General features: G+C 40.1%; 5 protein-coding genes and 1 long non-coding RNA gene across 11 annotated transcripts in view; 2 read left to right on the top strand and 4 right to left on the bottom strand.

The window, feature by feature from the left end:
- The window catches only part of myo16 (myosin XVI), a 112777-nt gene extending 42092 nt beyond the window's left edge, over positions 1–70685 (bottom strand). For 2 of the 6 annotated variants that reach the window (XR_014271841.1, XM_082508469.1), the window contains exons 1-21: positions 50251–50821; positions 43833–44102; positions 35093–35163; positions 33056–33199; positions 26586–26694; positions 24446–24570; positions 24229–24354; positions 20708–20783; positions 18283–18433; positions 18018–18168; positions 17424–17534; positions 14795–14860; positions 13627–13754; positions 11151–11256; positions 9926–10043; positions 9318–9465; positions 8953–9070; positions 5705–5822; positions 4945–5016; positions 3567–3708; positions 2895–2967 (exon numbers count right to left, since the gene is read on the bottom strand). Coding sequence is in view for 5 of the 6 variants with exons in the window: in XM_082508469.1 (XP_082364595.1) it covers positions 2895–2967; positions 3567–3708; positions 4945–5016; positions 5705–5822; positions 8953–9070; positions 9318–9465; positions 9926–10043; positions 11151–11256; positions 13627–13754; positions 14795–14860; positions 17424–17534; positions 18018–18168; positions 18283–18433; positions 20708–20783; positions 24229–24354; positions 24446–24570; positions 26586–26694; positions 33056–33199; positions 35093–35163; positions 43833–44102; positions 50251–50278 (2451 nt within the window). In the remaining variant the exon portion in view is untranslated. Of the gene's footprint in view, positions 1–2894; positions 2968–3566; positions 3709–4944; positions 5017–5704; positions 5823–8952; positions 9071–9317; positions 9466–9925; positions 10044–11150; positions 11257–13626; positions 13755–14794; positions 14861–17423; positions 17535–18017; positions 18169–18282; positions 18434–20707; positions 20784–24228; positions 24355–24445; positions 24571–26585; positions 26695–33055; positions 33200–35092; positions 35164–43832; positions 44103–50250; positions 50822–56595; positions 56606–62407; positions 62503–63066; positions 63396–70552 lie in introns of those variants that run through there. The other 4 variants (XM_082508471.1, XM_082508470.1, XM_082508472.1 and 1 more) reach the window with 4 other exon arrangements.
- Positions 70686–75301: 4616 nt separating this feature from the next.
- Positions 75302–78429, bottom strand: tnfsf13b (TNF superfamily member 13b). The gene is made up of 6 exons (XM_082508477.1): positions 77916–78429; positions 77674–77779; positions 77075–77131; positions 76680–76804; positions 76252–76402; positions 75302–76044 (listed from the first exon to the last, which is right to left on the bottom strand). Exons 1-6 carry the CDS (start codon positions 78147–78149, stop codon positions 75932–75934), a joined length of 786 nt encoding a protein of 261 aa, XP_082364603.1. The 5' UTR covers positions 78150–78429; the 3' UTR covers positions 75302–75931.
- Positions 78430–78553: 124 nt separating this feature from the next.
- Positions 78554–81762, top strand: LOC309690981. Its single transcript, XR_014271842.1, has 2 exons — positions 78554–78608; positions 81625–81762. It is a non-coding gene; the product is annotated as an uncharacterized lncRNA (long non-coding RNA).
- Positions 81278–84411, bottom strand: abhd13 (abhydrolase domain containing 13). The gene is made up of 2 exons (XM_082508476.1): positions 84045–84411; positions 81278–82710 (listed from the first exon to the last, which is right to left on the bottom strand). The coding sequence occupies exon 2, from the start codon at positions 82674–82676 to the stop codon at positions 81621–81623; it is 1056 nt and encodes a 351-aa protein (XP_082364602.1). The 5' UTR covers positions 82677–82710; positions 84045–84411; the 3' UTR covers positions 81278–81620.
- A 27375-nt stretch (positions 84412–111786) lies between these two features.
- Positions 111787–225413, top strand: nalf1b (NALCN channel auxiliary factor 1b). The gene is made up of 3 exons (XM_082509478.1): positions 111787–114097; positions 214124–214295; positions 219968–225413. Exons 1-3 carry the CDS (start codon positions 113390–113392, stop codon positions 220267–220269), a joined length of 1182 nt encoding a protein of 393 aa, XP_082365604.1. The 5' UTR covers positions 111787–113389; the 3' UTR covers positions 220270–225413.
- Positions 225414–256849: 31436 nt separating this feature from the next.
- Positions 256850–281061, bottom strand: cckbrb (cholecystokinin B receptor b). Its single transcript, XM_082509476.1, has 5 exons — positions 280579–281061; positions 270246–270497; positions 266519–266780; positions 261741–261868; positions 256850–258588 (listed from the first exon to the last, which is right to left on the bottom strand). Exons 1-5 carry the CDS (start codon positions 280739–280741, stop codon positions 258050–258052), a joined length of 1344 nt encoding a protein of 447 aa, XP_082365602.1. The 5' UTR covers positions 280742–281061; the 3' UTR covers positions 256850–258049.
- Positions 281062–288358: the final 7297 nt, after the last annotated feature.

Raw genomic sequence — 288358 nt, 5'->3', positions numbered from 1 at the left:
ACAGCGGCACATGTTGCACTTCACAATCTATAGAACCAAAGATGGCAGACATGCTGAGCAGCCTGTGGATGCAAATGTATGTATATATACAAACATGTATTCCAAAACTTCCTTGCCACAGCAGGTAGCTCCATGTGTTTCATTTGGCTGAATTTTAAACCGGAGAGTTCGTCCGTTAGTCGAACCTCGGATACAGGAGGAACAATGCAGTTTTCGTCCTGGTCGCGAAACACTGGACCAGCTCTTTATCCTCTCCAGGATACTTGAGGGTGCATGGGAGTTTGCCCAACCAGTCTACATGTGTTTTGTGGACTTGGAGAAGGCATTCGACCGTGTCCCTCGGGGTGTCCTGTGGGAGGTGTTGCGGGAATATGGGGTGTCTGGCCCATTGCTACGGGCCATTCGATCCCTATACAACCGTTGCAAGAGCTTGGTTCGCATTGCCAGCAATAAGTCGGACTCGTTCCCGGTGGGTGATGGGCTCCGCCAGGGCTGCCCTTTGTCTCCGGTTCTGTTCATAATTTTTATGGACAGGATTTCTAGGCGCAGCCAAGTGGCGGAGGGCTTTCGCTTTGGTGGCCTCAGAATCTCATCTCTGATTTTTGCAGATGATGTGGTTCTGTTGGCTTCATCAGGTGAGGGCCTCCAGCTCGCACTGGAGCGGTTCGCAGCCGAGTGTGAAGCAGCGGGAATGAGGATCAGCACCTCCAAATCTGAGGCCATGGTTCTCAGCCGGAAAAGGGTGGAGTGCCCACTCCGGGTTGGGGATGAGTTCCTGCCCCAAGTGGAGGAGTTCAAGTATCTCGGGGTCTTGTTCGCGAGTGATGGGAGAAGGGAGCCGGAGATCGACAGACGGATTGGGGCTGCAGCTGCAGTAATGCGGACGCTGCACCGGTCCGTCGTGGTGAAGAGGGAGCTGAGTGTAAAAGCGAAGCTCTCAATTTACCGGCCGATCTACATCCCTACCCTCACCTATGGCCACGAGCTGTGGGTAGTGACCGAAAGAACGAGATCGCGGATACAAGCGGCAGAAATGAGCTTCCTCCTGTTAGGGAAAATATTCTAAAACACTTCTTCAGTAAAGACTCAGAGAAGAGAAACACACAGAGTTCTTGCTAGCAAGGGCAGCTCCCTACTGAGAGACTCGCACTAAGAAACTGCCCCGGTCTTTATTTATACTTCAGTGTGTGTGTGTGTGTGTGTGTGTGTGTTACTGCTGATCAAAGGGTCATGAGAGCACAAAAGGTACATCCTTGGTCAGGAAAGGGGGTAGTCTCCCCCACCCTAGATAACATGGTGAGGAAGTCCAGCAGTTCATCTATATGTAAAGAAGCACTTAAACTAAAACAAATGTAACTACGTTAATCCTGCCATAAAACAATAAAACAAGGTATGAGCTCTCATGCTCCCAGACGTGGGGGTGCATTCCTGGGATGCACCCCAAGCCTGCAGCCTGTTAGAGATCACACACAATTAATTATATGCCTCTAAGTATACATGGTTGAATATTTTCTAATACAAATAACTACATGCAGTATTCTACCATATGCAAACTTATATCACTAAAAGATTATACTGACTACTAAATACAATTTTCCATTGACACCTCCGAAGGGTGGCTGGCCTCTCCCTTAGAGATAGGGTGAGAAGTTCGGCCATCCGGGAGGGGCTCAGAGTAGAGCAGCTGCTGCTCCACATCGAAAGGAGCCAGCTGAGGTGGTTCGGGCATCTGACAAGGATGCCCCCTGGGCGCCTCCTGGGTGAGGTGTTCCAGGCATGTCCCACCGGGAGGAGGCCCCGGGGCAGACCCAGGACACGCTGGAGAGATTATATCTCTCGGCTGGCCTGGGAACGCCTTGGTATTCCCCCGGATAAGCTGGAGGAGGTGGCTGGGGAGAGGGAGGTCTGGGCCTCTTTGCTTAGGCTGCTGCCCCCGCGACCCGGCCCCGGACAAAGCGGATGAAAATGGATGGATGGATGGATGGATGGATGGATGGATGAATTTTAAACCAGATATGTTTCCTGACACAGTCTCAAAGGGCATTTCTGAAGCAACCTTATGTTAACTACTATACTATAGGAACCACAATACATCAGATACATAGAAACATTAAAAATAAATAATATAGTGATGTCTCAAACATGAGATGCAGGACTTTAAAAACCCGGTTTTTAAAAAAGGAGTAGTTTATGTGCCAGTTTCAGGTACACCACTGTTACACACTAAGCAAATCTGCTTGTCTTCATAGATAGACTTCTTAATATTAAATATAAACTTTACTCATGAACCAAAACTAAAAGTCATGCACTTATTATTTACTAATGTTTCTGGTAGTGAGCAATAATTACACTGCCTGTTACTAATGTAGCCATATCTGGGTGCAAAAATGAAAAATAAATGGGATCAACTATTCTGGACTAAGATCAACTTGATTCAATAGCCTGTACTGGCAAGTAATGTAATGCCAAATATATAAAGTTGTATTTTATTAAAAACAGGTTTTGTATTCCTCATACACACACACACACCCACATGGTGGTTTGAGGCTGCCTATTACACTAACATGTTGCACAGAGACAGACACTGTGTCAGCCGTTGGTTCATTGGAGGACAGATGAAAATCACGCCACAGTCAGCCACAGACCTCACCACATTCATTACAATTACAGACAAAAATGTCTGGGCTAAAACAGATAAGAACTCCAAATATTTAAAAAATTTGATTAGGATCACATACAGTACCATTCAGAGATATTTCAATAGCAGAGAACGGCCACAGGGGAGGCATTTGGCTCAATTAGGCGGAATAATCACACAGCGTAAAGGGACGAGGAACATAATAGCAATGTTTTGGTTTTTTGGCTGAATTTTAAAACAGAAAGCACTGTCCCACCTGCTCAAATCCATTCTTCTGAAATTCTTCAAACCCAAATATGTCCAAGATCCCAATCTCCCAAGCAGGATCACTGGAACAAAGAAATGAATGTTACTTATTAAATAGCCACTTTTATTTTTCCTGAGTCAACATGAGAAAAGTGTTGCTTATGTCACTAATGAGACATTTGATTCTATTGTGTGTGCGCGTGTGTGTGCAATAAAATCTGAAAGGGGTGTGCCACGAATGTGTGGTTGACAAATGTATTACATTCTGTGGCTGGTGTGTAAACAAGGCAGCTCACAAACACATTCCAGAAGATCTAGCGCAGGTTATCAGAGTGTGATAAGGCTTCACAACATCAACAACACCAAGGATCCTATGTCCTTCACCTGGGTGTGTGTGAACATAAGTTGTTTTTTGTGTGTATCTGAGGCCTCCATTAAAAAAAAAAAAGCCTTGGATGTGTCCTCCATCTCTAACCTGTTGTTCAATACACAGATTTTAGTCCACAAGTTTATTTAAATGTTTATCTCTGCTCTAAACTAAAGGATTACTTTACAGTATTAGTGTTAGTCACTCCAGTTTACACAAATGAGTGATTGCTTTTGGAAATCTGTCATTTCAAAGGTTTTTATTGTGGTGTGTCGCGGAAACACATCTAGACACAGACACCACACACCACTATACCTGATGGTGTCATCTTGTCCCTGAAGGTAGTCGTTGATATTGTTGACCAGATAACTGAAGAGGCGCCCGTAGATGGCTTTGGCAAGCTGGTCCCTGTACTGCTCTGACATCTCTACTGTGTGGCGCCGAGTGATCACATCACCTGCACAAAGGCACAAAATACAGTTTCCGGTATTCGACAGATGGGGTTTTTACACTTTTCTTTCTTTAAAAGGTTAAATCTCCTTAGGGCTATGAATACTACTAGTGGTGCAACGGATCACGGTTGATTCGTAATCCAAACCGATCCCACTCACGGTTCGGCACGCACGTGATCCGAAGATTCGAAAAAAAAGGAAAAAAAGTATGCGTATGGTGGCGTGGTGGGTCTGTCAAGAGATAGTTATGGCCAGTGCTAGCGGTCCAAGTGGAGGAGCAGAGGAGCTTGCGGTATTTAAGCAGCCCTTTGCTGCCCAATCCGACCAGGCTAAAACTATTACAAAAGCTGTTGGGGTGTTTAGCTGCAGACGGGAGGCCGTATCCCGCTGTGCAAAACAAGGGGTTTAAACTATGATGCTTGAGCCACGCTATGATATCTTGTTGCGCGTCCAGTTTAGTGGCAAGATCGTTCCAAGCACGTATGAGCAGGAAAAGATTTAAGTTATGGCTGAACTGTCCCAGGCATCTTCTGTTGCCCTAACTACTACAAATGGGTGGAGCTCCAGGGCAACGGAAAGCTATGTGACCGTGACCGCTCATTATATCGCAGCAGAGTGCGATATAATGAGCGGTGTATTATTGTAGGGTCTACCTTACAATATAAAGCGCCTTGAGGCGACTGTTGTTGTGATTTGGCGCTTTACAAATAAAATTGAATTGAATTGAGTGGTAGATACAAAGCCCTTTACTGCCCTATATTGTACCATAATTTTTTTTAAATCTTTTTTCTTTTTTTACTGATCCGAAAATTGATCCGATCCCTGACTTAAAACCATGATCCGATCCGAACCGTGAGATTTTTGATCACCACTAAATACTACTTATCTCTCTATGCTCTCTCTCTTGAGGGCTCCAAAGACAGTCCCAGGATAGAAGAGATATACAGATTTTTGACATATTAACAGAAAACCCTTCAAATTTGACGCCTACATAAGGGATATTCTGTAAGGGGTATTTCCCAAGCATGGTCTGGGTCCATTTATCCCTTTGGGGGAAGGACCATTGTAAAGCCATAGTAAAATTATTCTGGGTGATTATTTGATTGTGCGCTGAAGCATCATGATGAATATGGTCTCTTCAAGGATGACAATGCCCCTTATCCATATGGTACCACGGCTCACTGAAAGGTTGGATGAAAATAATGCAAATGGTGAACACGAAAAGGCTGATAAAGCAATACCTTTGAAATACTGAACATCAGAGGTGAGGGCGGTGCTTAAGTCACTGGAGGATACCTGCAATAATCCAGCAACTGTTGCAAGGAAGAAAAAGAGAGAGGGAGCAAGGAAGAGGCAGAGTAAATGACAGTGACAGGTTAAAAAAGCATCAAAATAACGCCATTAAATGTTAACCGAGCATCAGAAAGATAGGGACGATAACATCCCAGAGCCCACTGCTCTGATGATGATATCACACTGACAGCATAACAGCCTGAACTCTGCTAAAGCTCATTCCCGTTTAACTGATCGATGAAGCTGGCAGCAATTAGTCATCATTGGATTTCTGAGCAGAACCCATCAACAAGCAGCAAAAACAGGTGACAGCAACCCTTCGCTGACATCACTAGTCGTAACAATACATCTCCAAGGTAACAATGTCTCCTTCCCGATCAGGTGCTGATGTGATTTGTTTACATCAAACATGTGCTAGCTGCATAATGAGCGAATTAGACTGAGAGACAGGAAAATAAGGCTGTCCCTGATGACGGAAAAGTCTGTACATGTACATGTTGTTTTCAGTGTGGATACCAAACAGGTAACTGCCTGGCCTTCAGCTATTGCTGGCAAGCTGCCAAGAAGACTACTCTAAGGGAGGATGAGGGAGGCGCTCTGACAGCAAGGTAAATAGAATGAGTTAGTGAGATCCACCCCTCCTCCATTGCCTAGTTCCACTTCCTCTAAGGGTGGAAATGTGGCCCTGGTGGTGGCATAAGCACTGACCTCTCTCCAGCAGCTGCAGGTCGGAAGGGAAGGCTGTGTCAGCATCTGTCAGTGCTGTGAAACGCAGGTCCCCGATATGGAGCACAGCAGAGAGCAGCGTAAATACTGAGTCAACCTCCTAGCAGCGAAAGAGAGAGAGAGACAGGAGAAAGTTGAGAGAATATGATATTAACTATAATCTTTAACTACTAATTAAAAATGGAACTATATGAAACGGTTATCAAATCCAACCTTTTTCATAGGGACATGAGTCTTTATTCGATGTCAACTTCATGATCCTAGTGATCCTTCTAACAAGCCCATGGAGCCAAAGCCTTATTAAGTTCAGTCCTCTTTGCCCCAGACCTCCAATTAATCTCACTTCTATAATTCAGTGGCCAGGTTCGCTCATTATCTTGATCCCTGGCGGTGAAGATAGTGTGGAATAAACATGCTAGTTTTTTATTTTATTTTAATGTATGCATAAATCAACAGCTTAAAAACGCTGCCCTTAAATTAAGCGCACATCCTGTTATATCTGTGCTGTGTGTCCTCTAGCTTCAGCCCCACTTCAAACAGTTTCATGCAGCACACCACACTCATTTTAAAACACAAACAATCTCTTTTCAGATCAGCATATCATCACCAGTTAAAAAGTAATCTCTATCCTTAACGAAGCGCCTGAAAATGTGTATCACATGACCATTTATACATGTAGGCAGTTGGCGTATGATCAAATATAGAATTTGACTGGATAGCGATCTGGCAGCATAGAAAAAAAGGGTAGCAATGTCTGTCATTTTCCCTGAAGTAAGCGTTTATAATCAAGGTTGACGGCTGTGTGACAAATGAGCGAACAACACAAACTGTCAATGCACGATTGTTTCCAAAAGTTTCAACGTCTACCTGTCCAGCCTGAGGGCAATACCAACGTATTTTAGATTTAAAGCATCCACCTCTTGCTACAGTTATGAGTCACTCTCTGAATCACTCTCTGACTTTGAAAAATGCTGCTGATTGTCTGGACTGACTGGAGCAGCATGGAGATTTTGGAAATGATGCAGACACCTACATTCACTTCCAGTGTTCAGTCATTTCAGCATGCAAATCAAAGTAGAATACATTGCGTTAATTCACATGCACATGATGATAAACGGCAAGTAAAAGATGGTTATTTTACTGATGTATGATTATGGTTATGGTTAGGGTTACTGCTGGTCTCACAGCATATGGTTGTCTAACAAATATCGCTCACTTTGTGCTACACGTATGCCGATATGACAATGTATGTTGATGTGACAGAACACCGTATTGAATCACGTCACAAAACGTAAGCCAAGAAGCACTTTAATTCTGTCTGTCTCACGTGAGCGCTCCTTTAAAACTGCTCAGCTGCTACTCATGTGTTCACACGATCGTCCTCCAAAGAAATATCTGGTTTTACTTTCTCTTCTTCTTCATTAGAGTCTTATATAAGCAAGCAACGTGTGACTCCTGTTTATGCCAACAGATACTGAGTGTGCATGTATAGTCATGTATAGATATGTGTTTACAGGCATGTTAGTACACAGAGAGGTTGTTCCTGAAGCACTTGCCTTAATGGAAACCACTTTCATTTTAAAATGTTTTTATTTTAATTTAATTTAAACATATTAGAACATGTGTGGTTGTGGTTTGAAATGGAATCCTGGAGTTTTGAAATAATTTTGCTTTTTTTAATGTTTATTTTCTTTTAGCAGCAATGATAGAGCTGAGAGTATGGGTAATATTTGGGAGATATAAAAAGACTGGCCTATACGCTGTTTTCATTATCGTTGTCTCTTTTTTGCTAACACGCAAAATGCAAATAAACAGCACAAATATCAGGAAATTCAACAGTTATGATTCACAGGTCCTCCTAACTCGATTCACCCGCTTCTCTTCTCACCCTCTCTTCCTCTGTGCCCTTGAGTAGAGGACGCTTAATGGAATACCCCATTAAACCATGCACTGAATCTCTGAGAGGGGGATGTCTGAGTTTGAGGATGTGTGCTTGTGTACATGCGAATATATCTGCGAGTGTACTCTTTCCAGGCAGGATATTGGAGCTGATATCTCTGAGATAAACAAGCATTAGTCTCTGTCTGACACTCTATACATGGAGAGACCCTTCCGCTTAGGGAGCAGAAGAAAGAGCAGGGGAGAGAAAAGGCGCTGCGGGGAGCGTTAATGACAGTTGACCTTTGGTTCTGGACTAGGAGCCATCCCCTGATGAGAGCTTAGACAGAGACCAATGGGGGGTCTATCACTTCCCCCCTACTACCCCACCCCTTCTTCTGTCCCTTGGTCCTTCGCTTATCCAGAGGACAGTAATGCCCTCTGATAATACCACTATCTATTGCTCTATCCCTCTGTCCCTTATGCCTTGTCTGTGACTGCTACTGGATTAAAAGGTGAGATGATGGTCACTCAGTGCTGATAGATGCTGACTGGAATCTAAGTATAGAACCTGATAATGGAGTGGGAGCACAGCTGGTGGTGGACAGGACGGACTGTACCAGTGATCACTGCACGCACACTGTAAGCATAAATCAATGTCTCCTCGACTATTCAATTCTATTCAATCCAGCTTTATTTATATAGCGCCAAAACACAACAACAGTCATCTCAAGGTGCTTGATACTGAGAGGCAGATACCCCACAATAGAAAACCCCAATGACCCTCTATTAACAGGCAGTTTGCAAAGGTGGAAAGGAAAAACTTGATTTTTATAAGAAGAAACCTCTGTCAGATACAGGCTCAGGGAGGGGCAGCCATCTGCTATGACAGAATGGGGTATGCTTTCTGTAGACAGATGCTTCATGAAAATTTTCAAGAGATTTAACTGTGAATACACAAATTCTTGGTGCCCTCTTTATCCCTCAATTCATTATTTCATGCAATCAAGAGAAGCTACCTGTATCTTTGTCATTATTTAACAGGAATAACAGGATATCTGTTTGAAATATTTCACCTTACAGATGAACCAAAGCCAGACGGTTAATTCTACTCGCAAAGTATGATAAACCGGAAGGTTCAGCCTACAGTTTTAGGTCCGCCTAAAGCCCTTGGAGTTCCATCGCCTGGTTTCAGGCAGCTGCAATCTCAGAAAAGAAAATCTGATGTAATATCTCATCAGTGACCTGTGTGACTTGTGACTTCAAGGCCTGTGACACGACAACGTTTATTTCTCCCTGCTGTCAGTAACCTTTGGCTCAACACCGTGCTGTGCAGCTGTGCAAATCAATACCTGCTTGTTGAAGCTGAGGGCTCGCAGGGCTTGTTTGACTGCCGCAAGATGTTCTCTACTCTGGGTAGAGGCTGTAGCTACTGGAGGGTTCTCCCCTGGAAGTCTTCCGCTAATATACCTGCAGTACGGATGGAAAAACACAACCTATAGTGAAGGATACTCATAAAATAAAGCTATTTTTTAATAAGTGACACATATTATCTTTATGGACAGGACACCATATATGCGTGTATTATATCAAGGCTTGTGTGAACTGTAGCTTGTGAGATCTAAATTTTCAGCAGCAACATAACCGACAGTCATTTTTAAAATGTATTAAATCATTTAGTAATATAGAACATATAAAGCCCATGACAGCCGCATACCTATGAGCCAAGACGTTGTTGAGGTAAAGTGCACTCTTCTCCTCAGCTGAAAGGCCCTCAGCCATCAAATAGAAGATTTTGAAGCTGTGTTGTTGAGCAGGCAGGTGGACTAGACGGGACTTCTCCAGCATATAGGTGTATACATGGGCTTAAACATTAAAATGTGATCATAATTCAGTAACAGGGGAGTCCAAATCACGTTTTAACAATGGCAGTTGTGAAAAATGTAAATCTGTGGCCACTACTGAAAGACCAGTCGACAGGTATCAAATAAACTGGAGTAAAAGAAAAAAAAAAGGTGATTCACATAAAAAGAAACAGACATATAGGATTTTGCTGCCCTCTGCTGGTGTGCAACTGATCTTGAAGAAAGTGGATTTAATAGTAGAGTATCTTAATCACAAATACAGTGGCTGAGAATGTGAAATTTACTCTGTTATTCTGACAATAATTTTAATATTCAAGAATAAAATGTGTGGAACAAAAATGGTAAATATTTTATTTTGTGTGAATCGAATCAGAACAGAGACATTCTGATTGAAGTTTTTTGTTTTGATCCGTGCAACAGAGTCACATCCAGCGCTATGGTTGCGTGAAATGCAGGTTACCTCTGAGTGGTGTCCTCCTCTTATCACAGTATTGGATCGTCAGCAGCTTGATAAAGCGGCTTGAGTTGCTGTTCCTCTGGGTCTTAGCGTGGCCAAAGGCTTCCAGTACACAGTTGACCTGCATTTCCCATCAATCATATGACATTATGGTCTCTCAGAATTCCTTTATTATCTATATATTTCTATTACTTAAAGCATCTCTCATACATGCCTTGCAAAAATGGAGCCCTGCTTCCACTTTCTACCACTAGATGTCAGTGTACATCCATTATTTGAGCACTCAAAACAGCATGCTACCAGAATTATAAGAGCAAGCTGACCCAGATATTAACTGCATAACGATGACTTCATCCAAACCCAGGCTACATGTTGTTTTGTTACACATAGTTACATGACTGACAAACTAACTGGAAGACGGAGTGAGTGCAGCGCAGGTGCCTCACGTTTTAAACGCTTTCAACAAATCTGAACCACAGCAACTGGAAACACAACAAGAATCTGAATCCTTCACGAGGTGAAGGCTTTCGCCTTTCAGGACACTTAATTCCTGAACTTGCTAAGAAGCTTTTATGTTTCAGTAAAAAAAAAAAAAAACTTCAGTCCATATATGTTTTATGTCTATCTGTCTTATCTCTTCTTTGGCGTTCTTAGCTGTAGCCTCTCCAGATTCACAAGAACATATCCTATTAAGGGCATGTGATCATTAGTGCTCTACAGTCTTTTTTTTTAACAATCCCTCTTCAGGCTGTAAGTGTTTATGATGCCATCAAACAGTTTATTAATGCGCAAATGGTTTATCTGACAAATGAAGAGCTAACAAGCAGAGAAGAAAAGACTACAGTACTGTGGTATGCTAATCCATACATTTATTATTTCCCCTGCCACAGCGACAGAGGAACAGTAGGATATATTCACACAGTTATGAGCACTGCTTCGCTGTGTGCTATGTTATTTTGGAGGAGTTTTTTTAATCACAGGGACTGCAGGAAAAAGAAGTAATAAGCACAGTGAGACATAAGCATCAGGAAAACGCACAAACATTAAGTTTGTCAGTGGATTAGTATTGCAGCATTTTGCCGTTGCGAATAACAAATGATACATGAGTGCTTAGTCACACATGCAGCACATGGTCCTTAGTTATGACAGGCTGCAGGACACCCAACCCACTGACTGACTGAAGTGTAAAATAAAAGAACAGCTTGTAGACAGATAAGTCCTAACTTACATGTTTCATTCTGGGCTCCAGCATAAAGCCTTTGGTGCTGGAGCGGGCTGTCAGGTGTCTCACTATGTGCTTGCACGCCTCTGTTTTTCCAGAGCCACTCTCGCCACTATGGAAACAAAGGGAGAGACAAAAGATGCAGATTTAAAGTAATTTATATCTCTGGTGGTACATAAATTGTTTCACATGCCTTTGCCCTTACTGTTTCAAGTTCTAATGCTGCAGCATTTTATACTGCTTCAGCCTCAACTCTTCAATCTTCAGTACAATGAACATGCATTGCTGTGCTTACAAATCTATCCATCAGTCTACAGAGCCGTGAAAAAGAATTTCCCCCCTTCCTGATTTCTTTGCACATTTGTTGCACTTAAATAATAATCTGAGTGAATGCAGGTTTTAAATTTTGATTTCATTTATTAAGGGGAAAACAAGTTATCCAATTATCCCCTACACATAGTTACTGGTTTTACCACCCTTGGCAGAAAAAACTGCAATCAAGCATCTGTAATAACTATGAGTGAGTCTTTGACATCCTTGTGGATTAATATTATTACTGTTTTTCAGGGCACAAGCTGATGGCTGGACATACTCCTTCAGGGCTTTCTAGCAGAGAGCAGACTTTGTGGTTCCATCATTTACAGCAGGTCATCCAGTTCATGAAGCAGCAAAGCATCCCCAGATCATCACACTACCACCACCATGTTTGGATGATGTTCTTTTTATTAAATGCTGTTTGTTTTTTACTACTTTCATGTCTTCCGTCCACAGAATATTTTCCAAAAATGTGAAAATATGTGAGACGAGCCTCCCATGAACTCTCCCATGGATGCCATTTTTGCCCAGTCTCTTTCTTATTGTTCATTCATGAACTCTTGACTGAGACAAGTGAGGCCTGCAGTTCTTTAGATATTGTTCTTGTTCTTTTGTGACCTCCTGGATGAGTCGTTGATGCACTCTTAGAATAATTTTGTTAGGCTGTCTACTCCTGGGAAGGTTCGCTGCTGTTTGAGCTTCTCTCCATTTGTAAATAATGGCTCTCACCGTGTTTCACTGGAGTCCCAAAGCCTTAGAAATAGCTTTGCAACTCTTTCCAGACTGATAGATGTCAATGACTGCTTCTCATCTGTCCTTGAGTTTCTTTAGATTGTGTCATTATGTGTTATTTTTTGACATCTTTTAGCCTTCTTCACTTTAGCATTTATTTAAGTGATTTCTTGATTCAAAAAGTCTGGCAGTAATTCTGGTCGAGTGACACGGGTGTATTTAAATGGGATTTTCTTTCTTTTCTTTTTTTACAACAAATGAAAACAGAAAGAGTAATGGGAGCAACTTAAACTTTGTGATACACTGCTGTATATGTGCCTTGGAAGACTAAGTGTGACTTATTAGTCATCAAATTTCTACCTATTGACGTCATCCCTTTAGGGATTCCCTCCCATTAAATTCATAATCTGTTCTTTCAATAACGTTGCTCCACTGAGTGCCCCTTTTCGCACCACTAAGGCCACAACTTATCTGGCAGTGAGGTCCTGTTTTTAATTTTCTGTTGAGTGGATATTAAGTCTGGCATAAGGTACCTCTACAGTACATGCACTGACACTCTCCGACATGCAGAGAGTTGCGACCCACATAGTAACACCAAGCAGATGGCTCGAGAAGGTCAGAAGCTTGTACTAATGACCGCAGTGTGCTGTATTACAGTTTGTCTATGTGTACGTGCGTCGCTTTATTTCCTACTAACAACCCTGCTGAGTGTTAAGTCCAACGGTCTTTTCGCTTGTCTTTTCATTTACCAGTTTTTATTAGATTTCAAGGGCATTTTGTTAGAACACTTGCCTCGGGGGATCTTGGAGACTGATTGCCAATAAATGTGTATAAGTGTGTCTGTGCTTCGGAGCGTGTGCGTGCATGTGTGTACTTCAAGAAACGAGAAGAACCACAGTGAAACAGAAAGCTTGAACAAAAGCAAAACAAGAGGAGAAATGATAAAGGAAAGGACTGAGGGGACAAAGGATGCGTGTACATGTGAACAGTGCAAAGTTTCCACGGCTCCGTGTGTGTGTGGGGGTGTGCATGTTAGTGAGATGGATAGCCTATGGCGAGGGTGCATTAAGTCTCTGCCAGATTGGTTACAACTCAGCGGGAATGTCACTGGAGAGTCGGAACAGGATTTAATTGCAATCAGGGAGCTGCCTGAGTCCAGTCGAGGACAAAGAACAAGACGCCGCATTGCTCCCAGTAAACATACATCGTAGTGTGAACACTGAACAAGCCTACAGCTCAGCTCAGGCTGAGAGCTATTAACCTCTCAGGGAGTGCTAAACAGGTGCGTGGCAGAGGGGTGCATACAACCAGGTGGCCGCCTTAACTTTCACTCACTATTATTCCCGCAGTCATTCAACTTTAGGGACTTTTTATGTTACATTATCCTGAAGCAGACCATTCAGTGACTGTACAAATGAATGAGCAGCAGGTGTACCTCAAGATGAAACACTGCGGGCGTTTCTCCTGCTGCATCATGTGATAAGCTCTCTCTGCTGAGGAGAAGATGTGAGGCGGCAGAGAAGAGCAAAGGCGACCCGTGGAGCTCAGGTACAACTGACTGACCTGAGGAAGAGAAGATGTTACATAAAACGGACACAAACATGGCCTAGCTAAGAGATAAGGATTCAGTTTCACCAAAACAGAGAAACCATACTGGGTATCACCTTCTGTGTGTCACTGTAATTGTGTATCAACTTCACAAAGAAGCGGTCTTTGACCATCCTGTTTAAGTCATTAGAATCTGTAGTTTTACACTACAATAATATTTATCAAAACCAAAATGAAAAATTGAAAAAAAATCCAAGAGGGATAAATAAGAAAACTTGTCTCTGAGAGTATCTGTCCTATTAAACTGTGAGTCGACTGTAATGTCACAATGTGTGCCCTGTGCCAGTGTTAGTGGCTGTGGCAAAGGGGGATGGTTTTTGGACCACCAGACCAGAGGAGGTGACAGACGGCCAGCAGATCACACATGTTGTGACATATGTCCTTCTTACACTAGCTCCTCCCTGCCCCCTCACATCCTCTCAGCTGGGTATAGATGCCTGGAGTGAATCCAGACAGAGGCAGGAATGGGACAGCCAGAGAGGGGCTTGGCTTCATTCTGTCAGGGTAGCAGAAGATCCATGAAACCCCTCCTGGGATCCACATGGGCAAGCCTCTACCTGCCAAAAAGTGAGCTATTTCAAAATGAGCTAAGTCCTATTTAAAATAAACCAAAACCCTCTTTATTATGATTGGGCTCACATGTTAATAAAGAACTAAAGACCCGTTACTGACAGGCTTCTCTACTGGTTTATCGTAAATATGCTATTTTTTTAAGGTGAGAGGTAGCGTGTATGTATGTGCCTGAGTGCTTCTGTCTTCCGTGGCTGATGCAGAGTCAGCCTTACGCAGGGTAACTGACAGGAAGACTGCATTATTTATCAACTACAAGGTCCATTTCATCTGCTTATTCCCTGCTTATTGTACCGCATACATGCCCCATTTATCATAAACTTCCATAAGCATAGTATGTAGTTTGTCAAATATAAAGTCATGAATTTCAAGCGTGAGGCCAAATATGTGCACATACCTGTAAGTTCACTCAAATGCATTCTTACCAAAGTGGAATAGATGGGCAGCTCCTTGTTTGGATTGACCAGCAGAAGGATGTGGCCAATGTAAGTCTAGAAAAGAGCAGAAAATACACCTAAGTCATCTTCACTAAAGCAACAAGTTCATTCAGTGTTATAAAATATATCTCTGATGGACCATTTTGACACAAATAGGCTGACACCGCTTAAAATTACTCTCAACCTGCCTAAAGCCAACACTGACCTAGAAATAAAAGTGCTGTCCCACTCTGTCCTTACCAGCTACATTAACTGTGTGGGCATTTTCCATTGCTATAAGGTAATGTTAATGTCGTGGAAGAGAAAGGTCAAGCAGGGACCTCCAGCAATAACCCCCGTAATGACCTTTCTCTAATAAAGACAACAAATCTGTTCTCTCACAGGCAAACCCTGAAGCTATCTAGATAAAAAAAAACACCAGCTCCAAATTTCTGACCCCTTCCACTAAACTGCTAACCCTCTGTTCCAGACAAAGAGTCCTGGAGGCTGTTTGAAAGCTAAGACTCTGTTGTTCCCTAATAGAGTACGGGCTAACATTGTGTAACATGCTGCTCTGACCTAAGAACATGGCTTCAGTTTAATGACTTGAACACATTCCCAATTCTTGAAGACACAGAGCAAAATTTACAATATGTTCTTCATGTGTTTTTTCATTAAGTGTTTAAAACTTTCCATAGTTTTTTTTTACCATCTAACTCTGTTGTTTAATCTCATGACATGCTTGTCAATAATCAGAGTCTTCTGTTCTGTATTTCTTCAGTTCCTTGCCACTCTCATCGGGGGTTTAGCGGTGGAATGGCAGAAGGCAGTGACAGCTCATCAAAGCCCCATCTCTGACCACCCTGCTAGGCACATATGGAGCCCTCGGTGCCTTTGTTCTTGCCTTCATCATATCTCGGCTGGTTTCACCTTCTTTCTAAAAACTCAAACTACTTCGCACATAATATCAAGTGCATACGGACGAAATATAATGAACGGGAATAAAACGTCTCTTATTTTTCTCATCAACGTCTTGTTGCAAACTTTATGTTTAAAGCCAGTCAAGCTAGCGTTTGCTTCCTTGAGGGGTTTAAGAATATCTTAGCTGCATATAAAAAGAAACACAATGAATGACTGTTTCTTGTGCAACTCTACAATATTAACATAGGTATGCTCCCATATTATTGTGATAGTTGCACATTTCAGTGTCTTCATTTAAATCTAGGGCACCTCCTGTACCCAGCTTTCAATATTCTGAATTCCAATCGTTTCTCTTTTCTTCATCCACCGCTTGCACTCCCTTTCACTGTCATCTCCTCATCCTCGTCTCCCGCTGTGACTAACCCTAATGTCTGTGGCCCATCTGGGTTTCGATAATAACAGACTATCACTGCCTCTTCACAGAGAAGAGAGCGCACTGATAGCTCCACATTGATCTGGTTCCAGTCTTTATAGAGCTCCATCCCTGTGGAGCTGGAGTGGAGTTTTAAAGGAAAGGGCTATAAAACAGAGATACAAAATGGACCAATTGTTGGAGATGAAGGCATTTTACTTCTAATTTTTTTCTCCCAATCGATCTAAATGGTATCGATTTCGCAGTTGTCATGTGTCTCAGTATTTGTGTTGGAACGGGATACGACACTTACTGTGCAAAAGTCTTGAACAACTCCTCATTTCTTTATATTTTGCTTCGAAGGAGCCAGATATTCTTGTAATGTCTTCAAGTGATCTTGAACAATAGTTCTCTGAAGGTTTTTCAGAGTTTTTCTTTTGACATTAGCCAGCTTTTTCCACTTGTTTTCATTCCATTTTCAGATTAATATCTATATTACGAAGTGTCAGTCCTAAAAAACAATCTACAACCGATGCAAAGTGTCTGAAAGTCTGAACCTATTTCCCATTTTCAATGCAAAATATAAAGAAATGAGAGGTGGCTCAAGAACCGTGTTTATTATTTAAAGATAAAATCCAGCAATGTTTTAGATCATTTAAACTCTACTGATCATTCCCCACTTTTAAGCATTTAAAACAGAAGTTTAAGTGCATTTGTAGGTCCGAGTTTACAAACTGTGAATTCAAATGAATTTACCAGTCCTGTATACTGGTGTCACAGCATTAAGATGGTATAGTTGGTTTTCCTTTGTTTTATGCAGTGAGCACAGTGAATCAAAACCGTTCACTTCAAGTTTTAGCAGTTTTTGACTGTTAGACATTGACTGTAGAAAATTACAGAAAATATCGTTATGCTTTGACTATACAGCAATATTTGTTGGTTTTGTTCTTCTCTGAATTTGTAAAAATGAATACAGAATATAAAAAACATAATATAATCTACATTATAGTGCTCAGAATCTGTGATGCACTGTGCATGGTGTTTATATGTGTTTACTGTACATGCATATATGCTTAAGGGAAGGTGACTGTAGAGCCCACGGGTATAAAAAATGAGTGATGTGATCCAAACACCTAGAAAATTACCAGGGTATAAAACACACTCAACAAATAAACAACTAGATGTCATTGTTAAGCCCATGAGAACATGTGTTTGTCAGTGCTCTCTGTGTGCTCTGGGCTCTAATGAATGTTTAATGTTGAGTGGAATTCATTCTTAAGTAGCACAAGGACAGACGAGTCTTACGTAGATTTGGTCGTTGCCAAAACGTTTCTGCATCTCGTAGAGAAGGCTGCTGTCAGTCAGCTCACTGAGGGACGCCAGATCGTCATTGGGTGCCGGAGGCATCAGTTTCACCTGAAGAAAATACACTTAGTTTAATGCAAACTCTCACAGTGTTCTCAGAAAGGATGAAAGGGCTGAAAAGATAACTTGAGGATTTACAATGGCCATGGGTCTCAAATGCTTAATTTTGGAACTATCTATTCTTAAAATGGTGTGAATAGACAACAGAGAGGATGGATAATGTTTGAAATGTATTTATTTGTGACTGTTTTATTTGAAATTTGAAAAGAAAAACATAATGTGACACATGCAACGTCATGATGTCAAATTTCAGAATTTTGTAAACAACATGCAAGTAAACCCTGTGTTTCATATAACTATGTACAAGTCTGTATGCTTTATTTGTTTATATTTTTCTTCTCCTTGAGGACAAATAAACTGTCTTTATGGAACTTTCTTTCTTCTGTCTTGCGTAAACCCCTCTGGACTTTTTGGGATTTTCTGTGTACTTACTGTCTTACTCAGATTTTTGCAGCATGTAACATGACAAGGTACCTGCTCCAGTTTGCTGGCTCCAGAGCCAAAGGGGCTATCTAGGCCATTATCCTGAGAGGGTTGTCGCCTCAGTGCTCCAGCTGCCTCTCTGAACATGGCACATTTCTCCAGCAGACTGTCCCGCTTAGCGATTGGGATACCCAGGGGGTTCCTGTATAGGGTGGCATAGAAGATGGTTAGGCAATAAGGTGAACTAGAGCAAAAGAGAAAAAAAAAGGTTTATAATATGTGACAATTTTTGTGATTTTGAAAAATGTGAACCCACAAGTTCTTGACAGGGGTGTTGAGGTCATGTGAACCACTATCATAGCGCTGGTCAGTGGAGGGCAGAGGAGCAGAGGGGTCCTTCAGCCTCTGTTGCCAGCTCTCTTCTGCATTCAGCAGCATATCTGCTATGGGCTCTGACACTGCAATATCTAATGACATGATATAAAATATGAGATAAATTATTTGGGAATCTGAAATTCACAGAGGCATGTTTAATTCGATAGAGATACAAATTTTAAAATGTCAGATTTGTACGATCTAGTTCTATCATCTAAAGATACTGAGAGTGTAATGATGTTGTTCAAAAGACTGTAAGGGTCACACCACTCCACAGGTACACCTTTTTGTTCTCTTCCCAAGCTTAAACCTCCTTTAAAATTTGTGCGAATGAGTGGTCACTGGTGGAGAATACACTCTGTGGATCAATGCAACCGTGCTTCAGATGAAGGAGTTAAGATCGGTTTTTTGTAATGAGGTCTAAGAGGGCACGAGGGATTGGAATGGCTTGAAGCTGTCTTTTTATTTCTGTGTAGGCACTCATCTCTTGTTCTGACTTTCTTTCGTCATTTGGAGGGGTGTGGGGCTCTGGACTCTGAGTCTCAGTCTCTAAGGGCTTGTCTCACTTCTTTTCTAAGACTGCATGCTAGAAGGGGTATCGACTAAGACCCAAGTGAGGCAGTCAGAGTAGTGATTACACGATGGGAGTAAGTGGTAAGAGGCAGAAATGACATTTTATCCCACAATTTAGCGGTTAGGAGGTAAATCCAAAGTCCACATACAAAAAACATATCATCACTACGACACAACGAACTATTAAGATTTCTAAACACTCTCACAGGATAGTATCCCAGTGGTTCTTTGCTCTTCAACAGCATTAGGAACATTGATCTGGATCATTAGCTAGTAATGGCTTCAACTCTAAAATGACAGGTTTTTTAATGTAAGGCCTCAATCTCACAGGCCCAAAGGCCGGTTAGTCATCTCCTGACAAAAATTCTTATTCCCCAACCAGTTGGCAAGTGGTTGCTAGTAGTGGCTGACTCTCACTGGGTGAAATCGGAAATATGGGTCCTGCATCCAACACCTCATTGTGATTGCTTGGTAACATGCTTGCATGGAAACATTCACTATTTATTCTTCGAAATAGTGGGAGGGAAACCAGAAATGGAGAAAATCCATCTTCAAAATAAAAGTTGAACCTCACAGCTATAACCAACACATTTATAAAAGTACAACTTTTACTTTGAAGGTGAATGTTGTCCGTTTCCAGTTTGCACCCCACTTTTCACACGGAAAGCCAACATCTTCCATGCGCACTACTGGCGACTGAGTCAAACCACTGTTCGATGGTTGCCAACAGGCCTGTTTGACTGAGGCCTACGCACTGACAGCGAGCTGTTTATTCAGCACGGTTAGATTTGGATTCCAGGACACAACTTCAAGAGCAAACGTCAAAACTGGGTGGCTGTAGCTCAGGTGGCAGAGCAGGTCAGCCACTAATCAGAAGGTTGGTGGTTCGATCCCAGGCTGCATCCTGGCTGCATGCCAAATATCCTTGGGCAAGATACTAACCCCGTGTTTGCCTACTGGTGGTGGTCAGAGGGCCCGGTGGCGCCAGTGTCCGGCAGCCTCACCTCACCTCACCAGGGCAGCTGTGGCTACAATGTAGCTTGCCATCGCCAGTGTGTGAATGTGTGTGTGAATGGGTGAATGACTGAATGTAGTGTAAAGCGCTTTGGGGTCCTATGGACTAGAAAAGCGCTATACAAATGCAGGCCATTTACCATTTACCATTCCTTCGTAGGAAAGATCAGATGTAACATGACAACAAAATTCATCAGATTTTGGTGAGCTAGACGACCATAGCAAATGAGTCGCATTGTTTTCAAGCTCATCATTAAACCACTGCGTGACGCCTCTTCCCCTGTGGATGGAGAATTGTCACCCAGGAAATGTTCACTTCTATAGTAGTGAACCAAATGTGCTCAACGGTTAATTGTCTCTGTTGATTCTATTATTACTGCAGCATGCTAACACCCAATTATTCTTTTAGTGCTGAAAAGACAAAAAACAAACAAACAAAACATGCTTTTGGTAATAATATGCTACCTCTATGCCCATTAGCAAATGATTTCCACCGGTGGTATATAATTACTGCTACCAACCAAATTTAATCAGGACAAAAATGTGTTTGTGTTTAGCACAGGGTGTTATTGTTTTCTTTTTGTGCATGCCTCTTTGTTTTATATCATCACAGTGACTGTTAATGCTTTTGAATGGGCTGAGTTGAATAAGACAAAATTTATGCCCCTACTTCTTTTCGCATCATTACCTCCCACTCTCTCAAATGTGTTTGCCCATTCCCGCTGCCACGTCTGTGTGTGTTTCTAGGCACACGTGTATATTTGTGTGAAATACGTTACCGTAGGGCTTGTCTTGGTTGCAGTTGAGCAGAGTCGGGTTCGCGCCATGCCTTAGGAGCTGGCTAACAATGCTTGTCTGTAAGAGATGGGACAAACACAACCATTTTCCATTAAAACCTACAAAAACATGTCATTGCAGGTCTGTACATCCTCCTGTACAAGGGAGATGAGGCGGTTATACCTACATTTATAGTTACCGTGAAGAGAAGAGTGGGTATGCAAAAATGTAGTACGGTTTACCGAGACAAACCGTACTAGCAACTCGCAGATGTTACACACGGCATATGTCACACATCACAAGTCTACACAAGTGTTGCCTCTGACCGAAGAGCTCCTTTAATAATGAGCCCATCTCCCATTACATGTCACAGTGAAAGAACCCCATAGCTGTCTACTATCATTTCTGCACAGAGCGACTGTCTCTTTCACCACCCGTCTTTGCTCACAAAGTGTGATGCACAGCTTGATATGGATAAAGTATTTTGGATTAGTATACAGCAGGTATTTTTAGTGGGACTCAAATTACTGGAAAGAAGGATTTTCACTACAACGTGGGAGAGATGCAATGAGTTTAAGGACAGCTCCATTTAACTCTAACATAACAAGCGCTGTTAAAAGAGAGCACTTTACATTTTTATGCAGCAATAACTGTAATAATGTTCTAACTAAAGGTTACCATCCAGCAAAACTACCAATAAACAGAAAGTGTCCTTCAGTGAGAACAAAATATTTAAATGTTCCAATTCCAAAAAATCTTGGGATGCTGTGTAAAATACAAATAAAAACTGAATGATTTATAAGACTCATAAACCCACAGATAGATAATAGAGGCTTAGAATAATATCAAATGTTTAAAGTGAGAAAATGTAAAGCCTTTAAATGAGCTTTGGCCCAGAGAAGACATCAGTGTTTCTGAATCACGCTCACATTTGGTTTCTTCTTCGCAATGATAGGGCTTTAACCTGCATTTGTGGATAGCACTTTGAACAGTGTTCACAGACTGTTCCTGAAGCCCTGAGATTACCATTACAGAATCGTGCCTGTTTTTAATGCTGTGCAGTCTGAGGGGCTGAAGATCACGGGCATCCAATACTGATTTACAGCCTTGTTCCTTGCACCCAGAGCTTTCTCCAAATCCTCTAAATCCTCTGATGATATTATGTACTGTAGATTATGAGATATTCATGAGACAATTATGAGTCTCTACAATTTTACATTGAGGAACATTACTCTGAAATTGTTCCACAATTTGAAGACACATTTTTTATTGATCTGTGAATGTCTTCCCATTTTGCTCTTCTGTACATTTTGCACAGTGTTGAAACTTTTAGACCTCTACTTTGTAAAGAAAAGAAAAGAAATCAATAACAAGGCCCTCCATAGATTTTACACATCAAGGTTAGTTTTGTGAGCTTATAAATGCAGTTGTGTTTTGTTTCCTGCAGGGCCAGAGGAGGTTTCCAAGTCTGGGGATTGTCCTGGGAACAACAATGTGAAAAGAGTCTGACAAATGACACAATCAAATTGCGATTTACCAAAGGTCAGGATATCTTGGTCTCTGGAGTGCTGATGTTTATCATTTTATTCAATACTACTGCCCAACTTCATGCATCTCCAATACCAAATGTACCAACATACTTTTCTGTAAGTCACAGTTCACATTTCAGATTCTTTGAAGTACTGCATAGCAACAAGGCATCATCAAAGTACATGGGGGAGTGACTCAGCACATTCTGTAGACTTGCTCTGACCCATGTCAACAGCTGTTCAGCAATCAGTTTACAGCGTCTCTACTGTACACAAATGCCGTCAGCGACACTCGCGCTCTATAAATACTGACAGCTCGTCAGCAGCACCACGAGATCTGAACTCCTGAGTGGGTCAAAGATTAAAGGAGCACTACGAAATGGCTATCGGTACACGGCGGTTCAGCAGGGACAAGGCAAACTCAGTGGTGATGTAGATTCCCACAGACAGAGTAGTTTTGGGGAAAAGCCCACATGTCCCTTTAATATTTGTCACACAATGCAAAACCTGACATTAACATTAAAGTCCTTCAGAAAAATGAACCTGTTATATAAAATCATGATGCTGCTATATTTCCACAGCCTTCACGTGTAACTTCATTATAAAACTGAATAAATTAATCCAAATCCCTGCAGCGCCGCATTTTAATACCCTGTCACTTAGTTGCAAAATCCAACACAAAAGTATTTAAAAATGTCTCCCTCGAGAGAACACAAGTTGAAAAGCCCTGAGTCAAATCAGGGAAGCCAAGAGCCAGGGTCTAACTTATCACAAGACCGAGAGAGGTAAGCTTAATTAGCTACAGTAATAAGGTCATACATCTTCTTAAAGGGTCAGTCTAGTGTGAATACCACACTCCACATGGGGTTTTTAGGTCTAATGCACCGGTCGGTGTTACAGTTTCCAGCGAGTCTTTACAAAGAAATCGTCTGCTTGGGACTCGTGTCAGAAGAACTTCTTACTAGCAGAACTAACGATTTACTTAGCTGGATACTTGCACACATTTGCAGCCATAAAGTCTCGTCCCAGCCACACTAACCAGTATAAGAAGAAGACACCAGAAGGTAAATGTTAAGCAGGCTCTGGGAGTAGTTTGTATGCAGGAAAGAAAGCACTGGCACCAGTAAAGAGCTGATGGCTAAGGATATTACGCACTGCGAGGGAAACCTAATCGATTTTCCAATCCTCCACACTGACACTCTTAAGTCAAATATACTTACATATTACATAGAACACTTACAAACACACACAGCATGGCTTTTGTAAAAACAAAGACATGGAAGAAGGTTAAAATTCAATTTAAAAAGAGAATTATGTGGAGTTATACATTTAAGCTTACTGAATAGCTATAATCTGATCATGAAGCAACTACAGAGAGGAATTCAGTAAGAGGGGAGAGAGAAAACTAAATCAGAAGATCCCTGTGAATGAAACTGGGAAAGGCTAAAAGGCACAGAGATAAAGAAAAATATTTTTAAAACACACAGGAAAAAAACATAGCGTGAGAACAGATAAACCAAAGACAGAACGACTCAACACACCAAATGAATAAAATCTCTTTGTCAGCAGCCAAGCACACAGCCCAGAATGTAATTAAATAACTAGTTGGGTCAGCAAGATCTGAATGTGATCAGTCTCCTCTCTTCAAAGCTGGAACCCTCCCAAACCAGCAGATCCTATTCCCTTCCTGTTCCACCATCTCATCTGGAAATCAATCTCCTCTCTTCTGAGAGAAGCCATTAAACTGCTAATCTAGAGTGCTGTATGCATTTGTTGTAACAAATTCATACACAGAGTCCTCCTGTGTGCCTGTTTCTGATCGACTGAACGAAGAAGAACAGCTTATCAGAGTGTGTATAAGGTAACGGGAGGCGCGCTTCTTTCTGGAATAATCTATCACAAATTTTTCTCATCTTTTCATTACTGAGTTTAACTTAGGGGACTATTTAATCAACGTCCATAACATGCTGGCTTTCTGTGCAGCTGTGGGTTACCTGTCCATATTTAGCAGCCAGGTGGAGAGGGGTCCAAAAGTTGTTGTCAGCAGGATGAGGATCTGCACCGCTCTGCAGTAGCACAGACACCACTTCTCTGTAACCACTCGCACATGCAATGTGGAGCTTCAGAGAGAGAGAGAGCAGCAAAGAGAAATTGTAAGTTTAAGTGCAACAGAAAGCTTTTACATCCTAACACATGTGTGCTTTTACATACCAGAGTAATTCCTTCTTCATTGGGCTGATTGAGGCTTCCCCCTGAGGCTACAAGCTGTCTAACATCAGAGAGCATGGTGCTGGGTCGCTGAATCTTCATGGCATGCATGGATGACACATCCACACCTAAAAAAAACACCACCATAACTGAGAAACTTGTGTTACAGTAAGTCTTTAGTTGGCATGCTTAAAGGAATAGTTCCAAATAATCTGACTCATTATCTTGCAAAGAATTGAACGGGAATGTTGATAAAACTCATATTTCAGTGGATAACGCTGGAACCAGGAAATGGTTAACTCAGCATTGCATGAAGGTTGAAGCAGCTAACGCAACAAAGGGGAAAAGCCTACATCTCACTGACAAATGCACTGTAAGCTAGTTTCCCAGACATGCCTTGCCCTAGACTAAGAGAAATATTCAATAAAGCTCTTGGCTGACAAAGGGTTTGAGTCTACAGCTAAGCTTGTCTGGAAAGAGCCATTACTTGTTTTACTTATTCTGTGCAAAAATGTTAACATAAAAGAAACAGTTTTGATGTAGTTTGACCCCAGACAATTTTTGACCTTTTAACTGCAGCAATAAATCAAAGCCAGATACATATTCTTTTAAACTTACTAGACTAAACTGCTTAAAACAAAGTGGTTTACTGACTTTTGCAGTCTAAAGGAATGAGCTACTTGGTTGTAGCTCATTCCTACACTCCTGCAGAGCTAAACTGTTTACGGGACTAAATCTGAGATTCACGCGTTGTTTTATATTAGCAGTTGTGAACGACATCATATAAGGAGAGAGCTGGCCCTGCGCTCAACAATGAAAATTAAAATACCGACACTTGCTCCACCCTGTGACCTCTGTAACAGGGCCATCAAAGACAAACAGAGGTTTACAAGCGCATCTATCCCAAACAATGAAGATCTATGTATCTTTTCATAATTAAATACACACTGCACACCTTACTTTGGTTGCTGTAATAATGTAGATTGATTGTCAGTCAATCTATATTTCAGTGCGATAAGCTTGAGGGCACTAAATAATAGGACTTTTCCAAACAGCCGTGATTAAATCAGGTAATCAATAGTACTGTGTTTCCAAACAAATTAGAGCCTCTGGGTGTGGAGGCCTTTAAGACATACTGATAGTAAAAAAAATCCACAGCTTGCCAGAAACTGTGGGAATCCAGTGGTGGATTAAACCGTCAGTGACTTAACGAGAACAGTGAGAATGAGCTAGACGATTTTTAAAGAAACCGATGGCATGGCGGAGTACAAAAAATATCCTGATGCAGACACACACGGAAAGTCTGTCGTTCTCCTATAACCACGCAAACTTGATGGGGTGAGAGCGCATGCAGCCAGGTTGCTATAGCAACAGAGGCTGAGCGAGGCTGTGTGAGAAAAAGTATGTTTTATGGTGGCAAAACCAAATGCGATTGGGCGGTGTGGTGTGGTGGATGGGTGGTGGCAGGTTGGGTTGATGGGGGAGGGTCAGAGGTGCTGCAGGTTGGCGCGGTGGGGGGGGGATCACCACAGGGGCTGACAGACAGAAGCAGACTCAAAAGACTCAGAGGCTGGATGTGCGCCCATGTGCAGGGTGGTCTGAGCTCGATGAGTTCGCCGTCTCCACTCACAAGCTTGCATTTGTCATGTTATTCAGCGCAGCCTCATGTGTGGCAGATGGGTGAGGGAAAACCCTCAATCATTGTCATCATCTGTTTCTATCCAGCTTTGTCAGCATGATTCCCGTTCTTCATTCTCTGCATGTCTCTCGATATTTTTTTCTATATATTTTCTTCTCCTTCTGCCCTCATGCGTCTCTGCCTATACCGCTTTCCTCTCCCTGCGCCTCTGTCTCTTTAATTTCCTACTTTGCTGTTAACCTTCACCTTTTTTAAGAGACTAGTGCCCCATTCACGATATACCACAATTATGCCTGTGGGTGTGCCTCACCTTCATGCACAAGTACACACACAGAGCAACTCATGTTTAGCTGCAGGTATAACATAACATCCAAATACGTCCCAAGCAAGACAAATGTAGTCATTAGGATTTTTTTTTCTCTTTGAAAAAAGGGTGTGACATAACAGAAGTGAGCCATTGGATTTGTTTGGGAAGAGTTAACACACATTAAATACCAACTTTACCGTTTTCCTCCAAGTGTTTTCGGAGGATGTAGCTGGTCTCCGTCCCCTCAATGGCGTAGTCCAGAGGAATGTTTCCATTGATGTCCTGAAGCAAAACATTCACTCCAGCCTTCCAAACGCAGGACAGAAAAAAGACAAGAAAAATAATTTACGAGCAAACTCTGTTTAAGCATGTACCCTGAGCCATTCATCAGACTTGAAGAGATGATAAATTGGGAGTAATTATCTTGGCTTCCCAGAGGGATATACCTGAGCAGCGCCATGGAGATGCTAACAGACAATACACTGAATTAAAGCCATTATTAAATCACTGCCTGGGGGGGCAGTAAAAAGTGGGTGCATTGGTTAACACTGCCTGGGATCACACAGGTCAGTGTGTGTGTGTGACAAGATTAATATGTGTTCATTCAACAGGGATGCTGTCAGAGCATAAGATAACACAAGAGGCCTCCCTCTGGAACCTTTAATGATTGCCTGATGACAGTCGTCAACAATCAGTGTTCACTCTATGGTTTATTGTTTCTCTTGAAAGGAAATTCCCCACCAAAAATGCACCTCTTAACCTGTAAACCACAAAGGTGTGCAAGCTGAGCAATATGTACTCTAGTTACAGTGACGCTGACAGGGCCTTCCCGCTGTCTTCTTTTCTTTTTTTTTTTAGTAATTGCCAGTTGTCAGCATCCAACCATAAAATGCTTCCTGCTGTTTGACTAAAACATAAAAAAGCAAGTCAATGTAGCTCTCAGAGAAGGACGAGATCTGACAATAGGGATGAGAGACTAACTGACGGTCCTTGTTTAATATTTATAGTTAATAGATTTCTAACGACCTGTTTGGAGTGTGGCAAAGAGATTTATGGTCTAGTCCTCAGGCAGGCAGCGATGGAGGGGCTGGGGAAAGAAAAGAAAACTGAAAATGCAAAGAGGGAGCAAGCTGACTGAACTGCACGAAAGCTGTTAACCTTAGTGCTCTGAAAACCAATCAGCAAAATCATGAGAAAAAACAAACCTCGAAATAAACTTTATCTGTCCAGTTGTCTTACAAATAACAGACGTATTTTATTAAAAGAAATAAATAAAATGAAAAGGGAACATTTCTGATTCAGGGACACTGAATTCAGTTTTGACTGATCTGAAATGTGTTCCAGTGAGATCCACAGCTTCATTGTGCATCCATCTGTGCTGTCCAGTGGGAGCTCTTTTTGCTCACTTATGAGGGTGAGCTGGGGGTTAACAAAGAGAATTAATTAACATTAACTATCAGCTGGTGCTTCATGACTATTCATGAAAAAAAAAAAAAGCCTTATCACAATGTGAAACACAGCTTGAGAAGAGCAAGATATGAGATGATGACGAGTAAGTCAGAGTGGGAGTGCGCATTAAGGGGGCACAATTATCCCCCCTCTGCCAAACCCACACAGCAACTACACAAACACACACTCCACCCTCACTCCCTCAAACACTTATGGTGCTTTGCACCCAGTGGTAATCTGCAAAACGTCCTAATAAACCTGAAAGGAGTTCTCATGGTGCCTCTCTTAGCATGCATGTGAGTATTACACAGTGGGAGGAGAAGTGTGCTAATCCACACGTTTACCATCAAGATTCAGTAGCGGTAAATAGATGTGCAGCAGAATGAAGTTATTACCTGACAGACAGATACATTATGTCCTCTCTAAACATCCACACCTATACACCTCTACAAAAAGCATCCAGAAAAAACATTTAAACATATAGAATAAGAGAATAGAACAGCCCTTTACTGTCACTGTACATGTACAACAAAATTGTGGAAATATGTTGCTGCCCATTCTGAGAAGGTTAAAACTGCACAAGCAGGACATAATCCTGCACCTGATACTGTTATAAGACAGGGCTTTTCATCCGAGAGTGAAACAATCACAAGAAGGAAATCAGCAGAGAAACTCATTGTATGAATGTAAAAATGCTGGTTTAGCTGTACAAGTTCTAACAATAACAACCAACTGTCATTTAGGAACAAAAAAAGGTATTATGGCACACAGACCTCAGCCAACAGACACAGATTATGAAGCAGGAGCACTAGGCACCACCAATCCAGTGACAAAATCACACATGATAATTGCTGACAGATATAAATGGGTTTGTGTTGTCTGGCAGTCAAGCGTAGTGCAAAGGGGTTATAAAGTTGAGTTGTGAGCCCCACACAAGCCAGCACCATTATGATGGATCCACCAAAGACATCCCAGAGATGGAAATCTGTTAATGCCAAACTCCCTGTGGTTCATAATGGCAGTTGTTAAACACAGTGACTGCTAAAAATCAATAACAACTAGTAAATGTGTGTTGAAAGCTGTCCCTGGGGTAGTTACTGCTGAGCTGGACACCTTCGGTGTGAAAAGCTAACCAGCACTGACAGCTCGCATACGATGAGGCATCAGTCCAACGTATGTCTGACAGACCAGTAAGCTTCTGTCTTAATCAATACAGCTGTCTACAGCTGTTCTTCTGACAATTTATGTAGCCTAGACAAAAAAAATGCTACTTTTACTGAAATCGATTGTAGTCGGATCATAGCCATAGCCCCAACCACAGCTCAGAACAGCAGTGCAATCTGCTCTGTACACATAGAATCATTTAGATCTTCAACCTACTCTTCTGTTCCAATTTTGCTTGCTTTTACAAAAAGAGCAGATGTTGCAGGAAAATAAGGAGTCATGATTTCATAAAGATTTTAAGTAATGTGCAGCACAGAAAATCTTTTCATTCTACTGAAAAACAAAAATGAATATAAAAAAAAAAAATTGTCAAAAGTATAGGTTGAATGAAAAAGCGAGGGGGATGAAAATCTACCCGATGAATGCAAATATGAATGTCCCAAAATAAAGAGTACGTAATACATTTCCTGCTAATATTACGAGCAGTTTTCTGGGACCTAGCTTATAATGCACTAAACGACTAAGCAACAGTTGCCTGATGAACCACTGTGATGTTTGGGGGTTGCACTGCATTATTAGCAGAGAGGCAGAGAGAGTGATTTCAACTGATGTCAAGTGAAGTTCAGTGCAGCCAGAGGCTTGCTGTTAAACGTCTGACTTCAAAGGACTCGGAGTTCACAAGTTCTAAATTCATTATTTACAAGCATGGAAAGTGGGTTAATTCAACGTTAATTCAGCAGTAAGACAGGAAATTACATTTTGCAAGAGAAACTGCTTCCAGTCGATCACGTGATTCCATTCCTCTCCTAGCACAAGACTGAAAGCTACACAGCAAAATCTCCAGTGTTAAATTAACACTGGAGATTTTGCTGTGTAGCATTTCACAGAAAATGAGAAAATAAAAGGAAAAAAAAACAGAAGTGGTTTTGTTTCAAAAGGTAGAAACTTTGACAGGAACCAAAACAGAGCCTCCAGACTAAAGACAAGAGGAACAATCTGACTTTCACAGAAATTCCAACATTTCCAGTGACACTGGGGGTGTGTTAGTGTATGTTGCATGTCTGTGAAGGCACCAATCGTGCTTTCACAGATGCTGCCATCTCGACGACACCTGTGTCAGGACAGGCCTGTCTAAATGTATACCAGTCACATGGCTTCATAGTTAAAGAGCTTGGGTTCTAAAAGGACCTGCCTGCAGTCAACTCCTGTTACTTGCTGAAAACATTTGGTTGGGATGGAACAAAAAGTGCAAAAAAGAAGCCTCTAAACTGCTGAGCAACTGAAATATGAATTTTAGCCTCTGTCCTATTTACAATTAAACAAAGGGTTTTAAAGATCTGCAAATATTTGAATCTTTATTCCCATTTTATACATTTTGGGAAATATAGCTGTAGCATTTTCCACTCTGAACTGCGAGTTAATCCTACTAGGGTGTCAATAACAAACATTTACCAGAACTGGAGTGTCAATGGTTTCTGGAAGGGGTTTGGAAATGGGCTGGGAATGACAGAGCTTAGAAATGGCTCGCTCTCCTGCTGTTTGGAGGGAGGAGATAAGAGAATTAACATTACTGCCAATCCGGATGCAGAAAAGGAATTCACTCATATTTCTAATCATTCCCCCCATCCCTCTACTTTTCCACATGACAAGCTTGGTAACATCTCTGTCAGCAAAAAAAGCACTCTGTTGCTCTGAGAAGGAACTGGAAATCAAGGACAGGGAAACAGAGGACAAAAGGAGGGAAATAGCAAAAGAGATGATGGAGTGGAGACAATAGATTAGTATATACTAGCAACATTATTCCTTCTTGTGCCAATCAAAGATAAGGGTGCCAGTCGAGCTCCTCGAGTGAGGCCATTGTTAAATAAAGCCGTTACATTCACAGGGAAGAGCTTGCAATTAGAGCTCTGACGAGGGAACAGCCTGACAACAGAGCAGAAAGACTGGAAATTGGCAAGAGTCTGCGGTGAAGGAGTTGGGTGTCAAAATGAATAAACAGAAGAAAAGGGATATTGGATCTCTATCGGAAATACTGTTGGACTAAAGCTATTTTTGCCATGGTAGACTGAAAGAGCTTGGGTTCTCCTTTCAGAAATTATACTCCCTTGCTGTTCATAGCAGAAAAAAGAAACTCGAGCGTTTGTCTTACTATGAAGTGAAAAATTCACCCCAAGGAAATTTGCACCATTTTGAAAACTCAAATGTTGGAAAGTGTTTTCTTCCTTTCACCCAAATGTTGTCACGAGCATGCGCAGGGACACACTCACAGAAAGCACAAGCAAAGCCAAATACAGTACTGTGCAAAAGTCTTGAGCTAGCCCTCATTTCTTCTTTGGGTTCCAGTGGTCCTGAGCATTTCTCCAGGTTTTCTGAAGGTCTTTCAAGGTTTTTCTTTGGACATTGGCTGCTTTTTCACTCAATTTCAGCCCAATCCTTGTACCATTTTCAGAGGAATGTTTTTTTTCTGGCTTATTACACCACTTAACACTACTAAGCATAAAAAGCAACCTAACTCATGTGTCTACACATAACAGACAGCTTACCAAAGAACTCATTTTAAATATTATTATTATTATATACTTTATTACTAGAAACCTGTTGCAAAAACAACATCGTTTATTCCTGTTTCTTTAACTGAATCTACAAAAAATGTCAAATATAACAAAATTTGAAGAGCATAAAATAGTATTTTTTAACCAGTGATAAATTAAAAAAATCAGAGGACAAGTTGAGGACAAAATAGGTTGCAGGTCTAAAAACCAGTCTGCAGCAGATGAACAGTGTCTGAATGCACTTAAGAATTCCAGAAAAGACCTGACAAAGAAATTTACAAGAACAAAATACACATAACACCAAATAATAATGCTCAAGCTAAAATCACACAAAGTCAATGTTTGTTTAATTTACTGTGATCCCTTGTGTCTTAATATTTCAATAAATTTCTGCACCCATTTTCCGAGCAAAATATAAAGAAATGAGGGACGGCTCAAGTCTTTACTGTACTTTGTGTTGGTAAGCTGTAAAAATGTCTGAACTTCTCATAGTTTTTAATTTCTAACAAATGTTCTTCCTTTTTCTTCCCTCTTCCCCTGTTCTCTTCCAACAGAGCAGAGTTATGCGTCAATATGGCCCAATTTATGAGGAACTAGTTCTTTCCTGATAGCGAACGGGAAAAGTACAGAATCAATCTCTGTCTCTCTCTCTTTCTCTCCCATGGCATTGCCCATCATGAAAGCCCCCGAAAACACAAGTCACTGCATTAAAGTGCATTTGAGATACATACAGGACACCCTCCCTAAGCAAACTAGGCACCCCACATGCTTGTAGGGATATTAAATGCACGCAAATACACAAACACTATTAATTATCTGTATTCTTTTTTCCTGGGAAATACTTCAAACGTATACATTCCTCCCAGGAAAATCTCTTCCCTTTCCCACAGACAGGAAACACCAATCACTCAGGACCCAATCAGCAGAACCAGAATCCACTGGATTCTACACAGTTCTACACCACATGCAACCCTCTCTGCGTCTAATCAACACCAGCGCAGCAAACTCAGCCCACTCAGTGACTGGGCTTCATGTGCATGCCCTCCCTTACAGCTGGCACTGCTCTCATTATGGACCTAATCAGTACAACCAGGGCTCTTGTCAAGACATTCTCCACAGAATAGTCTCTCTTTGATATGATGCAAATGCCGAATTCCAAATATCCTAATTTTCGGAGATTCAACTGGATTTGTGAAAGAATAAAAAGCTCTGTTTCAGATCCTCAGCCACACAAAACCCCTCATCAATGGAAGATGCTCCACTTGGACAGAAAATTCTTGATGACTAATGTGAGCCAGTAGTTCAAAGCTACTTCTAAATGAAGCGTGAGTACCAACCAGGTCCAACACACTAATCTAATTTGTAGCTGACACACTTGGAATTGCAAAGATCAACCAGAAAATTACAACTACAGCCAAAACGTGTGTCCTTGAATGTCTCTGTATGTTTTCTTTTTTCCTTCCAATATACTGCATGGTCATGTTTTAATGTGTGTTTCTCACCACCAGCAGCAGCAGCACCATATCAGCATGGTCACACACACAGGCTACATGTAGGGCTGTCCACAGGTCTTCGTCCTGCAGGTTGACGCTCAAGCCTCGTTCAATCAGAAGTTCTGCTGCAAAGACATTGTCATGGCGGGCACACTGCAGAATGCAAAAAGAAGGAAATTACAGTACAGGGAGTGCAGAATTATTAGGCAAATGAGTATTTTGTCCACATCATCCTCTTCATGCATGTTGTCTTACTCCAAGCTGTATAGGCTCGAAAGCCTACTACCAATTAAGCATATTAGGTGATGTGCATCTCTGTAATGAGAAGGGGTGTGGTCTAATGACATCAACACCCTATATCAGGTGTGCATAATTATTAGGCAACGTCCTTTCCTTTGGCAAAATGGGTTGACAGGCTCAGAAAACTCAAAAATAGTGAGATATCTTGCAGAGGGATGCAGCAGTCTCAAAATTGCAAAGCTTCTGAAGCGTGATCATCAAACAATCAAGCGTTTCATTCAAAATAGTCAACAGGGTCGCAAGAAGCGTGTGGAAAAACCAAGGCGCAAAATAACTGCCCATGAACTGAGAAAAGTCAAGCGTGCAGCTGCCAAGATGCCACCAGTTTGGCCATATTTCAGAGCTGCAACATCACTGGAGTGCCCAAAAGCACAAGGTGTGCAATACTCAGAGACATGGCCAAGGTAAGAAAGGCTGAAAGACGACCACCACTGAACAAGACACACAAGCTGAAACGTCAAGACTGGGCCAAGAAATATCTCAAGACTGGTTTTTCTAAGGTTTTATGGACTGATGAAATGAGAGTGAGTCTTGATGGGCCAGATGGATGGGCCCGTGGCTGGATTGGTAAAGGGCAGAGAGCTCCAGTCCGACTCAGACGCCAGCAAGGTGGAGGTGGAGTACTGGTTTGGGCTGGTATCATCAAAGATGAGCTTGTGGGGCCTTTTCAGGTTGAGGATGGAGTCAAGCTCAACTCCCAGTCCTACTGCCAGTTTCTGGAAGACACCTTCTTCAAGCAGTGGTACAGGAAGAAGTCTGCATCCTTCAAGAAAAACATGATTTTCATGCAGGACAATGCTCCATCACACGCGTCCAAGTACTCCACAGCGTGGCTGGCAAGAAAGGGTATAAAAGAAGAAAAACTAATGACATGGCCTCCTTGTTCACCTGATCTGAACCCCATTGAGAACCTGTGGTCCATCATCAAATGTGAGATTTACAAGGAGGGAAAACAGTCCACCTCTCTGAACAGTGTCTGGGAGGCTGTGGTTGCTGCTGCACGCAATGTTGATGGTGAACAGATCAAAACACTGACAGAATCCATGGATGGCAGGCTTTTGAGTGTCCTTGCAAAGAAAGGTGGCTATATTGGTCGCTGATTTGTTTTTGTTTTGTTTTTGAATGTCAGAAATGTGTATTTGTGAATGTGGAGATGTTATATTGGTGTCACTGGTAAAAATCAATAATTGAAATGGGTATATATTTGTTTTTTGTTAAGTTGCCTAATAATTATGCACAGTAATAGTCACCTGCACACACAGATATCCCCCTAAAATAGCTAAAACTAAAAACAAACTAAAAACTACTTCCAAAAACATTCAGCTTTGATATTAATGAGTTTTTTGGTTCATTGAGAACATGGTTGTTGTTCAATAATAACATTATTCCTCAAAAATACAACTTGCCTAATAATTCTGCACTCCCTGTATTGTTAGATTTATTGGAACCACAGGAGTGGTTCAGTGCACATACACTAATAAGTTGTAAATATGGAAAAATGTCCAGCAGTAGTAAATAAAATTTTGCCACTGTCACGGAGGAATGTAATACATTTTTGCAAAAATAAAGGCATGGACAACGGTTATAAGTATAAACATGTTACATTTATATGAGTGACAATATCATTCTGTGAGGACACATAACAATGTCCTGATTTTTTAAATCTGTGCATTAGAAATGCAGGAATTCCAGGGAAGATGAATGTGAGTGTAAAAAATGCCACTTCCTGTTAGGGACATATCTTACCAAGTGTAGCAAGGATCCCCCAGAGGAAATGGGAGTGTTGGGGTCAACACCTTCTTTCAGGAGGCGCAACACTGCAACACACCAAACATCCATATGTTAGCACCTGCTGTTTGCGAGGACAGGCAGCGTGCTTAAGGCAAGCACAGTAGACACATACGCAAACACAGGCATCACTATCAAAACCGATGTGTGTCGAGTGAGTGTCCTCTGACTGTCCTTGTTACGTCAGTGCGGATCAGTGTTAAGTTGTGCGTGCATGTTTGGTAACCCCTGTTTTCTGACCTGCTGCTGGGGCAACAGCGAGCCACGCAACCCAATAACACACTGACACAGATCGACTAAAGGAAACATAAACCATTACAAACAAGCTGACACAGTCAGACATAAACAGATAAGCAGACATGGTTAACACAGATAAGCAGGGTCCTAAGATTTTGCTATAAATTTGATGTGTTTTTAAAGAAATAAATGTGAACGTAGCAGCACACAGTGACAGAGCGAGAGCGACAGGACACTGGGGTGTGCGACAGATGAATAGAGACTGATAGTCAAACAAGAAAGGCAGGTGGAGCGCTGTAGTTTGGACACATGTGAATTCAGTGACACTGACAGCACTAGACGGCTGCTGACTGAACCGAGGAAGACCTTATACCAACACTGTCACACAATCCCACCACATATGCCACATACACAAACGCATACAGTCTGTTGCATTAGCACATACATGAACATCCACACAGAGCCATGGCAAAATATTACACTTTAAAGTTTTTGCTAAAATCTAAAGGAAAGGATCTGTTAAACATTACTGTCTTAAAATTTACTAGCATTGCAAATGGATTCACCTGCGATAAATATGTGTATTTTATAAACACAGATAACTGTTTGAAGTGTGCATCGTGCATTTACACACCATCCACAACTACAGTATATGTTAACGAACTAAAACACCACATCAGAAATCAGGGAACAATTAACAATGAGCTGGTTGGCAATAAAAATTCAGAATTATCTTCAGATATTAAGCAAAGTAAAATAAAATCTCAATAATTTAAACATTTATCAATCTAACGTAATATGATGTATGGTTTGGACATGGCAGACCTGAAAACAAGATTAGAAATGAGTATATGAGAGTGACAACTTAGGCTGAGCAGTTTGAAGACAAAGTTAAAGGCTGAGATCATTTGGGACACATACAGAGCAGGGATAGTGGATATATTGAGAAAAGCATTTTGCCCATGGAGTCGTCAGAAAGGAGGAAAAGACGACTGCAGGAAAGGTTGATGGATGTAACGCAGGAGGACATGCAGGGGGTTGGTGTGCAGAGGGTTCATGTGTTGGTATAAGAAAGGGGAAAGGGTGAGATGGAAGAAGAGGATATTCACTAATCACTTGGTTGGCCTATCATTGTAGAGGCACATGCACACATATCAAGCAAGCCAGACATTATACAAAGAATGTTTTTCCATTCTTCTCATGGCTGCAGTGCTTAATAGCATTTAAGTGGTGGATGAGTAATAAACAGACCAGTGCTGGATCCAATCAGCATAATTATCTCCTCAAGTCTCCATATGCTGTGGAGACACAAGACTGTAAAACATCAATTAAAGTACATCTAAAGCTGAATTAGTTACGGGGGAATTGATAATGTTCCTGCTTTCTTGTCTATTAAACAATATATCACAACTCATCAGTGAACTCAGAAGGGCAGTTTTTAAGAATGTAAAGCATCTTGTGATTCACAAATGGTAAAAGTTGGTATATTGAAGGTTGGTATATTTTCCTGGTTAGGATAAACTCGGGTTTTAAAATGACCCAACTGATGGAGTTAGTTAGTAAGGAGCTTTCATTCAACCTGCCTGGATTTTATGGCCCACAGCTGCAGACAGGTCAAGGGTCAAGTGGTTCATAATGTCATCAAGTAGCAAATGGGGAAAAAATGTTTGTCTGACAATATGGCCATCGGGAATCAATAGTACTGTTGCACGCGTGCCAGCTATGCTAAATATCACTAATATTGAAGGCTTTCATTTAAAAATGCTTTGTGTGTCTTATGATCCCAAACATATTTTGTATTATACCTTTATGTAGCTTAGATTAAGATAACAGTTATTATTTATTATTGTAATTTGCACTGCTTTCTTACAATGTCAGTCTTACTTTCGCTGTTTTTTTTTAACTAACTTCATTTGTACATTTTTTTTGCTTTTGATCATTGCTGTATTTATCTCCATAGCATAAGGCTCTTACCAGGTGCCTTTGGCACTTTAACTTAACTGATGTTTATTGCAGACTGTACTATTTTTATACTTTATACTTTATAATGCTGCTGTAACACAACAATTTCCCTTGTAGGATCAATAAAGTATCTATCTATCTATCTATGAACACTGAAACAAGTTTTGCTTCCTGTAGGCAATATTCCTGTCAAGTCAAACTAGGGGCATCCAATTATCCCTGTCTAACGTACGTCAAATAATGGAAGACAATAGCAAACAAAATCCCAAGACTTTGTTCTCAGCATAAACATGGTATAATCCAAAGTTCAGATAAAGTTTATACAGAACTTCAGAAGCCTGATTTAGACAGCTCAGGTAGGTGTCACCCAAAGTTTGAGTCTTTTTAGTGCAACATTCCCTCTTTGTGTCACTAAGTCTTTACAATAACTAAGTGCAGAAACAGTAGGCAGGGGAAAGTCAAATTTAATACCATGAGCTTCCAAAAAAACCTGAATGTATTGAATTTTATCCCCTGTTTGTTCCTATGGAATCATCTTTACAAAGGATCTGTCAAAGTCCTGCATACACAGAAGTAACGATTAACACAAGCAAAGTTTATTGAAGAAAGATGAAACAGTGTGAATCCATAGTTTAAATCATGGCTTGACAGACTAAATTAGTTCTTGATAACTCTATAATCCCAATAAGGTAATGGGATTTCAACTACAAAAGGAGAAAGCCATTTGTCAAGTCAATAGCAAAAGGGATGCATGACACTGTTTGTCTTAAAGCTACTAACGACGAGCTGTTTTACATTATGAGGTGATGCCACATTATCACGTAACTAAAATGCAAAAGGAACCCTGGAGTTGTGGCAGCTATATATTTATCTCACAGCACAGCCACAACATTAACTGTCTTTATATATTTATTAATTTTTATATGTGAGTCGGTGTATGTAAGTGTGCCACCCTTCAATCAGGCAGTGAAATGAAGAGTGCGCAAAAACTAAAGTCAACTATCTTTTCTGGACAACCACAAAACAGCTGTTCAAGACGTATGTGCAGTTTCCATGGCAACCACATAGGACCTGATAGAAAAAGAGTAAGCACGACGGAGAGAGAAGAGAAAGATGAGAGAGAAATCTAAATTAGCTACAGATTGACAGGTGGACATGAATAGAGCATTATGACCTTGATAACTACTCAGATTCTTAAAAGCCAAACCTGTGACATCTTATTGGCCTTCTTCTTCTTCCATGGAAAAAATACTTCACAGTTACATCCCTACAGTAAGATATTATAAATACAGCTACATCCAATACATAAAACTGTACATGAAGTTAATCAGTAACTCTCCTGAAAATCCATGCTTTCATTTAGATATTAACTCATGCTTGTGTTCAGCACCTTCAGGACCTTTTGCCTACACAGTATATTGCAAAGTATGTGCAGTTCACTGTTAAAAAAGCAGTTCTCCACTCTGGAAAATTAGATTTACATATTGTTGAACTGGAACTGCTTGAAATAGATACAATGCCTCACGCTGACTGTTGTGCAGATACAGTGCAAGGTTGGATGTACTTTTCTCATGGCTCTCTTTTCAATTCTGTGGCTCTTCTTTCTCTTGCTGTACCCTGACATTCTATGAATCTGATCAAATCTCTGTAATGTGCGCTCCATAATGTGCCACTTACATCAGCATTGCCAATTTTCTTTGTATGGCAACCAGACACATTCTTCTCATGTAAACTATCATTCCTTGGCAGCCCTATATGAGATTACGTTCAAATCCCTTACTCTTATAAATGCGTCTGTCTCTTGGGTCCTTATCACAGAGTCATGATCACAAACGGGGGGCCGTCTCACCTCACTGCCCCATGTTTTTGAAATGAGTTTTTCATTCCTCCTTTGTTTCATTCATGATGGAAAAACACAAGTGTAGAGTTTTCAAATAGATAATGAGTCTTGTAAGAGGGAACAGGGAACCACTGCCTACTTATCCCCAGAAAAGGCCATGTAATGGAATTCAGCTTCTGTAACCATGTAATAAATGCCACCAAAGGGGGGCAATGCACGCTCACAGTATTTGAAGTATTTAATAGACAAAACCCCTCCATAAATGTTGACTTGCAACTTTGTTTAAGTTGCGTCCTCCAGTGAAAGAAACACATTACTCTAAAAGACAACTCTCAGACAAATGGTGCTGGTGCATATTTTATCTCGCTTTCTTTTTTCTACAATGAAGCACTGGAATTCTCCTCGTAAAATCATGCCTGCAAAAAGAAAAAAAAGAAAAACTGAAATTGCTTATTTGTGACAGGAAAGGGAAAGTGGGACCGCAAATTGAATGTGAATGCATTTTAATCCGGTTTTACAGCCGGCCATTTTAGGGGAAACTGTCATTATGTGTACTTCTCTTCCTTTGTGTAATTTTAATTAAAATACTCAAACGTAGAAAAAAAACATCTAAATTAAATTCCATCTTCAAACCGAGCACAACTGTAAGAAATGACTTCATAACATTCACATCCTTTGCTCATTTTACCTGTCTGGACACTCATGACTCATCAAATGAAGTATACATTTAATATTAGAAGGTCGGAGAAGTATGAATTCCAGTGTAAAGTTTCATTGCAATATGACAAAAGTTGTCATTAAAGCACATTTATGAAGGATGGCAAAAAAAGGGCTTCTTTTTCTATCAGCTCTGTGGGCCTAGGCCTTGTTCTGTCAAAAACATGACAGATGTCTGACACCCTTTTAATCCCAGTGTGGTGCACTGAGGGAGATATCAAGTGATGTTCCCTACCATCCCTAACATATTTACTTATTTTTCTTCCCCTTTGGTTAAGTTTCACCACCTAGGGGAGAGTATATATAGATGGAAGGCTAACAGAACAGAGCTAAGTGTCTGAAACTTCCCATAAGACTACACTACACATCACAGTGACTTCAACTGTGGTCCAGCACATCCGCCACACAGTATCTAATGATAACAGATGGATATAGTTATGATTATGGATATAACAGAGAATTCCTTTGAGTTAAAATGTATTTCGTGGGCAGTGTCAAGTGGATTCCTTAAACTTTGTATTGAAGCTTTTGCTTCACTGATATAAACACATGGTGTTTAGTACTTTAGGTGTGATATGTTTCTAAGGAGTGCTCCAAAACACTCCACATGACTGGAAGCTTTTATTACCTCCACTTTCCCGACTTCCTCACTGTGGAGAAGTGATTGCACTATGAGTCCCTGTGCTGTGCCTGCAGGATGGATCTATACACATTGATCAATAATGAAAGATGGCCATTCAGACACACTTCACACAGTAATTACACTTCCATATAGTGCACACTGAACAGACACGCAGCACAGGCACAGGGGAAACACGCTCGCCCACTGGTGCAGAGACCGATCCAAATAACAATATTTCTGACTTGAGTTGGAGTCCCCACTGAGGGGACTGTGAATGCATACGGTTGCATAATACAGGTAATCTTTACTGCCAGCAGGAGAAAAGTAGGTTTGACCCGAGGTCTGCGGCAGCTAAAAAGGCCAGGATACAAGAGACACTAAAGGATCATGAGGCTATGAATGTCTTAAATGACAAGCCATTAAACAGTACTGGTCTAAAGAATGGATGTTCTAAAGCAGGGCTGCAGGCTTCACACATACACATGCATGCAAAACAACAATAATCATTAGAAAACAGCAAATTGTTCTAACACAACAAAGTACTGGTGATTTTCTGTGTAAGATCTGATATATGAATGGGGTGCACAGTGCAAAACTGGAGCTCATGAGATTTCGGTTTTTAAAGAAAGTGCTTCAAAGAAAGATGCGGATACAGTCCACAGGTGTCTTAAGATGAGTTTTGGAATTGTACCAATCAAAAAGAGGTACCAAAAACCTCTCAAGATTTGATAACCAAAGTTGGAGAAACCAGCACAAAATGTCATTAAATAGCATTTTTGGAGAGTTAAGACATGGTAAATATTAATAGTAGGTTCCATGGTTACGAGAGCAACAGCTTCACATTCTGATGATTGGTTTAAAAAAAAAGAAGCAGTTTCACCAAATGTCAAAACACAAGCGAGCCAGATGTTTGCATATGACAGATAAACCCGTGAACGAAGATGACGTGCAGTATTCTCAGATCTACAGCTAGAGCTGTGTGTCCGTGCTATATCTAACCTTAACCCTGCGATATCCTTCGTAATCCAAAAGCATCTTTGCTGCTGTTATTTAGCTTCATCCATTTTCCAATGTTCCCTTTTCTCAGTGTGTTTGCCCTTCCCTCTTCTCTCTCCCTCATCTTACTTCCTGTACAAGACGAATGATAAGAAAAACAAAATCCTTTTGTGACTGCGTGTGTGTAGACTGTGTGTGCATCTCTTATTATCTGGCTGTCGTGTCAGCAGACAAAGTTTCAGCACCTCGTGCCTCGATTTTTTTAATTTTATTTTTTAGTTAAGGCTGAGTCTTATTTGTTAATCTCTCTTTTTGTGTCTTTTTCAGTCACAGCTTCTTAAAGAGCCACCTAAACATCTTTAATTATTTTTCAATAATCATCACCGTCTGAAGCAGACGGCGCTGACAAATTAAGTTGAGATATTTAAATGTATTCAAGATAACAGACATTTTAAAGATACAAGTGTATCTTTAACAAGTATATCACTTGAGCTTACTCTAGAAGGGATCCATGAAATGATAGCTTAATCGTAATGCTGAAAGCATAACATAATTAAAATATTGGCTCTTTTTGGAAGTCATACAGTATATGATCTACTGCTTAAATAGTGACTGTGTTTAAACCCCAACAACAGCTTTTTGGAAATCAGCCAGGCATGATACACATAGCCATAGTTCCAGTATAGAGAATGAAACTGATGTGCGGCACACAGAGTTCATAGCTATTGCTAATTTCTAACCCTAAGTTTAAGTTTGCCAGTGCCAAATATGTTCCCACATTACTCTGGGACAGTCCTGGCCAGAAGCAAATCCTATCTCTCTTTACAAAAAAGGCTAACACGAGCAGAGATAGTGAGAAAAACGTATCACTTCGAGCACCAGCACCACTGAAGAATACTAAAGAAGAGGCATTGTCAGGATATACAGTACTGAGTGCTGATGGATCCAACTTCCAAGTGTAAACTCTAAGTGGTTTGGACAGATCCTTACGCAGAGGCACTGACCCAAAAGAACCAGACAAGCTAGCATAAAAAGAACAGCTGATGAATCTTTAAGGCAGTATTTTTCTTCAAAGATAAAGATATGAAGTGTTCCCTTATCTACAGACGCCTCTGCATGAATCTACTATTTTGTTTCATTTGGAGCCAGTTCTTGTTTTGAGCACCAAATGGTCACAAAGCCCTCACATAGCAAGACAAACGGCGTCCTGGTACCACTTGAGCATCATGGTGGGGCTTAGGTGATTAGGCAGAGGAGTATGCGATCCATGCCAAGCCAGTGAACCCTGTTTTCAGGTTGGCTTTAGCAGTGGCACACCAGCTGCTCCCACATACCCCAGCTGAATCTTACTGGCAGCCAGGGAGCAGAGATTAACACAGTGACCTGCAAAGTCTGCCGGAAGGACTGACGGAGATATGCTCAGACAGATGTGTCGGTGACTGGCAAGTGACTGTCATAGACAAAAAGAAAAATGGTAAGGTTGGACAAAAAGATGTGCCTTTTGGAGTAAAATGTGAATACCCTTTAAATTTCAAGAGGCTTGTTTTGTGACAGAATGATGTCAGCATCAGAAGTTAGTGTGTTTTTATTGTCTGAGGAAAGCTTGCAGACTCCTTTTTCTCTGGCTGGTAACAGATAAATAAACACACACACAGACAGGAACAAAGAAACATTCTCAGACACAGAAACCGACACAGGAGGGCAGACAACGGCGCTTTTCGCCGACATCAGTAAAATCACAGTCATTCTGAAGCCACAAGAAAGTCTGTGAAGGTTCTCAGTCATCCAGGTCATCGTAGTCAAAGGAGCTTGCAAAGAAAAGCGTCTGGACTTCTTTAAGTTGCTTGAAGACGTTTCACCTCTCATCCGAGAAGCTTCTTCAGTTCTAAGGTCAAATGGTGGAGAGTCCCAGATATAAACCTAGTGGGAGTGACCCCCCACAGAGGGACAAAAGGACCCCCTGATGATCCTCTAATCGCCTGAGCCAAGGTGGGAAACTGGGCGTGGGTCCCAATCAGCCGGAGTTTCGGGTGTGTTCATTGTGAAGAACACAAGAAAGTGTTTTTAACCATTTTTAAATGCTTTAATGGACTATTAACTATCAGCCAATCAAACAGCCGTATCACATGTTCTTTCTTTATCTGTTGAAGAACATTCTTATGTCATCTAGCTCTCTGTCAGTGTCACTGAACAGCATATGTAGGTGGGATTGTTTTCAACACTTTGCTCTCAAAATCAGGTATTGCCATCTCTGCTACCCTCTTGTCACCCTCGTGTTAACCAGAAGCAGACACGCCCACTCGCAGAAAAATCCGAACACACACCTTCTTTGTCGTTATGATGAATGATGGCATCCTGTATAATATCGGCAGGCCTGAAGCGAACGTGGTGCTTCTTGCGGTGCGTGGGCAGGGCTCGAACCTTGACTCCACCTTGCTGGCGCTGAAGGCTCTTTTCTCTCTCATAGTACGCCCTTATTTGTTCACAGCGCATCCTCCTGACCAGCCTTTGGCGCTGGCCAATGGGAAGAGACTCCAGCAGACACTGGTCTATCTCCATGTTCTGGCGAAAGACGTTACATAGCTGGAAGCAACCTAGAGACAAAGAGAGAAAGCCAGAAACAGCAAAATAACATTAGTAATGTTTTATCTCAAAAAAATTATGTTGCGTCATTTGTCTTTTTTTTTACATAAGATTTGTTTTTATTCAAGTTTTGAATGCAAGCTGTCCATGCTTCAGTGAGGAGGACAACCTGGTGAATGAGTGAAAACACTATCCCGCTAAACATGTCCTATTGGTGCTGGTGTGGGCCCACTGTGGAGGGCCCCAGACACCCCACACAAAAGTGCCCACATGGGCCCCACATTGGTAAGTCTGCCATGATAGTTTACACAGTAAATAAGAAAATGCTCTCTGATTAAAAACAGAAACAAATTTACCTAAAGATGCAGCCGTACATGTCATTTACTTTAAGTCTTGTTCCTGACAAGCAGAGATTTGCGTGGATACCCAGATTTATTATTAGGGCTGTGGTCTCAGGCTCGACTTGTTGATTTTTTTGGATGATATGCAAACGAGCCTTGGTCAGAAAATAGCCGGTGTTACTCAGATAAGGAGACAACACTTTATCAAAAGCAGTCGAGGATTTATCACCCACACGGCTTCACAGCTTTGTACTTGGCCAGCTCGATATAGACTGCTAGGTCAAACGTATGCAATGTTTACATTTGTTCAGCTTTAGCAAAGAGTGTACGCTGACTCAATCATATCATGTCAAAGAAGCACTCTGTGTGGGTGCGTTTTCGGCCAAAATGTCAAGTATAAACCTTTTCACAGTTCATCGCTGAAAAGTATGAACATATCATAAGTGTGCAGCAGAACTGTCATTTTTCAACTGTCATATTTTCACCTTGATTTGTTCTAGTAATCTTTTTTTTTTCCTTTTTTTGACACGTTCATCCGGCCACAGCTGTACAAACTCCAGTGTCTATCAGTAGCAGCTGCTACACAGACCAAGCTGTCTCCCTCATTGGAAGGGAAAGTGATATCACAGGGGGAATAGCAGAATTTGTTATTGCTTTATTGCTTGTTTCCTCAGCAGCTCTTATGCTGAATCACCAGCTGATGTAGTTCTATTTTTGGATAACACATGAATATGGGCAGGTGCTCAGTGATCGGATCTGGCCTGTGATCTTGTTTTCAGTCTAACATAATGAGCTTAAAGAGATGTAACGCGATAGCATTGGGTCATAGTGGAGGATATCTTCATGTAATAACTGTAAATACTCACAGCAACAAAACAGTGTCAGCTGAGTTCTTCAGCTTTGTTCACCAAGATAGTGAACCAAAGAAAATTGTGCCCTACATTAAATATGTGTATTTTGGTCTTAGCTTACTTTGCTACTCAGTCATTTTGGAGAAATCATCAACACCCCAGCGAGAGGAAAGTTAAACCACAAACACACCCTTTAAAAAGTAATGAGGGTGAATGGAGATTCAAAACATTTCACTTCCAAACATCACAGATGTTCTCTTATGAATTTTACTTGTTCAGAATAAATTTGAAGAAAGTTATTATCCAGAATGCCTTACATTTAAAAAAAAAAGTAGTTAGCACACTGAGATCTTATTTATTTATTCATTTATTAAACGTGTCTCAGATAATAAGAAGCATCCATGTCCTCAGGTGTGTTGAAGCGGTAATGTGTTCTCTAAATATCAGCTTTTTATAGCAATTTTATTTATAAAGCACATTTTATTATGTAAACTTAATGTGCTTAACAAAGAAGAGAAAAACATAAAAAAGATCTGTGAAGCTTTGCCTTAAGGCACAAAAGCAAAAATAAAATGTAAGAAACAAATCAAGAGCTGCTTTTTATGCTTATTTATAATTCACTGAGGACAATAATTCTAGAAAATATGCTGCACTCCATACACCAAACAATTAGTGCAGAGCAAGTGTGATTATTTTGTTTAGTACAGCTCTAAACTTTGCACATAAAAGAATAAATTCTTTGCTGATTTTAAATTTAAAAAAGTATTCTGAAATTGCTGAACAATTTTCCCACTCGCTCTTTCACAAAGTGGTAAAAGCCTCCCAATCGTTACTTCTGAAACTATCAGCCTCTCTGGGATGCGCTTTCTTTTTATAGCCAATCATTTTACTAATTAGTCTAATTTCTTTTATTTGTTTTCATTACACGACCTTTCCAATCTTCCTGCCCTGACCTTTGCGGGCATTTAATGACTACATGATTTTCTCAGGTAATTTTCAGTTAGTTAACAGTTTTAATAATTTGGGAATGATGGCATCTTGATTTACGCTGTTAAAAACATTTTTTTAAACCAAGCTGCATCCTTTTTTGTTTGTGTCAGCATTTTGCCCAGTTGTGTGCAGGCAGTCGTTTAGCATCCCAGCTGTGAAGGATATTTGCTCATTGTTTAGCCCTGGGGTGGGTTGTGTGAGACACCACAATATTTTATGTGTTGTTTTTTTTCTGTCCTAACAGAGTGTATCAATTCTTCTGACTGTGCATAATCTATCTGCCTCTCAGTGGAACGTAGCCAAACAGATCTCATCACAAGGCAGCTGCGAAACTTATTCTGGTCTGCTTGGGTGATGTAAAGTAGTGGGACTCTACAGCAGGAGGGCCAAGCCTCGGAAGACCAAAAGAGCTCATGTAGAAATATAAAAAATCAAAAGATGCTAACACTTTTAGGAATAATAATTTGTTACAAAGTAAGTTAAAGTGCAAACAGAAGACGAACTGTCATGACAGCACTGATAATATGACAAATTCAGGTCATAGTCAGCCCAGAGGACAAGCAAAACATGAAGACAAGATAGTCTTTGCACAGACAATGACTCACTAACTTATGTCTCTTTGGGCATGTTATATCCCACTCCTTACATTTCTCAAACTGCTCTTCTTTTATTGTGCTTGTTTTTTTTTCTTCTTTGCCCACTTTTGATTTAGTTCTCTCTTACTTTGAGTATTTTTGTCTGTTCACTGATGTAGCACTCTTTTTCTCCGTCATCTGTCTGCTTCTCTTTTAGGGTGACTGAGCACACATCAGTGTTTTCAGCAGGTGAAAAATACTGTTAGCAGGGCACTTTTAAAGCACTGCATGCTTTCCAACACCTTCTGTTTCTTTGTCACAACTTTATCAGGTCTTAAATATCTTATTTTTCCAGAGCTCCAGACTGTGACTGGTCACACTTTACCGTCAGAGGAAATAACAGTATCAGACACACATTATTGTTTTATTTCTGTCCCAGGGTGTTTTCTGTCTGTTTCTTACTTTGTATCTGTGATGTTAGTTTTCCATTGTTTTTACACATTAGAGAGTGTTGCAAGTTATCTCATATAAGTGTAATATGCATAAGAGCTATGCACATTTGTTCCCCAGTCCAGCACTTGCACTACCACCTGAGAATCTTGGCACTAGAGCCAACTTTCTGAGACTGTAAACTGGGGCTTTTCTTTCAACAGTGAAAAGCAACCTAACAATAAAAGAAGTCCTTAACTGTCGAGGCGTAAGTACATTGCTGTTACTTTTTAGAGTATACCAGAAGCTGTCATTTGAAGGGGCTGGGGTGTGTTCGGATTTTTATCAGGCAGAAACAAAGACGTCCTAGCAGACAAAAAGATGCTTCTGTGTGCTTTTTTTGTTTGTTTTTGTTTGATATACATCTACACATTCATTTGAACACCTGCCCCCCCCCCCCACACACACACACACACACACACACACACACACACACACTTCCTTCACAATACATCAGTGCCATCTGCTCTGGACAGACATGTAAAAAAAGCGTTCTTTTGTATTCAAGTTCCAGACGGGAGTGGTGGGTGGGGGTCATTATTATACTGCTCATGCCAGGTGCTTCAACTGTATTTTATTTTGGGAACTTGGCTAACGGTTGAAACACAGAAACACACTCAACCTACTGCTTTTTCTAATAATATACGACAATGTGTCTCCACAGTCTTGCATTCTCAGTCCCACAGTTGTTGCCTTATTTTTCTCCTGTTCTTATATGCACACGTGACAAATTAAAGGAAAAACCATCATAAATTGTTTTAATAAGGTGTTGGGTTACCACATGCCTACAGAGGAGCTTAATTGCAACATGACATTAATTCAGTGAGTCTCTATATCTCTTCCGTGGGGAATTAAACATCACTCTGCCAAAGGATATCCCCTCACATGATGGTCATTCATCTAAAGTCTCACATAGATCTTCAATTTGGCTGAGAGGTATTGGCTGTGAAGACAGTATGTGATTCATATTAACTTTATACTTATTTCTCCAATCAGTGATCCTTCATGATCTACGGAAGGGGGGGCATTATAATTTTGAGAGAGACCACTACCATCAGGAAAGGAATGCTTCATGATAGGTTAAAAGGGATCAATTTGAGCAATCTTGCATTAATTTATAGTGACTCTGCCCAGGAAAGATACACGTGAATCTTAACAGTGTCATCAAAATACCTCCTACGACATATCAGAGGATGACCTTGCTGTAGGCGTTCAAGGATTAAGGGTTTTTTCCTTTAATTTGACTGGTGTGTATTGTGTCATCGTATCTATTTCATTCACTGCAGAGTTGAAGATCAAAAAGAAGAAGAAAAAGATGAAACAGACCATCAAGACCAGACACGTGTAGTGCATCACACCTGCACATACACATGCGCACACCTCAGAATACTTTTCAGTATTCCTACTGCTTGTTCCTTGGTTGTATCCTCTTTGTCCACACTCTTTGTCACCCCAATACATCATCTATTAAGCATACATTCAAGGTTACAGTCACACAAATCCATAAACTCCCAGTCCATGACAGACAACAAATAAGATGACATATTAGGGCTGACAGCCCACACATGAACTGTAGGTGTACAAAGCATGTAAGATAGATGGGTATAAAAATAGGCTAAATACGAGGAGAGTATATCACTAGAAACTGAACATTTTTGTTCAGCTTCTAGTAAGGTGCACTTCACTTTCCACATAAAATTTCGTGCACATCACATCACCTTTTAATAACCTGCAATTTATTTTCAAATATTAGGACATAACGTCTGCACTAAGTGGTCAAAATAACAAGATACACTGACTCTTGCTACTATGTGATGAATGGTTGTGGACAAATACATCAGACCAGGAAAGGACTAATCGGAAATGGGTCTGAATGAATCTGGGATATGGATTAAGTGGATATGCAGAGAGAGAGAGAGAGAGAGACAGGGAAAGAAAGCGCGAGCTTTCTTCTTCTGCCATCCCATCTCCAAGCTATCAGTTATTGATTAAATGTAGAGCATCCCATGCAGGCTCCAGCAGGCTTTGGCTAATAACACAAACACCATTGCAGGAGGTTGTAAATTGCAAAATACCACACATACACATATACAGTTAAATGCACACAAACTCACATTTATGGTGTCTATAAGCTGCAGACACCATAAATATGCAGGATATGTAGGAGAGGGGATGTGGATGATTAAGAGGTGAGGTGGGTTCTTAGAGTGAAGGAGAGACTTTGACAGCCTGCATCACCTCTATCATAGCACTCAATTATCTTTCCTCCTATATTCTCCCTTTTTCCGGTCTTCATTGCTGTTGCCTCTCAAATATTTGCATCTATCACTCAAAATTTGGCCACATTCCTTATGTCACTCCTTCCATCCATTTCCCAATAATGCCATCCCCTCCCTCTCTCCCGTGCTCCTCTAAACCACCATCAGTTTTCTCTCCATCTGTCTTTCTCTCCTTGAAACCACTTTCTCTCTGTGAGTCTGTTAGTGTGATGTGAATATGCCAGACACTCGTGGGAGCTGCATCTTTGTGGCTTTACTTCATCTTCCTTTCCTTCGTTTTGCTGCTACCTGCCGCATTCACTGGTCAACTTCACTCATCTGCAGCAGCTCTCTGCAGCAAGCTCACACACCCACTTACTGCACGAACACACACACACACACACACACACACACACACACACACACGCACACACACACACACACACACACACACGGGGGGGGGGCACAAATACCCATTTGAAGTTTAGACCACACCGCTGCTGCATCTGCAGCAAATGACCAGAATTCTTAAGCATGTGAACTCATACAGTATGGCAGCTTGAACATACAGTAAGTGCTAATGCAACAGACACACACCCATGGCTGACAAGTCTACTTGCATGCATAAATATAGAACTGCTGAATGGCTACTTACAACATTTGATGAAATGGTAGTGAGACATTTTCTGAGCAAGTCAGACAGTCCAACAGTCAGGTAGGAAGGCAGGCAGGCAGAAAGGTATGCGGGGGAGTCAGTGAGTGAGGAAAGCAGGCAGATAGTAGGCAGCTACAGGTTCCAGAAAAACTAACTAAAGCAGAGCTCATAACCGGCACGATACATTATTAATCTGGCTCACTGCATGCTATCCAAACTCTGTTCCCCTGTCTGCATTATTCACCACCACCAGTAGCAGCTCCGGTTGCAGCTCATGCAGCATCTACATGCATACAGTTCATCTCTCGCTTTCTCACACACACTCTCACACACACACACACACACACACACACACAGACATGCACTCTCTCGGTCACCCCTTCGGCAACACGGAGCTGCGGCTGGTTCTAGCTCTTCTCGCCTACAGCCGGATAACCACTGCACAACGTCTTCCCAGCCATAGCCAACACACGTGCTCCACTGGCGTCACTGACTGGCAGCCGGCTCAGCCCACCTCCTGTTCAACACACCCCCAATGACGCAATGCTCTTCGCCTCCTTACACACCCCCCTCCTGGTTTTCTTCACACACACACATATGCAGTGACTCATACAGATGCACGCTTCTTTGGACTATCCTCTACCTTCTCAGCCCAAAAAAAAAAAAAAAAGGCGGCAAGAAAGGATCCATTGAGCTATATTATAGATATAACGCAGAGAGAGCGAGACAGACAGATTGTGAGGAGGGCTGTTTGATTAAACTGAAGAATTGCAGACACAGCAGGGGGAGCAAGAGAAAGAAAAATAAGCAAGAGGCAAAAAGAGAGGGGAGTGTTAAATTTGATAGGACAGCTAAAGACATAGAGAGAAAGAGAGGCGAAGCTGCTGCAGTGCGGCTTTTGGTGTGGTGACAGGTTAAGTGTTCATCAGCGGTCTTAAACTAGCCTCAAATTTACTACCGATAAAGATAGTTTATAGAACGTTGGAGCTTGAGCGCAGTACGTTTAGACGCCACTATAATGCACTTATCATGCAGCAACAAACCACAGGGCATGGTGCAATATGAACTATGTGTGTCTGTAGGGCGATCTCTATGATTTTGTCCTTTAAGGCTGATTTGCATTTACTAAGCTTTGTGTTAAAAAGGGATTTGTGCAGGATGGGAATGTGAGAAAGAAGGAGGAAGAAGAGACACAGCGAGAACAAGAACAGAGAGAAGCTGAAACACACTTAAAAAAAATGGATGATAGTAGTAGAGGTTAACAGGGTGTGCAGTGTGTGAATCAATCTGGATTGCGACGCACGTTTTAGAAATCTGTGGCGTGGCGCTTACACATCTACAGCCTGAATAGCATGCTGATTTTCCCATGTGAGATTTTGAGGCACAATCGCTGTCAAATATGAGCGAGCAGAGATGGGATTAAAGCACGTGAGAAGCAGGTGAGGTTCACTCCGCGTTGGTGGCGAACAGTGAGGAGTAACAGAGCAAACTTGAAAGAGACTGGGGGAAAAGAAAAGACACACTGGGAGTTAGATTTGTGTGTATGTGTGTCAGACTGGATACTCGAGTAATTCCTGTCATAGGAAATCAGGTCAAAGCAACTGCTCGCTGCATCGTATGCAAAGTACAGCTTGAGCAACTACTACAACAACTACCGGAGTAAAATCAGGTGCCTGTGTTCAAGTGTGTGCAAAGACTGCACTATGCAGAGTAATTCAATCGTACTGCTACATGTGTTTGCACACAAACACAGAGACAACAGACAAATTCACATCTTTACTGCACTTGCAAGCCAAGTAGTAAAGTGTTTTTGGGATAACACAATGACTATCCCATTATCACTTTTGAAATGGAGATCGCACAACAGTACATTCTCACAGGGGAATGTCATGCGTTCCCATCTAAATGTCTTTAAGCATTAATGGCGCATGTTATCTGCGCCTGCAGTAATAGAGACTTAAGATGCCATATCAGAAAGCGGTGGCTTGCTGGAAAACTGGAACATGAGGTACTGTAAAACAGAGTTTCAAAGTGAGACATCACCCTAGAAGGGAAGTCTGTGGCAACAGAGACAGGACAATAAATTGTTGACACGTAATGATAATTTCTATCTCTCTGCAGCCACAAGTAAGCAGCGAGATAGAGTGAAGAAAAGAGATAAAAACAACAGATGTAAGGACTCCATTGTATATAACAGCCATCTAAATCTCTGTCAAAGGAAAGCACGGCTGCAGTCACTTGTGTAACTATCCACAATCTGTTTTCTTGGCACTATCTATGTCTTTATTGTTTCAAAGTCACTCACAGTGTAGCACATGCTGTTTCTGGTAGAGACTGAGGCTCTCTTCTTCTTCTGTGCAGCACTGACAGGTTTTCACTAAGGCAGCGTTTGATGCACAGATCATAAATTTCATTCACTTTGACACAGCGGTCACTCTGCCATCATCACCCTCAGCTGTCAATCAATGCTGCAACTGTGTTACCACCATGAATTTTGTGCTTGACATCCTAGAGAGTGAGTACATTTGTTCTTAAGTGTGATCTCTTCAACTGAGTTCAGTGGTGACGGATCCAAGGTGCAGGAAAGGTTCCTAATAAAGGCAAAGCCAAAGGCACTTAGCACTTGAGGTATTATATATTAAAGGAGACTGTGAATTCAGTATTTCTCATTTCCATTTGATAGATTTATTTGTGTAAATCCGTTCCAGCTACTTACAATCCCATATATTGTATCATGCTATTGACACAAGGTGCTCAAGTAAACATACACCAAACATAATTTGCTATTTCGTGTATTTTTTTAAATGATCTGTTTAACACCTTGCAATCATATTTTTTTGTTCTGTTTTGTTGATTTTTTTCACTGCACAAAGTGTTATTATCATTTTGCTAATCTGTCCTGTTTTTCTTACATTGGTATCATTTTTAATTTATGGTAATTGTGCTACTGACAGTACTTTCTTCATTCAGGATTCAATTTAAAATCCTCTATATTAGGTTTGGTCATAATTGTTCATGACAATTGGTCGAGCCCATTGCCGACTTGTGCTGTGAGGGCATGAAAAATAATTAACTTGTAGAGCACAATTGATGAATACTGGAGCAAGATTCTTCCTTTAGGTTGTGGAGAACGACAGTGGAGACACTGATTGAGACTATTATGGATTGAGCTAGCTTCTTAGCTCAATCCATAATAGACAAGCTAGCTGCTAACTTGGTGCGCATCACCATTAGCTTAATGATATTTGTTAACCCCATCTGTTTGTTCATTCAGAAGCTTCAAGGTGTTCTTCATCTAGTTCCTAGAGACTGGTTGGTGACCTCCTGGCAACCACTGGTCCCTAGGGAAAAACAATTATTCCCCACTAGTTGTGAGTGGTTGCTATACTCCCCACTGCTTTGCTTGCTAACAGACTGCTGTAGTCACCCATAGTTTTAACGGAAGATCTGTCTACAACCACCACAGAGAGGTAGCGAAACCTGAGAAAGTGTGTCACAAACTGGAATCTGAGAATTTCTACCTTCAAATTTAGAGCTGCTTACTGCTAAAGCCAGCATGTTTCAATAGGTGCAACCTTTCCTTTGAAAGTGAAAAGGCTCTTTTTCCGGTAACCGTTTTTTTCAAGTTTCACTTCTACTCAGTTAGAAAGTGTTTGTGGACAAGTTGGCCTCTTCCCAGCAAATTACAGGTGACTCGAGCATTCTGCTAGTGGCCAAAGCAATCACAAAGAAGTTTTTGGTGCAGGACCCTCTCTGTGACTGATTTTACTCAGCATCAACCAGCAACTTCCAGTAACTTCTGGCCAGCCAATCTGGGAGTACACATTTTTCACACTTTTCTCTTCAGCGACCAAATGTTGTCAGGGTTTACCATCTGGTGCCTCAGTCTATCACGTTTGTGTGGTCTAATACAAAAATAATCCCAAGTATGTGAGTTTATTTTTTTTTTTTTTTTGCGGCAAGCTCATTCATGCATGTGCATGCATGCGGGAGTGGGTGGCACTGCACATGTATCAAAAAACTGCAACTGTCTGTTGTTGATGGTGGCCAGTAGACAATTTTTAACATACTGCCCAAGCTTTCTATATTTTTCTCTCTGTATTCTGTGTGTACTCTTACAATCTGCTGTCAGAATTATATTTTTTATGCAGGTTTTATGGTAAGATTAGTATTAGTATCAATATTGGTGTTGACAGAGTACATGCCAATTTACACTCAAATGTAATCAAAAAGGTCAACGTATATTCATTGGCAATGCAAACAGCTACACTAATACAACTGACAAATTACTGAACTAATAACTACACTAATATTTCCTAAGCCACACACATTATGTGTTAAATCTTTTTGAATCACCTTCTAAACTGAATAATTGTGCAATCTGATCATTACACAGTAGCAGCTCAAGCCAGGTTTAAATTAAATGGCAGACTATCTAATATTCTTAATACCAGTTAATAACATAGCATCAATGTTAGTTAATTCTAAGGTGGATTGCTGCCTGCAGGGGGAAGATTTAAGCATTTCTCTGCACAATGCTGCAGATCACAGAGAAACTACCTATAAATACAGAAAAGAGGTCAAACAGCATTATCCTCTCTCATTTGTCCTGTTACTAGTCTTACTAAAGCACCACTTTGTTTCATTGGATAGTTTGTTACTATGCATCAGTGACATAAAAGGTTGCATCAATTATTTCAAGGACATTGCGGCCTGTCACAGTGCATTAGTGGAAAACAAATTGAATATACAATGATGAACAGAGGTCGAACAGATGAAGGTAAAATGGTATCAGTCCCAGTACCAGTCAGCTATGCCAGGGTGACTCAATAACAGACAGGTGTTAACAAGCTATGCTGAGCCTGTGAGCTTCAGCAGCTCCCAGGCACTGACCTAACAGTCACAACTGCAGAATTGCATGTTCTTATAAATCAGATTTATGGGCTTCAGACATGGCAGGCAATTTCATCTTTGACCCATTCATTTTTAAACTAACAAGCACAAACAAAATAATGCCTGTTGTGTTCAGTTGCTGGATCACACTATGCTGAATCTTGTTTTCTGAATTGTTTTGCTGGAGTATTTTATGAACACACAGGTATACGATGCAAAATAACAAACCTTTTGATTTTCACCTGCTAGTGACTAATCAGCTGTTTTTGTATAGAAGAGCAACTTATTTTTTGCCAGAAAGAAAAGAAATCATAGATGAAACAGTTTTGAAAATGGAAACATTTTTTGTAAAAAAATAAAAATAAAAAGCAAAAAGCAATTTTTTTCTTCAAAGGAAGGCACATAAAAATGCTTTGCTTTGCTGTCAACACCAAAATTCAGGCATTTTCTGAGTGATTACATGAATCAGCCATTAAATAAAATGTTTATAGTAATGTTCAAACCCGTATGACGACTTGTTTGTTTCAAAGATCTGAAACGGTCACCCACCAGTGTGACAAGACCTGCAATCTGCTTTGGAGCTCCCTGCCAATCACGTGTGTCATCCCCATTAATTTATTATTCAGCTACAGTTGTATCGTGACTGTAGGCAGTTATAAAGACAAACACGATCTGTTTGGGAGATCAGTCAGCTCGATACGCCCTCAAATATGGTAAAAAGCTCCCCACTCTGAAAGTGTAATTCTCTCGCCAAAGAAACTGACAATCAAGACAAAAGAAAATTCTGATTAAGTGGTTGATGAAGATTCATGCAGCTATTTTTTATTTTGACATTGAGGCATAGGTTGGCTGGACTAAAGTGGCAGCCATGTAAACAGGATTGTTTGTAATTTCACAGTTTAAGAGTCAACAAATGACAAAAGACTGCAGTAATCACTTCAGCATCATCTAGTCCGTTGATTGCTGAAAGACTGATACAGTTCATTATCACTGCTGGCCAGAAGAAGAAAGAAAGAACGAGAGAGAAACATGAGAAAGGCGAGGGAAAAAACTGTCAGAGTGAGGAGGACTTGAAAGACAAATTACATAAATTAGTACATGACAAAGGCAGAGACAGATGAGAGCTATAACAATTAATAACTTATGAGTTAGATTCTCTCCTCTCGTGCAGGCTTCGCTTTCTGCCTGTAATTATGAGTCTCTCTCTAAATCCCTCCCTTTCCCTCCTCTCCCCCACTACGCAATCCCTAAAACTGGAAGAGAGTCCAGTTCTCGCTCTGACTTTGTTTATCCTCCCAGCGCCAAGCAGCTGGCACAACAAACAAACGCGGGAACACAAAGCTTCGGCAAGAGACAATCAATAACCAGACAAATAAAAGAAAAGTACAAGCAAACATGTGAACAGCTCCAAGTCAAGCAGCACTTAGTGAAGAAACAGCATCCTACTCTCACCTGCTCTCAATCTTTCCCAGCTGAATGAGTGACTGGCGTCTTACACACAACACTGTGTGAGTGACTCACAGTGACTCACGCGCAGTTGGCTTCATCTACTAATCTACATCACCATTCAGCTTTATGTTTGTCATGCTACACACAGCTGTTTAAATTGAAGTACTAATGTTCCATAAGATGCCTGCTGTGTATCTGAGCGAATGTGCACAAACACACACACTGTGCACACTCTACTGCGCATGCACAACAACGCTTGACCAGCTGTTTTTTGGCAATGATACAGAGCGGGTAGGGCTACACACACAAACCTCCAGGATATATATTAACGCACTGGCCGACGCTACATCACGTGCATCATGCGACTACTTTAAGTAAACAAACACATTTTACAAAACAGACTTTTACTGAAAAAGTGACAGGCTGTCACTTTGAGATGCGATCAGATTGAAGGAAAGGAGTCCATTTCTAAAAAGACCGCACCTTTTGTTCACTCCAGTTGAAGTCTTTTATAATTATATCATAATTTCATGTTACGTAACTGACTTTAAACTGACAGCAGGAGTGTAGAAGTAAAAAAAGGAGATGGAAAAAGACAGCTGTGATTCCAATGAAATACAGGGAATAATAACATGGATACTATTGTGTTGCAGGCACAATAGGAAAATAGATTGTAAATAGGACAGCAACCTTCTTGTATATAAGGAAAATCAATGGTTGCCTGATTGCATCAAACGTTTTTGGTATTGGTGACCGATTACAGGTAGTTGCGTTGACCAGCTGGTCACCCAGAGGCTGAACATGTGACATACACAAACTCTGAGCGATCACACAGGTCAGCTGGTGGAAGGCGACCTGTTTTGCCTGTATTGCATACAGATTGCATGTAACTCATCTCTAACTGATAGCACAATGATACCATAGCTTGTTGTCGTTTTATTGCAGCTGACTGTGAGCGTCCACAGATCTTTGAAGCAACCATTTCAGAGGCAGCAAGTTCATGGCTCACAGCTTCAAAAAGTTGGGTCTTACTGCATTCTCCAACCACTGTTTCCCCTAGTGTGATTGCACTATTAACAACCACAGCATAATTATAGTCCGGAAGCTTCACCAGTTTAATGCAAATCTAATCAAGTTGCTTCTTGAACCATTTCCATGTTTGTTAACAAATTTTGCATTTCACTCTACTCTTGCAAAACAGCTTAAATGGAAGCTGTAAGTCTACCATAAAAGTAATGAGAAGAAATCTGTGCAGCTATATTTGTGTGTTGTGCTTCTAACACACCCATTCACACACAAGTTAGAGTAGCCAACTGAGATGGATTAAATACAGTAGTATTCAAATCTTTGTAAATCTTGAGAAGAACACAAAAGGCCTGTTCACTGCAGGAGCTTTTACAGAAGCTCCTGCAGTGAACAGGCCTTTTGTGTGGAACATACAAATGTGTGGAACAGAGATTATATGACAAAGAGAGAGACAGAGTGAGTCAGTTTATAAGAGAACTGTCCAAGTCACTATGTAAATATGTCAGTATGATCACATAAATATGCTGCAGCAATCATGATGCTCCACAAAAACTCGTTATTTGTCTCTGTTAACCGATCAGCCGACACAACACAATAGCGTTACATACTGTAATTCTGTCAGTAAAGACGATAAAGAAAAAGTACTGGTTGATTCACTTTTTGTCATTAAGGATAAACAAAAAAGACACACACACAAAAAATTACATTTTGATCAAGAAATTGTCTGTTTTCATTGCACAAACAGCTCCGCTGCACTACACAGAATCCTGTGAAAGAACCAAATCCCACCAACTTTGCTGCTTTTGCCGCTATCCAAGTAAAATGAATGCAAGAAGAAGCATCATATATCTAATAAATCAATCATATTTTAAATGATGACATGATAACTTATTATTATTTCTAATATTATTATGGAGACATGCCACCACCATGCTGATAAGCTAATACTGCATTACCAAGTTTGTAGGTGTAATTTTATTTTAAGCTCACTGTGTAGGTTCCAGGATTACTGTCAGCAGTCAGTCATCTGCAGCTTCCCACAACATAAACTAACAATATGTCAGAGTTATCCAGTAATCTGATTTCTCTCCAAAGCTAAACCCAACGAGGAACTGTAGACTGCAGGCTACACAATAAATATGCTTATATCACCCAGGTACAGTATAGGCACAACTCTTCATGTTGCTAAGCAACCACCATACTCTTACTTCTTTGTAGTAGTCATAAACAGAGAAGACCCAAAGTTAAGAGCAAGGTATTGAAAAAAACCTAAAGACACTGTGTAAGTGACACAAGAAAACATGCAGTAACAGAGTGGGATGGCCTAGATCTGACTTCAGATTATCTGCTCACAACACTGAAACAAAAGCACTATCTTAGGTACTGTTTTGCTACCGGGCAGTTTTGTGTTCAGAGCGAGTGATTGGACATCCTTCATGGGCAAGCATTCTGTCTCAGGTGATGCTTTCCAGAATGCCGGCAGCCTCACACTCACTCAGGTGAACTTTTAAAATGACCTAAAAGAGACTGACAGCACAACTGTATACTGTCTGCAGTGGAGCACCTTAACATCCATACTAGCTACTCCCATCCGGTGAGCCTATAGACTGTATATAAATGAGGTCCATCTAGTCACCATGATGTCACCCATTCATTTGAGCCCAACATTTTAGATCCTCACAATCTTGATTGATTCTGTCTTCTTTTTCCAGTTAGCAGAGATGCCACCTGCTGGCCTTTAGAAAGTATGAAGGTTTAAGCTGTATCCTCAGTACCTTGACTTTTTAGATGCACAAGCTACATCCATCATTTACCTACAGTGTGTGTCTTAACAACTCTTTATGTAAAAGCGTAGATGGTGTTAATGCACATGCTAAAGAAAATAAAAAATAAATGGAAAACAATAAAGGTTCATATTCTATAAGAGGCTAAAAAACACTGTCTCGCTGTGTTTGTAAAAACATCAAAGGAATTTGGCATGAAGGCAAAGGCAGACTGCAACACTGTAAAAGACGATGTGGCTTTCACACATGCGATTCTCTTTTTTCTCTTTATGAAAACATGTTTTTGAAGCGTATGGATTTCCATGTTTTGATTTAGAGAAGTGTTTGTTTTGTTTGCTTTGCTCTTTTGTTCTGTGGTTGCTCAGTTGTTTCTTTTGTTAAAAATAGATTTTGAATAAATGGGCTGAAGGGTCCATCTCGCACTTTCAGATGTCCTACAGAATGACACAAAATACACAAAATAAACTGCACAGACCTGAACTGAGGAAACTTTTTGGTTTCGTAAAAAACATTAAACTTATCCGACACATTCAAACCACACCGTGACTGCGTTAATAACCACGATCCTTTTGGTCACTATAACTGTGATTTGAAATGTTTATATCATTTCATCTTTAACACATAGAAACACAGTGTGACCCACATCTACGGTATAGTTGTCTGCATATCCCAGTGACAGTTTTATCAGTTTCACATTAAACTGTCTGAAAGAGCCTCATGTATATTCATCCTCTCTTTATTCATAATTGATGCCCTGAGCCTAACAACAGTGCTGATGCCGGACAGGCATATTGTCTGGGGAATTCAGCCTTTCCTGCTGTTTTTATAACTAAGTACAGTATTCTTCCTTTTGCTTCTAAACTATTACATTCAGTGGCTGAATTATACAATACTATCTGTTAAGGATCATTGCTAATGCACTGTACCTCTTTGCATATTCTCTCCAGACAAGAATAGACAGCACACACGTAACAGCTGAAAAGATGTGAAACAAACCATCTGGACTACACATATTACAACAAAATTGTGGACCAGTGTGCGTGGATAATGGATTATGCTTTCAAAATCACTTAATGTTGATCCTTTGATCACTAATGTAATCTGTTATATGTCACCATTCTGGATGCTGACCAACAGGAAGAGAAACTGAGCAAGGACTTTGATTGACTTTACTGTGACCTCCAGCCCCTGCCCTTCAACTCTGTCTGTTTGTCTCTCAGGGGTCAATACAGGTCAACTTCCTCATTAATCACAAAGCCAGCTTTGCCAACGGACTCGCAGCACATTGGTGCACTGCTAAGAAAGACCACCCATAAATTAAGAGTCAAGTTCACTCTCCATTGGTGGAAAAGCTCCACAGCTCCGTCGCTGAGGTGCTTTCTGAACAGAAACCAGGTTTGGCTTCTGAACATCTCGTTCACGCTGCTAAAAACAGAGGCAACAAAGAAGTGACCTTAAGGAACTAAATGAAAATGACATAACAGCTGAAAGCATCAGCAACAAGATGACAACAGATGCAGTCTCAACAGCTTTAAAGTGTGAAAATCTGTAATCAAATAGATCTCATGACAGCACGGAAATCTTACGCTACACTGAAATCTTTCTTGCACAATCAGCTGTTCATTCCCAGCCATAATAACACACTAAACTAAGTGTCTCGTGGTATATTTAGACCCACGACAACTGCATGGCACACCATATGCATTTCCTTTCATTCCCAAAGACACACATGACACCCATGCTCCTTAACGCATGCATGCGTGTTCTCATTCTGTGCTGTAGTACCTGAATACTGTTATCAAAACAAAAATCACACTCACCATCAGGCTCATGAACAAGAAGTGTTAGAAGGAGAGAAAAAGCAGAGTCTCACCAGTGAGAGCTCGTCCACAGGAGACACCACGGCACGCAGGCGAGAGAAATGTGTCCGCCTGACGAAAACCCTACGAGAGCAGCCTGCCCGTGCTCCAAATCAATTTCACACTCTCTCACCTCCCCGCCACTGTGATGTCATTCATTCATCCTCTTCCCCTTCCCCGTAGCCATGGTAACTATGCCGCTTGGAGCTGATCATTCTTTTACATCTGTCTTTCTATCTCCCTCTGTGTCCCTCCCCCTCTCCAGACCTCGCTGAGCCCAGCCCACTCACTCCATCTGAGGGGTGCAGTTACACCCCTAGCCTCACAATCATCCACCCCTTCTTTCTATTCCCCACTATGCTGCTCTGACAAATGAGGAGGAGGGACAAGGAGAGGGGAGGCGCCTGGATTTGCTTCATGTAGTGTGCCCTGATGAGTTTGTGGCCAAACAGGGATAGTTTGCCAAGGAGACCCATAAAGACAGAAACCGGCTACAAAGCCAACTGCCAGACAAAGGAGACAAAACAGAACGACATGAGCTGTGTTTTTGGAGCCAGACACACCGAAAAAATATAATGGAGGTTAAATGCTCACACACAGGTGTGTCTGAAACCCCTTAATGTGCTCACACACATAAACCCAAACACTTAGTCCTGTAATGTGGTGGTGATGAATAGTTAAGGGCTATCACCATCATTACTACAGAGCTGCACTGGCAATAATCCCCACAGTGACCTTGGATTTTCCCCTTGTTAACATTTGTTTTTTTCTCAAAGCATCTTTTCACAATTTCCACATGTCCATTACAGCCTTATTTTAGCCATTTCACTGTTAGGTTCTACTCACCTACCCACCATGCTGCTGATTTAATATTCTAAATCTATCTTCCTTCATCTCCAAGCACACATGCTTTAATTCTCACCTGCAGAACTGGGAGAGCCACTGAAAGGTATGTAACAACAACACATATAAGAAGGAAGGAGTTAAAAGTCAGAGACAGTAATGGTTAAAAAAAATCATACATCTACAGTCACTGGAAAGGCTGTAATCATGAGAAAGACAAAGCAGACAGCAACATGGGGGAAAGTAATTATAATACCAAGAAAAATAGAAAAGCTTAAAGTAGATACAGAGAGAGGAGGGTACCTCTGAAAGGGGAGATCTCCTCTTTGTTGCATATCTTCACACATCAGCTGTTTTTAATTAGCTTCCTGTGCTTTCCTCCTGGATAATCTCTCCATCTGTTAGCATCAGTCCTAGTCTGTCACTCTTAATCTCTGAGTCGCTGCTCATATAATTAATGGGGGTCTTACCCAAACACCAATACAGTACCTACTGTTTGAGCTTATTAAAGTAATTATTGTCATAATTAACCTAAATTACAAATTGACTGATCCATTACCCTGAGAGGTGGCACAATAAGAATTTGTATTTTACACATACATATGCAGAAAGCATACTATAAGCCTACATTAAGTGAGGGCAAGACATTAAAATGAAGGTTTACATATTGCACAACAACTCATTGCTGTTGATCCAATTTAATATTTCCTCAAACTGGATAAGTAAGGCTAGAAAGCTAGCTGTCTTTTTAGAGCAATATTGTCGATCATCCCAAGACTTTGTTAATAACAGTACAGAAGTTTTAGCACAAAGACAAAAAAACTGCTGTTTAACTTCATTATCACCCAGTTACATCCCATCACTCCTAATTTAATGGTAAAGAATGAATTTAGCTATGTTGACAAAGTTAGCACCTAGCTACAAGTGATGCCATGGTATTATAAATGTTCCAGTTGCCTTACCTTAACAAAAATTAAAAAATTGTAGTCATGACCACACTTGTTTTCACTTATAAATGTAATTGTTCTGAGGTTGTGATGCTGAAAGCCCAAGAAGCTGCAAATTAAGTATTTTGGGTAAACAACATCTCAGGAAGTTTTAGAAAAATAGCAAACCTCCAATATTGTGGTTGTTCATGCAATTAGCTAGTTAGCACTATTTCCAATGAACATTTGAAAAATCTTGAATCTAAAGTCTAAAGTAAGCAACCAATGACTAAAGCAATATAAAGATTTTTTTATACTAATGGCATAAAAAGGCATAGCAATTTTTCTCCATCGTAGTAGTTTTAACAATGGTGTTATTATTAGCTTATGCTACATATGTCTGTAATGTAATGTAGCTTGAAAGTCTTAAATGCTGATTTGAAATTAGACCATATGACTTATCTGAAGAAAGATTTAAACAAATCCTATTTTTAATTATCCCTAATTTTAGTAATACATAAAGCGTGACTACATGATTTTAGTTTGTTTTCCAATTACTATAAAGGTCAACACCTTTGAATGCAAGTGCTGTGTGACAGATAGACTTTTCTTGCAGGGATTTGAATCCATTTCTTTTTTCATAATGAACTGCTTAAACAGGGACAAGAAAAATGAGCTGATTTAATTAATTTACTTAATTAATAGTTATCATGTGTTTCATGTGACAAGATTAGACACCCTCACAAAGTCGCAAAATGTTCCTCTAATCAGTCTCTCTGAAATGTTTTCTTTTTAATATTCCACTGTCTCAGTCAGGGGCGGAGCGTGGGGGTGGCTTACTGGGCTTAAGCCCGGGTTGTTTTGTCAGAAGCCCGGGGTCTTTTGGAGTGTAATTTTTTCATAGTTAGATGCCTGGCTGACAACTGTATAAAACAAAAAGTACACACAATATTCGAAGCACATAGTGCACACTGTGGGAATTTACGACTGTGCGTGAATCCCCCCCTGATATTGGTATGATCCGAGCTCAGGCACTAAGCGACTGAGCGAGGGGGCGGGGCAGCTGCTACCTGTTAGTGCGCTGTTGGAGAAACAGAGCCAGCCATACTAAGGAGAGCTTAAGTTTGACCAGGTACCAAAGCAAATCATTCGTACCGTACAAATAATGTAAATATGACGGTGAATCACGAAAGATTGATATGAAACTGATCACTTGACCAATATTACGTTACTTGCTCTTCAAGTGAATCAACAAATGGCGAAATGAAAAGCCGAACAAATGCTATTTTTTAGAGTCTTAGCTTACGTGTGTTTATTTCATATTTTCAGTTCTTACCCTCCCCGACTAAATCGGTTTCAGTTATGTACTGAAATATAAGAATGGACATTAGAGGGTTCTTTCAAAGAAAAAACTCAGGTAAATGTTATTTTATATATTATGCTTTGTATGTTGTTCAGTATATTTCTATGCAAAACAAGAGGGATTTCAGTACACAGCAGGATATTTACATTTGTAACCAGATATTTACATACACTTTATGGAGAAAACATAAAACATTTTTACTGTACAACATCAATTTAGAGTAAACTTTTGTTTTAGATAAATATTGAAATATCTTTTGAATTAGTTAAATGTCAGAATAAAGAGAGAGAGATCTGTCTATTTATTATCACTTTCATCAAATTTAGGAGTACATATACACTAAGTTTGTTAATTAATAAGAAAACTCCAGACGATTCCATTCTGAGCTGAAGAAGCTTCTGATAGGTTAGTAGAGTCCATGTGAGTAAACTGGTAGCACAGCTGTGGATGCATATAAGGCAAAACACAGAGCCTTCTTCTTTGAAATGGGAAAATCAAGAGATGTCAACCAAAACACCAGGAAAAGAACTGTGGAGCTCCATAAGTGTGGCTCAGTTTGAATACAATTTGGTGCCATTTGCAATTAAGAAATACAGATAGTTTCTCTCTTTACTCTTAAAGTTAACAAATATGTTTTTTATATTTATCAATCTAAAAAAAATAAACCTTTAGTCTGATTTGATGTTACAATTAAAAAAGTGTTTGTTTTGATCTGAAGAGTTTGTAAATATCTGGTTTCAACTGTATATTTTATGATTGTCAGCACAAAGAGAGAGAGAGAGAGGAACAGAGAGAGAGAGCAGAATGAGGACAGAACAGATGAACAAGAGCAGGTGAGACACACATGTTAGTCAAATGGTTGTTTACCAAAAGTATCACCGTATCATAGGTCCTCATGTATCTCGTACCTAGTGTTTCTTTTTAGGTTTGCTATTTTTCAAATTCTATATTTATTAAGTTATGCAGGCTTGTTTGCACAACAAGGCCAAAATAATTATATAAACTTTTCTCAATCTAAATATTGTACTTTGGTAGATTTAAAAAAAAAAAATAAGTGTAGTGCAGGTCTATGATGATTTTTAGTGCTACTATCATCTAGTTCTGATTCTGGTTCTGTCTTGGTTAAGTCCTCAGTAGTCCTGATTTTGAACTGTTGTAGTCCTGTTTTAATTCTGGATCAGTTCTGCGTCTGGTTGAATTGGGGTTTAGTCCCTGTGTCTTGATACAGCCCCGACTTCGTTCTGTCTTGCTGCTTAATTAAAAAACTAGTTTAAGGTGTCCTGCATGTGTGATATATATATATTTCCCTATATGAAGTCATTCTTTTTTGAACAAAACTCAAAACAGAGCCAATTAATCTTTCAGTCATTTCTAACCCCACCCCCCCCAAAAAAAAAAAATCCCACATGCATACTACCCTTTAGGGCTAAGCCCCGGGTGTTTCAAATGTCTGGCTCCGCCTCTGGTCTCAGTGATCACAAAATGTTATCACTTCCCTATACCAGCCTGTGCTGTTCAGTCTAAGGCTACATAGGCAATGATATGAACTTCTAACACTTAGCTTGTACTTAAAATCCTTTATTGCACTACCTATTATCACCTCCTGCCACAGATCGTGTGCGACTATGGCTTTAATTAAATTACACACTCTGTAGTCTGGTGTAAGGTCAACTGGAAAATGTAAGAGAGAGTAAGGGAGTTATAACATGGAGACAAAGTAAAAACAAAGAAGGCAGGTGGGAACGATTTAGAGGTTGTTACATTTTGGATTGGTAGTTATACAAAGGGATGCAATTACAAGATCAATAAAATAAAAAATAAAAAAACACACTTTTAAAACACACACGCACTAACACAAACACTCTGGGAGTATGTGCATGATCCCGAAGCAATTTCTTCCACATTATGGTATGAGACATTGCTTTACAGAGACGTTTTCCTTCATTTCAGACCTCTTATCTGTACCTGCAGAAATGAACAGATATTATGATAACACTAACTGGGATCTTTTATCACCCTTTCCTCCACACTTTCTTTTTACCAAACACATTATCCTTCACCTCAAATCCTCTCTCCTTCATTTCACTCCAGCTTTGCTGTAAGTGATCCTTTTTCTCAAGAATTTAGGTCACACACTCTGCTTTTTGCCTCACTTCTTTTGCCTCACTTCTGTCGATAATCCTCGATCTTTCATTCTGTGGACAACAGTCTAACGAGGATCTTCAGGAGATCAGCGTGATGGAAGTAGGAGTGTATTGTAGCATTGTCAAATGGGGCATCATGCCTCATTAGCTAATGCCTTAATTTGATTAAGGTTAAATGTGAGTGATGACATGTTTGAAATCAGACACACAAACATCACAGCTAGACATTATCTTTCATCTCAGCAAAAACTCCCCCCATGGCTCCTTGAATAGATCAAAGCGGCGTTTTTAAAGGGAATACTTAACCAATCCTGTTCAAATCATTAGCATGGCTCTGCTGATGCACTCACACTCAGCGCTCTAATATCAGCCACTGTAGCTACAGGCAAAAGAACCTGGTAGGTGGACAATTATTTATGTGCACCATCCAAGCCATGTTACACAATCGAGCGATCTCAGCTCCCATTCCTAAATTACCTTCATAACATTAAAGTATCTGCAGGCTACTTATGTGTTGTTCTTTTCTCTCTGTGGGGGGGGGGGGGGAATCCAGCAGTGTTAACTGTGGTTTTCACATAAGATAAAGCTATCCTACCCTCATCACTCGATCGGCTGATGAAAAGTAATTCATAAATACATGTAGCAAAAGCAAGTCCTGGCAAGCCCAGACATCGACCCTGACACTGATGTCCCTTTATGACACAGTGTCCAATTATAGGAAGTGAAACAAAGTCTGCAAGGCCACCAGTCACATACCAGCAGCATGTGTTACTGTGAGGAAGTCTTCTATATAAAGTGAGATCACATAGAGGACAGCCTCCATCTCCTTAGGGCTTAGTCAACCTTTGTGTCAGCTGCTGCACCTGTTTAGCATTGAACCCATGCAGACTGCTTTGATGATATTGTTTCATCAGATGGGGGAAAATCTCAGACAAAAGGTTTGGATCCAATCCAAAGCTTGCTGCAGGAATTCCTCTCCTAAAAACACGCTTTTGCTGCTGCTGATGCCACGAGTGCTTTTCACCACCTGTCATTAACTTTAGCTGCTGTTTGAAGCAGCTGTCCAATCCTATGGGTTTTACTCATAAGAATAGCAGTTTTCAGACGGTTTCATCCCATTCTCAAGCTTATTTTCCAATTCAGGCTCATGATCTATAAGATGAAGAATAAAGCACTTTTCCCCAAAAATTTTGCTTCCAATTCTTTAGGAAATTTGTGCCGAGTACCAAAAAAATGAAAAATGTGATTTCTGATTGGATTTATTAGCTGCTATTATTATAGCACACCCGAATACAACCAAGGTTTCATAGCTGGAGTAAAGCTTTGGCAAGGGAGAGGGCAATAACTCTATTTCTTTTTTTTAACTGTCATTAATCTGAAAATACAGGAATTTGGTGAATTTACTGTTGTTCAAACAAAAGAAACAAACAAATAATGAAATAATTATCATAGATCAGGAATCTTTTCAATCCTGATAATGTTAGTAAACAGTCCTTTTCTTTACAGCACACTCCTAATATTGCACATTTCCATCTCAACTCATAATTCAAATAAATAGCACAGTTGCTCTGGATTACAGCTGGCAGCAGTCCAATTTAATCCATGGCATTCCCAGATGAACCCCCTCTACCCCCTCTTTTGCCTGCCCAGTCAGCCTTCTTTCCTCTGACCTCAGGCGCATGAAATTCATCTATCTATTCAATGTCTGTGAAGATATTTTTTTGTTTGTTTGTTTGTTTTTCAAAAGGAGGCTTGGAGGCTTTCTGTCAGAGTAACGCCAAGGAATTTCAGTGAGCGTGATAACCGTGCAGTTCCAAACTATGAAGATATCAGCTGGTGGACAGGCACAAAAAATATAGACAAAGATGTTTAATCATCCCATCTCACAGTTGGAGGTGTTGAAAGACAGAGTTTCACTCATCAATCCTTCCATCCATCTATCCATCCATCCCTTCTCACTTATCCAGTTCAAGGGTCAAATTTGTGCCAGAGCCTACGCCAGCTGTTACAGGACAAGAGGCCAAGCAGACCCTAAACAGATAACCAGTCTGTTGCAGGGCTAACATGGAAAGACAAACAACCATTCAAGCTCCCATTCAGGCTTTGGTCAACCTAACCCCATGCATGTCTTTGGACTGTGGGAGGAAGTTGGGACATGGAGAGAATCCGTGCAGACTCAGAGGGAACAGTTGTTGTCAGTTCCACACAAAAAGGCCCCACCTCCTTGGTGGAGTCAAACTCAGGGCCTTCGTGCTGTGAGGAAATAGTGAGACTCTCTAGTTCTGAATTCATTTATTAGATGGAGGAAAAAGATATCTAAGTGGTGGCATCATCTTTTACCTTTACCTTTCTCCATTTTATATAACGTTGACTTTCAGAACCAGACACTCTCTCCTAGAGCTCTCTTGAAAGGTGGTTCGCCCCTTAATCATACAAAAAAGGTGTCATTTAAATCTTGTCAAAGCCATGGGGCTTCAGCATTGCAACACAGCTGGTGGGCTACTTTACATGAGTGAAACAGTTGGTGGTTTGTATATTCTTTGAGCACCACTGGAGTTCTGATAGCAGCAAATCCATCAAAAACCTCGCTTGCAGCAAAAGGTCTTTGCTCAGCCACCACCCTCTCCTGCTCTTCATCATCATCCTCCTCGAGCTCATAAATCAACCTATAATTATCAGGGAGGGTGGTGACTAAGTCTTGAGACCATGTGGCTCAACAGCTGACCACAGGACAGGCAACTGGGCACCCTTGTGCGGATTACACAGCATTTAGTAATGCTCCACAGAGAAAAGAAAAGAAGCAGCAAAAAAAGAGAGTCTGGAATATAACTGCTGGAAAAATGGTACTGTTAAAGTAACGTGGTGGAGACAGTCTTTTGAGTTTAAAGAGAATGATACCTCTGATACTGCCAGACAGAGAGGCCCACAGTCTGGCTGAGCAACAGGACAGATGGGAATAGCACACAGACACAGATACAGCTTGTTGAAAGGGACGCTGTGACTAAAACAAGTGGACCTCCTTGTACATCACGAGTGATTTTCTTACACTGTGTTTATTAGTAACAGCTCTGAATCATATCATCCCAAGGGTTTAACACCAACAAGTTTAACCCGCATGCACTCAGTCTTTTCTCTCTCTCTCTCTCTCTCTCTCTCTCTCTCACAAACACACACACACACACACACACACACACACTGGGGTGTGTAGACTCTCAGTCTGAATAAGACCATCTGTGAGCTCCAGAGAAACAAAAGCAGTTTTTTTATTCTACACAGCCAGAGTCATCATCTTGTCGGATACTGAGCTATCTTATGTCACACCAAGAAAAGGCTTTACACTCCATAAAATCTATTCACCACCCATTGTCACCCCTATTTTTCCTGGCTGTCCAGTCCTCTATAGTCCTCTTTTCTTTCCTGATTTTTTTCCTCACTTTCTGTAAATATTTACACAGAGGCTCTGATTGTACACATCACACAACCACATAGAGCTTAGGTGAAAGTCGCCCAAGGTCATCTGAAACTGGGGCAATCCCCAGTTGACATTCAGTACCCTAAAGGTTTTTTGGAGGGCTGCGTGTTTGTGTTTGCAGCTGACAAGCCAACAAACCTGTTTCCCTTTTTCTGCTCTGCCAGTTAGCACACATGGAACATCTCCAGGCAAACAACAGCATACAAGAGGGACAAAAAAAAAAATGAATAGAAACAAAGGCCGATCTACAGACAGCAAACAAAGGCAATACCTACAAGCAAAAAGAAACTCAAAATATGTATAAACATCTAAGTCAAATCAAACTATAGCAGGCATTTTACCCTTTGTAGATTACTTGTACGCTTAGGAAATTCCATTCATGCAAAGGGCAAATTATTCACAATCATAGTTTTGATTCATCCAAATATTTGCCGGTGACCCAACAGTATGCCATTGGGCCTTATGTGACCGACCGGGACAGAGGAGCTCTGAAGTCACTAAACAACACAACACACGAAAAGCAATAGACATTTAGCGCTGTACCTCAGTGTAGCTTCTCCCTGTGGTTCTGTGCAGATAGCAAATAAAATCCAGAGACAATTTGGTCTCAGCTGCAGAGATCTGAAACACTCAGCGAGAGAAAGCCAGAGAGAACTCAACTCCCATCTCTCTCTACATCTACACCAATAGGCTAAAATCCTCCACTCACATCCCATCTGAGTGAGAGAGGGGGAGAGAGAGTTAAAAGGAGAGCGGGTGGATGGGGGGGGTAGTGCTTGCTTGGGTGAATATAGGGGAAAAACTGAAAGGGAGAGTGAGCATAAGTCAGGGAGAGAGAGTGAAAGGGAGAGATTTATGAGTTTGGTTTTGTGTAAGAGAGGGAAAACAGAAAGAGAGGAAGACAGGAGTTTAAATCTCTAATTACAACTGCTTATCACAAGCCCATGAGCAGATGGTAGGAATGGGTGACAGTGGACTTTGTACACACCACTCCGTTACGCCCGTCTTTTGCTTGTGCATGTGTATGTATGTGTGTGTGTTTGCATGCCAAAAAGGAACGTAAGCACATATGCCTAACAATGAGGACAGCTCGTAAATAGTATGTGCCTTCTCACCTAACGTCGCCTTTTTCTCACAGGGTATCAGTGCCTGTTGCTCTTCCTCATCAGCACGAGAATGAGTACTAGAATGAATCTCCACACGCATCGGATGGATTTCATGAAATACATACTTGTGTTCTATTTTTCTATCATCAGGTCAAAATTTCAGTATTTCTCCAGGACTTTGGTTAATAAACAAGAACAAACAATGCTGAGCGGTCTGCGGTGCAAATTAGAAAATGATCTCACGCTGAATCACTAACCAAGATGGTGAAAGTATTTAACATTGTGCCTGCTACTGAAAATCAATCACAACAAAATAAAAGTACTTGCAACTACTGGCAGACTCAAAAACATGTAAACAGTATAATACCAAGAATTGGTGAAATAAAGCCAAGCCCCCAGAAGCCACGAGAAAGTGAGGGAACAAAAAAAGTGTAAAAATAAATAAATAAATGACTAATTGTAAAGTCAGTTATTCTCTTATATCAACTGTTGAACTGATGGTGTATTCAGGTAAAATTAGCAAATATTTTTTATTTACAGTATATACAAATTATTCCTTTTTGTCCAATAGCTTCTAAGTGTGTGTGTGTGTGTGTGTGTGTGTGTGTGTGTGTGTGTGTGTGTGTGTGTGTGTGTGTGTTTAAACAAATGTTGCGGGCTGTGTGTCATCCAAAGCCCGGGCTTGGAGCGGTGAAGAAGATGGAGAAAGAAGGAAAGAGAGAGGGGGAAGCAGCAGAGTTGTGGCAAGCCATAATCTTTCTCCCCCTTTCTCATCATCCATCTGATGTGCTTTGCTCTCTTCTGCAATAAGCTCATGTCCCTGAGAAAAATGCCTGGAAAAATAAAAGATTCAATAGGAAGAGCTTGAACGGAGACAACTTTCAAATCTGCTCAAACTTGCCTTGTACCCATGCAGATTGCTGTTTTGTGATGGTTTGATTTTTCGGCAGGAATATATGAATTATAGATCAGCTTATATTTGCAGATCTCATGTGGACAGGGGAGAGAGGGAGAGCATTTTTAAACCCAATCACATGTTTGCAATGTTAAAAACAGATAAACCTCTTATTCGGCTTGGTCAGTCACGTTTTTCAAATCAGAAACAATTGACATCTAACTGAATCCAAAAAACCCCCAAACTATATTGAATGGCGAGCACAGAGCACGGTGTTTAGGATGTAGAGTAACGGATGGTGCAATCCTGTTTGTTGATAAACCAAATCCTCACTTAGAAGAGAAATCCATGCACTGCCTCTGCCAGTTCAGCTGGAGGGCTCTGGATCAGCCTGATTACTCTGGGCTGACAGCAGCAGATCGAAGTAATCTCCAAATTCTACATAAGTATGTACACGAAACAAACATATAGCACATTTAGCTGCTGTGAGCTAATATGAGCAGTGCACATTTCATTAGTATTTGTGGGAGGGCAACAGATCTACATATGTACACAGTGAGAGTCAATGCTCTGCAAAAGTAAATGTCTGTCTGCAAACTCTGATGCCTGTGCAAGCATGTTAGTGAAACGAGGCATGCTCGGTTTTATAATCAGGATTCAGGGATCACCTTTACTCCCTGTCATCTGTCTCACCTGTCCCAAAGGTACCAAACAGGGAGAGAGAGAGAAGGAAAGCAAGGGAAGTACAGATGGGAACAAAGAGATAGTGAAACCCACAAGGGATAGAATTGGAGAAATGAGAAAATAAATGAATTGAAACTGAAGACTTCTTGGAATTTACCCACTGTTAGTATAACAGCGCTCCTTTAAGTAATCTTACTTCTCTGTCAGAGTAGATAATGTGCCTTGTGTAGCTGTTGAATAAAGCAGAACAGGTAAAAAGGTCATTTGTAGAGCTGTTTTTCATCTTTATTTCTTTAAGACGCTCTTTAAAATATGATTTTACAGACGTTTCGGAATATCTGCTTTGTGCATCTTTGATATTTTAAACACTGTATACACGCACCGTGAGTGCACGGGTGTGTGAACTACACACAGTGCCAGCATGAGCGCACAGCAGGTCTCATTTCCTCATTCTCCGGTCAGACACTGGTTTCTCTTTTGAAAGCGGAGCCCAAAATGACATCAGTTTCCGCCAAGACACAATTCGTCACCATGGCACCGCACGAAGACATTTTTGACCCAGAGGGAGGAGCATCATGCTTGACACATTTATAGCAGAGGTCTTTGCTCCACTCTTCCCTCTTCTCTAACCCCCCCCCCCTCTTTTTCTCAATTGATGTTTGCCCAGCCGCCCGCTCTGTTTACCGCATCATCAAAGAGCTTCTCTGACTTCAGTGGCTCCGGTTCTCTGACCTGACCCACTCTCCTTGTGCATTTCAACTTCAAGGTCTCTCTTCCATGTACTCTTGCAGTGATACATATTTGGGATCTTTGAGTGAATTTAACATCCAGCTTCTCAAGACTTCTATTTTAGACTTCTTCCCTCCCCCACTTTTGATTTCAGTGCTTGTCAAACGGGCTCCAAGGGCAGAATGCCTGTTGAAGAAGTGACCACCCACTGGGCTTTGTCTTACTCTTTGCCACGACTGACAGATGGCCAGTTTACATAGAAAGAATATCGCAGATAAAGAGAAATCCAAAATACTAAAAAAAATCAACCTCTACAGTTTGAAGATTCATATTTCATTTTAACTGCCATTATGTCAGGAGGTTTTAAAACAAGGTAGAAGATGCAGGCCCTTTATTTGAGGCAGCTCTGGCTGAGGAGGTAGAGCGGGTCGGGTCGATTGTTCAGTCCCTGGCTACTCTAGTCTGCATGTCAACACATTAGCATTCACACATTCACATTCAAATGCATCTGTGTGAGTATTTGTGTAATGCTGGACAAGGTGCTTACGTATGTATGACTGAATGAGGCTTGTCGTAAAAAGCACTATATGAATACCTGTCCATTTACCATTTATGGTATTGGCAAAACACATAAAATAAACATGAATAATAATTTAGTCATTAAAAATATTAACTGTATTTAATAAATAGCAAAGTATTAAAGAGAAGTATGAAGATGAGAAAATAAAATGTCCTGCAGTGGCTACATCTACGGTGCTTCCCAGGTGGCAGCAGGTGAAAAAGCTGTGGTTGGGTTCAGTATTGCTGATGCTCTGCAGACCGGTGCAAATGATGTCCTTGGCGGTTTTAATCACCCTCTGACCACACTTCCAGACTCAGGCCTTTCACCTCCCTTAGTAAATTTATTATCACCAGAATTATAACGTTCCAAGTTAGCTGGTTACATTAATCTGAGTCATTTCTCAGATTTATTCACCGCAGGGAGAGGTGTATGGTTACCAGGGAACCCTGGTAACCATACATCCTGAAACCCAGGAAGCTGAACTGTTTGCCTGCTCCGCTCAGCAACCAATGTAAACAGTGGTGTGTGTCTTGTCTAAAATCAACAGTTTAAATAGTTTACTTAAACTGGGCTTACCATTAAATAGTTGTGGAACAAAAACATTTTTTTGACTGTCACTGTTTTCATATGGGTTTCCTGGCAGCCAGATAGAAGCCAGATTTTCCTGTTAATGAATTGTGTTTTGAATACAATGAAATTGTGGGAAATACTTGAGCTATATGTTATAATTTTATATCATATCATGTCATGGCAAAATCATGTTAAGTTGTGTGGCGTTTTGCTTAACATTTTCCTTTCCCGTGTACAAATCTGTGTTTTCCTGATATGTTATATTGCACGAAAAACTCATGTAAGAGAAAACCTTTTTTGTGACTAATTGTTTATTTTTTACCTTTGATATGACAATTATAATACAAAACCACTGACAGTCAGTAAAGATTAAAACTAAACAATCCCTCTGATCCTATACAGTGTGTAAAGTACTGATAATACTGCATGATTTATGGCATAAAAAATTCACATAATGTACTGTAATTAAAACTGCGAATGTATTAATATTGTCCAGAATATATAAGAACACACTCTCGGGTATAACGTTCACTCCATCTCTAGCTTATACAAAATCTAGACTGAAGAATACACTGAAAAAGTGTCACTATTTTCTCCTGGGCTTTCATGCATTCGTGCATGGCAAATTCATTGATCACTTCCTTTGAAAATGAAGACATCATCTGCCTAGAGTTTTGCCTCAGGCTAAAAATAGGGTATTGCTGCTCCTGATCAACCTTATTTCTCTCTTTGCTTTTGTTCTGACACACACACACACACACACACACACACACACACACACACACACACACACACACACACACACACACACACACAACTCTTTCCTTCTTGTGGTTATTGATGGAACATCAGCCTCCACTCAGAATGTCTTGTGAAAGAATTGTCACTTTATTGCATCTGAATATTCATATCAAGTGAGTCATGCTGGCTTATGTCTTTATATCTGGACTAATAAAGCATATAAGAAGAACCATCTGAGTTATGCAGTAATGTGGCTGCTGCTAAATGAAAGATTATGTGATTAATATTTGGTCCTTGCCACGTGTGCGACTATCTGAAGAAAGCTTACTTGATTCTAACAGTTTCTTACAATGTATATATGTATGGCACAAATGAATATAATGCATGAACATAATAAAAAGGACAGACCTTAACCCTTAACCCTCTGTCTCTCTTGTGTCTGCTCAGGCTTAACAAGCTAGAAGTTGCACAGTACATCATTCAGCCAGTGGTGAAATGGCTGCTTCCTGTGTTTTTGTCACAACACCAAGTCAGTCAAGGTCACCAAGAAATGTAGCATGTTGCTGCCATTCCCCCATCTCTGGCACTTCATGGCTTTAACGTCTCCCCTTGGGTCCGATGTGAGGTGGCACAGTTTAAGCCAGTTTGAGAGCACCCAGAAAGGTGGAATCTCCACTCAGGGACACGTCTGCTGTGGCCCGGGGGATCAGAAGCTCCAAGTAGTCCCCAGCCTCCAGTTTCACAATACCTGAGGGATGTAAATGTCTGCATCAGACCTTGAATTGGTATTTTCCATTATTACGCACTCCTTAAACTGAAGCACCAACATGCATACACAAACACACAAACAAATGCTTGACAGCTTGACAAAAGAGGAAGTGGGTTGATTAACCTCCACAAGAACTGTTGTTTAAAGGAAGAACATATCTGGGCAAATACAATAACACAGATTCACCTCCTGTGTAGCAGGTGTTGAACGATTGGACAGGGTTCATGTTTTGGATGCAGCGGAACAGGGACACATACTGAGGCTCGTTTCCAACAACATTTGCCTTCCACCGGAACACCACGTGACCCATTGCAAAGGTGTTGTCCCTGTAGAAGACCTGTGCACATCAGAACCACCAGGTTAAAACCACGGGGTGTGGTGGGGGCATTGGTGCTACAGCACCGCCTAATTTATTATGCACGCATAATTTATATATTCTCTTCTTTATCTGACCTTTGTTCAAGGTCTCTCAACCAGCTGCATGTTTAGATTGAGCACACCCTTTTTTCTGCACCGTTTGTAAGGGGGAAAATAATATCTGATGATTTGGAAACGGACTGGCAGCACCCCCCTGTGGCAAAATCATGGAATGACAATTTCAAAAAAGGACATACCTGACTGTACACATAATAGAAGCCCTCCTCTCGGACTAAAATGCGGTCACCTTCGGCCTCCAGGGCAGTGCCTCTCTTTAACCCAGGCTGCCAAGGGATGCCTGTGTACGTATCTCTTAAAATTTCTAAACCAAAACATAACATCATTATGGAAAATGCCCCACAGCACATAAAGATACATCTTTTGTAACAGTCACCATATTTGTGAGTCACTTAGTTACTGTAGACCTCATACAGCTTAAGTCTAAATTCTGACTTTGTAACAATGGCTCTGATTAGTTTGCAAAGACCAAAAGATCTCAATATGAAACAAGAGGTAAATACAAACCAGAGGTAAGTTAAATAAACAGACAAATCAAAACAAAATGTCACAGTTATGGTCTAACATCTTGTACCTTTCACGTAGTTTTTTCTGCTGTCGTTTGCCAGCATCTGCAGGAAAGACTGAGAAACTGCGAGCAAACACAAGAGGAAACTATTTTTAAAAGTTGTTTCTTTTCTGTCTCAACAAAGCTTGTTCCTTAACCGTTACTCTTGTTCGTTCTTATCCATCATTTTTTTCTCTCCCATTTTTGGGCAAAAGTGCATCATCGGTGCCCAACAGCTCAATAAATTTGGCCTTATACTATGCACATTAATCAACTAACAGCAATATCTGACCACATGAGATTTTTTGGGATTGTTAAGAAAACGTGGTCATTGGTATGTTAAAGTAAACAGTGTGTCTGGGGAACTTAGTGTGGCGGGATTTAACACCCTCCACCCCCCTGCCCACCAAAAAAAAAGAAAGAAAGAAACCTCTATGCACAATTAAACACGGGTTAACAATGGTACAGAAAATTATACACTACGCATAGTACCAGTAATAAAAGTGTGTGTTATTTTTCTTTTTTCTAATCAGGCAACAGAGTTGAAAAAACAAAACGTACATTTTTGCAAATATCTCATGCGTGAACAATAACTGTAAGTCTCAAGTGCACCCTCTATGTCTTACTTAACACTTCTGCTCCAGACACCGTTCTCCTTCGTCGTCTTTGGATGAAGGCAGGTGGACACTCGGGCTGACGAGCAACATCTTTGATGTTGTTTGGAATCTCCACCTGCACAGACATGATATAGCTCTTAGAAAAACAGTAACTGCAATTAAAATACAATATTTTGCACATCTTCGTAACCTTGTGCAGGTGGGGTGCTTGCTGTCGTTCCCATGTGGGGGGTGGACTAGTGTTCTCTCACCTGCAATCTGTCTGCGCTGGGTTGTCCCTCTTCTCTCCCACAAGAGACATCTGATTGAAGTTGCTCTATTTCAGCTCTGAGGGCTACCAGCTGGTACAGAGACAAAGCTGAAAGAAAAGATGAGCTGAGAGCGGCCAGCATCAACAGGAAAACTGGCCAGGACAGCATTCTTTCACTATCCCCTTGTCCAGAGCCAGGCTTAAGACCTGCCAAAACTGCCATTGCAGGACCCATACAATCTCCAGAGCGAGCTCACACTTGCCACATGACCAGTTTCACGCCTGAACTATCCTCTCCCTCTCTTCTTACTGTATTTGGAATGGCGGATGTTTGCTTTTGTTATCAAATGTTCTCTAGTATCTCCAGTAGTACCGTAACTCCCGTCTGCAAGCAAGATTGATTTCCTTAACTCTCACTTTTGTCCTTAAGAAGCCAGATCCAGTGCAGTCTGAGGGACTACGCAGGATAAATACTTTACAAAAAAAATGGTAAAGAGCTTCCCCTCTATTGTTCCGCTAAGCTAACCACACTCAGCTTCCTGCCTGACCAGAAGCCTTGACAAATCTCTCTCTCACTCCTCGGTTTTCACATCACAAAACACACGTCTTCTTCCACACAATAAAAATTGACACGCGAGTGGGCACAAGAGTGGAACCTGGCAGCAAAATGGAAAACAGCCAAGGTGTGAAACAGGTAAAGTGATTTAAGACTGAGAAGTGAAAATAATACCGTATAATGCCACCGTTATTTCAGAATTAGATGCACACTAAAATAAGGAAGTGAATAAATTAATCTGTGAACAGCAACACAAGATGGCAAAACATACAAAACTGTTATTCTCAGAAGTGTGAAGTTACTTGTTTTAGCACCCTGAATAACAAAGCACACACACACGCAGACACACACAAACTCCAACTCAAACCACAAAAAAGATTTTAATGTATCAATTTATTGCATGTTACAGTACAGAAAATAGAAAGTGAAAATGTGTGCTTACAAAAGAAGTTGTCGACATTGTTTAAAAATCGTAAAGAAACAACTGGAAAATGGAAAAAATTGCTCAAACTGACCGCCCTGTACTCAGAAGTCAAAAGATGACTCATTCAGATGTTTGTCTGTAGTAATAAATCATCAGTTTTTCTTCAGAGCATACAGAAGCGGAGCGGTTGTGGCAGATATACACAAAGTATGTCGAGACTGTGCATGTTCATTTCCACACAAATTTGCCAAGACTCGATGTTATTACATGCCAGCTTTAAAATGCAACGTACCAATTCTGAGTTATGGCAACATTTTTGCCAGCATTTCTTCCGAATAGATTCACATAAAGAAAAAAAAAAAAAAGTCCCACAGTGCACTGTCGCATCCGATCGGCCAATGATTTTCTATAAAAACTTAAAAGACATTCAATTTTATTTGTTTTCATCCACAGGGTGTTAGACTGTAAAAGCACATTTGGCTAGGATGAAGACTCAATATCCCATTTATTATTAAATTTGCTTCCTACCAGGCTACAAAATGGTAAATCAAGTGAATGACAACAAGTTCCGCAATCTTCTCTCGAATGATGGGATGGTGCAATTCTAAGTCACAGCAGAAGTGTAAAACAAAGCTAGTGGAGCCAAAAGAGTGTATACTCACATGGTTGTATGCACAATGTGCATTAACTCAGCATATGGATTTGATATAATACAAAAATGTCCCAAAATGTTCAGTGCCGCCAGTAAAATAAGTCAAAGAAAAAGGAAGAACAGACCAGCAATATACGATTTCTATAAAGCATGTTCACTTAAGACCACCATTTACATTCATAGTAGGATTTCGATCATTTGTCAAGTTACAGTGATGCACAAATTTGGTCTTCTGGCATTGTCAGATTTTGTTTAGCATACGTCTCAAACAGTATTAAATATGGCTAAGGAGATCTGTTGAGCTTGTTCAAATGGCTTTGATACCACTGCACTGCCGCGTGCTGCATTTAGAAAGCAAGAGCTGATAATAGCGTTTTAATTGTCGAGCTCCGCTCCATCCCATGGAAGACATGCAGGAAAGGTTAATTAGCTCATTAAAAGCCCTCCAAGTGAGTAAAGCCGTTTTGCAAATAAGCATGGGGTGACAGAATCTTCCAATTAACAATTACAATGCTGATGATAAAAGCTAAGAAAAAAGCTTACACCTCATTCCTAAATACACCTCTTCTTTAAAAAACAGTTTCTGTGTTTTGGTTTGTTTTTTGCTCCCTAAAATGATTTCAATTCAGTATTCAAATGGCCAAATGCTGTACAGTAAATTTTTAGGAACTATCTTTCTTGGTAATCATTCGTCATGTCTGTAATGCCTCCCAGAAATCTCACATGGTGTGACTAAAGGGTGAGAGGTATAGGGCAAGTTCACATTCCTCAGTCTTTGTTAAAAAATAATTCTTAGAATTTCATTAATCTTCAAAAGTTAATTTCTGCCCTCAAAATCCCCCTATTAGAATTTGCTGGACTGCAGTTTCTTGTTGATTTGCAGTATTAACTTTGGGAAATTACACACTAAATTTCTCTTGCTTAGACTACTGAGGACTCATAATATCTGCAAATCTTCTGAATACTTTTTTGCACAAAATGAGAACTATGTAATTTTTCCCTATTGTGTTCCAGCGGTCAGCAGGGGCAAGACCATTACACCAACCGATGACTCCTTCGGTGCACAGATATATAACACACTAATGTAACTTGCTGTAAAAGGTTCTTACCATAAACTATAGAAGCCAATGTTGCATAATAACCCCTAAAGCCCAATTAAAAAACAAAGACCTTTTCTTGTGTGCGCATTGCATTTTAACCAGGGAGAACAGCGTGTAGATTATCTTAATCACAATGAAACAGAAGCAGCTAGACAGGAAATAAGAGGTCCATAAGTTATTTTTGACAGGCAGAAGTATCAAACATGTCATTTCATCTTCCTGACCACTTCATCTCAGCAAACACTTGTGGCTGAATATAATTATTCAACAGGAAGCTTTCTGCTACTTTTAAAAGTAAAGTTCAAAGGGTGTATGTGTATAGACAGTAATCACAACAATATCCTTCTATGCCAATCTGTTGCACATACATCAGATTAACGCTTAAAGAGGGAGAGGAAAAAAGTACACTGCTCAAAGTATTGCTCAGAAGATGTTAGCTCATATAATTAAACACTTGGGTAAGTTTAAAAAGAAAAGTGCAATTTAGAAAATTAAATATATTTACACTGAAGGCCTAGACTGCATTATCAGGCCTAGCTCAGTTTATCAGATGAACTGAAATTTTAACTGCAGTAACAATCAGTTTTCACTGAAACACCATAGGCCCCTATATGGACGCAGTAACAAGAGAAGCTGTTTCACTGACTTTAATTCATTCGAGCAGACTTACTAGAGCAAAGTCTTCTGTGTTGTGACATGTATGATCTGGCTTCATTCGTTAAAAAATGTCAAAAATACATGCATACATATCTGCAAACAAACTCAGGAGGACATTCTTACCCTCTCTTAGAACCTTGAAACAGTGAAAATATTTTGACATGTTAAATTTACAGAAAGGTAAAAAGAGTGAAATAAAATAAAACCCCACACAAAAGGATTAAAAAAATGTACATTCTTCCAAATAATCAGTGAAGCTTTCCCAATCAGTCCACTCAAGCCCATGAACAGTCAGTCCCTGACTTTTTTTTTCTTTTTTAGATAATGGTGACGCTAGCTGAAGGCTGAGCGCTCTCCTCGTGGGCATGGCTCTTCAGCAGGTCTTTAATGAACTGCTCCAAAGCAGCAAAATAGCCCTGACACTGCCACGTGTCGTTGTGCGTGCCCTCTGGAAAGATAGCCAGGCGCTTAGTCCGTGCAGGAGACAGCTCGTACAGTTGTTTCATCATAACTGGTGGGATGAGCTGATCAGACAGACCAGACACAAACAGCGAAGGCATGCGGCACAGCGCCACCTGTCTATAGGACAGGAACTTATTCCTATAGCACCACAAGGGGAGCAGGCGCATGGGCAAGAAGGAGAAGAGCGTTGCTGCCATATGGGGGATGCTGAGGAAGGTGTTTTCAACAATAATGGCTGCTACTCTATGAGGGTTGACTGATGCCAATCGAACAGCCACGGCACCTCCTAGTGAGCGACCAAAGAGTACCACCTTTGTTTTGTCTAGATCAGGGCGGGTCATGACATAGTCCAACGTGGCCTCGGCATCAAGGTAGAGCCCATCCTCGCTGGGCTCACCCTCACTTTTTCCATAACCACGGTAGTCCACCAGCACCACGTTAGCTTTCAGATTGACCAACATTAACAGGGCGTTTGGCACCCTGTGACCAATATTACCTGCATTACCATGGAAATAAAGGATCGTAGGGGGAGCAGAAGAAGTGGGGCAGCTTTGATTTCCAGCAGTGACTCCAGGAGATGTGTCCCCTCCTGTGTAACGAAGCAGGATGAGGTTGAGCTTGACACCGTCCTTAGTACGAATATACACATTCTCATGTGGGATTCCTGTTGGCATGGGAACATAAAGGCGAGAGGAGGAAGGCTGGTCAGGAAAATAGAGGAGAACATCCTGAAATTTGTAGAGGATGCCTGCCACAGATGCTAAGATGAGAGCGAGGAGAAAAAATCCTCCATATAGATGGAAGGTGAGGATAAGGGCCAAAAGGGAGACACGACAGGCACCCCAGGACCAGGACACCAGAGTGAGGGTGCAACGCTCCATTGCCCCCCACAACCTCCACGGCTTCTCCATGGCTACACAAGAGCTGAATCACAGGCCACACACTCTGCAACAAACCAATAAAAACCAAACAAAAACATTAATGAAACAACCAAAAAACACAGGGAACCAAAGATGATTTGGCAGGTAATTGCATCAAATACAGAAGTTCTTGCATCAAATACAGAAGTTCTTGTATCAGTATATAATCATGCACAATATCCATAACAGTTATCAGCCTACTTCATAAAAAAATACTGATGCAAAACTGAACATACTGCTCATGTACCAATACTGGGAAGTAATGAAGACTATGTTATCCCACCTAATAAAAGAATTAAACACCAGTTAGTGTTCATTAAATTATTGCAGGCATTCATGAAGCTTTGTTCAAAAACCTATTCTGTACAAAAATTTTTTTGAAATCAGACAATCAATTAAATTAAGCATTAAAAGAAGGGTTACAAATAAAAAAGGACACGTGTCCCTACAACAGCAACCATATATTCCGATATTTTAATCAACATTGTGTGTCTCATGCACAAGGCTAAAATATGTATGAACTACAGTCTTGAGCTTTAGAAATAATGAAGCACAAAACATGATGAAAATACATTTTATCACAATTTTATTTCACTATCATAAGTCAAAGCTCGTGCCATTTGGTTAGTTGACATGGAAGGACCCCTATGTATTCTGTCTAAAAACATTCATATACTTAAACCAGGACTGTATCGTTTTTATAATAACAGTAATAGTAAAACATCACTGGATAATGTGTTTGACTGCAGTGGGTCTGTTTTCCGCCTCCTGCTATATCAGCAACCTATAGGAGGAATCGGGTGTGCTCAGCCAACCGAAAGGTGATGGGAACCAAACCCTGGTGAATATACTGGCTTATCAGGTGGCGGTAAGATGTGTGCACTGCTGAGGTTAGTACGGGAAATTAAGGTAATGTATGCTGAAAAGATGAAGATGGAAATCTTACGAAGGGGAAAAAAATATCTCGACCCCACCCACAAGGAAAAGCGTTGACAGCTGCTGTCAGCCTGGTGAAAAGCTCATACGACTGGTGTTAGCAGGGCTTTGGCAGTTGGTATCTAATTTAACTGATCGTCGATCGTTAAGAGCAGCCAGTCATCACTCAGTATTTTTTTGGCCTGTCAAAAGAAGCTGTCAAATCAGTCACGACTGACACACCATGCTTTGAATTTGCTGGCTATACAAACGAGTTTAACCCCATTAAATGACCACTCACTGCAGCCGAGTTAGATGAGTAACTGAAATGCTAACTACTAAGCTGTCCTTACCTTGCTAGTGCTGTTAGCAGTCTTATATGTAGCTTTTTAAGTTAGCCACCTAGCTAACTCGTCAATGTTAGCTACGGAGCCATCTACTTACCCTTCTCTCATTTTCAGCGTCTCAGCTCCACGAAATTTTAGTAAAACACTAACGCACAGGCAACACAGCCACTGTCATTCAACTCTGTATCTACTAACAAGATTATAGTTACAGCAGCAAGGTGAGTGACAGGCTGTCAGCGACAACACCGGTGACACTAGCTGCACAGCTGGTTAGCATTACTGGTGTAACCTTTTTCAGTTCCGTGTAGAGCTTAGAATAAGAAAATGGGTTCCTGTAAAGCTGCAGTCCTCACACATCAAAATAAACTGCGTTTCAGCGTGACAAAGCACTAAAGTATTTCAAGTGCTAATTTAAGCATCGATCAGGTGATACTTAAAGCGTGTAATGTATGGCACGCCGCCGTAGTAAGGACGTGCAGAATATTAAATACGATGTATTGGCCGAGCTCACGCCTCTGCGTGTGCTATTTAATTTTCACCCACCAGGTGTTGCTATTAGATAGAATATACAGCATCCCAGGGCCTAAAAGCAAACTTCAATGACCGATGCAGCGTTGTTACTTGTTTACTTTATTTACATTTTTAATTTTAGTTTTTATTATTATTATTATTATTACTACTACTACTACTAATAGTAATAAAAACGAAGTCAGAAGTGACAGAGAATAAAGTCATGTATGAGAATAGTGAAATAGTTGTAAGGTATGTGGTAGGAGTTAGAGTTGAGTTCAGGGTGAGGGGTGGGACAACAGAGCCTGTTCTTGTTTGCCATGGTATTTACAGGTCGACAGATGAGGACAGGCAGGAGTCTCTGTGGACTATGATGTTTGCTGATGACACTGTGATCAGTAATGAGAGTAGGAAACGTCTGGAAGATTACTTGGAGAAGTGGAGGTATCCTTTGAAGAGAAGATTAATGAAAGTCAGTAGAATCAAGTCAGAATACTTGTGTGTGAATAAGAGGAGATCGCGTAATAGTGATGTTGCAGGGACTAGTGAGGGTGAACAATTTCAGATGCCTGGGTTCAACCATCCAAAGCAACATACAGTGCACAAGAGCAGTGAAGAAGAGAATCTAGGCAGGGTAGAGCTGACCGAGACCATTGCTTGGGGTGATTTGTGTCAGAAGAATAACAGCAAGAGTCAGAGGGAAGGTTTACAAGATGGTAGTGAGGCCTGCTATGATATATAATTTGAAGAAAGGAGACGGAGATGCTAAGGTTTTCCTTGTTAGCAGTTAGGGATAGATGAGATTGAGGCAGATGATCCACTGTGATGACCACTAAAGGGAGCAGACAGAAAGAAAAGAAGAAGAAAGAAAAACGATTACTATTGACTGACTCGTTAGATTGAAATAAAATAACCTCATATTCACAAAATGGCAGAGTATTGTGACTTGCTTTTCATTAATGACACAAAACTATTGCAGGAAATTATAATTTCTATGCATATTTTAGACCGTGATATAGGCTATCCACTAACAAGTTACATTCTTTTAAAACATAATCTCAAAGTTACAGATTGTTTTAATCTATTCAGTTCCCAAGAATGAGTCTCTTATAACTTGAAAATGTATGAGAGCCTACTGCTGTGATCTCAACAGCAGACTATAAAGAACAGTTTTTATGTGTTGGTGGAGTCAAAACTGACACATCTCAAAGCTTCGAAAAATGGGTCACTTGTAGGTGTGAGAAACATAACACTGCTGTGGCTGCTGAAGGGACTGTCCTTGAAAAAAAATCCCTCAAAGAAAGAACAGCTCAACCTTGCTGCCTTAAGCTGCTTTTTTAGTTAAAGCCAACAAAACAACAAAAGTTAAAATAACTGAGAATTTGACTTGGACCTTGGTGATGTTGCATGTCATACGTGCTTGTGACTTTCAAATTTCATGGTGATCTATAAAACTAATTAGAAAATACAAACACAGTGGAAGTTGTGCTGCAAAGGGGTTTCTAATTTTAATAGTATATGTTAATATTTCCATTCTGAGTTGCCCATTGGTATTGATTCGTTGGTGATACTCAGTGTGACCTTGGAGGAGACAGATTATGTGCAGACCAGCACAGCTGTAGGCTGTTCACCTCTCTCCTTGGGGTTTGCTGATTTGATTCCGTGTTGTTCGAGTCAGCAGCGGCTTCATAAGCTATGCAAATCTTCTCATAAAAGAATACACCAAAAATACAGCCAGCACATGAAAGCTCATTGTCGATTACAGTGTATTAATTATTGCTGGAGTAAGAGGTGCTGACACAAGTATTTGCTGAAACTTTAAAGTCGCACTGTGGAGGCTGTTGAGGAGAAAATGGTTGTGAAGTAGTGTCCACATGCTGTGTAACTGCCCATGACCTGTTCTGCAAGTCAGCAGTTTCTTTGAATTTATGGATGGATTAGTTGGTTTGTTGCTGTAGTGTTATTTATGTCATAACAATGAGCAACATATAAAAATTAAAAACATTTGTGTTTAGTATTTTTTTATTTCATTTTTTCCTTAGTAAAATGCTGTGCTCATTTTAAAATAAGGATTTACAAAGGAAAGTGCTCTTTGAACTGAATCGTCCAGACTTACAAATGAGAAACTGTTTTTTTCCCCAGCTTGAACAGATTGACTTTAAGATTATGACCATGTTCAAACTCCATTCATTATTCAGACTGAATAATAAAAAGGGAAATCTACTACACCAGAATCTAACTAGTGTAGTAGCCATGTCATTGGCATTGACCCTACCTGCTAGAGGTGCTTATTGTATCTATGCAGCAGAATGCATAGTGGATGAGTGCACACACATACACAAATGCACGCACACACGCACGTACACACCTACACCTTGTCTCTTTAGGTGATGGTGAGTGCTGCTTTCAGCCTGTAAGAGACTGACAGCTGGCAGCTTCACTCCCTCTTACTTATGACTCAATTACCTTTGACATGTCAGTCAAAACATCTACTACACAAACACTCGCTCACTCTCTCTTACTTTGCAGCTCTCGTATCCCATGACTCAATTACTTGAAATATAGCACTCTAAACAGCTGGAGGGCCCAAGCTCAATAACTCGCAGTCAGAGCTGTAAGAAGGACGAAGCAAAACTGTGGCGACCCAGCTGGGAATATCATATCATCAAGCCAAGGGGACATGCTTATCATTCACCTCACACCATGCACCATGTGGCCTTCTAGAGCCAGAACCATAGAATAAATTTCTACAAGGGGCCCGTGGTTCCCATTGATAAAATAAAAAACAATAACACAACTTCCACAGCAGATGTCAAGCCATTTAAGCGCAGGGATATTTAGTCAGTCAGCAACTTTTTTTTCCACCGGACACTAGGTTTTTAACTTTTTTCATATAAGAGTTGCCATCATTGTCTTTGTGCCATGCTGCGTTTGGACATAGTTTGGCTTGTTCCATACTAACATGCAACACCTCTTTGGTTTGTTGATTTCTCAGCATGCCATGCATAGAATGACAGATGGTTGTGTCCATGACTACAATGTAAAAGTGTCACCTTGGAGACAGAGTATTCCTTTGAGTCAGAGAGGACAGCTACATAATACCAAGTCTTTATTTTACACACAAAACATGCACACACACACACACACACACACACACACACACACACACACACACACACACACACACACACACACACACACACACACACACACTTGTGCGCCCAATTCTTGTTTTCTTTTGAAGTCATTAAGTCATTCCTCCCTGGAAAAACAACAGTTCAAAGAAATCATTAAAAGCCCCAAATTACTGTGACACATGAGTGTATGCAAACTTCTGTTCACATCTGTATATAATTAAGAACACACGAGGTACTGTAGTGCTTATTGTTTTACTGTCAGGCACTAAACAAGATTCAATGACACTGTACATTATACAGTTTTATGCTACAGTGACATGAAATAGAGCAGGCTGCTTGGCATTGTGGGCATGCAGCAAAGAGTGCCCTATACACTATGCCTGCCAGAAGTAAATTGGGTGGAAATTGCAGTATGTCTCAGACAGCAATTAGGAGGCCTCCTGTGGCAAGGATGTAGACTTTTAATAAAGGCTACATTTCCCTCATTTCCCATGCAAATAAACCTTCTGTCATACCTATGATGATATCAATCATTCTAATTAACCTGCTGATATAAGTTTGTGTTTGTGTGTGTGTGTGTGTGTGTGTGTGTGTGTGTGTGTGTGTGTGTGTGTGTGCTTAAGTACAGGCAGTGGTGATGAGCTGAGTTTAAAACAGCAGCATGTAGTGAAGTAATAAAGGAGTAACCACAATATTGTGGGTAATTACATGGTAATGGGGCATGATTTACTAATTAGTGTGGCTTTAAGTGTGATCGGTGGGGTTTTGTGCAATGAATTTCACACTTTTTATTCCTCACTCTCTGACTATGACAAGTGAGGCATGAAGTGGTCACCATTTTTACAAAAAAAGGGAAAGTAGCCACAATTTCCCCTAAAAAAGCCCCCTATCAAGATCTTTAGAGTGAGAATGATGTTATCTAAGCCATCATCCCTCTTCTGGTCTTTGCCTAACCTCCTCTGATGGTAGAAAAAGATAATTAGCACATTTGGCCATTGTGCCAAAAATAAAAATGAAAAAATGACGTTGAGAGAACACGTTCTTCAGCTCTCAAGACACTTGAAAATCCTCTTCAGCTGTAACATTACTTGCGACAGTTTCTAAATCAAGCTGCCTTAAAAGTAATTCAACGCATACAAGTATGTTTTTTCACATTTATTAGAGCGAAATGAAAACCGCACCTTTTGTAATTTACTGTGTTTTTAAAAAAAAAATTTAACTTAAAGTTATTGCGGCATTAAATAATACTTTAAATTTTTTTGATCTGCTGTCTTGATGAGACCAAATAAGAAGATTGATGCCACTTTAATGGCTGTTTATTTAGCAGGAAACTGAAGTCAGGAGGCCTGGATGCAATTTAACTAATTTAGCAAAAGCAGGAAGGGGCAAAAGCTGGCTTGGCTGTATCCAAGTTCAAAAATATGTCTACAAGCACTATAACTAAGATCTTTGTGGCTTAGTGAGCTCTAAAGTACTAGTCCCTGAGCAAAATTATAGGGTTGAAGTTGCCCCTTGCTTCAAGTCAAAAGTTGTGAGAATGCTCTTGACCTTCTTGGTTAAGTCTTAGTAAGAAAGCAATCTTAGTTCATTAAACTAAAAATAAATAAATAAACAATTCCTTTAAGGTAATAACTACAGTCATTAAAAAGAGAGCATTTCAATCAGGGGGAGGTCTGCACTTGGACTCGGGCACAAACTTGATTCTTTTCTTTTTCAGCCATTCTGTTGTTGAATCGCTGCTGTGCTTGGGATCATTGTCTTGTTGGATGACCCAGATTTGATCAGATGGCTTCACGTTTGACTCAAGAATACTTTGGTATACAGGCGAGTTTGATTCATTGACTGCAAAGTGCCAATGTCCCGTGTAAAACAAGCACAAATCATCACTCCTCAGTGGCGTGTCTAGAAAATTTTTGTTGGGGGGGCCAGGTAGGGGCACAGATTTGGAGAAGGGTGGCAGATTTAATTGGCAGATAATGTTTAAAAAAAAAAATTCTACCAACCCTTAACCATAATTCAATAATCCTATAAACCTAATAACCAAATGCACTTTTAACTCTTATTAGAATGAGATTTTAACCACTACGGTGCAAAGTTTTTAGATACTGCGTTGATAAAGTACAAGAGATACAATCAGTGCTTTGTCAGTGTTTACTCAGCAGTCAAGGACAGCAATATTTGCATAGTATTTTTACTGACATATAGTGCACATATGTTTTGGGCAAAAACATTTTTGAAAATTAAAATACGAACATTTGTAACAAACAATTGACAAATTAGCCAATGCCAATGCAAAACTTTATCTGCCTGTTAAAAAAAGAAGATAATCTTCTCACAAACTGGTGTTTGATTTTGAAACAGGAAAAAAGTGGGGAAACAAATGAAAAGACTAACATTTGAATAAAACCTGAAAGCAAGTAAATACTTTCTATGCTGCCTTATCGTAAACTTTGGTAATATTGATAAAGAACAACACTGGCTGATGATAAAATACAGTCAGCTGGCATGGTGACACTGCCAGTATTAACCTGCAGGGCTGGACTGGGACAAAAAAATTGGGCATTTTTACTACAGACCGACCCACCAGGTAGTAAAGCCATAAAGACTTTGACTGAAAACAAACCCTGTTGTGACAGTGATGTACAGTCTTGTTGGTATATGTATGATTTCTATACATTTTACGTCAGATAAAAACTTTGGTTGTAAGATTTAGATAATTATTTAATAAAAACTAGGTATTTTAAATGAGAATAAGAAAGAAAAGTATTTCTTTGTGCCCACCTTTCCCTGTTAATGCCCTACCTGGCCCCCTGGCAAAACTTTGCTAGACCCGCCCCTGCACAGTTACCAGCTGTCAGCTACATAAAAAAGGATCCTGGTGTTATTTGTCTCTCAGAAACAGTTCATAACTTCCCTTCAACTCATTCATGTCACCTAAAGATAAAGCTGTTTCTCCATCACCTGTTCAGCTCTGATGGTTCAGTAAGGACATCTCCTGGTTTCATCCTCATGTTTCCCTCTCACCACATATCTAAACAGACATCATGACCAGCAGCTTTACAGCTGTGGCTCCAGCAAACATCAGCTGATACTAGAAATTAATATTAAATACATTCTAACAACAGCTGATCAAGCTTAAACGTGCTGCTGTTGTTTAGCGCAATATCTGCTGGTTTCCTCTTTCTGGCGCAAAGTGGGCGATAAACAAACAAGAGAGAAAAGCCGATCAGCTGATCATTGATCAGTTTCATGATTGAAGTAGCAACAGGAGAGGGAGGGGGAGAGAATGAGAGAAGAGGCAGCTGTGCAGCATAAAGACAGAATAAATCCAGCTTTGTGTCTTTTTTCCATTCTAGCTAAAGTCCGGGACAAACTGCGTCTCTTCTCAGCTCAATACGAAACGTGTAATATTTTCTCTGAATGAGGGACCATTCCATTTTTTTAAGGAGCCGTTGGCAACTCTACTAACCTTATGAATAAAATAAAGTTCACTATCAGTAACATCATAGCACCCACCCAGCTGTATAAAAACTCCGTCAAACTGGCTAGAACGCAGTATGAGTTATTGCAACTGACAGTAAAAAGTCAGCAACATGAAAATAAACTCCACCTAAACTTGGTTTATATCTGACCCAGATAGACTGCAGGTCATAACTTCTTACCTGAAGTTCAGTTCACCTGACACTCGGACTGGTGGCTGCCTCGGGTCTCTCCTCCTGCCTCCCCTTCCCTCATCCACCTGTTGCCTCTGTGGAAGCCCCGTCATAGCCACCACCAAACAACGGAGTTATTTCTACACATCGACCTGCATCTGGCCAATCCACCACCTCTCATTGTTCATGCCATTACAAAAAAAATAAAAAAATAAGTCACTGGGGATATGCCCGATGGCCAGTCCAGCTATGTTAACCTGCAACCAAATCTGCAGCTCCATACAGCAATGTTACGACTTAGATTATATCTTATAACGCATAACTCTTATGTTAGCTGCCCTCAGTAGCATACTGTCTGAAATATTCCACAGCTGCAATAATTCTTTAAGTGTTATTTTTTTCCTTGGTATTCTAATTTCACCGAAGTTTACTAAACTCAACAAACTTGATATTACTTACCGGGACATTTATTCTGTCCTCATTTTCTTTCACCGAAAAATTGTTTCCTGCAGTGCCGTCTTTCGTGCTTGGCTCTCCTACCTTTGCTAACGTGATGCGCATAGCGCAGAAGCCGATGCTGCGTTCACTTACACTCGGATATCTGAGCGTCACCGTGAAAACATAATCGGATATTTGATTGAATTTTATTGTTTTGCCTTTGGGGTGGCACCTGGGGTGGCCAGTCTGGTTTGGGGGGTGGCCTGTGCCCCCCCAGGCCACCCCGCTGGACACGCCATTGTCACTCCTCCACCACCATGCTGAGAGTTGGCATGGGGTGTTTGTCCTGATATGCTGTCTAAGGAACTTGGAAAGAAAAGGGTCTGGACTTCTTTAGGTTGCTTGAAGACATTTCACCTCTCATCTGAGAAGCTTCTTCAGTTCTAGGGTCAAATGGTGGAGAGTCGGCGTGGGAGTATCCCCCCAAAGATGGACAAAAGGACCCCATGATGATCCTCTACCTAATCACATGAACCAAGGTGTGAAAACGGGTGTGGGTCACAATCAGCCAGGGTTTCGGGTGAGCTGTGTTTGCTTTTTGGCAAACATGCCATGTAGCTCCACTTTGGTCTCGTCTAAGCACATTGTTTTCATTTGTTTAGATGCAGCCTTGCAAACATAAATCATGCTTTCATGTTTTTTTTAATTTAAAGAGAAGAGGTTTTTTTAAATTTTATTTATACTGGCAACCCTTCGAGACAAGCTGTATTTGTTCAGTCTTGAACTTTAACATTTAACGCGTTAAAGTACTAGCTGAGGCCTGTAGTGTCTGAGACATATAATTTTTTTCTGAGCATTGCAGATTCTGGCCTTAGGATGACTTAACCGAAAATGACAGTCCTGGGAAAATTGGCAACTCTCTAAATGTTTTCTACTTGTGAATAAACTCTCATAGATTAGACTTCATATTGTTTGGAAATGCAATTATAACCCTTGATGGGCAGCTTGATGGGCAGCAGCAATTGCTTTAAGATCATTGCAAATGACTTACCACCTTGGCATTGTCTTAACACACACCTAGTTGCTCCAAATGAGCAAACTGCAAAACTTCTACTTTCACAAAGGTACTTACACTTGCTGAGAATCAATTCATCAAGAAAATTTATTTCTTTTGGGATCAGTGAGGGTGTAATTTATTTTTCATGCACTGTTTTTGCATTCTAGCTCAATTTTGATAAAATAATGCCACAGTCTAATGTGCTATGTGTTGTTCATTTGGAGTTTTTACCTAATTTTCAGATCTGCAACAGACATTTAAAAAAGAATTATATTCTTATATGAAAAACATTGCAATTTACCTTACAGCAGTAATGCTTGTAGTCATTACCGTTAATATTAATCCTAATTACAGTTACTTAAGAGATATCTTGAGCATAGAAATCATTACACTGGGAAAAACCAAAGCATGTTTCTCTGTGAAGGGCATTCTCTCTGTGAAGGAAGTGCAACCATGAAATAATGTCAGCAGCAAGGCCATTTAAAAAAAAAAGTGCAATATGAAGGGCATGCTGTAATTACAATGTGTTTGATTTAGCCTGTGGAGGCTTCAGCCTCTGCTGAGAACCCACTGTCCTTGAAAATGCAGCTACATTGTCTCAGTGAAGTCAAGAGGTTTTTAAAGGTGAGGTAAACTAAAAATATTAGTGTGCATGGGGCCTTGTTGGTAACCACTATCTACTTAAAGACTAAATTCACTTGATTTAGAGAAAGCTCAGTAACTTCAGGAAGAGCAGTCAGACCAGTAATAAGTGATTGGTTGAGTTGTTTTGGGAGAACATTCCCGACTAAGCTGATACCAGAGGACATGTCTGGTCGCCAGTAGAAACAGACAGGGTTGTGGTCCAGATTAAAGGTTACTGTTTTATCCTGTGGGGATGGAAAGGCCATCTTTCATTTCTCATTTCTCATTTAATAAGTGTGTTCAGTAGCGGTTTTTGATACGGGTGACACGGGCTGTTGCCCCGGGCGGCATTGTGGTGGGAGGCGGCATCACGGGCATCGGCAAAAAAAATTTTTTTGCTCGTACTCATGCTGCCCCGACGTCAGCCAGCGCATTTTGTGAATGGCATAGGCACCGATTGGCTTTCTATCACACATTTGCCGGGAGTAAGGGCGCCCTCCGTTTGTGAAGTGCGCCTGCTGCTTGCAGCACAGGGAGGAGAGGGCGGGGCGGCGGGGGAGTCACTGACTGGCTGGAGCAGCATCTAATAACCAACTTGCAAAATAAAACAAAATAAAAAACCAACAAACACGAAAACACCAGACATTATGATACAGAGTTATAATTTGCACCAATGTTTTTTCGAAATTCTGTATGCGAAAAGTGAGTGCGAGAGCCCTCGGTGCGCCTGCTTGCTGCTGTAAACTTTATTGTCATCTCCGCTACATACAGTCCAGTATATAGAGAGACGAGACGACGAGGCTCCAGTTACAGCAGTGCAAGTAAACAAACAATAAATATAAGAAGAGTAAGAAAATAAATATACATTTTAGGACTAGGGGTAAAGGGATCAATAACAATTTAAAATTTATAATTTACAGTTTGATAATTTAAAGTCTCACACAACCTGTCGAAAGGGATGGGTGTTCATACTGGAGTGCAAAATTAAAACCAATGGAAGATAGGTCAGTGGTGCATCATGGGTAATCTCAGTCTCTCACTGAACGTGCTTCTGTGCGCCCGGGGGCGCCAAACAGGCTAGGACCGCCACTGAGAGTGTGTTTGTGTGTGTATGTTTGTGCAAAATAAAACAAAGCAGATAATGATGCTTTCTTTTAAACATTCCCTTCGGTGTGTTGGTTTGGGGAACACTCTCTCACACTCTCTTTGTCCACAGAAGCCTCTATATTATTACTCCAGCCATTACTGGCTGCCAGCATGATGCCTGCTTCAAGGAGGGGCCACCTTCCTCCCTATAAAAGGGTGTGACGCAGCATCACCCATCATTCACATTCCTCTTCTTGCTTCTTAGAAACTCAAGGTTTCTAAGAATCAGAATCATCAGAATCAATAAAGTATTCTGATTCTGATGATTCTGATTCTTAGAAACCTTGAGTCTTCCATTCAATTCAATTCAATTCAATTTTATTTATATAGCGCCAAATCACAACATAGGTCACCTCAAGGCGCTTCATAGATACAGAGAAAAACCCAACAATCATATGACCCCCTATGAGCAAGCACTTTGGCGACAGTGGGAAGGAAAAACTCCCTTTTAACAGGAAGAAACCTCCGGCAGAACCAGGCTCAGGGAGGGGCGGCCATCTGCTGCGACCGGTTGGGGTGAGAGAAGGAAGACGGGATAAAAGACATGCTGTGGAAGAGAGACAGAGGTTAATAACAGATATGATTCAATGCAGAGAGGTCTGTTAATACATAGTGAGTGAGAAAGGTGACTGGAAAGGAAAAACTCAATGCATCATGGGAAACCCCCGGCAGCCTACGTCTATTGCAGCATAACTAAGGGAGGATTCAGGGTCACCTGGTCCAGCCCTAACTATATGCTTTAGAAAAAAGGAAAGTTTTAAGCCTAATCTTAAAAGTAGAGATAGTGTCTGTCTCCCGAATCCAAACTGGAAGCTGGTTCCACAGAAGAGGGGCCTGAAAACTGAAGGCTCTCCCTCCCATTCTACTTTTAAATACTCTAGGAACAACAAGTAGGCCTGCAGAGCGAGAGCGAAGTGCTCTAATAGGGTGATATGGTACTACAAGATCATTAAGATAAGATGGGGACTGATTATTTAAGACCTTGTATGTGAGGAGCAGGATTTTGAATTCAATTCTGGATTTAACAGGAAGCCAATGAAGGGAAGCCAAAACAGGAGAAATATGCTCTCTCTTTCTAGTCCCTGTCAGTACTCTTGCTGCAGCATTTTGGATTAGCTGAAGGCTTTTCAGTGAGTTTTTTGGACATCCTGATAATAATGAATTACAGTAGTCCAGCCTGGAAGTAATAAATGCATGAACTAGTTTTTCAGCGTCACTCTGAGACAGGATATTTCTAATTTTAGAGATGTTGCGCAAATGGAAGAAAGCAGTCTTACATATTTGTTTAATATGTGCGTTGAAGGACATGTCCTGGTCAAAAATGACTCCAAGGTTCCTCACAGCGTTACTGGAGGCCAAGGTAATGCCATCCAGAGTAAGAATCTGGTTAGATATCATATTTCTAAGATTTTCAGGGCCGAGTACAATAACTTCAGTTTTATCTGAATTAAGAAGCAGAAAGTTAGCGGCCATCCAGGTCTTTATGTCTTTAAGACATTCCTGCAGTTTAACTAATTGGTGTGTGTTATCTGGCTTCATGGACAGATAGAGCTGGGTGTCATCAGCATAGCAGTGAAAATGTATGCTATGTCTTCTAATGATGCTGCCTAAGGGAAGCATGTATAATGTAAACAGAATTGGTCCTAGCACTGAACCCTGTGGAACTCCATAATTAACCTCAGTGTGTGAAGAGGACTCCCCATTTACATGCACAAATTGGAGTCTATTAGATAGATATGATACAAACCACTGCAGTGCAGTACCTGTAATACCTACAGCATGTTCTAATCGCTCTAATAGGATATTATGGTCGACAGTATCGAATGCTGCACTAAGGTCTAGCAGGACAAGCACAGAGATGAGTCCACTGTGAGAGGCCATAAGAAGATCATTTGTAACCTTCACTAAAGCTGTTTCTGTGCTGTGATGAGCTCTGAAACCTGACTGAAACTCTTCAAATAAATCATTCCTCTGCAGATGATCTGTTAACTGTTTGACAACTACTCTTTCAAGGATTTTTGATATGAAAGGAAGGTTGGAGATTGGCCTATAATTAGCTAAGACTGCTGGGTCTAGAGATGGCTTTTTGAGTAAAGGTTTAACTACAGCCAGCTTGAAGGCCTGTGGTACATAGCCGATTATTAGAGATAGGTTGATCATATTTAAGATCGAAGAATTAATTAATGGTAGGACTTCCTTGAGCAGTTTTGTAGGAATGGAGTCTAAAAGACACGTTGATGGCTTGGAGGAAGTAATTATTGAAGTTAACTCAGAAAGATCAATTAGAGACAAAGAGTCTAACTTAACATCAATGGTACTAAGAGTAGCTGTAGATAATATTACATCTGTGGGATGATTACTGGTGATTTTTTCTCTAATGATAAACATTTTATTTGTGAAGAAGTTCATGAAGTCATTACTAGTTAATGTTAAGGGGATGGTTGGCTCAAAAGAGCTCTGACTTTTTGTCAGCCTGGCTACAGAGCTGAAGAGAAATCTGGGGTTGTTCTTATTTTCTTCAATCAGTGATGAATAGTAAGATGTTCTGGCTTTGCGGAGGGCTTTCTTATAAAGCAGCAAACTATTTCTCCAGGCTAAATGATGATCCTCTAAATTTGTAACACGCCATTTCCTCTCCAGATTACGAGTCATCTGCTTTAGGGTACGTGTTTGAGAATTATACCACGGAGTCAGGTACTTCTGATTAGAGACCTTAGTTTTCACTGGAGCTACAGTATCCAGAGTTGTACGTAGTGAGGAGGTGAAATTATTAACAAGATAATCGACCTCTGTTGGGGTAGCGTTCAGATAGCTGCTCTGCTCTGTGTTGGTACAGGGCATTGAAGATGATAACAGTGGGTGGATTATATTCTTAAACTTAGTTACAGCGCTTTCAGAAAGACATCTACTTTGATAAAGTCTACTCTTCACCGCTGTGTAATCAATTATTGTAAATGTAAATGTTATCAGGAAATGATCAGACAGGAGAGGGTTTTCAGGAAACACTGTTAAATGTTCAGTTTCTATGCCATATGTTAAAACAAGGTCTAGAGTGTGATTAAAGTGGTGGGTGGGTTCTTTTACATTTTGAGAGAAACCAATTGAGTCTAATAACAGACTAAATGCCATGTTGAGGCTGTTATTTTTAGCATCTACATGGATGTTAAAATCACCTACAATAATTATTTTATCTGAGCTCAGAACTAAATTAGATATAAAGTCTGAGAAATCAGACAGAAACTCTGTGTAAGGCCCAGGTGGACGATAGATGATAACAAGTAAGACTGGTTTCTGAGTTTCACAGCTGGGGTGGACAATGTTAAGCATCAGGCTTTCAAATGAATTAAAAGTCTGTCTTGGTCTTTCATTAATTAATAGGCTGGTGTGAAAAATTGCTGCCACACCGCCCCCTCGGCCTGTGCTTCGAGATTTCTGGTAGTTAGAATGACTCGGGGGTGTTGATTCATTTAAACTAACATAATAATCCTGCTGCAACCAGGTTTCTGTAAGGCAGAGTAAATCAATTTGTTGATCAATTATTAAGTCATGTACTAACAGAGACTTGGAGGAGAGAGACCTAATATTCAATAATCCACATTTCACTGTTCTACTCTTTGGTTCAGATGTGGATACTGTATTGTTCTTTCTTTGTAATTGTTTATGTTTAAGGTGTTTGTTGCTGGTTTTTAGTTTGTTTTTTGTCTTTTTGGAAGCTGACACAGTCTCTATGGAGATGGGTTTTTGGGGGGGTAGCAGGAGGAGAGAAGCTGCAGAGAGGCGTGTCCTCCGTGGCAACTCCTGAGTTTGCTGGGTCCATGGTGGTTGGCGGGATCATTCTGTCACGGTATGGCATGGCAAACCGTGGGGGTGTGGGGAAGGAGGACCCAGGCGTGGAGCTCAAAGTTCAAGCAGTGCGTTTATTTACAGAGGGTGATATCAAACAACAATAAATCCCCGTGTTTTTCCCCAGACTCCCGTGTCGTGTCCTCCAAGTGTTCTCTGCTCCCGTGTCTGCACTCCCGGTGCTCGCTGCTCCTTAAGCCTTCCACGCTCCTCCTGCGGGAAACAATAGCGGCAGCAGTCAGGACACTGAACAATGGCAGGCATACACTACACGACACGACACGACACGACACGACACGACACGACACGACACGACACGACACGACACGACACGACCAAAACCTAAACTGGGTAACTAACGTGGAGTCCCAAGCAATGATCCCGCGTCGGTGGGAGCTCCAAGACTCTCTTAAGTAGCTCCCCCGACGAGGCCTGATCAGCAGCAGGTGTGTGGCTTCGGGTGTGGCCAGTCCCCTAGCAGGGCCACACTCCCCAGGCCTGACGGCGCCTATAAACAAGTACTCAGACACACAGCCACCCACACACACACATATGTACAAGCACAGAGAAGGGGAAGCAACACCAACAATACATAATAATAACACAGGTCCATGACTGCCCAGGGGTCCTGGGTCGCCTAGTCCCAGGACCCTGACAGGAAAAGCATGGTACCCTGTCATGACCCTGTGCCTTCTCGGCTGACTCTGTATGGCTACAAGTGTTTTTGTTGTGCTGCATCTCCTTCTCTCCCCTTCCGCGCACTGCGCTCTACCGGGGCGGAGTCATGACGGCTCCAGCCCCTGGCTCGGACACCTGCAAACAATCACCTCACTCACTTCTTAAGGCGGCTGCTGAGAGTGCTTCCTCGCTGGATTATTGTGTAACACTCGTCAGTGTCATCACCTATCTGAGCCTTTTTCCGAGTTTCTGTCATGCCACTACTTACCTGAGCTATATATATATATATATATATATATATATATATATATATGTATATATATATATATATATATATATGTATATGTATACATATATATGTATATATATATATATATATATATATATATGTATATATATATATATATATATATATGTATATATATATATATATATATATATATATATATATATATATTCTTACATGGTGATGGTGGGGAGAAGAAAGTTGGAGTAATGGCTTTGCCAGAGGCACAACTTTTACCCCAATTTTTTTATCTGAATAGATTCCACTGACTCGAGAAATGTGTATGGGAAACACAAGAAGTCATTTCTATCACTTACAGACTCCAGGTGGAAGCTCCGCCAGTACTGTAGCCTAATTGTGTAGCTTAATGCAGTGATATAAATCCAGTTTTTCTTTCTCACTTTAAACTCTCTGTGTGGCTTTCTTGTCTGTAAACAGAGCCAAGGTTCAATTGTTATCTGTTCTGCTATGCAAAGCGCAAATCCTTGGCCTATGCATCACTGTGTTGTACTCAGCCTGGGCCCTAACTCTGCGTCATTTATCTCATCACACAGACTGACCGACCTCAGATGACTTTGCAGACATACTCTGCAGTCTACCAGTCACGTGCGATTCCCTCCCTCTCCCCCTGTGGTGGCTTGCTCTACTTCTGATCACTGCACACATCTGTGCTTCTCCTGGCAATCTAAAATCTAAGCCTAAGTGAGACAATCAGGAAAGAATACCACCATTAGTGGCAGTTCACATGTCTTTTTTTTTAACATGCATCACTGTAAACTCATTTAGCCCAGGGTGACGGTAAACACAATGATTATGTCACTGTAAATTATGTTAGTGGCCCATTTGCAGCTCTGCAAACTGCTCCTTAAAAGCGCATTTGTTGTGGAAGAAGCTAGCCATCTCAACAAGAGCAAAGTTTCGTACAAAAAAATTCTTTTCTCTCTACAACACTTATTCCTCTCCCTCCATCAGTCATGCTTCTCTCCGTGACACTCTGTAAATATCTGCCACAGACAGAGTAAAGATCAAGAAAAGGTCAAAAATGATAAATTCTGCACTGGTTTGGTCCACCCTGTTTCAATATAAAACCAGAGTTAAGAATGTGGCTACTTTTCTAGCACTACTGCTAAGGTTATAAGAGAGCGGCAACATGATCTGCCTACATTTTTCTACACCTTTCTGTCAAGCATTGGAACCATTACAGTAACCATTAAACAGAGTCTCTCAGTGGTGATGTATGAAAGACCATCAATCATCTTCATCTGGTCATCTAGGCTCACTGGAACGGTGATGGATTGCCCCACTGAGATGTTCGATTTGAAGGAAAAGAGCAGGGTAGCATACCTGATATACTGAAATTTTATCTGTAGTCAAATCAATCAGCTCAAGTAGATCGGTATCATCTGAGTTTCCTTCATACAGTGGGGCTAATTTATTGGGTCACAGGGGGGTCATGGCTGGAGCTGCAGTCATACACTGTAATCAAGCCAGGGTCCACTGAGGTGAGAGCTGGGGACCATAAATCAGCTGGATGAACTGCAGCTATACACTGCTTGTTGGTGAACTAGCACAGTGTATATATCTATAAAAAAGAGCAGTGACTCATTTGACCAAGTATTACATGCTGCCATCGTGATGCACATCTTCACATACAGATACAGAACAGTCTGCTCTCTATTAATTCCTCCCATTAGCAGTGACATTCAAAGCTATATCCCCAGTGCACAGATGCCAGTGTAAAGTACCTTTTCAGCTCTTATTGTTTTGTCCCCAGGGGTGAGGAGGGGAAGTGCCTGGGAGTGTGTACATGGGTCTATGTTTATGTACGTGTGTGTGGGTGGGTGGGTGGGTGGAAGATAGTTTTAAGACAGACAGTTGTGAAAATAAAAGGGCAAGGTGAGAAGGGAAGGCAATGTGATATTATTTAGATTCACAGCTTTAAACTCTTATCATTGTATCACAAGGTTGCCCAAACTAAAGATATTGGATATGCTTACTATATAGATCTTCATATAACTGAAAAAAGGAGAGATATAGGATGCTTGGCTCATATGGTACTATCTTTACAAGGGCATGATTGTGGCTTCCCACTTTCAGTCATCCTTGCTTACTTTTGCCCTTCCTCACTCAACCTTCTTGCAACCTTTTCAACATCAAAGATTGACTGTGTATAATTAAGTATTTCACCTTCTGAAAATCACATTGTCTACTTAAGTTACTCCCAGATCATTTACTTTTCAGTCAGACTGTCCAGTGAATTGGCTGCAAGGTTTTAAGTGGATGCCTTATTGTTAAGCCTGTAGTGACTAAAAAGGAATGTTTGGTGTTAGTAGACTTATTTGCCCCCACCTGGGCTATTAGTCTTTATTTGCAACACAGTGCAGCGGGATTCATTTAGAGCATGACCTGCTCTACCACACACTGATGAATAAGTACCTTCCCACTCCCCTTGCATCAAATAAAACGTTACTTTGAAGGCAATGCGGTACTTTAGTAAATTATAGTGTGAACACATTTTACAAGAGCCTTCATTGTGCTGCAGTCCATATGCATGTACCATTTCAAAGCTCTTATTGCAGTGTGAATAAATGTAGTAAGTGTATATATATATATATATATATATATATATATACATATATATATACACATATACATATATATATACACATATACATATATATATATATATATATATATATATATATATATATATATATATATATGCTCATTTCGGCATTTTTCACTGGAGATCATCTTGGAAATTACAGTGGTGGCTTTAGTGGGACCAGTGAGACCACAGTGGCAGTGGCTGCTTGGTGATCTTCTGAGGCTCAGCACAGTAAATACTCCAAAACAGAAGAGAGTGGAGGAAAGGGAAAGAGAGATGAAGCTGGGGGATTGCAGTAGAGCGAAAACTGGCCTTCCCCCAGATCCATCCAAAGCGCAATCTGGGTAGCTGTATGCTTATTCTGTGAACATACAACTCCTACAGGATGAGAGGTGACTGGGTCTTGCCACTGGATGCTACTCATCATCCATGTTAGCCAGGATTTGACTTCACTCCCAGTTCTTCAAAGGCTGAAATATGCATTTACCCCCTACTCTCCTGTTGGATCTAGGGGCAGACATATTCCTTTCATCAGAAGGTGCTTTTCTCTGACAGCACAGATTAGTGAGAGGCAAAAGCATTTTAAAATGTAAGGCTCATTTCATTGCTCACACACTGAGTCTTTATAATGCTTTGCATTAATAAATGGTTCATCCAAGGTCTTCTAGCTGTTGTCCTATTAAATTCAGCATATAAAAAATGTATGTAAGCTCACGTCACACAAGGTATACTGAATTCAAATGATGCCAGCAGCACTGTGCAGGTGCAGAAAGACAGCCACTTCACATTTGTTTCATCTCTATTAAGAAAGTTTAAATTAAAGTGAAGGGAGAAGACTAGCAAGCAAGGACTGATGGGAGGCATTGAGATGAAATTAGTTACTTTACTTCATGCTCAGGTTGCTTATGACATTAGGGGTACTTGGTGACATAAACACTCTGGGCTTGGCCTCAACTTTCTCAGCTGGAGTGTGGAGCCTCACCGTGGGATTTGGAGTTCCTGTAAACCCTGCCTTCTGTTGTTTACACTTAGGCTAAAGCTGATGTTTCAGGGAGCCATTCTCCCCACCTGGAGATCTCCTCAGCAATCTGTAGGCTGTGTATCTGTGCATTATTGAAACACAGCAAACATACTTGTTTTGCTTAATCATTATTTTCTTTAAGTCAAATTTCAAACAAATTTTAAAATGTGACAATGGTGAGCCCCTGTCAAATAGTCACCATATCTATATCCACAGTAGGAACACTGTAATGCTCTTCTTTGAACTCATATCAGTAGGCTGACCTGCTCACAACAACAATACATGACATTAAGAAAATACAGTATATTTATGACATATCCATGCTCTTATTTAAGCATGGTAAGCACAGACACTATATAAAAGATGTACAATTTTACATATAGCAAAGCCAACACAGAGGCCACCAGGAGATAATAGGTATGATTATGGAAAGCCTTCCAGTCCTATGGATGTCTATGGGAAAATGGGACCTCCGTAAGCTCACGTCACGCAAGATAAACACTGAGTTAATAGGGTTAGTCACTCATTTCAGGTCAAACTAAATAACATGTAAAGTCAACGTTGCTAATTTTAGTCATTCTAAGTGCCACTAAACAGGACTATCCAGGACATGATCACTGGCTAACAATTTCTTACTGATAAATTATTAGCAAGTGATTCGTCACCACACTCAGATTCAAAACATCAAGCTGATGAGGACCTCTGAGCCTTCACTGATGTGACACTGCCACACCTACAGGGAGGGCAGAATTATTAGGCAAATGAGTATTTTGTCCACATCATCCTCTTCATGCATGTTGTCTTACTCCAAGCTGTATAGGCTCGAAAGCCTACTACCAATGAAGCATATTAGGTGATGTGCATCTTTGTAATGAGAAGGGGTGTGGTCTAATGACATCAACACCCTATATCAGGTGTGCATAATTATTAGGCAACGTCCTTTCCTTTGGCAAAATGGGTCAAAAGAAGGATTGACAGACTCAGAAAAGTCACAAATAGTGAGATATCTTGCAGAGGGATGCAGCAGTCTCAAAATTGCAAAGCTTCTGAAGCGTGATCATCGAACAATCAAGCGTTTCATTCAAGATAGTCAACAGGGTCGCAAGAAGCGTGTGGAAAAACCAAGGCACAAAATAACTGCCCATGAACTGAGAAAAGTCAAGCGTGCAGCTGCCAAGATGCCACTTGCCACCAGTTTGGCCATATTTCAGAGCTGCAACATCACTGGAGTGCCCAAAAGCACAAGGTGTGCAATACTCAGAGACATGGCCAAGGTAAGAAAGGCTGAAAGACGACCACCACTGAACAAGACACACAAGCTGAAACGTCAAGACTGGGCCAAGAAATATCTCAAGACTGGTTTTTCTAAGGTTTTATGGACTGATGAAATGAGAGTGAGTCTTGATGGGCCAGATGGATGGGCCCGTGGCTGGATTGGTAAAGGGCAGAGAGCTCCAGTCCGACTCAGACGCCAGCAAGGTGGAGGTGGAGTACTGGTTTGGGCTGGTATCATCAAAGATGAGCTTGTGGGGCCTTTTCGGGTTGAGGATGGAGTCAAGCTCAACTCCCAGTCCTACTGCCAGTTTCTGGAAGACACCTTCTTCAAGCAGTGGTACAGGAAGAAGTCTGCATCCTTCAAGAAAAACATGATTTTCATGCAGGACAATGCTCCATCACACGCGTCCAAGTACTCCACAGCGTGGCTGGCAAGAAAGGGTATAAAAGAAGAAAAACTAATGACATGGCCTCCTTGTTCACCTGATCTGAACCCCATTGAGAACCTGTGGTCCATCATCAAATGTGAGATTTACAAGGAGGGAAAACAGTACACCTCTCTGAACAGTGTCTGGGAGGCTGTGGTTGCTGCTGCACGCAATGTTGATGGTGAACAGATCAAAACACTGACAGAATCCATGGATGGCAGGCTTTTGAGTGTCCTTGCAAAGAAAGGTGGCTATATTGGTCGCTGATTGGTTTTTGTTTTGTTTTTGAATGTCAGAAATGTATATTTGTGAATGTGGAGATGTTATATTGGTTTCACTGGTAAAAATCAATAATTGAAATGGGTATATATTTGTTTTTTGTTAAGTTGCCTAATAATTATGCACAGTAATAGTCACCTGCACACACAGATATCCCCTTAAAATAGCTAAAACTAAAAACAAACTAAAAACTACTTCCAAAAACATTCAGCTTTGATATTAATGAGTTTTTTGGGTTCATTGAGAACATGGTTGTTGTTCAATAATAAAATTATTCCTCAAAAATACAACTTGCCTAATAATTCTGCACTCCCTGTATGAGATTTAGCAGCAGACCAGCATGCTACCTTCCACAGGCAACTGTGGGTACAAGATTCACTATTTCCAGGATGGATGTAAACAGACAGTAAGAGATCTTTTACAAAACAGAGCACATACAGAGAGAGCTCACATTGACTTTTGTAAATAATAAACTGATGCATTGCTTGCCCCGCTTCTCTTCACTGCATGCCCATGGTTTATAGTTTGTACACTGACTTCTTGAAGCATTTCAAGCCTTCAACTATTATAACTGTTGACATCACCTAAGAGCCTATGTTTGTACAAAAGGAAGACTGCTAAGTTATTGCGCAAAGTATTCAATCCTGTTTGGAAAGATATTCATAGACTTTAAGCGTAGATCACACAGACAGCTGCTAATTAGTGTTAATAACAATGCAATAAAATATAAGGATTTTTCTTTTTCTTTGGGGGCAGGCTATAAACACGTTTCTCTTCTGCTCTGAAGTTGGGCATTTCAAAATTGGAGCATATGGTTGCTGACTCACTTTTGGATTAAGATGTAAGTGGCTATTCAAGAAACAGCACTGCACTTCTGGAGGGCCTTCATTTTTCAGTCCAGTAGATTGTGGCAATGTTAGCATAGAAACATTTGGCAAAAAGAAATATCAGCAAAGTAAATCTGAGGCTGATGTAAATGTTACTACTTTTACTAGAATTGCCTAATAAAACCAAAGTAATGGGCAAATTTGAGCTTATGATTAGATTAATAGATTAGATTACTATAAAAAGAGTAGTCTGATGATAACCATAGTTAGACTTAATTATCGGGGAATCATAATCCATCCAGTTTTTATTGACTTACTGCAGTATTTGTCTTGATGGCAAAGTTACTCTGGCAGACTGACTTCATGCTTTTCTTGCAGAAAAGAGGCTAGAATGACCTGAATTAAAGCATCTATCAAACCTGAATGATAATAAAATTATATTATTCCCCAATGAGTTCTAACCATCATCAACTTAAAGGAATTCTCTGTGTAATTTTATGCAATTAAAAGGTTATTTCACATTATACAATGTACACATCTTACTTGCTCTTTCTCATGATAGTCTTAGAACTAAAGAAGTGCTGTGGTACCGTACTGTGATCATCCCTGCTACCTTCTTGTCTTTTCCCAGCAAGTGAAATCATTCCCCCTACGAAGGTTTCTGTCAAGACTCTGAGAGCCCCAGGATACCGTTTCAGGCCATCAATGATGCAACATCTGTGTAAGACAGGATGAAGACAAACACACTGTCATACATACAGAAAGGCGTTTAATCTTATAACACACAGTGAATGCACCAAACATTGACTGTATGCATATCACTACTGTACACTGCACAATGCTTAAAATAAGATGTGAAGCATAAAAGGTATTAATGGGGTGTAAATAATCTCTGTGTATTCTTTGTCACAGAATATTGATAATGCACATAAAAATGCAAGATCCAATAAAAACAATCCTTTTGTACTACATATTAGTATTCTGTATGTTTCTTTGTCAGGGTAAAAGCTATCTTCCTTGAAAGAAACATTTCCTTTGAAGCTAGAGGCTTCCAGATCCCGATTGCATACTGGGAATATAGGCCAGGAATCCAGGAACATGAATATGGGAATGGGCAGTGTCCTTGGGAAAGTGAGCTGTGTTGATAAGCCGCTTAGGGATTCTTGGAATGGAAATGTGGTGAACCAATCGATCACAGGAGTAAAACCCTGAGGCTGAGGAGAGGTGGTGGCGGGTGGGGTGGGAGCTTGTACGGCATGATTGCATCTCCATCAATGCTCTAATCTCCCTCAAGTCCAATGAGGACTTGACCACTGTAGAGAATGTACATTTGTTTTACCAAAAGACCTTTTTTCCCCCACAAAATAGATGCAAGTTAAACTAAGCATCCCCAAAAGCCCTTATGGTGAACCAGCATACACAGAATTAGGACCTTTCTGGAGTGGAATGGGGCCATAATTATTACAGCTATGCTTTTCATAATAGGATAAGTCAAAATGTAGTAAAACAGACCCATCATCCCCAAACCACAAGGATTATACCATTAAGCCATTTTATAGTCTTAACGACACAAACACTTTGCGTCTTTGTGGGCTATTATGTAAATACTGATGTACTATTTCAGTGTTTTAAATTGATTTTTTCTCACCTTCTAGGCAGATATTGGTTTCCATCCACCTCTGTATGGTTGAAAATCAATCGGTTGACTCTTGAGAATTTCTTTAGTTGTACAATCCATCACAGTGTACTGTATACCACGTATGCATTTTTCCCTTAAAGTTATAGTACTGAAGAACTGCAGATTACTTGAAAAGCATCAGAAGCAGTGATGGAAAATACTAAAGAAAATATAATACTTTAAGTTTTCAGTGTTGTAATTCAAAGGTATAGTGGCTTAATCAAATCTTGAGAATACCTTAATTGATTTTCACTCTTTCTAAATATATGGAGCCTACTGGCTATCAGGAAAATAATAATAATAAATAAAATTCTAGAAAACTGTCAGTATGGCTACATTTTGTCACTCTTGTTTGCATTCATGAGGGCATAGAATACTTGAAGCACTCAGTATAATACAGTCAAGTAAAACACCATCACTGACTAAATCATTGGGATGATTTCAGCTTTATGTGTCTAAGTAATAAAATAGCCACTGCATGTATCAGTGCATGTAAGTGTAGCTATAACGTAAATGTGCAAAAACACTGGATTTGTACGATACTGGAGGCACTCTTTTGCTATACATATCGTGGTCTATAACTTCCCCGGTTTAAACATTTGATATTTTTTTCTGTGATCTATTGTGACAAAAATACAGCTTTAGAGTTGCAAATCATTGCATTCTCCAATTATTTAAATTTTTCACCGTTGCAAGTTTTTTTTTCCTTTGGAATTGGGGTTGGGCAAATATATATGTGCTTATATAAAAACACATGAATATGTACATTCTATTGTAGAGTTTAAGGGGGCAGGGATGTAATTCTGGTGATTGTGGAATGTATTTAAGTTTTCAGCATTTCAGTAGCCTCATGGTTTGCAGGTAGAATCTGTCTCTTAAGCTGCTGTTGCAGGTCTGCATCCATCCAGTACCACGTGTCTAACAGCAGGAGTGGGAAGAGTCTGCGTCTAGGATGGCAGGGGTCAGAGAGGATCTCTCTTCCTCCTACAGCACTGTCTCTAATAAAGATTTAAAGGTATTTATGACTGACTATATATTTTTTCTATTCAAATGATAGTTCTTCCATGAAATAAAAAATACAGTTTAAGCATTAACATTATATCATATTTGTAACATCCACTCAGGATGTGAGCCTGGGCTGAGGGCGTTGTCTTCTCTGGCCAATCACAGATGCTGAGCCTGTCTCTTTTTCCTGTCTGACGTCAGGCAGATAAAAGGCAAGAAAGATGGAGAGAGAAGAAAAGAGGAAGAGAGGCTGGTGGTAACTGAGAAAAAAGAAGGGTGCACATGAGAATAACCCTACGGGGTTTACTAAGTAAAAGAAGGGAGAGAAGGAAGAAGACGGATGATGATAGTAGAAAAGAGGATTGAAATGCTGACAGATCGCTGAGATCAGGGGGGAAAAAAGAAAGGAAAAGGGACATGCATCTAAAAGCCCACAATAAACAGCAGACAAAGAATACGAAGAGATACAATGAGTGTAGGTTAAGATGTTCATTTCAGTGCTGATATAGTTCACAGAATGTCTGAATGCTCTTAATTTGACAACATTTGGCAAACGGCCACATGTACAGTTATCTGATGTAAGCAGCAGTGAACTTCAGGGCGCACACAAAAAAAGGCAATTACTACACAGACTTCTCGTTAAACGCAGGTTTTTAAAGAACCATCACTCTCAGCATCAGTTATAAAGAGCATCAGTTTAATCTCCTTGTATGACTCATGAATACAATATAGGATGTGATTACTTTTTTTGTAGTCGAAATCAAAATAGCTGAAAAAGAATCAAAGACACGAGTGAAAGGCACTGAACGCTCCGCTTGGGTGGTTTCGATTTGTTTATTAAACGGTTTTAAATAGACATTTATAAATAGATTTTGTTCAGCTTTGTCTGCACGATGATGCCTTTGACAAACCAGACAAGGCAGTACGAATAGATATAAAAGGACTTTTTGATATTGAATGACTTATTGCTTATTGACTACTTTTGATGCCCTAGAAACTTTAATGTAAAAATGGGTAAGGCCCTAAGCTGTGCAAATTACCTTTGATGTAACAAGAGCAGCATCATTATAAGGTGACAGTGCAGTCAATTTTACACATGTATATAGGCTACAGTTGTTTCTCAGAAAACATACACACACACTAACACACACATCCCCCAGCTTGAATAGTGGATGAGTCATGTCTGCCAGCCCTTACTGTTACTGTGATGGCTCCAGATTTAAGGGCCAGCAATCTGCATTCATTTCACAGACTCTCTCCTTTTCTCTCTCTCTTTCCCCTCTGTCTCTGTTTCTATACTCTGTCTCACTCATGCCCTGGCACTATTTCTGTCTCCTTCACACACACACATAAACACACAGGTAGAAAAACACTGGGAGTGGGAAGTAGCTGTCACCTCTCTGCTGTGCCAAACACACACGCCCCATATGTTGTTGATCAGTCTTGTCTTAGGACCTGACATATTCATGGAAATGCTATATACAGTTTATATACTTAGTACTGTGCAAATCTCATCTCTTTATTTTTCCCTCCAAGGAGCCAGACTTTGTTGTTATTTAAAAACAAAAGGTGTCATAAGCAGTAGTTCTCCAGGCATCTTTCCCACTCATTTTCACTCCTTGTACCCTATTTTCAAATGATTTTTTTTTCTTTCGTTAAGCCTCTTAACACTGACCTATGAATCACTCCAGCATAAAAAGGCACCTAACCAGTGTTGTGTCTAAACATAACAGGCAACTTAGCAAAGAAACAAATTTAAATGCTATCTTTAGCCACTTTTTTGCCTGTCGGCTATTGCAAAAACACAACAGTTGCTCCCATTTCCTTCACTGAATCTACAATCTGCAAAGAAAACATGGTGTGACAGGCATGAAATACTATTTTTGCATCAACAAGGTGATTCCCAAAGAGCTACTAGAAAAAACTTGGCATATCTCAGCACACTCTGCAGTGTGTTATTAAAGAATATGAGGACACTAAACAAGTGGAGGACAGTGAGAAAGTCCTTAAATGTCCTTATGAAACAGGGAAAAAGATGCGACACAGGACCTGAGAGAAGCATCTGACCCTTCAGTTGATCCATCTACAGTTCACTGAAGCCTCATCAGAAATGGTTGCAATGAAAGGGTGGCTGTCAAAAAACAACTTTCAAGGATATACATAGGTGGTCAAAAGAAAGTTACAGTGAGTGTCTACAGTAAAATATGGTGATAGCTCTGCCATGTTTGGCATTGTATTTTAATCACTGGTGTTGATGATCTTGTCATAAATTATGTTGTTATGAATGCAGAAAAGTACAATCACAATTTGATCCATCTGGAAAGCATCTGATTGGCAACAGCTCCCCCACCCCCGGAGCCTGGACATTAACATTATTTAGGCAGTGTGGGATAATCTTGACAGAGAACTGAACAAAAGGCAGCCAACATCCAAAGTAGAGCTTTGAATGTCCTTCAAGACGCCTGGAGAACTATTCCTGATGACTACTTAAAGAGATTTCAAGAAAACTTGTCTAACAGTGCTCAGGCTGTGTTGAAGAATGAAGGTGGTCATCAAAAATGGTGACTGTCAAGCTCATTGGAATTGTGCAAACTCTTCTTTTTGGCTTATATACTGAATTTCCATGTATGTTTGCACATTTCAGTAAATCACTACTCTTGCTTCCCATGTTCATTACAAAATAGAAAGAAACAAGGGGCCACTCAAGACTTTTGCACAGTACTATGGTACTATACACTGTACACAGAGAGACACAGTACACAGTTAGGGTCAAAGACAGAGCATAAAATTATGCAAGGGTAGAGACAATCCCAGCCAAATTAGGACATCTATCCCCCACAATGAACATCACAGGCCCATGCAGTAATACGTGAGTGCAGTGAGTGATGAACGGGCTTTCAATTAACTATGATACAACAGATGTTTGGCAAATCACTATGTGTGGTTTAAATTTCTAGCTAATGAGTCAACTCTGGGCCCTGAAAATTGAACTTTAGCTGGCATTACATCTTAATGTGACTCACACAAACAGGGGTTCAGAAACATAAAGCAAATTGAAACTCAGTGTGTGACATTTTGGTAATAAATCAAATAACTGTGTTACTGACAACATGACAGAAGCAGCTTTTACTACTGCCTTGATCCTCGTGGGGTTGTTGAACAAAAGCACCTTGTCAGATACAGTTTTATTATGTGATAAGTTCAGGTGATTTTTTTAGAAGCTTAAACCACCACACACATACACACACAGAGGAATAATCACATCTTTTCATTGTGTTGGTAGCAGTTTTAATGAGCCTATTTAATGGTACAGAGAGGACAGTGGAGAGCTGTCTGTGAGGCTGAATTAAGGTTGCTGGAAGTTTTCCAACAATAAGGAAAATTGTGATTTAATTCCCAGAATTATTTCACATTTTCTTTTCATATTTTCTGGCAAAGGGAGGCTCGCTGCACTAAAACTAATTGGACTGAAAGAACTTTCTCCCCTTCAACAACAAATTGTACAATAAGCTGCCTCCCGCCTGGCCTCCGAGCACAAATTAATCAGGTAATCATATCTTGTCTTCTTCACTATATGTAGCCCATTAACATTTAGCAACACTCTTTTCTCTCTGGTAGCACTCCAAGCCATACACGCTGACAATGATTAGTAGCTTTAAGGATGAGGATAAATACTGTAATTTACTTTCCGCGCCCTTAAGAGCAACTACCATCTATTTCTCCATCCCTCTCGCTTTTCTTGTCTGTCACACACGCAGGGCCATTGCATATAAAGCTGCACTGCAAGCCATGTGCTTGTTGGAAACCCACCGGTCAAACACAACGCAGGACGGGACCCGATAGAAGGGAACAAACAGTATTGTAAATCCTGCAAGCACAGACCTGCTGCTTGTTCAGCTGCTTTCTACCTCAGCGAGTCAAGCATGACTAATTTTCTGAAATCTGCTCAAAGCTTTTCTTTACTTTGACACTTTTTATTTTCAGCTTGTGGTTCGGCTTACAGCACAACTTACCTGGCCTGTGAAACGGACGGGATAAATGAATCTTAATGATTATATGCAAACAGTGAACGCGACCGCTTAAATGAATGCTTCTCAATGTGAAAGAAACGCGTCTATCCTGCACCAAAAGAAAGATGTCGCCACGACTCTTTGTTTTTGCTCCCCGCCGGGACAATATTTGGCGACTGTTACTCACGAAGACCTGAACAGATAGCCAAAACAACACCAACTACCCTTCTGTGCCTGTGGTCTCTTCCTCACCCTCCGCGCGCTTGGGTGTGTGCGTGTGAGCGCGCGAGCGAGCGTATGTGGTGTGCATATAGGTAATAAGCTGCTCCGCCACTGCGCAACGATGGAGCTATCGCAACGATGGAGATGACGCAAACAGACCCAGCTCTCCGAAAAAGTGTTTCAAGACGAACATGGCGGCAACTTAACCGCGGTCCAAGATGACAATGGCCAACAGGAGAAAGGATTCTAGGTTTTTCGCCCAGGTACGGGACAGAGAAACTAGCCTGCCTGCATCAAACGGGCTCGTTGCTCTCCTTTAAGTGAATCTGCAAAGCGAACGGCGGCAGACGCGCAGCATCAGCACCGAGAGGCTCGCAACAGCTGGTCTCCCTGCACCCCCGCCGAAAGAACAACCCCGGGGAGAGACGGTAGGGAGAGGAGGGCATGCGGTCAAAGAGGACGCCGTTTCCCCCCGGAGAGCCATGGAGAACCGGGATGCGGCAGCGCGAGGCTTAATCTGTGCGGGCTCGCTAATTGGATCGGAATAGCTCCGAGTGCTGCGGGCGCGATAGTGGAGCGCCCTGGACCGGCGGAGGCACGGCACCCCACCGATATACAGAGGAGAACCAACCGGAGTCCATCCCCCAACAAGTCAATGAGTATTGTGGCAGAGCAGCCCCCGCGGTGGAGTCGGCCAGGGCAGCACTTTCCTAAAATATGACCAGGGGTGCTTGGATGCGTCGGCAGCATGACGAAGGCTTAAAATACTGGTTTGCACCCCGAGAGAACGAGAAGCCATTTACCGAGTCGGAGAGGGCCCAGAGATGGCGACTGTCGCTGGCCTCTCTGCTCTTCATCACCGTCCTCCTCTCTGATCACTTGTGGTTCTGTGCCGAGGCAAAACTGACGCGAACCCGAGACAAGCGGTCGGGCGACATGGGCGAGTACCCAAACTACCGACACCACATCCAAACATCACCTGACCCCCAGCGTCTCGCCAGAGAGCAAGATGTTATTTTTCTAGGGAATTCTACCAAACCTCTGTGGCGAATGGACACCTGTCACCCCGACAGCCTGTCCAAAGACTGCTTTACTTTCACGGACGCGGAGACCGTGTGCCGGGGCCTCTCTGGTAGAGGGGAAAACGGGACACAGTTGGCGTACGTGAATCTGAGCGATTTGTACCTTTCTTTTTGTAATTCCTACTCACTTTTGGATTTGTTTTACGGGTTTACGAGTCTGTACGATATGAACTGCACCCTGGATATGGCCACTGGGGTGGATGTGCTGGGATGCCGTGAGTGTGTCCAGGCTTATCAGCGTCTTGACCAGGAGGCGGAGGACAGATACCACGAGTTTGAACTGCTGGTTCAGAAATACGAGACAGATGCATACTCGGTTAGGACGTGCATGGAGGAGTGCAAGGTAGGACTGACGAGGCCCGGCTATGTCACACACACACACACACACACACACACACACACACACACACACACACACACACACACACGCACACACACACACACACACACACACACACACAGTGAATTTAAGGGGGTGGGTTCACAGTAGTCATGGCAACCGTTGAGCATATCTGTCAGTATATTGGTATTTATTTTTCAGAGGTCATATTACCGTTAGGTTACGTGTCTCCACAGCATCTCTTGGCCTGTCAGCTGTTCATCATGAAACAGCATTGGGGGGGGACTAGAGCACAGCTCCACAGACACTGCTGCAGTCAATCATTCTCCATCAATCCTCCTAGTTTCTCCTTCTCTACCACTCCTGCCCTGTTAAAGGCTTCCTAAGGCTGGGGCAGTGACGATTTGACATTTGGACAAAGGTTCACACTTGTAACACAGCTCTGTGAATAGAAGGGAGGGCCTCTGAGTGGTGCTCGTTTCAATATTGTTAATAGCACTCCAGTGATTTCTGTACCTAATCCAGGCTTTGCATTGTCCCCAGTTTACTTGTTGTCCCAATATGTGCAGCCCCAGAGCACGTATCTCAGGCGTTTGACTTGCATCCGGGTTGTGCAAGTAAACAGCAGAGTATATCGAGGTCTGTATAATCGTCTGCACACACAGACACTTTGCCTTGTGTTAGCTTTGGTATCCAAGGCAGCCGTGTTGAACAATGAAAAACGAGCTGAGGACACATCGGTTAAATTACACTTCAACCTGTTTCATTTGTTGTGCACTGGACTGTTGCAGAGGATTGTCTCTGCATCAGCTGTGCATGAGGCTGTGTTCACTGTCCATGGTGCTGAAACAAAACAAAGGCCTTTCACAGGATGTATCCATTTTCTTCAGCGATTGTATTTATTTTGACTATGTAGTTAGCTGTAATGTCACATAGACCATTGCCAAACTAATTTCTTGGACTCTTGGGATAGGATATATCCAGTCTCTGTCAAGTCAATCCAAAACTGAACACCTTCATGTTCGGCTAACACCCCTGAGAAATATTAATTATTTACTGTTGGGTCTTTCATGAGCTGGATTGAGAACCAGCAGTGTTGAAAGTATAGAATATGGTAAATGACACTGAAGATGTGAGAGGAAGGCTTGACAAGGACAGAAGGGATTTATGATGTTAGCCTTGCTTGTACTGTATCTGGTAGAGGGTACAGTGCATGCACCATTAGCCTACAGGCACTGTATTTGTAGCTTGTTTCTGTGTGTATTTCTGTGTGTGTTTCATGAAGCACAGTCTGAGCAATTTTCTCATGCTGAACACTGAAGTTTTGAAAAATTGTAACAGCAGTCATCGTCAAATGTGTCTAATGCCAGGCAGGCTGCACAATCACTACAACAGAACTATAACAAAGGTGGGGAAATTAACCTTGAAAAGCAGGAAATCTTGCATTCAAACTGCTGTCACAATTCTTCTGCAACCCAAGCTCATTTGTGCAAGATGGATGTTGTACGAGGGCAGATGGCCAGAATGCTGGCTGTGCTTATAATCCATGCGTGTAAACAGGAATAGTTAGTGGAACTATACCAGTGATAAACCACCACAATAAAATCGTACTCTGTAGTATGTAAATAGCATATTGTGAGTAATGTTTGTCAAAGAGTGTGTGGATGCATAGGTACAGTATGTACAGTAAGTGCATGATACTATGTACTTGCTCTGATATCTTCAAGCTTCTTCCTTATTATGTCATCTAATCAGGAGTGTGCCTTTGCACTCCTACTCTTTGCTAATGTAATAAGACTCAGGCAGGGCTACAGCAGCCTTTTAGCCCCTTTATCCCAATTTGAATTGCTAATCTGCTTCAGTGACCTTTGTGAAAGCACAGTACCCCGGGCCTGCATCACAAGCTACAGTTCCTTGAAGAATCACTCTGCTGGACAATAAAAAGACTTTAGGCAGCTTGAAACAATAATTATTACTATTCATACTTATCTGTCTTATTTCTGTCTACCCAGGTCTCCCAATCCTGCAAAGACTTAACACTTAGTGAATTGACATTTTAACACAAAGTGTTTGTAAGTGCTTGATGTGTGCGTTGTCAGTGCTGTGCAAGTTAAGTAGATGAAAGAATGGCAATATCATAGAATCAGTGATGTAAGGTTGAAAGGTAAATTTGCAGGAGGTAACAGAAAGATAACTGGCTTGAAGATGGAGAAATATCATAACTGGAACAATATCAATATACATATACGTTCATAACTAGCCGGCTAATCATGAGCAAACTTAACAGTGGCCTGTCATCAATTTAGCTGCAGTACGTACTAGGGGTGCAACGATACACAAAATTCACGGTTCGGTTCGGTTCGATACTTTGGTGTCACGGTTCGATATTTTTTCGATACAAAAAAAATGTTCATGCCTTTTTAGTTTGTCATTTATTAAAATTATAAATATATATTTTAACTCAAAAGTACAGTTTTTAAATTTAACCCTAACCCTTGTGCGTGTTTTTTATTTTGACAGCGAATGCGCACCTGCGGACCACTTACAGTATGTGCAGCCCTGGTTATTTAGCTCGTCATATTGCAGCCACAGAAATTCTTTTGTCCATGAAACCATAAAGCTGCACTTTCTTTTTGCCTTATAGTCTGATTTGTCATAACTTCTCCGTTTTGTGGTAAGCTTTTCTTTGGCTGTCACTTCTTCACCCTGACCTGTCTTATTTGGCTCAGCAGAACTAAAATATATATCCTGCTGCTTTTACACACGCACTCACATAAGCTCAGCGATTCTCTGCGCGATCAACCTCTCACATGTTTAAGCTGCGGGAGATTTCACTTGTCATGTTTGCATAGTAAGCTAACGATTAATAAGACGATGTCAGAGGAATTGGTGCACAAATTATCATCACTCACAGATCAGTGCTGTCGCTCTCTATACACCGTTCGCACGATTGCAAAGTGAAAGCAAAAAAACAAGCGCAAAAAAACAAGCGCAAATTCAAACGCGATTTCAATATGTCACATATTGACAGCGGCTCACCGATGCCAATGACATAATTACCCAGCTACATTTCTGAAAGAATGCAAAAGCATTGACATATATTTTTCCTTCCTACAATAGCCCGACTGAAAAAATCGCTAGCCCCAGGACGTCGGGCTAGCGATATTGCAATCCCTGTATCTGATTGAGGAATCACTCATCTTTGGAAAAGAGAGTTTATTACAGAGAAATGGCTCTTTCCAAAATAAAAGCTATACTATCCGCTTCTTCTGGGCTATATTCTCAGCAGCATAAGGAGAATCACGTGCTAACAGCTGTCTAAATGACTCGGCTAAAGTTGTTGTTTTTGTCTTTGCACTAGGATGATGTCGGCGTAAATGTGCAGTCATATTCGTTGTGTTCCCACTAGTGCTTTCAGGTTAATCTCATTGAAATGACCTTAATGCCACAACACGGCAAATCTCCGTTAACGAGCTACCGCCGATCGCCCCGTGCATGGGGCTAGACGGCCAACACGTTAACGAGCTAACTGCGCTAACACACTAGTTCCCACCCATGTAATTGAGCATTGCATGGCACATCCAACATACTGTTTTACTTTAGTCCATGACTCGCTTACCTTCAGGGTCATACGTCACATGAAAACCAAAATAATTCCAAACGCCAGATCTGAATGAGGGTGGGGGAGGTCCATGTTGCAAGGAGAGCTTAACTTCTGTCTTGCTAGCTTGCCCTGCGCTCTTCCTTCTGACTATGCTGTCTGTGTTGAGCGCTCAGTGGATCTGCGCTCGACAGTGCAGCCTAGGCGGAGTAGTCGACCGCAGATTCACTGAGCGCTCAACACAGACAGCATCGTCAGAAGGAAAGTTGATAAAATAAATTACAAATGTTGTATTGTTCGATACATATGCGTACCGAACCGAAAGCACTGTATCGAACGGTTCAATATCGATACGAATATCGTTGCACCCCTAGTACGTACATGTGTAGCAACAGAAAAAAACATGTATTATATTTCACAAGGTCAACATTAGAGTATAACTCAACTTTACATGGTGAAGCTAAGAGAGATATTTGCAAAAGAATTTAGAGGTATTTGTGTTAGTTTAGTATCTGTGAGTCAGAACAGACTGGTGCATGGTCAGTCCTCCAGTGTCAGTGCTAAAAATAAAAAAGAATACAGAGGCAAAAAGTATTTTTCATGTGCTGACATTTAGAAATGCCCCTCTTATTGATCTAAGTTATAAATATCTTCTATTAAAAAGACAAGGTTGGTAATACTTTGTCTGGTAAATCTTATAAATACTCATTAGTGCAACAATTGTGTATTTGCCAATTAAAGAGCCAATATTTATTAACATTTGTTTTAAAAATTAAAACCTTCTTTATGTAACATGTTGTTTAAAAACGACCTTTTTAAAAGGAAAAAATGGCCCTGGCGATATTAATAGATAGCAGATTGGCATTACAATGTCAGTATGAGATGTTGTCTTTGACTAAGGTAACACTCAGAGTCTGCGTCGTGAACGTCTCTATAAAACCCAACTAATTTGCTAAATTAGCAGCCCCAGGTGAAAGTCATCATTATCCTGCTTTAATGTTATTTAAACCTGAGCGACGTCTGAGGCTGCTTTTTTCTCCCAAATCTGACGACATGTGACTGTAGCACAGATATAAACAATAAAATAGATGATGGCTGAATCCTCATCAGCAGCTACGGTGGATATATTATGTTCCAACTTTGACAAGTAATTTCTGAGGATTATATGTCAGTCTTAGAAAGTGCTATACTTTTCTTTTCTTTTCTTTTCTTTTCTTTTCTTTTCTTTTCAAATACTCAAACTGAAGTGAAAGACTGGCAACATGAAATGAAACGTATCAAAGCAGAAAAATGATAGTTAGCTCCATTATTGTTTGGACAAAGACATCATTTTTTTGTAGTTTACTTGTAGTTTTGTACACCACCACATTTGATTTGAAATAAAACAGTCAATATGTGATTGAATGCGGACTTTCAGCTTTAATTCAAGGGGCTTTCGCTGTAAATGGTTTAAGAATTACAGAAATTTGTATAACTAGTTCCCCAATTTTGTGTGCTCAAAAGTAATTGGATAATTAACTGATAAGCAGTTTCACGGTGAGTTGAGGCAACCTTTTCCCTTGCTATTTTATGACTGAAGTCGATTTTGTATTTTAAATCTTTTCACTATAACTTTAAATATGAGACCCAAAGAGGTGTCAGTAGAACTGAAGAGGGCCATCATTAGGAATGGCCAAATTGATTAAAGTGCATGATGACAGAAATTTTTTAATGGTTAAAAAAACAGAAAAAAACAGCTTCACATCTATTCAAGTGAAGAAGATTCTCAAGGGGGAAGACATATCATCAAGAGACAATCAATCAAAGGATGTCTTCATGGATGGAGAGTCTACAACAAAATGCAAACCACTGGTTACACTTTACACTTTTTTTTTTTTGCTTGTCCCATTTGGTTCTTTTGCCATCAGAATTGTTGTCTAAAGGCGAAGAAAGATGCCCAACGGATTTACTTTACCAAATGGACCATCCCAGCCTTGCTGTATTGGTCTATTTGATTCACCTTTCCTTTTATTGTTTATTTTATTTTCATTTGCTGAACACGGGACAGACTTGACTGGGGAAAAGAAAAGGGAGAAAGAAAGAGGGAAAGAAAAAGAGCGGGGAAGAGGAACAGTGATAAAGGGCAAAAACCAAAAACCAACAAAACAAACAGACAAAAAGTACATATATCAATCACCTGGATCATCTGTTGAGAAAGAAAAAAGAGAAAACAAGCAACGAAAAAGAGAGCAATATAATAAACAACATCATCGTGATGATCTATGTGAATATAACAGTAAATACTAAATATTAAACATTATTGTGCAGCACGTAAGATCGACAGCGCACAGTGTGCTTTGAGGTAGCAGCCAAAAAGGGTGTAGTTTGTGTGTGTCAGCACCCGTGTGTACACCTGTGAGCGCGCTTGTATTTAAAATGTTCCTTCATGTAATGATCTGCTAGAGGGTGTGGGGAGCTACAGCCCCGTCCTCCAGGGCATGACGCAGGTATGGAGGAGATCAAGACTCCAGACATCCAGAGGCCCCAAGAGCAAAGGAGACCAAGGAAGACCAACAGAGGGGCAGCCGCGCCACTATCCCGGAAAGAGCTGAGGATAGCCCCAGATGAGGTGGCGGTCAGCAGCCGCGGAGCAGAAGCCAGGGGGGTTGCAGTGACGTGCCCGTGAGCTTTGCTGGCAGCCAGCTGTGCCAGAGTGACCGAGCCCCAGGCCGAGAGGCCGGGGGCACCCTACCCCCGAAGGAGCCAGAGCGAGCCCCAGGCTCCAGGCCCCAACAAGCAGCCACCAGGAGTGAGCCGGTGGGTACCTGGACGCCCATCCCCGGACTCAAAGAACCACCAACGCCCCGATGTCTAAGGGCGTCTGCCACTGGCAGGGGGAGTGGTGGGGGGAGATAGGCCTCCATACCATGAAGGGCCTGAGATGTCCCCAGAGAGGTGGCGTCTGATACCCAACCTGACATATGGACACAAACAAACAGGCACACACAGATACAAACATCCATTCCCACCCTCATGCTCTCATATGCAATTACTCAGCACTCACCCAACGTGGAGACAAACATAACTAGACACTGTACACACAATCACACTCCCCAAGCGTACTCTAAGCCCCGGGTCTAGGTACCCTTGCTCCTGGAGGGAGAAACTGCACCCAGACCCAGATTGTGTTACCCTTTTCCCTGGGGTGGAGAGAAGCAGACCGCCCCGACTCCGCAGCAGCAGGGAGGCCCCACACTCCACTGGTTACACTTGAGAGCAGGAGTGGCAAATTAGATTTTCACAGAAAACAAAAAAGTGGCTGCAAAGGTCTGAAGAAAATTCTTTGGATAGATGAAACCGAGGCGAACTTTCACCAGAAGGATGGGAAAATAAGATTATGGAGAAGGCGAGAAATGAGCCGAATCATTCCACATCATCTGTCAAACATGGTGGAGGCAATGTTATGGCATGGACATTTACAGTATGGCTAGGGCACTAGAGTTTATTGATGAGAGAAGTAGCAGGATGAATTCATGAAGTGTACAGGGCTATCCTCTCTGCTCAGGTTCCACAAAAAGCTTCTTTTATGGGCTCAAAATGTGGTCATAAATATTTTGTACTTGTAAATCAGGATTTGTATGTGTAAAAAAGATTTGTGCGTGAGTAAAAAAGATTTGTGTGTGGACTTAGCCAAAAAAAACCCTGCAAGTTACAAGTACGAATTTTGACCCTATTTTTCTTCCTTTCATCTGATTGGTCAATGTCATGTCAATCACAAATGTAACAATCCAATCAGAGAACAGATGGGTTTGGCTGTCGGAGGTGCGTTTTTTTGAACTGCAGGTCTTTGAAGGGAATAAATGCCTTTTTACATGCCAACCCAGCGTTTTCCTTCATCACCACGAAGGAAAACAGTCTGTGGTCGTCCGAGTTTGGTGATTTTTGTGTCACAGCTCTACGTGTTTAATACAGGGACTTCCACAGCCTTTTCAACAGTGCTGTGGACCGTGTGTGGGGGCGGGCAGAGTTTTGGAAATGACAGTCTTCATTACAAAGCTTTCTTCGTTATGAATTAGCATAGATGTTTTTATTGAACATTTGAAGAACTAGCAAAAAAAGCAGAAACTCTTGTAGAGGACATAAAGTCAGAGATAGAAAAGACAAGGAGCAGGTGCATCTAGTACAGGTAGAGCTGCTGCAAAAACCCACAGAGCCCAGCAGCCAGCGCAACAAATTCTGGATCCTTTGCTTTTAGTTAGCAGTTGCTGTGACTCACAGCAATGGTCCCGGGTCAGCCCTGACTTTGTGTTAAACTAATCCTAAAGTAATAATGGTATTTCTAACCACTGATATACCACAACTTTACCCTTTCAACAGCTACTGAAAGTTAGGGGACCTAGCTGCTACCCTTCAAGGACCTGCAGTTCAAAAAAACGCACCTCCGACAGCCAAACCCATCTGTTCTCTGATTGGATTGTTACATTTGTGATTGACATGACATTGACCAATCAGATGAAAGGAAGAAAAATAGGGTCAAAATTCGTACTTGTAACTTGCAGGGTTTTTTTTTTGGCTAAGTCCACACACAAATCTTTTTTACTCACGCACAAATTTTTTTTACACATACAAATCCTGATTTACAAGTACAAAATATTTATGACCACATTTTGAGCCCATATTCTTTCTGCTTCTTCAGAAAGCTGAACTTACTTATGAATATGCGCGAAAAAAAACCCCAATGACACCACAACACAAGAAAGCTGTTTAAGGCACTTACAATGGAAAAAAATCAAGCACTGCAATAAATTCACTCAAAAATTCAATACTTGTGTGTGGGCTGTCTATGTATGATCTTCATCGGAGCATGTAGCATGAAATTATTATTATTTTTTTGCTACAGTATCTGTCTGCACAGACAAAAATGAGCATAACCTGCATTTAAAGTGACGAATCGGGATTTCATGTATGACATACAACATAATTGAGGAGGCAGCACAGCTATTTCACTGTGTACATAAATGTTTAATGTATATTTGTGTATGTGTTGTGTGTGTGTCCTTTGCCCACCCGCTGCCTATTCTTGTGTTGCTTTTATTCCTTAACCCATTTATGTTTTTCAAACCTTTTAATGTTGAATGTATCTGGTTACTTAACAACCGTACATGTGCACATGCGCACGTACATAAGCTTTAATCAGGTTGTGTCACTGAGACGTTGAGAATAAGATTTGTTTTTCTAGAGAGACAAAAGAACATGAAACATTCATAAACAGCCAAACTCTATTTGTTTACATAAACATCGGTGCGTGTGCGCGCGCACACACACACACACACACACACACACACACACACACACACACACACACACACACACACACACACACAGAAAGAGCCCCATGAGCAGTGTTTCCTGCAGGTCCAGACCTGACTGTCCCTTCCGGTGTAATTTAATTTGCACTCCCATAATTCTCTGCTTCTCTGGTGGCTGTGTCTCCAGGGCTCTGTCTCAACATGTTGATCTCCTTTCTCCCTATATCTGTCACTGTCTCTGTCTTACTTTCACATCCTCTCTCTCTTTGTCTTCCTCCCACCTGTGTCAGAGCTCTGAGGAACCAACATCACACATATATGTCCAGCATCTGTCTCTACGTTACCTCCACCCCTCTCTCTCTCATCCTCGTAGACTTTTGTCGTCCATCTAGGGGCCTTGTTCTCGCTTCCCCTCTGCCTTTCTGGAAACGTGGGTGTTGAGCTGCTCGAGTGGTAGATACTCATCTAGGCTAAGGTCCTTTCCTCCCTTCAATTACAGGCCTGTCCACATAGATCACTGTGTATGCTCCTCCTCCATGCCTGTCTGGTCCTTTGCTTACTCAATCACCTTTTCTAATCTATTGCTTTCTGTTTCAACAAGACTCTTCAGCTGAGCCCTCATTTCATTTAGTTGTTTAGGTTTATGTGCTTCCACAGAGGCACTAAACACACAAAACAGCCACGGCTTGTGGAAACCGGTGTTGTTAGTTTATCAAGCATGTGGTCATAATGTCTTAGGTAAACTGAAGTAATGAGACAATAAAACTGTATCTGCGAAGTCAGAGAATCACCATCAGCACGAATACAGTTTTTTTTCTGAAGGAAGCATTAATGTTTTTACCAGTTTTCTTGTTAAGACATCCAATATTTGAGTTTTAAAGTTTATTTCTCTCCTTAGGGAGGCAATAACACAACAAATTCCATTAAAAACTGGAATTTCTGCATAGTTTGAGCTTACTTATGGGTGGGAATTGCCCATTTGTGATAGAACTGTGGATATGGGATATTTTTCAGAGAACATCAGACTTTCCCATATTTTGGTTAGTAGTGTCATCTAAACAAAAGCTGCAATAACAGGTATTAATAATGGTTTGAGATTTTATTTGGTATATCCAATAGAGATGGACCAATCCGATATTACGTATCGGTATCAACCTAAATTACTGGATCGGATATCGGAGAGAAATAAAAAATGAAATCGATCCATTAAATATCACGAAAGCGCCTCACAAAACTTGCGACATGGCGTAACTCAGCTCATAACCTTAGCACGTCGGAGCAGTATGCGTCACGTGATAGAGCGGCTGTGGCATGCGAGACCTGTCGGCGGTCTGGTTGAACATTTGGAGCCTCGCTACGTGCTGCCAAATCGGCATTTCATCTCCGAGAAAATTATCCCAGAGAGAACTTAAGCAAGTGTGTAAGTTCATCTCTGAATGTTTGTAAAGCATTCCCACGTTAAGCTTAACAGCCGATATATGTTGCGACTGCCTCTTCTCTCTCCCTCCTTCTCCTGTCGCTACTTCAGTCATGAAACTGATCAATGATTGGCTGATCGGCTTTTCTGTCGCGAGTCTGTCTCTCTTGTTTGTTTTTGGCCCACTTTGCACCAGCAGCTGAACAACAGCAGCATGTTTATGCTTGATAAGCTGTTGTTAGAATTTATTTAATATTATTATTATTTAATATTACTTTTTACACCAGGATCTTTTTCTATGCAGCTGATGGCTGGTAACTGTGCAGGGGCGGATCTAGCAAAGTTTAGCCAGGGGGGCCGATACGGCATTAACAGGGAAAAGGGGGGGGGGGCACAAAGACATACTTTTCTTTCTTATTCTCATTTAAAATGTTGAGCTTTTAATAAATAATTATCTGAATCTTACACCCAAAGTTTTAATCTGATGTAAAATGTATAGAAGTCCATTACTGTATATAGTAACTATTAAGTTGAACATACTCTAGTAAGCTATAGTACTTTTTCCTTTGGGAAGATACCATCTGTGCAGTCTGCAATTCTGTTGAAGAAAGATGTTGAATCTATTCAATTATTGTGGAAAAATAATTGATTTCTGTGCATTTTTTTTAAACATGTGCATTAAATTAAAGTTGTTTACGTCGATTAAGCATCACGAGGCAGAGGGTGGGGGGTGGTTCCCTATTTTTGTTTTGCTGGGAGTTGGCAACCCTATTAGTTAGGTTGCTTAATATTTCTGCTATGTACTATTTAAAATATGAGAATGGGGAGGATTGAATAGGTTTAAGTTTATTAGATTGATCAGTATTGCTGAACTATGAAATATTTTTGTGGACAGTGTATTTTTTGCATACAGGTATAACAGAATAGCTTTAGTGTTTTTTTTTTAAACTTGAGTATGAATTTATACAAAATGCAGCAAGATATTAAAAAAACAGTTTTATTGATTAAAAAATACACTATACTGGATTCATATCGGTATCGGTAGATATCCAAATTTATGATATCGGTATCGGACATAAAAAAGTGGAATCGTGCCATCTCTAATATCCAAGAACTGGAACTGATCCTACTGAGAACCAAGTAATCAGCATGGGTCATTAGATAACATTTTTGTAACATTTTACAGTAGTCTGTGTAATGATAGTCATACCCAACCAAAATGCACCCCACTATTTTGAAAAAATCAAAACAAACACGGAATTTAAAGAAGAAGGTGATCAAGAGCCACACAAAAATTTAATAGGTCCCTTCTTTTCACGTGCTCCACCTCTCTGCCAAGTTTCATGTCAAGCAGCTGGGCAGTGTTTGCCTAATCCTGCTTTCACACAGACACACAAACCAACAAATGGCAAAGAAAACACTACCTCTGCCAAAGAAAGCTTCAGCTGAACTATATGGAGTCTATTACAATAGATCTCTGTGTGCATGCAATATACCTTTTGTCCTGATATTTCTCCTCAGCGTGACAGAGCGGATACATATATTTGTATATAAAAACTTTAAAGGTGAATATTGTTTGATTTTAGCGGTATGCATAGTGGAACTCTGTAAATAATCACCTTTCAGTTCTCTTTCCTCTGTTGATCCAGAGACAAAGAGTAGTAGAAATCCCCATCAAAGACTGCTGAATAAAGCACCAGCATGTGCTGTATCACAGAGCACATGCTAAGCTAACCTGCATGTTTCTAGTCTTTTACTCTCACCATCACACATCAGAGGTTTTGTACTGTGATCATTTCCGACCATATTTTATGCCCAAGTGTTTGTTCATTTAAAAACTGCAAGTTGTCCTTAATTTGATTATTTCATCTATGTTCCACAGCCCTGATTTAAAGCAAAATGAGTGCAGTCTGCCATTAGGGTGATAGGTTTCAAACGTTTACCCATTCATACACTGAGTCTGGGATCTCTGGGCGGTCACTGGTACTGGAGCTTTAAAAAGGCAAACCGATTCAGCATGTGCTTCTGTTAACACCTTTTATTTTAATAGAGATGTATGCTATGAGATAAGCTGTTGTTTGATGAAATTAACAGCTTTTTATATAAATTAAATGAACGAAGGCTTTGTCAAGGCACATAACGTACAGATGGTTCTGCTATCAACACAGACAGCATGGGCCTAGTGGATGTCCTCCACTTTTGTCTCTCAAATTTAATCAGGGCTCTGTTGCTTTTCTGCACAGCTCAAACAGATGCAGGGAAACTCCCCTTCATATGAGCTGCCAGTGTTTGTTTCTCCCCAGGCAGGAGATAAGGGAATGTGTCTGTTCAAGAAGAACACAGCAGCACTCCCATGGAAACGCCTCCTCATCATCCTCAATTCCCTGTCTACACAGCACAATGAGACCATACAGTTCCCTCCTTCACTGCCTGGACCCTCAGCTCCAATCAACACATCCGCAACTTTTTTTGTTTCATATATTTTCTTTATTTCCTTCCCTGGACCACTGCTCTGGCAGAGATTTTCTAATTATTCATCCCCTGTTTCAAAAAGTCAAGTGTAGGGCTGTATGCATGCACGTGCAGATGTGTCTCATGGTCTTTTGTGCCTGTTGTGTGCAAACTGTTGTGCGCAAACCACAAGTGTTCAGCCAGCTGCTTTAGGCGATAGCCTAACTTGACAAATAATGAGATAACAGTTGCAAATTCATTCTTTTACTGTCCTCAATTCAGTGATATGCATGTCATAAACTAATCAGGACTTTTACAAATGCACACTTGGCTATCTGTCTCTCCTCTCCGCTCTTTCACTGGTATGCTTGGTTGAATGAGTTGGCGAGTGGGTGATGTGTTATGTTTGATTTTCTGTGACAAAGTGAAAAGAGAAAAAGGACAAGAGAGAGTGGAAATAAATTGATAACTGTATGAAATGCATTAAACATTGGAGATATAAAGTCTGCAAACATCAAGAACGTATTTGTTCATAATAACAATGCTTTTGAGGTGTCCCATATCTATCCAAATCATCAGTATAACAGAAAAGATCTGTATGTTTATGGGAAGACTTTGTGTCCAGGATTTGTCTGTGTACGTTTTACGAAGGAAGATGACAAATGGATGAACTAAAATCAATGTTACAAGCTTGATTTTAAAACACAAACCCTCTGAGACAGAAACATACTCGGCAGTTTGCCAAACTGTCACTGAATTCGTTCTATTGATTTCTGTTAAAAATGTGTGCAACACAGTCTGATTGCAATTTGTGAAATGGCTTTTGTAGTATTTCCAGATTCAATGAACAGCAGTGGTGTTAGTTGTGTTAGTCACGGGACTTTCACTTAAAAGACTAAAATCTGGTCTCGTAGACCAAAGTTTCTGTCACACCAAAGGATGAGATCTTGGTTTTTGGGTTGAAATGTTGCAGTCCCATCAGATAGTCTTTTAAAACATACCACATGGACAACATTGTAGACAGGGAAGGGATCTCACTATGCTCAAGTGCTACTGTGACCAGTCAGTGACGTTCTTCTTTGTCCTGGGATGTACAGTACATGTGAACTCAGCCCCTGTGCGTAAGCTTGACAATGGTTTATAAACCCAGATTTGTTTGTGTGATAGAAAGTGAAACAGGCTTATCTAACTGAAAAAAATAGAATATATTCAATAATAACTGTATTAATGTTTCTCTGTTGCAGTTAATTGTAAAGCAGGGAGTGGTAGTCTGTTCTACTCTGACATGATTTTAGAGTTATATCAATAAGCTGCAGTGGTGTAATACATAATAGAACAGGACATAAATTATTCTGTACATACAAAAACACATGAATTATGAATAGAATTAAGGTAGAAAGGTGGACTAAATAATTTAGTGAAGGACCGTGGAAGGCTAAAAATGATATACACATAATTATCACAATGCTGCTTTATTTAGGATCGAGGAAAATCACATTTTTGGTGTCAGCTGAATATGGATATAATAGACAGATAAATACTGTTTTATTCAGTCTGATACATGTGTATGTGATTCCCTACAGCTGGACAGTATCCAAGCTGACTGCAGCTTTTTGTCACCTCCCCCAGGCTGCAGTCACAGGCTCATTCTCTTTCCAGACAAGAATTCATCTTTAATGATCCAACTTTCTGTCCATGCATGGATAGCATACTAGTTTACCCTTATTTTTTGAGGTAGCACATAACCTATGAGGAAAAAAAAACAACCTTAACCACCTATCTTTATCCTATCTTTAGCTTCCTTTAGATTATACCCAAAAGATAAACCCAAACATAACAATTTGAAGGTTGGTAGATATACATGTATGGGCATTTTGTCAAACTACTGACTTGTATCAGATTATCTACATATAACTGGAAGAGGTGATCACGAAATCATTCTAACAAGATGCCAGAAAAAGTGTTAATGGGGTTGTCTTCCAAAACACTCGAAAGCTTTTGTCCTCCCAAAGTGCATCAGTAAGCGGAACATGGAAGTAGCTAAGGTCTATTCCCTCAGCTGAAATGACACTGAAATTGACCGTTATGGTTACTGTCACAGTGAAAGCAACAAAAAGAAAGCAGGATAGTGATTTTCACATATAAGGTCACACAGGAAGCGTAATCCCTAATCCTATAAGGATGCCTTATAAGTGCAGCCACTCAACGATCTGTATTTGGCCTGCATACGTTTAGCCATATTTTTAAAGTCCTGCATTCAAATAGCTTACATTCTCCTTAGACTATCAACCATTTACATGTAAGGATTGGACCTAAATTACTGTTACGATCTTATTTTAATTATTGACAGATAAGTAGTATTGCTGTAAACTGACTGGTACTCAAATAAGGCTTTTCTACTTATTCATACACACATTCTTAAAAGGGCTTTTTTCCTATACTTAAGCACCTTGTCTAACATTTATATACACATAGATGCATTAGGGGCAACGTAAGGCTCAAGGATCTTTGAGCATGTGGATTGGAATAGCTGGGGTTTGAACCTGCTGAACTCGTGCAAGTTTAGCTTATTGATGGTGACTGACTGACACATTTTCTTACTATACAGCAGCCAAAGGAGCGTAATGAAATAAGAGCATGGAGTGTATTATATGCAACAGGGTACCCGCAATGAGGAGCAAAACTTTTTTCTTGCAAGTTCTTGAATGTGGGTCATCAGTGTGTTTGCACTACTTTAAGCAAAGTCCTTTCTCACCTTTCTAAACTGCTAAAGTTTTAAGCATTCTCAAGTACATAGCTTAGTATTGTTGTGGTGTTCACCTTTACATTATATCAGCCTATAGACGTAAGCAGGATTTACTTTAAATTGCATGTAGCTTGGAAAGACTTGGAGCTGGTGTTACCTCTCTATATTGGAAGTAAGCCTGCAGAAATAAAAGGTGGGTAAGTGATAGGAAGGTGTAGCTGTAGCAAGGAGTTAGGATTGAGGATTATGTCCTCCTGATGTTTTAAGCACGTAATGCCTGACACAAAAAATGCAATACAAAGAAATTGAGAATTTGTCCATAATTGCTAATGTTGAGTTCAACATGCAAATTAGAGCAGGTTATGTGCTTGTGTGTGTAACGTTTCCACAAGCAGTGGGACTGTGTGTGCACAAGCGAAGGGGTCTGTCTGCTTCATTGCATCATTGAGATTCTTGAAAATGAAAAGTAGTCAGTTTAAGCAGACGTTAGAGCTGCCTATTTAATCGGAGGTTAGAAATGGGACTGACATTTTTTGTTCTATTTGTACATCGTTCTGTTCTTATATTGTCAACTGACTGAATTTTGACTGAATGCTACAGCCAGCCTGGCGGTTAATGGTTAATGGTGGGTTTACAGCTACAGACGCCAGAAGTGGAAAACAGACAGTTCTCCTTCCGAAGCACTCTACTCTCTGTTCCTATCCGCTCTCATTGGAGGAGCAAATACTTCCTCCTAGCTAAACAAACGGTTGAGGCTCTTCATATTATTTACCTGATCTGATCTGAGACAATAGGCCAAAGCCTCAAAACAGAACCCAGAGCAGGTAGAGATTCCAGTTTCCACTCAGATTACTTGAATTGAGATACATTAAAAGGGTGTTATGGACTTCTTCATTTGTTGCCTATCTGAACTGCCTGAAGTGCAATTAAACTACATCTGTATTGGACAAGTGGGGTCCAAGATAAGAGAGGAGAAGAAGAAAAAATAAACTCATGGCAGCAATAGTAAAGTGAGCTGAGAAATCTACAGTCTGAGCAGAGAGACAGAAAGCAGTCACAGTTCCCAGACTCTGGTGACATTCTCACATTACTGACTCATCACCATCATCAGTAGCTCACAGCATGTCCTGATTCAGAGACAGCATAGCAGAAACAGTGAAGGAGGATAGATACATGTACATGCAGTCTAATGTGTATAAAATTGCACTGTAGTGTGCGTGTAGCAGATGTGAAATGGTCGACTGCGTTGTGACAACAGACACGGAATGTTCACAATTCGTACATTATATCTCAGCTACATGCGCACACAGTATGAGCACGCATGTAATGTAGCACAACCGACAAAACATGCATGGGAGAGAGGCTCACAGCCAGCAGGTGACAGAAGCAAATGTAAGAGGGTTGGACATGGAGACAGAATGACAAATAAACGGTTAGATTAGAGGAAACACCAATGATGTGTGCAGCTTGATGGGATTGTGTCAGACATCCCTGACATCCCCTGACATACTGTATTTTCCCTGGGTTTTTGTACAAACAATTGATTTGAGCACCTAGTCCCCCATAATCCTTTCCATTTTAATCAGACCAGCATTTCTCTCACTGAATGAGTGTGTTTGCAATTGTGGAGTGTGTTTGCATTAGGGCGTAGTGGCACAGTGGGATGCTGTGCAGTAATTGTTTTCAGAGTCACTGAATGAAAATAGCTTTAGAGGTGAAATTTGAAATGAACTTTCCTTACTTTGAAGAGTTCGGTTGAAGATCGATACTGACCTCAGGACTGTCTGATGAGTAGGAAGCTGCAGCTTGATGATCATTCGCTTATTTTAGTAGTCACATGCGGAAGCAGCGTGTGGGAACCAGCTGTGTTGTGTTACGGGATTACTCCACACTAGAAAATAAAAAGTTGGGAAAACTCAAACTATCAAATCAGCAGGAAAATTTCATCATTTATGACTTGATTGTTGACTTTACAGGAATTCTGGCAACTAACTTGAATTTTCTTGTCCATCTGTTTACATTATTGTTTTGACAGTAACAATAACATTTTTGGTTTGGCACAGAGTTTTAAACTAGACTACATTCCTAAAGCAACACTCCCATTCATCTCGGACCAGCAGTGAGAGTACACGAGCTTGTGACCAGTGTTGGGGTCGTTACTCCAACACTTTTTGTGAGAATAAGCAAAGCAAATAAAGCTAAAAATAGACATAAATTAAAATGGGCCAAAGTGAAGCAATCACTCTCCTTTCCTATCAAACAGCATTGTTAAAAAGCTCTGCTTTTTGTAGTCATAGGAAACTGTAGTTGTTTCTATTTCATGGGCTTGTTTGTGTCCTGCAAACAATTACTTAAGCTGGGTAAGATGAGAGTCCAGCAGTGTTTTCCGAGTGGTTTTTATTGTGGATAAACGTCTGGTCATTCAGGTTAAGCTGATGGGAGACTCTATGGAAACTAGCTAGCAAGTAAAGCAGCTTCAGTGATTCATCAATGTAACGGATGAGTTTCTGCTTGCTAACCAACTTGGCCAATATGTGTGATGTAGAGACGATGGAATGTAAAAAATTGTTTTAATAACTCCTTTAGTACATTAGTGAGGAAAGCTCTGATGATGGAGCTCTTACTGTGTGCGATCTAATAAAACTTGAAGTTGACCAGGTGCAAGCTCAGCCAGCACTTTCAGATTAGCATCTATGAGAAATGACTTGGTTGAATGAATGTAATAAGTTTAACCAGCTATTCTGCCAACACTCCACCTTCATTTCTCATTAATAGTTTTAATTATTAAGAATTATTTTAATATAAATTAAAAGAAATTGAGATACAGGTGTTTCTGAACCCATGAAGAATTATTTTTATTGGATATGTGGTCCTCACAGGACAGCCATTATGCACATATGGTTTATAGAATATGATACCGGACATTAAATAGAATATAAAGTATTTAAAATGAGCTTAAATTTGAATATATACAGCAGTAATATTAATCAATTTAATGTTGATGGAGAACATTTTTCTGCAGAATAAATATTTTTACTTTTGATCTAGTAATACAGTTTTGTTTGTAATGAGGTTTTTCATAGTGTTTTATTGCTTCTTTTCCCAAGGTTTGAAAATTCCTCCACCACTTGTCATTGTCAAGTAATAGTGAGCAATTCTTAGTAAAATGCTACATGTTTATTTAAATGTGGAAGTAAAATTGTCGTAGGCATTTCAGGAAAGAGTGCAGAAAGGTGAAGATGTCTATGTAGAGTGCAGACATGCAGCACAAATGAGATGTTTTAAATTGGGAGTCGGGTGTAATTGTCTCTACCTGCCTTTTTATACAAGTTACCAAGCACCACTCTATTACACGTTACTCGTCATTACATTTCTTAAAAGTAATGCAGCACTACAGAAGAAAGTAATGCATAATAAAGTAATATATTAAACACATTCTTACTTTCACACTACACCGTGATATGATGTCAACGTGATCGCCATACTATTTCTGCTGTAGAAACTTGTACAGGTAGCTTTCTCTTAGCACTCTGTCTGTTTAAATGCTTGCAAAGAGCCAATTTTTTGTGATGGCAGTATAATGCAGTTATTTCTTTTGTGAATGCAAGTTGCGCTTTGTCATTGCCCTTTTGTGCAATGAAAAGAAACCTAATGTCCATATCGCCACGCCTCAAAAGTTATAGACTGCTTCACCACTGTCCTCCTCCCTGCACAGAAAAATGGACTGATTGTAGCACAAGTGTCTGCCTGTCGTGCAAACAGAAGAACCTTTGTAACATAAATGACAACATACTTACATACATACAATATAGAGTAACATGTTATGTTGCTCTATATTACTCTAGAGCACATTTTACCCAACACTGCTTGTGACCCACACCCATGAGGTTGTGGTTGTGTTTCTTCATAGGTACTAACTGTGGATCTTTATTTCATGTGTTAGGGAAATGTGCTAACGCCTACAGTGTGGAAATATGTTAACCTTTCAAGGATGTTTATGTAGCTGTATATAGATATAAGGAATGCTGAATAAAAAATGAAGAGGACACAGCTGTAAGTTAGCTGAAACAAAATGTATTTCTATAGCGCAGTGGTTAACACATTTGCCTAAGAAGTGAAATATCCCTGATTTGCAACTGGGAGGAAACACAAAGCCAGTTTTGCAGGTTAGTGTTCAACTTTACTCAGTAGGATTTTTTTAAAGCTAGTAATACATGCCATTACAGCTAGAATTTTATTGTTAAACTCACAGAAATATTGTAATTAGCTAAAGTTTTGAGTTTTCTCATCTTAATTATTCATATTTCCTCAAATCTAGATTATGTTTGTTGTTTTTAACTTTGCAACTTTGCTTTAACATATTTACTATTGATGGAAAACTTGAAAAGCGAAACACTTTAATTTTCCTAGTTTTCAACTTATTCCTATTCTATATCATACCCTGTCAGCTGATTGTTTCGCCATTTTACTTGTTTGAAATATCTACACAGCTGGTTTTATTCTTCAAATTCCAAAAAACAAACAAAAAATATCCAAAATGTCACAGCTTAAATATAGGATTTTTTTCCCCTTGAATAAAAAAAATCTATTATCTAAAGAGTAGCCAATGATAAAATAACTTGTAGTCAAAGTAAAACGTTTCTAGACATTAACAGCAGGTAGGGGGTCACTGATGCAGCTGTTATTGCTTGTGGAATAAAGAAAAGGATGCTTTGATCTAAATGTTTTCCAGGTGGGTTTGAAAAGCCTCCAAAACAGCATTTAGACCATATTACACTAAACGCCTCCATTAAAACTGATGCAAATGAGTTTGTGTTGCCCTCTGAACAGCCCTCATTGTGAAGCCTAAGAGGCTGATTATTCACATCATTACTCCAGTGGCACCTAGCAACCACCTCGCCACCGAGGAGCCTTTTATGTTGCGTGACAAAAGCTTGAACGCAAGTATGTCAGACCTAAGTTTGGTGGTCCGATTGAGGATTCAGTAAGTGGGCTGAAACTGATCTCCTCCTCCCCACACTTCCTCTGGTTTGACAGAGTGGTTTTGGATGGAGCATGGAAGTGCAGGGAGAGAGGAGTTATTGATGGTTACAGGCAGAACATGGAAAAGGAACAAAGCAAGACAGAAGAGGGATGGAGTGGAGCTTGACCTGATGATGAGGGGTCGTATCAGCACATCTTCGAAAAGCTTTTTTCACCTGCTGTATGTGTATGTGGATGAAGCAGATGGTGGAACAGTTATGGGGGTGGGGGTCGGGGGTGAACGCCGACTGAAGTTCCCCGTCTTTACCTAACATCTGTTTGTGCATTTGTGCCCAACCCACACCCGCCATTTCTCGACTGCAACCGTGTCACCCTCTCTTCACCTTTTTACTCTACCGTTGCTGTTATGCTTTATTTTTCTTCAGCTTCTCTTTTTTCCTACTTTGGCTGCATGTTTTAGACCATGATGTCTTTTTTGTTGTATTGTATTTTTACAGTGGCACTGACAGCTCTTCAGTGACTCTGTAAATTATTTATTCATCACTGACTTTTCTAAGGATTGTAGGAGGAAGTTCAACACTTCTGTACCTCACTTTTCGTATTTGTGTTGCAGACCAAGGTTATACATGCAGGCAGCTGACTGGCTAAACATTTCCCATGTAAAGCATGCTAGTGCATCCAAACTAAAACACACAAAGTTAGGAAGAAGCATATTTTCAGGTATTCCTTTGGCTCTTTAAGTAGCTGAAACCGTTCTAGGAATTCAGAAATTACTTGAAGACAAGGATGCCGTTGTGGTTAGAGGGTAAATTGACTGTAGGTGTGAATGGTCGGCCATTGATTCATTCATTATGTGTCCAGCATGTAGCTTTCTTCTTCTTCTTGCCCTATGACAGGTGAAATAAACTCCATTCACAACTGCAAATCAGGACTACTGAAGTGGAAAAAAGAAGTTTGATTTTCAAGACAAACATTGATTATAAGAAACAAAAGAGGTTTTGTTTTCTCTTTCCTGTCCATCAAAAGCAGTAACTCCTAGAAAATGTCAGCTTTATTCTCACTACTGATTTTTTTCCTCTGACTGCTATGCAGAATCTTGGTTTATGTGATATCAATAATGAGCTTTGAACTAGAATTTAAACGTTATCGATGTTCAAATGACAGTTGTGATGCTCAGAGAAGTGCAGAAATACAAGGCTAAATTTAGAGAAACCTAAGCTCTTTCACTGTGCTTAGATGCTAAAGCAGAGTAAAAAAAATCACTGGGGAGATCTCTGCTTTGGAAACAGGCATCATTATCTTTAATCTTCCTTTATACCGCAGAGCGTTTTCTTTTCAGCAACAAAAATCACAGACAATGCAATAAAAGAATTAAACATTACATATCGAACATAGTTGATGCTTTTTTTTCCTTTGACTATTCATGTCTGGTCTTAAGCTATTAAGGAAATTGAAGCATACATATGAAGACATATCAGAAATGCACATTTTTGGTGAGCTTGATGAGTCGAAATTCATGTTCCATAAACCAAAGTCTCGTCTTTTTTGCACATAGCCTCATGTCCTGAATCTGACAGAGCACAGCTGAGACTGCAGTTGAGGATTTAGCTGGTAGGGATGAGGTTTCCTTAAAATTAAGCTATTTATAGTGACCAGACTGGCACTTTTTGTGTGTGTTAGCTTTATTCTAACCTGGAGGGCATGCATGTGTTTTGGTGAAGATATCGAAGTTCCACTGTAATCTTATATAGTCTGACCTCTACACTGACATTTTGTTCTCCACACTGTCAACCCCCCTCCCCCCACTACATTTCCTTTATACATTTATTCCATTCATCTTTCCATTTTTATCAAGGTGGTTACCATCACACAAATGCTCACATTTTTCACCCCCCACCCCTCTTCTCTCCGTATCTTGCTCCATGTAGCCCTAATCCTCCTATGCAGGCTCTTAGTTGGATAAAGCTGTCTTCCATCCTTTCTCTTTATGGCAGGATTTACAGCAGTACCCCCTTCACATCCCCCCTTTTAGCGCTCTTATGGTAGCTTCCACTGTTGCCAGGTCATGCTCTTCGGAGAGCATAAAATCCAGTTGCATAGCAGAAAGAAATCCTGCTATATTTCATCCATTATTCCATCCATCCATTCGCTACCGCTTTTCCTTTTCAGGGTCGCGGGGGGCGCTGGAGCCAATCCTAGCTGTCGTAGGGCGAGAAGCGGGGTACACCCTGGACAGGTCACCAGTCTGTCACAGGGCTAACACACAAGGACAGACAACCATTCATACTCACATTCACACCTAGTGACAATTTGGATTTTCCAATTAACCTATCCCCACAAACTATATTTCATATAACTACTATATGAAAAGGTTAATTATAATTCTAGTTGGTTAAAAAGACAACAAAATTAATGTTGGGTGTTTGAAAGATGGGAATGGAAAGAATTTGTGGCACACTGGTGTTTCCGTGACTTGGACCAGACATATAGTATACTCTACAATACAGCAGACTCAACCACATCATCGTCTTTAGAGTTTTCTTTTTTGGATATGGACAAAAAAACATATAAAAACATAAAGCTTTTTTTTTTTTAGATTTTCTGAATGTCTTTATTTCAGGCTTTAATGACTTGTTTATTTTTGAGCTTTTTGGGGTTCAGTTTGTAAGACAAATTTTATGAGACTACATGTGTATGTGTCTGTGACTGTGAGTGAGCGAAAAAGTGAGAATGAGGGCAACTTTCATAAACTGTCTTATTGATTTTCAATTTTAAGGTAGGGGTATGGTTCAGGGTGGAATAGATTGGGAGGTGGAGTCGTTGGAAAAAAAAGAAGAAGAGATGAGGTGGAAAGTAAATAAGAGGTGGGTACCAGATTGTCAACAGAATAATACAGATGATGTTTGAGACAACACTGTTCTCCCACAGAAAACAACCTCATGGGTCATTAGTGCAAAGCTGTTAGGCTTTATAGCCTAAAGCTACAATATAAAGTCAAGCAATCTCTAGCAGCCATGTGAATATGTGAAAGTGGAAGTTGCTGTTTTTACCTTTAAATGGGGCAGAAGATGGCACCCTGGTGATCTAGAAAGCGGAACTTTGCAAACCATTTATTGTCTTTTTTAATGCAAGCTATGATCTTTTATTAACTCTCACAAGGTGGCTTTTGCACCTAATAAACAACGATCGAACCAAAAGTTAAAAATAGTCTCAGATGAGACTTCTGGCTGAAAGAAATGTGTGTATGTGCCTTTACCATCTAAAATAGCCTCCCCTATACGAGGACCAGCCATGACGTTAAACTGATCATCTCATTAAAATGCAGTTTTCTGGGGTGGCTGTGCCCTAGAAGGTAGAAGGTGTCTAAGAACTGGAATGATCGTGGTTCGGTGGTTCCCTACTACCGCAACCAATTGCATACACAACATACACACACACAAAAAAAACTGCAACTCGTGCAGAGCTGCTGCACTGGTGTGTGAGATGGATAAATAAGAATTTTGGCTTACTGTTGATCATAAATTAAAGGCATGTCTTTTGTTATTTGTGCACAGAGCTTTTGTGAAGTCTATGGCACAGACTTTTAGTAATAAACGTGTAAGTTCTGGGTTTAGTCACGATCACTCGGCAAGTGACTTTTGGGCAGTAAAATTTATGTCATCCTCGTCTGTTTTTTAGAGGTTAGTCTAATATGGACCACAGATAAAATAGCTGTACTTTGTGTAAATCAATAAACAAATAGTGAACTCACTGACATGTTCTTGACATATGTAAACAAACCAGTTTGCGCTCATTTGCGCTTTTGTGACCTTGATCTGATAAATGGATGGACATGGTTGGCAACAAAACTCAGGTGGGCTGTGGTATTTAAACGACGCTCAGTTGGTACTGAGAGACCCAGAGTGTGCCAGGTAAATATCCCCCACTGCATTACACATCCAGCAGGCAGGATGGATCCATGTTTTCATTTTGTTTACGCCAAATTCTAAAGCTTGCATCTGCATGTCGCAGCAGAGATGAATGAATGAGTCTCATCAAACCATCTTGTACAATTTTGGTGAGCTGTAGCCTCAGTTCCTCTGCTGATGTATCCCATGTGCTTCAAGGATTGATGTCTTGTGCATTCAGAGATCTTCTTTTGTATGCCACTGTAACAAGTTAGTTGCTTTTTTATCAGCTCAAAGCAGTCTGGGAATTCTCATCTGACAGATGTGGGCGATCGTGGCTCAAGAGTTGGGAGTTTGCCTTGTAATCGGAAGGTTGCCAGTTCGATCCCCGGCTCGGACAGTCAAACTAGTGGAGAGTTGGTAGACAAAAGGGTAATGGCCTTGACTTTACACCCTCCCCTCATCACAAGTGTGATGCTTTCAGTCAAACGTGCAGATATTAGCAGCGCAACTCTAAATGATGGTGACTGATTAGGAAGGGATGATGAGCTTCAAATGATTGACGCAGAACTATTTCTGATGGAATAATCTTTCTTTCTTTCTTTGTCTTCATCAGGCCAATCTTCACCTCTTCTAGCTCACCATACCATCATCTCTCTGTCCCCGCATGCTGTATCAACTCAGCCACTTCTGTATTTTTCTTTTAGGAATCCAGTAATCTATACTTTCCAACCAAAAACATAGATCAAACGCTATTAATAATAGTCTTCATATTCCTTTTGTTTAAAAAAAGGCTGTAAAATAATGCTATTTAGTGTGTCAACCTCGTGACAAAAGAAACATCATTTTCTTTTCCGACACACAAAGATAGCGCTGTATAGAAGTTGTTGTTGTGACAGACCTGACAAACAGCACTGAGCTGCTGTTTTTCAGCAGCGGGGATTCCCTCCGCCATAATTACACGCTTCTATATCTCTTTATGAAACCTCTTCACCTGTGCAGTGCTCTTCCCCCCCCTCCCCCGGATTAAAACTAGCATGTTAAGCAGCAAAGCTTCGAAGTAATGTTTTAAACAACAGTTGCTGAATCTGAATATGTACTGACTGCATATCTAAGATTGATGTAGCCCCTGTGACTTCCACTCCCCCATCTTTCTGAAGCACTGGGATTAGCATTTTGGCCATCGCCGTTTTGATTTTTTTAAAAGGTGACGTGACCATATTTGGATTTGGAAAGCTATCAGCGAATGCTAGCGCTAGCTGCTTGAGCCACATGTTTTCAATCATGCATTGAAATCTGAACCTCTGTTTCTACGCTACTTTTGCACTTGACCCCGCAACAGAAGCATCAATAGAAAGAAGAAAATCGCAGGTGGAGAGGCTAGATGAGGCTTGTACTCGTGAAACTTAAACCCCATTTATGTTTGTTTGTTGACATGTGACTCGGGCACGTGCGTTGTGTGCCCTGTGCATGTCTCTATGTGTGTTGTGTTTCTGTGTGTTCTGGGAGCTCGGTAAAAATCACGGCTCTAATCTGTCTGCTAGGATTCTGTGTGTGGGTGACATTAAAGTTCTCATTAGCACTGTAACTCAGCACCAGTGTCACTGTGAAGACACCAACGACACATCCACGGTGTGTGTGTGTGTGTGTGTGTGTGTGTGTATGTGTGTTTGTGAGAGAGAGGGAGAGAGAGTGTAAAAGCTTAACAGTTTGAATGATTTCTCGCACCCATTCTCTCATTTTCTTTTCTTAGTCATTGTCAATGTGCTGTTGATCTCATCACGGAGGCAAAATTAGATAAAACAGAGCACGAGTACTTTGTTAAACAGAACGGACTATTAAAAACTTTCACCAAGTGAGAGGAAGCACATCTTGCTGCACCGAATTCTCAATAAATCAACTAAGTTCTCTTTATAGCCATATATAATGTGGCTCATGCTGAAGTAAGGCTGGATGGATGATAACAAGGAGGTGGAAAGAAGGAATAGTACGGGAGAAGGAAGAGAGGTTGCTATGGTAACAGGAAATGGGTTGGAAAAGACTATGAGATGTTTAGATAATTTTACTGAGTGGACATCACATTAAAGTGGCCAGAGGACACAGCAAGTTGTGGGGCTGCTGTTGTAATCACATATGGTTTGAAGTGCTGCGTAAATTTCTTCTCATCACCCGGATATTAGCGTTGCTATTTCTATACTCATCCCTTAACCCTCCTCTGCATGCTGTTTAAATAAGCACTCTGCGCTAAGTTTGTGTTATTTGTCGCAGCAAGCACATTAAGCCACATAACCAGAGAGAGTGAAAGAAGTGGGTCAGGGGGGGATATGGGTGTCTGCACTCAGGCCGGTTCTGTCTGATTTCACACATCCCAGCTAATCATCCCCTAACACTTAGCATCCTCACTTCATCTAGCATACTGACAGAAACGAGCTACACTACAAGTTGTTCTGTAGGAGAGGATAATGCCAGAGAAGAAAGAAGAGTGCTCACACTCTCTGAATGTCTGATTTCATATGGAGTGCTCACAAGACAGTCCAGAATGAATGTGGCCCTACAGAGCTGTGACCCAAAAATGTAACGTCCATTTGTTTCGGATAGAAGAGCAAAGGAGCAGCTGCAGGAAATTTCTAGCAGCATCCACCTGATAGCAGCCACAGTCACAGATGCTCATTTTACTCACATGTAAGTTTACATTTTGTTTCACTCCTAACATCTGTCGAAGTTATCTTTGGCCAGCCAGTCAGCATGCATCAGCAGTATGCAGCATTTTGTGAGCAACGTTATTATTGTAAGTAATGCATACATTAGATGCAGTGATGTAAATTTAAGCTTTTCTGTTTATAAGCAGATGTAAATAATTTCACTGCCTTCCAGCATACCGAATTAACAGTCCAATATGGCAGCAGCGCACATAAAACGCAGTAAAAGTATGTAACTTTTAATCCAAATGGCTAATGTATATTTGTGACTCACTAAATAGGCCGCACACAGATAACTGACCAGGATCTATCCATGAATGTGCTGCAGTAAATATTTTTAGGTGCAAAAAAAAATAGGTGTGCTCTATTTCAATAGCAGCCAAACAAATCCTGTTTTTCTTGCTTTTCTTCTACTACTGGGACACTGTCAGCTCCAGAGTGGCATCCAGCTAAGAGTTCGGACTTACAAAGTAGTTGGACACAGCATCAGCAATGTTACTAACACACAGACTGAATTTGTGTGTGTCACTCAGGTAATTTATATTGTGCAACTTTTTGGGGGCTTTTTAATTTCTTTTTATAGCAGCATCTATCATTGAGTTAATAGTGAAGCTCTTAAAAATTCAGTCGCTGACACCCAGCTACTATCAGCTGATCAAACTCATTCTTTCTCAACATCAGTCAGCTCTCTTCCAAAAAAAGAGTTGAACATGTAAAAATGACAAAAAACAATGAAATATAATAACCATAATAATATTTGAATTTTTTAGAGGAACATTGATTGTTTTAATCATTTAACTTGATTGATTTCTATTAATTCAAAGAAAAGCTTCGAAAATGGCTGAATCATAGCCAGTTTCAGTACTTTAAAGCAAGCAAAAGGGTTTTTTTTAATATAGAAATAATTTCTGTGTGCAGAAATGAAATCCTATGGAGGATATTGTGCTCTTCAAATCACCCTTTATGCTACTGTACTAGTAACCAACATTACCACGCAAATCAGGTATTGCCATTTTGCCATTAACAACTGTATTAATAACTAACATAAAGCACATCTTGTGGTTGAGGACAGTTTTCTCTGCTTTTTGTCTTGAAAGGGGCAGATTTGGTGAAAAAAGACAGAAAAACTGAAAGCTTGGAAAGGAGTGGAGAGAGTGATAACAGATCCATCAGACTTGTCTCTCGTGTCCTTGGTGACGCAGGTCTGCAGTTTTTCTGCAGCAGGAACAACAGCGAGTGAGCGACAGAAACAGATAGAGAGAATACATTTCGAGGGTCAGGGGCTGAGACAAACACTGTGGCTCAGGGAGCGAACGTTCGGCACCTGCAGTGGGACTTAGCTGCTGAAGTAGTTTTTCTTTTCTGGAGGAAATGGGGTCTCTCATTTATATTATGCAGCATGCTAGCTGCAGTGGTAGCACTGCTGCTGCAAAGTGCAAAGTTAAAAACTCGCAGCTTAACATTTGTTTCATTATAAAACAAGAGCTTGACTTGGTATAAGTTTTAGATTTAAGTTTTAGAGTTTCAAAGAGTTTCAGCTGAGATCAAAGGATGATATTGAAACCAGTCAATAATTATGGAAAAGGAGTGAAGACTTTATGGCTACATAAAAGACACGTTGGCCATTCTGTGAAACAGACAGATCTTGTCGAGTAGCAGGTAGTTATAAAAAGCTTAATGATATGAAATAATGTTCTCCTGTTGTAGTCGTAAATGAGGGAGCTGACAGGTTTACTCAGTCATGCAGAGCTAATATTACGGCAGCCGCAGTGTTTATATTACTGTTCCCACTTGCTGAGCAGTGCTCTTGTCACAGCAGCGTGTTACACTTAAGCGTTACCATTTAAGTTAAGCGTGCACACACTCACATTTACTGACAACGCCATTTCCTGTACCTTACAATAAAATCTAACGAAACTTGGTAAATTTGCCTCGGCACATTTACTGCACAACTGAGCTTAAATGACCTTATTTATGAAAACAGAATCTTTGGGATTTCTACAATAACATATTTAATGAAGGCGTACTTAATGTGTTCCTCAAAGATGATGTTTTATACAAGAAGCGTGTCATGATATTACCATACAAAGAAAAATGCTTTCGATAAAATACATAGAGTTCATTAAATCCCTGCTTTTTCTATGGCTTTTTGAATTTTTAACCAGCAATTTTTAAGCGAATCCAGTCACAGTGGGTCTATAAATGGACCCCCGAAAAACGTTTGCTTAATTAATAAACGTTAATGCAGTCAAGACGGGAACACTTAATCCCACAATACAAGAGCATTTGGTTGAACGTTCACTATGGCTGGTATCAGCTTCATCAATATTTCATGCAGAAAATGTAGTAAAATTGTAAATGGTCTTTCTGTGCTTTAGCAAATCTGATCTTTGAAGAAGTAAAACATTTTATTCTTATTCCCCCACCACTTTATTATTACAAGCAGACACGCAGAGAGAGAACTAGCTTCTAAATTTCCTGTCGTTGATGGATAAATCCAGTGGGTAAAGTGGGAAATGGACATGATCTAAGTCACTAGTAACAAGCATTATTTCTCCTGTTGTGTCAGATTAACATCCTAAGAAAATATTTGATCAAGTAAGATCAGTGTAAGTTCGGGAAGAAAACAACCATCCTAATTTCCAGCTTACACCAGGTCTGAGTTTTTCATTATCTGCCCAACAGAGGCACCTGGAATAAACCAGTGATCATCCTAGCTGAAGGGTATTGAAACTACATGACTGGTAATGCCTTTTTGCTGTAACTGCAGTGAATGTGGCTTTCCTTACCATCTGATTCCAGTGTCGAAACTCCATCCATTCTCCCCCAGTGGATTTCTGAAAAGGCTGTGGGCCATGTCAGGAGTGGTAAAATTGATTTCATCGACAAGACACCCCATGATTTTCCAGTCGAAGTGGAATCTTATTTGAAATATATAAAAGTCAAGCATTGCTGAAAATTTAGAATGAACGTAGGCTTTGTGTTTGTGTAGAATTGTACAAAATATCATCCCATATACAGTATGTTGTGCAGTCAGTGTAATATTTTTCAGGCTAGATTGTGAGTCTGCAAAGCACTCTTACGTTTCAGACCAGGGTGTGCAGACGGGCTCCCAACTATGGTTAGGTTTAGGTTAACAATCAAAGCTATTTGACTAAGATTAAAAAAAGACAATGGTTAGATATAAGTAAATGTATTGCTTATAAGACCTAACACAGTGCTGCATTTTCCTTAAGACTTCTATAAATGAAGAGGGAGCTGAGTGTAAAAGCGAAGCTCTCCATTTACCGGTCGATCTACGTCCCTACCCTCACCTATGGCCACGAGCTGTGGGTAGTGACCGAAAGAACGAGATCGCGGATACAAGCGGCAGAAATGAGCTTCCTCCGAAGGGTGGCTGGCCTCTCCCTTAGAGATAGGGTGAGAAGTTCGGCCATCCGGGAGGGGCTCAGAGTAGAGCAGCTGCTGCTCCACATCGAAAGGAGCCAGCTGAGGTGGTTCGGGCATCTGACAAGGATGCCCCCTGGGCGCCTCCTAGGTGAGGTGTTCCAGGCATGTCCCACCGGGAGGAGGCCCCGGGGCAGACCCAGGACACGCTGGAGAGATTATATCTCTCGGCCGGCCTGGGAACGCCTTGGTATTCCCCCGGATAAGCTGGAGGAGGTGGCTGGGGAGAGGGAGGTCTGGGCCTCTTTGCTTAGGCTGCTGCCCCCGCGACCCGGCCTTGGATAAAGCGGATGAAGATGGATGGATGGACTTCTATAAATGTTTAGATCCGTTCACTTGTACAGCATCAGCGAAATATCCGACGTTGGTCGACAACAATTTGTGTTCTACATTGTTTTCTGTAATATCCACAGAGAGAGGGGACGTGAGTGTGAATCTATTACTGCAGATACAGGAATTAGATAAACACTCAACAACAACTTTCTGAGCTTTTCAAGCAAAATCAATTTAAGGAAACTTTATATCCCAGATGTCCCGGATGATTGTTAAACAGTACCATCTGTTAAGTCATTCTCGGAAACGGTTTGCAAGCGGGCAGGTACATTCACAAAATACTTCGCAGGCCATTAGATAAACCATCTATTGTAATATACACCAATAGTTGCAGTCTAAGTGGCCAGTCTAACTGCTAATCGATCCAAAATGAAAGGGTTGGGCTACCGTCACATACCTTGAAGCCTGACAAGATGGAACTTCTTGTTTAGGGATGGGAATCAATAAGATTTTAGCGATACCGATTCCATTATCAATATCACGTATTGATTCAGTTCCTTATCGATTCTCTACTCTATTCTCATTGAGTTAGGGAATTAAATATACAAATGTATGATGTATATCATTAGGCAGAACCTGAACAACTGGGAACTGGTTCTTGATTCCCATCCCTACTCTTCTTATTGTGATCTTGCAAATGTTGTTATTGTTTAGCTGCTTCCCTTTTATAAACTTGAAAGATGTTTTTCCTTTACAAATTGCATAAGGCAACAAGACAACACTTTTGTTCTCTTTTTTTAAACTCAGAAATTGCTATATGACTTCATCATGGACACAATTTAATACATACAGTATGCCTTTTATCCTGATTATGTTATATAGTGTCGACTTAGGGTTGATTATAGTGCACTGTTTACAGGGAGTATAACTAACCTAGTTATGTATCTGTGATACAAATTAACCTCTGGGGTTGCACAAATTGCAGACAGGAGCTGACAGTGAGTCAACCTCCAACAATTTGTCTGCAGTTTGAACAGTTCTCTATTGTTACCTTTAAAATGTATTACCTGTGACAAAATGTGTTATTTGTGGAAAGATCATTTCTGTGAGACAGAGCTGCAATGATGATCCACAAAGTAATCTGCTGCTTGACACTATCAGCAGACTTTGACTAATGCACACTGTGCATTATTCAGTGTGTGATGTGTTGTTGAAGTCAAAGTGGGTGAACCTGTTGCTTTGAATTTCGTTGCTATAACTAAAAACTCAGTCCGTCTGGATGAATCTAAAGCTAGGATTCCCAAGGATTCATCCGAAGCTCGAAGCAACTAAAACACCACTAGCTGGAAAAGAAAATGTATCAACTAGTAAAAGGATTACCATCATAAAACAACATTGTGAACACCAAAAGTGCATTTTCTTGTGGTTTTCTAAATTGACACTCAGCCAGTAAAACCTTAAGAACCAGTGACCCAAAAATAAGACAGGCACAGCTTTCATTAACACATAATGTGCCCTTTGTGAGTGTGCAAATAGCATAAATAGTCTTTTAACAGGTTTGCGTAACTCACTTCTACCTTCTGGATAGAAGGTAGAATGTTGTAAAGACTAAGTACATCACATATCAGACTAATTCTATATATTTAATGTTCCGTGTAGTGTATTTGGATTTAAACTTTAAAGGACCCTAAAAATGTGTTACTTAACTAAACCTCTGCAGCTATTCTCATTAAAGTCTGCAGACAGCAGGAATCTGGAATAATTTCCATGGATGGATGAGCTAAAAGGCTGGAGGACAACTGTTTGACTGTGGTACATGAAGAATACTGAGGAGCCTTAGCAGTGAGCACACCTGGCAAGTCTGTACAGTAAGTCCAAAAGGGAACCATCCAAGCTAAAACTCTCAGTTTAAAAACCTTTTGTATGCCTTTGGTTCAACGCCTCTATTGTTTTTTCTAAATTGGAAATATTATATTTGGTCTATTTTACTCAAAAGTTAAGAAGAAGAAGAAAGTGTACTTTATTGGTCCCCGTGGGGAAAATCCCTCTCTGCATTTAACCCATTCACTCAGTGAAGCAGTGGGCAGCCATTGGGCGCCCGGGGAGCAGTGTGTAGGGACGGTACCTTGCTCAGGGGTACCTCAGGGTAGCTGTTCAGGGGAATCGAACCCCCGACCTTCCGATCATGGGGCCACCACTCTACCTACTGAGCTATCCTACAATAATAACTGTAGCTTCCACCTGCTGCTACCAGGCAGTCTCGTTCCCAGCACGTGACATACTGCACATAGCCAGAATCCCATGGCATCACAATTTAACACACTGGGTATCCCTTTAGTGTCAGTTTTCAATTTGCAAGTAATTCCATTAGAATTCCTGAATGTTTAAAATAGGCCACATGAGTTGGTAACCATATGTTTTCTGCTGTTGTGGTTGCTTTTGTGATAGTGATGTGGTAATGAAGAGGAAGAAGCTTTGTGTAGATGGGTGCATTTTAGCTTCTGCTGATCTTCAGTCCAAACGATGAGCTTGTTAATCCCAGCCAAGCAGTTAGTTTGCACCTAACCAACAGCTACTGAAAACGAAATTGCAGAAACAGTTGCTCTATTTGGGACCTAAACGCCTGTCTTTGTAAATCCTTTGATAAAATCTTACTCTAACAGGACATAACTGCCCTTTGTCTAGGTTTTGCAGGAACACTTCAGTTTGTGATATGTGTGCAAGGTTTTGTTGAACTTTGCAGCTGCCATACGTTATTCACTACATTGGCTTTGTGTGTCCACACAACACTGAGTCCACCAAATCATCCGAGTTAAGGCCTTAAGGCCGAGTTCAAGTGTAAATCTAAGAGCACTGTTATAGTTGAGATTTCTATGAGTGTGAAGTTGAATTTCTAAAGTCAACTAAAGGACTTTAACTCAACTCAGTTTTGCATATAGCATGAATAATTTTCAGTGTGAAACATTGTCAGGTTTTTGAATGTGTCTTTAATTTAGTTTACATTATGACCCCATACTTACCTTAGAGTGCACATACTACTGCTCCACAGGATTACAACAGCTGTACATATCACACCTGCTGCTACCTGTCCGAGGTTTGCCCCTGTAGGTGCCCGTGTGTGGGTTTTGTGCATTGTGTTCTTGTGTTTGTTGCTTTGCAAGTTTCCAAGGCAGACAGAGAGGGAACCTGTGTCAGCTGTGCACCTGTATATGTTTTGTCCTGTGTCAGTGTGGCCTCTGTGAAGCCTGATGTTATCAACCTCTTGTGATGAAAGGTAGATATTGTACTTTCCAGGTGTGCATGGTAGAGCTAGATAGAAAGAGAGAGAGAAAGGGTGAGAGTGAGAGAGTAAAAGGTTTGACTATTTCTCCACGGACCTTGCTGAACATTGGTGACTGGCCTGTTAAAAAGCTATTTCATGCAAATTTGACTTGAAGTGTAGGCATGTATTTGAAATCCCTCTGGATTTATTACCAGGCTTTTCTCTCACAGGACTAAGTGCCTTCAATGGCCACCATGATAATGAGGCACCTTGTGGCTAAAGATTGACTAATGTAATCTTAATTAGCCTAATTTTTTGGTTACTGATTAATTATAGCTCATATGAGAGAATATAAACACACACATATGCATATAAACATAATTATACTGCTCGTTGTTGAGGTTTAGGTACAAAACAGCCTGATGTGGTTTTGTGAAGGATCTGGGTTTGGGATAAAATTAGTACCTTGTTTCAGAGGACCTTTGTAGCTATGGTTACAATGATAAAAACATGGTAGGGGTTATGGAAGTCGTGGTCAAAGAGAGTATGCTGATTGTCTGAAAGTGGAAGCAGCACCCGTATCCCAAGTGCAATGATTCACTTTGTCATCACCTTACTTTCCTCTTTGCTTGTGTCATAATTGCCATGGCCGCTGGAGAGCTTTCACACGTGAATGTAAACATATTTGTTCTGGGACATTTACTGAACTTAATAAAACACAACTTATTACACTTGTACATATATGGATTGCTTAAACTATTGGTTGTTTTTTTTTTTAAATGGGAAAATTGCCTCCTTTTGATTTTAAATTACTAAGTGCTAGATGTTATAAGATGCCCTCTGCGACACCCTAACGGTAGAAAATTTCCCGTTAAAGTGAAAACAGCTGTATACTTTTTTTTTTCTATTTAAGACTTGGTTAATATTGAAATAAAAGGGTAAACAGCGCTATAACCAGTATATCTACATGAAAATTACCGGTTATGTTTGTTCACAAACAGTATGTTCCAGCACTACAGTGGCATATGGTCCTTTTCTTCCTTACAGCTTTCTCATTTCAAGTATAATCCCTCACAGTGGCATGGGAGTATCACTGAATATTCAGCAGGGGGGGTTTCACCTAATATAAACCCAGTGTCCTGAGAGGTGGCAGAGAGCCTTTGTATTGTGCTGCTCACCGGCCTGCCCAGTTGTTTATAGACTCACACAGTGAGGGTGTGTAAAAAAAAAAAAAACATGCACGGTTTTCTGAGGATAAAGAGCGAAATTATAATGAGGAGGATGAATCATTTGAGGATAAGTAGAGGGAACACTACATGTTGGTGCTTTCACTCTTTCACTGTTTGAAGTGATTGATTCAGTAAGAACCATGACCACTGCTAATTAATTTTACCTTGAAGACACCAGATGTTTGGGTGTGCAATTAAGTGCCTGCTTTCCTGAGTATTTACAGACTTCTTTTATATAGAATTATAGTAAATTGCATGCATGTACTGTGTGAGTTAATGTACTTATTAGCACTTAAAAATTGAACAAAACCAATTCTGCATCTCCCAAAGGAATTATAGACACGGGACACATTTTGTGTTTTAGGCAAATCACAATAATGGTTAAATTCTGCTTTTAAGCAAACATTAAATGAGGGATTTTTATTTATTTATTTATTTTTTGGTTTTTCCTTAGTACTAAATTAGTGAGAACATTTAGAGTCTGCTTTATGGTTCACAAGTACAACGGGTAAATCTGGGATTGTTATTGCCTTTCCAGTTTTTGTTCCACAAAGACAGCTATCAGTAAATGTCATGTTGTTTGACAATATGGTAATGTCAATATTTGTATTTTTATTTAATCAAACTGTTTCTCATTCATAAACCAAATCCAACTAAGATATAGTGCTCTCAGTATTTAATGAAAAGCAAGCACAAGCTTTGCTACCTGATATGAAGTGGTTGTCCTACATATAACAGGAATTGCATTGCTTTGGCCTTTCTGGAAGTACAGAGCAGTATCCCGTGGAAGCACAAAAACCCTCGCTGTGAAAACACCTCATTACTGTACATGTATTACCAAAAAATGGAATAAAATATCAAAAGTGAAAATAATTACTCTCCCATCACCGTTGAACAAATTAATACTAGTGCTGCATATGTTTAAGATTGAGCTCATTTTAAATACTTTATTTTATAAATAAAGTATTTAAAATGAGCTATTTAAATACTTTAATATGATATTCTTTTTCATGTCTAGCAACATATTCTGTAAATTATAGTGAGTGTCCTTTGAGGACCACATATCTCTGAATAAAATAACTGTTAATGCTGTTAATGTTTTCAGAATTACAGGTCTATATTTGGATTTTTTAAAAGTAAATTACAATAACCAATACATCAGTTGAATTAAAAGGCTTGAAATGTATGCGTCACGGTTAACTGTCAGTATCTACAGGGGGTATTAAAAATATTATTGAAAAATGTAGTTGCAGTGACATCAAATTGGCTGGTTGAATTTATTACATTGAGGCTCAGCCAGCGTTTTCAGTCACGAACGTGCTGGCTGAGCCTGCACCTGGTCAACTTGCCTGTTTCATTAGACCGGACACAGTAAGAATTGTGTCCCCCCTCATCTATCATCATCCTTTATCATCAGACCTTTCCTTCTAATTTATTAAATGAGTTAAAAACTTTTTCACTCTCCATCTTCTCTATGTCACGCATTAGCCACGGTGGTTAGTATGGTGGTTATGATGATAAATCACTGAAGCTAATGTACTTGCCAATGCTAGCTGTGTTTCCACCCAAAGTGCAGATGTGTGATATCAGACTCTGAAGGCAGAGCCAGCTGCAGCGGCAAGCACTTCTTGCCTTGCTTGTCCTGAAGGAATGCCACTAGTATACAGTCAAGTGATTAGGAGCATGCATGATAAGGACAAATATAAAGAAACGATGAAGGAAAGCAGAATATTAGTGCCCTACTTATAGGCATGAGCACATCTCAAGGAAAAAAAACATGAGTACATGGGCAAGAACTCAAAATAACAAATAATTCAATAATGGTGGATGGCAACATCAAGGATATATTGGACGGCAGGTAAACAGTCTTGTTGTAAGCATGTTAGACGTGGGAGAAATGGGCAGGTGTAAAGACCTAAGTGAATCTGATGAGGTCCAAATTTTTATGACCAGATGGGTCGGAGCATCTTTCTGAAATGGAACAGTGGCAAGTACACTGAAATAGACAATGAAAGAACTGGTGACAGGGTGTTAGGAGGCTATGATGTGCTTGAACAAGTTTGATCTCCACCTTGCCACTTACACAGCTCAAAGGATCTGCATGCTTGCCAAACCACTGTCACAAGAAGTGACATTTTTAGACTGTATCTGTTAACCCACTTGCTCTTTTGTGTCTGTGTGGTTAATACAGTTTTTACCGAATGCCTAAACACTAACTGTGAATCCTGTAGCACAATTTCTAAAACTAGTCAGACTTATAGCAAAACCACTCACTGAGTGTGCAAAACTAAAAGCACAAAAACTGCTTTGCACTCAGTTTGCAATTTTGTAACACACACTTTGCAAGACTGTAGGCACAATTCACTGCACAACACTCAATTTCCAAATTTCCAACACACTCCTAGCAAAAGTATACACATGTATGGCTATCATTAACACTAATTTGCCAACTGTCTGGCACACTTTCACATGTGAAAACTTTCTTAGATAATTCGTTCACTTTGCAATCAGCCTAAGCACTATAATACAGGTAAGCTGTGTGTGCGGAGTACAATGGTGGGAGCAGAAAGAGTGAGAAGTAGAGGAGGCCGAGGAAGAGGACGTGGAGGTGAAGAAGTAGGATGAAGAGGACGACAAGGACAAGGAGGAGCAAGAGGAAGACGCGGAGGGGGCAGAGGAAGCATGTTCACTGCAGACCACGTAACCCATATAGTCATTATGGCGATTGCAAATAATCCTATACTTGGAAATAAACACTTGTGTTTGTTTTGATGTGTTTGAATAAACACCAGTACTTGAAGTTTGGATCCCTCCATGCTTATGGATCTATGACAGAAGTATGAGCTCAAACTGACATGGCCTACCTTGTGCACAGGGAAGGCAAACGCCAGATGTGTTTTGTATTCATACCATCGGTGTGCAGTTGGCGCATTGTGTGCTTAGTAGATGATGGCTTGTGTGTACTGTTTGATACGGAAACACCATTTTTACGAAGGTGTGAAGAGTTAATCTAGCTGTGTTTGCTTTTGCAAGAGAACTACAATGTTTTGATGATTGGGTGACAGGTTTTCTTATTTGTGTGAAGAGTTTTGCAAAATTGCCAATAGTTACAAAAAATGTGCTTAAGCAATCAGAAAAAACTGTAAGTGCTTTCCTTTGAGAGAGTCATGGCAGGAGGTAGCCAACTACTGTTCAGGCTGCCTTATCTCCACTTGCTGTGCACCCCCTGCTGGCTTAGCTGGTCTGGAAACCCACCTTAATATAGATCGGGCACCTGGGAGACCAGCATGGGATCTTGGCCCTCTGGCCTGTTCCAGAGCTTTATTGATAGGCACCGAGCCGAGTTGCCAATATCACAGCAGCACACAGACCTAGAAGCTGTCGTGTAGTGTGTGTTGTGTATGTGTGGGATTCTTAGTGCACTGGGAAAAGTCTCTGTATTGTGGCGCCTTTACGTTTTTCTTGGTGTGTATTTGTTTTCCATCTTTGTTAAAAAGTGCCTCATGGGGTTTAACTGTGAGGAATACATGTTTGGATCACATCCATGAGCTTAACATGGGATAGTCAGATAGTATTGTCAATGAACAACAGTCTATGTCAATTCGTTTTTCATTTTCCATCTGTTTTCTTCTTGCTTCTGCCTCGCATTTTTAAATGTCATGATTTATTCCTTCTAAATAATGACATTGGGATGTTAAGTCAATATCATGGAAAATGAGAGCAAGGGATACACCGTTATCTTTGATCTTTTCCTCGTTTTGCAGTGGTATGACTTCATCTATACGGCATGAACAGACATGAGACAGTTATGAAAAATGGGGGTAAAGAGGATGGGTAATAAGAAACACAGAGAAATGTGTGGAAGGAGGCAGACAGAATAGAAGGAAAATGAAGAGGTGGTTAATATTTCATTAGTTAATTAGAGACTGTGCTATGTTCTGAGCGTGTGCTGTAGCTCTAGGCTCCTGGGTGTCATTGTGGCTGGCATAGTCATCACTTACTGTACCAGCCTATTTCTGATAGCCTCGGCTTCACAACAAATACAGTACTGAGACTAGAGCAAATCTTTTGCAGTCAGACAAACAAAATGAGGACAAAGGCCTAAAGTATTGCTTGTAACTCATGGTGCGCTATTAGTATCTTTGTTCTACAAATGGCTTAAGTTGGAAAGCGTGTGAAATGTGGTGCATGTATTTTTATGGACTGTCAGAAAGCATGCAAAAAGCCATGCTATCATTTCAGGTCTTTTAGAAAAAGTGTTGTCCCAATCCTAATCAACACAAATTTCCATTTAAGAAAATTGGGAATTTGCTGTGCAGGAGATTCAAAACCACAGTAAATGCTCAGCACCAATATTGACTGCATCTTAAGGAGGAGATTATGTCACTTTTTAATTAGAGATGCACTGATTTCACACTGGCGACTCACATTACCGCTGTCTGCTTAACACCAAAATTATGCTACTTTCTGTGTTACTGCCAAATGCCCTGTACTAGTAGAATCAGAATATTTATTGGAATTATACCAGAATTTGCAGAGTTTGCATGCATACAATGAGGTATGCTATCTATCTATCCATCTATCCATCTTCTTAACTGATTATCCATCTTAGGGTTGTGTAAGTGCTAGACAGCAGCCCAGTTGACACTGGGCAAAAGATAAGGCAACAGTTGCCACCTGGCATCCCTGTTTGAGAATAATTGATGGTTATCTAGACCTCTGTACTAGGCCTGTCATAGAGTGGTTACCTGTCAAATTCTGAATAAGCAGTTTAGGAAATGGATGGATTTGTTGAGGATGTATGATTTATTTATTTATTTTTAATTCTTGACCTTGCCAGAGCACCCTGAGTGAAAGAGTCACTCAGGAACACTGGACAGTAGCTTACAGCAATACATTACCCATTAAAACCTGAATATATTTGCATAAAATTCAATTTTAACTTAGGATATAACTATAGAAAAAAGCACTTCCTTCAAATTGTAGTAACTTCAGGATACAGTTTTATAGTATTGTGTAGTTTGTCACAGACAAGGTCCTATTGAAACCTCTGGTGATACTCCAAGTCACATGAGAGAATGATTACCAGTTTTGAGAATGTGGTTGAAGCACAATTGTACATTATGCTAGAAGTGCAGTGTGCCACTGGAAGTGATCCATTCCTTGCTACAAAGCATCTGAAATGAAGAAAAAAAAGAAAAGAAATACATTGCCTGGTAAAGCAAACACACAGCCTAGAGAACCAAGCAGGGAGAAAGTGAGGACATGTGGTACGGGTAATCAAGGACAGAAGGGCAGCACAGAGGAAAGCAGTGGGAGGCGTTGGCTTCCTCTGAGAGAAACCATAGAAATGCCACAAGTTACCTCAGGCCTCTGGGGAAGAGCACTGAAAGAGAGAAGACGGTGAAATTGTTTGAGACAGACAGACAGGCAGAGAGAAACATGTGGAGGAGACGTAGATGCTAAAAAAGACAATAAAAAAAAAAGCTTTTTTTAAATGTTTAACATTTACTTGTTCTTAATTAAGTCTCATTGCTATTTCAGGAATAGATCTTAAACAGAGGTGAGAATTTGTCTTTCTAACAGGTGTTTTATGATGTGAGAATGTCACTCTGCATCCAAAAAAAGATACAGAGATCTCAATCTCTCAATGACTCATAGATTTCACAACAGAGGGTACATGTGCAGTTTCAAAATACTTTGCTTTAAATAGGAAGTCCTGGCTGTGTGGACACTGTACACACAAAACTTTGTCTTCACTTGCAAGTCCACTCTTTAAAAACATCTTGAAAGTTATTGACGAACGTCTTCCATGTTCCATGTTAGCGGATGTGAGAGAGACTGATGAGTTTTTAGAATTTATTGAGCCTGTCAACCTAGATGGGAAACTGAATCTCATACTCTTCTCTTCTCAGTGCAAGAATAGAGGGCAGCATCAGGGATCTTACAATACAAAGATTTAATAGAATTACACTGTTATATAAAAACATGTATATGTACTTAAACATAAAGTTATTTTTTAAACAATGTTTCAAAACATAATTTCTGTAAATAAAAGCAACAACAGTGCAAACAGAAACTGTTAACCTCTTTTTACTGATAGGCCACGTTTGGTTGTCTACCAATGTTTATGCGAGTAACAGTGTTAGTTACATTACAATAGCTTAAGCATTTAACATTAGCTAAGTTCTAACATTGCAGTCTATGGAATTACAGAAGGATGAATGTTGGTAATATAAACTGAAACTTATTTAACTTGCATTTTTTTAATAGACGTGTATGCTGATCTTTTAGGTGCTTTGCTAAATTGCTAAAATTGGCTAATTTTGCTAAAATGTCCTAATGAAGTCTGAAGACTGAAAAGCACAATAGTACATTGTCTTTTACAAACTGTGTAATAAGTAGTTAGAAAGTAAGTAAAGTGTATTTATAAAGTGGTTTTAACAGACATTGTTACAAAGCGTGGTACGATAAAAACCATGATTAATCATCATAAATATATAAAGATATATTAGAAAGAAGAGGTAAACGAGGCAATGCAAAACCACATTAGAAAACAAATTTTAAAAAGCGCCCTGCGACAGACTGGCGACCTGTCCAGGGTGTACCCCGCCTCTCACCCTATGACAGCTCGGATAGGCTCCAGCGCCCCCCGCGACCCTGGAAAGGATAAGCGGAAGCGAATGGATGGATGGATTTTAAAATGCAATAAAAAATAACCATTTAAAAAATTAAAGACTCTGTTATCGTCAATTTAGTGCCGAATTATTGTAGCAGTTGCCATCTTCCATTTAAAGTTTTTTTTTTTTAATCTTTTTGTGGATGTCTTTATCTTCTTCACCATGTAAGTCTAGACTGGGCAACCCATGTTTTAGGCAAAACATGCAAAACCTGAAATGGACTCGTATGTAGAAGTTGCAGCAAACTGCAGTACCAGCAGAGTGAGATATATCATTTCAAGCCAACATAATCACGGGAAAGCGTTTAAACAGACATTACTACCAAATGTACATGTAAATCCTGCAGAAGAGGATTAGGGCCACTGGGGGGAAAAAAGTGGGCACGTCTTTTTTTTCCTTCTTTTCCAGAATTCTGAGATTAAACTTGACAGACAGCTAACGGCTTCAATAAACATTGGAGGTGGAAGTAAGTTTAAGTCTTTTTACTTTGGCAATAGTTCAATGATTGACATCCTTTTCTTCCTGTAAAAAGCAATAACTCTCCAAGGCAGAAATGTTTTAAAGAGCATCTAAGGCAACAAACAGCATATTCTGCAGGCTAACAAGTGACCAGCTTCCTGTTTCCTCTACCCACAGGAACGCAACCCCCCCCCACCAAAATATAAGCTTGTGAGTATTCTCACTATGACCAGCAGACGGTGCTGAAGAGAAAGAACCTATGCATGTCATAACAGTCAGAATTCTGACGTTAATCTCAGAAGACTTCTGGAAATAAGTGTCTGTTTTTCTTATAGTGATGTTTAACTTCTCTTTCGTGATTGAACACTATTACCAGTTTTTCATTCCCGTTTTTCATCTGCATGAAATAGTGTCATTACAAAGCTGTGTTTCCCCACTTAGCTAATGTGCAAGTCAATTTTTAAATCATCGCTGTTAAAAAAAGGAAATCAGATTTTAATATTTCATTGTTTAACTAAATCCAGCGATGACTTTAAACATTTGCTGTGGCTGTGTGGTAGACTGAGTTATTCTCTAAGCTTCTGTGTTGTTCTGATGTGAGCCTCAAGTGCATACAGTGGCTGCGCTCAAAGAAAATTCATTGCATGGTTTCTGTGAGACGTTTTAGTGCATTATGCAACCCAGTCACCATACTGTTACAGTATCCCAGGCAACACTTTCATATGCATCATACTTTCAGCGTTTTAAATGGCTGCAACTGCATAAACTTTAGCCCGGTTTGCACTTGAAATACATTTCCACCCAGATATAGGCAGGCAAGTTCTCGTTTTCTACCTGCAGTGTTTCGCTGAGCACAATGTGTTTCACATAAAAAAAAATTAACATTCTACAGTAGCTTTCACTCTCACATCAGGGTGTTGTTGCTACTGTTTTTAGCAGCTTTCACTCCTACACTCCTGGTTCTAGCCAGCGATGACTCAGGACTTCTAATTGTCTTTATGGCATAAAGGGACCCTCAAGGGTATCAGAAAATAACCTTAAGTGGAAGATCACGTTTATACTTTATTTATAGATCATACCTTTGCTCTCAGGTGTGTCATGTGATCCACAGTATGCGATTAAAATCTAGGAGTCTGTGAATACACATTTCTCTAGAAAGCATAGAGTGATGCGCTGAAGAATGACATTATTTCCTCTTGGTCTTAAAGTCACAAGACATCGCACATCTGACTTGAAAGAACTTTGGCCTGCACTGCTGCAACAGAATATAATTAATATGTGATACTTACATATATACATTTAAATGTAAACGTGCCCCAGTATATGGCTAACATAAGATATTTGCATAACACAATCTTACCGTGTATGCGTGTGCGTTCATACTTGTGTGCACTGGTGTAAATGGGATGATTTCTGCTGTTGGACTACACAGTGATGACCTGGCAGTAGGATTATTTGGCTGAGAAAAGGCTGTGGCCCTCTCAAACTCTCCACTCTAGTGATTATTGACTCCTGGCAGACGCAAGGCAGCTATAGGCCGATGCAGCTCCACCCCATAATCACTATTGATTACTGATAATTTAGTTAGGAGAAGGAAAATTGACCTTGTTTTTGCAACAAATTGGACAAGCTGATTTCTTTCAGTACTGCTGATACAGGAAGCAGAGTAGCATTATACATCTTAAAGCTAAGCTAAGTAATGTGTGACAAACTGGCTTGTAAAAACATGAGAAAAGAGGAGGACACAACATTATTCAAAAGTTCTAAAGATAATAAAATAAAATGGTAACTCATATAAGAAAACACCCAAAATAATGTGTGTGTGAGAATAAAGATGTATCTGTTAGGTCAGAAAAACAACATGAAGCTGTTAAAGAGAAACTAAAACCTCACTGCAGGTTAGCTATTTGCAGTTCAGTAGCCTATATAATATATGATTCATCAGCAGAATAATCAAAGCATTTAATCAAATTTGAGTGTTGTTTAAGACGGTCAAAAATAAATTAAAAGCAAGGGGAGAGGGCAAAAACACAAAGGAGGCAAAACAGAGAGGGTGGCTAAGTTAATCTGCAGTGTGGGAGCTAAGGAGAAATAGAGAGAAGCTCTATACTGTAGGTGTATGAGGCGAAACTAAGAAAGCACAGATGTTTTGCTTTGTATCGTTCTGAAAGTTACCAACTGTAAAAAAATAAAAAAAAGACCAAAAAGCTAAACGAGACTGAACAAGGTTGCATCCAAAAAAAAGCAATATTATCAGACAAAAATAGTAAATGCATATTAAACGTCTTATATCGGTGGCTTTCCAATAATTTCATTTTGCAGATAAATATAGATAAATCTGTTTGTTACTGTTATCTCTGTTAGTGTTTTAAATCACAAATTAAAACGATAATATGTAAAGGAAACACATTTTGCTGCACACAGAATTCTTTGAGATTCATTCCCAATAATGGTTAAATGTGAGAAATCAGGCATCTACTGCGCTGTTTGGCATAATCCTGGCCATCAACTCCTACGCTCTCTGCATCTCCACAGCATGGAGCATCCACTGTCTGTCAACACTAATGGGCGGCAAACTAAACATCACAGAGGGAATGGGACGAGAATATACACAAGCAAGAGATAAATGCATATTGGGCCATTTTGGGGCGTACGGGGGTAATGTGAGTTGCGCTCAAATAAATCCAGTTTTACACGATCTGCGCTAGACGGCTAGAATGGACTTCTCCTTTTTGACACATTTCAGCATTGTTGCTTTAGTGTAGAGAGGCTGTGCCGGCTGTAATGCGATTATGAACGCTAAAGCTTGATCTCCGGGGGAGGGCAGGACTCAGAGTGTCATTACAGCAGAAACGGTTAAACGCAATTAAACAAAATAAAGAAGAAAGTGATTTGTCAGGAGGATAAGTTGATAAAAAATCCTGTGCCAACATTTTGAGAGAAATACTGGGCATAGTCATTTTTTTTACCCTTGTCACAGCATAGTAGATTTGATAGTGCTTGCATAAACCTGAAGGGTGATTAAGCAAGTGAACACAAGATAATTGTATTTACTGCAATGCACACATGGGGTCAATAATGAGAATGAATTATGCCGCTGCATAGTACCGTTTGTGGTATACAGGGCTGCAGGGCCAGATCATGTCCTTCCTCTTCTCTCGATATGAGCTCCCATTGGAGTCCGAAGGCAGAGATGGCAGCTAAGTGGGCTCTGGATTGATGTTCTCCCACAGCAAACCACTGCAGAGGCCCGACTTTTGCTCCTCTCGCACACACCTCCCCCCCCCACCCCCACACTACCTCCCGTTAAACCGCGTCTACACTCACCTGCATTGCACCAGTTATTTCTCACCTCCAACTTAACATCTCCTCCTGCCCTATAGATTCGGTACTCCAGAGTCCTCCCACCTCCCTCCCTCTGTCCCTCAATCTCTCTCCCTCTCTGTAAACACTGCAGGGTTGATTCACGTGTGCTCAAGTGTGGGCTTACAGATGAAGGATGATGGTCCTCCCGTTAGCAACAATTCTAAAACATACTGCTCTACTGGAAAAGGGGAAAGGGAGGTTTAATAGGACAGTCTGAAACAGGGCAGCTCAACAAGTTCATGTTGTTAAAAAAAGTAGTCAAGTATAGATGGAGGAGTGAGACCTGTTGCTTATTCCAATATTTAAAAGTGAGGCGCTGTTAAAATACATGTACTTGACAGCTGCTTTGCTTTGTAAATAGATTTTAATGAACGATCACAGATAACGCCAATCTCAGTGACAAATAAGCCATTTTCAAATATTCGCTGCATAGTTGTAAGCAATGTAAGAACACAATTGTCACGTTGAATAGTCTTTAACCTTCCCAGTTCCATATTAGGCAGATCATGTAATGCCCCTTTTAACCCAGTTGTAAATAGATTTGGTGAATTCAGAGCAAGCAAATGGATGTCCTCTGTACTGCTGCATGCTCTAACCAGGCAGCACTTGTATTTCAAGCAGTTAGAGTGATCTGAAACAGATCTCATGTTGTTTGCTGCCTTTGAGACAGCACAACTGTCCACATTCTTCTGACATAGTCCAAAGCAAAAATGGAAATAGACTGCATTTTCTATGATCCATGTATCTCTATTGACAGCATATCATATTAGATACATTCGTTTTTGAGACGTCTACATCATCAGTGTTATTGTCTTTCCCTGGAAAACCTGATGTACAGTACAGTCAGACACACGCAGCGCTACTGTGAGTAATAAATTGCACAAAAATGCTGAATGTAGCAATGTAGTTTAAAAAATGTGACATTTCTAGCAATTCTTTCATGGTTTCAGCTTTACAAGCTTAATGTGAACTGGCTACAGTGATATACTAAAGCTGGCATCAGTTTGATAGAGCTGCAGATAATGCTTCGTTGTTCAAGTGCATAAAGTATAAGGGATGGCCATTCCAGAAAAAACATGCTGTTGGTAACTAAAACAAAACAAAGAGATAATAACAGTAAAATGACTTGTGGTACTGTTTTTGGTCACTTTGAGATGGCTTTTAACATCAGCAAATTAATCTGTTATGCTGCTTACAGTAGTGGAAAAAGAAATGTTGCATAACCTCAGAGAAAACACTACTAAGAATTTAATTATAGAACAACCCCAATGCTAAGCACACAGTCTTAATGGAAGCAAGACATCTAAAATTGGAATATGACCTGTATATTGACACAGACCTCCATGCTGGGCTTCTTTTATTCAATCTTAAGAAACCCGAGTAGATTATGATAGATTTTTTATAATATGCATTGAGTAATATAAGCTGTTTTCTGGATCATTAATACGATCAAAAGATCAAACTGGTGGACCTTCTTCTTTAAACTGCTGAAATTACTGACATGTCCTAGCCCCTCTTAGCACCAGTGATACCATGAAATATACAATGTTGTTCAGCCTGCTCTGTAAGAGAAGGTCTTGGCCTGCTTCTGGAAGTAAGTAGACGTCACTCCCCTCAGCTGCTGAAGCGTGACAGGGTACTGACTGCTGCTCAAGAGCTTTGAACAGAACAGAACCCAGCTTCACCGTCAACCCCCGGATTTAAATGGCCAAGTGGAGAAAGAGCAAAAAGACCCAGATGTGTATCTGTGTGTCATGACTGATCATGATTTGTTTACAGCATTTAGCGGGACCTCGATAAATCAGACCCCGTCTCTATGGCAATGACTTCCTGATCCACTCTAGGCTGATTTAATAGTCCTGGGGGACCGCTAAACACACGCCATGGATGCTCTCTCAGCTCCGCTCACCAGGCTTAGGCTGCTGTAAATTCAATCATTTACCGGTTAGAGCACCTGTGTGCACTTGGGTGAATTTGTGTTTGTCCGTGTGTAGTTTATCCGCATGTGGGGTTTTTTTTCTCTTTTTTCTATTCAACAAATTGAATTTCTAAAGCAAATGAACGAGGCAGTTAGGGTGAAAACAAAATCTGCTTTTGGTTGGAGATGATGAGCTTTCATTGGACGTCAGTGCGACTTTTCTTGTTTTTAATTGCTCACTTCCAACAGACACGCGGAATTATTCCATCCCTCTAATTGAAATGCTACATTTTCTTTTGATTTAATTTAAAGTTCGATTCAGCTCTTGTTTTACATAAACACTGCAGGAAATAGCTCGCCTTAATTTGACAGTCCTGCTCGTACTCTCGCCGAGCCTTTTCCTCCCTCGGTCTGCAACTGTGTGCGGCTTTTAGCAGTGGAGGGAGTAAATGACTGACAAAACAGGCAAAAACCTGGGGAGCAAAAGACTCGCAGAAACAGCAACAGGTGAAAACTTCCCAGCAGAACTCACCGCAGCTGTGTGTGTGTCAGCGAGGACGAGGAGATGAGGATGGTGATAAAGGCTTAACGACTTTAGGTACGGTCAGGTCCATAGGTATTTAGATAATCAAACAACTTTTGCCTGAGTACAGATCTTTTATCTGTTTACTTTCTAATGGAATAACAAGGGAACAGGCCTCACCTGGACATGATGCTATTTTCAGAGACTCATCTGGTGTTGAGCCTCTGGAAATCAGGATCTTTATGTGCAAAAATGGCTTTAAACAGTAACACAATCATTTTTCTTATCTCCTAAATTAAAGCTATAAGTCTGCTCTAGAATCCCATCTAGCATATTTAAAATCAACTCTGGTTGAAATAACAGAAACTGCATCACCAAACACTTATGTACCTGACCGTATATGCAATGAGCACAGCAATGACATAGCTGTTTCAGGTTTTTGCTAACTCTTAATTAACACTAGGTACAGTAACATACTGCTTCATGTTTGCCATGCAGTCGTTGACTCTGCTGTTTGGTTACTGTAGCTGAGAGGAGAGAGCAGAGAGAGTAAAACCAAAACGCCACGAGGATCCAGCTGAGGGGTTCATTCACTACAAATGATCCCTTTTCTAATTGCAGTGTTAATGAGTATTTTCAGAGTACTTCTGAGGAGTTGTGTCCTCAAGTATAAGATGAAACGTTAAATACTGTAACCACAGGCTTGTCAGTGTTTTAGAAAAGCTTTTCACATAACATGCAAAAATGTTTCTGTGGTGAAATCACTGAATTTCTAGGTGCTCAGTTTAAGTTTGATTCCAGTAACTTTTTTCTTTTATTTGTTTTTCCTTATTTTCCACTACCATGTGTCCTCTCTCAGTATTAGTCATCGGTCATGCTACATGTAAAAGTAAGCTTGTCCCTAACAAACAAATCCCCATTACCGTATTTTCACGACCATAAGGCGCACTGTGCTAAAAGGCGCAGTCTCAGTTATGTGTGCCCTTACTGTATTTAACACACACATAAGGCGCACTGGACCATAGGGCGCATACAAGTACCGTATGCGTATTTAAAAATAAAGCGGGAGCAAACCTGAATTCGGTACCTTACTCACATTTCTATTGCCGGTAATCGTCATCATCAACAACACACAAGCATACAAGTGTGCGTATTTAAAAATAAAGCAGGAGCAAAACTGAGTTTGGTACTCACATTTTTATCATCAATCAAACCCATCGAAGTCCTCATCCTCTGTGTCTGAATTGAACAGCTGCGCTAAATCTCCATCAAACATGCCAGGTTCACTGTCTTCACCGTCAGAGTCACTTTCCGTGCCGTGCGGCTCCTCGGAAACGATGCCGGCTTTTGCGAAAGCTCGAACAACAGTGCCAGCAGACATGTTAGCCCAAGCATCTACAATCCATTGGCAAATTGTGGCGTAACTCGCCCGGCGCTGCCTTCCACTCTTAGTGAAACTGTGGTCTCCACCGGTCATCCATCGCTCCCAGGCCGCTCGCAGCCTTACTTTGAACGGGCGGTTCACACCGATGTCCAGCGGTTGGAGTTCCTTTGTCAGGCCTCCCGGAATGACAGCAAGCTCACAGTTCATTTGCTTCACAAGTTTTTTCACATCGGCTGTGAGATGGGCACGCATAGAGTCACAGATCAACAGCGATGGTGATGCGTGGAAAAAACCACCTGGTCTCCTTACATACACCTCCCTCAGCCAGTCTTTCATCATTTCCTCATCCATCCAGCCCTTTTCATTTGCCTTAATGATGATTTCTGCTGGAAACTTCTCTTTAGGCAAAGTCTTTCGCTTAAAAATCACCATAGGCGGCAGTTTCTGTCCATTAGCATGGCAGCCAAGCACAACAGTAAAAGAAGACTTTTCATACCCCGTTGTGCGTATCGCTACCGTGCTGGTCCCCTTCTTCTCCACAGTGTGACTCACCGGGATGTCAAAAGTGAGCGGGACCTCGTCCATGTTTGTGATGTGGCTGGGCTGGATGTTTTTGTCGCCGATGTGTTTGCTGCAGTAGGAGCGGAAGATGGCCAGCTTTTCCTTATAATCCGCTGGAAGTTGCTGCGCTACCGTAGTGCTGGTCCGGATGGAAAAATGGCACCGTTTCATAAAACGAAAGCACCAAGACGGACCTCCTTGGAAATGTTCAATGTTCATCTCTTCAGCTAGTGAAACTGCTTTTAGCCGAATGGTGACCGTCGAAACGCTTCTCCCGCTCGCTCTTTGCTCGATGATCCACCGCTCGAGTCTTTCCTCCAACTCAAGCCACCTCGCCTTATGTCCGCGGAAACTCAGCTGCGTTTTCTTGACCTGTCGGAGCTTGTTTTCCAGCTTCCTCCATTTGCGAACCATCGATTCGTTAATCTTAAATTCTCTCGCCGCTGCTCGATTTCCATGTTCCTCCGCGTAGCTGATGGCCTTCAGTTTAAACTGTGCTTCGTAAGCGTGTCTCTTTGCCATTTTCAGGGTTGTTAAAACAACGATGTCCTGCATAATGCACATACCTGTTCTTTTATACAGGTATGTGCGATTGTCCCGGTATATACGATCAACGCCCACACTTCACCCTTTAACGTTCTCATGGTGTTCTCTACTACGTCCTCCTTACAACACATAGGGCGCACCGCGCTATAGGGCGCGCCGCACTTTTTGAAGAAAATCTAAGACTTTTAAGTGCGCCTTATGGTCGTGAAAATACGGTACTTTTCATTAGTGTGGCAGCCACGTCTGCCCCAGGGCAGCTGTGGCTACAACCGTAACTTGCCTCCACCAGTGTGTGTGAATGCGAGAGTGAATGAATAGTGGCATTGTAAAGCGCTTTGGGTGCCTTAAAAGATAAAGTTTTATCATGCACAGACCTCCACCCAATGTAAGCTGCTCTAAATTAACAGCATTGATAATTACCAAAAATTTTTTTTTATGTTTCTGTAATGGTTATTCTACCAGAATGTATACGCTCTTTAATCAAAATAACATTTTAGTTTTAGTTCAGTTAACCTATGAGGACAAAAATGCATTTTACTCACTCACAACAGAAATACACACTGAGCCTTCATCCAACCCACTTTAGACTATTTGAGCTGTACAAGTTCAGTTGTACAGCAGGGTGTGCTTGTGTGTTTGTATGCGTTTACTTCTCTGTGTATTCTTGTGTTTCAAAATAACAATAGTGTCTGATAAACTGATTGCTCACATCATCCTAGATTTCACTCTGCTCCAATCCCTGTGGAGATTTGTGTCATGTGCTCATGGAAAACATTCCTTATCTCTAGTGAGGTGAACAGATCCGCCGCTGCCCTTTTAAATTTGTCCGTCAACATCTGCAAGAGCATGGGACTCAGCTTCCACTGAGTTGGACCCCCGTGAGACATCAATTCCGCTGCAAGGTTCTGTGCTCCTGGGATGTACCCCGCTCTGATGGAGAGGCTGTGGTTGTGAGACCACAGCAGGAGGCTCCTGCCTATTACCATTGTATTGACCATACAATGTACTACCTCCTTCATAATGTTTAATATAGTCAGATTTTACTATGTCTGTGAAAACCAGAGCAAAGTGTTTAAAAACTTTCAAAATCATGGACGACTACAGTTTGTGTAGATTTCTTTTTTTTTAACCTCCCTCCAACAACTTTGGATTGGCACATTCCTTCACAGCTGGAGAGAGATGTGTCTATGCGCACAGTGAAATGTGCGATGTAGCTCTCCCAAGGGGGACCTCTGATAACAGAACATGCCGTATGCACAAGGGGATAAACCCAACAGCTACAGCTCTTAGAGGATGTAGCCTGAACAAAATAGAAATTTCACGTTTATCCAGGCAAGCGGTCTTCTTCTCTAATTCTGTTTCTGTACCCTCCTTGAAGTCTAACAGTCATTTGATCAGTAGAATAGTGTAAAAAGGGACATTAGATAGCACGCTCCTCATACTATAATAACAAAAGAAAACGAGAGAAGCAAGCTTGTATTAACATTGCCTATAGCACTGTGACTGCCAAAATCTATATGTTATATACAAATAGTTCATGCAAATCACACAATCATATATATATATATATATATGTTTACATTTCAGAGTTCAGTTGAGCGCTGAACGCAAAGTATTGAATGGGATGTCATATGAAAGTAGTGCGTCGTAATATAATGTGTCATACAATAGCAACATAGCAATATAGTATAATGTATGTTCCCCATATTCTGCATGTAGTGGAGGCGTTTGGTAGTAAGTGCATCCATCCATCTATCTATCTATCTATCTATCTATCTATCTATCTATCTATCTATCTATCGTGTACATATATATATGTATATATATATATATATATATATATATATATATATATATATTGCAATGGCAGTGAGCAGTGCTTACCCAGTAATCACCTGACAACGTCTCCCCGTTTCAGTAAAGAAAGCTTGCAGACCGTGGTCTCACTGTGGCACATGGTTGACTGCACAAAGAAAGAATACATTCTGTGAATCTGTTAGAAAATCTGTCATAATATAGTTGTTTGTTTTTAGAACTGAGCCAAGCAAAACCTCTCTTTCAGTGATCTTTTCCAAACTTTATTCAGATTGCAGGAAGCTCCGGTTGTATGACTGCCACAGAGTATTTGCGCACATATTCACTTTTTGGTGATTGAAATGGTTTGTATTTTTCTTGGCAGATGAAATCACTGCATTCTGTGCTCACAATGTGTGGGAAGTCGGTATAAGTCGGTATCCCAAGTATGAAAGAAAAAATAATAAAGCGGTGTGCCATACACAGAGCAAATGCTGAGTTTGCGCAGTGCAAGAAAACAACTGGGAGGGAGTTTTTATAGCTCTACACTTTTAAAAGTCTTAAAAGATATATAACGTATTCTACATATTTGATTTCTTTCGTCTCACACTGGGCTGAGCAACGTGCTGCCTTTTCGTTATTGTTAATTTTGAATTTGCTTCTCACTGCAAGAGAAAATAGATGTGCTGCGTGAAAGCGTGTGAAAAGTGTCAACCGTGTGAAAGCTGGAAGTCTTGAGCTCAATGGATGAAAGTTCACAGAGCATCATAATGAAACCAAAAATATCTTTTTAGCTATATCCACATCTATATTTAGAAATTTAGCACGTAACCATGGAGAATGTGGTTACACTCAGACTTAACAAGCACTGTTGGTGGAAATGGGTCTGCGGTTGCCATAGGAACCACTCTATTCATGCCGGGTGATGTATGACTGCTTCCTGTTTGCTCTCCCCTCGGACATTTCAGCTCAATCGACTGGAAATGGGCCAAATATGAAATATGAGACTAAATCGACAGTGAATTTTAAACACACACGAATTTGGATGAGCTCTAGCTGCACAGCTCTGGCTCTGTTGGTTATTGTAGACGCTTTTTCTCCTGTCTCGAGCTGGCTCGCTTTCTTTAATAGAGGTAGACATGATGTCTGTCTTCAGTGCTCACAGTATCTGACCAGCAGCTGTCAGCTCTTAGTTCTGAAGGTGAAGATCTGTCTGTCTAAGCTCTAAGCTATACCCTCAAGGCTTTCGCTTTGAGCTTTACAAAGTGGTTAGAAAGGCCTTTCAGGCTGCCTTCAGCCTCTCCATGGCCAACATGTCAGTATGATTCCATTGGCTAAAACATGAGAATATAAATGGTTTGAAATGGATGCCTCACTTTTACGATTGTAACGCTGGCAACAACAACAACAAAAAAGCCACTGGATGATGTTGTTTGCTGGATTCTCTTTCATAACAGGCAGAAGTGCAGAGTAATAACATAACACTTTGAGGAAACTGTTCTACAGCACAGTACAGTGTGCTGTGGCATGAAAGACAATAGGCAAATGATATGAAAAGACACTTGAAGACAACATTACAGCACAAAAAAGACAGAAACTTCACATTTGTAGCTGATTTTATTGTTTTCAAAGAAATGCTGCAGTTAATCATAAGAGCAGCTTAAAGATGTTACATTTCCAAAGAAGACTGACATCAGAGAAATAATGCTAATACGCTGTCTTTGATTTAGACATTATTTAATGTTTTTAGGCAGCATGATAACCCACTTGTTTTTAGGTAATATGTTACAATCTGTTTGTTACAATCTGTTTGTTACAATCTGTTTTCCTGGTTTAATTGGGTAACAGAGTATTGAGATGTTCTTTTCCAGGCTTAATAATTGGAAACAGTTTAAGAATAAAAGTCAGAAGTTTGTCACTGTTGCTGTTTTTCTTTGTTTTGCACGATTGATTTCAGTCACCAAATCCAAATTGGAGTTTTTTTTAAAGCAGCAAAATAGTTCCAGTCTAATCGCTCCCCAAATATGTTGCATATAAAAATTGGTGCGTGACACTGAGGTGGTGTAGGAGTTAAAACATAAAGCAGAAATGCAGGGCAAAGGCAGCACTGACAAGTAAAGATGGGAGATTCTGCAGCATAATTAGAGTGCCAAATTGGAAGGGTGTGTTTGGTATATGACATAAGGAGAGAGAGGCATGTGCCCACCTCACGTCTGCCTGAAACCAGCTTGCAGACTTTGCTGCATGTCTTTAACTGTCAATGTGACAGGAAGTACAGAATGAAATATACCCAGCAGTTCATTTTGCAGTGGTAAACATCATTATCTGGTGACCAACATTAAAATATTGTTACGATTTCAGTTCACAAGTAGATCCAAATTAAGGCAAGCTTTATTACAAAAGCAACAACATAACAATAATCCACAACTGCCAAAACTAACAAAAGATGGAAACCAGGGCTGCGAGGGAAACCAGAGGCAGAAGAGCAGACAGTCTGACAAAGTCACAAAGGGAGGCAGGACTATAAATATACTGAGAACTTATTGGGGAAGATAAACAGATGAGGAACAAGATGCAGGTGAAAGCAATTTACAGGTGAAAAAAAATCAGGGAATCAAGGGAGAACAGACAGGAAGCCAAACTGACACAGGAGACAGCAGAAAATTAACCTTCAAAGTAAAATGGGAAAAACCAGCAAGAAGTCAGGGACAGGGGAACACAGACAGGAACAGTGGGGAAAGTAATAATAATATGGATGAAAAAAACAAACAAAAAGGTCATTGCTAAAATACAGAAAACATAGGAACCAAAGACTTTGGTAATAATGCAAAGGATCAAACTAAAAACAGATAACTAAGACTTCAAGAACTCAACAGGGACAAATTCATCATGAATAAGGACGTGATCCTGAGCTATCCTTTGACAGCTTTGTTGAAGGGCATCTTAAAATGATTTACCCATGACCCATGACCTTTGCTTTTCTGGACAAATATTCTAATTAAGATCTAAGGCTTATCCTATTTATGTATGTATTTATGAAAAGAATACAATTGCTAAGTAGTTATAAATGTCTGATTTCTTAACAAATAGTGTATCTAAAGCAGATCAAATTCACAGTTAAACACATCAAGTGCAGCAATTTTTCTTAAGAAGTTAATGAAAATCATTCTTAGAAATGCCGACAGTAAAAATACAGCAGATTATTAAGTCTGAAACATCATCTGGACCCCAGAGAACACAGGAAGCTGATGCTATTTGTAATCTTCTTCTGTGACGTATTGCTTCTGGTCACCCTCTTTAGCTCTGACATCTGACCTTTCCCCATGAGGCTGCACTCCAATCACAGAAAAACAGGAAGAACATTGCCTCTGACAGCAGGCGTTACGAGTGGCCTCATGGGAAATGTAGTGCTGGCAATCTAAAGTGGGGTATGAGTCACCATCTGTCTCCCTCACTCAGTTATTACACAAGCACTGCACATGCGTGTTTCGATTTGTGTGTGTGTGTGTGTGTGTGTGTGTGTGTGTGTGTGTGTGTGTGTGTGTGTGTGTGTGTGTGTGTTTATCAGCATAAACTCTTTTTGTTCAGCACTTCTTTAATACAGTTTGTCCTGCAGTTTGAATCTGTTACAACTTGATGACGACAAAATTGGTAGTTGACCTTGCGAGCTTCTCTGAGAGTCCTGGATGTTCCTCCATCTTTGTGCACGTACAGGTGACTTCTGAGAGTCCAGGAATTGCTTCTAGTAGCTCTTGACATATACAGAGAGAAAACACACTACTGCAACACACCCTCCAACACAAACACACTACCTCAAGGCAGAGACTGTCCTACTGTGTCTCTACAGTGGCAGCACGTTTAGGTATTCCAGGCAGTGCTTACAGGGTATATTGACATTCCTGTCTTATTGCTTGCTCCATTGTGCATTCTGTGAGAGCTAACCCTCAATCCCTCTCTCTCTTCGTCTCTCTCAGCCTCTGTATGTCTCTCTGTCTCTCTCTCACTCTTCAGGGCATCAGACTTATTATCCCCACTCATACTCCGCTTTGGTACACAGCAAGGCAATGCATAAAACAAGCCCAAGCACACAGGGAAGCACACAAAGTGATTACTGAGCAGAGACAATATTTGAAAGATTCATTGTTTCAATACCCTTATTTTTGTGAATATTATTATAACTGATTTGTCAGTATGTCAGCTGATCATGATGCCAATCTCTCTTTCGACAACAGTAATGCCAATGTTTGGTATCACTTTTTAAACTAAGTATACAGCAGGGATGTGAAACTCATTTTACACTTTGGGCCACATATAGCTCGCTGTGATCTTAAGGGGTCGGACCAGTGAAGAGCCTTTTTTTTGGTGGTGTAAAGAAGTTCAACTATACATGTACTACCTGAGATATTTAGTATAAGGAAAATACATGCAATTTCAACGATGCATCTTAGTTTTTCTATATGATGGTAAATGGTCTGTATTTGTATAGCGCTTTACTTGGTCCTAAGGACCCCAAAGCGCTTTACACTATACACAATCATCCACCCATTCACACACTGGTGATGGCAAGCTACATTGTAGCCACAGCCACCCTGGGGCGCACTGACAGAGGCGAGGCTGCCGGACACTGGCGCCACCGGGCCCTCTGACCACCACCAGTAGGCAACGGGTGAAGTGTCTTGCCCAACGACACAACGACCGAGACTGTCGGAGCCGGGGCTCGAACCAGCAACCTTCCGATTACAAGACGAACGCCCAACTCTTGAGCCACGATCGCCGATAAAGAAATGCTCCTTTGAGTTTTTTTTATTTTTACTATTTTTCCATTATAGGTAATTTAATTGTTTATTTATTTTTTAATTACTTTGGTCAGTATGAATGGCCATGGAGGAAATCTTTAACATTAGGAAAAGGAATTGTGAAAATACAGTTAAAAGTCTAAAATTTGTGTCCTCCACAGACTTATCAAAACTGTCTAATAAGCCTTGGACCCCAATTTTTGGCACCCCTGGTTTACATCCTTATTACCTCCCCAGCTGGGTTCTGTGTGCATCATGCTAATTTGCCCATGACGCAGTACTTTTAAGCTGGTTAAGAGCAGGTATATTAATTTACAAGTGTCACTGTCTTAGCATGTGGCAGGGTAATAACTAGTCGTTAACCCCAAAATTTGCCGGCACTGTTGCAAATGTCATGTGTAGTCATGTGAAAAAAGAAAGTTTGACAAGACAAGAAATATGTGTGAAAAACTGAGTGCATCCTTACTGTTTCCATAGGAATTGAGAGGACAAGAAGCATTCAGGTGCAACAATTCACCCCAAGGTCAAACTGTGCAATGCTCAAAAAAATAAAAAACCTCAAGGCCTAGCATGTTAGAAAGATAAATGTTAAAAGTTCATGACAGTAAAATTAGACAAATACTGAAAAAGTATGGCTTGTTTGTTAGGGGTGCAAAGAGAAAGCCTTTTATTCTCCAAAAAATATGGCAGGATGGATTAGGTTTGGAAAGCTTCATCAGAGCAAACCACAAGACGTCTGGAACGACATCCTTAGGACAGATGAGACGAAAGTGGAAATATTTGACCATAATACACAGTGCCATGTGTGAAGAAAACTAAACACAGGATATCAGCACACACACCTCATACCAGCTGTCAGGCACAGTAGTGGAAGGGTGATGATTTGGGCTTGTTTTATAGCCACAGGACCTCGTTTGTATACCAAAGTATTCTCGCGTCAGTGCGAGGCCATCTGTCTGACAGCTAAAGTTTTGCCAAAACTGGGCCATGTAACAGGCTAATGATCCCAAGCACAGCAGCAAATATACAATGGAGAGGAAAATAATCAAGGTGTTGCAAAGATTCAGTCAAAGTCCAGCACTCAACCAAAAATGGCATGCTTAACAGAGCTGTGCATGAATGAATGCCTGCAAAACTCAAAGTTGTAAAGAAAAGTGGGCCAGAATTCCTCCAACAATGTTATATAGAAAATTATCACTCAAGTTAGTGCCACTAAAGTTGGTTCTACCAGATATTCAATTATGGGTTGTATCTAGTATTTCACATGACCAAACAGTCATGTGAAAACTTTCTTTTTTCAAATGATTATATGCATTAGAACTTTGATCTGATGATTGTGCTATTGCAAGGACAACTTTTAAGTTTTAAGTGACTTTTATGGAAATGTGTCAAATTAGATATTTTAGTCACCATTCCTAGAGCCACATTGTTAGCTTGGGTAAACCTGCCAAATACCAAACGTTTCTCTTTTGCTTACATATCAATTTTTAGGATAGCTAAGCAAAATGTGGCTTAGACAAAACCTGCCATAGTGTGGCTGTCATAAACGCTGTTCTGTGTAAGTAATTTTGTTAAGCAGTAAAAAACAAACAAACACCTTCTTTGTGTCTTCACGGTTGTCAGTAATGTTCTGGAAAAAAGGAAAAACCTCTTACTCTTGAGATACATGTCTGCAAAGACAATCTGTCCCGGGATTTTGTTTCTTTATTTATTCACCTTGTGAAAATGCCATAAAACAACAAACATCTTACAGTCATGAAGAATCTTTTTATTTAGAGGAATCTGATGCTTTACATGACCAACATACGCAGGATTACTGTGGTACAAAGTGTGGCAATGCAGTCTTCCATTAAGCACAAATGAAGAGAAACACCTTTTTGTATTATTTTGCGAAGAAGAAGCAGGTATTTGAAGAAACTTTACCAGGTTCAAGCTAAATTTGACCTTTTATTTGAGATATTTTGGATTCTGGACATCAGCTGAGGAGCTGCTGTGGTAAGCAAATGTTTTACCAACCAAGGTAAACCCAAAGTGAGACTGTAGTGCAGTCATAGTAGCTTTGACCAACAATGACACGAGAGAACTGGGACACAGAAAGTCACAAAATAACAGAAAAAACACACTTGTACAAATATTGTTCCAGGAACCATGATCTGTATTTGTTTGCTTGTTTTCATCTCAGCTCCGAGACAAACAGGCAGCAGATGAGCAACTGCTGTGCTGTTTGAAAATTCAAATTCAAGTAAACATAAAAAATAAATTTTCTTTCATAACACAGTGATAATTTCAAACTGTTTTTTAACTATTTTTTTTCCTAGAAGTAAACTCGTAAATATATAAAATAAATATCACACTAAATTGGCGAATAATTTTATAAGATGGATCAAGAAACTGGGATTCAAAGCATCCAAACAGACCTAGTTTGCTAATACACAAACACACATTTGCACACCTCCAGGAGCTGGAAGCAATGTAGCTTACTCGTATCATGCTGGCCTGTGATGTTGGTTTGTTTATTTGTGCCAAGGGAGCGATAACCTGCTGGCAACATTTCTAAAACAGCTCCAGCTGCAGCTTACACTGAGAAAATGACTGGTCAAATTTCAGCTGAGGTGGGGTTTTTTTGGCGAAAAGACGTCTTTGCAGCAGCTGGTCTCTTTGTCAGCTAAACACACCCGTGGGTTTATTTACCTCCACCGTGCTGGTTCTTTAGTCTCTTCTCATCCACATCACACCGCTCTCTACTTCTCAAAAGTTGTTATCTTTAGTGTAGTAGTGGTTAAGAGACATATAGCCTTTTCTTTTGAATAGGTGCAGTGGCGTGTCTAGAAAATTTTTGTTGGGGGGGCCAGGTAGGGGCACAGATTTGGAGAAGGGTGGCAGATTTAATTGGCAGATAATGTTTTAAAAAAAAATTCTACCAACCCTTAACCATAATTCAATAATCCTATAAACCTAATAACCAAATGCACTTTTAACTCTTATTAGAATGAGATTTTAACCACTACGGTGCAAAGTTTTTAGATACTGCGTTGATAAAGTACAAGAGATACAATCAGTGCTTTGTCAGTGTTTACTCAGCAGTCAAGGACAACAATATTTGCATAGTATTTTTACTGACATGTAGTGCACATATGTTTTGGGCAAAAACATTTTTGAAAATTAAAATACGAACATTTGTAACAAACAATTGACAAATTAGCCAATGCCAATGCAAAACTTTATCTGCCTGTTAAAAAAAGAAGATAATCTTCTCACAAACTGGTGTTTGATTTTGAAACAGGAAAAAAGTGGGGAAACAACTGAAAAGACTAACATTTGAATGAAACCTGAAAGCAAGTAAATACTTTCTATGCTGCCTTATCGTAAACTTTGGTAATATTGATAAAGAACAACACTGGCTGATGATAAAAGCAGTCAGCTGGCATGGTGACACTGCCAGTATTAACCTGCAGGGCTGGACTGGGACAAAAAAATTGGGCATTTTTACTACAGACCGACCCACCAGGTAGTAAAGCCATAAAGACTTTGACTGAAAACAAACCCTGTTGTGACAGTGATGTACAGTCTTGTTGGTATATGTATGATTTCTATACATTTTACGTCAGATAAAAACTTTGGTTGTAAGATTTAGATAATTATTTAATAAAAACTAGGTATTTTAAATGAGAATAAGAAAGAAAAGTATTTCTTTGTGCCCACCTTTCCCTGTTAATGCCCTACCTGGCCCCCTGGCAAAACTTTGCTAGACCCGCCCCTGCACAGTTACCAGCTGTCTGCTACATAAAAAAGGATCCTGGTGTTATTTGTCTCTCAGAAACAGTTCATAACTTCCCTTCAACTCATTCATGTCACCTAAAAGGTAAACCTGTTTCTCCATCACCTGTTCAGCTCTGATGATTCAGTAAGGACATCTCCTGGTTTCATCTTCATGTTTCCCTCTCACCACATATCTAAACAGACATCATGACCAGCAGCTTTACAGCTGTGGCTCCAGCAAACATCAGCTGATACTAGAAATTAATATTAAATACATTCTAACAACAGCCGATCAAGCTTAAACGTGCTGCTGTTGTTTAGCGCAACATCTGCTGGTTTCCTCTTTCTGGTGCAAAGTGGGCGATAAACAAGAGAGAAAAGCCGATCAGCTGATCATTGATCAGTTTCATGATTGAAGTAGCAACAGGAGAGGGAGGGAGAGAATGAGAGAAGAGGCAGCTGTGCAGCATAAAGACAGAATAAATCCAGCTTTGTGTCTTTTTTCCATTCTAGCTAAAGTCCGGGACAAACTGCGTCTCTTCTCAGCTCAATACGAAACGTGTAATATTTTCTCTGAATGAGGGACCATTCCATTTTTTTAAGGAGCCGTTGGCAACTCTACTAACCTTATGAATAAAATAAAGTTCACTATCAGTAACATCATAGCACCCACCCAGCTGTATAAAAACTCCGTCAAACTGGCTAGAACGCAGTATGAGTTATTGCAACTGACGGTAAAAAGTCAGCACAACGAAAATAAACTCCACCTAAACTTGGTTTATATCTGACCCAGATAGACTGCAGGTCATAACTTCTTACCTGAAGTTCAGTTCACCTGACACTCGGACTGGCGGCTGCCTCGGGGCTCTCCTCCTGCCTCCCCTTCCCTCATCCACCTGTTGCCTCTGTGGAAGCCCCGTCATAGCCACCACCAAACAACGGAGTTATTTCTACACATCGACCTGCATCTGGCCAATCCACCACCTCTCATTGTTCATGCCATTACAAAAAAAATAAAAAATAAGTCACCGGGCATATGCCCGGTATGCCCGATGGCCAGTCCAGCTATGTTAACCTGCAACCAAATCTGCAGCTCCATACAGCAATGTTACGACTTAGATTATATCTTATAACGCATAACTCTTATGTTAGCTGCCCTCAGTAGCATACTGTCTGAAATATTCCACGGCTGCAATAATTCTTTAAGTGTTATTTTTTCCTTGGTATTCTAATTTCACCGAAGTTTACTAAACTCAACAAACTTGATATTACTTACCGGGACATTTATTCTGTCCTCATTTTCTTTCACCGAAAAATTGTTTCCTGCAGTGCCATCTTTCGCGCTTGGCTCTCCTACCTTTGCTAACGTGATGCGCATAGCGCAGAAGCGATGCTGCATTCACTTACACTCGGATATCTGAGCGTCACCGTGAAAACATAATCGGACATTTGATATTTGATTGAATTTTATTGTTTTGCCTTTGGGGTGGCACCTGGGGTGGCCAGTCTGGTTTGGGGGGTGGCCTGTGCCCCCCCAGGCCACCCCGCTGGACACGCCATTGAATAGGTGTAACTTAACACGCCTTAAAAATTCTTTTTTTTTTTTTTTTTTTTTGCTAGATTAGAAATCTGGAAGTATAAAAAATCAGCTTCAGTTAGCATCCTTTATGAAAACATTGTTGCCTTGTTGTTTATGATCACGCTATTTTCCTTCCCAGCGTGAATGAAGCGAAACGACAAAAATAATAGCCATGAGTTAAAAAAACAGGACCTTGGGTTGAAGCACTTTATTAAGAAACACAAAGGAGTAGACTGCTCCAAAGCAAACTGTGTAATCTGTTTTACAAAGAGGTTAACAAAATCCGATCCATGTATAAAAAAAATTCTAAAACACACAATACACATATTTTTACTGAGAAGAAAGAATAAAAACAACTTTATTGTTTACAGTGTATTTGTGGAAGCACAACCAGTATTTATGCGCCATAATAACTAGGGATGGGTATTGAAAACCGGTTCTTGTTGAGAACCGGTTTCCACTGTTTCAATTCCTTGGAATTGTCTGCCATTTTTGCAAACGATTCCCTTGTCGATTCCAGTCGCCCCGAATGACGTCACCGCGTTGCGGAGCGTCATTTACCTGGCAGGAAACACGGCGGTTCAAATGCTAAAAAGTTTGGTTATACTTTACGAGAACGGATGACAACAGGGCAACTTGCAATACTTGAAAAGTAGATATTTCATTTAAGAGAGGAAACACTACGAATATGCAAAAACATTTGCTCACAAAACACACGATGACCTTAAATGAATGTCGTGTTTTTAATTCCGCTCCGGACTCGTGAATCTCAACCCAGCAGCAGCGGTAACGTTTGCACGTCCTCTCCCGTTAATGCGGCAGGTAAATAATCAACTAACAGTGCACATTATGTTAGCGCGATCTGCCTTATTACAAAACCTGCCATTACTGTGCGTTTTATTTAGGTGACCATGATGAGAGAGACAGAGTCTGGCTGGCTCAGATGCTGGCAGTTGTCACTGCAGTCTACCGGTAGCATCTCTTTTCAGGCCAGGATAGAAGAATGTCACCGAGCAGTGACTCAGTTTATGGTAAAAGGCTTGCACCCATTTGCCACAGCAGATGTCCCCGATTTTCAGGGCAGGGACATTACTGGATATTCTTGTGTAATTGCTACAGAATAATTTATGTTATACTTTGTTATTGCTACAGAAGAATATTTATTTTATTTTGTTATTTTACATTTACAATTTTTTCCCCCGGGGACCCTGTGACACCCCATTGAAGAGCCGTAGGCTGTGGATCTCTTAAGATCTCACTGCTGGGTTTGTAAGGCCATGTTACTCCTAAATTTCTATCTTGTTCAAAGAGAAGATATTAAACAAAGTTCTAAGCTAATCGACCTTTGTGTTCTCCTTTTTAAAAAGAATCGATAAGAGAATTGATAAAGAATCGAATCGTTAAACAGAATCGAAAATGGAATCGGAATCGTGAAAATCTTATCAATACCCATCCCTAATAATAACTGACAGCACCAAAGAGAAAGTTAGGACATGCTATCAGTGATGTGATGGGGTTAAGGAAGTAACAGACTTCCTATAACAACCCTCATTATTGCAGTGCTTTAAACAAGATTTAAGTGTGGAGATTAAACCCAAAATAACCTTTTTGGTAGCAAATTAATGCAGCTTGACAGGATACTGACATTCTGTGATTTTAATTGTGCCTCCAAAGGTGTAGTAGTTAACTTGGCAAATGACTGCTGTGGCAGTGAGGAAGCAGCCAAAAATAGCTTCAACCACATTTGCTGATTTAGATTAGATATCCCTTTATGTACATTTATGGTGTTGTACATACATGAGTTTTGTCAACAGGGAATTTGCAAAGTGCCCTTTTGTGTACACACTCTACAAAATCAATACAAAATCAATGCTCATAACAGGGCTGAAGGTTGTCTCATCTTTACTTTCTAAATGTTCACTGGTACTGATGAATCAGTAGCGGCCCTGTATCTGTGTGTCTGTGTGCGCATACATATAGACAGTGGTTTAAGTGGGCTCTAACAATCACGAACAGAGTTCCAGCACCTTTAATAAATGAGTAATTAAATCTGGCAGAGAGATTAGAGTGTTGAGTGAAATATTTTTTCATGTACGCAGCCTGGTATTACTTCCAGCATATATGCACGCTTGACAGCATGGGTAAAGTTGGTCCGTAATGAGAAAATGACATCCCACGGCCTTGCTTACACCTTCAGTGTACATCATTTCTTTGATGCATTTCCCCCCCTTTGAATCCATATTGCAAAACAAAGTCAGGTATAATAATTTTGTTCTTTTTAAATGTGGCATGAAAATACTGTACTAGACAGTTCAGTGCACGGTAAACTTGTTTGTTTGAAGTTACACTTTAGCATTGTATTAGACTGGTCATTGTTTGTATCAGACATCAACTTAAATCTTTCTATTTCTGTAACATATTTCTATTTTATATACATTTATATTTGAACCAGTAAGCATAAACATACAGCCCACAGATATTCATATACAGACATGAACATCTACAGGCTAAGGGCATGAACAACCACAGGCATACTAAAGCACATTAAGCGATTCAGCATTGACCAATACCTCAGAGACTTGACCTCTTAGCTGCTATATTAATAAGTGATACAGGCTGGGGCGCTCATCTTTACTAAGAATATTAAGGCTGGAAACCTTTTCCTTCAAAGTTTAGAGGCAGAAGCCACTTATGGGCGGTTTGCGGTTACTTGCAATCGCATGCTGATGACATTTAGCTGAGGAGGGAGTCAGGGGACCTTATTTAGATGATGGAGACATTAAGACATGTTTGTAAGCTGGCAGAAAAAAAATGTCATAATATCCACCTGACTAATGTAGTGAAGTAGAGGGGATCCTCAAGAGACATGTTTGTTTTCTCTATCATTATACAGTCAGCACTGGGTGCTGTAAAAAAAGAAGCTCAATTATGGATGAAAAATAATTCATTGTTTTTTTTTTGTTTTGTTTTAAGTTACTGTCGGCTTTCGCATCCTACTTAAATCATATACATCTGTTCAGTATGTGTTTTGTCAGACTGGTGGAAATACATTGAGTCTGAAGGGATCTCAGATATCTCAGGCATCTCTCGCACATATGTTGTATAATATGATGGTAAGTCAGAGGATAAGATGCAGCGTGGTTGTGCCATTAAACAATAGGGCAGCACAGCCTGTTGGTGTTTATTCTCCAGTATGCTGATCAGTAGGCCTGCAGGTCGGACAGTGATAGTGAATCACATACAGATGACACAACCTGCCATACCACTAAGCTAGCACTGGTAAAGACCAGCAGGCATGGAGATGGTTTATTTATATGTTATGTAACTCCCTGTAAACTGTGGAAGATTTAAGGCCATGCGACACCTGAGGCAGCCAATATGCATGCTTTCAAACATGTTCTTCAAATTTTTGGTGTCCCAGTGAGCATTAAAAGAATCGTGTCACAAGCCCACTCCACTCAAAACTGACCCTTCAGTCACAGATCCATATAATAATGTGTGTTTTATCCATGTGAGAGCTTCGAGCTCAGCGTTCAGTACAAATCCATGAAACTTGATGGTGAACTTTGGATGGGAGTACAACACTCTGCAGCTTCATATTAGACTATCAACCAAGCAAAGCTCAGACAGTTCAGGTTGGCAGTCACACCTCCTCCTCTCCACTGCTCCTGTGTGCTAATCCCCCCCGTTACACGTGGTACACCCATGATTCTGTTCCCAGACATGGTTAGACCTCTGTTGTGAACTTTGTGACTACATCACCATTATCTGCAGGATTACAAATAATGGTGAGTGTTAATGTCAGGAGGAAATCACCGGTGTGGTGCTCAGGGAACAGCCCAGCATAAACAAATGAGGAGCTGATTTTAGAGTTTAGAAGGTAAACAAGATTAGGGTGTCTGGAATAAATATCACAGAAAACCTTTGTGGCAAGCACACATTTCAACTTAGCTCAAGGCAACTCAGAAATTATTGTACTTTTTAAGGAAACTCAAGATAATTTTATAGAATCTGAATACTTTATCATTACCAGAGGAAATTATGGTGGTAACAGTTGCTCCAAGACACTAAGAACAAAAAGGACTAAAGAAAACATCCTGGGTATCGTATGTGCCTCATATAAACTCAAAAGCTGTTGCAGTTGGTGACTTAAATTGACGTCAACATCACCACCACCCATTTATACCCAGCATCAGGGATATTGGTCTTTCCAAAGGATACTAAAGAAAAATACTTCACCACAGCCACAGCATGTTCACCCTGCTACCATCTGGCATGTGATACAGAAGTATCTGCTGCTGCACCACCAGACTTCAGAGCAGTTTATTTCCTCAGGCTGTGAGACTGCTGAACTCATCCTTCACACTTCACCACAAATAATAGCTTTACTTCTCTTTAATGACTAAGTTATTTGTCCATTCATTTGTATTTTCTCCTTCTCCTTTCCTTAAAGTGACTACATGTGAAATATATCGTTACAAGTTCTCAGGTGACAGGTGACCTCCTATCTAAAGTGCACCATATTTAATGCTTTTTTGCTTTTTTGAACCAGTGTGTCCAGTCTGTTTGTGTTCTTGCATGTGCACACGTATGTGCACCCTTTTGTGAATTGCATGTGGGGGAGGAAGAGGAGGTGTCAAGTGAACAGTGGTATTCAGGAAAAGATTGTTCTGTTCTTGTAGATGTGTGTGTGGGAGGACACTGTGGAGTGGGCGGGTCACTGGGACTGTGATTACTCAGGGAAATAAGGAATTACTTAGTCTGTTTTCAAATGCAAATTTTGGAAACGCGAGCATCTAAACATGTGCAGAGATACTAAGAACAGAGGGAAGTGGATTGTGCGCATAGCAACATTAAGAGCCCCAGTGTATTACCTATTATTGGCTATCGCTAGTAATATCTTAAGGGCAAGATGTGGTGGGATCATTACATCTGCAAGAGAATGACCTCAATAAGGTCAGCATTGTTTTAGTGGTAATAGCAATATGTGCGGCATTTTTAAACACTGCTGGCTATTGTTCATTCATAATGTCATGGCAACTCTATCATTGCGTACAACTTCTAAACCCAGTGTGGGGCACAGAATAGGTGTATGTATGGTATTTATAAACATATCTCACTCTTTCATAAACTCCCAGTGGTAACTCTCACAGACTCATTTACATGATGAAATAAAATAGCACTGGGGATTGTGACGATGAAGAACCTTCCCCCATATTTTGAGTTTCATAAAACACGTCGTGACTAAGCAAGCCATATCTCTATACTCAAATGCTCCTCAGCCCCACAGAATTTGTCATACTTATGCCTACTTTTGTTTGTAGAACTGAATGAAGTTGCAGCTTATGGGAGTGAGCGAGAAAAGGAAACACAGGGAAACAAGAAGGAGATGACACACGGTCAGAGTAACAAACCCAGAAAAGTCATCAGTGCACACACTCTCAGACATCTAATTGCAATTTGCTGAATGTACATTACAGCGTATTTGGCTTGCTTCTGCGCCATTCGGCCCAGCATTGTGAGTATGTGAGGTTTTCCTGATTTCTTTGAAAAATGTCATTTAGTTTAGTCCTTGGCTTTCATGTTTAGTTAATATTACTCTTAGCCTTTGTTTACTTATCTCTGTGTCATTTTCTGAGTCTGTCTTCCGTGTTCATGCATGCTCTCTCATGTCTGCCTTTCCTCCTGTGTCAAGTTCATGTACCAGTCCATGTCTCACAGTGTTTCCTGTTTTATTTTGATAGTCTCGTGTCCATGTTCTAGGGCTGCTCGATTATGGCAAAAATGATAATCACGATTATTTTCACTGAAATTGAGATCTCGATTATTTGACAATATTTATTTAACCCTTTAAGACCTACCATAGAATCAAGTCCGCCAGAGCTTATATTATTTTTTTTACATGCTGTAGTGCCATTTTTGGGAGCATTTCAAGTTGCTATACATCAATACAACTGTTATAGCCCATATTTTAATAATATGTATGCATTAAGTGACCGAGGACAAGCTGATGACATAAGCTTGTCACTGGCTTGCCATCACCAGTGTGTGAATGGGTGGATGACTGGATATGTAAAGCGCTTTGGGGTCCTTAGGGACTAGTAAAGTGCTATATAAATACAGGCCATTTACATAAGATGTAAGTACAACTCCTCCGGTTTCTTATGCAAAACAAATTATTGCGCTAGCTTACACGGTTCCGGTTCTACAGGGATTTAAAGGGTTAACAATAACAATGTATTGAATAATGACTTTAAAAAAATAATATAAAATAGTGTGCAAATACTGATAACAGTGCAAATGTTTGCAATATAAAAAATAAATGAAAAATGTAAACATCTATGTTTAGTGAACTTTGCAGTGTTGCTCTGTGGTGCAGCTACTACACCGTAGCAACGTTTACACACTATGTCTACTTGATGTCTGACTCTGCGAACCCATAATGTTTCCACACCACTGAAGGTTTTTTTTTTACCTCTCTTTTCAACCAACGGCAGTCACTCTCCTCTCCAAATAACTTCTGCTTAGCTTTCTGAGCTTCCCTCGGGTCCTCTTAATTGTTGTGACGGGTGTTCGAAATGCAGAGAGGTGCGCTCGATTTGCCACACGGAGCAGCGCGAGAGTAAAGCACGAGGGAGGGGCTAATAATCGGCTCAGTCATTTTTAATGATCGTTGAAAGCCCAGATCGTAATCGTGATTAAAATTCGATTAATTGAGCAGCCCTACCATGTTCTGTGCGTTAAGTTTTGCTTCCCCTGTGCCGTTGCGTTCATTTCCTCCCCGGGTGTTGCCACTCCCCTCGTCTCCTCTCTGTGTATTTAGTGTGTGAGTTTTCTATCATTCGTTGTCGAGTCGTCTGTTGTATTCATGTCAAGTTCCCTAGCTTCCATGTTTCCTGGTCTCAACGTTCTGAAAATCTTTCGATGTTCTATGTTCCTTGAGTTCAGCATTTAGTTTTTCCCATTGTATCTCTAGTTATGTTTTGCCTTGGCGTTTTCCTTGTCTTGTCTTAGTTATTTTCTCCAGCCTTTTGTTTAAACCCTGTCCCTTACTTGCATGTCTGCATTTGTGTCTGTTAAAAAATAAGGTCTGCCGCCACAGCACCTTTGACAGTATCAGGCCCAGCTAATTTTTAATCCATTGTCTGGAGTCAGAACATTAGCCTTACAGGTAGCATAGCATCGTGCCTACCACAGTTCCTACAAGGATTATTAAAGGTCTTAATAACTAATCAAACCCTTACAGTCTAAGTAACTGATCAGATTTCGTGTAATTCTTAAAGGCAGCAACTGTGGCAGAGGATGTTAACTTGTTTGCCTCAAACCCACAACTCAAAATTGTGACAAACTATAAGCTATTTACTATTTATTAACACATTCTCACTTCCAGAATGACTTTTTAGATTTTTGTCATTACCACAAGATATAGCCGTTTTTTAACGCTTCTCTGTGCAGTGTGTTGCACGAATATGGGTATGCATTATTTTTCACCTCTTCATGTGCAGGGTCAGTGTTGTGAACCAAAGCTCAGTATTTACCTAAACTCTGCCTGCCACTTTTTGGTGTCTAAATGTAACCAGTGAGTTCAAGCCAAAAGTAAAAACGCAGTCAATGAAAACAAAGTGCTAAATACAAAGTTGCCCATTGAGACAGTCGCTATAGTGACAAACTCAGCCCGAACTAACAATGTGGACTTTTAGCTCGCTAAAAGAGACTCATTAATTCCGGGTGGCCAATATTTCTGTGGCCATCGCTTCCTGTCGCAGATGCCATGTGACACCTTGTGCATAATTTTGAGCAGTGGTATTTGTCAGAAACACAGTTTTTGACACCCTGTGATGAAAATTGGTGACATTGTCCTTTCATACTGCTCCCAGATATCATTTTGCCTGAGGAGGAGAAGAAAAATGGTGTTAGGAGACAGGTGGGATGGCAGACATTCACTTTTACTTTACTTTTTGACATTTTCTTTTTTTGAGGTACTCCTATGACTCTATTGGATTACCCTACTTAAAAATAAAACAAAAAAGGAGTATCCCTTTAATTACCATGTTCCTCCTGTTTTACAACTTGGGAGTGAGGACACCCGTGGTCATCTCCAGAAGAGATAAATGCCACAGAAAAGTAAGGAAAGATTTTGGTCTTTTCACCGTATTTCAGGAACAATAATAGAATATCACAAGACTCATCCTCCAAGGCAAAGTGAAGTCTGAACTGAATTTGGTCAAATGACTGGAACTATAATCCTACTACAGCCTGGCACTAACCCATTTTCGTAGAAGATTTATGTGAGAGGGCCCTGAGCGCTGAGCGGGCCCTGAACTGCAATGAGATATAGTCTATCAATTATTGAAGTGTGATATGGGTTATCTATTATTGCTGTGTTGTACTTTCGTCATAACAGACAGTTGGTGAAAATGTTCTTCATTAAGCAACACCACTATGAGTGGGTGACAGTGATTAGCACTGAAGAGAGGACACATATACTTGATGAGGCTGAAGTGTAGTATTAGCATTTGTTAGATGGATAATATGTTTGGGAGTGGAGCCAAGTTCACGAGAAGTTCCTGTGTTCACTCTTTCTCACAATGGACTCAAGAGGAAAATCTCTGGATTACAAAGAGCCTGTGCAGGTGCACATAAGCATACAGCACTACAAACATGCTCCACCCAACCTATTGATGGACAATCTGTTATTCTTATGCACCTGCGTTGCACACTCTTGATAGTGTTCGTGGATATTGCAGGTACTGCAGTGTTGCCATAATAGGAAACTGCTGCTGCCCCTGAGGTGATCTCCTCCCTTCTGCTCTCCTCTCATCCTCTCATATATCAACTTTCGTAAGCAGTGGTGAACTGGGCCCCGAGGCGAGCTCTCGTCTAGCCAATGAAGCTATTAGATGGTCCATTTTGTCATCACAGCCCAATGGAATTAGAGCCATATTCAAATTCAGACAAATATTGGTTGTGAATAAGGATGGCTCGAAAAGAAAACAGCTTAGTATGTCTTCTTCTGCCACTCGATTGTCTCTGTTTTGCTCCCGTAAGCACCAAATGTAAGTGTGAGATACATGTTTGGTTTAGTAGATGCAATACCAAAGAAGAGGCCGCTATAAGATGACTGGCAAGATATTTGAGTGGGCCCTTGAGTTGTAATAAGCCAGAAGAGAACGGGACCCGACTATGTTCACAGACAGCCTGTTGTTATGGGATATATAGTATAGATTAATGGACCTGTCACTGAGCATATGTTCCACATTTACAACTGCCTTGAGCCACCAGAACATATTCAGTGTGCTTTGGCAGTGATCCTACAAATCTGGTAGCTCTGCTGGAGGATTCAAACTCCATTGTTTGAAAGATGTTCTCTCATTTGTGTTTTTAACCCTTTAAAGCCGGTCAGAGCGGGCACGCTCCCTTTTGCATAACTATTTTTAGATCCCTGTAGAACCGGAACCGCATAAGCTAGCGCAATAATTTGTTTTGCATATGAAACCGGAGGAGTTGTACTTACATCTTATGCCATCAGCTTGTCCTCGGTCACGGTTTCCTTCCACATATAGCTTTGCAAAAACTGCATAAAAAGCGCTTGCAGGAACAAAAACATAATATTCCAGAAACACGCTTTGCCAATCCGATCAGCTGTTCATAACACTTCCCACATGGAAAAAGACATCAGCGCCAACGATCGCATGTCTGCCATTTCCTGCCCGAAACCGGAAGTGACGTCATTTCCGCAGAAAACGTAGTTTTTTACTTGTAGGCCTTAAAAGCCTATACTGGTGTTTTTATAAGTCATGTTTGACTCTATACTTTTCTGAATAGTTTCTGGGATGCTTAGAACTCGAATTGCACTGCTGGAAATAGTTTATTTTGATGCACATGCTGTTTTCTTTGCAAAGTTGCATCATAGGATTGTTTTTCGTTTTTCCTGCACTATATAAAAATTGCTGTATCTCAAAAATAAAACTATGAAGACACTCAAAATAAATTTCCTGTTATTGTAAACTATTTTTGCAACTTTTTTGTATTTAAAGTTTTGAGGGATAAGCCTCTTTCTCCAAGTAGAAATATATGTAAAAAAACAAAAACGATTTTCAATTTTTTTGTAGTTTATTGCACTTTTTTGCAATTAATGTAGTTACTATGGACTTAATGCATACATATTATTAAAATGTGGGCTATAACAGTTGTATTGATGTATAGCAACTTGAAATGCTCCCAAAAATGGCACTACAGCATGTAAAAATATAATATAAGCTCTGGCAGACTTGGTTCTATGGTAGGTCTTAAAGGGTTAATGCAGTAGTGAGCATCCGTATCAAATCAGGATAAAAACAGCATAAAACCGATCTTTAAAAAAAAGGAAAAGTTAGACTGATGAAAAAAAAATCCACACTCACCTCTCTGACATAGTTGGAGCTCAAAAAAGCTGCTAAACAGTTTATGAAGATTAAACTACAACTGGACAATCAACATTCGTGGGTTTAAGCAAAAATATCTGTTTAATTTTTTTGTAATTTTGTGGCAAACCTGGAATAAATAAAGTGTGTTATTATTTGTGTCTTATTTCAGCTGCTCACAGAAACACACATTTGGGCGCTTCCAGGACCTTGAATGCTTAACTCTTTCATGATGATATTCTCTAAGCTATCATTAGAATTCAGTGTAAACTCAGTGCTTTCCCCTGCAGTAGACCTAAAAGCAATGTGGGGGCTGCTCTGTTCTGCTCTCCTCTGCTTTGCACAAACTCTCATTCTCTCCTTGATACAGGGCTGGAGCTCATTCTGGCAGCAGCAATCAGATTAATAAGTAAACAAGCTAGTAATTGGCCTCAATGAAATATTCAAATGATACGGCTGTTTGCTAAAAGGATACTCATTTTGGAATTTCAAGCATTAACCACCCTTGATGATATGACATGTCATTACAAGAATACAGTCTCTGTCTGTTTTTAATTCATGCCCTGAATCCCTGCTACACACACGGTGTAACACCCCTCTACATTCCCTCAGTTATGCTACAGTTCAGAATCATCTTGGGAGATTTTAACTGATGCATCGCTTAAAATTTATTATGATAATGTATGCTGAGGTGTTCTTAGGTATGCACCGTCATCGCCGCTCTTTCACCGAAACATACATGTGCACATTTGCCAATGCATACATTAAATTTCAGCGTTAATCCTATCATCTGGCGTGTATGTGTGCATGAGTACCCATGCATACTTGTGTGCCTCTGTGATCCTGCTTTCTGTCTAAGCACAGCATTGCAGAGCACAAGCTGCATACTAACCCAATCATTAAGACATAAATGAGAACATCAGAATCTATCTGCAGTCTCGCACACAGTAGTCCTGAGAGAGAGTCAGAGAGAAGGAGGGAGGTGGGGGGAGGGCTGACCAATTTATCTTCACTCTCTCCTTCCTCCTCTTCTAATGTTTGCATCTCCCCATTTCTCTCTTGCTCTCCCACTTCCTTTCTTTCGCTGACAGATAGAAGCACAGGGGTGGAATGTGGCCTGGTTGAATATATCAGACTGACTTTCTCCCCGTACTTTTTAGTCTAATTGGGAGAAGCAAAGCAGCTACGTCTAAGGCTTGGCCCAGACGATGCGACCCCATCGGATTCTGCCTTTCCTTTTCTAATTTTGGCCCGCTTTTCAAATGCTGTCCAAATCCTGGCCCAATTTCCTGTCCATATGTGTGACAAAACAATGCCATCTGAAAGAACATAAAACGATGGAGAGCAGTGATGGAGAGGAAGATGGGTACGAATGTTATAGACAGAGAGCTGCCTACTGTATGTGCGAGCCAATACATGTGTGGAGGCTGCGGATGAGGATAATGTGTGAAAGAGAAAAAAAAGTCAGTGATGTTTTAGCAGATGGCACACTACAGATGAGAATGGTTTGCAAAAGGAATAAGGGTGTTGCAGATCAAGTTCATGAATAACTAAAGTACAAACATCCACTGTTGAACCTTTGCTCCGTTAAGACCCTCCACCACTAGACGCAAATCCCAAGACGGCAAAAAAAGTGCAAAAATCTGCTCCACACATGCATGCTTGTGTAACTGTGTGTTCATTCATAAACCTGCACAAATACAGTAGGGTTTGTTAACAGGGGATTAGTTGTGCACATGTATGTTACTCTGAAACTACAAGCCAACAGAGTCGGGTATGCACTGAATTAAAAACACAAGTACACACAGTGACCCAATTTCCCTGCCTCCACTTTGTTTAGGTTTCATTTTATAAATTACAGTTGGCTGTTTCAATACTGTGTTCATGCATGTAACTATCAATGAATGTGGATACACAAGTAATTAACTTTGTTAGTGTCCAGAGATTGAGTATCAGGGTTTTGCCTAGATTTTGAAATGGCAGTATAAAAAAAAAAAAAAAAAGGCCTCTTGTTACAATGACATGGGCTTTATATGCTAATTACCATATGCAGTTAGATCCATAACTATTTGGAGAGTGACAAATCCATGTATTGATATGTCACTGCTAATTCATTGTGGTTTGCAAGAGCATGCTGTTTTGCACTGAGAATAAAATATCCAGTTGAATGACGATTGACACTGAAAGGCATTTTGGTGTTGCTGAGTTGGCCAGGGCATTCCAGACTGTTGATTTGGTCAACCCTAAACTTTTTGATATCTCTTTGGTAGGTTTGTTTGAGTTGCCTCCTGCATCTTTCATTTGCAATAACATCTCTGCAACTCATACTGATAGTGGGGAAAAAAAACAAAATGACAAGCAAACTCATGGAATCAACTCCAGATTTTATATCTGTTTGATTTTCATGAAATAATGAGACAACAGGTCTCACTTCACCTGCGATCTCACCAAGGAACTACTTGTCAGCCTATTGTCCAATTACTTTTGTCCCACTGAAAATGGGGTGCTATGTATAAATGGCTGTAACTTCTTAAAGGTTGATGCAATAATTTTAGTTAAATCCCTTGAATTAAAGATGGAAGTAAGTCTTCACCCCAACCACATCTGGAGTGTTTAATAAAAATGGGTCCATTTTTAAACCTATGGGCCTAACTCCTGTAATGTTTTGCCTACATTTACATTTGCCATAACTCATCCACCCACGTGTCCTTTTTATATGAAGCAGATGCAGATGCATAGTTACAATCAGGCCACATGTATCTGAGCTATAAGAGGTCAACGTAGCCAAGGTTTGGTCCGAATGTGTTTGTACTATCAAGTATATAATCAGATATTTGGATCAGTATCAGATGTTATGATTAAATTAATCCTGCGAGGCTAGTGAAAGTCACCAGCACTTACATCATATTTCACTTTAGCTTTGAGCCCTGCCAAAAGCACAAACGTTTAAAGAATTAGTCCGCCTCACTGGTTTGTCCATACGGTTTGTCATGCTGCTAAAGATGCTAGTTTTCCTTGGACTTTCCATCACTGCCATATTTTAGATGTGAACCTGTGTGTGCATGATAACACTTACATCACATTTTCCATTGCCTGATTTTCTTCTCACTGCATGTGAACAGTGAAAAGCGGTAAGATGCCCACAGAACTGAGCTGATATTTAAATAAGATGTATAAAATGAAATGCAGCAGTGAGTTTTAAAAATCAGTAAAATTTCACTAAATCAACTTTTTTTTTTGTCTTTTTAGACTTTTTGTAAATAAATAAATGTCAGGCTTATCAAATCTAATCATGCAATGATTTGCTAATGAGTTCATTTTAACACTGTGAAATTACATAATTTGGATAAGTGGTTCTATCAAATCAGTATTTAGTTTAATTGCATTTTAATTTCATTCAACGTTCAATATGATAGCATTTTATTTAATTCACCCTTTAATTTGCTGGCTTTTTTAATAAAAACCTTGTTTAATCTATCATTCTTTTCACCTCTGAGTGTAAAAAGATGTACCTGAATTTGTAAATGTTTACTTCCTCTACTCTGTGTTTGCATGTAAATATTCAAGTACATCTTAAAATTATGTAACAAATCAACAAGAAACATATATATATCGTTTGTATCTTATAGTGGGGGTTTAAGATTGTTTTTTTATTTTTGCTTGATTAAAGCTTGATCATATCTAATGCCAAAAGTGGCATTTGCAGACTGAGGTCCTATACAAAGCAGCAAAGCTTTATACTAACAGAACTGAAAAGATGCTAAAAGTGTTGGATTTTATCCTGGACAATTACCTAAACTCTTTGTTTTGTGTCAGCAGCCTTGAATTTGTGTTGTCCTCGGGTCAAAAATGACCCCTAGGTGTATGGCAAACAAGTGTATGGGAATCCCGAGGACAACACAAGGGTTAGCAAACTTAAGGGGCAAACCTGCTGTCAGTGTGGCTGGCCTCAGCACATGGTGTGTTTATGTCTGTGTGATGTACTTTAACAGCAAGTCTTGGTTTCACAGCAGGTTATGACTGGACCAGCCCAGACAAGACGTCCAATAATAACAGCTTCTCGACTGTGTTAGCTGGTCAGCTGCTAATTAAACAGTGAATGGTTCTGATTATCTGCTGTGTACCAAGAGACGCTGTACATGTGTGTGCTTGTGTATGCATATAAGCCCTTCACTTCAAAATTGTCTTCATCAATCTAATCATTCTGACTAATTAAAGATGTTTGCACTATGAACTGCTTTCACCTACTCATGTATATTTATACTTAAGCACCTTATCTGCCTTAATTCCAGAACTATTGCCAATTCAGGATAAACCAGTTAACATAGCATGGATGTCTCTGGACAGAACCCGGACGACCCACAGAAAACCCACAGTGGCACATGGAGTGTTATGGCAAATGCAGATGGACCCAGGAAGCAGAACGCACGGAGGCAGAGTTGCGGTGAAGACAGTTTATTTACAGTGAGGGGGAGGTATTTATAAGGACAAAATATATACAGTATATGAATGGGGACGCGGAGCCAGGACGTGCAGGTGACGAAAACACACACAGGTAGTGCACTCGATTTGGTACTGTTGAATGCCAAAACCTCCAGACGGAAAACAAAACAGTCGAGGCAAATTCCTAAGGAGGAAACAAAACTCCTTACAGTCACCAAAATAATCCAAGGGCTCCAGCAGGCAGGGGCAGAATTTCAGACGCTCCAAAAAAACGTCAATACTCCGACACTAGTCTTCTGTCAGGTAGCTCCTAAAGAACACTTCTGAGGAAAACATCTGATGAGTAACAGGTGTGCCAGGTTCAGTGACTCACTGCCCTGCCTACCTATACAAAAGGGGAGGCACCAAAAAACACATACAGACAAAAACACCACATAACCAGAATCCAACTCCTAACATGGAGAACCTGCAAACCCCATATAAAAAGGTTGCAGCTGACCTGGAGATCCAAGCTGAGGTCCCAGTGCTAACTACTCCCTATCTGTGCCACTTTTCACTTAGTACCTCCTTATGAGAATGTGAACAAACTACATTACACAAGTGCTTTGCTGTGCAAATAACTATAAAATGTCATTGCTGATTATTGAGTTTGCAAAGTAAAAAGCAAACCTGTCAAGCCTTTATCTGTATAACTTCATTTTTTATGTTGCTTTACACATCTCAAGCTTGTGCAGTGGCCAAAAGTCAACTTGTTTTTCAAACTGACTGTGATAAGAGTTGGGTCTGCCTCTATGACTGAGCAGATCTCAGCTGTTTTCAGTTAAAGACACCACAGTTTCCATGCCTGAAGGCGGCATTCTTAACTTCCATGAATACTGCTCTACAGTAACATCCTGAGGTAAGGGAGAAAATTCTGTGGAAAATATGTGAACTGTGGTGGGTGCCACTATGCCTTTTTATGCTGGCTCAGAATGCATTACAAGTGCAGGATTTTTGTATTTTTTATTTTTTAGTCACACAAATGTAATCGCGTCCCATGTGGACCACTCAACAGATTTGGTTCCCTTTAATTTGAAAGTGAAAATGAAAATCAAGTGGAAGGAATGTCATGTTGACACACAGGAGCTGATTCAATCAAGGACGCGCCAGAGAAAGAGGGCATAATGGGACTGCGACTGGAAAATCTAAATAAAAATGCAGTCCAACCCAAAATGGTCCAGAGGTGCACGGGATAGTGATGGACTCTTAATGGACAGATGTAAAATATTATTACTACTACAGCATACTTAATCACCACATCATTACCTGTGCAGCCAAAAGAAAAACAGCAGCACTGTGAGGCAGTACTCCAACGTAATTACTGTAAAATGTTATTTTTTACTGTGTATCCATTGTCTATGCTATAAGTTATCTAGCAATGAGGTGAAAAGCATCTCTTAACTGCTGCTGTGCTCTTCGTAATGTCCTCTCTGAAATCATCATCACTAAAGATTTAAAACAAATTCAGTTCCTTTAACTTCAGTCATTAAGCAGTAAGGTGACAAGGGAAGAACTTGATTGGTCCTTGTGTGAATTAGGGCTGGGCCATATCATACCGTTCACGGTAATACTGGTATAATGTTGGGCAACGATAAGAAAATGAAATATCGCAATAGAATATGGGTAAAACCCACATGCGCAGTGCCTTTGTTTTCATATGCGCATGATGGCGACGGAGAATGAGAAGGGCGAAAGCGGATCGTTGAATGAAACGGATGAACCAGAATTGGTTTGTAAAAATGCTGCAACTTCAGTGGTGGAACTGGTTTAGCTTTCGTCTGTCCGATACACAACAAAACACTGTTTTTGGTAGAGCATGCTAGCAGACCATCGTTATTACTGTTTTCTTTGGAAAATACTGCACACTTAAAATTAATCCTTTGATTTTTCTGAAAATCGACAGTGTCCCTTATAATCCCGTGTGCCTTATGTATGAATTCTGGTTGTGTTTACTGACTTCGAAACAATTTTATGTACATGGCCCTCGAAAATCTGTCAAATGTTTTAGTACAACTTTGCTAAGCTATGAAGCTGCACCGCTTGATGGATTGTCGGAGCATTACTGCTATCGTAGGCAGGAGCCTCGCGGAGTGATACGTACTGTGCTTCAACATACAGTGGGGCAAAAAAGTATTTAGTCAGCCACCGATTGTGCAAGTTCCCCCACTTAAAATGATGACAGAGGTCAGTAATTTGCACCAGAGGTACACTTCAACTGTGAGAGAAAGAATGTGAAAAAAAAATCCATGAATCCACATGGTAGGATTTGTAAAGAATTTATTCGTAAATCAGGGTGGAAAATAAGTATTTGGTCACCTCAAACAAGGAAAATCTCTGGCTCTCACAGACCTGTAACGTCTTCTGTAAGAAGCTTTTCTGTCCCCCACTCGTTACCTGTATGAATGGCACCTGTTTGAACTCATCATCTGTATAAAAGACACCTGTCCACAGCCTCAAACAGTCAGACTCCAAACTCCGCCATGGCCAAGACCAAAGAGCTTTCGAAGGACACCAGGAAAAGTATTGTAGACCTGCACCAGACTGAGAAGAGTGAATCTACAATAGGCAAGCAGCTTGGTGTGAAAAAAATCAACTGTGGGAGCAATCATCAGAAAATGGAAGACATACAAGACCACTGATAATCTCCCTCGATCTGGGGCTCCACGCAAGATCTCATCCCGTGGGGTCAAAATGATCATGAGAACGGTGAGCAAAGATCCCAGAACCACACGGGGGGACCTGGTGAATGACCTGCAGAGAGCTGGGACCAAAGTAACAAAGGTCACCATCAGTAACACACTACAACGGCAGGGAATCAAATCCCGCAGTGACAGACGTGTTCCGCTGCTGAAGCCAGTGCATGTCCAGGCCCGTCTGAAGTTTGCCAGAGAGCACATGGATGATACAGCAGAGGATTGGGAGAATGTCATGTGGTCAGATGAAACCAAAGTAGAACTTTTTGGTATAAACTCAACTCGTCGTGTTTGGAGGAAGAAGAATACTGAGTTGCATCCCAAGAACACCATACCTACTGTGAAGCATGGGGGTGGAAACATCATGCTATGGGGCTGTTTTTCTGCCAAGGGGACAGGACGACTGATCCGCGTTAAGGACAGAATGAATGGGGCCATGTATCGTGAGATTTTGAGCCAAAACCTCCTTCCATCAGTTTCATTTTCAAAGTGAGAACTTTGAAAATGAAACGAGGCTGGGTCTTCCAACATGACAATGACCCAAAACACACCGCCCGGGCAACAAAGGAGTGGCTCCGTAAGAAGCATTTGAAAGTCCTGGAGTGGCCTAGCCAGTCTCCAGACCTCAACCCCATAGAAAATCTGTGGCGGGAGTTGAAAGTCCGTGTTGCTCGGCGACAGCCCCAAAACATCACTGCTCTCGAGAAGATCTGCATGGAGGAATGGGCCAAAATACCAGCTACTGTGTGTGCAAACCTGGTAAAGACCTATAGTAAACGTTTGACCTCTGTTATTGCCAACAAAGGTTATGTTACAAAGTATTGAGTTGTATTTTTGTTATTGACCAAATACTTATTTTCCACCCTGATTTACGAATAAATTCTTTACAAATCCTACCATGTGGATTCATGGATTTTTTTTTTCACATTCTGTCTCTCACAGTTGAAGTGTACCTCTGGTGCAAATTACTGACCTCTGTCATCATTTTAGGTGGGGGAACTTGCACAATCGGTGGCTGACTAAATACTTTTTTGCCCCACTGTAATATCACCGTATTGTGTGTGTATAACCTCTTTCTAAGTTTTGTGGATATTATACATGGTTATGTTGAGGATATGTCGGCCAATTTCCACTGGAAATGCCTTTTGGTTAAACTGCCAGCAAGGAATTTACATTTGCACTGTTAAATTTTTATAACTTTAATGCACATAAAAAACAGCTGCTTGTTTAAGTGAAGATATGGTTTGGGTTTTTTTTTTGCATTAATAAAGTTGTGGAGTTGTAAAGTGTTTTGTCTAGTGTCAATTATATCGTCAGTTATATCGTTATCACAAATTTTCACATTTTTGGTCATACCGTCCTGCTCTAGTGTGAATGATGCGCCGCAGGTGGATCTTTCCTCTTCAGGCTTCAGGACCATTATTACACCTTGGTCTAAAAAGCCTGCAACCATAATGCGAGCGGCTAATTTGTGATTTTAAAAAGTGAGATAAAACATATAATTTGGTCATTTCCAAAATTGGGTTTGAACCACTAAGAGTTGTTTTTACTGGCTCTCAGTGGCTCAGTAGCACTAGAAATGGGCACGAGCTTTTTTTCTGCATTCACAGATGTGCTGAGCAGGCGGCATCTTTCTTTCTCTAAAGCTCTGTAGGTCTGATGGGAACTGCCTGCTATAAAGGGCATATTTAACAGAAGGAGCAGGATATCTTCATTTTTAGATATGGTGGGGGTTTTATCCCCTCCAACTCTCTGCTTAGAGTTGTTGTGTCATGTGGCCTCTTCATTTACATTTCTGCAGAGTAATAGCCAGCGTTTCTGATATCCTTGCATTACTCCTCCCCCTTTGTGAGTGTGGACGCTTCATCTCTTTGCTCTCTAAATGCTTTGCTTCTTTTATTGATTTTTACCGATTTTTATGCTGATTTTTTCCCTTTTTTCCATATGAGCTTACCTGCGATAGCTTCTGGACAGTTATAGATCATTAGGACTGAAGTGTTCTTAACAGAAACAGCAACATTTTTATAGTTACCTTATCCTCAGCGCTCCGTGTGTCTGTGGCCTAGACACAGCTGAAGCCTGATTACAGCGTCTGGGCACCGAGCAGCCTCGATAGCCTAGAAAGGTGCTAACCGCTAGGCTAACTAGCAACAAGATGCCTTCCCTCTCCACAGATGACTACCACAGCCTCCTGCAGAAGATTGCAGCACTGGAGACAAAAATTCATCGCTTAGAAGTAAACGTGGAGGTAAATGGACTGTGTGGAAATGAAACAACCTTGCCTTTGACTCAAAACAATGGCGATGAGCAAGCTAGCACACAGCTAAGGAGCACAGATAACATGACCAAGAAAGTAGACTTTGTGCACTATTACAAATCCTCAAGCGATAATCCCCCCTTGGACTGTCTTGGTGCAAAACCAAGACATAAATCATGTCTCCTGGAAGGGGAGGACGTACCACAGGCAGGGCACAGCGAGCTGAAATCTCTGAAACCGACTGGCCTTCACTTCCTACGAGACAGAGAAGCTCTTCTACCCCTGTATACGAGAGGAAACAGGACTGGACAACCGTGAATAGGAAGGTTAACAACAAACCTTCAAAACAACTGAATGTGAAACTGAAGAACAGATTTGCTCCACTATCAAAGGACCCTGGATCTATATCGGATAACCATCCATCTAAAAGTAGCGAAGTAAGGCCTGAAAATCCACGGGGAAAGCTAAAGGCTAGGCCTGAAACGCTGATTGTGGGTGACTCTGCTGTAAAGGATGTACAAAGCATGTGCGGTAAGAACACTAAAGTCCTCTGCTTTCCTAACGATATGGTCAACATCCTGAAGGAGAGAATTCTTCAAATTGCAGATGAATATCCAACTGTGACAAACATTGTCCTGCATACAGGGTCAAACGATGTGTCCAAACAACAATCGGAGGTTCTGAAACGGGACTTTATTGGATTATTAAACACTGTAAACTCTCTGAATGCAGCTGTATTCATCAGTGGGCCTGTACCGCCGGTCAGAGGAGGAGACGAGAGATTCAGCAGGCTGTTTACACTGAATAAATGGCTTATATCAGCATGTGCTGACCACTCAGTGCATTTTATCAACAACTTTAATATTTTTTGGGAACGCAGGCATCTGTTTAAAGCAAATGGATTTAATTTTAACAAGTCAGGGGTGAAACTGTTCACCTCCAACTTGTTTTATTCCATACGTCATCCATCTGTGCTTGGAGCCAAGGCTGAGATAAACGAGGAGTTATCTCATAAAGAGGAACAAACAGTACTCCAAGAACAGACAAAGCCCAGCAGAAACCTTGAGGAGGAGCTCCATCTGCCCCCACCCGGGAAGAGCCTCAGAAAGGAGAGACATCTGAGGCAAGAAGAGGCAAGAAGAGGGGTCCCTATTTGCCTCCAACTCTCTCAACAACACCAACGACCAGGACCAGGATCTTCCCCAGTCCCCCAAACCCCTGACAGGCCATCACCCTCCTCCCCCTCCCTTTCTCCCTCCTCCCCACACCTGAAATTCACTGAAGAGATGATGGAGCGGGTCAATGCTGGGCTCAGATCTACCCCCCGGCCGATTCCCTCTTTGTCCCCCATAAACCCCCCACCAAAGCAGCCAAAGGTTCGCCACCGAGCCCCACCCTCAACAGAGCAAAGCCTCGCCCCCCTTAGTTCCTCCTTACCACCTTCATGCTTTGTCTCCGCTGTGTGATGTGTGGAGGGTCCGGGCTGCGAGGATTATGGCAGTGGTGACTTTTCCCAGGAGAAGCTGGGACCCTGTTTACTAGAAGGTTTTAAAATCTCTGTACTTTTAGGTGACAGAAGGAGACATGTGGCCTGGTCAAAACACAGAGAGCTGCACTCTAAAAGATCTTTAAATATAGTAAACATACCTTGTGTGCCACAGACTGCTCCCAAACACGAGGGGACAAGTAATGCCTCTAAAACACTTAAGTTGGCTTTATTAAACGTTAGATCTTTAGCTGGGAAAACATTTTTAATTAATGATTTAATCACTGAGCACAGCCTTGATTTTATGTTTTTAACTGAAACTTGGTTGGACCAAAGTAACAGTGGAGCTGTTCTCATCGAGACGACCCCTCCTAACTACAGTTTTATCAGTGAGGCCAGGGTGAGCAGGAGAGGAGGAGGGGTTGCTGTCTTATTTAATGAATCATTTCAATGTAAGCAGCTATCTCCTGGAAGTTTTCAGTCTTTTGAATATGTGGCTTTACAGCTGAAGGCCCCATCCAAAGTTGTGTTTCTTAATGTTTACAGGCCTCCCAAATACTGCACAGACTTTTTTAATGACCTCAGTGAACTGCTGTCTGTGATCTGTGTTGATTTCGACTGTGTAATTATTGTTGGGGATTTTAACATCCATGTGGACAACCCTCAGGACAAAGGGACTAAAGACCTGAGTAACACTCTGGGCAACTTTGGGCTGACTCAGCATGTAACAGAGGCCACACATAATAGAGGACACACTCTCGACCTACTGATCTCCAAGAGCCTGAGCATTTCAAACATTACTGTGTCTGATGTGGGCTTATCTGATCATTACTGTGTTTTCTTTGAAAGTAAAATCTCAGCCCACACAAATATATCAACAGCAGTGATCACAAAACGGTGTATAACTGAAGACAGTAGTGAGATCTTTAACCAGGTCTTCCCATTAACACCTGACCTGTCCAAAGGTTCAGTCAATGAGCTCGTCAATAGCTTTAATGCAAAATGTTAAATGTAATGGATACTATTGCCCCCATTAAGGTGAAGGTTATCTCTGGAAGGAAAAAGTCTCCATGGAGAAACTCCACACTAGTGAAAAATGAAAAAAGAGAGTGTAGGAAAGCTGAGCGCAGATGGAGAAAAACAAACCTCCAGGTTCATTATGACATCTATAAAGAGAAACTTCACAATTATAATTTACAACTGAGGAGTGCAAGAAGGTCCTACTTCTCTGACATCATCACTAAAAACAGCCATAATGCTCGGGTCTTATTTTCTACAGTTGACAGGCTAACAAACCCTCCTGTGCCAGTGGCAGCTGAACTTCATTCAACCATGGCCTGCAATGACTTTGCCAAATTCTTCACAGACAAAATCAAAAAGATTAGACAAGCAGTTGGTACATCAACAGCAGATCCAGGATATGTACTGTGTCCACCGAAAAACTGTTTAAACACCATCAAACAGTTTGACCCTATTAACAGCAAAGACCTGGAGGACATCTTAGGTCAACTGAACTCCTCCTCTTGCTGTTTAGATGTCCTGCCAACAAGTTTTTTCAAAAAGGTCTCAAAGACTTTGGAGTCAGACCTGTTACAGATCGTCAACTTTTCCTTAATGTCAGGTGTGTTTCCAGAACCACTAAAAACTGCTGTAATCAAACCTATACTGAAAAAGGACAATCTTGACAAGACACAAATGAAAAACTACAGGCCGATCTCAAATCTCCCATTTTTAAGTAAGATCATTGAAAAAGCAGTTTCTCAACAGCTCAGTTACTTCTTAAAACAGAATAATTGCTACGATGCCTTCCAGTCAGGTTTTAGACAGAATCACAGCACTGAAACCGCTCTGACCAAAGTGTTCAATGACATATGTCTGAACACAGACAGTGGAAAAATGTCAGTCCTAGTTTTACTGGATCTCAGTGCAGCATTTGATACAGTTGACCACAACATATTACTCAAACGACTGGAGAACTGGGCAGGTCTTTCAGGAACTGTACTAAACTGGTTCAAAACATACTTAGAAAACAGGAAATACTTTGTATCAATAGGTAACTTCACATCCGAGCAGACAAGTATCACATGTGGAGTTCCCCAAGGTTCCATCTTGGGACCCCCTCTGTTTAACATTTACATGCTCCCACTGGCAGAGATTATAAAGAACAACAAAATAAACTGCCACAGCTATGCAGATGACACACAAATATATATCACAATGTCACCAGGAGACCGAGGCCCTGTACAGGCTCTTGGTAAATGCATTGAGGAAATTAATGACTGGTTGTGCCACAATTTTCTCCAGCTAAACAAAAACAAAACTGAGGTAATAGTCTTTGGCGCCAAAGAAAAACGATTACAGGTCACCAGAGAACTTCAATCCATACATCTAAAAACCACAAACCAGGCGAGAAATTTGGGTGTAGTGATGGATGCAGACCTAAACTTAGAAAAACACATTAAGACAATAACAAAATCAGCTTACTATCACCTCAAGAATATTTCAAGGATAAAAGATCTGATGTCTCAACAGGACCTGGAAAAACTAGTCCATGCATTCATTTTTAGTAGGCTTGATTACTGTAACAGCATCTTTACAGGTCTACCTAAAAAATCAGTCAGACAACTACAGCTCATTCAGAACTCTGCTGCTCGAGTCCTCACTAAGACCAAAAAAGTGGACCACATCAGTCCAGCTCTGAGGTCTTTACACTGGCTGCCTGTCCGTCAGAGGATAGACTTTAAAGTTCTGATGCTGGTCTATAAAGCTCTGAATGGTTTAGGACCAAAATACATCAGTGACCTCCTGACCCAGTATGAACCTTCCAGATCCCTCAGGTCATCTGGATCCGGTCTTTTATCAGTTCCCAGAGTCAGAACCAGACACCGAGAAGCTGCATTCAGCTTTTATGCTCCTTATATCTGGAACAAACTCCCAGAAAGCCTCAGATCAGCTGAAACACTCAGTTTATTTAAATCCAGGTTGAAGACTCACCTGTTCTCAGCTGCATTTGAATAAAGCACCAAATCCACACTTTTAAGCGTAAATTTCAAAACTTACACTAACTACTGATCTTATCTATTTCTGATTTTATCTGTTTTGATTTTATATACTGTTTTGTTTGTTTGTTAAGCTTAAATTTCAAAACTTGCATTAACTACTGATTTTATCTACTGTTCTGATTTTATCTGTTTTGATTTTATATACTGTTTTGTTTGTTTGTTTGTTTGTTTGTTTGTTTGTTTGTTTGTTTGTTTGTTTGTTTGTTAAGTGGGTTTAGAGCTCTGGGTAGCTCCCCAGCTGGGTCTAGACTGGGTCTAGAGAGTATTTTAAATTCAGGGAATTTAAAATAGAAAGTAGCTCGTCCACAGAAGGACTGGTAGCTCCCCTTACGATAAGGGTTCAGATCGCGCGAACAGGTGTGAAATGTGTGTGTTTAGTTAGTTAGTTTGTTTGCTTGTTTTAATCAATTTTAAATCATGCTTTTTATTTGTTTTTGTTTCTAATGTCTCTGTAAAGCACTTTGAATCACCTTGTTGTTGAATTGTGCTATACAAATAAATTTGCCTTGCCTTGCCTTGCCTTGCCTTCTGATAACTTGTGCGGATGTCTCAACATTTTCCTTTACCTTATTCTTCTTCAGTCAACCCCTACCTTTATAGTTGCATTTAATTAAAAGCTGTATTTTTTTCTCCTTGGTTGCTTTGAAGAAAGCCTTGATTCCCCCTCCCCCAACCAAATGCACAGATAAGATTCAGTACCACTTCTGAAGATTACTCTCTCCTATCTTTATGACTTTATCTCTTAAGTCTGTGACAGATGAACATGGATGAAATAGATTCATTTTTATGCAAATGCGACTTGCAATACCTCTCATTTAGTTGCTAAAGCTGTGGCTTTGTGTTCAGGTATGCACAGGAAAACACGGAAAACACAAGTGTGCTGTTATATGTGTCAAGTAGGATACTTGCATATACACTGTGTGTGTCTGTCTGATTTCTGTTCATTTAAATTAACAGAGCTTTAGCTGTAAGAGTAGAAGCTTAGCCTTGGCTTCATTTTTAGCCAACCCTCTCCAAAAGCCTGACATGGTCTGGTAGGGTCAGTAGCACCTGTAGGTGGGCAGCGCTCTCATAGCAAGCTGCTGACAACTGTAGTTTATTATATGACACCGCCATTTCTCAATGTCGTTCTCTAAAACTGTTCTCTCATTCATACTTTTTCAACCCTTCTACCTGACTGTGTGTGTCTGATAAGAGCAAGGCAGAGAAATAGCACGACAAAGCTGGTTATACAGCGTTTGTCTGAAGGTGAGTGTGCATATATCGGCTATGTCTCTGTTGGCAGCCTCGCACCAGCCACCCCTTCCAGGCCATTTTTCATCCGGCTGCTGCAGTACACACTGCAGAGGGAAGCAAGAGGGGTAGAGTTGAATAGGATATGGTAAGAGGTTGCATGGATATCAGCAGGAGAGACTGCGGTGTTGCAACAGAAAAAAAAGTTTTTGCTGTGACACCTTGCTGTTCTGATATTGTTTACTGGGATTATTTAAGAACTCTGCATGGGTGCTGATACAGTAATGGGACACCACAGGGACAGAGAGACTTCATAACTGAGTTACAGGTACATACACAAGCATGTAAGCATGGTCTGCTAGAGCCAACAGCAGGCTGCATAACTGCAGTGGGTGTTGATTCATCACTTTCACTCGCAGTAGGCCCATCTTGCTGATAATTATCTTTGTCAAGTTAATTATCAGTGTAAGTGTCAGCATGACAGTGCCGATGAATTACATCCAGATAACCTTGATTAATCAACAAAATGAGTTTTTGGGCAAATGCTTTTTGCATATGGATGTCCTCCCTGTGGAAAATGTCTTCTCAAATTTCCATCCATCTTTATCCCGTCACATCCACAATTTCTCATAGCCTACTCCCCTCCACCACTGTCTCAACTTATTTTATTTTCATAGATTTTTGCTCTTACCATCTGTTTCTAAGACTGCTGCTGTCTGCTCATAGTAGGTACAATTTATGAAAGCTTTTGTCCTGTCTGAAACACCTGAGCAGTTACTGGATGAATTCCAGTGAAACTGTGTACAGTACACAGGAACACCGCCTATATATGTCTCACGAGTGGTGATCCACTGACATTCCTATTTTTGTCCAATAGGTGTTTTCCCTGTGCCTGATTCAATTCTCTAAGGGTGTTCTGGTTTCTTCTCACAGTCCAAAGACATACATGATACATTAATTTGTTAACTGATGATTTTAAAATGGCACAGGTAAACTTGAGTCTTTGTGTTAGCTCTGTGACTGACAGGTGATTTCTGATGGGTGAACTGCCTTCCATCTATTGATGACTGGGTTGAATGAGTACCCTGCTAGCACACTACCACCATCCATCCATTTATTCACCTTTTTCCAGTGCAGGGTGCTGATATAATATGTACTCATATTCACACGTACATTAATGTGTTTGGAGCATGGGATCAAGCCAAAGCACTGGCAGATAACCTATGTAGGCACAAGGAGAACATTCAGACTCCACACAGGAAGACCCCAGCCAACCGGCAGATTTAAATCCAGGACCCTTTTGCTATGAGGCACCAGCTCTAACCACTACAGCACCATGCTGCTTATTCTCAGCTTACTAATCTTGACTTCTAAGTCAAAGCAACTTTGTGCTCAGGCAGACATTAGCAAAATTGTCATTTTCTTTCTCATGTCATGAGAAAATCTCTAGAAATGTCTACTTATTTGGTCCAAATGATCATTTGGACTCAGTGACAAACTGATTTGGTTCAATAGGCCTCTCAAGAACTCAAGAATTCATTTAATTGCTATCGACAATTTTCATACTTTCAACTTTAATAGGGTAAAAAGATGAATTGGTGACATTTTATATTAAAAAGGAAAGCCCAACCTCAGTCTGCAATCATAACACTCTGTGAAAGCATTTTCCTGGTAGTCCTTGCATGCCACAACTAATGTCTTCTATATCTTTTTACATCAACTTTGCTCACCCAATTAACTTCCTTCAAAATCTTCACTACTTGCATTATACTGCATTCACTGCTGTCCTTTCTTTGCAACCCAATAGAGTTGGCAGCATAAACAGAGAAAGAGGCAATTCTGGTTCTGTTTTAGGTACCTGTATGTAATGAATTAAATCTATGTAACTGTTTTGTTTGTTGTGTTGATTGTAGATGGGTCAGAGATCAAGATCAGCATTTGGTAAATAAAAGCAAAGGAATAGTACAAAATGTAGCACACAAAGAAAATAATAGAGAAAGAGTAGCAATAAATTCAGTCTTAATGACGTTTGGATGCAGAGTAGTCAGAAATGTGTACGTGCAAACAATGCAAAAAAAACCCTAAAACGTTAACTCAAACCTGTGAGCGGAAGGTTCCAGATTAAAAGAAGAAAGAAAAAATAGCTTGATAGTGAACCTAGTTAAATAGGCTGAGACATAAATTACTCTGATTGCTTTTCTTTCCACTTCCCATTGGGTCACAGCAAGCACAGCTACAGCAGACAGAGAGGGAGACTAGCAAACCTAATGCAGTTATCACCTTAACACATTTCCAACGAAAGACTCTTTGCTCAAAAAATTATCACAATTTCTAGCACTGTTCTTATTTACGATGTGTGTGCTGGAAGCTTGGTGATAAATTTATCAAGTTGTCCAGACGCGGCGACACCCCGATAAACTACCTGAACGGGATCAACTGGGACGCTCGGAAGGTGCAGAGCAGCACCTGACACACTCTTGAAGTCAGTGACACCTCCTGCATGGAATAAATTCTGTCATTATTAATTCAGACACTGCCATGACCGTACCTTTCATTCATTCATTTTTCATACAACCCTGTAGTGCTGCTGTTTTATGATTCAGCGCTCATAATGTGTGTTGTAGTTTTCCCTTTTCACTGAGCATTACGCTTGCATTGAAATATGGCTTATCAAATTTCCTTAGCATAACAGCCTGGTGAACTTTGTACCGTCTGTAGTTTCCTTTTCCTTTTTTTTATTTATTTATTTTTTACCTCAGCTGCCCTCTCTTTCTCTTTGTTTGAGTGTCTTTATTCTTCCTTTTAAAAACCAAACCTCCCTTAATGTAATACTGTGCACCCTTGCTGTGTGGTAATTACGTTAGCACTGCAGTCTTCTAAACGAGCAGCCCATATTTAAAAGATATGAGATGGTAAATTTTGTGTGTGGATGTGAAAATGTGCTTGTACCATAGTGGGCCCGCCAAAAACAACAAGCAGGTCGTTAAGAAACCAGCCCTTAAGTGTCCGCACAGCTATTCAAATGTAGCATGAATGTAATTGAATAGGCTACTCTCTTTGAGTTGTGTGAGTGCTTTCTACTTGGTTTTAATCAACTGATTGTGATGGGGCTTCAGTCTGCTGCCTGCCTTGTTTGTGCTTTTGTGTCACATTCTTGTTGGCTCCTCTAACACCTTTGCTAACCGTGTCTGTTTATTTAATGTCTTGTCGTTCAGATCATTAGTTACGTTATATTTTCTCTACATAGCTGCAACTGACATAGTTTCTATGCTTGCCAGGTAGAGACGCCGCAGGCTAGTCAGTATGCATGCATGAATTAAATCAGTGCACATACAAGGAAATGCACATACTGTAGCATAATAGGAATGCAGTCATATTAGACTGATCATAGATGCGCTTTCTTTCTTTGCAGAGACCATTGGTTTGCTTTACACTGTGTTACATGTTGTTTAACAGATTATATTTGGCATAACCTTTGCTGTTTTACCCTTCAGCTCCATGTTATCATGGGAGTCCCATGAGGCATTGCTGCTGCTTCTGCTGCTGCTGCAGGAACTAAGGGAATAGCTTACACGCTAGCTCCTACTAAAGAATATCCTCTATTTGACCCTCTATGGCTCTGACTGCCCCAGTATCACTTCTTGAATGGACTGCTCATTTCATACAACAATGTGGAAAGCATACTAAAGTAGAAAATGTGCTTGAATTTACAGGATATGGGATTTTTTTGTGTGGTCTGTATGCGGTATATCGTTTTATTCCATTTAAACTTGAGCTCTAGTTTTTCTAACATATCCAAAGGGAATATGGTGCATTTGTGTTTTCTTTCTGCACTCTTTGTACCGAAAACTGGAGACAAAATCTGGATGACAATCAATTAAAGCCAGTGCAAAAGAAAGAGAAAAAGATTGTTTCTATAACAATGAGCCTTCACTTGATCTTCATCATGGCTTTGTGCTATTTACTGTACTCCTGTGCTCCCAGTTTGATCGAACATGAAAATAATCCAATTATAAGCTATTATACTGTCCCCAACTGTTCTATTATTGAAGATGAGGATCATTTAAAGTAAATGAAGCAGAAGAGAGGATAAAATGAGAGAGCCTAAATGGAATGAACCAGTGAAAAGCTGGTAGTTGAGTGACAAAGCTGCTCATGAGACCCCAAATATGTTTGTGTGCGTATCTGCTGCATTGCACTGCTGTTTAAAGAGGAATGTGTTGCAGCAATTTGGTTTGTTGCTACAAACTCCCTGAGTCTCCCTGTCAGCAGTTCAGCTGCAACCACAAGTCCAGATAAAACATTAAAGACAAGGCACTGACAAGGCAGGGCCATCCGGGGCCACTTAAAACTAATACCACGGGGCAGGCTATAAGGCCTTCCATCAATTACAACCTTATTAGACTAATCGTAATGAAATAATTCAATTCAGCAGACAGCTGACTCTCAACTCTGCAGATCACCAACAGGCAAGTAAAACAGTGGAGGGGAGGGATCGGCATGGATCTTTCTCTTTAAAAATAGTTGAGTCGTATTTGCAGAGATGAAGGGCAAAATCACTGAATCTACTATAGTTTCTTTTTCAAATTCTAGAAGCCAATCTTCAGCCTGCTTTGACTAGAAGCAGAATTCACCAAGCGCTGGATTGTTCACCCACTAATAGGGAACATGAGCTGGGTTTAGTGAGACAGGTTAGTTTTACCCTGCTGATGATGTGTTGTTGCAATAGTAAGGAAAGAAACACAGCTAACTTTTGCTGTGACGCCTCAGTTCTCATACTATCGTTTGTAACTCCAGTCCGTTTAATGTTTTTTTTTTTTAATTACAAAGAAATATTTAGAGTCATATTTTGTCTTATTTTGTTTCATTCTATGATACTTTCTGCCTCTAGGAGGTGGAGTGCTGTTGCCATTAGGCCATCAGCATTATAATTAACTAGCTGGATTTAGTTTGTTTTGAAAAAGTAGAGCGTGATTACTTACCATTGTTATTAAAAATTGTGGACACTGAGTGTATTTCTTTTCCCTTGCTTCTTCTTCTATTTCTTCATCTACTTGATTTTGACTTTATTCGTTTAAAATATCCTTGGAACCACAAGTAAGCCTGCAGTCTCAGAGCGAAGTGCTGTATTGGGGTGATACGATGCTATGAGGTCTTTAAGATCAGATTATCTTGATTATTCGAGCCCTTGTATGCGAGGAGAAGAACTTTAAATTAGATTTTAGATTTAACAGGAAACCAATAAGGAGAAGTTCATATGGGAAATATGTCCTCTCATTTTAGTCCCTGTCAGTCCTCTTTCTGCAGCATTGAGGATCAACTGAAGGCTTTTCAGAGAACCTTTAGAACAACCTGATATTAATGAAATGCAATAGTCCAGCTATGTTTTTTGTAAATGTATACCATGACGTGTGTGTTGTGAGACTGTATGTGGCACTTGCTCAAAGGGAGATGACGCAGTGAAAACCATTAAAACTTCTTGAATAAGAGATTTGCATGTGCAAAGTGATGGAAAAAAAATTTGAGAGCCAGCTGGCTGACCTCTAACTAACAGCCTGTGATTGAAGAGAAGGCTGTATTTTATTCGCTCCCCAAGGGGACTGAGAGAACACAGAAGTTATATAAAGGACAGAAAGAGTCCATCCTACCACCGTCTGTATTAAGACACTGCTCTCCTTATCGCTTTCACTTGCTATGTCTTCCTTCCACTCTGCGATTTGACATGATAAATTACCAGTCACAGCTCCACTGCAGACTCATAGTTGAGGGAGTAGAGCTCTCACATGCAGCAACAGCAGTAGGCTGCTCTAACTGGGACTAAGTGCAAACGGACATAACTGTGTGGCAAAGGGCCAAAGCCTGCTGTAGTCCTTACACCACATTTGTCACATCTCCTGCGTTTCTGGCAGCTGTTCTGCTGACTGATGTGTTTAGAGGTCTCCATGTATGTGTTGGTATCACCTAGATCTAACCTATACTGCTGTCCTTTGTCTTACAAATAAGCTATACTATACTTTATACTATACTTACTATACTTTTCTTCTGAAGGCACTTCAGATGGTGTCGCTCCTTCGCTGGTGCTATACATTCTTTAGTTTTTGATTTCGCTTCATGTTTGGGATGCAGTGCAAATGACCAGACAGACCTTGACTTTAACATTGTTTTTTCAGATTCTACTGAGTAGGGAAAATGTATCATGAATACCAAAAGAGACACTGCTTATCATTCATTGCCTCTTACATTGTTAATGTAATGTGATACATCGCTGAATGAGAGGCAACCTGGCATCCAGTTTATCTTTATTTCTCCAAACTGGCAGCTACAGGATGAACTAAAGGTTCTTCTAAGGTTGTTCTTTCAATTTAGGCTGTCTCAACTGTTTGTGTCTTCTAATGCCATCCACGACTGGCTTGATGATGTTGACATCAGGTCTCTCCGGGGGCTGTACCATCTGTCACTGGACTCTTTGGTCTTCTTTTCTCTGAAGATAGACCTTCATGACTTTAGTGTGTAAGCAAATCTAAACTGTACAAAAGAATATGCACATTCATTTAAATGCACATAAATTTGCATAAAATGTGTTATTATATTAGAAATATTAGCTTAATGTGTGCAAGATAGGACTCAAGGTCACGTGCCCATATTTTTGTTGCTCTACCAGGTGACAGAGAAGGACAGTGAGTGTGTGTGTGTGGTATCAATGAAAAGCCTCATGCTGTAAATATAAGTATTAGTGCAGAGAGAAGTTTACTGCATAGTGTCTATGAATGTGAACATATTCACCAATACTTACATCTCAGTCTGAAATATGCATTGCAAATGGTGGAACCATCCGGGCTTTTTTAATCATGTTATTTCTGATTCAACATCATTATATTGCAGATTGTATGTTTTAACTTAAAAGAATATTTGAGCAGCAAACAAAATAATCTCTTCTCACAACAAATGCGACATTCAGACTGACGCTAATCCCCCCACCCCAAGTATGAAATATTTGCTAACTTTATTTAAACAAGGGCAATGTTGGCGCATGTTTTGCCTTTTGTTGTTTTTTATTTATTTATCTTGAATTTATATTAATATTCACACCAAATTTGTAAAATATTATTCAGGTTTAGCAGTTACCTCAGGCAGCCCCTTTATTGAAGCCAACAGCATGGCCTGTCAGGGCACGAACACTGGACACTCTGAGGATGTCCTTTGCTGTCTGGACACAGGATGTTAGCAGCAGATCCTTTTGGTCCTGTGCACATCAGGCTCTGGCTCTTTGTGAATCTTTCTTCGAATCATTCAGGCGACTGTCCCACTCTGCCTGAAGTCCTCCACCATAGTCCCCTTGCCTAAGAAGCCCCACATCACCGGCCTGAATGACTACAGACCGGTGGCACTCACCCCAGTGGTAATGAAATGCTTTGAGAAGCTGGTCCGCAGACACATCACAGCAGCCCTGCCCCGCAGCCTGGATCCACACCAGTTTGCCTACAGAGCAAACCGATCCACGGAAGACGCTGTAGCCACAGCACTCCATGCTGCATTAACTCACCTGGAAGAGCATGATAGCTATGTGCGGATGCTCTTCGTGGATTACTGCTCAGCTTTTAACACCATCCTTCCACACAAACTGGTGGCCAAGCTACAAGACCTGGGGCTTCCATACAGCACCTGCATGTGGATCAATAGCTTCCTCTCGGGCCGTAGACAGAGAGTCAGAGTTGGCCATCACACATCCTCAGCCCTGAGTCTCAGCACTGGCTCACCCCAGGGCTGTGTGCTCAGTCCACTGCTCTACTCTCTCTACACACACGACTGCACTCCTCGCCACCACAGCAACATCTTTGTGAAATTTGCAGATGACACCACAGTGGTGGGGCTCATTTCCAAGGGAGACGAGTCTACGTACAGAGACGAGGTGGAGCAGCTGACGTCATGGTGTAAGGCCAATAACCTCCTCCTCAACACTTCAAAAACCAAAGAACTCATAATAGACTTCAGAAGGAAAAAGGCAGAGATCCAACCACTATTCATAAATGGGGACTGTGTAGAAAGGGTGGCAAGCTTCCGCTTCCTGGGAGTCAATATAGAGGAGAACCTTTCCTGGAGTGTGAACACCTCCGAGCTGCTGAAAAAGGCCCAACAGAGACTGTACTTCCTGAGAATTCTCAGGAGGAATAACATCACACAGAGACTGCTGGTGTCCTTCTACAGAGCCACCATTGAGAGTGTTCTAACTTACTGCATATGCATCTGGTACACTAGCTGCACAGGGGCTCAGAGGAAAGCACTCCAAGGGATCATTAACACCGCCCAAAAGATCACTGGCTGCCCTCTCCCCACACTGGAAGTTCTACACAACGCCCACTGTTTTAAAAAGGCCCAAAACATCATAAAAGACACCTCACATCCTGGCCACTCCCTGTTCGAACTGTTGCCCTCAGGCAGACGGTACAGGGCAATCAGAGCAAGGACTAATAGACTCAAACACAGCTGTTATCCAACTGCAATAACACATCTGAATACTACAAAAAAAATGTCCATCACGCCACTCTTGTGTTAATCTATGCACGGTCTGAAGCATGTGTGTGGGAATGTATGTGAATGTTTTACTGTTATATCTTATTAGTATTTTAAGTATTCTATCTATTTTATTTATTGAATTTTATTGTTTTATTTATATTTTGATATTGCTAGGGATGATGCAATGATCGGGGACCATTCTTAATTTCGTTGTTCTCATGACAATGACAATAAAGTTTCTGATGATTCTGATGATTCTGATGAGTGTGTCATGGTGCACTGTCCTGCTGAGGGAGGATGCTGCTGTCAGGGAGTGCCATTCCCACTGGGGCTGGGCATGCTTGATCTACAATACTGTTATTCAGCTGGGAAACCAGGTCTTTCTGTAAAAAAAAAATACAATGTAGTGGAACAAAACGGCCAGCAGTATTGTTCCTGATTGAACTGAAAAGGACATTTTAATTGACTAATGTTCATCTGTATATCTAATTAACAGTATATTAGCTAATATCACTTTTGTAAAGCAGATATTAGTCATATTAGGTATATTTTCTTGTTATTCACAACACACTCTTTACTGTTAATCTGGATATATCATAAACACACATGTATACCTACACCTATACATGCTGGCACACACACATACATACTAGCAACATGCAAATATTCTGTCTGCATGGACAAGTGATATGATCTGTGCTTTGGTGCACTGCTTTTAGGTGTGATGATTAGTGCACAGCAGGTGCTAGCTTGCCTCATAGTCCCTGGAGTGGTGCTGGAGGAAATACCATCTAATTGCTGCAGGTGATAGTACCACACAATGAGGCGACCGACTTATAAAATGAAAAAAAGATAAAATAATGTGCTAGGTAAATCGTTCTTCCCCACTTGTGCACTTGTTGAGCAGAGAAAATGGGCGAGAACATTTTTACCAATGCCAATGCAAAAGCATTATGTAGTAGAGCAGGGCGATATGGCCAAAAATATTTATCACGATATATATTTGAAAATTTGCGATAACGATATAACTGACGATATAATTGATGCAAGACAAAATACAACTCCACAACATTACTAGCGCAAAAAGACAACCTTCCATTTATTTTCACTTAAACAAGAAGCTGGTTTTTATGTACGTTAAAGCTTTATAAAAATGTAACAGTGCAAATGCAAATTCCTTGCTGAAAGTTTAACCAAAAGGCATTTCCAGTAGAAATGGGCTGACATATCCTGAGCATAACCATGTATAATATCCACTGAAGTTAAAAAGAGGTGCTTTGCAACATTAAACTGCAGTGTGCAGTACGTATTTTTCGGACCATAAGGTGCACGGGATTATAAGGCACATTACGCGAAACAAAGCAGTCAGATAAATCAAACTTTATTAAACTCATTCTTCTTGCTTCCTCCACTTCTGTACCATTGATTCATTAATGTTGAATTCTCTGGCAGCTGCTCTATTCCCATGTTGCTGCAGTATATTAATGACTAACCTCATATTGTGGATGGATTATCTCAGTTGTTCTCCTGACTGAAGTTTGGTCTGTTTACAGCATCCTGCCATGCGATTGCATTTGTCTCTAACCATGAGGAACCTTCACGTTAACTTTTATAAGTGGAAAAGTGTTAGTGTTCGTCCTCCAGCTTCACTGTTTATGTTATGCTAACATAGCTGTGTCGCTAGCGATCAGGTAGCACATCATTATATACCAGCTAGCCCAACTTCAGTAACCCTACAAACGTCACTGCTGTTTAGTTTCCTGTCTTCATTTATGCTGTAAGTGATAGCAGAGCTGTACATTTGAATTTTTTCAGAAATCTCTCAGTCAGAACATGCAATATCATGCTTAGGTAACTAGCGAAACTAGCGAGCTGATCGTTTTATTAAAGATGAAAGAATTTAGACAGTTTTTAACTCTCAGTGATGCTGCAGTGTTCGTTTGACCTGAAGGGGGGGTTTAGGACCCAGATTACTCCCAGATTTAAGAGCATCTTAGTCCGACAAATACGACAATAACGACGGCCTCTTGCATGTTCTGCAAAAAAATGTGTTTTGTCGTGTATCTGACGGACAAACACCAAACCAGTTCCACATGACTGAAGTTGCACCATTTTTACAAACCAATTCTGGTTCATCTGTTTCACTCAACAATCGGCCATGTGCGTATGAAAACAAAGGCACTGCGCATGCGCGTTTTACTCATATTCTATCGCAATATTTCATTTTCCTATCGTTGCCTAACATTATACCGGTATTACCGTGAACGGTATAATATGGCCCAGCCCTATTATGTAGTATAAGGCTTTGACCAGATTCCATGTATTTGAGCTAACCCGAGAAGATGACTACTTTACACTGTGGCTCGAAAACAGGAGTGTTTGCGAACTGATTTCTATCGACCGTGCTTACAAATAATACCAGTTTTTAGCTGCAGAACGACTGATCAGAGTCAGTTAAATCAACCCTGATTCTACTCTCTCTGGGTTAAGTGCGTGCATGGCGAATGAAAAACGTTATTATCAAAGGAGCTCCATCATTACAGTTCGCCATAGCAACAGGTAAATGCAAAGCAGACCCACCATTTTCATCCAGCGTTAGGTGTAACAAAGCAAATTTATCTTTAAAAAAATGTTATATTATTACATTCTTTTTCAGTGCGGTTCACATTTAGCACACTTGAATTTCTGAGAACTGTAAAAAAAGGCTTTTATATAGTCAGTGCTATAAACAGACACATGGTGTTCCCAACCCAAATATTGTACAAGTAGTGATAATAGCCATGCTATTTTGTGTTAAAGCTTGCTGGTGATGGTCCTACAGTAATTTGTTGGCACAATATTTGATTTTAAGCATGCATGTTATCTTTTTTGTTTTTAATGGAGCGCAAATATTTTAAAAGGTATTCATTTGTCTGCTGTCCTGTGTTGCTCTACTTAAAGACCACTCGCATAAGAGCAGTTAAAGGTGCAGTTTCAGTGCAGAGCAATACTCAATTTCAACATAACTGGACAAATCTCAGTATTGACTGACAAAGTGATGACTGCCCAGCAACAACTAAATTCAGCACAAACAGTGGATATCAGGATCGCCAGGATATCTGCTCATTCCTGTGTGGATCAGTAGATGTGGAGGTCATGATGATTCACATCAATGCAAGCGTGTGAGCATGTGTGTGTGTGTGTGTGTGTGTCATCCAGCAAAAGCCTTACTAACTCATCAATATCCTCTCACCTCTCTGTCTTCCACCTAGATGGTTTATAAGCCTTGGCTGTGTTCTCAGTACTTCCAGACCACCCAGATGCACTGCAGCAATCGAATCCCCTGTGGTCAGTACTGCCTGGAGGTGCAACAGCGGTGCCCCTTTGTCCTGCCCGACAATGATGATCTCATTCACGGAGGCAGCCCCAGTTTTATATGCACAGGTACAAAATAATCATTGTGCATTTGATATATTGTTGTGTTTGTAATTTTATCCTGTGTGCTTAAGCTTTAAGGTGCTCAGTGAAATTTCGGGCTAAGATATTGCTATTCTGGGATTCAAAGCCACACATCAATTTCCTTTAACCTCCCACCTACTTCATTTACCGCAGGCCACGCTCTCAGCTTGATTACAATGAGTAAGCACATGTGCTTAGCGTTTCACTCAGTAATCCTTCAGGCACACAACCGCAGAAGAACAGGCAGAAAACACGTATGAATTTACACTTACAGGATGTTCTGACTAATCATCAGACTGACAGGGAGATACACCATAACAACAAATTGCTGCCAATTACTCATAGCTCCATGAGGCAGCTGCACGTTACAGCACTGAGACAATAGGTCCATATGCTCCGTCTGTCCTGCACAATACAGGGCGCTTTAAATGCTTCTCAGTGAAAGTTTAAGGTGCTTTCATTTGTGAGACGTGAATGTACCGGAGCCATCCGAAGGGATAAAAGTGATTTGCATTTCCATGTCTTTGGGATTTTAAAGCAATGTTTCAAAATGTCGTCCACTGGAAAAAATGCCAGATTCTGTTTAATGGTCCTGATCGGTGTTTGCAGCAGCAGGGTTTAAAAAAAACAGCAGATGAATGAGAGTGCTTAGCTGACCAATCACCGACAGTCTCTTATCCTTCAGAAACTGCTACCTCCTGAGTAGGCACAGGAACTGTCTCACCAGAAACTGAGAGCCTGTTTATTCTGTTAGAAAGACTGAGTTCCTGAGAAGATTCTAGTGGGGGGAACACGTTTATCACTGGTGTGTGTCAATACCGAATGCACTTTTTATTAATGCACTGCTCTAAATCATAATATAATAGCTAACCATGTCAAAATAGCACTTTTTCCCCACATACTGCTGTTCAACAAAAGTGCATTTTGTAAGAATTTTAAATCGGAACCTTTTATTTCACTAACTTGTGTATATTATGCTAATGCAAATACAAACTGAAGATCTACATATATATTTAAGGTCAAGCTATCTAAGAGCTAACAGGGATCTTGCAGCCTTGATGACTGAAACGTAACCAGAAGCCCTCGAGTTGCTTCAGTTTAACTAGAAAACCAAATCAAAAATTAACCAAGCAGAACCTAATTTTTAGTCAAATCACCTCTGGTTCCCATGACAGCAGCATAATGTTGAGGTATTGACAGGAACAAATACTGAAGATAATCAACCAGTAGTCTCTGATTCTTCTCTATGACGAGCGACAGATGCCCCAAGATGCCAAAAGTTCAGAGGATTAAAGCATGATGCACTTTTCTTTGAACAACTCTATGTGGGTTGAGTCCCCACTGGCATCATATGTTGATGCTGCCCTCTGGTGGTCATGTTGAGCATGAGGTTACTTTACAACAGAGACAAATAAGATGTGATGAATCAGTTGCCAGTTTGTGGCAGTTTTTACTGAGACATATATGATTATAAAGAACAATCAATATGGCCGTTTTTTCCACAGTAAATTCAAACCAGTATTCTTTTCTTTTCAATGTCAATGTGTCTTATAAAAAGCCCAACATCAGTAACCAGTGTTGGGAAGGTTACTTTTAAAATGTATTCCATTACAGAATACAGAATACATGCCCCAAAATGTATTCTGTAACGTATTCCGTTACGTTACTCAATGACAGTAACGTATTCTGAATACTTTGGATTACTTAATATATTATCATGCTTTTTACAACAACGTGAATGTACTATTGCTGTGTGATTTATTACTATTACTGAAGGTCCGCGACTCCGAACTGTAGTAAAAGGACCTCTGACTAATACGGCGGGGTCCCTGTCGGCTCGTAGCCGAAAAATAGCTTTACTTTGTTGTGTGGGTCAACTTTTCTTGCGAGAGACAGAGAGAGGCGTTGAAAGACTGCTCCAACGGAACTTATTGTTTTCGGAGGAAAACACGAACACGGTGTACAGTCGAGTCTTAATAGCTTACTTACAACTGGGCTCGTCAGGCACTCTTCTTCTGCCAGAAACTGATTGCCGTCCGCGGGAGCGCGCGCAGCTGCTTAAAGCTGCAGCGCCCGGATTACTTGCGTTGCCAGCTACTTCCGTGCAACTGATATAACGTGGGGGGAAAAAACCCAAACACATTTATGCCTTTGTTATTAGGCAAAGGTATGCATTTATGGAGCTTTAACGTTTCTTGTAACCGAATTATGACGCTTATCAGAAGGTTGCTTTCAGTGTGTAGCGCAGTCACGAATGACTACACGCATCACGATGGACTAATTAATGCCCACAGGTTTAGTATGTCTACTCTCGTTGTTCATATTTGTTATAAGACTGTCGAATAGTAGTTAAAACAATAAAGACCTATTGTGCCAGTATCACCATGACTCTTTCTTGTTTGTTCAGAATAACGACTGAGAACATGGCATTTTAGCGCTACCAAATAGTGATTGTGGCCTATAACTTGTCACTGAAACAATATTTCGGCTTCAAACTTGGCGGATGTCATTTAGAAGGGTCATATGTCAAATATTACATCTCAAACAGTCCCTTAGAACTGCTGGATAACCTGTAAAGGAACATTAACATTGATAATATGCCATTTTCGGCCTGCCAAAAAGTGATTGTGGCCTATATCTTGTCACTGAAACAATGTTTCTGCTTCAAACTTGGTGGATGTCATTCAGAAGGGTCCTATGTGACATATATCTCAAACACTCTCCAAGAACTGCTGAAAAACTTTTAAAATAACATTAATACCGATAATATGTCATTTTCAACCTGCCAAAAAGTGATTGTGGCCTATATCTTGTCAATAATTGCTGTATTGGAATGACATTTTTATTACCGTTTGTTTTGTCTTTCCTATTACTTGGTGTTCCTAATGTGTTTAAGCAGATCTCCTCCCACCTGTTTCCATTTGGCCATTATCCTTTTTTTGTATTATTTTTGAATTACAACACTTTTGAAATTTGACTTTTTATGCACAGGTTGAAAATGACATATTATCGGTATTAATGTTCTTTTAAAAGTTATTCAGCAGCTCTTGGAGAATGTTTGGGATATAATATGTCACACGTAACCCTTCTGGATGATATCCAACAAGTTTGAAGCAGAAATATTGTTTCAGTGACAAGTTATAAGCCACAATCACTTTTTGGCAGCTTGAAAATGGCATATTATCAGTGTTATTGTTCTTGTACAAGTTATTCAGCAGTTCTAAGGCACTGTTTGAGATGTAATATTTGACATATGACCCATCTGAATGACATCCACCAAGTTTGAAGCAGAAATAGTATTTCAGTGACAAGATATAGGCGGCAATCACTTTTTGGCAGGCTGAAAATGGCATATTATCAATATTAATGTTCCTTTAAAAGTTATTCAGCATTTCTTAGAGACTGTTTGGGATATGATGTGCCACATATCATCCTTTTGGATGATACCCAACAAGTTTGAAGCAGAAATATTGTTTCAGTGACAAGATATAGGCCACAATCACTTTTCGGCAGGTTGAAAATTGCATATTATCAGTTTTATCATTCCCTTAATGGTTATTCAGCAGTTCTAAGGGACTGTTTGAGATATAATGTGTCACATAGGACCCTTCAGAATGACATGCAGCAAGTTTGAAGCAGAAATAGTATTTCATTAACAAGATATAGGCCACAATCACTTTTTGGCAGGTTGAAAATGACATATTATCGGTATTAATGTTATTTTAAAAGTTTTTCAGCAGTTCTTGGAGAGTGTTTGAGATATAATATGTCACATAGGACCCTTCTGAATGACATCCACCAAGTTTGAAGCAGAAACATTGGTTCAGTGACAAGATATAGGCCACAATCACTTTTTGGCAGGTTGAAAATTGCATATTATCAGTTTTATCGTTCCCTTAATGGTTATTCAGCAGTTCTAAGGGACTGTTTGAGATGTAATATTTGACATATGACCCTTCTAAATGACATCCGCCAAGTTTGGAGCCGAAATATTGTTTCCGTGACAAGTTATAGGCCACAATCACTTTTTGGTAGCGCTAAAATGCCATGTTCTCAGTCGTTATTCTGAACAAACAAGAAAGAGTCATGGTGATACTGGCACAATAGGTCTTTATTGTTTTAACTACTATTCGACAGTCTTATAACAAATATGAACAACGAGAGTAGACATACTAAACCTGTGGGCATTAATTATTCCATCGTGATGCGTGTAGTCATTCGTGACTGCGCTACACACTGAAAGCAACCTTCTGATAAGCGTCATAATTCGGTTACAAGAAACGTTAAAGCTCCATAAATGCATACCTTTGCCTAATAGCAAAGGCATAAATGTGTTTGAGTTTTTTCCCCCCACGTTATATCAGTTGCACGGAAGTAGCTGGCAACGCAAGTAATCCGGGCGCTGCAGCTTTAAGCAGCTGCGCGCGCTCCCGCGGACGGCAATCAGTTTCTGGCAGACAATCACTTTTTGGCACAACACTTCCAGCTCCCGTTTTTCCTCAATGACAACTCGTACCTTTCCACTCCCCTTTTTCTCCCTCCTCGCGCTCACAGACCCATAACGTGTATGGCAGTCCATTCTCCCTGCAACACGGACTACACTGCCCATGATGCTACATTCTTTAGAGCTATGCTTGTAGCATTCAGCCTGTTAGCTTAGCACAACAACAACAACAACGAAAAGGCTCTCAGGAAACACACAGTCAAAAGAGAGAGAGAGAGCGTCGCCCTGTAACCATGGCAACCGTAACGCTGCCGCCTGGAACAACAGCACGTAGCTGTCAAACAAAACCCAAACAGTCCTGACCCGCGACAATATTAAACAGGAAAGTACCGCAGTGTAATCCATTTATTTCAACAAAGTAACTGTATTCTGAATACCACCTTTTTAAACGGTAACTGTAACGGAATACAGTTACTCATATTTTGTATTTTAAATACGTAACGGCGGTACATGTATTCCGTTACTCCCCAACACTGTCAGTAACATTAAACAGTAAAGTAACATGTAAAGTTTTCTCTTGCTCCATTTTTTCTCGTCCCCTTCTAAAACAATTTATTTGGAGAAATTTTTTTAAATATACTTTACATATCTGTTAAAAAGGAAATAGTATGCTCCTCAAACAGTTGGTAACTGTATTTATTTATTTATTTATTCATCTATTTATTTTTGCTGTGGCTTAATAAATTAGAAGTTACTAACACACATTCAGTAAATATTTTTGGATGCTGGTTTAATAACTACATTTTTGCACTAATGAGTATTTATGGATCCAGAAGAGTTTATGGACTTTTTTTCTTACCAGAGGCAGCAAATTAAATATGTGCTCTGTACATTATGACTGATTATAGGAGAGGGTTATAGCTTCTGGAGCTCTTTCAGTTTTATCTGCTGTGTCTTTGCATTGTATATGCATATGTGTGTCAACTGTAATCCAAAAATGGGGGCTTTGTCAGAGACAGGCAGTAACTATATTGTTCCTCTTCTTGCAGGTAGGTTGCAGACAGGAAGCAGCAAACATTTTTTTTCTTTCTTTTGCTTTAAAAAAAAGAAAGAAGCAAAAACAAGTATGAATTTATTAAAAATGCTACACAGAGAAGTGCATTTCTCACTCTTTTTTTCTTTACATCCCTCCAACCCCAAAAACAACCTCCAGGGCTGCTGGAAGACTATCCATCAGGTGTGGACCCAGATGCAGAGTGCTGTGACGTACGGTGGTACTTGAAAGCAGACAACCGTTCCCGGGGGACCCTGAAAAGAACTCACCCACCATGCCAGCACCGTACCTCCCTCAGCTCCTCAGCAGCCTGCAGACTGTGTAACAGCCGGCTCAAACTCTGCCTGCTGGTCCTTGTCCTCCTACACACTGTTGCCAGCCTCACAGCATCCCACAATGCAACAGGACTGGGCCTCCCCACCATCACGCCTCTGGAGGAGAGCCCTGCCAACGAGGAGTGATAGAGCTGCCAGGAGAAGGTGAGGTTGTTGGGGTGGGGGATTCCCTCACCATGGCAACCGATGTGGAAAAATACAGCCACAGCTGTGCAAGCGGCTGGAGCTGTACGCCTGTGGACATCCTGCAACGCTTTCTGGCAAATGGAAAATGTGGGACGCTTTGATATTAAAAGACACAGGAATCAATCAAGACAAATGAATAACTAAACAAACAGACATACCGCGGGGTTCAAACAGTCCCTTCTGTAGGGAAAGGGGACAATGCCACAGCCTTTGTTGAGAGGGAAGGTCAGCTTCCTCGTGGCTGAGTTTCTCTCACTACGCTTTTTTACACTGTGTTCCAATTATTGGTTTGTGTTGCACTGGCTAACTATGGAATAACACAATCATATTCACTTTTTAATGTTCATCCTTTGTCTTTGTTTCTGAGTCTCTCATAGAGGAAGGAAATGTGTCTGCCTCGAAATAAGACAGACAACGTGTAAAGAAAAAGAGGAATATCTTGCAAGTTTGTCTGTGTGTGCGTTTTCTAGATTTACTTGTGTGCGTGTGAGCATGTGTGTGTAAGAGAAGGAGTGTGTGTTGCGGACACAAAAGTCTACCTAACAGGCTGGTACAGCAGATGATTTTTATGGAGGCCCCCTCAGATGTCACTTAGCTCTGCCATGGTGTTTTGATGGCCACAATCTCATTAAACACCACTGACTTTTTTGAATGTGGTTCTGATGTCCATAATAAATACAGTGTTTAACGCAGGTTTACAGTTTCCCCTTAATTTGTTTTGTGAGATAACATTGACCCATTAATGTTGCTTTTAAATCCAAAATAGCAAAACCTGGCATTAGAAACCAGGACAGGACAGCCCGTTCTGTTTTTCCAATGCTTTAAATCTCAGATGAGCTCTTTTTAATACAACATGGGTCTTTTTACTAGCTTTGACCATAATTCCTTATTTTTGACTATTCAGTCTAATAGGTTTGATCAAATATAAAATGTAAAATTTAGGCCATATGCATATGCACGGTTCTTTGCATTTAGGTAACTGTCATGAAGACTTCAGGTGCCAAAGAAATGGATTAGAAAATGTGCTTATCTGCTCTCCATTGTCTTTGTTACCTCAGCGAATGTTGTAGCGTCATTACTACTAAGTGTCATCTTGACGAATAGAACCGACTGTCAAAACTACAAAAATGAAATCCAATTTGTGGTGAGCCAGATGAAAGCTTTAGGTTCCTATTGTGACAGGGCTGAGCCATGTCAATGACAAAATTTACAAATGATTAGAATTTTAAAAGGTTAAAAGTTTTTTAGGGGTTACTTCCAGGATTTTGGATCACTGGATTTAAAATCATCATGTTTTTAATGCAGGGAAAATATTAAGTAAACGTGAGCTGTTTTCACACTTCCACTGCAGCAATGAACTTCTCTGGACATCCGGTTACGGGGCTGCATGCAGAATGCAGATGTTCTCATTAAATAGTTCTTAACCTGCCGTAACACTGTCTGGAGTTAATGTGTGAAAATGACAACAGTGATTCAAGTAAAGCAGGGTGGCGAAAAGTTCATTTTTGTCAGCTTTTTAGAGTGGATGTAAACCTGATGAATTATTATACCTGGAAAAATGATCACCTTTGTTAGTGTACACAAAAGTGTAAGATTCAGAGATCGGGCAATTTTATCTCACCAAATGAAATTAAGCCTATGCTTGTCTTAATCAAGGATATTATTTCTTATTCTAAACATACTCCTCTTGTCAGCAACATGGCTGAGCAAAGCTGACTGATGCTGGGATAAAAAAAAACATTAGATCAGTATATTTAGCACTGTTAAACCAGACATAAAAAGACTTGCTCTTTTTTAAGGTACCATCCAGTCAAATAGTGTCTGCAGCATACAAACAGCATTTAGTCTGAAGGCCGCTCCTTTCCCCTTAAGCCTTGGATCGGCTTCTTCACCTTGACGTGGGTTCATAATAAAAATGTAACAGAAATATGACTAATAAATCACTCTAGCTATGAATACTACTTGAAAACAAAAACTCAATTTGCTGTTTTCCCCTGAACCAAAACCTAACCTCAGGCTTTTTATTCAAAGGAAACACAGTGACTGGATGTTACCTTTAATGACCTTTCGTAATTTGTAAACTATAACTCCCATGCAATTATAAAAAGGATAAAATGTCAACATCTCATTAGGCACGGTAGCTCACTACCTGCAGCTACTCCGGTTTCTTACACTGTATTCCTGCTCCCCGGCCCCTTGTGCTGAGCTGGTCCCATACGACACACAGACTGACATTCCCCATCTGATAACCACAGCGCAGTTCTGACATATCTGTTGAATCCAAATGTGTATTACATGAACTGCATGTGGAGGCGCTGCAAGGTTATGAAAGCCTCTTTTGTTGATTGTCTTCAGCCCCACTCCCTGAATGCACCACATCTTATCCCAAATCGGCTCCTGTGGCATGCCCACTGTCTTGTACTTTTTCTCCTGACATGTCAAACTCCTGTCTCATTAAGTAAAGGGCTTATTAAGATATACAGATCAAACGCCATCAAAACAGACATCAAGCACATTCAAAAAGGTTGCATCCAAATTGTTAGTAGACAAAAGGTAAAAACCTGGCTCATTTATTATTACTGTTATTGTTATTATTTTGAACTCATGCGGTTTCAGTACAAAGGTATTCCGCCGGCTGCTACTGGAAAGCAGAAACAGAAACAAACACAGAGAGAGGAGCATGCCATTGTTTGTGTTTGCACCAATCACATTATCTGTGATCATCTAGGTCCGCTAACACTTTGATTTATAAATGTTGACCTGTGTGTGAAGAGAGAGGAATGGTTTGACCTTAAGGGCTGACTTCTTCTTTTGTTTCTGGTTTTATTTTTTGTCTCTTTGATGAACAAGGCTGTGAGATCAGGTACATGGTAAAGATGAGCAGATAAACAGCTTTTGCTGAATGAATTTTTTCCCCCCACTCTCGAATATGTTTATTGCTTATATGACATGTCCAGTCTGATATCTGATGTCAACACTTTTATTATTAACCTTATATGAGGATTTAAAATTCATCATTATTCACACAATTTCTATATAATAAGTATATTGGCTTATTTTGGCACTTACTGTTTAGACCCTGCCTCAGTCTCATTACCATTGCTGCTTGCTTGAAATGCATACATAACTGTTTCATGGTCATGCGGCACGGCACACCCATGCCCATCATAAATGACTGCTTCCGGTTTCAGAACAATGCTGCTATACCATTGGCCACCACTAGATGGCAATAGATTTATTCGTTTCCACTGACACTTCTGCTAAAGACCTACCACAAAAGGTCTGACAGATACACGGAAACCAGGAAGGCAGAGCTCCATGTGTGCTGCTGTGTGCTCTTCTTTTGTTCTTATACATAGATGTAGGTTAATGTCTCTGAGTCTCTTTGGAGAGCTCATTTGTGTTTAAATGACCTCGTGGCAGTGGGACAGGTGTGGCAAACCACAGCTGTCTTTCACCACACAGGGTCTTGCAACATTACCTATATGATATTAGCTGCAGTCCTGAAGCATGCATTTTAGTGTGAAATCAGTACAGTGATTGCACATTAGATTGTGTAATAACTGTGTCATTGCCCCAAAACAGACTCTGTATTATTTGCATTTTTCCGTTCTCGTCTTAAGGAAATATTTCCCCCAAATTTCCATAACATGAAATGCAGTACAGGATGTGCAGACAGCGGTTAATGGTGCCCAAGCATAAATAAATAAAATTTAAAATACAGCATGACATAGTGCTTTTCATAATGACACATAATGGACATAAGAAGGAATACAGGGTCTGCAAGAAATGCTAGCAATACATAGATTGCCCCGCAAGTGTCATGCAAGCCTTGTCACAAGCACATGTAAAAGATGAGTCCACCTTGAAGTGTAATATGTTCAGCAGATTGTGATTTCATCCTGCCGTTAATGGCCAGCGGTCATGCTGCGATCCAGCAGCCACCAAAAGCCAACCGGCGGACACGCCTATTCAATAAACCTGCTTTCAGAAGTCACGCAGAGAACATGGTTGCTTTACACGCAGCAGAGCATCCTGACTGTGGTTGCATGGGTGCGAATGCTGTGCATATGTGTCATCTATCACACGCCTTCACACATGTTTGCACCAGGTACGGACATTTCTGTGTGCAAGATTACTTCCAAAAACAAACAAAAAAAGAATTAGATTTGACTGATGTAAATCTCTGATTTGACTTTTGTTGGTAATGCAGGCTTGCACGCAACAGTTACTCTGTGATAATTTAATTTTTTTGTATGTATTGGTTCGTCAAATTTTTTACTGCATTATAATGAGAAGAAATTGTGTAGGGTCTTATAGATTCAGACTAGATCCCAGACAATGGTCTGTAGCGATCATAGGTTATGGTCTGTCACGTTCCATTACACACTAACGTACAAAATCGAATTTTGTGTTTTACCCCTGCACATATAGAGTATTTATGCCTCTTGCCATTACCACCCTGTGCACCCACCACGAAATAATATGTACACAAATATTGCCCTCTTTCACTCTTTCTCAGCCTCTCTCTGTTTTCACAATAGTTCTGTTCTCTATCCTGTGGATCTATGCAGAAGCCCATTCCTTTTTTTGGTTGTAAATATGTTCCCTAGTATGCTGAACAATGTATGTCTCTCCTTGTGTACTTTGAGTTGATGTCATGCTGTTACTTTCTTCTTCTTCTTCTCCTTCTTCTACTTCTGATCCTTTTTTTTATTTAAGCGTCTCAGATCATTGATGTTAAAAGAGAGTGTGGTGAGGTTTAACCAATAGACTTGTCCTCAGCTTTGCAACCTTATTGTGAAAGGTTGTGGCTTTGTGTGTGCATAAGTGAATGATTTATGATTATAGAGATGAAAAAGGTTCAAAGGCATATAGAAATATCATTGCGATTATGATTATTATTATTACTATTATACTACCAGTATATTGTAATATTATAGATGCTTTAGTTCAAGTAACTTCTTTAATTTTTCTACAAACAACTTTGATGAAATGATTTATAAAACAGTCTCACAAGTCATGATCTTTTCGAAAAGTATGAAAACTACTGCTACAATGATTAAAATTGTGTTCTGATGAAAATAAATACAGACATATAATCTGTTCCTCTGTGGTGCTTTTGCATGATGTGACTTGCTTCCAATCAACGTACAAAAGTAGTGGTGAACACAACGCACTAACCATACAAAAATGATATTCAGGGTTTTAATAAAGACATAAAGACATGTTTGAAAAAGCAAGGACAGTAGGAGAAGCAAAAAACACGAGTTAACATCTAAAATTATTTCTGAACAGGCAGTTTCTACAACCTTTAAGCTGACGACACAGGCTGCAATAACAGAACTTTGCAGGAAAGTAACAGTGCTGACAGCAGCTACCTTGGCAGCACTCTGCTGATGTGTGCAGCAAAGGATATGTACACTGCTTAACAGATTAATTAGATCACCCATTGTAAGTTAATGCTACAGCTGCCCTCAGTGAATAGCATCAGTAATTTTCAAAATTGCTTTTATGTTTCTGTAATGGTTAATTCACCAAAATGCATAAGATCTTTCATTAAAGTTATATTTTAAAGGCTAAAATATAACTATTTTTGTTACCCATGAATTTTCACATTTACAGTTTCACATAAAAGCATAAAAATTACAAAAATATAGCAAAACATATAGTGGGACATAAAGTGTGCTATTTTACTAATAAACAACAATCAAATGTTTTGTTTTAAAGAACTTTTGACAGATTTGTAAAATATTTCTGTTTTCATTTTATGACAAGTGGTCTAAGAAATGTATTAAGCTTTTTCTTTTGAGTCTCATAAAAGAAAAAAACACAATTATATCATAAATGAAATAAAATCAAATCCAGTATTGTACAAAAACAGAAAAAAAAATCATTAGAAAAAAAATTGATTATGCCAGGAAAATGTTATGATTCTCTACCATAATTGTTTAGCACATAAGGCCAAAGTAAAACTCATATAAAATCTAAAATAATGAAAATAAGTTAAGTTTTTTGCACAATTTTGTTTTATTAGTCAACCATAAAGTTTGGTTATTTTTATCAATAGCTACACATTCCTGTGCCACAGTATTGCTTAAACATGCAGTTCCATTTACAACCTTGAGATGGCAGTGAAAGTACATTAAATGTAGCTTATGCTGTCATATATTAAAAAAATAGAAAAAAATAGAAAAAAATAGAAGGATAACCACAGGGATCATGAATGAATGCTTTATGGAGATTTAGCCACATCAGAGATGAACTGTACATATTATCACTTCAGCAGAGAGGTGGGTTTGTGTATTTATCTGATTAGAAATACAGCACATCATTTAAATTCTGTGCATCGAAGGTGAGAGTTATGGCAGAGGAGTGGATCCATTTTCCTATTACACATTATGAAACTGCTGACCAAGAACCAGTGAGGCCAGTAAGATCAATTGCATACACACTCACCATTAATAATTAATGTCGCAGCACATGCATTTATTCAGCTGCTTACTGAGCATCAGATACTACAGCTCCCCTGAATTTGAATGATAATGTGCTATACTCTGTAAGGGAACTCAAAGGTGTTTGGATTAATATTTCTTGTGGTCCATGAACTATGTCACATTATGTGAACTGAATTATTGAGGGTCACTGAGAGCCATTGAGATATATTGCCTACAGACAGTCTCAGAACTCGGTGCTATTGTAATGGAGGATTATAAAGCTAAAGAACAATAACAAAGGGCATATTCTTGTTTACCTTCCGCTCTGTGCCACAGGCCCTTCCATTTTGGATTAAAGCCCTCATTTCTATTTCAGCTTGTTGGGGGGGATGAAGTGCTCAGCGGACTAATCCTCAACTAACCCGCCAATAGTCTGCATCCAATATTCCACCTGTCATTCAAACCACAGCCTCTGTGTGTCTGTGTGGTATTAAGAGGCCACGTGGTTTTAAAATAGAGGTTGGTTGCTGGATTTAGTGATAAATGTAAAGTTTAATGGATATCTGATTTTTAAATCCTCAGAGAACATTTCTAGTTTTAGTGTGTGAGACCTTGAAAGAATTGTGATACCTGTGTGTTGTGATATATTCACCAACAGAGGTCAGCACAATGCTGCTGTTAGAGGAAATGTAAAGTTCTCCAAAAACGTATAACCAATCAGAATGGCTCATCCAGTCTATCAACCCTCTGAAAACTCCACGTAGCCGTGTTTCAGGAATTAGCACTCCAAAGAAGTAGCAGCAAATATTTTTCACCTCTAATTAGTGATTAGTAAGATTTCACGTCCTCTATTCCTGCCAAAGGTACCATAGCCACAGGAGGGCACTGTCACGAAACATAACTACGTACAGTATGGGTCATAATCACTTTTGTGCACAAATGAGAATTAACCAGAGCCGACCAGCTCTAGTTTTGATTTAACATCACTGTATGTATCCTTTATGTAGGTGTGAGAGCCCTCTGATAAATGCAGACCTTGCGTGTGCGTGTTTCACAATATTAAAGCTTATAAAGCGCTTATGTAATCGTCGCTCGTAACAGTTTTAAGCCAAGTCTTGGCACATCCTGCTGTGTTTTTTTTGTTTTTTTTTTACTTATTTTTAGAACACAGTTTGTGTACTGTCTGAATTCAGGTATTAAAAAAGAGGGGATGGGAAGGGAAGCAACATTAGGAATACGAGGATTTAAGAGACATGATCTGCCTGAGAGGAAATTGTAGCAGCTCATTCATATCCGTGCTGACATATGGAAAAGTGAAGCTCTTTATGTTTCTCCACTGATCTGCAACAATTCACTGTTTTGAGGGTTGAGTAAATAGTTAAACTAACTATTAAGTGTCACTTAAGCAGACCAGCCCTGTGTTATAAATACTGCTTATCTGTGAGTAACATTTTGTTAAGTGTCAGTCAAAAAAATCTCCTCTGTTTCTCTTGAGGTGCTTCCAACCTCAAGGCCTGTTTGGCTTTTAGTTCCCCTGGTCAGGGACCCCTGGACAACAACTGGTCACCAGTGAAAATGTGTATTCTGTGACCAGTTGGGGAATGCCTGCAAGTTCCATGCTTGATATTGGTTGCAACAACCTATTGCGTGTTGCAGTGAAACACCTCCTTGCAATTGCTATGGTCTACAGTCACCAGTAGTTAGCATGGAATACACTGACATGTCTGCAAATATCTGCTAAAACTAGCACAGCGGTAGTTACACTGAGAAAATTAGCCTGCAACCGCTTGCTAACTGTGCATGCAGGGTGTATATTTTTTCCCCCGGGCCTGTGTGACTGAGGCATTACTCAGGAAGTCTTGATGTGTGCTCAATCATCCAGGTAAGGAAATCCCAAAAAGTTTATTCTGTTCACCACAAAACTAACAGCTAAGAGTATTAGCATTATAGAGTTAGTCTAATGGATTGCCAGCATCTTTTCTGCTGTTAAAACAGGCCACATGAGCACAGACAGGAGAGCACGGGAAAGACATTCAGCAAATAGCCTGGGGTGGAACCCAGCCCTGCATTAGCCTTATGGTATAGAGGTTAACTATTCAACCCAGTGAGCTGCTGGCACCCTGACTTATTGCAATCTTGAGAAACCAGTCCGCTGATTCTCACAAGGCTCCTCAATAATGTGAAAGGACAGTTACAGTATGGACATTTTGAAGCATAGCCATCATGGGCTCTGTTTTACAGTTTTCTATGGCCCCTGACTTTCAAGAGGTAATATACTGAAGAAGATATAGACATGTCTGTGTGAAGCCACAGCAACATCCCACAGTATTATGCAATCCTAACCCAACATCTTTAATCCCCAGTGGAACGGCTGTGCAGAAATTACAAGCAGCGATTTGGTGTAGTCTCAGGACAACTAAGAAGAGGGGGGGGGGGGGAAACATATTTATACAATTGGAATTAAAGTCAAATGCACAGTCCAGAGCTTTCAAAATCAGTGGACTTGTGCTTTTTTTTTTTTGCTTTGATTTCATTAAAACGTTTTTTTTTTTATTTTTAAAAAAAGACAAATTTTCCAGTTTTTATATAACTGAGCAGTGACATATGTTAAAACTCATTTTTTTCATTTTATCTTGTCTGGACTGTGGACATGTTTATTTCTGATATAAGGGTAAGGCAGTTCAAGGGAATTAACCTATTTCACAGCCTGTCTAAAATTTGAAGAACGGCGTGTTTGTGTTCATTTTTCAGCCTTGTTGGCTTCTGGCAAAATAAGATGTAAATTGAATAAAACACAGTTATGTCATCACATAGTTTTATATTTTTGGCAAAGTCACACAAAATAAAGCAGGTAAGAAGGTAACACAGCTGTATGAAGTCAAATGAAGAGGCTAAAACTAGCATTAAGTAAAACTGTATAAAAAATATAGACATAGTCCATATGTCACCTTCTTAGAGGTTTGAAACAGACTGTGAGGATGTTTATATGGTAGCCCCACCTAAAAGTTAACCCTGCTACTGTAATGGGATCATAATTTACAAAATAAAGACAACTTGTGTTCAGTGATGTGTGAAACTAACAATTACGACCATAAACTCACCCAAAAAGTCTTTAGTGAAGCCAAAGATCAAGTGGGCAGAAGGGTCAGATTGTACAGACTTGGATAAAATTAAATGTCTTTTTGTAGCAGTAGTTGTCCCCTGGTGACTGTTTAATAACAGTGTGGGTTTAAGGTATCTGAACATGTCATACACACCTGCACACACACACACACACACACACACACACACACACACACACACACACACACACACACACACACACACACACACACACACACACAGCACAGTCTGGAAACCATTTCTCATCCCCATCATCGTCACCATGGTAGCACTTCAAAGAGCTTGTCTAAAGCTCTAATGTGCAATAAGAGGTTCTTAGAGATGCACCTTGAAGATGGGTCAAACAAACACTTCCTTTCCATTTATGATTCTTTCTCATTTTTGCCACTTCTTGTTCATCAAAATCAGATAAGAGACTGTGGACCATACCAACGTCATACTGAAAGGATATCTTTATATGTCAAAGCTACTGTGATATGAAGGAGATGCAAAAGAAAGGAGCCAACAAACAAAGTGCAACACTGGACTAGTAATACTGTATGCATTTCAGCTAAACACAGATACATCCGGAAGTTGAGAACTTCAGTGCATCACACAATTACCACTGTGAATCCTTTCTGCTTTACTCAGTGATGTTGATGTCCTTACAAAAGTTTGTTTGAAAGTCCTCAAATTCTTCTCCCCCAATAAGACTGTGCCTCTGTTGAGAGCTAAAAGTTTTCAAAGCCTGGATACAAAAGTTCTATCCAAAGATGACGCACGCTATGAGACACACTTCCCAATTCAGACTCTAAGAGTGGACACTGGGGTTATGTGGAACAAGCTGTACCCATCTGGCCACCAAGGTGCTTTAGTGAATGAGATACTTTGACAGTGAAGTCTAGCTGCAGTTAATTTTGTGATTAGTGCCACGGCTAAGCAGCAAGATGAGTGACTGGGCACACTACATCCCACTCACTTAAAAGGTCACAGGCCACACAGATGGGATGGACAGAAGATTTACAAGTTAATGGGTAATGGGGTAAAAAGTACTTTCATCTGTTTAGCTATCGGCTTTGGGATGGCTACTTTTAGAACCAGCTAATCCTCAAAACAACACACACACATATACACACAAATATGTATATGCAATGCACATGACTCACATTGCCAGTGTAGTTCTTAGTTGTCTTAATAGAAAACTATCATGCACTGTCTCACTCACGCACGTGTGTGTGGATACAATTACACGTGTACACAAGTACACAGGCCACATAGAGCATCAGTGATTAGACCCAAATGGAGCTGAACCCTGACTGATAGCATCTACTTCTAAAGCCATCTGTGCAGACATCAGCCACTGAGTGATGATGGACGTATAGTGTCTAAACTAAAAAGAGAGCGCGCTCAGATTCAGATTTCCGTCTCATTATTTCTGCAGTGCAGAAAAAATTAAATGCATGTTTGCTTTGCTTTTCTTTAGATGAAGAATAAATTTGATTTATAAATCATGTAAGACTCCAAGATATAAGATGTCAAAATAGAAGTATATCATATAGATCACTATAGTGAGAGCCCTGAATAAGATGGTGGATGTTTGTGCCTGGAAACTGTTGTATGAGTGAAGTTTGAAGTCAGGCATCTTACTGTGTTACTGTTTGGGCTCGATTCATTTAATAACAAAGAGCACCTTTTTCACTGTTAATTAAACATCCAGAGAAAAGCTTTAAGAGCAGAAGCTAACAGTTTTCTTTGGTTTCTTTCTGTCTTTCTTTTAAAAAATTAAAAATTGTCAAAATGCTGAAGATCTACACATCTTGCACTGCATCTAATAAAGAAGCCTCTGCTCTGAGACACACAACAGCTGTTCTCAACTAGTTTCCTTCTACAATAGCAACATTGTGACTCACACCTTATTTAGAGCTTCTGTGACAAAATCTCTTGCGTAAAGCAACGTAGATAGTGACATGTTTTCCCTTTAGAGCCTCAAACTCAGATAATGACTGAAAAAAAAGGAATGAAAATATGATTTCGTAAAATGTGTTACGTGTGTTATTTCCTAACAGCGGAGGGCGTAATCACATGCCTGATTTTCATTATACAAGCCACAGCTTTCATACACCATAGACTACACTCTGTCTGCCCAGCAACACACCGGAGATATGGCTACCTCCAAATTAATCTGCACCTGTGCCCTCAGAGGGACTGGTTTTAACAAGGAATCACATACTCTAAATAATACCAGACCAAGACCTTCGTAATAGGAAATGAAATAGTCAGTCATGGATCCTATGCTTCCTCATCCATGAACGTTTGTGATTATCTTTCATCTATCACAACCCTAACACTGACACGTTTGTATTTTACAGACCTGTAGACTTTACACAGCTGCTAAACAGGGTGTTAATCTAATTGTAGTGGTGGCATGACTGATCTTGATTGACTCATTGGTAGGGTATGAACCTTCCCCTTAACCTTAATCTTGAACAGTGTACAGAAAATAGACAGGAAGATGGAGAATATAGCACAATGTGGACGGCAAAATGTTCCCCGAAATGCACACTTAAATCTCCACATATTTCCAAAGAGCCGCACAACACTTAGAAAAGCTGTTATCCAATAACATATTACATGTTTAAGCAATATGGCAGGTCTACAGTCTGATGTCTTTTTTATTGTTTGTTACCGTTGTTGGCTGTAATGCATTCCAAAATAAGTCATTACTGTTATCACATTAGGTTTTTCAGTGATGGAACACATTACTGTATTAAACTCAGTAATCACATTAGAGCTGCAATTATGTTGTTACATTGTTACAAAGGTTCATCAGTTATTTGCATGCCAAATCAAATGTGTCTTTTTCATTCTCTGCACTTGCACTACAATCATCTGGACTTTGCATTTATTTTTATGTTTATATTCTTATTTGTTATTTTTTATTGTTAAAATATCTATTTTTCTAGAATAAGAAAATTATGAAAATGATGGTGAAGTGCAATTATGCCAAGAGCAGGAACAACTGCATTAAAAATACCACCACAGTCTCTTTGTAAACATCTGCACAGACTGCACGCTCACATAAACCCAGCCAAGAGCCCAGAATGATTGCATGCCAACCCCCAACACAGCAGCCAGAGCCTGATCTTCCACAGGTAACAAAAAGCAGTGATGAGCAGTCAGGATTGTATGGCATTGTAGCTTCCATTTCCTCATGTGCACGTTTGTAACTTTTATACAAATTACTTTCTGCAGTGATTAATTAAGTAATGTACTGTAATTACTTTTTTGACTAATGACCTGAACACTGTTTATAACACGATATTGCCATGTGTCTCCAGCCTGCATTACTTCTATATGCTTCAGGTTAAAAAAAAGTAATAATAATAATTATTATTAGTTCTAAGGTTATAATGTTTATAATGTTAATAAGAATTTGAATTAATACAATTTTAATAATAATAATATTATCATCAATAACAATAATGAGGAGGGGGAGGAGAAGCAAACCATCAGTTGAGCATGTAATCAACCCATTAATTTAAACAAACAGATAAACCACCCAAACATTCGTCATGAAGAATCCTGAAAAGAACATGAAAGAAATGTTGATTATTCTTGTAACTATATGGACAAGAGTTAGACTACATGGAATATGATGGATGCTAAATGACCAAAATGATTTGATCCCATAAGGAACCACAGCCTAGTGTGCTGACTGGAGATGGCTACCTGGATTTACAGCCACATTAAATATTGTACTAGTTACACTCTAGCCGTTGCTGTCATAGCAATATATTTTAAAGAGCGAGCGTGCTCAGATTCAGACTTCGTGACATTATTTCTGCAGTGCTGAAAAAAATAAATGCATGTTTGCTTTGTTTTTCTTTAGATGATGATGATATAAATTTGGTATATAAATCATGTTAGACACCAAGTTATAAGATGCCAAAAAAGAAGTATATCATATACATCACTAAAGTGAAAGCCCTGAATAAAATGGCGGATGTTTTTGCCTGGAAACTGTTGTATAAGTGAAGTTTGAAGTCATGCATCTTACTGTGTTACTGTTTGGGCTTGATTTAAGCCCACTGTTCCACCTGCTTTTAGATATTAGTCCTGGATTAATAAGAAAGATGCTGAAGATGCCAGTCCATTGTTATAGCGCTATCATAGCGATACATATTTTTAATTGTGCTGCCATAAATAGCAGCTGATGATCTTAAAGTAGCGTTCATGTCAGCATCCAAATTTTAAATACGACCTGTATCTGAAACATTATAATAAAGGTATCCAAAAACAATTACTCATATTAGACTTCACAAAAGTCTGCTCAAGGTTAGGTTACCAAATGACTTGAATGAATGATCCTGAAATCTGCTTCCAACCATCTTTCATTCCTCCTATGACATAAACAAAGCACAATGTTTAGGAACAAATGGATGCGAGAGGAATTTTTTTTGTATGACAAATAAAAGTGACATTTAGAGACTAAATGAAATATGCTGTCTCATTTTTTTCTTATCATAAATTTGAAAGGTTCAGGATCTAACAATGTAGGTTAAGTGCTATAAAGTCTGGGTGTGCAAACTGAGTTATATTGCTTGACTTGTGTCCTGAAAGTCAAGTGGAATGGTTTGAAACATTAGTGTTTTCTTAATGCAAACAAAATCTAATATGGAGAAAGCAGAAGATCTTTGAATTCTAGAGCACAAATAAAGTTTGGTTCAATCAGCTTGATTGTGTTTTTTGTTGCCCGTACATCACCTTGGCAGGCAGCGATGGCTGATATTTTTTCTGATCTGTTTTCATGTTATAGGAATCATCTAAGTGCCACCACATTGAAAATCACAGTAATATTATTTGATTTGACCACAAATGGTCTTATCGAGATTAGTTTACCAATATATTTGTTCTAATTTCCAAATTGTGTTCTATCAGTGTATCAGCGTTTGGTCCCGTCTTGGATGATTAGCCATGGCTCTAAAATATTCCCCACAGTGTGTCCATGTATAACTCAGGCAAACAAGGCAAGACTTGTTTTTTCATTTTACTTTCTGTACAAGAAAGCAGCTCTGTCCACAGGTGTGGTATAAAATATTGTAAATGTTAAGTCCCAGTGGAGTCAGCAAGACAAGAATCTATGTGTATGAAGACAGATTCTTGAAATACAGTTCAAAGCACAGCACCGAAGGTTGCATCCTGTTTTCCCTGAATGAATTATCAGTTCTGTGGGGATTGGATAAACATCTCTGTGATCTTCTCATAGGAAAACTGAAATCTGATTTTATGAAATACTCATAGGATGTTTAGTAAATGAAAGTAGCAACTATAGTTGCTACTTTTGTGTTCTATCAGTGTAGAACACAAAAGAGAAGCAGCACGACTCAAAGGAAACATACTATAGTATGTTTCCTTTGAGTCATGCTGCTTCTCTTTTTGCTGTTCGCAGACAAACATTCCTTTGAACATAGCTTAATGTTCAGATCATTACTACAACGCTACATTTATATTTACCAAATTATTCAAAAGTAGAAGAGTATAATTTGCTTTCTGGCTAAAGTGATGATGGTATTTATTTAAGGAACAGCCCAAAAAGCCTGTGTTTCCTTAGTAACAATGTGATCCAAATAAAAGTGATCCCACTAGAGGTGTTCGGTGATAATTAAGGGTCAGCAACAGGAACAGATCTTCAAGGGAGGAATAATGAGTGAGAAAGTCATTTATACAGGATGACACGTGTTTAAACTGTGCAACTAAGGCAGCATTTCATCTGATTTTGTATTAAATGTCTGTGCAAGGGAAAAGGCATATTGTTTTAATAATGTATCCTAAAAAGTATGGCAGTATCTTGTGTTGGAGTCTTTCTGTAGCTCTTACACTGCGTTTAGGATCCTTATGGAGCAACACCATCACTTAAAATAGGAACCATTAGGTGAAGAGACCATCACGAGTCTACCATTGCCATAGTACGAGATTGCCCTCATCAGTCTCACCAGGCTCCTGATTTATGTCGTTGATAACTGCAGGGGGATTTGATGTGATGGTCCAATGTTGTGACAATCACTCGCAAATAGAAGGATCTGAAATTTTACCTCCATACAGTAAAGATTGAGAGCAGAAATAGCATGCCTTTCAGACAATCAAAGAGGAGAAACTATGCAGGTTTCTTGCTCAAGGAATCTTTGTTACAGGCAGAGGAGTCTCAAAATAGGAGAAGAGATTTATTTATAAACCCTGGCACATAAACCCACAAATCAGCTAACGTTAGACAATTCTGAGAGCAATTTTTTGTAACTCTCAGACATACTTAAGATTGAATGACAAAAAAAAAGGAACAGTATGACTGATGCTTATGTTCAAACTGGGGACTGCATATCAATTCCTGTGAGGTTGTGACATAGGACATTATTAAAATTAATTGTAAAAAAAAATAAATAGCAGGTGCAGATCGGAATTTTGTCAATGTAGCAGTGAAACAAGACCTTTGCGAGCTACTTAATCTTTTGAAGCATAAATCGTCATCCACTCCACCCTAGATTTTGGAGAAAAAGTACTTTATTGGACAGAATCAACATAGATTTTAATGCCTGTCGGTTAGATTTTTTTTCCATGAATGCCAAGATTTGAGAAAACTTTTTTAAAGAACTAAAATAACAAATTAAGATAGCATAGAGTTGGGGTTATAGTTAGGGTCATAACTGATTATAGCTTAGACCTCAGAGGGGTAAAAGCGAGACTATGCTCACTTCATATTCAAAATCTCAAGTCTGTCTGTCCTTTCAAATATGAAAGGCAGAGAACAATAACAGGTTTTTTAAGTCAGATTATCGATCCACAATCAAGAAGTAATATAGGAGGGTAACAAGCATTCTGCTGACCTCAATGTGAGGAACCAGCAGTATCTGTCTCCACAGCAACCTTCTTAAACTATCTTTAGCTCCAATCCAGTAGCAAACATGATTTTCAGCATCACCTCCATGGACACGTGTCTAGTCTTGCTCAAGCAGTCCAAGATAGTAGAGCCATGATCATGCCCAGAATACAGTATGTATGTATCTGCATTTCACTGTACCCAGTCCTGTTCATTGAATAGAAGGGGGAAGCGCCTGCGTGAGGCAAAAACTAACAGAAATAATGATATTCTGTCAATGGATGAATGTAGCTGTTGTCGCATTCATACAGCACAATACTGTTTTGATTTATTATACATGTGTACAAAACTGTTTGCCTGCATGTTATCTGGTGAAACAGATGTGAAGCTCAGTGCAGGACCCACAGCAGTTTCAGATGAAGGTCCACCTTTTTGGAGCTTGATGTGCCAAACCTCTGCATTCCTATGGTAAAGTACCGTGAGAGCTTGCTTACGAATTGAAGCCTCACGACATCCCCTTCAGTGTTTTAACATAGGAAAGATCCATTTATGCATTGACTCGGGCAGACTCAGTTTTCTTAACTGCTGGAAGGATCAGCGAGAGCCAAAGTGGGATATGTGCTTATTGTTCGTGTTTATAGAACTACACTGCCATATATATTACATTTTGGTGAACCATCAATTTAAAGGGTATGCTATACAAATCTTTTTCAATATTAATAACATGTTGTCTCTCTCTCTCTCCTACTCTTCTCTTTATCATTGTCTCCTTCTCTATTATTCCTTTTTTTGTAAAACCCCTGTTTCCTGTTTTTCTGTTTCAGACTGATTTTTCTTTTAGTTTGGTGACTTTCCACTTCAGTGTATGTGGGCGTTAGCACTCACACTTGTATATGCACTGTATGATGTGTGTGAGCGTAATGTGGAGGGCATGGTGGGTAAAGCCTGCTGGACATGTTCCTGTTTTTTACTTGCTATATTGAGTCACCAGTTAAGCCTTGCCAGACCAGTGTGTCAACAGGGGATTCCAGACAGTTAAGCTGCTGTGGGTGGATGCCTACCTGCCTAGGCTGAGCTTTGTTGGTAACACGCACCTTTCCATCCAGAATTGAAAACTCAATCTCTTATCCCGTCCTTATCAAAGTCTGCAGTATTACAATCTGTATTTTCCATCAAAAAGGCTGATGAGAGCCCCCAAGGCCAAGCTGTTGTTATGTGTTGGGAAGCAAACAGAAGGCATAGACCATAATGTGCTAAATCTCCATGGCAGGTGTCTGGATTACCTGGGGTGGCACCAACATTTATGCACATTTATATTCTTCTCAAAGTCATACGAAGTAGATTTTGTGGATATTTTAGATTTAAAATTATTCAAAAGTTCTGCAAGTGCTTCAATTTATTAAAGCCTCGTTGGTTTTAATATCAATAGTTTCTAAATTAACTTAGAAGCATTTTTATTTCCTGACTTTTCCGGTTGCCTATCTCACCCCTAGGTATATATATGCCAGCACTCCTGTTTGTACCATATTTCAAGGTCATCTCCTGGCACCATATGTGTTATTTCTCCCACTAGAGCAGGTGATGAATAACCTGCTATGTGCATTAGCAATGTTTAGACAGTATTGCAAACTTTTACATTTGCAAACATTTTCGTTACCGCACCATTGTCCAACTAGTGCAAGCATCTGTCTAACGATCACAGCAATAAATGGTGTGCCTACAAAAAACAAAACAAAACAAACAATAAACCTTGCGCATATTTATCAAAATAATGTGCTGAATTTCAAACTAGCATCAGACTGGGAACGAAAGGGCATGGTTGTTGATGACAGGCAGGCTGGTCCGAATGTTTCAGAAACCGCTGTTCTACCGGGAATTTCCCTCACAGCCATCTCTAGGGTTTACAGAGAATGGCACAAAAATGTAAAAAATATCCAGTGAATGAAAGTTCTCCCAGTGAAAATGCTTTGTTGTAGACAATAAGTTCAGTGCGCTCAAATAGCAGTCAACGAATTTCAATCTAACAGCTTTGGGATATGTTGGAACAGGAGATATGTCTCTGGAGCAACAGCGTGATGTCAATATAGACCAAAATCTGGGAGCAATGTTTCCAACACCAAGAATCCACACCAGTGTCTTTAGGTCTATGGAAGATCTCCACTGCCTTGCAGTCCACACTATTCAATCTTGAGCAGCATGTAAGGATGCTCTTTGAAGATTTCAGTTTTGTTTTTAATACCATCAACCCAGACAGACTGGACGCCAAATATAGCGTCTTAGGACTTCACAACCTGTTTGTTACTGGACTTTGTGACTACCTGCACCTTGATTGTTAGATTAGGCCCCAATCTTTCTTTCACCCTAGCAGTGCACAAAGGCCTCTTTAATGTGCTCTCTACACCCACAACTCTGTCCCTTCCATACTACCAAGACTCTCGTTAAGTCATTAAGTACGCGTACGATGGAACTGTGATTGGACTTGTTTCAGGAGAAGATGAGACAGCCTATAGGAGTTAAGTCTATGACTTACAGCATGGTACACTTGAAATCATTTTTCCCTGAACTCCACCAAAACAAACAAACAAAAACAAATGCATAATAGAGTTCCAAAAACACAAGAAACTCAATACACACCAATGGAAACTTCACGTTTCAGGGTGTACATGTTACGGAAAATCTCTCCCTGTCTACAAAAATTGCAGTGCCACAGCAGAGACTTCTCTTCGTGAGGGTTCTCCGAAAAAATATAACATGCAGAAGAAGCTGCTGGTGTTATTTTTGTTTTTACCCATGCTCTAGTGTCTAGTGCTGTCATACTACATCTCTACGTGGTATGCCAGCAGCTTAGCTGGCAGACAGGAAAGCCCCTCAGAGGATCATAAACTCTACACAGAGAATCATCGGCTGCACACTCTTTCTAGCTCTTGCTGAGCAGCCGACATCATGAAAGACCCCTCCCACCTTGGACATTACCTGTTTAATTTACTGCCATCTGGCAGATGATTCAAGTCCATCACAAAGAACCAGATTTAACAGCCTCTATCCCAGAAGCACACGAGAGCTGAACTCTGCCAAACACTTACCTCAAATGAGAAAGCACCACAACAATAGTCAGCCTTGCATTACAAAGCACAGGCTCTAATGTCCAATATACCCAAGTGCAATAACTAAGCTGCTCTATTGAATTGTATTTATTGTATTATATTGTATTGTTGTAAATTAATTATGTCTATTATATGTGAAGGCACCTCTGGGATTGCTACAAATTGTGTTGTACTCTGTGCAATGACAATAGAAAGGATTGTAATCTAATCTTTACATCCAACAACTATTTCCTCCACAGACAGACAAAATTCTTCTTCCATTTCAGTCTTTAAAAAATCATTTTTAAGCAATCTTCTGATCAGTAGTAAAGCTTTACTTCCCACTTATTATTTCTTGAAGAGAGCCAGATTTATCTACATCAGGCTTAAGATTGAATGTGAGATATTACAGACTTTTGAACCGTTTTATTTAAAATAGTTCAATAAGTTAGAGTTGTTGTTTTTTTTTGTTTTTTTACCCTTTCATTCGAGGGACTGTTTAAAAAGCATGAAGTAGGTTAAGAAAAACAAGTGGAAATCAAACAAAAGCCGGAAATGTGGTCAAACAGGTTAGAAATGGAAAACGATAAAACTGAATGGTACAAAGGAAAGCACAAAGATGACAAACCTCCTTTGATTCATGCTGACATCATCCTTGCTGCTTTTACTCAGCATTGATTCTACCCCTAATGAGAGACACTGAGAGGAAGCCAGGAATCAGTAGTGATATATTTGATTACCTGGGTTGTAAACCTGTAGTGTAACTGCGAAAACAGCCTCCAGTCAGCCATACCTCTAAGCACAAGAGAAATAGGAACAGAAGAGATGAAGAAGTTAATTGAAGGTTCATGAGCTCTTTCATGCCTAATACAGAAAGGGCATTAGTGTTTAATAAAATAAGAAAATTGCCAAAGGAGTCTTTAAGCCTATAACTTTAGTGGCACGTATTTGCTTTACTAGTGACTGAATTCACTTATTAGTCTATGGCTTGTTCATGGGAAATAAAGGTGGTTTTGGACTGAGATACACTACTGGACTTGAAACTACAAAAGGTTTTCTGTTGAGACAGAGTTCGGATACAAGCAAGTCTAAATGTTTTATCAAATGTTCTCTGAGTGTGCCAGTTTGAAAAATAAACCTGAGGATGTTTTGCTCCATCCCAATGTTAACTATGATTTCCGTTTTGTAAAGAAGAAAAATATCACTCTTTGATTGGTGTCTTGGAATTCAGCTCTGTCAGTGCAATTTATTCTATGTTCCACAGGCAGACAGAGAAGATATCTGGCACAGCACTGGACTATTCTTAACCCTTTCTTTGCTTTTCTTCCTGCCTTTAAAACCACATTAGTGATTATTACTGGGGAATGAATCAAAACTGATATCAGTAATTACCCTTAAATGTTCTGATGAGTTTAATTCCATCCTTAAATGTATAATTTCACTGTGTAATTATTTTTGATATGTGTATGTTGGCACGCGTGCATGTGTTTCTGGACAGTAATTAATTAAATGTCTCTTGAGCTGTCTGGTATTCCCTTCATATAATTTAATAATCTAGATGAAGAATCCATTTTTCACTTGTCATTTTTCATTATTAAACTTTAGAGTTTTACTTCATGAGTGTCCAAGAGGCCTCTAATGGAGAATGGGCTCAGCTATTCCAATTAAGGAGATGAGACTGTGCAGCCTCCTTATAAATAAAGGCATGCAATACCAGGTTACAACAGGCTTTGTTGCATCTGGATATATACTTATATGGAACAGCGTTCTTTGGAGAGATAAGACAAGGTATCACACCAAAATCTTATCCCAGCTATGAAGCATGGAGGAGGAAAACTGTGGCAGATTGCCCACCATACAAGCCATGTATTTGCATATCAAGCATAAATGTACTCTTACTAAAAAAGGTCAGAAACAGAAAGCGTGTGGAAATGTTGCCAAAAAATATTTCTCGGTGTATAATGCTACTATAAATAAATGATAATGACATTAAGAAATGCATTCAGCCTACATGCTGAGGCATAAAAACAAGCAAAGTAAATTCTGAGAAGAACTTGCAACACTGAATATCCTGGTAACCTTGTGATGATGTGACATCCGGCATCCCCATCCATTGACTTATTGACATCGAAGTGACCTAAGATTATTGTCCCAATTATCACAACATCACGTCTGAAATAGTGGCAGCTGTGACTCTAAGGCACTTTACTCTTCATTCTCTGAAGATATCCTGTTAACACGATGAAACAACCTAAAGGTCACATGTCTGTCTTATTGGCATATTTGCTTAAAGCCTTGCTATTCCTGAACCTTCGTCCAACCAACCCCTTCTTTAATTAGACAACTGAAAGGCTAAAAATAGGCAATAATGACTCATGGAATATGTTTCACAGTGAGACTAACACTGTTTCATTTTCCATTTGACCAGAAAATATGGCATATAAATGATTCCATAAATATGTGCTTTGGTCTAGTTGTAAGCAACTGTAATAAGATCTACAATGTGGCCCCGAGTCACAGCAAGCAACCAATCTTCTGCTAGTGATTTGTATGTTCAGTACTATATGTTCCCAGCAGTGGCAATTTCTCTCCCGCATCAGTAAAAAATAGTACTTCTGTGTGGTGCTATTACCTTCTTAATAGCTCTGCTAGAATGAGTGTATTGAGAGACAAATTGTTGGAGTATCTGGCATTATATTCAGACTGAAGGCTTGCTACTGAAATTTGGAACACGTCTAGGCCATTGCAGCAAATATATAACAATATTAAACTCAAAACCTACAAGTCCAGTGTGGCTGAGGTGTCAAATTCTATAATATGACAAGGGAGTACAAGCAAATGAATGTGTCCAAACTTTCTAAGCCAGTTAATTGTTTTTTGTTTGTTTTTTGGTGTGTGGGTGTGTGAGAATTGTTTAACTATAGCACCACTAAACAACTTTCTTTTGCTAACATGGAGAAGTAAATACAGTTGAATTTGGTTCTATTATCTAATCTCCCGGGTCTCCGTTTCATTCAGATCCAATAAGTTCTGGTAATCATCTTATCTTGGTAAGCTTTTTTCTTTTTTTCTTCTTCTTCTTCTTTTTTGGGGAGTTTCCAAAAAAGTGATTTAGGAGATTGACACCTAAAAGCTTAATTTAAGAAAAAGTCATTGTGTCACTGGTTTTGTACTATGCTGTTGAGTCACTTTGTATTTGTCCCAGCACTGTTCATTTTGGAAAAGAAGTTGTCAAATTCTTTCATTTCACAAATTAAAGTAGCTGGAACACATCTATAGTCTAGATGCAACATGCAAAGGCTCCTTAATGGATTTTAAAGTAGAGGTTAGGAAAATAAGCCCCTTCTCTCCTGCGGCTCGCTTTTAGCTATGTGGTAATACTATCTACACTGAGTTCCATCATGTCGATGGAATTGCTGTACTCTACATTAAACCTCACTCTTGTCTCTATCTCCGTGGCTCTCAGTGCTCTGTCAATTTTTCCATCCTCCCTTTAATGTTGCAGAGATGGGAGTCCCTAGCCAACAGCATGAATCTTTCTTCCTTCTAACAGGGGTCCTCTCTCTTAAATCCTGAAGATTCCAGAGACAGTGATGTAATTTACATGCAATTTTAAGATTGTAATATCCATTACATTTTTTTTCCCTTATTTTTTTAAGGGACAACTGAGTTTTCTTTAATTCACCAGCAGCATATCAAGTAAATCAGATGGAGATAATATGGAGAAACAAACCTGCTAGAACTAAGGCAACGAAGATTGTAGACAATTTTCAGTAAAACATCCACAGAAACACTGCACAACAGTCTTTCTGTTTATACTGTCTGTTCAGTAGGGTCATCTAATCTTAATGCACTCAAAGTGGTCAGATAAAAGTCTCAAAAACACTTTTTTTGCCTAAAATTATGGATGTAATTTCCACATCCATAAGCACACTAGGGTCTAAGTAGAGGTCTGTTCAGTTGTCCATGTTTCTGTTGGCTTCATATGATGCTAGTCATCTCATCTCCAAAAAATATCCTGAAAAACATTTAGAGAGATCCTGTGTGAAGGAGTCCTTTTCTACCTGCATCTACCATTTGCCTTTCAATAAATATAAGGATCAAAGCAAAACTTCTCTTTCTAGACACAATCTATTACAGCTGATCATCAAGTGGGATCCAAGTGTGCGAGAACAGATAGAATCATGGTGTCATTGCATGTCTGTGGAGGATAGCCAAAACAATATAGATATAAACAAAACAAACGAACTTCAAAAATTTTTTATATTAATATAGATTATTTTATTGTTATTTTATCTATCTATCTATCTATCTATCTATCTATCTATCTATCTATCTATCTATCTATCTATCTATCTATCTATCTATCTATCTATCTATCTATCTATCTATCTGTCTGTCTGTCTGTCTGTCTGTCTGTCTGTCTGTCTGTCTGTCTGTCTAAAGCATAGTGTGTGTGCAATTGTTGGTTAGGGTTATTGGTTGGTTAAAAAGTAATATTGTGCAGTGTACAATCCCTTTGATATGACTGGCAGACATAATACACATTCGCTATTATTTGTCCAAGCTGCCAAATCATTTTCCATGTCTGGCAGGATGCTTGCATCCCACCACAGTGACATAAACAAAGGATGTCATTTCCACTTTTTATCACAGAGTTTGTTGCTATGTTACTGAAATAAACTAATGAAATGTTACATTGAAAGAAAGTCTACTGAAAGAAAGACTCCCGCAAATGCTATGTGTTTCTCTTTCTTTTATGTTTTTCTCTGGGGTGAGGGGTCAGGGTCTTGTTTTTGTGTTTTTTTTGGTGGGGGGGTTGTACATCTGTAAACTGCAGGCTGCACTGCAAGTGATGCAAGTCACATTTCTATATATTTATTGCCTGCCTGTATCCATCAGTCTATGATTTTTAGATTTCTGTCAGTTTGTCAAACCACATGGTAGTTTTTCTGTTTGTACCTCAAACAGTAACAACATATAAACTGCAGTGTATACACTAACCTTTTCAATTTGGATAGACAAAAACACATTCAATGGGGTCAGCATGAGCAGTGTGTGAGAAACATTACTTCATCTGCTCCTTCATAAGAAGCTTTTGTTGTATTTTTTCATAGATACAAATCTAGTTTTTGAGTGGTTAACAAACTGAGACATGCAAAATTTGTAGATAAAGTCTTATTATTATTTTTATTTCTTCTTATTATTTGCAAAATAAATTTGATGATTAACTGTTTGAAAAGTAAGTCTGGTAGTAGACTTAATAACTAATGAGTGGCCCGAAATGGATTTTTGTACTGTCAGCCAACAAAGCAAATACTCTGCCCAGAACAGTTAGTCCCAACAAGTGGTCAAAACACTTTTCAAAGGATCCCAACTGATTTTTTCTGCTAAAATGTCACATCACAGCAAGATAAGCAAACCTACGTACTCAGAAGTGATAGACCTGAAGGTACAAGTGGGAATGACAGAAGCTCCACTCTGGTGTGGATGAATAAATAAATAAATAAAATTAAAAGCTTTTCCAGCTTGTTAGCCAGAACCATTACTGTGCTACATGAGTGGTATTTAAATGAATGGGGAGGACTGTATTTTCTGGTCTGTCTGTCTATGATTATGTAAGCATAAAGTCACCTAATGATGTCATTGGTGGTCAGTGGAGGTCTTTAACCACATTTTGGTGATTTTCTTCACATGGAGCTGTGCATGCAAGTGTTTTTGTTGAAACATTGCAAGGTTTTATCCACTGAAATCACCAATATTAAAAGAAAATATCATTTGTAGTACCTAATGCATATTTTGAGTCTTTACACTCTCACTTCTTAAAATCTTTTTTTAAATATCATGTAATCTGGACTTAAATCAAACGAAGCAATGTTCTGTAGCACTACGAAACACTCTAAACATCATCCTGTAGCATTATGAGTCCTCTGGGAAGAGGGAGGGAGTTTCTATATAGTTGATTAGAATTTTTGATTTGAGCAAATAAGCACTAATGTATCATTATGACATTTGGACCAGTGTGGAGAGAACAAACAGGCAGTCCAGTTGTTTGCATGATTAGATTATTCTGTGTCCAAAGCATTAAAAACCGTATCCATTTGATCATACCTTATTTGGCTGCACGTCTTTGAATTCAGTTCTCAACTACACAGAAAGCCGCTAAACACAGCGTCCGCATTATGGATCTGTCCGTGTTTTACTTACAGTAGTAACAGACGGCACTACTGGGAGATCATTTATGCATGAAACACAAAGCTGTGTTATCGCTTTGTTTTGACGTCTTATTTTGGCACTGTGTTGTGTTACAACAGGTCAGACATAATTTATACAATATGTGATGCTGTGATGAAACAATTCAATACTGATAAATGTCCTCATTCTCAAGCAGTCTGCAGGCACAATGACCTTAGAGTGATATTTTTGATATGATTTTTTGGTAATATTGTGAGATATTGATGGGTAGAACTGAGCTAAACCAGTGTTATACAGATGTAGAAAAAAGGTTTTTCTTCAATATGTTGTTGTGTATGTGTGCACATATATGTTTGTATCTAAAAGCACCCGACTGTATATGTATACCATAGGCACATTATATCACAAGGGACAACAAGATAATCTAATATTGTAGAGGAATAAAAAAGTAAGAAAAAAAGTGAATAAAGACAAAACATCACCCAAATGTACAAATGTGCCCGAACACATGGGATTATGCCAGTCTCATGGCTCCAAGTACTCAAGACATATACAGGCCCAGTAGTCACACTACTTGTGGTTAAATTGGGAGGTGTTGTTTCAGCTTTAAAGCTGCCCTAAGGGATGAGGCTGACCTTTTAGAGTAAGCATCTGATGACTCCCTATGGACAAGCCCATGCTCGTTTAGATGGAGTCTTTACATTTTATTTAGTTAGTTATTCATGCAAGCCACCTTGGGGGAGTCAGGCAGTCTGTGACAAATGCGACCTTTTATACCTGAACTGCATTAAGGTGATGACTGGAGGAAGAAGAAGGCTGTCTGTTGTTGAAACCATGTCCCTGTAATGTAGTTGCTTAAAGCCACTAAATGATCTTCCATCATTTTGAAAATAGGATTAGTTCATTATCCAAGGACACATTTGTGTATTTATTTGTCTTTTACATAAATAAGCCAACTACTGCTCAGGAACCCTTAAATCCCAATTAAAAAAAAGACATGTCTTTCAGTTTTTGTGTCTTTTTCTTATCCCACTAGAATAATATTTGTACAAAAACTCTCACACAGTCTGCAGCACATGAGAAAACACTGGATGGCTGAAATCTCTCCAAATGATTTGTGGCCTAAATGCTTATTCATTTCTAAATTAGCCAGAGGTGCTTATTCTTGTCAGGGCACCAATATCCCTAACAAGCACTTGCTTAATAAATAGGCATCCAGGGCACTAAACTTTAGGATGACACTATTTTGGAGTGAGTACCTCTTCATGTACTCAGTTATTTAAAATGCTGTCAAGAGGCTGCAGATCATCACTGAGAGTGCTGTCTATTAAAGGTGCTAAATGAGGACGTCTCTGCTTGGCTTTCATGTACAGAGTCTATTTTTATACAGATGTGATAGAAGGTTTTTGTAACACCATTTTTTTTTAAATAGGAGTGGATTTCAACCATTCTGTACCCAAGGCACCTCCAAAAGTCATGCAACAATTTTAAGGCATACCTCCATGCCATCTGACACATCATCAGTTGTTCTTTTCAACCGTATATTGTCACAGAAAGGCAGCATCTGGATGAAGCACTAATGACACATAAGAAAACAACCTTTATTATCATTTTCTCTTAATCAGATAAGTACGTTTAAATGTCATTCTTGAATGCAGTTGCAGTAATAATGTATGGTTGACATCAAATACCCAGCCACACCAGTGTGCCTCACCCGTTGGCCTCACCACACCATTTGGGAACCACTGTTTTTTAGTGCATGAAGATTTATTTATATCCCATGTGCTGGCTGTGTTGTGAGAGAGGCTATACAGGTAGGTAAAAGAGCCACCATTAAGCTTTCCATTAAGACCACTCTGATCAGAACTACCAAGGAGGCAAATAATTGAGGTGGGCAAACGTCTGTGCACTTTACCTTCTCAAATTTCAGTGCGACTTCAGACCTAAAAGTTAAAACCAACCAAACCTGCACAGTGAGGCCTAGAATGACTCAGATGAAGCCTTCCTCTTATGCTCCTTTAAAATGTCTGCTAATGTGTATAAACTATCACTTGCAATTGTCATATAACACCAAATTCATTCAAGAATGAACAAGACGATATTATTTGACATATAACCTTTATTTGGATTAGTAGACATTGCACATAAAAATCTAAAGCAATTTACAACCATTAACATGACGAAATTGTACATGCATATTTAACACTGTGTGTACATTAGAAATACAGGGAGTGCAGAATTATTAGGCAAATGAGTATTTTGTCCACATCATCCTCTTCATGCATGTTGTCTTACTCCAAGCTGTATAGGCTCGAAAGCCTACTACCAATGAAGCATATTAGGTGATGTGCATCTCTGTAATGAGAAGGGGTGTGGTCTAATGACATCAACACCCTATATCAGGTGTGCATAATTATTAGGCAACGTCCTTTCCTTTGGCAAAATGGGTCAAAAGAAGGACTTGACAGGCTCAGAAAAGTCAAAAATAGTGAGATATCTTGCAGAGGGATGCAGCAGTCTCAAAATTGCAAAGCTTCTGAAGCGTGATCATCGAACAATCAAGCGTTTCATTCAAAATAGTCAACAGGGTCGCAAGAAGCGTGTGGAAAAACCAAGGCACAAAATAACTGCCCATGAACTGAGAAAAGTCAAGCGTGCAGCTGCCAAGATGCCACTTGCCACCAGTTTGGCCATATTTCAGAGCTGCAACATCACTGGAGTGCCCAAAAGCACAAGGTGTGCAATACTCAGAGACATGGCCAAGGTAAGAAAGGCTGAAAGACGACCACCACTGAACAAGACACACAAGCTGAAATGTCAAGACTGGGCCAAGAAATATCTCAAGACTGGTTTTTCTAAGGTTTTATGGACTGATGAAATGAGAGTGAGTCTTGATGGGCCAGATGGATGGGCCCGTGGCTGGATTGGTAAAGGGCAGAGAGCTCCAGTCCGACTCAGACGCCAGCAAGGTGGAGGTGGAGTACTGGTTTGGGCTGGTATCATCAAAGATGAGCTTGTGGGGCCTTTTCAGGTTGAGGATGGAGTCAAGCTCAACTCCCAGTCCTACTGCCAGTTTCTGGAAGACACCTTCTTCAAGCAGTGGTACAGGAAGAAGTCTGCATCCTTCAAGAAAAACATGATTTTCATGCAGGACAATGCTCCATCACACGCGTCCAAGTACTCCACAGCATGGCTGGCAAGAAAGGGTATAAAAGAAGAAAAACTAATGACATGGCCTCCTTGTTCACCTGATCTGAACCCCATTGAGAACCTGTGGTCCATCATCAAATGTGAGATTTACAAGGAGGGAAAACAGTACACCTCTCTGAACAGTGTCTGGGAGGCTGTGGTTGCTGCTGCACGCAATGTTGATGGTGAACAGATCAAAACACTGACAGAATCCATGGATGGCAGGCTTTTGAGTGTCCTTGCAAAGAAAGGTGGCTATATTGGTCGCTGATTTGTTTTTGTTTTGTTTTGAATGTCAGAAATGTATATTTGTGAATGTGGAGATGTTATATTGGTTTCACTGGTAAAAATAAATAATTGAAATGGGTATATATTTGTTTTTTGTTAAGTTGCCTAATAATTATGCACCGTAATAGTCACCTGCACACACAGATATCCCCCTAAAATAGCTAAAACTAAAAACAAACTAAAAACTACTTCCAAAAACATTCAGCTTTGATATTAATGAGTTTTTTGGGTTCATTGAGAACATGGTTGTTGTTCAATAATAAAATTATTCCTCAAAAATACAACTTGCCTAATAATTCTGCACTCCCTGTAGAGACAAACCAGGAGAGATAAAACCCCTTTCAAACATGCACTCCTTTTTACCTGCCAGGATCTAAGTGTGAATGAGAATCCCAACTACTTTTTCCATTAAGTTAGGGCAACAATATCAGAGCTAGGGACAGAGCAAAGTACAATACATCCATCCATTCGCTTCCGCTTATCCTTTTCAGGGTTGCGGGGGACGCTGGAGCCTATCCCAGCTGTCATATGTTATGTTTGAATTGGAGGAATGATGGCATGCCCTCACCTTAGCAGATTAATGAAGGCAGTAATATTACATGTCTGAAAAGGGCTGTATTTTGGATCTGCCAGACATGAGGATCACAAGTTTACTGAGCCGCTGCAGCAGCCTGAAAACATATTCAACATATTTAAAATATACTAATGCCGATCAGATGATCCTCATGCCGAGAGAGAACATCTGTTGTGTCTGACAAGTCAAAAACAATGAACCGCAGCTGCAATGACAATCAGAGACTCTGCACTGTCATAAGGGAGGTACCAAGGGAACCTCCTCCATCTAGAGCAAAAGCACGAACGAAAAAATTACGCATTTGCAAACTGCAGTGTCACAGCAGCACATATTTGTTAAGACAGCATCACAAACAGTAGCCAAGAAACCCAAATTAAATATTCGTCATAACTGTTTCCACAAAGTTGTCACTGATGCAACAAAGAGTCACAAAAAGTTATCTTTCATCACCATTTACCACAAACAGAAAAGGATTTCTAGCCAACACCTACATTTCTCCGTATAAACAACATTCACCATTATCCATATTATTTTCCAACACTGCCAAATGCTTTCATCTTCAGCTCTCATCTTGCCTCAAACAATAGTGACTCACATGTACACACAGCAAATGTATGAATTACTCATTCGCATACACACACACGCACGCACGCGCGCACACACACACAGCTACTGTATTCTCCAAATGCTCTTAAGGCAATGGTGGCCTGGCAACTGTGACTATTCAAGTAAATCTAAATGCATCTTCGTATGCATCTCTAACCCTTCATCTCTGTTCACCCCATAGACGCCTACAGCCTGAACAAGTTGCTGAGAAGCATGGGACACGACTATTTATCACCAAGAGACACGGTCAGCAGTTTCCCTTACAAAAACATCACAAAACAAAGAACAGTTCATTGTTATATGTAAACACTTGACAACATAGAATAGTGTACAAGCTAACTCTGCTAATTGCGCTTGTATTTGCGTGACGCTAAAAGGGTTTTTTTTATGCCTTCACATGTTGCCGCTGACATTCACGTCAAAATAGCTGCACTAATTCAAAATCTGCCCCCAAGACAGTAAACATCAACACTAATGAAACTATTCCCAGAATACTTAACTTTCAGACAGCACAACCTTTAATCATATTGTACAGCTTGATTTCTGTGCTCCACATAAATCATACTGATAGCAAAAATCACTAATACATATTTAATACACTGTAACAGTGAAGACTATATTAAAACATAACTCATTTTGCAGCTTGCTGTGCACGTGATGACTGTCTGTTCATGTTGATGTTTTCCACAACAAAGATGCTTGTGACAGCTTTAAAAAGGGCAGCAGTGTGTTTTTCTGTGGTTATTTTTGTTTCACCTTTTTTCCTTTAAAGATCTTAAACTGTTTGTTATGTCATAAATGAGCTCCTTGCTTTATAAGATAATGCAATTAAAATGGCAAATCTGGTTTTGCAGTCTGGCAAAGATGATAATGTTTCCTGGCGCTCCAGACCTTCTGAGGCACCAAACGGCCCCAAATTTACAGTATAAATTCTGTAATTCAACTGATTATGATTTACAATCAAATATAACTAGTCAGGGAATGTCCTTCATAATTAGGGCGACAACATTAGTTTGCTGTTTTTATTTCTTATTTTTCTCGGGCAAAATTGAATGTATAAATAATCTTTACACACAAACACACAAATGAAGTAAATTTCAAACCCTCATTATAATTTCAAAGAAATCCTTTGAAGAATGATTTTCTCTGGCTTGTTGTTAAAACATTTATTTGAATGAATGATTAAAATCTCATTTAACACTAGTAGTTCAATTGTACCTCTATTTCCTCACAATGACTTTAACCTTGCTAAACTTTGTAAAGACAATGCACAAGACACTTAAGAAAGGGTTAGGGGACAGATGCTTGTCTGGTTTCATGATGAAAATATAGTTCATTTATAGTTACTTCAGACAAAACATGCTTAGATACATGTATGCAAAATATCAGTATTTCGCTATCCTTAAATCTCACAGCTCTGCTGTCATTCTACACCTCATCCTGCCAAGATAGAGTTTCTTGTCCAAGTCCCCACCTGCTTCATCTTTGCTACCACCACCAGCGCCAAGACTGAAGGAGTTCTACCTCCTCCCATCATCCATCATCAGACGCAGCTTTGCTATGTAACTTCACCTGAGTCTAATTGCCAAATAATTTATAACTGAAACTTTGTATTTCAATAATTCCAATTTTCAATTCATCCAAATATTCATTTATCACTGACTATGGCTGCTGCTGCTGGTCATTTATATGTATTGAGCTATTTAAAATAGAAACAAAAACTATGTTAAAATGCCTTATTGTGTCATTATTATTATTTTTTTTTTAATAATTAGTTATCTTAATGCTGAATGTGATATTAATCATAGGAAAGCCAAGATTTACATATCAGTTGGGAATCTGGACAGACGTTTATTTAACATTCAGATAACCGAGATTGAATTTTGACATTTATTTTCTTATCAGCATTTTACGGCTGGAGAGCAGATTTTCCATGAATGCCCCTGCCTCCGCTGCCCACTCAGGCAAATTTACTTCTCAGGCAGCTTTGCTTGCACTAAACAATTACAGCACTGTTCAAACTGTCAACCACGTGCACCAGAGAGTCCCTGTGCAACACCTGTGGACAGTATTCTTATCATTCTTCAGCAGCATTTCCCCTGAGCACAACTGCACCATGCGTCAGCTACACTAGTGTCAATACCCCAACATTTATTGTAACAAATGGCTACACCTTTATATAAGGGAACCACTCTAAAATGCAAGTAGCAGCTAGAGTTCATTGGAGAATTACCCAATGTCATGTATTGCAGAGACATGTAGTGAGTAAGGCTGAAGAAAAAGCTATTGTCATGCATGGAGCAGGGTATGTGCCATCGTCATCCATGTTAATAAGAAGCTGAAGCAAGAGGAGGCGAGGATGGTAGAGAAGTCAATCAATGCAACCACTTACAGGTTTGTATAGCCTTTATGGAGAAGAGGGGGATGTGTAGCTGGCATGATAATTAAAGAATGTGTCACATTATAAAGGCCAACCCATTGACTGAACATGATTGATTACTCAATCTAATACAAGTCTGTGGTTGTGCATAAAACAAGAACAACATTTCTACTGTATGAACAGTGCTGAGGCTGGATGAACAGGCCATAAAAAACACATTGTTCACACTTACTCTTCTTCACACTGACATTTAGACTGTGTGTAAGTGAAATTTACTAATGAGCGGTCCAAGCACAAACTATTCGTTATCACAGTTATTTTTAGAATGAGATTCATTTTCATGGCCAGTTTTAATTGCTGTGAAGGGAGAAAGCAGTATTTATTGACATCTGTCCGTAATTGGTTGCGAGCAAATTCATAATTGAGCTGGAGTGTGTGTTTGTAGCTGATGGATGAGATGCAGTGGGCTGGGGAGTGAGGCATAACAACCTCTTTGACACTGCAGGGAAATAAGTCTGTTATAATTCTCCAGAACAAAAGTGCTCCTCTAATGTGGGAAACACCACCAGCAGATGCATAAATATCTCCCGTCTGCTGCTCAGTGCAGCGGCAGATCTGTGTTCACAAGGGAGGAATGTCTGCTTTACAAAGATTTAACAATGAGTTTGTCAGATCAGACTGAAAAACATAATTCATCACATAATTCACATGACATCACTTTCATGTGCATACTTTAGATCAGAGATATACATACAAAAGCTAAATGTCCCTGTGGAAATCAGTAAAGCTCAAACACTGTCAGAGGGGTAGATGAATGTCTGCCTCTTGAATTTCAATGATGATGGGGCCTGAGCGTGCACAGTGACACATGGAGGATCTCTGTAATGTTCTGTTTGTCAGTTTGTCCATGTGAGATCAGAGTTGTCTCAGTAAGATTTACTAGGCTAGTCTGGGTGTGTCAACAATATTGTCATTTGCTATATTTTCCATTATACATGCTGAGATTTCAGCTGATAAAATTATGTGCCCTAAAGTAGCTCTCCCACTGTAGGACATACATAAAAGGAAGTGTGCTGTTGCTCTCTCTCTCGCTCTCCCTGTATCTCTCGATAGATAGATAGATAGATAGATAGATAGATAGATAGATAGATAGATAGATAGATAGATAGATAGATAGATAGATAGATAGATAGATAGATAGATAGATAGATAGATAGATAGATAGATAGATAGATAGATAGATAGATAGATAGATAGATAGATAGTCATGACATGAATATCACATAACAACCCACACATTTATCAGCTGCCATGTAGCAATTTATAACATCTGGTGAATATTTGCAGCTTAAGAGCATTCCAGAACTTTTAAACTACACTTCTAACTTCAATAGTCAGAGGAAAAATAATATTTGGTAAATATAATATTTAGTTTTCAGTGGTGATAGTCTTTGTTGTCTTCATCCCACCTGGTGCTAATGCCATCATTATCAAACAGCAGCGCATCCATTCAGTCACCCGCATGTGGGCAACTTTAACCACTGGTGTCTTAAAACAGTACTCCCCAACTTCTATCAGCATGTGACATTTGCAACATTTGCTGCTAGAAGTAGTCAAAGTCAGGAATGAAGACGATCACAGCCCGAAGAGGCTCAATCACAGCTACAGGACTGCTTTGATCACACAACCTGGGATTTATTCAACCAAGCTGGAGGAATGCTTTTTTATATCACAAACTGTGGATGACAAGCAATGTCCAAACACTCTTCAAAAACCACAACACTTTCTTCAGAACATGTGACAAAGCCTGTTACAGCAGAGCAAGAGCCAATCTAAAAGAGTGGAATAAAGATGATGAAAAGGGCCTTCAAGAGCAGGACTGAGGACCACCTGATACATAACGGCTCCTGGAGGGTTTGGCAAGGGTTACAGCATAAAATCACCGTGAATGTGAATCAATGTGAATCACTGTGGAGGAGCTAAATGGTTTCTTCATCCAGTTTGAGGCCACAACAGACTCACTGCAGGAACAGGATGTGGGATATTTGCTAAGGTCAGACATGTGCTAAGGAGAGTACTCCAAGCATGTGCTAACCAGCTCACTGGGGTATTAGAAAAAGTCAAGTCAGGCACTATAATTCCTTTTCCCAAAAAGCCAGTCTCTGTGGACTTGAATGATTATACAGTGGGGCAAAAAAGTATTTAGTCAGCCACCGATTGTGCAAGTTCCCCCACCTAAAATGATGACAGAGGTCAGTAATTTGCACCAGAGGTACACTTCAACTGTGAGAGACAGAATGTGAAAAAAAAAATCCATGAATCCACATGGTAGGATTTGTAAAGAATTTATTCGTAAATCAGGGTGGAAAATAAGTATTTGGTCACCTCAAACAAGGAAAATCTCTGGCTCTCACAGACCTGTAACGTCTTCTGTAAGAAGCTTTTCTGTCCCCCACTCGTTACCTGTATGAATGACACCTGTTTGAACCCATCATCTGTATAAAAGACACCTGTCCACAGCCTCAAACAGTCAGACTCCAAACTCCGCCATGGCCAAGACCAAAGAGCTTTCGAAGGACACCAGGAAAAGTATTGTAGACCTGCACCAGACTGGGAAGAGTGAATCTACAATAGGCAAGCAGCTTGGTGTGAAAAAATCAACTGTGGGAGCAATCATCAGAAAATGGAAGACATACAAGACCACTGATAATCTCCCTCGATCTGGGGCTCCACGCAAGATCTCATCCCGTGGGGTCAAAATGATCATGAGAACGGTGAGCAAAGATCCCAGAACCACATGGGGGGACCTGGTGAATGACCTGCAGAGAGCTGGGACCAAAGTAACAAAGGTCACCATCAGTAACACACTACAACGGCAGGGAATCAAATCCCGCAGTGCCAGACGTGTTCCGCTGCTGAAGCCAGTGCATGTCCAGGCCCGTCTGAAGTTTGCCAGAGAGCACATGGATGATACAGCAGAGGATTGGGAGAATGTCATGTGGTCAGATGAAACCAAAGTAGAACTTTTTGGTATAAACTCAACTCGTCGTGTTTGGAGGAAGAAGAATACTGAGTTGCATCCCAAGAACACCATACCTACTGTGAAGCATGGGGGTGGAAACATCATGCTATGGGGCTGTTTTTCTGCCAAGGGGACAGGACGACTGATCCGTGTTAAGGACAGAATGAATGGGGCCATGTATCGTGAGATTTTGAGCCAAAACCTCCTTCCATCAGTGAGAACTTTGAAGATGAAAAGAGGCTGGGTCTCCCAACATGACAATGATCCAAAACACACCGCCCGGGCAACAAAGGAGTGGCTCCGTAAGAAGCATTTGAAAGTCCTGGAGTGGCCTAGCCAGTCTCCAGACCTCAACCCCATAGAAAATCTGTGGCGGGAGTTGAAAGTCCGTGTTGCTCGGCGACAGCCCCAAAACATCACTGCTCTCGAGAAGATCTGCATGGAGGAATGGGCCAAAATACCAGCTACTGTGTGTGCAAACCTGGTAAAGACCTATAGTAAACGTTTGACCTCTGTTATTGCCAACAAAGGTTATGTTACAAAGTATTGAGTTGTATTTTTGTTGTTGACCAAATACTTATTTTCCACCCTGATTTACGAATAAATTCTCTACAAATCCTACCATGTGGATTCATGGATTTTTTTTTTCACATTCTGTCTCTCACAGTTGAAGTGTACCTCTGGTGCAAATTACTGACCTCTGTCATCATTTTAGTTGGGGGAACTTGCACAATCGGTGGCTGACTAAATACTTTTTTGCCCCACTGTAGATCCATTGCACTTACTGTATGGCTGTGATTATGAAATGCTTCAAGAAGCTTGCCAAGCATCACATTAAAAGCCGCCCCTCTCCCACACCTGATCCACATGCTTACAAAGCTAAGAGATCCTCAGAAGAGGCAATTGCCATAGCAATCCACACAGCAATAAACCACCCAGAACACCGAGGGAGCTATGTGACTATAGCTCTGCATTTGATATCATAATTAGAGACATTCTAGTCAGCAAACTATAAAACTCTCTTCATGTGGAAAGGGCACAAACATTCAAGTTTCTGGAGGTCTTCATATCTGAGGACCGTAAAATGTAAGGACAGGATGCTGATGGTGGCCTACTGGGCAACAAATGAGAGGCTGGTAACATACTGCATGTCGGCGTGGTATGCAGGCTGCAGATATGAAAGTACTCCAGAGAAAATCACTGGGTGCCCCCTCTCCCGTCTGGAGGACATTGCCCATTCATGCTACCTGAGCAGAGTTGCCAACATCATCAAGGACTTCACTCACGCAGGCTTTTAGCTCAGTTTCTTCTCTCATGCAATAAAAATCAAATGAGAAAAAATAATAAAAGTGTGCCACCCATCTGGCTCCTCTGCACCCGCACTTCATTTATTAATGTACATACAGATTTGTATATTTTATACAGGTTTTTAGACCTTTATTTATCCTAGATTTTATTGTACGTCTTAGTTATAATCCTGTATTTTAGGGGGTTTTTTTACGTTGCACCACAGAGTAACATCTCAGTTTCCTTGTATATATTTACAATGACAATGAAGGCCATTCAGTTTAGAAGCAGGCACTTTGTCCACAAGGCAAATGTATTATCAGCATTAACACAGACAACCAGCAACTGACTGCAAAACATCAAACACAGTTTTAAAGTTACATAGCAAATCATGGGTTTGTTGTTATAGCTACATAATTACTATTTAGTTATAAAGACTGTCTCACATATCATGTAGCCAACCATGGAGGTATTCACACTTAAGACTGGGTTTCTTAAGATAATCGATATATAATTTTATTCACAGTCATAAATGAAGCTTCTATGCTGCTACATCACATGGCATATTTTTTCACTTCACATGAATGTCCCTATGAGCACGTGTTAAAAACAAAAAGCTGGGGGGATGTTGGGTCTCGTGTTGCCTCTGTAGCTGTCTTTTTTGAATTGTTGTGAATCCATTTCCCTCAACAGGTTCCCATAGTGCTGACAGTAGTGTAACTAAACTTGGACATGGACGCACCTGTTGCCATAGCGTCCTCCTCATTGTCCCGAAGCCCACGATGACGACGCCGATGGCAAGGCGCGATGCAACATGAGAACGTGGCGAGCAGAGCTTTGCGGAAGCGTGTGTTCATGAAGCAGTAAATAATCGGGTTGACGCAGGCGGAGGTGTAGCACAACAAATGGATAAAAGCGATGGGGGCCCCTGAGAGCGTCTGTGTGGCAGAGCTTTCATCAAAAGCCCGCCAGGTGTTGACACAGTACAGTGGCATCCAACAGACAAAGAACAGGACAACAATCACCACCAACATGCGAATGACTCGTTTTTTGGCCTCTAGCTTGGCTTCTGATGTGTTGCTGCGTGGCCTCTCTGCCTTGATCGCCCTGCCTGATGCAGCCATTGCAGACATCTCCATCGTGTGCGGCCGCTGGACTGCAGTCACATAGCAACCGTCTCCATCATCACTGCCAGCAGACACAGTAGAGGTCAGGCCATTTACGTCTGAAATGACAAACAGGGTGAAAGAGAGAGTATTTTGGTGTTAATTAAATGCAATAAAAACAAATTCTCAGCCAAGTTCTTTAAAACCTCATCCTCTAATGTTTGAGCGGTGCTCCTGCTTTGTGATACTTTATGCCTTTTGTGCCCTTTGGGGATGGGTCTGGATTATATCAGAGGCAAATTAAAATTCAAAACACAAAGACATAAAGGACAGACACTACTTGAAGGTTTAAGTGAACTGATGCCAAACCACTGGAACAAAACAAAAATACAGAACATAATTAAAACAATAAAAATACTGGATATAGGTATTATTCCAAATGATTGCACACTCAGTAGCAATGAAAATATAGACATAAAACTGTGTATTACTTTAAGAATCCATCTGTCTGTACTTCATGTCGGGGCCTTCTTCTGGCATGCTTTAAATCATTTAACGACACCTCTGCACCTTATAATGTTTTATCCTATGAAACTAAATTGCCACGTCGTTGGAAGGAAATTACATCAACATAATGAAAAAAGCAATAAAGTCACAAACATCCTATAATGGAGTGCTGTATCCACTTGTGATGCCTTCGGCATTATTAAACTTTCAGACATTTACAGCACTTGATTAATGTTAGGGAAAAATGTTGTTTCCATTTAGAGAAGAACGAGTTTGCAAATACCTGAAATAAAAAGTGCTTGTTTACATTTTTTTAAAAATCATTTAATAACCTCAACCAAACAGTTTTTTTCTGAATACAAACCCATGGCTTTGTGTGTCCAAATGATTCCAATCACCGACTGCATTAAAACTAAAATTTGAAAATCAATTTAATTGTGAAGGAATACATTTTCTACAAGTCAGCGTTGTTAAACATAAAGGGTCTTGATATCAGAGTGATTCTGCCATCGCATTAAGAATAGTTTATTCTGGGAAATCATCTTTTATCCTGCAGCCAGCTGACTGACTCCTGTGTAAGGTTATTTTGGAGTCATTTAAAGAGCAACTTCTTGCCTTCATAGATGGAATATTAGCAAGTAATTCTTACTAGCCTATGGGGGTATTACAATTCAATAAAGCAATTTGAAAACCTTGCTTTTCCTCTATAAAGAAATAATAAAAGAGGATTCAGAAGTAAAAGCCTCAAGGTACCACATACAAACAAGATCTGGTATTGTAAAGCACCTGCTGGATTATTAAACACATTTCATAGAGGCAGTTTTGCAGTCTGTGAGGTAAGATGCAATTTTTCAATCTCTTCTCCTCCCCTGTTTGTTTTTAATCCATATTGTTTTCCTCCAAAAACTCTTTTTATATTTGTACAATCTCTTTCTCTCTGAGAGCAAACAGATGGTAATGTCCATGCCTGCAGCTGCCAGCCAATCCATCCTCTAATGGAGCATCAGCAAGAACAGTCGGTGCTGCTATCACCCCAGACACGAGTTTGTATTCCGATAAAAGGTTATGTTTCACTTAGCCTGCGCACACTATATCAATTGTAGCACTAATGAAATTCTTGTAAAAATCCTCATAATTCACACAAACCCTGTAGAAAAAAAATGTAAGGTTCGAACTTGTTTGGTATGAGCTGATAAGAATTGTGGAATTCAGTAACAGAGAGTTTCATTCAACAGTGAAATCAAAACAAGAGTAAAGTCAATTAGAGAGCACTGACTGATCTGACTCATCAAGCCTTCAACTAATCCAAAATGCTGCAGCAAGAGTACTGACAGGGACTAGAAAGAGAGAGCATATTTCTCCTGTTTTGGCTTCCCTTCATTGGCTTCCTGTTAAATCCAGAATTGAATTCAAAATCCTGCTCCTCACATACAAGGTCTTAAATAATCAGTCCCCATCTTATCTTAATGACCTTGTAGTACCATATCACCCTATTAGAGCACTTCACTCTCGCTCTGCAGGCCTACTTGTTGTTCCTAGAGTATTTAAAAGTAGAATGGGAGGGAGAGCCTTCAGTTTTCAGGCCCCTCTTCTGTGGAACCAGCTTCCAGTTTGGATTCGGGAGACAGACACTATCTCTACTTTCAAGATTAGGCTTAAAACTTTCCTTTTTGCTAAAGCATATAGTTAGGGCTGGACCTCCCTTAGTTATGCTGCAATAGACTTAGGCTGCCGGGGGATTCCCATGATGCATTGAGTTTTTCCTTTCCAGTCACCTTTCTCACTCACTATGTATTAACAGATCTCTCTGCATTGAATCATATCTGTTATTAACCTCTGTCTCTCTTCCACAGCATGTCTTTTATCCTGTCTTCCTTCTCTCACCCCAACCGGTCGCAGCAGATGGCCGCCCCTCCCTGAGCCTGGTTCTGCCGGAGATTTCTTCCTGTTAAAAGGGAGTTTTTCCTTCCCACTGTCGCCAAAGTGCTTGCTCATAGGGGGTCATATGATTGTTGGGTTTTTCTCTGTATCTATGAAGCGCCTTGAGGCGACTTTTGTTGTGATTTGGCGCTATATAAATAAAATTGAATTGAATTGAATTTATATCATATAAAAAACTCAATTGAATTACTCATAAAATGTCAATGTACTAAAAAAAACATCTACTTTGTGTTTGTTTTCGGAGTCCATCGTCTATTCGACTATTTTGTGCTTTTAACTGTTTAGTGAAAATACTAAGTATACTCTCTGTATACTGGAGCTACACACACAGATGAACTGAAATACAGGACCAACAAAAGTTCTATATAAACATTTAATATGAAGACGTTTTTTACTTCCTTTAACAAATCATTTCGATGAATATTTTTGCGATTCAGTTTAAAAGTGTAAAAAGTATGAATACAAGTAAAATTATTGTTATGGCACATTGATTCACCTGTCCATGTATTGAATTACTGCTCTTTTTCTCCAAAACATAAGTGTTAATATGCGTGTCCTTTTTATATTTATGTATTTACATTTATACACATTTGCCTCATTTTATATGATAGCTATGCCGTATGTCGTGTGCATGCTGTTATGACAACTGAGATTAATAAACCTTCTCTGTTTCTGATTCCGATTTAAATGTTGTAGTTTTCTCTGTTTTTTATTGTTGTTTTCTTGGAACCACATGGCTTTCTGGAACATTAATTCAAACTTACTATTTTCTTTATGTTTTCTTTTATGTTTTCTATAAGTACTGTAGTGTAAATGGCCTCACCTGAAGAATCTTTTTTATGGCCCATTTCAAACTGGATGCCTCGATAAAGTTCTCTCGAGATCAAACCGTAGGCCACGATCATCATCACGCCTGGAATGGCGAACAGTACAAGCAACAGCAGAATGTACCTAAAAGAGAGACGAGAAGTTTAAAAATCCAACCACAGTGGACAAAAAAAAAACAATAACACGTGAACTCCGTGTACTGAGTTGCAGTCTGTATATATCTTATGAGTAACGCATTCATCACGTGCTTTGTATGTTTGCCTGTTGGTTTGTTGGGTCACAGCAAAGCATTGCATTTGAGCATTTTAACATCCAACAAGCTTGTTGCCTGGACCAGAAATAAAAACACAACTTGGATAAAAATGGAAACAAGTAAAGACAGTAGTTCTGGAACAAAATTCATAGCAGTTGTACATATACAGCATTATTACATGAGCGGTGTCTGCTAATGGGTCGCGCCACACTCAGGTTGAAGGCGGCTCTCAATTACACACCTGCAAATGTTACAGTGAGTGAATTTAACAAAACAGGGATGTTTTCCTGTTGGCAAAATCTGAACACTGATGGAAAAAAATCCTTCTTTCCAAGGATTTTTTTAAGTGGTCTCTTGAGGATTAGTTCTCCAGGCTTTCTGAAGGTCTTTCAGAGTTTGTCTTTGGTACTTAATGAATCTCTTTCTTTCTTCTCTTCTTTCTTTTTGTTAAGCCAGCAAATACCTACCTATGAAAAGGAATGTAACTCAAAGAATGAACGAATGTTGTGGCTACACATAACAGACCATGAGCAAAAAAAACCCCATTTTAAATTATATCTTTAGGCCTTTGTTACAAGCAGCCGTGTTGCAAAAGCATATAATTTGTTCCCATTTATTTGGTTGAATGTATGAAAAATGCCAACGTTAGCACAGTTTGACAGGCATAAATTAGAAGTTTGGCACCAACAAGGTGATTGCCAAAGATATTAGTTGAAAACTTGCGCAGTTTTGGAATGTCCCTCACAAAGCCTGGAGACTGAAGACTACTTATAGAAATGAAAAGAAAGTAAAATGTTTGTTTCTAAGCTCATTAGAATTGTGCAAACTCTGTTTTTTCCTTATGTGCTGTATTCCCATGTATGTTTGGTCATGTTTCAATCAATCACTGCAGCTATTTCTCATTTCCCCAGCAAAATATAAAGAAATCAGGCTTGAGACACACAGTATTGTGTGTCTAAATAAAATAATAATAATAATAATAAAAGTCTTGCAGGGAGACTGATGAGATAATGTCTCAAGTGGAGATTAGACCAATGACCTTTCCATTTTTAACAATTCCCAAGGTACTCATCTAATCAGCCATTTCATGAAGAAACACATACCACCGAGGGACGACTGCACATTAATATTCCAGAGGTTTATACAAATACGTTCACCATTGTAGACACACACAGTGAGACAGGATTCTAGTTTTCATTGAGACACACAGAAAAGACATAGATACGCTTTAAAATGTATAATCTTTTTATGTGGACTGGATGTTTTGAGGCCATTTGCTACATAAATTGAAAATCAAATGAAATGGGATCTAGCGCTCAGTGAAAGATTCACAAGGTGAAAACAATACCAGCTCTGCTGCTGCAGCTGCTTCGCTCTGTGGGTCAAATGTTATGATAATACATCAGAGACAGTGGGAGCAGAATTTATACCCAGAAGAGAAAATGAAATACAAACGTGACAAATCAGACACAAATACAAAAACAAAAATAATGAGCACACAAAGATAATCACATGGTCGCCTGAAATTACATCCAAAGCCTGTTTTATCATAATTCATAACAAAAACACACTGAAGCACGCTCTGTTGTCTTCACCTGTCCTAATGGTTCCACATAAACATTGAACAGACATAGTTAAAACAGGCTCCAGGTCCAAACATGGAAGTGAATGAGATATTTCAACACAGAGTGGCTTACTGAAAGGACACAGAGACACACACACACCACTCATAAACACACACAGTTCATCTAAAGTTTATTACATTAAAAATCACTTTGTGATTGCAAGTGTTGTGAAAGTAAAGAAGGAAGGATGGTCCGACAGCGGGCTTGATGATGAAGTAAAAATATAGCTGGAAATGTGTGTTTATAATACGAGTAAAATGTTCAAACATATTTCCTATGAAGAAATAGGAACTTTTAATCTTCAGTCTTATAGTTGCCAAAAATATTGTTGCATGGAGTTAATTTAATGCCTGACTAAATTAAGGCTATGTAGCATGACTGAAATTTCATGGTATATTAGACCATCCTGAGTTAAAACAACTTCCACTGTGTGACTGCGTACCATATCCACTCATGGTGTCTATGTTCGTTAATCCAGGAGACATCCTTCTCTAAATTTCAGAGCATTAATGACTTTTCAGATATGTTTTGTTGTTGTTTTTCTTATATTTTTTATCAAATATGCATACAATAAATATATTACCTCACCATAATGTTAAAGAAATGAAAAGTATAACAAATAAAATGGTCTACATAAGAGACACTGATTTTGATCTCTTTGTAGTCTCTTCTTATTTTTCTCCCGCACTAGCTCATTAGGTAAGAATTAGAATTTGTTATAAATACAACTTAAAACAAATGTCACAGTAGTAAAAGAAGACATCAACTTCTACAATTACCCTAGCCATAGCAAATAAAATCTTGTATTAATCAGTAAATCAGAACTTTTCATAAAACACTGCAATGATGGGTCTTGGTGCTGCAGGTGTACTTGGTGTGGTATGTAATTCACTTATTACAAGGTGTTGCTTCACATAATTGATTTGGCAGAGTTTTATGTCCCTCCTGTCACAATCCCAAAGGGGATTTGTATCTCCAGCTGGAATCAAACTTGGCAAGAGAATGTGTGGATACTATGGGCACTTGATACATAGCTCATATACACACATATATACACATGGATACAAAGGCTTTATTGTTATGAGGAAAAATAAATAAGTCGCCAGCAGAAAAAAAATGTTGCAAACTGACAAAACAGAACATTTGCCAGTTTGCTGTTCTGGAGCATTCAGACGTGTGCTAACACAATGCCACAATGGACTTCCCAGCAAACCACCACCCCTAAGGTTAGACTGTAGAACAGGGGCCCCAACTCCAGGCCTCGAGGGCCGGTGTCCTGCAGGTTTTGGATCTCACCCTGGGTCTATACACCTGAATCAAATGATTAATTCATTACCAGACCTCTGGAGAACTGCAAGACATGTTGAGGAGGTAATTTAGCCATTTGAATGAGCTGTGTTGGATCAAGGACACATCTAAATACTGCAGGACACCGGCCCTCGAGGCCTGGAGTTGGGGACCCGTGCTGTAGAACAATCAAGAATATTGTGGCATGGACTTCCGGAGCAATGCCCTTTGCACAGACAAGACTAACGTGAAGATTTTTGCTACATTTGGCAAAAACCAAACGCAACATATCAGCACAAACATCTCAGTGTCATGCTGCACAGCCACGGGAACTGGGTATCTTGCGGTCATTGAATTGACCATGAACTGCTCTGAATACTAAAGTATTCTAGAATCAAATGTGAGGCCATCTGTCTGACAGCTAAAGCTTGGTTGAAATTGGGTCATGCAACATGACCGTGATCCCAAGCTCACCAGCAAATCTATAACAGCCTGTCTGGGGGGGAGAGAAGCTTTTTACGTCACATTACAGAGTTATCCGAAAGTAATATAAGTGCAGAAACGAAGTTTTTGATATTAAAACTCGTTTTTCAAGGTGTGTGCTAAGTTTTTCATAGAACTGAAGATTTGTGTGAAAAACTTTCTTTACTGAGTTTACCAAGTTGATAAGGGTTGAGGGTAAGGGGTAAACTGCATCCACAGTGGAAGCGATTCATTCGTCATGTTTCACTTTGAAGCTTAAAGGTGGTTGCTTCCAGGTTCCTGTTGCCTAGGTAACCCCTCTAATGTATTTACGATCAGGTCATATGTCAATCAGATCTTATTCTCTCATTTGCTTACCTGGAAGTTCAGAGCACTTTATCTCAGATCTCATTCACTTTGCACTGGCATTGCATGTTACAGATTACGGGCCATTAAAGGAAATTTCTGCCAATTTTTTTTCTCATAATTTTAGAATAAGAAAACAAATTATTCCGAGAACTGTTTATTTTTCGTAATGTATCTAATAATCTATTTTTAATTAATTGTAACTTCATTTAGTTTGAAAATGTTTAGTTGTAGCTTAGTTTTTAATAGTGCCAGTGCTAGTTTTAGTCTTTTTAATTATATTTTAGCTATTTTGTATTGCATAGTGTACATGCCTCTGTGTTAAGATTTGCAAAAATTAGTACAGGTATTTTAATAAATACAGACTCACAGTGTTGTAACACATCAATCAATGCCTAACCAGGCAAGTTGCAACGCAAACTATAATAACCCTGGTCATCGGCGTAACTTTGTGCTGAACATTGGGGGGGGGGGGGGGGGGGGGGTCATGATCTCTGTCTAAATAAATAAATAAATCTGGGTAAATTCCCAGATGAGTAAACATGCAACTATTTTGCTGGTGATACCTGAAACGAGTAAAGAAAATCAACAGCCTATTTATGCAAGATTATTCATAATTTTATTGAGGGGGTTATATTGGTTGGGTCTGACTATTGGGGGGGGGTCATAAGCCCCTAATGCCCCTGGAAATTACACCCTTGACCCTGGTGATGGGTGAAGAGTATTATTTTGAACATAGCACTCATGATTTATGTTACCAAAGTGAACCAAGACACGCACCAGGTCTGCTCCGCAGTTGCGACAGGCCACTTGTGGCGACACCGGTGTGCTGTAGTGTTGTCACGGCGCGGAAACGACTCCAGGTGACTGATGATCGGATAGGGGATCATAATGATCAAGGCCAGCACCCACGTGGCAGCAATCACCCGATAGGCGTGCGAACGGGTCTGCCATACCCGTGACTTCAGGGGGTTACAGATGGCGCTATAGCGCTCAATTGCTATGGCAACCAGGCTAAAAGTGGAGATGCTCACGGATATGCCTGTTGGAAAACAAACAAAAAAGTAAGCAGGTAAAATACTGTGTTCTTGCTATCTTGTATCTAATGACATCTTTTATTGTACTGTATAAACCTTTATTACTGCTCAGTGCCAAAAAAGAGTTTGGACCCATAATAAAAAAATAACACAAAGCAAGTAGGCTATTATCTGCAATCATAACAAAAAGCTGCAGTCGGTGGAGACGTGTTTGCAAATGAATATAGTGTGAGGTGGAGACAGTTATCTGAATCATGTGGTGGAGGAAATCATGCTGGCCTGAGCCACAGATTTGATCTGCCATCCCTGTAGTGACAGGGCAAGACGGGAAATTACTCTTCACCTCTCTTATCCAGGTCTTCAGCAAGAATACACAATACAGACTGAGTGTGTGTGTGTGTGTGTGTGTGTGTGTGTGTGTGTGTGTGTGTGTGTGTGTGTGTGTCAGAGAGAGGGAGCAAGAGACCCTTAGGTGCACTATGGTTATATACGAAGGAAGCTTTAGAGCATCCCCCAAGGAAGCAGGAGACAATCCACCAATAGTCTCCCCTTAGGGTCCCTTTCTTCAGTGCACCTTAATGATGGCTGCCTTCATAAGCTTTACATGAGCCTTCTTTTCTCTTCAGTTCTCAAATAATTCTGGGCACAAAAGCCCTCCTGTTCTTGTTTGCTTTATTTTTTTTGACATATTTGAATATCAATAATTGCATTGGAATTTCTTATGTTGTTAACATAAAAATGTTATGTCCTCTCCTTTTCCAGGTATCTGCGTTACAGTACATTAATTAACTACTTAAATGAAATAAGCAACCATATTACACACTGAATTAAAGACTAAAGCTTACCTCCATCTCATTCCCCCTTCAAATTATTTTAAGAGGCCATTCTGTAGAAAATATATACTTAAACATTATGCTTAACTCTTTCCACTCCGTGGACAAATATGTTTCTGCTATTTGTGCAAACGCAATTTTTCAATGGTTGCCAAGGGCGGCACATTCACTCATTAAATTGTGCTTCATTTACTCTATGTAGCAACCAATTTGGTGGAGACACAGTTGAGAATTCAGGGTCAGTAGCCCCAGTCTAATCTTGATATTTCATCATCACATTTTATCTTTAAAGATGTAAAATTGCGCGTTTGTGCTCCAGGTTTTTTCTTTTTTTTCAGTCTGGGTTTATGAAGACTTGTTTTTTGAATTTTTAAAGAAGCTCTCAAGTGTCTCTTGTCTGTAGAAAGCTCTAGCCTCACAGCTGTTGAGCTGTTTATGAAGTGAGGGATGGTGCATAGGTGGGAATGTCAAAAAAAGGCTTCAGACTGAGCGGGTTAGGGGCACGTCATCCTTGTTACAAACAAGTGAGAATACGTGCCACTTGTATAAGCTGAAGGTCAAAAGGTGAGAGATCCTAACCCTCTGTCTGCTATTGCTCCCCATTGTTTTCACAGATTTTATTAAGGTTAAGTGAAGTACAGGATTAGAAAGCAACAGGAACACTATAGTCAGTGCATCTGAATGGTGTCTTCATTTAGTATGAAACCACCAGCTGCCACTGATGATTGTTTCATTTTCTAATATCCATCCATCCATTCGCTTCCGCTTATCCTTTTCAGGGTCGCGGGGGGCGCTGGAGCCTATCCCAGCTGTCATAGGGCGAGAGGCGGGGTACACCCTGGACAGGTCGCCAGTCTGTCGCAGGGCCAACACACAGGGACAGACAACCATTCGCACTCACATTCACTCGCACATTCACACCATTCACACAATGGCAATTTGGATTTTCCAATTAACCTATCCCCTCAAGCTGCATGTCTTTGGACGGTGGGAGGAAGCCGGAGTACCCGGAGGGAACCCATGCAAACACGGGGAGAACATGCAAACTCCACACAGAAAGACCCCGGCCTGATGTTGGAATTGAACTCGGGACCTTCTTGCTGTGCGGCAACAGTGCTAACCACCGTGCCACCATTTTCTAATAATCCAAGTTAATTGTTTTCCAGGTAAAATTGACTTAGCTTTCAGTCAAACTCGAAATGTAATTGCTTAGATTTAAAATAGCAAATGATGCCAAATCAGCTTGCATCAGACAAAAAGATTTTTGCTTTTGAAAAATGATACATAATCAATGATTACATGATACATGATTATAGATTTTCTTTTGTTTAAGCCATTATTTTTGCCTTTGCGTTAAACTTTTTAAATACAGTTAATTTGTTTGTTTTTGTTTTTTCTATTTCTGGTTGCAAAGTATTCCAAATCTGTGGGCCCTTAACTGTAAATGATGACTGACCCAATATCCTTTACAGATAACTCGATCACCATTAACAACTCCCCTCAGAGCCCAACTAATTTACCAAAAGCCAGAAAAGTAATTCCGTAGTGAACTGAAAAATGTATCTCTTTATAATCTGCAGACAAATGTCTGATGAGGAAAGAATTAAGAAAAGTGTCCAGGCAAGCATGAATGTTGCCTATAGTAAATGCCATAATTGGAGAAAATGATGTTCTTTTATTCATCCTCATCCTTTAGCCGCCCCTCCTTGAGCCTGGTTCTGCTCCAGTATTCTTCCTGTTAAAAGGGAGTTTTTCCTTCCCACTGTCATCATTCTTGGGGGTTTTCCTTTTCATTTTTCATTATTATAAGGTCTTTACCTTACATTATTAAATGCCTTGAGGTGACTGTATTGTGATTTGGTGCCATAAACAGATTTGAATTGAACTAAAATGTAATATTTACACACTGCTTGCTAACAAATGACAGCATCTTTAGCTTTGTAATTATCTGTAACCTACTGTCGCTGATTTAGATTTCATACATTATTAATATATATATTGTGTATTCATTTATATAATTCATATATCATTAATACTGATTTAAAATGTTGTTCTTGTAAATATGAGATGGAAAGTGACTCCCATTAGTCTGGAGTGAACTCTAAATTTGCAGATATTTGCAGAAATTTGGAGCAAAGTTACTGAAAGTTGCTTCACATTCTTTAGTTTCATGGCATTAAAATGGCTTTTGATGATTTGCTATCCTCACCACAAGCTTGAACTTTAACACTGTTCACAGAAAAGCCCATACAGGCTCCCTGAAGAAATTCCCATTGGTAGAGATACTTTTAACCTCCATCAGAAGGTGTCTGACCTCTCATCTTATTGCAAACCACCGATGTGCGAGCACTTCATAGCAGTTCTTCTGTATCAGCTAAAAAGATTATCACCAACATTGTACCAAGGACATTTGTACGTACATTATCGTTCTGTAAAACACAGCTATATTTACAATGTATGTCTATATATGTCTTTACCATAGGGAAACCTAAAATTTATGGTACAGATAGATTAAAATGAAATAAATTGTATCTCTCCAATAAGCTTAGCTAAGAAAATTTAAGAAACTAAAATGTTCCTAAAATGTAAAAAGGTAGCTTCCAAATATCTGAAATCACTACACCCCCTTTCTCTCACCCATGAGGTAGGTGACTATCTTGCACATGGCAGCTCCAAAGATAAAGTCCTTAAGGATGCTGGGGATGAGGTTGAAGGGCATGCAGAAGATGGCCATCATCAGGTCACTGACGGCAAGAGACAGCAAGAAGGTGTTGGTCACGGTGCGCATGCGCTTGTTGACCGTTAGAACAACAATGATCAGCAGGTTTCCGAATACACTCAGGAAGAAGATCAGCGAATAGAGCAGGATCCGAAGTGTGTGGTCTTCATCTGGTAACAAAAAGAAGAAGAACACAGGGAATATTAGCGTGCTAAAGTGTTAGTCTGTTTTCATTCAGTGGTGTACTCTTCACTTTTTAGCTTCATAAAGCTGTCTAATTCTCGCTGTGTTTATTAAGTTGTAAAAGTCAATGAGTGAGCAGGGTCTTATCTGCTAGGATTTGTCTCTTAAAGGTGGAACGTCTGATTGTGCAGCCAACAGCAGTACAATTGGGAGTTGTTACTGTTAAAATATTATTATTATATTGTAATGCTTTGCACAGTTTTTATTACCTTTAAACTGCGCTGGTTTGTTTGTAAAATGTTAGATGCTATTAAGTGACAATATGCCATGGCCACAATGAAGGACATTACAGTGTCGGTGACTGTGTCCAAACTGTTATGGTGTGAAAAGTGTCCTGACAGTTCAATTTATCCCCAGCTGAAAATTTGCAGAGTGGCACTGCTCTGTTTCCTGTCTATAAACACTGTGTTGGCCAAAAATTGTTGTGGTCCAAGAGCATCAGCAACAACAGAGGGGACCTTGTTTTTACATCCAGTAGTGGTCTCTTAAAAATCGTAAAATATTGATCATATCATTGATCACAAAATATAAGAGACACTATTCGTCAGCATCTCTTGTATTTTGTTTTGAGATTTACTTTGTGTCTGTTTATTGCCTTGGTTATGTTCTTCTGTTTTCTGTTCCCCTCTTGTTCACATTTTCCCAATTTGCCCTCAGCGTATAGCTCCTGTTCTACCTTTGTCAGTGTGCCTGATTGGCCTCATTTGTGTGCTTCCTGTTGTTCCTAGAGTTTGTGAATTTTGCTCATTTTGTTTTGTGGACTGTGGACTCTGACCTAATCAAAGGTTAGGTTTTGTTTAGCTTGTCTTCCCTAGTTTCTTTTGGCCCACTTTTGGCATAACCGTAAAAATTATTGCAATGAAACAAAAAGTTACATGGATTTAACCTTAAGTTTTAATCAATAGAAGACAATTGTGTATCTACAGAGTGATGGTGATGATAATACAGAAGAGGATTAGGGCCACTGGGGGAAAAAAAAGTGGGTACGTCTTTTTTTTTTTCTTTTTCTGAATTCTGAGAAAAAGTCAGAATGGTGCAACTGCATAAAAATTATAGAAAGTTATGCTAGGAAAAAGGACTAGAGTTGGATGCACCTTCTTATTAGTTTAAATATTTAAACTTTGCTGTAAAAATTCACTTCATGCTGCCTCATGAAAAATCCTGTGAGCTGGATCCTCCCATAAGGTAGTGGACTCTCTCCTGATACCACTGGCAAGATAAATGACCCTTTTTAAGTCGAGAGGAGCTGACTGTGTTAACCTTGGCTTTTAGAGAGACAGAGAAAAAGGGAAGAGCTTAGAAAAGAGAAAGTGAAATCATAAGCTCTGAAGATGTTATTGTAATTTGATTACAGCTGCCGGTTGTCCTGACGGCTGTATGGGGCAAATATCTGTGGAGTCAGAGGTGTAACACAACTTTTATATTGGAACCTCTTTTTTTTTAATCCACGATTTTGATGATGATATTGTGGCGGGGTGTGGTTAGCGGTGCCACTGCAGAAGAGGAGTGGCGCAGTGGGTTCAAGGCGTGGTGGTAGGGGAGGCTGGAATCCTAACAAGGAACTTAAACCATGTTTTAAATCTCGATTGTGTTTATTTGAATGGGACTTGATTTGTATTCCCAAAAGAGGGATTTAGATCCCACGAAATGACAGGTCCCTACAAAATAAATAATGCAAATACAAAAAACTACAAAGAGTCATAACAGATAACACACGCTAGGTTTTTCCAGGTCTCTCACCTACTATAGGCAGGTTTAAACATTCCCAAAGTGGATTTTTAAAATACGTTCACTGATTCATTACTTCCTGTAACAGCTGCATCCCAAATAGCCAACAAATCTCTTCCCCTCTTTATCTGGAGAACATCTGGATAGCACTAAAACCCATGTTATAAAACCCATGATACGAGGCAAGTTCATACACCTTAAAATGATGTCATCCTTTTAAATGATAAACCCTGACAGGCAGATAGTTACATTTTTTTTTCAAGTTAGCAGGTAAAAGTCAGTATGAAATAATACTTACAGGATTACAACGACACTAAAACTATCGAGCGCATCCTTTCAAATGATTTTTGTAAATTGAATAGCAGTCTCCAGGCTGCAGGAGCTCAGCAACAACCTCTGAAAAATATTCAATTTATGTGTGAAACAGTTAATATCATTTGCTTTTCATTCCTTCAGTGCCATTTCAACCAAGTTCCTCTAACAAATTTAGAAGGTTTTTTTATTTTCCTATCCTAAAGTTACAGTCTCAATCTTGCATAAAAATACTGTTAAATGTAAAAGATTACCTAAAGCCTCTCTGTGCCCTCAGCCATTGGCAGCTTCACTGGATCATATCCTGTAAAGTCCATGTTAACGGCATTCTCTCTTATCTTCACCTCGCCTCCCTTCTTAGACACAACACTCTTTTAAACAGGTTAGCTACTGTGTCTGTATCCTGGGGATTGGAGGTACCCATGTGTGCTGAATCTTGAGGACACAAATCACATCGCACACATAAGCCCGGACTTCACTGACACAGTTGTGGAGGCATGTGCAGTCAAACACACTCAAGCCTTTAATCCCCTGAAAATATACCACCGCAGTTCCTCAAAGGCACCGGTAAATTAGATTAACTAAAGTCTGCAAATATATATCAAGAGTGTCTGTGTCCTTGAAATCACCAAATTTATTGATATCCCTTTCTGTCTTCTTCTTTTTTTGTGTTTTAATTTGTTTTTAATTATTCTTTTTTTCACTCATTGCAGTGCCCTTTTTTAGTGAGGCTATGGTCATTGTGTTTTTAATTTAAATCTACTTGACTTTTAAATGTTTCAGTTTCAGAAGTCTTTTGCTGCTTTAATACTCCATTGATTCTTTCCCCCTCTGCTCTCAGTTAAAGTAGAAAGCTTTTACTGTTTAAAAAAATGTAAAAAATTAAAAAATCAGCATCCAGACACACGACAATGTGGCTCCCACCTAATTTGCCAAAGTGCATGAGAAAAAAAAGGTAGCCTAGTGCTTGTGTTTTGAGCACTGAGTGTTTTATTTAAGAATCAGGAGCTAATGCCAGCATTGATTAACATTTCCGTTGCTTTAAGGACATTCCTTAAGGATCACATCAGTGACTTCCAATATAAAAAGTAGGATTAACAACACAACATAAAAAAAACACCCAGAACCACATTTATTTGAAGTAATCCCAAACCTAACTCTTATTGACTTTTAGTAATCCACCTGGGATGTAAACATGTGTATTGTGCACAGCTGGCTGGGATAATCCGAGCTCCACTTATCTGCCTGCTTAACAGAAGGCGACGTAATGTTCAGGTTGTGCTGCAAAATCTGAACATGGATACCCAAGAGCGGACATGAAGTTAAAGAGGTACATTATTGGAATTGCTTCGGTGCTCCTAATGCATATGAGCATATTTATAGTTCATGGATAAAAATGGAATCATGTTTTACCAAATTGATTTGGTGCTCTTGAAACCACCCATTCACTCAAATGTTCTTGTATCACTTAGCTTGGTCAGCAAAAAGACAGTATGCCAGTGAGTCATATGGTCTCTCTCTCTCTGTCTCTCCCTTTCACACACACACACACACACACACACACACACACACACACACACACACACACACACACACGCACACACACACACACACATCTAATGACATGTGCCTCCACCATCTGTCTCACAAACTCCTCCTATGCAAATAAAAAGCATTAAGCTCTAATATGGTTGGTGTGCTAATAACAGACATGCAAACTGCAGCCACTGAAATTGTTACATTTGCATTGAGGGCGCAAAAGCAGAATGGAAATACGGAGACGCATGATTGGCAAGAAAGAGGAAGCAACACTCTTCTTCATTACTGTCTATCTCTCTTTCACCCTCTCTTGCTTAATGAAATATGTTACACTGGCTTCTGCCTAATCAAAGCCAATTAGCTTTCCTGTGTGCTCGCTGATAACTCCCTGAGCACATTTACCAGTTCCTTCAGGACAGTCTTCGCAATAGCTGCTACTTGGCTCATCAGTGTAGAATGGAGGCATTCTTAATATTTTACCTTTCTCTCACACGGGCCAAAACATGTCTGCAAAGGGAGCACCCTAATACTGCAGTCTTCTGTTTCACAGCGTCGCTGGGCTGATTAGTGCCGCAAAATGAAAATGCGGTACTCAATGAGTCTGTTTAAATGCTAAAATTAATATTATTGTTACTTGAACTTCTGATAATAACTTATTTTTAAGGTTGTGAACATATTGCAAAACAGACTCATATATAGCCCAAAGGGTTGACTCTGTTCATCTGGTCGTAGCGTTTTCAGTGGGAGAAACGTTTCGTCACTCATCCAAGTGACTTCTTCAGTCTCAGCTGACTGCAGGTTTCCTCAATTTTATAAACAGTGCATTTGCACAATGACTGAAACTAGCACCACTGAAGGAACGATGGGCTGGGAGGTCAGTTCCTGATCTCACATCAACTGATGATGATCAATTCTGTGACCATCATCATTAATGATCAGGGAACTGACCTCCCAGCCCATCGTTCCTTCAGTGGTGCTATGTTATGCTGAACCAAAGCTACTTATTTGCCATTTATTTATTTGGCAATGATTACTATGTAAGGGAAAGTAAATGACAAAAAAATATAAGCATTGTTGAGCTTTTGTAAAACAAAAGAAAAATCACATAATGAACTCCTCAAGTCAGTAAACCTTCCCTGTAGAGGTGCTATAGGTATATTATACTTGGCCAGATGTGATTTATGACTGTAATAAAAAAAAAGGGGGGGGGGGGGGGTGGAACGATGATTCAGAATTTGATGACTAGTGCTTACTTCAACAACAGGCTGTACGGTCTGTGCATTTTTCATACAGTGAAATCTTCGCTTGTGAAAATGGGCCCACATCTTGATTTAACACATCTACTCTATAGGGTTATTGATGTTGGTAAAATATCTTAAATAAGGGTAAGAAACAAAATAGTAGTTGATAAGATAAGGTGAAACTGTTTTTGCACAGACTTTTGAAAAACAATTTTTTAACCTACTGTATTGTAGTTGAGAGGGAGCAGGGTAACCCCCAAAGCACATTTTATTCATTCTTTTCCTTCTGGTTACTTTTGCCTTCTTTCTCATCGCTGTTTCTTTCAGAAAACAGATCCAAAATGAAACTAACATCTTAATGTAATTTTATACTAGAATTAGTAATTACTACAAATTAGTAATTTCTAAAGAATTGGTGCTTAAGAAAGATTAAAGCACTAAAGCTTTAATGTTGCAATTTACATCTACACTTATGTGTCCACTGTCTTTTCGGATACACAGTGCTTCCTCATTCATTACTTTATTGCACTTATCACTTATTTGTCAATCAAATTTTGACTTTAGACAAGAATTTAAAAGTGCATTGTTTAAATGATGATTTACCCAGAACTGTTTGGCCCTGTGTGAAAAAGTAATTGCCTTCTAAACTTGATAACTTGTGCCACTCTTGGGAGAAAGTGCAATAACTGGCACTGAGTCTTTCACGACAATGTGGAGGAATTTTTGCTCATTTTATTTCCCCCGAATTGTTTTAATTCAGTCACACGAGATTTTCTGGTAGAGAGTAAAATTCCTGGTTACATCAATCATGGCAAGCTTTCCTGTTGTTCTGGGTTCTTTTGTGATCTCCTGGATGAGTCATCAATATAGTTTTGGAGTAGTTTGTTAGAAAACTCCTGGGAAGGTTCACTACTGTTCCATGTTTTCTCCATTTGTGGACAATGTCTCTCACTGTGTTTGACTGGAGTTTCAAAGCCTTAGAAATGGCCCTGTAATCCTTTCCACACAGATAGATGTCAACAGTTTTTTTTCTTAGCTGTTCTTGAGTTTCTCGTGATCATGGAATAATATGCTGCTTTTTATTGGTCGCTTTTTTTTTTTTAGTTTAGATACACTAGCTGCTCCATAACATTAAGTTAGCAATCATGACCAAGACATCTGCTATACCCTTAAAAATAAGGCAGGAATTTCTAGTTTACTTCATACCCGCCAGGTAAGTATGAACAGCTTTTTCCCGTAATACATGAAATCATGCATTAAAAACTGCATTTGTTTGACCATCTAAATCTAAGTGTGAAAAATATGCAAACAAAAAAGAGAAAGAAATCAGGAAGGGGCAAATACTTCTTCACACTATAAAATGTCATCACTTCACCACTGTATACTGAGCTTTGAGCCAAGCTAACATTACCATGCCATTACGCTATATTGTAGAGAAAGGCAAAATATAGGGTGATTGGGGGTGGAATTTTTTTTTCTTAGAATGATTGTTTTCTTTTTTCCCTTGGGAGATTTGAGAAAACAATTTTATAAAATGAGAAATGACAACTTAGACCTCAGGAAGTTACATATTAGTCTGAATGTTTGTAATTATCAGCATATTTGAATTCTGGCCTGAAAATCTGGCCTGAAAATTTGCGTCTGGTTTTCTTGTTATACAGCAGAATGGGCCAGATAGGGGACAAAAAAATCAAATCAGACACATACGGACAGACACAAACATAACACAGAGGCCAGAGCTGCCAGTGAGGCAGAGAAATATCATGTAATGGTTAATGTTGCAGGAAATTACTCTATAGATAGGAAGTTATTACTGAAACCAACACTGACCATTTGGCAAGGCTTTGTTTGTACCCAGCTAAACCAAAAGTCTTTTCAGTTTAAAGAGCCAAATGACAGAAGGGAAGCCTGTAGCACATCCACGTCTGGCCACTGACGCTGACACACAGTCTGCTCTCTGTTTACAGACTGCAGGAAAAATCACTTTGTTTTAACTGCTGGGGGTTTTCTACTTGCAATTATCCGAAAGAGGCCAGATATGCTGCTTTAGATCATGTGTCATTTATTTCTTGTTCGGCTCCATTGCCAGCACATGTTGTTTCACTATGTAATAGAGAGATACGTCTCTGAATTTGGGCAGATCACACAGAGATGCAAGATGTGGGTCGTATTGGACACCATTGATTGTTACGCTTTTTTTTCATGCAGAACAAATTTGCAAATAATGTGCGACAGCATATCTAACATGTCATTAATAACATCTTACCAGCCATTAAAGTGCTGTTTAAACACTGCAGAGCAGATGCTAACAAATCATCTGTAACAATTCAACTGACAAGTAAAGTAAGCCTGTTATTTAATATGTTCAATTATGAACAAAAGTATAAGAGTTTGTATTTCATTAATGAATATTAAAGGTTTCGTATGTTTCTTGCAACCAGTAGGATAATACAGGATATTATAGATAATTTACTAACCCTGCATTTCACCAGTCTCTTAAACATATGCAACACCCATCGTTTTAAATCCCAGTATACCCTCGTGTCGCTGCGCCTGTGAGAGGAAAGCTGGCTCGTCTCCTGTTAGACCTAGGTATTGGTAAATGTCACAGCTAGTGGCTAATCCAGCAGGGTAAATGCCACCTAAGCCTTGTCACTAAGTCAACACCCCCCCAACCGAACAGTTGATCGCGGCAACGAGCAAACCCATTTACTGCTGACTGACAGACTACAGCATGCAATCCACAGAGTCTCCCATCACAGCGGTCAGCATGCAGAACATTAGGTTTGCTGCTTGTCGCACAGCGCAGGCATGTATTAAACACCTCAGCTCTCACAGGCAGAGTGAGAAGCGAGGGTGTGAGCGACAGTAGATGGAGCGCTGAGAGAAGTGGTGGGAGAAAAAGAAGAAATGAAAGGGAAAATGGTTACATTTTTGTACATTTTACTTTGGGGTTTTTTTGTTTACTAGACACCTTTTGTTTTGCATAAACTGCTTTCTGAAAACAGATTTGAAATGGTGGTTTGCTCCTGGCACTGACAACAGACCCCTCTTTCATTATTTTTCATCATCCCCTCCAGAAATTGCCTCCTGCTGCTCGAGTGACAAATTATGCGCCAGATTTCCAGTATCCTAGATAAAGTATAAGGATTTTTATTGATTCTATTAATGAAAACCAAGCAACGTGTGACAAGCTTCCTGTGAAGCCACAGTAACTGAAGTCTACAGCGATGATGTAAATCCATGTGCCTTGAAGCCCTTAGAGAATACGTAGGTGTCTTTTTTTTTTTTTTTTTTTTTTACCTTTTTTTTCTCGCTTTTTGTTTTGTTCTTTTTCTTTTTCAAACCTGAAACAACACCTGCACTGTGTTGAGTGTGAAACCATTTTGAAAGGTGTCTGCAGTCGAGCAACATGTTTCCACCTGGAGCTTGCAGAGGTTTGGCCTTACTTTGACATGCACTCGCTCCCACTTTGTGCCTCGCTCAGGGGTGAATGCCAGTATCCATGGTGAAATGCTCACAAAGCAGCGGATGTACATAGACATTTTGCAGAGCAACCCTTTTTTTGTTACCAGGTTATTCCAACAATTTTGTGTCATATTTCTGTCTTCAGAAAATGTGCATTAAATTCTCAAATTTAATACTTACAGCACTTTCCCTTTGTGTTTTCCATTTTTATGGCAACTTTCATTCACAACTTACTGTAAATCATGCAGTATCATAGCTTGGCTTTTAGTGTACCCTCTCCTCTTATACACATATCAAATGATTTATACAAAAAAACACTCTTTGGCAAACAGGCGGAGCCTGGACTGGAGATATCTCACTGATCAAAATAAATGTCATCCATTGAGGAAGGATAAATTTACTAAATCCCTGCAGACTACATGTGGTCCACGGCACGCTCCTTGAGGTCACCAATCTGCATAAAACATACGTAACTCTTTCAAAGTCTGACAGTGATGCAACTCAATCTGCCTGATAAACACAGAAGGGCAGAAAGAGGAGATGAGAAGAATGATTGACAGAGGTGGAGAAGCAATCAATTTGGGAGTGATGGAGTGAGAAATGACGGTGACAGCAGCTGCACTGGGTCCGACACTTTAATTTGATCTATTTATATGATCATCTGAGATCAGTATGAAGTGCAGTTATGAGATACAGTGAGAATATTAACCAGAGAGAAAGAACGGCCTGATTTGAAGGAGTGATTGACATGTTGTGGGGGAAAGAAAATATCTTAGTTTGCTGCATATAATATATGAAACACATCTGCTGCCAGGCTCGGGAGACACAAGCCACCTTACATTGATCTGTACTTGTTAGATGTGCCCTCAGTGGGCTTGTAATTTGAAGTGTTCTAATTCAGCCTCAGTTTGAAATTACTTACCACTGGGAGGTGTAAAAGATCGTGTGTAATTATGGGAATGATTGAGGGAGAGGCAAATCAATCATCATCGCCTACAATGCACTACAGTTTTAAGTCTTATAAAAGGGGTACAGGTATCTGTCATTTATATAAAAGTATACTGACACTATGCATAACAGGTGCTCTGTTCTCATCACAATTTGGATAAAGTGCATTAAAATGCTTTAGGACTGGGATGACCGTGAGGAACAGCCCTGATGTGACTTTTTTTTTTATGAATAGATCCCCTGTGTGGCCAGGGTTAGATGTGCCTCTCTGTCTGTGTGCATCCTCTTTGATCTGTAATTCACTGCTGCTCTGTACACTTTTTTGCTTAAAATAAATAGAACCTAAAAAACCAGCCTTACTGTAAAAAAAAGAGCATTAACGCACCTCCATATACTTCCAATAAACTGCTAAGTCCTAAAGACTGAAATGGTATCAGACAGAAAGTTTGTCACCTCCAGGTAAAATGTTAAGCACAGAATGCTTTTACCTTAAGTTGTTCAGATTGTATCTGTTGCACAGATTGTATCTGTTGTAGTTTTAAGGACTTGAAAAACAAAAACAATCCGTTTTAGTTTCTCTGAAATCAGAGCTCATCAGTCCCATCACATCCCAATGAAGTCAATACTACAAATTAAACTTAAGTTGGACATTGCATACAGTCTGCGGACGTATGCAATGCTTCAGTGCAGATAATAGCGCGTTAAAATTAAATAAAGAGACATTATGGTGGCACATTTCATTAAAAGATGAGCTATGTGTGTGCGCGCTCACCTCTCTGCCTCGCACGCTCAGGTATGAGGAGTGTGGACGCGTTGCCGCAGGCGATGTTTGTTGCCTCCAAGCTCCCGTTACCCGCTCCGTTCTTCAGCGCGTCGACCTGCGCTAAAACGCACTCTGGGTTGATGGATGTCTCATTTCTCACGTAGTCAGCCATGATTCTGATTTAATTTTCGCAGCGTAAGTTGATGCCGTATAATATTAGGAAAAAATTCAAAGGAATTCGAACCTTTAAAGTGTCAGATAACACTACTCTGCATCCACTGTCCATCACACTGACTGAATGAGGTATAAGTTGTCTTTTTCCCAATTTGCAAAAGAAAATAAAAACGTAAAAACAAAAAAACTAGATTAATGTCCTTTCTTTTATTTATTTTTTACTCCTTCTCGGTTACTGTAGATGTGTCTCAGTGAGCGTCGCGCGTTAATCGAGGGCTGGTGCGCACCAGGAGAGGTGAGCGCGGTGCGCTCCTGCGCTTTTGCCAAATGAACTGCCAGAGTCGCGGACTGCTGTCATAAAGGGCGTGTGGTTTGTGTGCGTCTGTGTGTGAGCAGTGGGAATAAGAAACGCCTGGTTCGTTTTTTACGTGTGTAACTCATACACGAACATATTTATAATAGCTTCACAGCTTCTCAAGAGGCAGCATTGTTTGTCTCGATTAAAAGAAAAAAAAAAGTCGGGGTGAGCCATAAAATGAAAACCATTCATCATTTTTTGCAGCACCACGAGCCTGAAGCAATGAGTACTGAAACATTGTGTTGGGGAAAAGCACTCAGTTCTCTTTCAATATCTAAATAGTGACAGTCCTAAAACGCTTAAGACCTCTTGAACTTTGCAAAATAGTCAAGGATTTAATATGGAAGCAGCAGGGGAGATTCAAATGAATGAGACCTTGGTGATTACAGAGAAGAGAAGAAAGAAACACATTGTGTTCAGGTTTTTGATTATTATTACTTTACTGCCGTCACTTCCACTTATATTTGGCTATTTGTTCCATAGTGTGAAGGTGCTTGCTGGTAATTCAATTAAGAGCGAGGACGTTTTCACCTTATTTAAGTGTTGACGGACTGTAGGCGGTTTTGTGGTTTTTACATGCACGCCACCGCCCCCATGTGGCAGGTCTGAGCGGATTTTCGGTCATCTTGTTGCAAATCTCTCTTGACTAACAAAGGTTTGAGCTGCAGAATATATCAGTGCAGTTTCTAAACGCTTGTGTGATAGACTTCCTCCGTATAATATCTGGTGCATGATTATCAAAATCCTCATCATTACATCTTTAACCTCTTCACTTGAACTGACTAATCTTACGTTATTAAGAAATGCTTAATAGGTTTTCTGCATACTTATTTTGCACTTTTTGCCATGCCGCCTGCCCTCTGGCTGTGTGTGTTGTAATATTTTCATCTGCACTCATTTGATTACTCACTTAATTGCTCCTCATCAGCATTTATGGTTGATGTAGAACTCTCTCTGTGTGTGACTTGATTTATTTGCTACCAGCAGTTTCTTTTAACCATTTCAGCTTCAAGCCTTCCCCCAGCAGAAGCAGTTTTATTCGTCTGACTTGAACATTTGAGAAACACTCGAGATCTATTCTGTTAACAGTCATCTGTGGAAAGAAGTGACAAAACACCCACACTGGTTATTCTGGCAGAACTGATAGTACAGTTGAAATCTCAGCAAAGGCTTTTGTTTGGTCCTGATCCTGGTTATTCTGTTGAATTTGCTGTGCCATTATTTTTTTTAACCATTTTCCCCACCATCTCTGTCACTGTCGGTTTCTTGTTTCAGTATTGGGTGATCGTGTTCTGGTTCCTGCTTGTGTTATTCCACCCATATTTGTTTCATTGTCTGTTGATGCTTCCTGTGCTCTCTTAAGAACTCCTTTTTGTTATGAATGTGCATTTCTTTTGGAAGTTTTTTGCCACCAAGAATCGCCATCACTTAGATTCTTTCTCTGGCTGAGTTTAATCCTCTGAAAGTAAAACTGAATGGCACCTGTGAGTGGTTATTTTTCCATGTGTTGAGATGTTATGTAACAAATAACCACTTTTATGAAAGAATGAACATGTGGGAGGAAACTAGATTACCTGGGGAGAACTCATGCAGACACAGGAAGAACATACAGTCTCCACACAGAAAGGCATTGGCCCGGAACCCACAATCTTCTTGCTGTGAGGCAACAGTGCTGACCGCCATAACACTCTGCCGCCGTTAGAGGATTCTGGAAAAACTAAATGCCTTAAATGTCTTGGCCTTTACCTCTTTTATTGCCTGTACACTCATCCTACCCACACTGGAAGCTGCCTAACGCTTCAGGAGAATGGTTTTGGCAGACCGACCTAATGTCACACCTAAAACTGAACTTTGGGCTCATGAATTCACTGTCACATGGCGGTCTTGCCCTCTTTTTTTTTTTTTTTTTTGATGAGGTACTTGTAGCTCCCGTGGCTTGAAAATGCTTGTGCCCATTACTACTGTATACCTAGCTGTACTTCTGCAGTAACATCGTGTATCGAGTGCTCTTCATCATTTCTGAAAAGAACAAACTGGAGAGTGGGAGAGTGCGTGGTTTTCATTCTTATTTTTACCATCTTTTGATTCTACTTTGGTCTCTTTTTGGCTCTCTTCTTTTATTCTTTTGTATGCAGATTCATACCTTTGCTTAAAAAAAAAATCTAAAGCGCATGTGTCTTTAAATAACAATATTGTTAAATGACAGAATGTTTTTGGTGCTAGCAAATCCTTTATAGTCTGCATTAAAGCTCTGATTAAGGGAACTCTTTCTTGTCATTTTATTGGGGTCTCATACATCATAGATGCTATTTTTAAGTCAAGTTCTTCGCTTTCATCATTATATTTTCCTGAACTAAGGATGAAATATGGATATACAGTAGTATCTGCCTTGAATCTGGACACATTACATGTCTACTTTTTTCCCTAAAAGGTAACAGACACTGTGTCTTCAGTGCCACTTGCACATTTGTTAAGTTAAAATGTCACTGTTCTCTGAAGGGTGTTATTACTGGGAAGCCACTGTTTGCGCCCTGAACACTCAAATGATTTCCAGAAAAAATGGAGGGGGATATTATTACAAGCAGCTCATTTCCAATCTTTCTTCTGGTCTAATTAGCTGGCTCGGGCAGGTCATGTGCACAGCCACTTAGCCCAGATAAACAAGCCATGTGAGGATGCCAATCAGAATGAAGACAGAGAATAGTGCTCCCCGTTGGGCATCGTAATCGCATGACATGTTGATTACCGACGCGTCCCTGCTGATTAGGACAGGTTGGAGACAACCACTTCTTGGGTGGCACTTTGAGGCTGATATCTATGACTTTTGTTTAAATAATAAATGCATATTTTGTATATTCTTGTATAGCTATATTTTAAATGCCATTATGTTCCATATTCAATAATAACAGCTTCTTTGGAAAATCCAATCATCACAAAAAGACAAAGTTTGTGTGTTTTTTTTTTTTTTTTTTCTGGCAAATTCAAGGTGATGACAAGAGCTAATGGATTATGAACGCATCAGCACTAAGCCAAGCTGAAATGGATTTCAGTCTCTTTCCACTCATCTCCCCTCAGGTTGTGGCTCCTAAACCCTTGAGATCGATTGTTCAAATATGACTCCAAACTGGTAGTGTGTGCGTGTGTGTGTGTGTGTGTGTGTGTGTGTGTGTGTGTGTGTGAGTGTGTGTGTGTGAGAGAGAGAGAGAGAGAGAGAGAGAGAGAGAGAGAGAGAGAGAGAGTTATAATCGGTGCCAACCCATCAGCAGTAATAAGTGCCTGGTCAGGAGGTACGTACACCCCTACTGGGTATCTGAGTGTTCAGGTGCACAGGCAGAAAGATTGAAGTCTCCAGCACAAATTCTGCCATTTCCTGTTGTCGGTCGCACCAGGTTGTCACAAACAGACCTCGTCATACTTTTTACATCAGTATAGTATTTACTAAAGTGCTGGCTCTCAAAATTGGTTCCAGGAACCCCCAGGGACAATGACCTCGTGTAACCGAGGCTTCTTCAAAATAACTTGCTTAAATCACAAATATTGTAGACATACAAACGAGAAGCATTAGATCAGTAATGCAAACCTCACTAATATGACACTAATATGATCCTTCATTTGCTTCTCACGGGTGCAGTGAGACATTGATCCCGAGTGATGTTAGGACCAAACCAGCTAAAACAATGTTAGTGCCATGAGGGGAATCTTTGGAATAGTTTATTCCCAGTAAAATGAGCTTTCAACAATAGATGAAAACAAAACAGCAGCAGTGTCTACTTTGTTACCGTTTACTGTACAAGAGGTGGAAGGTATTGAATACACATAATTCAGTTTATTGTTAAAGGTAAGTGCTCTAGCATTGCACCAACAATTATATCCATACAGTAAAAGCGTGGAGTGATGTGATTCACATTTCTGTGGACTGTGAAGGATGGTAATGGATATCCATACATCTTTCCACCAGCAGGTCTGCACATCAGTCAATATACATTACTGTTGTTGGTGGTAATGCGCTATTACAGGTAGCAGTGTGCCAAAAAAAGGAGGAAAATTATATTGGGGGGAGGGAGACTGATGCCAGTACAAAGCATTGCCGAAAAGGGTTTTCGACCAGATGTGCTTGTTAGATGTCGGATACATAGGTTATGTTATAGTAAAGATGTAAGCTGGAAATGAGACCTTGTATTTTCTTTTTTTAAGGGATACACACCTTTATGGATATTACCTGGCGAGATATTTGGATCTTATACATGCGTGGAAGTTTTAATATCACCATCCAAGTGTGACTCAGGATTTCTTTCTGCATTTATGCAAATTAAATAAATATATCTAGAGGTTTTTTTAGAAGATGAACTTGCCAGAGGCAGTTTGGTTCTGTGCATACAAATTAATGTAATTTTGGGATTCTAAAGTAATTATTTCCTTTCAGCATGACATACACATGGTAACTCTCAGTGTGTATACACATAGTAATAAAATAGAAACAAAATTATACATAGTTAATAAGTCAAATAAAATAAATATATTGTTAAGTATAACTTAAAATCTGAACATGTCAGGACATCATTTGCATAAAGCGCAGCTATAAAAGTTCCTTTGTTATATTACGCAGTCTCATCATTGGCAGTCCACAGCACTCATATTTATTTTGACCGTCTACTCAGTGCTGAAATAATTTCTGTTCAAAGGCACAGAGAGGAATTCAAATCTACTTTGTGGCCTCCCCAGAGGCCTTGAGAAAGAGAGGACACTACCAGAACCAAATTCTGAGTAGCATACAATAAAACGTTTAAAAAGATATTGACAACAACACCAGTTCGGTAATGAATAAAACTTTTCTTTTGCAGATTTTGCCTTGGTTGTCACCTTTGTGCCATCGTATAACTGCTTTTTACATCCAGAGTTACGACCAGGTTAACAACAAACATTAAAACTTAACTGCGACCAACCCTATCTTGAATTTTTTTACACCACAAAGATCTTTACTAAAAAAAATAAATGACCCCCTTTAATCCACCTGTTAGAAGACTAGCCAAGTCAACATTTTATCCTTACCATTTTAAGTATTGACGTGGGAAAGCGGTATAGAGGGGAATTCTTAACCAGTGGTGACACTAAGGTGGAATTTGTGAAGCTGTTTCTTGGAAAACAAGACCAATTAACCTCTGGGTCTTAGACTTTTAAGTAACCAATGAATGCCAGTGGGAGCAAACTTCCTGGACACATTTCTTTATACAAGTATCTAAGTTAGACCAACTGTACCGTTGACAGAATGGATAGCTAGTCCGGTGTTGGTCTGTCTCTTCATTATGGTACTGTGCAACAGTCTTGGCCCACAATTTCTTAATATTTTGCTTCCAGTGAGCCGGATGTATTAAAAAGATTTTAAAGTGTCTTGATCAACAGTTGTCCAAGTTTTTCTTTGGACGAAGGCTGCTTTCCATTTCTTTCGTTGAATCTATGAAAAAGAAAGCTGTTTGATAGGCATAAAATACTATTTTTGCACCAACAAGGTAATTTCCATAGAGCTATTACCTAAAAACTTGGTATATTTCAGCATGGTGTGCAGTGTGTCCTTAAAAAAATTGAGGAAACTGGACACTGGGCTAAAAAACTATCTGCAGCAGATAACAATATTTGAAAGTCATGTGGCTATGAAACAGAAAACCATCAAAGCAAAGACCTAACAAAGGACTTGAGACATGACCCTGGACCTTCAGTTGATCCACATACTGTTCAGTGAAGCTTCACCATAAATTATCTCAGTGGCTGTCAAGAAGGAATTATTGAGGAAAAAGCTCAGGTACGCCAAATTACATAGGAAATGAACTAAAAACAGGTGGAATAAGGTTTAATGGAGTGATGACTCCAAATTTTAAATTCTTGATTTTTCAATCACCATCAGTATTTACAGAAGAGGTCAGGAGAAAGGAACAAAGGCGAGTGACTGCAGCATCTGTAAAACACATTGGAGGCCCATAGTGTTGGGGATGTTGTCAAAATTGATGGAATTACAAACACAGAAAAATACGCTCAGATTTTGATTCACCATGCAATACCATTTGCATAACAAAAGCCACATTTTTCAGTATGACAATGACCCCAAACACACTAACATTGCAGTATAAGCATACCTAGATAGAAAAACCCTGTCTGTTTAGCATTATATACTGCATTTTCTTTTTTATTTCATTAAATTACTAGATATAGTCTACATTTTCCTAGAAAAAAGGAAGTGTTGCTCAAGACATTTGTGTAGTACTGCACGTCTCAAGAGACACCATATCATCACAATAAAACCATTAGAATTAGATTTGAACATTATGACCTTGAGGGTGGAGTTTATGACACATTTGTTGAATGAGACTGGATTGAATGTGCCATAATGCAAACATTGCAGCTTTGAGTTGTGTAAATGTAAGAGAAACACCCACATGGGTAATTATCAGGGACGTGTATTGATAAGAACTTAGCGATTCCGATTTCATTGTCCATATTTATAGATTCGGTTCCTTATCAGGTCTTTTATTGATTCTCATTGGCTTCTTATTGGCTCCACTTTGAGAGTCACTGCCATCCCTAAGCACCATATCAAAGACATTACATTTATGCAAATTAATTGCATACAAGTGTTTGTGCCTGTTGTAGGCATTTCCCCTATTTGTTGTGATCAGTTCTGGGAGCATTACTCATAAAAAGTAATGTATTGCACAAATTACACAGAACACAATAATTAAAAGTAATGCAGTGCGCTACTTAATTACTCACAGGGGAAAGTAATTTGTTACACTATTAAGTAACTTTCATGTTACTCATTAAAATGACCTGAAACTCCTTGTTTCATAAATACTATTTAACAAAATAATCCTGTAGGCTGCATTTCCACACACTAACCTATCCTAATGAGGACACACGTGTGATCTTTCTCTTTCTCTTTTATTTAGGTATGAACACAATGCTGACAGCATAAAGCAAAGATCAAAATCCGAACAAAAAGACTTTAAAGCGATCATCATAGTGATTCTATGTTAGAAACATGAACAGCAAGGGAAGCTGCAGCCTGATTGCTCATCACTGGCTTTGTTACCTGTTGAACTTCAAAGTCAAGCTGCTGCAATGGGGCCGGTATTTACTCAACTCAGCTTTAACATCACTCTGGATTCTTGGCTAACTTAGCATTAGCATACTGTTTGTGCAGGTGCTTGTAAAGAGCAGAAGTTGTGTTCTGTCCTGGATGCAGTTTGCACTTAAACACTGGGCTCT

Source organism: Aulonocara stuartgranti (assembly GCF_965226115.1).
Source record: "Aulonocara stuartgranti genome assembly, chromosome: 16".
NCBI lineage: Eukaryota > Metazoa > Chordata > Actinopteri > Cichliformes > Cichlidae > Aulonocara > Aulonocara stuartgranti.
Note: the sequence above shows the minus strand (reverse complement) of the source record. Positions and strands in the feature narration are given on the sequence as shown.

Coding starts and splice junctions, on each gene's coding strand:
- tnfsf13b (XM_082508477.1), bottom strand. CDS start 78,149: ATGGGTCCTGCAATGGCAGTTTTGGCAGGTCTTAAGCCTGGCTCTGGA. Junction 76,403..76,679: donor TCTATTATGTGTACAGTCAG/GTATGTCCTTTT, acceptor TGATGTGCACAG/GTCTTCTACAGGGACAACAC. Junction 76,045..76,251: donor CAACACCTGCTACACAGGAG/GTGAATCTGTGT, acceptor TACATCCCTCAG/GTATTGTGAAACTGGAGGCT.
- abhd13 (XM_082508476.1), bottom strand. CDS start 82,676: ATGGAGAAGCCGTGGAGGTTGTGGGGGGCAATGGAGCGTTGCACCCTC.
- nalf1b (XM_082509478.1), top strand. CDS start 113,390: ATGACCAGGGGTGCTTGGATGCGTCGGCAGCATGACGAAGGCTTAAAA. Junction 114,098..214,123: donor CGTGCATGGAGGAGTGCAAG/GTAGGACTGACG, acceptor TCTTCCACCTAG/ATGGTTTATAAGCCTTGGCT. Junction 214,296..219,967: donor CCCCAGTTTTATATGCACAG/GTACAAAATAAT, acceptor AACAACCTCCAG/GGCTGCTGGAAGACTATCCA.
- cckbrb (XM_082509476.1), bottom strand. CDS start 280,741: ATGGCTGACTACGTGAGAAATGAGACATCCATCAACCCAGAGTGCGTT. Junction 270,498..280,578: donor TGAGCGTGCGAGGCAGAGAG/GTGAGCGCGCAC, acceptor TTTTGTTACCAG/ATGAAGACCACACACTTCGG. Junction 261,869..266,518: donor GCAACTGCGGAGCAGACCTG/GTGCGTGTCTTG, acceptor TCTCTCTTTTAG/GTACATTCTGCTGTTGCTTG.